This window comes from Trachypithecus francoisi, unplaced genomic scaffold (assembly GCF_009764315.1).
Source record: "Trachypithecus francoisi isolate TF-2019V2 unplaced genomic scaffold, Tfra_2.0 Lachesis_group0, whole genome shotgun sequence".
NCBI classification, from domain to species: Eukaryota; Metazoa; Chordata; class Mammalia; order Primates; family Cercopithecidae; genus Trachypithecus; species Trachypithecus francoisi.
In genome coordinates, this window is record NW_022681453.1 from 64202708 (window position 1) to 64491065 (window position 288358).

The following is a 288358-nucleotide window of genomic DNA, read 5'->3' on the forward strand; positions in this document are numbered from 1 at the left end:
CATATCTGAGATGGTTGTCTGACCCTCTCCCCTTATGTACAGAAGAGGAAACTTATTCTCAGAGAGGGGAAGTGGCTTGCCATTCAGTGTTACGAGGTTGCTGAATGACAAACTGTTCCTAAGACCCCATCTCAGGCTGGCCACAGGGCCAGCCTCCTCATTCCTGCTTGCTCTTAGAAAATCTTTCACTGATCATCTTTTGTCACTGGAATAACTTAAAGGTTATGCTTTCATTCCAAGTGGATCTATCCTCAGGCTGTGGACCAAATTTCCCTTACTTCATTTTGGCAAACATTAAGTCAAATGGTCAAATGCCTGTCACTACATAGAGCCTATTACCGGGGGCAAATACCAACAGATTGAGTTTCCTTCATCTTGTGTAAATAGGATGGAACAGAGACCTAGTAACTTGGTGATACTGCCTTAAACCCTTTTCAGGATAAAGCCAAATGTAAATGAAAACATTAAACATAAATTGCGGCATTGAGAGTTTCTGAATTGAGAAAAATAAATAATTTTGGAAGAAACTTTGGGTTTCTCTCCTATTTTGGGTTTCCTGGAGATAAATCATTAACTGGCTCAGAATCTCATTTTCTGTAAGGGCATGCCATTCTGGTTTTTTTTGTTGTTGCTGTTAGAGGGTCTCACTGGGTCACTCAGGCTGGAGTGCAGTGGTGTGATCTCAGTTCTCTGCGGCCTCAACCTCCTGGTCTCCCGTGATCCTCCCAACTCAGCCTCCTAAGTAGCTGGGACTACAGGTGTGCACCATCACGCCCAGATAATACTTTATTTTTTGTAGAGACAAGGTCTCACTATGTTGCCCAGGCTGGTTGGTCTAGAACTCCCAAGCTCAAGCGATCCTCCCACCTTGGCCTCCCAAAATGTTGGGATTACAGACGTGAGCCACCGCACCTGGCCTGGGCACAACATTCTTGAGTCACAGATAGCAAAGGAAGATGTGTTCTAGTTCCACCTGACGTGGAAGCTGGGGGTGTTCAGTCTGAGGCGGAGGGATGTTACGGAACCCGCGCTCACGGTGCCTTGCTGCCCTCTGCTGGAAGCTCTTGGGATGAGCTGTTTGGAGATCTGACTCCTGAGATTCCAACCCAATGTATGATGTGAAGGTTATCCAGCGAGCTGCCAGTGACCACAAAGATAATCTATTCCAAACGCTTCGTTTCACAACCCACCCCCAGATAGGTCATTTTGTAATTGTAAGATACTTTTATCAAAATGGGCCTTTGGTCGGGCACGGTGTCTCAAGCCTGTAATCTCAACACTTTGGGAGAGCAAGGTGGGAGGATTGCCTAAGCCCAGGAGTTCGAGACCAGCCTGGGCAACACAATGAGACCCTGGCTCTACAAAAAAGAAAAAAAAAAAGGGAATTCTCATACAGCTTGATTAACTAGTACTTTATGAAACTAAAGTGGCTAATAGCTACCTCTTCCAGGGAAGAAATGTGATTTTTAAATTTGTTTAATTAGGATCAAAGCTTGAGGTGATTATCATGAAAAACTCTTGGGATGAATTTCAGGTAAGAGCAAACAGATGGGGAAAAAATGTCAGGGTGGACAGAAGGTCCTTCTCTGCTGGAGTATGTCCTTTAGCTCCTCCCCCTCCCTGGAGGACATCCAATACCATGGTTCCTACTTGCTGCTGAGGACAGCCTTGTATACTCAGCTACTGTTACAGAATGGATGGTGTCCCTGCAAAAATTCATTTGTTGTAAGCCCTAAAGCCCCAATGTGATAGTATTTGGAGATGATGGAGTCTTTAAAGAATGAATTGCGATTAAATGAGGTCATAGGGTGGCACCCTAACTCAATGCAGCTGGTGTCTTTATAAGACCAGCTAGAGACCCCAGGGCTGCAGAGAGGAAAGGCTGTGTGAAGACACAGTGAGAAGGTGGCTGCCTGCAAGCCAAAAGGAGAGGCCTCAGGGGAAACCATTTCTGCTGACACATGATCTTGAACTTCCACAGCCTCCAAAACTATGAGAAAGTCAGTAACGGTTGTTGAAACCACCCAGTCTGTGATATTTTGTTATGGCAGCCTGAGCAGACTAATACAGTTAGTAACAAGCTTTGAGACTGGCAGAGAGGAGGTGAGGAGAAGTAAAAGACACAAAGGCCGACAGTGACAGCGCTGGGATGAGGCTCTGGAGGAGGTGTTGCGCCTGTGGGGTGTGAGGTGCCTGAGGAAGCTGGGGGTTTGTCCAGTGGGCACTGGAAATGCAGACAGGGCATGGCATGTGAACATGCCTGGAGCTGGGTCACTGCCTGCATGGAGGCTGTGAGCACTCAGCTGTGGCCTTTCTCCTGGCTGCGACTCGGCATTGGGGCTCCTCTGGAGGTCCCCCAGCTGAGAAGGGCTAGTTAGGTCTCTCCCACCTGGCATCCTGTTCTCCCCCAGGGCTCCAGGCTTCATAGTCAGGACCCAGCTCCTATTCAGGCCTTCAGACCCTCCAGGGGTGCAGACATGGAGCTGGAGGGAGAAGAATAGGAGAGACAGCTGAGCAGGCTCTCGTGCTGGTGAGGGGGCTATGCTTGAGGAACAGTTCTTCTCAGCCCCTAAAGGCCCCGCCTGCTTAGTTGCTGCTTTGGGAGGGACCCACGGGAAGCAGGGAAGGACAGTTGCTGCCTGGCCAGCCCCATCTGACAGAGCCACCTCCAAGACGGGTTGGGTGATGTGTCAGTCAGGAGGCCTTCACATCCAATTTCTTTCTCTTGGATGTGAATGTCGGGAAGTTCATCTCTCCCCATGACTGACGCTTCCTTCTGTCACACAATGGGGACTGTATAATCGGTATGGTATCTTGATGGTTAGGAAGCTGGGAACCAAATGCATTTAGTGGACTGTTCAAAACATGGGGACAAGAGAAAAAAGAGGCTCGGGTTCTTAGTGCCACCCCTTTTCCTCTCAACCCAATCCCACTGCCCCCTCCATTAACAACCCCCATCCTCTTCCTACCTTCCCCTTCTACACATATCCTGATCCTTCTGATAGATACGTGGCTGCATAACGTTTTCACTTTAAGATGCCTCGAATTCTTGGTGCAAAAAGGCAAGCTCTAAACTGCAAGGAGCAACCCATCGGGCAGCCACCTCACTGACCTTCTAGGGTAGGAGTTCTTGACCCTTTTGGATCATGGGCTACTTTGGCATTCTGGTGAATGCTACAGACACCCTTGTCAGAACAATGCCTATAAATGTGTAATAAAGAAGACGCTAAAAAGACTAAGCCTATTTCTCGGGGTTATCATCTCAGTTTGATTTCAAGAACACCCTCCCTGGAAGACACATCATTGAAAACTTCATTGGTCCCACCCACATAGAATATCAGACCCCTGTGACTGAAAGCAAACTCCTCATTTGATCCTCACAACTAACCCACAAATACCACATTCAGGGAAGGTATTTCCCCATTTTACAAAAGGGGAGATTGAGAACAGTCACACCTTGAGTGAGGGTTGGTGAGACCCAAGCTCAAGAATCCCTTCTCTAGAGTTCTCTGCTCTGCACCCGCTCCTGGAAAAAGTCTGACTGTCTCTTCTTATCCCAGAATTCTGCCACATGAGGGGGAGTCATCCGAGTCTCTGTCTTGGGGGCATACATCTCTACTGAAATAAAATGAGTGCTCTAAGAGCAGACTGATACATTATAAAATGTCTCTCCTTCCTCCTTGAATCTTTCTCTTTCGTCCTCATCACAAGAGCAGTCTCTGGTACACACATGTGGAGGCCAAGGCAACTCCAACTTGGAGGTGAATCTGCCATGTTGACATCTGATTAACTCCTGTTCTGGAAAGCTCTCTAAGATTTCCAGTTTATCTATTGTTCCTTGTGTAAGAGTAGGTACTAACTAAACAACCTTGATGTTATTGTATTTACCACAAGTTCTGCCCTTAAGCAATTGTCCTACACACCCCTTCTGAATCACATCCATTCTTTCCTTGCAGTCTGTAGTCCTAGCTTTAGGGGATGATGGCTCAGGGATCCAACAACTTGTCTTACCACTGCCCAAGACACAGACGTAGCTTCTGTTCTTAAGTCCCCATTAAATATTTCTGAGAAACTGGATTTGTTAGCCTCTTTCTCTGACCTCTCAGCTTCCTCAGACTTTGAGGGGTAGGTTTGCATAGGCCTGCCAATGGAGAACAACACACGTTCATCAAGACCTCAGGAACTGTTCTATTTTTTTAAATGAAGGAAGATGACAACTGACACAAATGTCATGTTTCTTGGCACAGAAGTTCAATCCTTCAAAGACTCCTTTCCATTAGGGAGACACACAGGTTGGCCTGGCAGGGTTTCGTATCAGGGAGGCCCCAGGTATAAGCTGATATGTGCTGGTTGGCACTCATGTCCTGACACATGATCATAAAACAATTTTTTAGAAAACATACACTGAACAAAACACATGATCACCTGAGGGCTGTGGGGGTCACACCTTGTGTGAGCATCTCCACGTGGGTGATGAGCTGCACCTTAAGGACCCAGGAGGATGGGAAGCCAGGGATACTTGGGTTTCCCTCCCACTCAGCACCTTTTCTTAGGGTCTCTTTTCAGCTCAAGCCATAAGGATTGTAGGCCTGATTTCAGTTGGGAGACATCCCCCATTGGATGGCAATGGAGTTGAAGAGGGTAAGAAGGCAATAGAAGTGACGAAGAGGTAATGCTCTAGCCCGAGAAGAGAGCACAGGGGCTTGGGGAAGTCAGAGGGCAGCAAGATGGTGGGGGTGAGGGAAGTGTCAACAAAAATAGTGGAACTCTGTAAAATATTTGAAGGGGGATTTATTCTGAGCCAAATATGAGTGACCATGGCCCGTGACAAAGCCCTCAGTAGGTCCCAAGAACATGTGCCCAAGATGGTCAGGGTGCAGCTTGGTTTTATACATTTTAGAGAGGCATGAGACATCAACCAAATACATTTAAGAAATGCATTGGTTTGGTTCAGAAAGGCAGGACAACTCAAAGCCAGGGGTGGTGTGGCGGGGTGGAGGGGCTTCCAGGCTATAGGTCAATTCAAACATTTTCTGGTTGACAATTGGTTGAGTTTGTCTAAAGACCTGGGATTGATAGAAAGGGAATGTTCAGGTTAAGATTGTGGAGACAAAAGTTCTTTGAATTCTTATAAATGGCTGCCCTTAGAGACAATAGATGACAAATATTTCCTATTCAGATCTTAATCTCTCTAGGATTGGGAGAGTCTGGAAGAAAAAGATCTAGCTATATTAATAGAGATTATTTAGAGATGCTAACTTCCCCCCACAAAGAACAGCTTTGCAGGGCCATTTCAAAATATGGCAAATAAACATGTTTGGGGGTAAAATATTTTGATTTTCTTCCTTGTCTCGTAAGGTTATACCAGAGTCAGGTTGGAAAATAAGTCATGATATATAGGGTTAAATAAAACCCATTTGATAAAAATGTATGACTTGTAGGGCATGACTCCCCAGACCCCTTAGGAATTTGGGCAAGATAAAAAAAGATCCGGGGGCGGAGCAGGACGGCCGAATAGGAACAGCTCCAGTCTCCAACTCCCAGCGCGAGTGACCCAGAAGACCGGTGATTTCTGCATTTTCAACTGAGGTACTGGGGTCATCTCACTAGGGAGTGCCGGACAATCGGTGCTGGTCAGCTGCTGCAGCCTGACCAGCGAGAGCTGAAGCAGGGCGAGGCATCGCCTCACCTGAGAAGCGCAAGGGGGAAGGGAATCCCTTTTCCTAGCCAGGGGAACTGAGACACACAACACCTGGAAAATCGGGTAACTCCCACCCCAATACTGCGCTTTAAGCCAACTGGCACACCAGGAGAATATATCCCACACCTGGCCAGGAGGGTCCCATGCCTACCGAGCCTCCCTCATTGCTAACACAGCAGTCTGCTGCGATCTATCCCCAAGGCAGCAGGGAGGCTGGGGGAGGGGCGCCCGCCATTGCTGAGGCTTAAGTAGGTAAACAAAGCCGCTGGGAAGCTCGAACTGGGTGGAGCTCACAGCAGCTCAAGGAAACCTGCCTGTCTCTGTAGACTCCACCTCTGGGGACAGGGCACAACAGGGGAAGCAGCAGAGGCCTGAGCAGACGCGAACGACTCTGTCTGACAGCTTTGAAGAGAGCAGTGGATCTCCCAAAACAGAGGTTGAGATCTAAGAACGGACAGACTGCCTGCTCAAGTGGGTCCCTCACCCCTGAGTAGCCTAACTGGGAGACATCCCCCACTAGGGGCAGTCTGACACCCCACACCTCACAGGGTGGAGTACACGCCTGAGAGGAAGCTTCCAAAGTAAGAATCAGACAGGTACACTCGCTGTTCAGCAATATTCTATCTTCTGCAACCTCTGCTGCTGATACCCAGGCAAACAGGGTCTGGAGTGAACCTCAAGCAATCTCCAACAGACCTATAGCTGAGGGTCCTGACTGTCAGAAGGAAAACTATCGAACAGGAAGGACACCTATACCAAAACCACATCAGTACGTCACCATCCTCAAAGACCAGAGACAGATAAAACCACAAAGATGGGGAAAAAGCAGGGCAGAAAAGCTGGAAATTCAAAAAATAAGAGCGCATCTCCCCCTGCAAAGGAGTGCAGCCCATCGCCAGCAACAGATCAAAGCTGGTCAGAGAATGACTTTGACGAGATGAGAGAAGAAGGCTTCAGTCCATCAAACTTCTCAGAGCTAAAGGAGGAATTACGTGCCCAGCGCAAAGAAACTAAAAATCTTGAAAAAAGAGTGGAAGAATTGACAGCTAGACTAATTAATGCAGAGAAGGTCATAAACGAAATGACAGAGATGAAAACCATGACACGAGAAATACGTGACAAATGCACAAGTCTTCAGTAACCGACTCGATCAACTGGAAAGAAGTATCAGCGATTGAGGATCAAATGAATGAAATGAAGTGAGAAGAGAACCAAAAGAAAAAAGAAGAAAATAAATGAACAAAGCCTGCAAGAAGTATGGGATTATGTAAAAAGACCAAATCTACGTCTGATTGGGGTGCCTGAAAGTGAGGGGGAAAATGGAACCAAGTTGGAAAACACTCTTCAGGATATCATCCAGGAGAACTTCCCCACCTAGTAGGGCAGGCCAACATTCAAATTCAGGAAATACAGAGAATGCCACAAAGATACTCCTCCAGAAGAGCAACTTCAAGACACATAATTGCCAGATTCACCAAAGTTGAAATGAAGGAAAAAATCTTAAGGGCAGCCAGAGAGAAAGGTCGGGTTACCCACAAATGGAAGCCCATCAGACTAACAGCAGATCTCTCAGCAGAAACTCTACAAGCCAGAAGAGAGTGGGGGCCAATATTCAACGTTCTTAAAGAAAAGAATTTTAAACCCAGAATTTCATATCCAGCCAAACTAAGTTTCATCAGTGAAGGAGAAATAAAATCCTTTACAGATAAGCAAATGCTTAGAGATTTTGTCACCACCAGGCCCGCCTTACAAGAGACCCTGAAGGAAGCCCTAAATGGAAAGGAACAACTGGTACCAGCCATTGCAAAAACATGCCAAAATGTAAAGACCATCGAGGCTAGGAAGAAACTGCATCAACTAATGAGCAAAATAACCAGTTAATATCATAATGGCAGGATCAAGTTCACACATAACAATATTAACCTTAATGTTAATGGACTAAATGCTACAATTAAAAGACACAGACTGGCAAACTGGATAAAGAGTCAAGACCCATCAGTCTGCTGTATTCAGGAGACCCATCTCACATGCAGAGACATACATAGGCTCAAAATAAGGGATGGAGGAAGATCTACCAAGCAAATGGAGAACAAAAAAAAGCAGGGTTTGCAATCCTAGTCTCTGATAAAACAGACTTTGAACCATCAAAGATCAAAGAGACAAAGAAGGCCATTACATAATGGTAAAGGGATCAATTCAACAGGAAGAGCTAACTATCCTAAATATCTATGCACCCATACAGGAGCACCCAGATTCATAAAGCAAGTCCTTAGAGACTTACAAAGGACTTAGACTCCCATACAATAATAATGGGAGACTTCAACACTCCACTGTCAACATTAGACAGATCAACGAGACAGAAAGTTAACAAGGATAAAGGAATTGAACTCATCTCTGCACCAAGCGGACCTAATAGACATCTATAGAACTCTCCACCCCAAATCAACAGAATATACATTCTTCTCAGCACCACATCGCACTTATTCCAAAATTGACCACATAATTGGAAGTAAAGCACTCCTCAGCAAATGTAAAAGAACAGAAATTATAACAAACTGTCTCTCAGACCACAGTGCAATCAAACTAGAACTCAGGACTAAGAAACTCAATCAAAACCGCTCAACTACATGGAAACTGAATAACCTGCTCCTGAATGACTACTGGGTACATAAAGAAATGAAAGCAGAAATAAAGATGTTATTTGAAACCAATGAGAACAAAGACACAACATACCCGAATCTCTGGGACACATTTAAAGCAGTGTGTAGAGGGAAATTTATAGCACTAAATGCCCACAAGAGAAAGCAGGAAAGATCTAAAATTGACACTCTAACATCACAATTAAAAGAACTAGAGAGGCAAGAGCAAACACATTCAAAAGCTAGCAGAAGGCAAGAAATAACTAAGATCAGAGCAGAACTGAAGGAGATAGAGACACAAAAAACCCTCCAAAAATTCAATGAATCCAGGAGTTGGTTTTTTGAAAAGATCAACAAAATTGACAGACCGCTAGCAAGACTAATAAAGAAGAAAAGAGAGAGGAATCAAATAGACACAATAAAAAATGATAAAGGGGATATCACCACCGACCCCACAGAAATACAAACTACCATCAGAGAATACTATAACACCTCTACGCAAATCAACTAGAAAATCTAGAAGAAATGGATAATTTCCTGGACACTTACACTCTCCCAAGACTAAACTAGGAAGAAGTTGAATCCCTGAATAGACCAATAGGCTCTGAAATTGAGGCAACAATTAATAGCCTACCCACCAAAAAAAGTCCAGGACCAGATGGATTCACAGCTGAATTCTACCAGAGGTACAAGGAGGAGCTGGTACCATTCCTTCTGAAACTATTCCAATCAATAGAAAAAGAGGGAATCCTCCCTAACTCATTTTATGAGGCCAACATCCTGATACCAAAGCCTGGCAGAGACACAACAAAAAAAGAGAATTTTAGACCAATATCCCTGATGAACATCGATGCAAAAATTCTCAATAAAATACTGGCAAACCGGATTCAGCAGCACATCAAAAAGCTTATCCACCATGATCAAGTGGGCTTCATCCCTGGGATGCAAGGCTGGTTCAACATTCGCAAATCAATAAACGTAATCCAGCATATAAACAGAACAAAGACAAGAACCACATGATTATCTCAATAGATGCAGAAAAGGCTTTTGACAAAATTCAACAGCCCTTCATGCTAAAAACGCTCAATAAATTCGGTATTGATGGAACGTACCTCAAAATAATAAGAGCTATTTATGACAAACCCTAGCTAATATCATACTGAATGGGCAAAAACTGGAAAAATTCCCCTTGAAAACTGGCACAAGACAGGGATGCCCTCTCTCACCACTCCTATTCAACATAGTGTTGGAAGTTCTGGCTAGGGCAATCAGGCAAGAGAAAGAAATAAAGGGTATCCAGTTGGAAAAGAAGAAGTCAAATTGTCCCTGTTTGCAGATGACATGATTGTATATTTAGAAAACCCCATTGTCTCAGCCCAAAATCTCCTTAAGCTGATAAGCAACTTCAGCAAAGTCTCAGGATACAAAATTAATGTGCAAAAATCACAAGCATTCTTATACACCAGTAACAGACAAGCAGAGAGCCAAATCAGGAATGAACTTCCATTCACAATTGCTTCAAAGAGAATCAATACCTAGGAATCCAACTTACAAGGGATGTAAAGGACCTCTTCAAGGAGAACTACAAACCACTGCTCAGTGAAATCAAAGAGGACACAAACAAATGGAAGAACATACCATGCTCATGGATAGGAAGAATCAATATCGTGAAAATGGCCATACTGCCCAGGTGATTTATAGATTCAACGTCATCCCCATCAAGCTACCAATGAGTTTCTTCACAGAATTGGAAAAAACGGCTTTAAAGTTCATATGGAACCAAAAAAGAGCCCCATTGCCAAGACAATCCTAAGTCAAAAGGACAAAGCTGGGGCGTCACACTACCTGACTTCAAACTATACTACAAGGCTACAGTAACCAAAACAGCATGGTACTGGTACCAAAACAGAGATATAGACCAATGGAACAGAACAGAGTCCTCGGAAATAATACCACACATCTACAGCCATCTGATCTTTGGCAACCTGAGAGAAACAAGAAATGGGGAAAGGATTCCCTATTTCATAAATCGTGCTGGGAAAATTGGCTAGCCATAAGTAGAAAGCTGAAACTGGATCCTTTCCTTACCCCTATACGAAGATTAATTCAAGATGGATTAGAGACTTAAATGTTAGACCTAATACCATAAAAACCCTAGAAGAAAATCTAGGTAGTACCATTCAGGACATAGGCATGGGCAAGGACTTCATGTCTAAAACACCAAAAGCAACGGCAGCAAAAGCCAAAATTGACAAAGGGATCTAATTAAACTAAAGAGCTTTTGCACAGCTAAAGAACTACCATCAGAGTGAACAGGCAACCTACAGAATGGGAGAAAATGTTTGCAACCTACTCATCTGACAAAGGGCTAATATCCAGAATCTACAAAGAACTCAAACAATTACAAGAAAAAACAAACAACCCCATCAAAAAGTGGGCAAAGGATATGAATAGACATTTCTCAAAAGAAGACATTCATACAGCCAACAGACACATGAAAAAATGCTCATCATCACTCGCCATCAGAGAAATGCAAATCAAAACCACAATGAGATACCATCTCACACCAGTTAGAATGGCAATCATTAAAAAATCAGGAAACAACAGGTGTTGGAGAGGATGTGGAGAAATAGGAACACTTTTACACTGTTGGTGGGATTGTAAACTAGTTCAACCATTATGGAAAACAGTATGGCAATTCCTCAAGGATCTAGAACTAGATGTACCACATGACCCAGCCATCCCACTACTGGGTATATACCCAAAGGATTATAAATTATTCTACTACAAAGACACATGCACACGTATGTTTATTGCGGCACTATTCACAATTGCAAAGACTTGGAATCAACCCAAATGTCCATCTGTGACAGACCGGATTAAGAAAATGTGGCACATATACACCATGGAATACTATGCAGCCATAAAAAAGGATGAGTTTTCGTCCTTTGTAGGGACATGGATGCAGCTGGAAACCATCATTCTTAGCAAACTATCACAAGAACAGAAAACCAAACACCGCATGTTCTCACTCATAGGTGGGAACTGAACAATGAGGAAACTTGGACTCGGGAAGGGGAACATCACACACTGGGGCCTATCATGGGGAGGGGGGAGGGGGGAGGAATTGCATTGGGGAGTTATACATGATATAAATGATGACTTGATGGGTGCTGACGAGTTGATGGGTGCAGCACACCAACATGGCACAAGTATACATATGTAACAAACCTGCACGTTATGCACATGTACCCTAGAACTTAAAGTATAATAAAAATTAGAATAAAAAAAAAAATCCGTTTAGTCCTCAGAAGGAAGAAGAAAGGATAAGGGAGGAAAGGAGGTCAAAGACTACCTACACGGGTTTTCCTTGAGCAAACGTGAATTTTTAGGGCATCTATAGTTTGAAAAGAACCCATATTTTTATGTATTTTTTTTTTTTTTAACTCAACACCATCTCTAAGTGTCTATTCAAATGGTGGCAGAAAACAACATTACTAGGTTCCAGGTAAACAAGGATAGCATGCCTTGTTAAACACAATCACGATTTCAGGATCCTCCCCACCTCTCACCCTGCAGGGCTGTTAAGTACAGGGAGACAATGCAGTGCTGGGACGTTGGAGGCAGAGGCAGGGCTGTGGAGCTGTCTGTGCACAAGGGCACCCCTGAAGACATGGTTGTCCTCATGGTATCTTTGGTTCTGCAGCCTGACCACTTCCCACTGACTGTCCTTACATGACGATTGAGACTCTCAGGCCCACCAGGTTTGCTTCTCAGTTAACTCCCATGCCCTTTTCAGAAAAATAGAATTCAGCTTCTCTATAATGTTCCTCTGGAGCCACAGGAAGCTCAGGTCACCTCAGGCTCTGCCCCACACACACATGGCCTGAGTCCACTGCCCTGCGCTGAGCTGGGGTGAGGGATCTCTGGACCTTCACTGCTCTCCTGGGCTCCCCGCAACCCCAGTGCTGAAAATCATGACACAGACCTCCTCTGCTGACAGTTCCCCACCCTTATTTTGGGTGTCGACTGCCCTTCCTCCCTCCTTCCCTGGGATCCAGCCGCAGCACACGAGAGCCCACACCGGGATCTGACTCTGAGGAGCCCTCTGCCTCTTGTCTAGAGGAAGGCTTTCCCCCTTGGTGGGAAGGAGAGGCCTAGGCAAATGTTCTTCTAAACCAGACTTATGCCAAAACCTTGAACTTTAGAAGTTAAAAAATATTCGAATTATTTTGTTTCTCTTTGTATTTCTATTGTGGCCTTTCTTTGGAAGGGTTATGGGGAAAACAAAGGGATTGCAGGGTAAGTCATACAAGGCCAAATACAAATGTGAAAGGCCCTGTGATCTAAGAAAAATACGGCATTCTACATCCTATAATCCAAAATAAAATCTGCATTTAATAAAACAGCACTGATTATAAAATAAATGTAAAGAACTCCAACAGGCCAGGCGCAGTGGCTCACACCTGTAATCTTAGCACTTTGGGAAGCCAAAGCATCATTTGAGCTAAGGAGTTCAAGACCAGCCTGGGCAACATATATTATTTATATATACTATTATATATTATATCTAATATCTATAACTGTTAAAAAATATATTTTAAAAATATAACTCCAATGAACCCTGATTTTTCTCATGCTTTTTTTGTGTTTAATGTTAGATTCCTTCAAAAACGAATGTGCTTTCTCATTCAGCCCTGGTGCTGAAGACACAATTCATACCCACCTGTTAAGGGGCAAAGGAACCAAGCTGCAGAGTCCAGAGGGTTACTCATGGTCATTTTCAATGACTGACACTCGGTCCACTGTGTTCAAGTACAGGATTCACACAAGACCAAGCGGCTATTTCACTGGGAGAGATCACTGATGCAGCCAGAGGTGATGGCAGAAGACTGGTTCTTGGTGGAGCCCAGTTTTTGTCTTCCTGGTAACCAGGCTGGAGCTGCAGCACATGTCAAAAGTATTTAGCTAGATATTGCTGTGTAATAAACCACTCTGGAACTCCATGGCATGCACTACTAAGCATTTATCACACTCCCAGGCTTACAGATCAGCGGGACCTTCGTACATTGGACAGGGGGAGGCTGGAGTAGGCTCTGCTCTACTTTCTCTTGCTCTTCGGAGGTCATGGGCTAACCAGGGCATATTCTTCTCATTGGTGGCAGAAGCCAGAGAGGGGTTACCAGAAACATGGGAGTTTGGGCTCAGGCTCAGAACTGGTACTGAGTGACTCCCACCCACTGGGCACTTTGGATGAGAAATGCACCCACGGCAGCATTAGCAGCTAGCTCAGGCGCCAGCACCCTCTGCAGTTGGCTCTCCTGTGGCTGCACCCCTGGCAGCCAGGTCTCATGACCCAGATGGCAACCACTGTAACTGGCGTGGCTGTGGGCTCTGCTGTCGGGCACACACTGAGTCACAGTGAGAACCCCTCCACCATCTCTACAAAAAATTTTAAAAACTTAGCCAGCCATGGTGGTGCACGCCTGTAGTTCCAGCCACTCGAGAGACTCTCAAGAGGATCGCTTGAGCCCAGGTCAAGGCTGCAGTAAGCTGTGATGTACTCCAGCCTGGGCAACAGAGTGAAGACCCTGTCACAAACAAACAAACACAACAAAACAAAACAACAAGCCGGCCCTGGGCATACTTTTGGCAGATTTTCCTAGAGCTGACTCAGTAGCACAAGGGTGAGTGTTGGGACTGAGATCCACAGGCTGGCTGTGAGACTGAGCAGATCCCTTTACGATTCTGGAGCTACACTTTTGGAGTTCTAAAATAAGAGAAGGTGTACCAAATAGTTTCTTAGGTTCCTCTAGCATGGGCGCGTGCGCGCGCGCGCACACACACACACAATCTATGGGCTGATGTTCTGCAGAATGCCTCGAGTACCTGGAGAGGCTGGGGGTGGCATTCTCCATTCCATCAGTCTCACAGATATTCTGCGCACCCCATGGAGACATGGGGTCCCTATTATTTCCCACTAAGACCAGGAGTTACAATGCCCAGAGACCGTGTTCTGTAAATATTCCTTGACTAAGAAAGGGTTAAATTACCTAATGCCTCCAAAATACTTCAATGCTGAAGAACAGGACTTGTATAGCCCAAGTTCTTCGCTGCCTGAATCAACTTGTCTTCTAAAGTTTTCATGCCAGACTGTGCTTCTGCTTAGGTAAGAGACCTGCAGTACTGGGCTGACTCTTAAGAAACCGCCAGATCACTTGAGGCACCCACTAGAAATGCACATGCCCAGGCCGCTGGGCAAACCACAAATCTGCTACAGTAGAATCTCTGATGCTGTGGGGCACAAGGACCTACACTTTCAATAAGTGGCAGTGGCTGGGTGATTATTCGAGCCTCCTCTCATTTCCCCTCAAGTCATCTTAGCAGGGATCCTATAAAATAGGGTTCCTCAACAGGAACAGTGCCTGTGTCCTGGAGATGGCAGGAGCTCACATTTCTAAAGGAAGGACAGGAGCGTGTGACTCTCAGCAGGAGGAGGCAGACCTCAAGGCTGTCTCACTGCAGAGGCAGATACGTGAATAACCAGTGCAGTGGTTCTCAAAGTCCAGTCCCTGCGCAGGCAACCGCAGCATCACCTGGGACCTTTTTGGAAATGCAAATTCTCAAGACCCATCCCAGAGGTACCCAGAGTCAGAAACGCTGGGGGTGGGGCTGGGCACCTGTTTTGACAAGACTCCAGGTGACTCTGATACCTGCTAAAGTGGGAGAACCATTGACACATGGAAGTGACAGCCAGGGAGGTGGGCATTGAGACCTCAGCACATCACTCCAAAGGCCTCTCAACACTGAAGACACCCAAGAGATTTCTGCAATTTTTTCTCAGAAAGTTCTTCTCCCCTTCACGACTTTCGGCTTCCCCAGAGTAGCCCTGAGGGCCAACTCTCTTCCTGTTCCTTCTGATCACTTCTTCCTTGATAGCTGGTCTCTCTCCCACAGACCAAATTTCCCTGGAAATGCAGCACTGGGGACATGAAGCTCAAAATGGACCTTAGAGCAGAAGCTCTTGAAGTAAAAACTTCAGGAGGGAACATAATAAAAACCTGAGTTAAAAATCCTAGGCTTGTAGTCCCAGCTACTCGGAAGGCTGAGGCAGGAGAACTGCTTGAATCAGAGAGGTGGAAGTTGCAGTGAGCCGAGATCATGCCACTGAACTCCAGCCTGGGCGACAGAGTGAGACTGTCTCAAAAAAAAAAAAAAGAAAAAAAAAAAAGTACTCTGAGTCATTAGAGAAGAGTGGGCCATCGGCTGACAAGGGTGGGGAAATGGCTGATTCTGTGCCACTTCCTGCAGGTGGGCCCCAAATGAGAAGGAATGTGAGTGTGCTGGTGCAGTCAGCACCGAGACAGCCCTCACCCTGCCCCTGCTCAACCACCACCTTGAATGTGGGTTTTCTCTTTATTAATGAAGGCTGACCTCCCTTCTACTAATGACAGTTGGGACAATTATGTGGGATCCTTAAACAAATCCCCAAATGGAATCTTAGACCTCCTAATTGTGAAGTCAGTCACAGGAAGCGGTCACTCGTGTTACCACTGGTCAATAATTGCTGGCTAGGGGAAAAAATGAGCCCAAACTCCAACTCCAGTTGTTGAAGTAACAGCCAGATACTAGCTCAGGAGCTGAGCTGCAGTCACCTTCCCCTTCCCAACCTTCCCCTCTTTGGAGAGTGAGCAATGGCAATTCTGGGAACCAGCCCAGGTGGATACCTGGACTGTCACTTTTAGGCCGGAGACGGAGGAGAATGGCTAACAATTAGATATTATTTGGGCAACACATTAGACAGAGAATACAGGACACAAGAAAAGCTGTGCTGACTTTAGCCTATCGGTGGCTCTAGAATTTTTGTCTTACTGCAAATAGGCTGGGCACAGTGGCTCACACCTATAATCCCAGCACTTTTGAGACTGAGGCAGGAGGATCGCTTGAGCCCAGGAGTTGACACCAGCCTGGGTGATAGCAAGACCTCATCTCTACAAATAATAAAGAAGTTTAGCTGGACGTGGTGGTGCATGCCTATAGTACCGGCCACTCTAGAAGCTGAGCGGGGAGGATCACCTGGGGGGTGAAGGCTGCAATGAGCCGTGATCTCACTACTGCACTCCATCCTGGGAAATGGAGCGAGATCCCGTCTAAAAAAAAAAAAAAAAAAAAAAAAAAAAAATTAAATAAAAGAATAACAACGCAGTCTAGTCCCATGCAGATATAGGAAGGATCCTCAAATGTGAAAGACCCTAACCCAGACAGGACTGTGGCTGTCTAACAAACACCAGTCTCAAAAAAAGCAAGCTTGAGAATGAACTTATTATAGTATCAATGCAGTGATTACAAATAACTCAATATTTCCTAAAGTCCATGATAACTCCAGAACCTATTCTTACACAGGCCCTGTGGAAGAATCTAAGCAAGAATAATTGGATTATTTCCAGCTAGTGACTTTCAGGGGGACTGTCACATTTTCAATGTCTTCACAAAAATGTATCTGAAGCACTCAGACACCAAGTCTACTCAAATACGCTTCCCAAGCAGCTTTTCTGTACATCTCCGCTGCTTCCAGATGATCAGCTGCTGAGATTATGCCGCGGCCTACAATGATGATATCGGAACCTCGTTTGCCAATAACTTCTTGTGGGCTATTGTACTGTTGGCCAAGATTATCTCCTGCAAGAAACACAAAAACTATAGTTTCACATAATACAAAAATCAGAAAAACTGTCACATGACTTCTCAGAAAAAGTATCTAACCAGCTTTAAATAAAAACGTGCCCCTACTTTTGTTCCCCTTTTGTATAGCAACTGGGTAAAAACAGGAGCTGAAGAGACTCACTGGATAGGCCAGAGACATCAAACGGAGAAAGATGCTCACCAACTCTTTTCAATAGTAAAGTTTATTTTTATTTATTTATTTTTTTGAGACAGAGTCTTGCTCTGTCACCCAGGCTAGAGTGCAATGGCACAATCTTGGCTCACTGCCACCTCCGCCTCCTGGATTCAAGCGATTCTCCTGCCTCAGTCTCCCAAGTAGCTGAGATTATAAGTGTGCACCACCATGCCCGGCTAATTTTTGTATTTTGAGTAGAGACAGGGTTTCACTATGTTGGCCAAGCTGGTCTTGAACTCCTGACCTCAGGTGATCTGCCCACTTCAAACTCAAAAGTGCTGGGATTATGAGCGTGAGCTACCGCACCCAGCCTTATTTATTTTATCATTATTTTTTTCATGTAAATTTTTTCCAGAAGCATAGATTCAAGTTGCCCTAAATACACACTTTCTCAATGTCAAATTTTAGATCATCTGTAAGCTTAACAATATACATATATAAAAAAGAAGTAAAACTCATATATTACCAAGAAAGGTTCAATATCAAAAAAACACAATAAAGATTGGCCTCACAATTGAAGAAAATTTTAGCATACATCTCGGCATCACCACAAGGCACTGTTGAGCAAGTCTAACCTGACCACTACAACATACAAGAACCTTTCTATCACAACCCCATCAAGTGGTCACACAGACTATCCATAAACCCTAATCCTTAGATTTTGCTTTTTTGTTTTATTAAATTCTGCTGTTCCAGAAGCATTCTGTTAAATAGCTTATTATCTTCCAAATCCAAGACACTTTAAGTATTCTTAAAAGCCTTGACCCTAACTATAGTATCTAGTCAAAGAATTATGAGGGCTTACGAGTAAGGGCTTACAAGTACAGAGTGTTTACTCTGTGCCAAGACATTGTGTTAAATATTCTACATGTTACCTCATTAAAGCCTCTTGATTACCTTATGAGGTCAATACTGTTATCATCCCCATTTTACAGACAATGAGACTAAAAGAAGTAAACTGACTTGTCCAAAGATACATAGTTACCAAACGCCTCATTCATTATTGTTCTAGACTAAGAAGGCTTCTCTTAAGCAAGTGTATAATAACATGCAAACTTTTATTTTGCCTGCCATGGGTAAAGAAGCATTTTTGGAAGAGCCATGACCAGTGACCAGATTTACCTCCTGCTTCCAACTGAACTCCTGGAGTCAAGTGAAGAAATTCTGGTTTCATGCTTATTCGGGAGCCAGAAATAAAACCAACAACAAATTCAGAGTGCTCCTCAGCCATTCTAACCTAAATGGAATGTAATAGAACATATTACAAGAAAACAGTTAATCACACAGAATAAAAGTAAAAATATGCTCTATTTTTTTTAAAACTTAAAAAAAAAAAAAGACATGGGGTCTCACTATATTGCCCTTGCTGGTCTTGAACTCCTGGGCGCAAGGGATCCTCCGACTTGGCCTAACAAAGTGCTGGGGTTACAGGTGTGAGTCAACATGCCCGGCTTATGCTCTATTATCTAGTTAGAAACTTTGCTGTATTATAGATGCCTTTTCTCATTCCATATATATAAAGTTACTATACCTGAAACAGGCCATCTTCAATAGAAACCGTAATAAAACACACTTGATTCATGAAAACTCTGAGATGACCCTTTCCCTTCCCTTCCTGCAATAAACCATACTTACAACAGAAATCCTATACTATGTGCATCTAAAATCAAGATGCTGCATAATTTCTTATTTCTAATAATGTTTGGTGACCCACCTAGTTCCAAAAAGTATTTGAGGTGAGTTCTCTAGAACATATTATAATGGTATGCAACCACATTTAAGGCTTACTGACTATCTACAGACGGGGTACTCCATATCCAAAGGCGGCTGTCATGTAAATAACAGCTATGCTTTCAAGAGCTAAAGAAATCTTACCTCTACCACTTTCCCTCTTCTGTAACATCAACTGGTCTCCCCAGTTTCTACACTAGTATCTCACATTCATAAAAGTATCTTTAGAAGGTCTGCCTGGCTTTCTGATTCGGTACTTTCCCCTCCCAGAGACGTGACCCTGTACTTCCCTTCTTATTTGATACTTCCCGGAGACCTGACTGGGTACCACCACTGCACTCTAGCTTCAGTACTTCAAGACCTGAGACATATTGATATATTCTTGCCACCAACTACTACTGCCAACAAACAAATCATGTCTTGTCCTTGAGCCAGACCCAGACTCCCAGAATGCCAAATATTAAAACTGACCATGCTTATGAGACTTGGGAAATCAGACATTTATAGTCAATTCAGGGATAGGGTTAAAACGTGACTGTAGGGCCATATGAGTTAAGTCTCCAGACAGTCTTTGAAATAACACGAAAAAATAGAAATCCTTTACTTCTAGAATCTTCACATGGGGGAAAAAATTCATGGGGATTTTCTTGGGGCTTTTTAGTTTTTTATTTTTTTTGATAGGCTCTTACTCTTGCCCAGGCTGAGGTGCAGTGGCATGATCATGGCTCCCTGCAGCCTTCATCTTTGAGCTCAAGTGATCCTCCCACCTCAGCCTCCCAAGTAGCTGGGACTATAGGCATGTACCACCATGCCTGGTTAATTTTCTTTTTCATTTGTTTGTAGAGAGGAAATCTCACTATGACATCCAGCTGGTCTCAAACTCCTGGCCTCAAGCAATCCTCCTGCCTTGGCCTCCCAAAGTGCTAGGATTACAGGTGTGAGCAACTGTGCCCAACCCCCGATGATAATTTTTTAAAAGTAATATAATATTCTAAAATATCTGACAAGAATAAGAGAAAGCCACTGCATGTGGGCTGCTGTCATGGCAATGCGCATCTCTGTAAGACTTGGGAGATTCTGAGAAACTGCATGTCTGGGAAGCTCTTCTCATCTTCTCTCAATTCATGGTAAGATGAAAAAGACAATGATCTGAAAGTCTTGGTAGATTTAGTAAGTGTTTGTTTGACTAACGATCTGGGTCTCAAAGTTTCTCCTGGAGTATAATTCAAATTCCTGAAGTGTCCACTACATGATATAAAATGCTATTAACTATCAAAGAATTCGGCCGGGCGCGGTGGCTCAAGCCTGTAATCCCAGCACTTTGGGAGGCCGAGACGGGCGGATCACAAGGTCAGGAGATCGAGACCATCCTGGCTAATACGGTGAAACTCCGTCTCTACTAAAAAAAAATACAAAAAACTAGCCGGGCGACGAGGCGGGCGCCTGTAGTCCCAGCTACTTGGGAGGCTGAGACAGGAGAATGGCGTGAACCCGGGAGGCGGAGCTTGCAGTGAGCTGAAAGCCGGCCACTGCACTCCAGCCTGGGCGGCAGAGCAAGACTCCGTCTCAAAAAAAAAAAAAAAAAAAAAACTATCAAAGAATTCTATCCAACTACTATTAATATACTGTCACACTAACAAGAGCTGGATTTTTTTTGGCAGAGGTTCCAGAGATGCCAGATTAGGAGATATCTTCTTGCCCTATAGCATGCAGCATAGCAGCCCCTGCCCCCTCTCACCCAGTCACCCCAAAACTTACCGCTGCTCTAGTGTAGTTCCCAGTGGCCAGGGAGCCGGTGGAGCTCATTTCCGCAATAAGGAGGCACCCCCGATGCAAAGGCAGGCCCACTTCTTGCAGGCCTTTCACAACTCCTGAGCCTGGCACCACGTGAGCATTTACCAGATCTGCCCAGGAAGCTATTTTAAAGATACCTCCTAAGAAGAAGGGGAAAAAAAGATATTTGCCGATTTTCAAACAAAAACCTCTAACCTCTTATCCAACCAACTGCAATATGAAATAATCTCCCAGTAACACGTTCATGAGAGAATCAAACTCTTCAGGAACTTTAGTGATTATCAGCAGACCCATGGTTCCATCTGTGAAAACTGTATCTGTTATTTAGGTAAGTAGCTGGGTAAGAGATCACAATGAGAAAAAAACTTCCAAGGTCTGCGCTTGGCTTATCAGGAACACTAAGAGGACTGTTTTTCCTTGCAGGCTGAAGCTCATGACCACAAATAAAACTCATGCTATCAGAAAGGGACTCCAGTGAAGACAAACATTTATTGATGTCAAGGATAACAACATTTAAAAATTCCTCTTGAAGCTGGGCATGGTGGCTCATGCTTGTAATCCCAGTACTTTGGGAGGCTGAGGTGGGCAGACTGCTTGAGTTTAGGAGGTCAAGACCAGCCTGGGCAACATGGCAAAACTCCATCTCTACCAAAAACACAAAAAATTAGCCAGGTGTGGTGGCGTGTGCCTGTAGTCCCAGCTACTTGGGAGGCTGAGGTGGGAGGATCACTTGAGCCCAGGAGGTGGAGGTTGCAGCAAGCCAAGATTGCACCACTGCACTCCAGCCTGGGCGAGAGAGCAAGACCCTGTCTAAAAAAATAATAATCATAAAAATAAAATTCTTCTTGAAGATGACAAGTTTTCACTCTGCAGGGGTGTCTCAGCAGCTTTTCAATATTTCTACATGTTCCTTAGATCTCCTTGGCTACCTAATTTCAATGGGCAACTATATTCCTTTTAAAAGCGGACAGTAAGAAGCCTGATTTTCGAAAAAACTCTATGCAGAGCTGAAGAAAGTTTGTATAAAACTCTTACATCAGTCAATCAGCTAAAGTAAGCTGGACAATGTGATTAGGGCAGGACATCTTAAGCACATGAAGAAGTCACTTAAAGACAAATCTGTTTTAAACAAATAGCTTATGAACATGCATACATTAAAGAAGTTACCTCAAAGATACCTACAAAAAATGTTACATAACATGACCAAATATCTGTTACAAGGTTAAGTGAAAAATGCATTAAATATACAGTCTGATCATAGTTGTAAAAACGTAGACAGAAATTTGCATAGAATAGGCAGTAGAACTAAGCATTTGTCTCAACCAACACATGCACTACTTTGAGTCCCTATTTGATAAAATAAAAATCTTTAAATAATGTTTATCAATAGAACTCTTTCTGCTACAAATAAATCTTACCATTTTATATTTCTTTCTCATTGTTTCCTTTATGTGGAATTTTCATTCAAAACATCATATTCTGCTAAGGACATCTGTCAAATTTGCTAGACCAGACACATACCCTTCTTCTGGTACTAGCACACCCATTTTATTTAAGGAAATTATCCCTGACTGGTTCTTATTTCAAGAAGGTCAGGGTTAACAACCTTACAGTTGCAGAGCAGACTGTCCAGGCTAGTTAATGAAGGTATTCTACATCCCCAGCTAGAGTGACTGGTTTACGGCGAGCATGTAGAGTATGCCTACCCGAGAAAGAAGTCAACAGAGAAGCAGAGCTGAGAGATGGAGAGAAAGCAAGTCATGAAGATATCACTTGAGCTCCTGGATCCAAGCACGCTTGACAGCCTGCTCTATGAATGGACTTTCAATGACATGAGCATTTCCTTTTTTTCTTCAGTTTAAGCTGGATTTCTGATTCTTGCAGATTCCTGAATCACTTACCTTCATACTGCTTTTTCACTGTGTTTCCTATATCTGCAAACTTCCGGTCTTCAAATATCAAGAACTCATGGCATTTTGCCAGAGTTGTCAACTCCTTCATCACATCCAGAGTAAAATCATTCAAAATATCTACATGAGTCTTGAGCATACAGATACTGGGTCCTAAAGCATCTGCTAGCTGCAACAGCTCTCTGGCCTCTGAAACATCAGCAGATAGACACAGATTGGTCTCCTTCTTTTGCATAAGCCTGAGAAGCTTCGATGCAACTGGGTGGATCCTGGGCAGCTCTGCACGTGCACCGAAGCTGAGTTCTCTGGGTGCTTCCTTTATAGAAAGGGGAGACCCATTATGATTCGCTGCCACAAAGACATTCTCCTGAATAAATCTCTTCACTCTCCCAACCGTCTCAGCATCAATTTTTTTCTGCTGTTCGAGAATCTCCAGCATTTTGGACAACGTACACACTGAGTGGAGGCGGATCCCGTGCGCCTGCAACCTGTCCTTGCCTCCCTGCTCTCTGTCCAACAGCACTATGGCATCAGTGACCTTCAGGCCCTCCTTCTGAAGAACCTCAACAGTTTCCAAAACACTAGATCCACTGGTGACAACATCTTCAATGATTAAACAGGTTTCTCCTGGATTAATAGTTCCTTCTACAAGACGCTTAGTTCCTAGAAAAGAAAAAATTTCGCTGATTCCAAATTTAAATATGTAGGTATATGTGTGTATATATATACACACAACTTGCCAGTTACACACACAGTATATGTGTATTCCAACTCTGTATACCAAACTTGCTAGTTGCACATACAGTATATTTATGTATAAAGCCAATTCTGTATACCAAACTTGCCAGTTACACATACAGTATATTTATAGTAAATCAGGTAAATTATTTTACATTATAAACACGGCTTAATGTGTTTTATGATCCAATTTTTAAATAGAGGTTTTTTTTTATTTAAAAAATTTTGTTTTATCACAGAGATGAGGTCTCACTATGTTGCCCAGGCTGGTCTTAAACTCCTGAGTTCAAGCGATCCTCCCGCCTCAGCCTCCCGAAGTGCTAGGATTATAAGTGTGAGCTACCACGTCCAGCCTAAATACAGAGTTTCTTACAGCAGGATCACCAAGATCAAGTAAAGTTATGAAACAGAAAAATCCGATATCATCAATGAAATAATTCCTTTTTCCATCAAAGTATTATAAGTTCATTATTCAATATCAGCCAAATAATTGGCTTTTTGAAGATACAAATTCAGAAGGAAAAATATTCAGCATTTAGACCCATTACTACAATCTAAAGAATTATATAATGCAACGTGATTAAATATATACTTCTCTACCCTAAATTCCACTACAGACTATTTTCAGATAATGTACAAATTGTAAATAACTTGGGCTGTAGACTTCATAGACTCATCAAATCCTTTCTGCCTCTTGAACAACTGGCAAGTTTAACTGAATCAGCTTAAGCTAGAACACAAGACTGCAAGTATTTATAACATATTTAAAAATGCATAATTTCATTCCAGAAACATTTTTTAAAACATAAAATAAGAAAACAGAAATAAGAGTTTTCTTATGGGTAGGGATTCATATAGATTTTTTTTTTTTAGCTCAGAAAATCTCAGCTGGGTGCAGTGGCTCACACCTGTAATCCCAGCACTTTGCGAGGATGAGGCAGGAGGATGGCTTGAGACCAGGAGTTCAAGACAAGCCTGGGCAACAGAGTGAGACGCTGTCTCAAACAAAAAACAAAAAACAGAAAAACTAACACTGCCCTTACGCAGCAAAAACTCAACTGTTTCTTTATCATAAAAATTTTTAGAATGCATCTGCAGAAGGATTTAAAAAAAAGTAACAAAACACTAATACACCAACATAAACAAAAAAGCCCATTAATTCCTTACTATCATTAAGATTGCTTTTCAGGTTTTATTTATTTTTTGATAGCCCTGATCTGTCACTCAGGGTGCAGTGCAGTGGCACAATCATAGCTCACTGTAACCTTCAGCTCCTGGGCTCAAGCCATCCTCCTGCCTCAGCCTCCCATGTGACTGCGACACTCAGCTAATTGTGTATTCTTTTTCTATTTTTGTAGAGACAAAGTCTCACTATGTTGCCAAAGCTGGTCTCGAACTCCTGGGCTCAAGCTATCCTCTCGCCTTGGCCTCCCAAAGTGCTAGGATTACAACTGGCCACTGTGCCTGGCCAATTTTCAGGGTTTTTTTGTTTGTTTGTTTGAAATAGGGTCTCACTTTGTCGCCCGGGCTGGAGTGCAGTGGCACAATCTCAGCTCACTGCAACCTCCACCTCCTGGGTTCAAGCACGTCTCCTGCCTCAGCCTCCCCAGTAGCTAGGGACTACAGGTGCACACCACCAAACCCAGCTAATTTTTGTATTTTTAGTAGTTTAACCATGTTGGTCAGGCTGGTCTCGAACTCCTGACCTCAAGGTGATCTGCCCACCTCGGCCTCCAAAAGTGCTGGGATTACAGGCATGAGCCATGGCGCCTGGACAAATTTTCAGGTTTTAAAGCAAGTCACCTGATAATCTATTGCCATGAACCCACACGAATATCTCTCTGAGGTGTTTAGGCTACTTTATGAGAGTAATTTTATCCATGGATTACTTTTCATGAAGTTTAAATACAAACATACTGGGAAAGTATGTGCTGTTACAACATTTTGCTGATGAGGGAAGGGCTGGTAAAAAAAAAAAAAAAATGTTGGGGTTTTATAGATACAGTACCAAAAAAAGCACTTTTCATTTCCTAATCAATGCAAAGCATTTCACCCCTAGTCTAAAAAAAGGAAGGTGACTTATAGTAACAATTACAAGTTCCACAAGCAGTAACAACTTAAGGGACTCAAGATGACTCTGGTAAAATATTAGCGCGCAGAAGCTGAAAAATTCTAACAGTATGATGTCACAGATTAATTAACTTAATGCTTTATGTTACTTTTATTTTACCATAATCCTTTGTTTCTTTCCTTCTAATAAGCATTGGAATTTGATTGGTTGAACAGATAACTGTAGCCAATGGCAAAGCTGTATAAGGCACTCCACACACGGTGTCAAAACTGATTCCTGCATTTTGGGCAGTTTGGAATAAAACATCCGCAACCTGTAAGAAAATGAACACATAAACAATGTTTTATTGTAACTATTTTAAATAGTGTATAAACATGTAACAACATAACAGTAAAGACAGTAATAAACTAGTGGGGTAAGTCTCAAACTTCATTGGAGGAAAAAAAAATGCCTTTTTATTACTCTCTCCATAAACCCAGTACACAAACATAAATCTAAAAACACAAGAATGAATCTATTCAGCCAGACTCAGAATCTGTTCTGAAGGCAATCTGAGATGTGTTGGGGAAGCTCATGATGTTGACCCCAATGACTAAGGATGGTCCCCTGACTCCATGGTTTCCCTCAGTAACCCATTACGCTGAGTATCTAAACCTATCATCTTTTAGTTATATTTCCTGAAAGAAGCCTTCAATTAGGAAGTTTCATAAATACAGACTATTGTGTGAATTGCTATATTATAATCTCCTTTTCCACATAAATTAACACATTTTAATGTTAGAATACACATTCCCACCCAAGACCACCTCATTTTTAAAAAAGAAAAGCAAGCAATCACTGAGTTGTTTTGGGAACTAGATCATAGGTTTACTCCAGTATTTCTAAAGAGTAAAAAAACCAAATCCTATTGAAGGTGTGGCCTGCCCCTTCACACCTGTGGGCGTTTCTTGTTAGGTGGAACGAGAGACTTGAGAAAAGAAATGAGACACAGAGACAAAGTATAGAGAAAGAAAAAGTGGGCCCAGGGGACCGGCGCTCAGCATACAGAGGACCCGCGCACCTGTCTCTGAGTTCCCTCAGTATTTATTGATCATTATCTTTACCATCTTAGAAAAAGGGAAGTGGCAGGATAATAGGATCATCGTAGGGAGAAGGTCAGCAGTAAGACATGTGAATAAAGATCTCTGTGACATGAATTAGTTTAAGGAAAAGTGCTGTGCCTTGATATGCATATGTAAATATCTCCATAAACCTTTTTAGTGCATAAAGAGCACCTTCAGCCCTAAGGCGGTTTCCTCCTTTCTCAGTAAATGTTCCATTGCCCAGAGACGGGTAGGAGACGTGCTTTTCTCTATCTCAACTGCCAAGAGGCCTTCTTTCCTCTTATACTACTAGTCCTCCTCAGCACAGACCCTTCATGGGTGTCAGGCTGGGGGATGATCAGGTCTTTCCCTTCCCACGAGGCCATATTTCAGACTATCACATGAGGAGAAACCTTGGACAATATCTAGCTTTCCTAGGCAGAGGTCCCTGCGACCTTTGGCAGTGTACCTGTCCCTGGGTATTTGAGATTAAGAGAATGGTGATGACTTTTCACAAGCATACTGCCTTCAGGCACTTGTTTAACAAAGCACACCCTGCACAGCCCAAAATCCGTTAAACCTTGAGTCACCACAGCACATGTCTCTTGCAAGGACAAGGTTGGGGGTGGGGTCACAGATTAACAGCATCTCAAATATAGAACAAAATGGAGTCTCTTATGTCTACTTCTTTCTATATAGACACAGCAACAGTCTGGTCTCTCTTTCTTTTCCCCACAATCTATGATTATTTTAAGTTGCAAAGAATGTAATTTCTAGTACTAAAAATATTAACATATTATCTCAGAACTCTTTTATCACTCTTCTTAAGGAATAAACTTGGAATACAAATGCTACAATGACTGGATACCCACCATCTCCATTAAAAAAAAAAAAAAACACACAACATGAAATTTCTGACTATGAAAAGTTTAAAATTTTTTACATCTTTTTCCAACTCAAAGTTTCACTCTACTGTGTCCAGAGAATTTTATTCTAAAGCAATATATGATTATACTTGAAAAGCTTTTACTAATCCCGCTGTCATACTTGTCTATATGTATGTAAACTGAAATTTAAAATGGTAATTTAAAAAAATTTCCCATGACCATAAGTCTCTAGGTGTCAAGAATTCTGTAGCTCTCTCAGGTCTTTACTTCCAAGATGACAAAGAAAAGAAAGGAACAATGATTGTGCCAAAAAGGGCTGTGACCAGTAGTTGCACGTACTATGTCTGATACATGCCCAAAGAAAAGACTATTAAGAAGCCCATCATGCAAAACACAGTAGAGCCCACAGCAGTAAGGGACATTCTGCAGTGAGCATCTTTGCCTCCTATGTTCTTCTCAAACTGTATACAAAGCTACATTACTGTGTGAGTTGTGCCATTCACAGCAAAGTAGTCAGTAGTAATCCATCTTGTGAATCCCATAAGGACCAAATACCCGACCCTGATGTAAACCTGTGGGTGCTGCCTCATGACCCCCACCAAAGCCCATGTAAGAAGCTGAATCCTTAAGGACTGAAGATAAATTATTCTCTTGAGGAAAAGAAAATGGAAATTGTACTTTTCAAAGAAGAGAATTCTTATTAAATTATTACAAGCACATGATTAATTAAAACATGTTTTGCAAATTTTGACAGAGGGATAAAAGTAGATTTGGAAAAAGCATTTTTAGTGAGTTAATGCTACCTTTCCTCTCCAATTACTTTATGTACACGAATATATATATAGTACTATAGTCAAATATCACTTATTAAGGGAAGGTAGAGTTTAGCATAAATTATATTGCTTTTTGGGGTGTAAATACTGAGAAATTCTATTCGCATAAATAAGATGTGAAAAGGAGTTTTGTTATATCCAAGTCTCTCCATGTCTTGAACTCCTCACCAATTAATCACCAAAATACATATACATACATACACACACACACACACACACACACCATGATCTAGTTATCAAAAAACCTTTTCTGTCATTTATCAGCTGGCTTATTAAAATAAATCAATTTTTCCCTAGAAAATCCTTAGTAATTCTCCACACCGCTGAGATACACCATAGCAAGATTCTGGATGGTGAGAAGTTAATAGTCCAAAGTACCATAACCTTAATAGTCCAACCTACCTTAATACTTTTTACAATAACCACACAAAGTGATCCCTAGTGAACATAAACCCTTAAGTGGGCTGAGGAAACTTACATGTCTTCTAAATAGAACTTTCTGCAATGATGGAAATGTCCTCCATCTGAGCAGTCCAAAATGACAGCCACTGGTCATATATGACTATTTAAACTTAAAAATTCATAATGCTCAATAGTAACTAGTGGCTAGTAGCAAACTCTATTGGAAAACATATTTACGGCCCTCTACTCAGTGTGGTCTGCAGTTTCAGCTGGAACCTTGTTAGAAATGCACAACCTCAGGTCCAGTCTCAGAGCCACAGAACTGGATTCTGTATTTTAACAAAATTCCCAGGTAATTCATATATACTCAAAGTTTAGAAGCACTGTATTAGAAACCTCTAATTTGTATAAAAATTTTCCTTATATTGACTAAAAACCTGCTTTCCCAATATGTCCATCTTCTGGTCTTAATTAGTGCTTCTGGCCGCACAGTGCAAAATTCAACTCCCCTTTCCAAACAGCCCTTCCAAGTGTGGACCTAAAAGGAAGAGGCTGAGGCAAAATTAATACAAGTAGAACACAAATGTGTGCCAAGTTCGAGGAGTGCAACCCGAAGCATAAACTTAAGTTGCCCTGACCATAGGCTTCGATTACAGTAGTTACAAGTGGATTTTTAAAGCAAAAGAAGGGGCAGTTCCTATGTTCACCACGAATTTGCATTGAAATAACATGAGGTAGCCCAGTGGTGGCACCAGGCATTTGTAGTCCCAGCTACTTGGGAGGCCGCCAAGGCGGGAGGATCTTTTGAGGCCAGGAGTTCGAGATGCGCCTGGGCAGTATGGCGAGACCTCCTCTTTACAAAAAAAAATTTTTTTAATTTGGTGGGCATGATGGCACACGCCTTTAGTTCTAGTTATTCAGAGGTTGAGGTAACAGGATCTCTCTCTCTTTTTTTTTTTTTTTTGAGACAGTCTCCCTCTGTTGCCCAGGCTGGAGTGCAGTGGCTCAATCTCGGCTAACTGCAACCTCCTGATTCTCCTGCCTCAGCCTCCTGAGTAGCTGGGATTACAGGTGCGCACCACCACACCCGGCTAATTTTTGCATTATCAGTAGAGGCGGGGTTTCACCATGTTGGCCAGGCTGGTCTCAAACTACAGACCTTAAGTGATCCATCCCCTCAGCCTCCCAAAGAGTTAGAACTACAGACATGAGCCTCTGTGCTCACCGGAGGCAGGAAGATCTCTTAAGCCCAGGAGTTCCAGGCTGCAGTGAGCTATGATCACAGAGCTGCACTCCAGCCATGGTGACATAAGAGAGACCCCCTCTAAAAAATAAATATATAATTGTCCCCACGGCTGCATGGGGGAGCATGGCTGAAGTCTCTCTAGGCTCTGATAAATTTTGTATACATCACAGCGTTCAGGTTGTTCTATTTTTCTTTTCTCACAAGTATTTTCCCAGCTGCTGAACTATCTGCCCACCTACGTTTTCCCGGTCTGTTTGTTTGTTTGTTTGTTTTTTGAGGAAGGGTCTCACTGTTGCCCAGGCTGGAGTGCAGTGGCACAATGACAGTTCACTGCAGCCTTCACCTCCCAGGCTCAGGTGATCCTCCCCCCTCAGCGTACCAGGCATGCGCCACCACACCCAGCTAATTTTTTGTAGAGACGGGGTCTCGAACTCCTGGGGCTCAGTTGATCCGCCCACTTAGGCCTCCCAAAATGCTAGTATTACAGTCATGAGGCACCACGCCCGGCCTCAAGTCTAATCTTCTTAGAGTTAAATACACAGAATTTTGTAATCCCAGCACTTTGGGAGGCCGAGACGGGCGGATCACAAGGTCAGGAGATCGAGACCATCCTGGCTAACACGGTGAAACCCCGTCTCTACTAAAAACTACAAAAAACTAGCCGGGCGAGGTGGCGGGCGCCTGTAGTCCCAGCTACCCGGGAGGCTGAGGCAGGAGAATGGCGTGAACCCGGGAGGCGGAGCTTGCAGTGAGCTGAGATCCGGCCATAGCACTCCAGCCTGGGCGACAGAGCGAGACTCCGTCTCAAAAAAACAAACAAACAAACAAACAAACACAGAATTCATTCAAGTGTGCTTCAGTGCCAGACAAGGTTCCAAACTGGGTTTCCCGACTTTTGCAAAACACGTGTCTAAGCCTGTGGGTGAAAGAACAGACGACTCTCAAAGAGTCCAACAACTCCTGGCCTCTGTGCTTCTTATGCTTACTCCCCAGACCAAGAGTTGGGTTGGACTGCCTGCTTGGCTCTTTTGCTCTCACTCACGGCCCAACTCCTGTCACCCTCTTCCATTTCCTGGTCCTCTTTCCCGCCACCAAGCCCTGTCCTTCCCCTTCCTGGGCTAGCACCTGACTCAGAAGACGCGGTCGAGACACGATGCCCCGAAGATCGATGTAGATGGGGGAGGAGAGTCCGCTCTTGAGCACGAAGTCCCCAAACTTGAAAGCCTGCACGTCGTACAGACCCGTCACCAATGGCCCCAAAACTGCACCAGCTGCCGCCATTGTCGCGCGCTGCCTGTTTGCTTCAAACCGCCAGGCGCAGCGGGCCTCCGGCGCCCCGATGACGTAGCCCGCGAAGCCCCGCCTCTTCCGCCTGCCTCGTCTACAGCTTTCAGAGCTTGCTGCACCCACTTCTGGGTTTCCTCGGGCTGAAGGGTCGGGCAGGTGGTAGCGAATCTGGTGCCGGTTTGTGCTTCTCCTGGTTTCTGGATGGGGTCGCCGGGGTTCCTAAGCCCAGAACAGCTAGATTGACTGTAGGATCATGAAGTCCAGCCTTTCATGAGAGTTTTCATAAATCCTGTCCATTTTTTAATAACCAATGCCTTCTCAACTAGTTCTCTTAATTATCTCTACTCCTTGGCCTAGCATGTTATATTTGCTAGTTATTAGCCACGATTTCCCCCCATGTTTCTCCAAATAGAATATAAGTTCTCAAAGACAGGGACCTTTACTCAATTCTTTTATTAACTTCATAGCATCTAGTACCTGACAGCACTTAGATCATTACAGTATTCATTACCTCTTTTGTCTGTACTGGGCTTCCTGAAGGAGTACTTTTTTATTTCCTTTGGCGTATCTCGAATGCTTAGGTAATAGGTGTAGAAAAAGTTAGGGAGGGAGGGACGAGAGTTAGAAGATGGTGAATTGATTGGTATCAGGGTTATCCAGGAGGATAATATTGCTAGACAATCTGAAAATCCAAACATATTTGGTCTTTACAAATAAATCCCGTAGATAAATAACCTAAGAAATAATCTTTACAAATAAATCTCTTCTCCATTGTGTATATAAGGCAATACTTTCTTCTTGCTTAAGGGAAATAACCCTTAAATTCACATAAAGAATGAAACTTTGTGATTTGTGGCAAGGTGGATGAACCTGAAGGACATTATGTTATGTGAAACAAACCAGGAACAGAAAGATAAATACCAAATGTTCTCACTCATATGCAGAAGCTAAAAAAGTTCATCTCATGGAGGTAGAGAGTAGAATAGTAATTACTAGAGGCTGGGAAGGATAGGAGGTGGTTAAAGGATACGAATTACAGCTAGATAGGAGGGATAAGTCCTAGTGTTCTATAGCACTGTAGGGTGACTGTAATCAATAATAATTTACGACATATTTTCAAATAGCTAGAAGAGGGAGTTTGAATGTTCCCAACACAAAGAAATGATAAATATTTAAGGTGAGGAATATATGAATTACTCTGATTTGATCACTGTACATTGTGTGTGTTGAAATAGCACTATGTACCCAATAAATGTGTATAATTGTCATGTGTCAACTATAACAAATACTTCTTTAAAAAAGAGGGACAGATAAGGCATGGCAGTATTGTGCACTACAAAGAACATGAAGTTTCAAACCAAAACATTTGGATTTTAGTCCCATTCTACTTACTGGCTGAGTGATCTTTGGCAATGCATTTTGAGCTATATGAGTCTCAATTTTCTAAAAAATAGAATGAAGATAATATATTAACTTTCTCCAAAGATCACTATTAAGATTCAATGAGATAGTTTACTAAAAAACACTTGATAAAAAGTTGGTGGGGCTGAGCATGGTGGCTCATGCCTGTAATCCCAGTACTTTGGGAGGCCAAGGAAAGTGGATCACCTGAGGTCGGAAGTTTGAGACCAGCCAGGTCAACATGGTGAAACCCCATCTCTACCAAAAAATACAAAAATTAGCCAGGCATAGTAGCACGTGCCTGTAGTCCCAGCTACTTGGGAGGCTGAGGCAGGAGAATTGCTTAAACCTGGGGTTGCAGTGAGCCAAGATCATGCCACTGCACTCCAGCTTGGGCAACAGAGTGAGACTCCATCTCAACAACAACAAACAAACAAACAAACAAAAACAGAGGAGGACATAGATTGTACCAATTCATTTTCTGTTCTCCATTTCATTTACTTAGGCTAGGTAAAGAATCTTGAGTTTAACCAATATTTACTCTTACTGTTTTAGGTATTTATCCTAAAGAGTTTCCATGAATGTAAAACTTCAGGCAATAGTTCAATTTAGAGCATTTTCATGGACCTAGCTCTATATTGCTCACTGAATCCCTTCTATATTCTACTCTGATATCTATTTTAGACTGAGCTTGTGGGGTTCTGATTATCATTTGTATTAGGGCTTTTGCTAATATTCCTTAACTATGTTGGTGATTCCTCTCAACCACTCCCCCTCAAAAAAATACAGGCTGAGGTACTGTTATTTAATTATTTATTATTGTTTGACCTACACTACACAGACTCAGACACACTGAAACACACACATATACATTCATTTTAAGTTATCTTCTAGGGCCAGGTCAGTGGCTCATGTCTGCAATCCCAACACTTTGGGAGGCAGAGACGGGAAGCCCAGGAGTTTGAGATCAGCCTGGGCAACATGGCAAGACTCTGTGTCTTCAAAAAATAAAACAAATTAGCCAGACATCATGGCACACGCTTGTGGTCCCAGCTACTGGGGAGGCTGAGGCAGGAGGATCACTTGAGCCTGGGAGGTTGAGGCTACGGTGAGCTGTGATCATGCCACTGCACTCCAGCCTGAGTGACAGAGTGAGACCCTGTCTCAAAAAAAAAAAAAAGTTATCTTCCAGTCTCAGTGACCTTGAACAACCACCTAGATTCTGTGACTCAGTTGTCTCTAATCCAAGTAAAATAAGTTACTTCATAAGAATTTGTTGGGATTAAATGAAGAATTAATTACCAGTGGGCTTCATAAGCTATATAGGTGCTAAAATACATACAAATTCTAGATCTAAAAAAACAAAGCCCATAAGGGGCTTATGATTTTAATTCATAAACCTGATTCTGACTTCATTTCTAATATTCTTTATTATCTATATTTTCTGAGGAGATTGTGCTGACGAGCCAATGTGACGAGCCCATGCTTTTGACAAGTGTTTCTCATTACAAATAAATGCAATAGCATCTTGATGAAAATAGAAGACAAATGTTAAAACTTCTTTTTGTTTTTCTTGGCAAAGTAAGCTAATCAAAACACTTTAACACTCTGGCTAATTGACTGTATACCATGAATCAGCTTCATCTACACTTGGGTGGCACGTTTAAACTTTCAAAGCCTGATCACATCTGCATAGGCTAACCCAGATTGCTGGAGTCCACACCAGGATGTATAAACTTGTGAAATCCAGACGAAAATACCTTCCAAACATTCTGACATTATCACCTGAAATACCGGTATGAAATTAACAACCACCTGAGGCTTTTTTTTTTTTTTTTTTTTTGAGATAGGGTCTCACTTTGTTGCCCAGGCTAGAGAGAGGTAGGATAATCACAGCTCATTGTAGCTTCTACCTCCCGGGTTCAGATGATCCTTCCACCTCAGCCTCCCAAGTAGATGGGACCACAGGCATGCACCAACACACTCAGTTAATTTTTTTAAAACAATTTTTTAATATGCGGGGGTTGAGGGGAGGTGGGTGTCTCCTTATTTTGTCCAGGCTGGTGTCGAACTCCTGGGCTCAAGAGATCCTTCCACTTCGGCCTTTCAAAGTGTTGGGATTTACAGGTGCTAGCCACCGCACCTGGCCCTGAGGTTGCCTTGGCATTTTTGGGTAAATGCCTTAGAATATTCTAGGGCACAAAATTGTTGCTTTCTTTCTAAAATCCTGGGCCTAAAGTGTTGTAATAATCATGTGATATTTTTACCTTTTCAAAGTCTTTTGTATATTTGGAGAAAGAAAAAAAAATTACTCTTTTCTTTGAACAAAGGTTTAATTAGGAAAAAAGAGACGACCATATAGTATCTTTAGTATAGTATATTTATAGGAATGCATAACATGTGAGATGTACATTTTGAAGTTTCATCCATAACTTATTTTTTTTTTTTTTTTTTTTTTGAGACGGAGTCTCGCTCTGTCGCCCGGGCTGGAGTGCAGTGGCCAGATCTCAGCTCACTGCAATCATCCATAACTTTAAACATTTACTGTAGCAGTAACAAGACAGCAGGTCATCACTTTACAACATTACACATGAGTGATTTTGACTTACAAATAAAATATTTACAACCTACCTTTACAAAACGACATTGTGTGCATACAAAATGAACAACAGCAGAAAAATTTAAAAATAATAAAACAACCAAAAACCCAGAAGATACACTTAAGGCAGACCAGCAAGACACTGAAATAATTAAGGCTGTGGAATTCTTCTGCACCTTGAAAATATAGAGCTATTTATCAATACTGTGGAGTGATTTTAAACCAATTGTTACAAGCCTGATGGAAGTATGTACTTATATGTATATGTGTGATGGTCCCTATGGGGAAACCTGTCCACTTAGGAATAAGGCCCTTTGTCTGAATGGCCAGTGAAGCCCACTCCAAATTTGCAAAAGACTTGGGGGGGCAGGGGTCACTCAAAACCAAGAGATGCCAATACGGTTCGCAAATTGACTGTTAATAGTCCAAATATAAAGATAGTTATAAGTCCAGATAAACAGAATAACCTAAATAATGGCCCCTTTATGTTTCACACTTTGTTAGTTTGGCTTTGTGGATGTCAAAAGATAGCAAATTAATTCCAGAATGAGTAGAATTCATCTCCACAAATTAGCCCTAATGGTTTTGAATGGCCCTAAATGGTTTTCCAATAGAAAAATTGACCCACCTGGGCTGTCTGCAAATGGATAGATTTCTGCATATGAGCAATAACATATACATACATATTATACACTATATACATGTACAGATGTACATATATCCGTATTTTCCAACAGTTTGCACTTTGATCACTACTGTTCTCTGAACAGGATCTCATTCTGAAGAGTATGTTTAGTTTTTTTCACAGTCTTCATATTTGTTCTAACTAATAGTTTTACTCACCTTCCCCATAGAGTAGGCTGAAGTTTGGCAGAAACAGAAGTAAAAGCACCAGGGTCAGAAAAATCAAACAGAGTGATGACGGATATGGCTTAAGTTAGTAAGAGAAGATGTATGTTTTGTTAACTTCAGATTCGTAGCCACAGTCTTTGAGGTCATAGTAACAGTCTCTGTAATACTCCAGAACATGGATTCAGTTCTTGATGGAAGTCAGGTATTGATGGAAACGCCTATGCTGGCCATCCCTGGGCCAACAAATTAGCTTGGTTAAACTAAGCCTCAGGGCTTGGCATTCCAAGAATTGTTATTTGAATTTCTTCTACCATGCTCCCTTTTCTCAGCTAACCCCACTATCTGAAATAGCAGTTATCTAACTAATCCGTTATCTTGATCATTTGAATAAAAACTAAATCTGAACACATTTTAGAATCTCACAGCAAAGGGGCACATTTCTCACAGAAAAATGCAATAGCCTGTGCGTATTAATTTCAGGCTTATCATAATGTCCCTCAAAGATGAAAAGTTGTCTTTGAGTGATTGCTTTCCCTCTCCTCTAACTTCTTTATATTTATTGAAAATGAGGAAGAAATGCCTTTCAAAGAAAATATGTTCTTACGATAATCTGTGTTCTACTACTTCTGCATAAATTTTTTATGTGAGTAAATTTCCTACTAAAAACATTTAGTGCTATAAACAAATTTCAGCCCTTTTTAACCCTTTAGAATTAATGAAACAACTGAGAGCCTTATTATTTTTAGAAAATAAATATTAACATAGTAGCTTTCCTTTTCTTGATGGAGCGTGTGTGAGCTCTATCATCTCTAAGCCCACCCTGGGTTTAATCATTCATCCTCAAATCATCCCTAGGCTTTAAATAGTGAAGAAAAATCAAGGTGCAGTTTCATAAATAAATTCACTGAAAGGTCACATATTGTGTTTGTCTAACCCAGACTCCGTAGAGGTGCGACCCAGGAGAGAAAGGAAGAAGGTGTACGTTCCTCAAAACTCATCCAGCACAATTCGTTGACCACACTGAATAAGGATATGGTGAGTTTGAACTTTGCCCTACTATGAAGACCTCTTACGTACCAAATTATTTCCTCCTCTATTAAATGCATGGGACAAAGTTTTAGTTAATGCAAAATTTAGTTTATATCATATTTGCTCCCTCGTATTCTCACAAATCTAAATTGCCATGCTCTTCCACAGAGGCAAGAAAAAAGTAACGCCTGACTCGTGGGCTCTAATCATGGAGGTTATGGGATAGCAACTCCTGAAAGACCTAACCACCTAAAAAAAAAAAAAGATTCAAGGTTTGTTCTCCGAAAATGAACAGTCCAATTCATTTCTATGCATTTAATTTGCCTGTGCATTTAATTTGCCTCTTAGATTCCTGTGAGACTGTGAAAAATAAATTGTGATATGAGAAGATGTTTTCTTCTCACTTCTGCCCTCCCAAGTGAAGAAAGTGGTTGTTGGGTTCTTCTCTGTCCGTTTTTCCAGAGCATAAAGCTTGAGAAGGAAGGTAGCAGTTGCTTTCGAGGCCTTTTTACTCTTCGCATCTGCCATGAGAAATACTGGAGAAAACGGCTTATGGACATAAGACTTCATCAGCTCTCTGAACCCTTTTCGGTAGACAAGCTCTTAAATGATCAAAATTATAGGCTAAGACCAAATAACATTTAGACAAAGAGCACCTGATACTTTGAACTGAAAGCAATTTACAGAATTTAATCTCATGAGTTTATAAATGGTATCTAAAGACGTGAATATTGAAAACCTGGAATGTTCAAAGTTACTATCAATAAAATTCTTAGCACTGGCAGTGAGTAGCACTTTTAAAAAAATCAAAGTGTTTTATAGATGTCCCAACCAAGGTTATTTCTCAACATTCCTGTAAGATTAATGTCCTCCCTCCTTCCCCATCGCCCAACTCCCATTTGGGGAAGAAAAAACAAAGACTTTCTGTAAGAAAAGATGAATCAGGAATAGCTGAGATTGAAACTCAAACATTCCTGGTCCTACCCCTATATTCAGATGTTTTCATTTACAAGATATTTTAAAGTAAAGAAAAAATGCTGCAATATCAGTAAATCTAAATGCAAGGAACTTCTTTATCTCCCATCCTCCCCTCTGAAAGGCACTACTATTTATAAAGGCTTTGTGGACCACAAAGCAGTGAAGCTAGCTTTCTCCTCTGCTTCCTCGACTCCCCCTTACACTGTTTATGGCTGAGAGAGACCTGAAGGATATCTCCAACATTACCATTTTTTTCTTAAAAATTTTACCACATTCAGCTATAAGTGGATATATATCTATTTAATTTGAAACAAATGTAAAGATGTAGGAAATCATTATATTAATACTTCTTAAAAGTTATTATGGGTTGTCCCTGATCTTTTCATTCTTTATCCCACCCTTACAAAACAAAACAAAAAGCTCAAAACCCTATGCAATGAATATAAGCCAAACAAGAAACTTGTGACCTTGACCATTGTTTGTTTTTCCTGTTTCAACTGAAAGTTCACTCCCTCTGTGAACTACCATCATTATGATAGAAGTGGACTATTTTCTCCTCTCTCCTCTCTTCTCTACTACCAAGTAATAAATCTCTCCACCAAAACAGGAACAAGAGTGGCCCCTGATCCTTCTTCCCTAACCACAGTTGCCCTCAGAGCAACTTAAAGTACATCCCCCAGGCTCATCGTCTGGGATTCCTTGTTATTTCCAACTTGCTGTGGAGAATTCTTGAACCAAGACTACTCTCTGGTTGTCTTATCTCTGTTGGGAGGGAACAGGAGCTTTGCAGACAGGGAGCCTCCCTGTTAGTTTCCCTCCGTTATCAAACTATATAAAATATACCCCCTTTCTCTTGGGGCCTCTATTAAGTTCATTCTGGTCTAATGATTGTACCTTGGCTCCAGTTAACAAAATCATCCTACTTTTCCCAGGTCCCTCTTTTCCTGTCTTCTCACTTCCCAAATATGTGTACTTGGGGGAATTCCATGTAACCCCACATCTGGATCTGGATCCTCCCAACTCTGTTGTAAAAGCTGATACGAAAGCTTGAGGTCTAACATTCTGTCAACTGCCCCCATAACATAATTTCAACAATACCATCCTTGCCTCCCACCTGCCGTGGTCTGTACACCATTGTCCTGGACCCTGGCCTTCTCAAGAAGAAACTCAACTTGTTATAAAAACTCAGAATGGCTCAACAGGGGGATCTTGATTCAGGTCATCCACAGTGGACAGAACAGAACTTGCCAAGCTGGAATTTATGGATATTGGGAATCCTCAGAGCCTACAGTTTGACAAACCCTATGGGCCAGGCTTTCCTCTCTCTTTTTTTTTTTTTTTTGAGACGGAGTTTTGCTCTTATTGCCCAGGCTAGAGTGCAGTGGCGCAATTTTGGCTCACGGCAACCTCCGCCTTCTGGTTTCAAGCGATTATCCTGCCTCAGCCTCCTAAGTCACTGGGATTAGGGGTGCTTGCCACCACGCCCAGCTAACAGGCATGAGTCACCGAGCCCGGCTCAGGCTTTCCTCTTGTATGCTGTATACCATAATGAAGGTATGTTTACTGAAAGGGTTTTAGTAAACATGTTTACCAAAAGGATTTTTAGTAAATATGTTTTAAATTTTTTAAACACAATGAAGGCATGTTTACTAAATTTTTTTTACTACATATGTTTTAAATTTTAAAAAATTTTAGTAAACATGTTTAAGGTATGTTTTAAATTTTTATGTATTGTATCATAGAGTATTTGCATATACATAAAGGTCCAAATGAAGACTATAGGGGTTAGTCAAGAGAGACCTCTGAGGGAGTGAGGCTTAATGACCCAGGGCCATTTGAAAACTAGGAAACAAATACAGTCGGAGTCGGTCTCCACATATTTGGTTAATCCCGAAAATACTAAGTGCTATCTAGTCTTATTGCTTATAATTTCCATTAATTTATCAATTTGTAATCTTGGATGGGATGAGGTGGAGGGTGAATGAGGAAGTCGTCTTTGAAACCAGTGGAAAAAAAATGATGATGAGTATTAATTTTACATTTCCACTGTGGGAATAATGCTTTTTATATGTAAAGTTCAGGCTTAGTTTCCACCATTTCTTTTTCATTTAGATAGGTTTGTAGTTCTATTCATCCTTCATAAATTCTCTTCTTGCACTTCTGTACTGTGTGATTTTAATTTTCTCTATCCCATTATAAGAGAGAAGCAACGCCATTGAACCTGATTTGAACAAACACTTGAGTTACATTTTTAAAATCTTACTTGCATAATAGCAATTTTCAACACATATTCTAGAAAACTAAGGGTGGATCATGTACAAACACAAAAAACAAACTCCCTCCCTCCAAAACAAACGAACAACAATAAAGAAAGAAAACCCACGAAATGCCCAGGTTTAATTTTTTTTTCCACCAGAGGGAAAAAGAGCAGTTAATAATAATCTTGTATGGAGAATATACACCAGAAAGCAGGATTGGCCTCAAAGCACAATTAGTCCTTTTGGTTCAGAGAACTATCAGCGGCTGAGTGGTGACAGGTATTGCAATCTCAGTTACAACTTAATGCTCTGTTAGGGTGATGTATCAGGTTTTGTTCCATGGCTTTAAAAAGGACTTAGGACCAGGCCTTTAAAAGGCCTATATGGCTGCCTCCTTTTAGTAAGCACCCCTTAGATTCAATAAGGAGTCAGAAATAAAGTCAGCCAACTTTCTGAAAGATGGTATTCTACAGCCGTAGAAGAAATCAGAAAGTGTTGGTACGTTGTTCATAGGAACTGTAGGAAAGGTTTTCATTTGCCCTTTTGTATGAACCTCTTATATTTGTTTATTTATTTCAAACCTGGTGTAGACACAAAAATATCCCCGCAGCTCATAGTGTATTTGAACTTATTTCCTGGCAGGCTTTCTTGCCAGATTAACTCTGAGCTGCCAGTGAATTTGCGGGTAGCATTTCATATACAGAAAGAACCTATCTTAATCAAATAACCTGTGATTGACAGAAAAAATTATCTCATTCAAAAGGGCAACATTGCTTTCTCTTAATGCACAGGTTCTGGTAAAAGATTTCTATACAAGATTTATAAAATGCTCTACAAAACTTGTCATCTAATTGTGCTTAGTCAAAACAATGTAATGCTTCGGTAAATAAATTACTGTCTTAACTGGAGCACTCAAAGTTACTTGTGTTTGATTTAATATATATAATCTCTATATTAGAAAACTCTGAAACCTGAATGGGATATATTATACTGTATGTGTATATCTATCCTATTAAGAAACTATATCTAAGTTATCTAAACCAGAATAGTTGATATACATGACATCTCCATTAAATAGAACTTTTTGCTTAAAATTTCAGCAAAGCCAGAGAACTTTTACACTCTTGTGAGCTTAAGGTTTGCCCAGTTAACCACTCGTTTTGGAAGATACAGTTAAAATTTCATAACAGCCAATATTGTTCTCATCTTTGTCCTTCTTCTGAACACTTCTGTGACTCTTTGCCTCTTTATTTCTTCAGAATGACCTTCTGGAAAGCCCCTGGATTTAGGGTGACTTTTACTGCTGCTCAGACCCTGAATAACCACTGATGAGGTTTAAGAGGTACATCTCTCAATTCAGAGAACTGCATGGAGTGAAATGATGAACAGAATTATTTACAATCACATTCAGTCTTGCTTTGGTTCACACTGCACTTCTATGTGAAACCATAGGGGCTGGGAGATGGCTACGTCCCTTGGTTCACCCGGTTGACAATGTAGCTCTTGACATTGGGAATAGGCCGCACGTCATTCTGGTGTTTGCGGCGTTCTATGAAGCATGCTAGGCGGGAGGTGTCCAGGGGGATCTTAGAGTAGCTGCCATTATGGGGCTGCAGCCATGGATGCTGTAAGCATGTGGCTGCCGTGGGCCGCCTCCGAAAGTCCTCCTGTAAGATGACATTGATGAAATCTCTGGCAGCGTTGCTCACACCACAGAAGTATTCATGGGGGAAGCTGAAATCCACCCTGCATACATTGATACATGTCTCCTCTTTGCTCTCATCCAAGAAGGGGGAGACCCCACTCAGCATGACATATGTCAGAACCCCGATGCTCCAGATGTCTGTCCCCAGGGAGACGGGGATGCCCTGGATGACTTCTGGGGCAGCAAACTCAGGGTTCCCCAGCAGGTGGTGAATGTGAAAGTGACCCGAAATCTGGACAGCATCCTCCAAGTCGATGAGCTTCACTCGAGGCACTGGAATGCGTAGGTCAATGAGCAGGTTTTCAGGCTGCGGAGATCCAAAGAGGAAGGGAGAAAAGAAGGGAAGTTCAGGCCTCTATTTTGACTACTCAGAAGACCTCATTAATTCAAACACGATTATGCTATTCTTTGATAAAGCCTATGGTGTATGGAAAATTCCCTATGCACTATGGAAACTGCATAGAAGACTTCAAAGTATCATTTTGAGCTTATGACTTTGAGTTGTAATTCAGAGAAGTAGTTTGACATTGAAAATCATGTCTTCTTAACTACATTGCTTCTGCATTGAATCAAGGAAATAATAAATTACTCATTTTGGTGAACAGGGGCTTCTTCTTGAGCAGCATGGAAGAAAACGAGACATTTGTTGGCTTACTTCTATGAAGTTAGATTAGGTAGGTAGAACTTCCCTACTTTCTCTCACACCAGATGTCATTGTGGCTCTGGTATATTCTCATTAATTCATGGATGATATACTTAAATTGTGTGACAACCCAGATTCTCTTTAATAGTCATAATGGGATGGGCGTGGTGGCTCACATCTGTAATCCCAGCACTTTGGGAGGCCAAGGCGGGCGGATCACTTGAGGTCAGGAGCTCAAGACCAGCCTGGCCAACATGATGAAACTCCATCTCTACTAAAAATACAAAAATTAGCCAGGTGTGGTGGCAGGCACCTGTAATCCCAGCTACTTGGGAGGCTAAGGCAGAAGAATCGCTTGTACCTGGGAGGCAGAGGTTGCAGTGAGCTGAGATTGCACCACTGCACTCCAGCCTCGGCAACAGAGTCAGACCCTGTCTCAAAAAAAAAAAAAAAAAAAACCCGAAAAAGTCATAATATTCTACTCTAAGTAAATAAAATGAATTTGAATTTATATTCCTTATGAGTAATGACTGGTAAGTTGGACTTGGCCATTTAAGGTATTCCCTGCAAAGTTGACACTTCTTATTACCTTTATGTCCAAATGTGCAACCCTGCAGTTGTGAAGGTACTGCAGAGCCTCCATGATGTCTCGAATATAGAAAGCTACTTTTTCCTCCATCAGTTCATCATGATTCATAAGGTAGTCTAAGAGGCGGCCATCATCCATCCTGAAAGTAGGCAGGGAAAGGCAAAGGAAATATATTTGATATGAAGAAATAGAAAAATAACACACGTACAAATCAGTAAGAGCTCTAAGCTCTCTCATACTTCTTGTTATACATGAAGACCAAATGTGCAACACATGCATATTTAGTTAGAGCCTACAGTTATTGTAATATTCAGAACTAAAATAAATATATTTACAAATATGGTGTACTGCAGGGAAGAAATATGAATGACCTTATTTAAGAAACATTCTCCTTCATTAACTCTAAATTGCTCACAACAAAAAAGTTGTGACGCCCATTTAAGAGGTTCGATTGCTAAGTAAAGAAAGCCTTCACCAAGAGAGACTTCAGCAATATTTTGATTAACCGTAACCAAGGGGCCGCAAGCAACCCCACGTGTGTTTTGCAAAGTACTTCTTAATTTTATTTTATATTAATTTTAGAAATGAAGTCTCACTGTGTCACCCAGGCTGGAATGCTGTGGCACAATCATAGCTCACTGCAGCCTCGAACTCCTGGGCTCAAGTGATCCTCTTGCTTCAGCCTCTCACATAGCTGGGATTTCTGGAGGAGGCCACTGCGCCTAGCCAAACTACTTTCATTTGTCAGTTTTTAGTTGGGGAAAACAGAAAGTAGACAAAGTTTGTTCTTTGCATTATTGATTCTTTGCCCCACTCCCACCCTGTCACCTTTTTTTGTTGTTGTTGTTTGTTTGTTTTGTTTTTGAGACAAAGTCTTTTGCCCAGGCTGGAGTGTAGTGGCATGATCTCAGCTCACTGCAACCTCTGCCTCCTGGGTTCAAGCAATTCTGGTGTCTCAGCTCCCCAGGTAGCTGGGATTACAGGCGTATGCCATCTCACCCAGCTAATTTTTGTATTTTTAGTAGAGACAGAGTTTTGCCATGTTGGCCAGGCTGGTCTCGAACTCCTGGTCTCAAGTGATCCACCTGCCTGGGGCTCCCAAAGTGCTGGGATTACCGGCATAAGCCACTGTGCCCGGCTCTTAATCCCTTTTTGAATACTTTGCCTTCAGGGCAACTTTTCCAACCTTGAGGACTGTGATTGAGAACATGGTAGATGGAGCCATCCAGACCCAGATTCGAATCCTGGTTCTGCTACCTACCTGCTGAAGGCTGGGAGCAAGTCATTTGAACTCTGTGTTTTGTTTTCACCAAAGTGAACCATCTTTAAAGTGCAAATAAGAACAGCAACAAAATAATAACAATTATTATTCATTATATTAATATAATATAATGAATTAATATTATCTTATAATATAGTGGGTGAATATTACTATTCACCTATTTCATTATGAGGATTGTGCAAGGATGGAATGAGATGATGAAGCATTTAAGCATAATTGGTAGCGTAGGTAAGTGCTAAATAAATGGTAGCTATTCTCAGCCACCCTCTGTCCTCTTACAGCAAGGAGTTACCAAATGCATTGAGTTGTGAAAGGCACATCCCCAGGAAATCCCCATGCAGAGGAGCCTAATCCAGGGTCAGAAATGACTTTCAGTTACAGCTGAAATCACCCTGGCCACGTTTTCCTCTTCCCCTCTAGCTTGCTCCTTCCCGCCGGTGTCTTCTACTGTCCCTAACAGGAGCAAAGGCCAGAACCCATGCAAGCCTCTTTTGCTTTCCTCTGACCCTGCTAGGGGTGAGGTAAGAGTGATCGGAGTAGATGGAGTAGGATTGGGCTTGTTAAATATATTCCCCTGAACTTGTTGGGGTCATTACAGGAGCAATTAACAGCAGCACTGCACCAAGTGAGAGAGTCTCAGCCACCAAGTTCACCTTTAGAGTTTTTGGGTAAGGCAGATGCCCACATCCCATCCAGAATAGGGAATCCAAATCTCAGTTGCCTGGTAAAGAAAAGCTCTCCCAGCAATTCTGGTGACCACCTAAGGGGAGGCCACTGTCACATAATTGGCAGCATAAGTATGTGCCAAATAAGCATAACAGGATAATGAGATCCAGCACAGGGATTAGCTCAGGCACTGCCTCTCCACAAACTTCCCCTGAACTTCAAGTTCAACCAAGCACCTACGTTCTCACAGCAACCTTCTCCAATGCATGCATGTCTTTCTTAGTATTTACCATGTTATATTAAAATCATCCATCTATCTATCTATTGGTCTTCCTCATTAGACATGTAACTCCTTGAGGGCAAAAACTACATCTTTTCCCCCTGTTTTTTTTTTTTTTTTTTTTTTTTTTGAGACGGAGTCTCACTCTGTGGCCCAGGCTGGAGTGTTGAAGTGTGGTGGTATGATCTTGGCTCACTGCAACCGCCACCTCCTGGGTTCAAGCGATTCTCCTGCCTCAACCTCTCGAGTAGCTGGGATTACAGGTGCACGCCACCATGCCCAGCTAATTTTTGTAGTTTTAGTAGAGATGGGGTTTCACCATGTTGGCCAGGCTGGTCTTGAACTTCTGACCTCAAATGATCCGCCCACCTCAGCCTCTCAACGTGCTAGGATTACAGGCATGAGCCATCGTGCCCAGCCCTTTCCCCCCTATAAACTCTACCTCTGCCTCCTCTAAACTACCCTTATAACTATACCTTTGTTCCCCCAGCCCTGGCCCTGGTCTGGATGGCGGTTGGTGCATAGTGAGTGCTCAGTAAATGTTTGCTAAACTAGTTCAACCCACTATTCATCTAACTTAATCCCTGCAACATCTCCGGGATGTTGGAGGAATTTCAGTCTTCACAGATGAGAACCCGGGGCCCTGGCAAACTAAGTATTCCGCTTCAAATCACAGAGCTGGGACGTGAGCCCAGATTCCTCATTCCAAGAAAAGCTTCTTTCCATTGCACTGCAGTAGCCCACTATCAGCACCTTCCCTTGAAACAGTAGTTGGCAAGTCTGAAGGGGCAGAAGTTCTGGGTCAGCTGAATTCAACCTGGTACATAGTGACAATACCTTTCATTGGAACTCAAGCACAGATGTTGTCACCTGTGGACAAGTATAGTTCACTAGCAATAGAATATGCCTTTTGAGTTAGGAGGTTCCCTACGACAGGCCAGGCTCTGAAAGAGACTGTTAAGTCTAAAGTGACAAACTACTAACTACTTAACCACATACAGTTTAAGTTTCACAAAAGGATTACAGATGCTAGCAGCACTGGTTTTGTCCCCTCTGTTTTTTTTCCAGCTGATTTTAAAAATAGCCAAACTTGCTTGTATTTTTGCTTTCTTATTTTATCATAAATACATTTGTGACAAGTTACTGACTCAAAGATCCCGTACACACACACCTAGACTAACAATCACGCAAGAGTCGGACTAACATGGTAGTTGAAAAGCTGAAAATGCAGGCACTTCTTTTTTTTTTTTTTTTGAGGTGGAGTCTCACTCTGTCTCCCAGGCTGGAGTGCAGTGGCCGGATCCCAGCTCACTGCAAGCTCCGCCTCCCAGGTTTACACCATTCTCCTGCCTCAGCCTCCCGAGTAGCTGGGACTACAGGTGCCTGCCACCTCGCCCGGCTAGTTTTTTGTATGTTTTTTAGTAGAGATGGGGTTTCACCGTGTTAGCCAGGATGGTCTCGATCTCCTGACCTTGTGATCCGCCCATCTCGGTCTCCCAAAGTGCTGGGATTACAGACTTGAACCACCGCGCCCGGCCCTAAAATGCAGGCACTTCTTTACTGAAAACGGGTTCTTGTGGAACCATACACAGCAATGGTCTTTGGCAGAAATGTCTGTCTCCTGTCTAGGCCAAGGGCCTCATTAGCACCAATCTGATCACATTTCTGTTACTTGTATCACTTCTGAAGAGACTCTGTTCTCTTTCATCTCTGTGATATTTATCTAAACCGCAGAATATACTGTCTCTTCTTAGTCTGGGGTAGTGGTGGGGAGAATGGGGCATTATTGCTTTATTAAATCTATCCTAGGGGTATATGGTTGCCTAAGTCCCTAGAAAATCTGGAATGAGTGGAATATTTTGAAGGTAAGGCTCTCCCCTAGAAGGAATTTCTTGGGTGGTAGACTGGAGATGTTATGGTGGTGAATTGACACACAGAGCCCTCTCTTTCAACTCCACCCTGTCAATCAGCCTACTGTCGACAAGCTCTTCCCAAACTCATGCCCAGCCCAAGAGTCCATAATAGAAAGAAAATAAACATGGAAGGGAGAGAGAGATGGGTTCAAGTCCCAGCTTCTCTATTCCTAGTCTTAAGGAGCTAGTTTTAAGGACTTCCCTTGTCCCTATTATGATTTTTTAATCTTTGAAATGGAAATGACATTGATTATAAAATGGGGGAGAGAGTGCCTGTTATATGCAGCACTTTGCAAATGATAGGACCTTGTATAAAACATAACTCTCTTTTCCATTAATTGTGGGCAAGAGCTAACCCAAATGGATGGGGGCGACTTTAGAGAGATGGCATCTGTACTTACAGTTCCAAGATCAGGATGTAGGACGTGGGGGACTCATAGGTGTCATGGAGAGTGATGTACTGAGGGTGCTGTAGGTGCTGAAGCAGGGCAGCCTCGTGGGCAGCCTGTTCTTTCTTCTTCATTTTTTTACTAACAAATTTCACAGCCACATCTTTGCGGGTAGCTTTGTGAATGCATTTCTTTACTATAGAGAAACGGCCTCTGGAAAAACAAAAGGGAAAGTTTGCCAACATTCATCAATTAACTAGATATATTTTATTCATGGATAAGTAAAGTTTTGTGTGAGGTGGTCAGATAGATTTTATTAGGAATCCTACTCTCCTATATTTTAAATTATAATGTTATTCAGAAAATCCATTTTCCTTCTTTAGCATTTTAGGTTTTTTGAGATGTCAAAAACTAATATATTATATTATACATTATATTTTTATATATAATATGAAGCTTTTTTTTTTTTTGAGACAGGGTCTTGCTCTGTTACCCAGGCTAGAGAGCAGTGATGTGATCATGGCTCACTGCAGCCTCAACTTTCCAGGCTCAAGCCTCTTGCCTCGGCCTCCCAAAGCCCTGGGATTACAGGTGTGAGCCACTATGCCTGGCCTAACTAATGTAATTTTTTTAACCAATATTTTTCTCTGCCATTTTAACCATCAACGGCAATTCAGTTTTCTTTTCTAGGCAGAATACATGTTTCTGTGAAATACAACAATAGAAACAGCAATAATGTTAAAGAAGGAGGAATTCTACTCAATGATAATTTAAAAAACATTTTTATTGTTTTTTTCTCCTTCTCATACATACCAATTCTACTTCCTTCAAGGTCTAGCACAAATGCTACCTCTTTATGGGGCCATGACATGATGAAAAAGCCAGACTGTAGAGCCACTGCAAATTGGAATTTTTTTTTTTTTTTTGAGACAGAGTCTCGCTCTGTCGCCCAGGCTGGAGTGCAGTGGCCGGATCTCAGCTCACTGCAAGCTCCGCCTCCCGGGTTCACGCCATTCTCCTGCCTCAGCCTCCCGAGTAGCTGGGACTACAGGCGCCCACCACCTCGCCCGGCTAGTTTTTTTGTATTTTTTAGTAGAGACGGGGTTTCACCGTGTTAGTCAGGATGGTCTCGATCTCCTGACCTCGTGATCCGCCCGTCTCGGCCTCCCAAAGTGCTGGGATTACAGGCTTGAGCCACCGCGCCCGGCCGGAATTTTTTTTTTTTAATTTCAATAGGTTTTTGGGGAACAGGTGGTGTTTGGTTACATGAATATGTTCTTTAATGGTGATTTCTGAGATTTTGGTGCACCCATCACCCAAGCAGTGTACACGGCACCCAACGCGTAGTCTTGTATTTCTCACCACCGTCTCACCCTTTCCCCCGAGTCCCCAAAGTCCATTGTATCATTCTTACGCCTTTGTGTCCTCATAGCTTAGCTCTCATTAAAAACATTTTTAAAGAGTCCACTGTTTCATTTTATTTTATGTTCGTTATCTTTTTATTACAAAAACTTTCTAATATACACAAAAGTGAAGAAAATAGCAAAATAGATCTCCTATGCAGCCAACTTCAATAATCATGAACATTTTAATCAATTTTGTTTCATCTATCTCTTTTCTATCCGCTGCTTTTTTTTTTCCCCTGGAGTATTTTAAGCAAATCCAGATATAATGTCATTTCACTCATAAATACTTCAGTTTACATCCCTATTGACAAGAACACTTACAAATATATAACCACTGTGCCATTATTACATCTGACAAAATTACCAACTCCTGAAATAGAATGGTTCCCAGATACAGCTGTTGCCCTGTGGAAGGTGGCAAGAGAGCTCTGTAGTGGCACAGGTCAGCAATGGGGCAGATGAAGGGAGGGTCAGCAAGGTGATAAGGCAGCACCATCCAAGCCCTGTCCATGAGGTGTCCTAACCCATGAGCAGAGGAGTGAACAGTCTGAAGACCAGCCCATTCCTCCAACAGAAATGGGTGTGTCGTGGCCACCATGAAGATCATCTAACTGCCTCCTTGACCTGGCTGTGTGCTCAAAAGGCAACTTTTTAATAATACTTTTTTCCCATCATATATTTGCATAAAATAAAATAATGTGCTAATAAGGCCAGGTGCAATGGCTCATGCTTGTCATCCCAGTGCTTTGGGAAGCTGAGACAGGAGGATCGCTTGAGCCCAGGAGTTTGAGACCAGCCTGGACAACATAGTGAGACCCTTTCTTTTTTAAAAAAATTGTTTTTTAAAAATAATGTACTAATTAGTAAAACAAGTCTTAGACAAGTATTTATTGAACATATATTATTTACCAAATATCATTCTTGGCACAGTAAGCAAATATTTGGTCAAAATGGCAGTTTTGTCTCACATTATAAATTAATAAATTGCCATTCTGGTTTTTAACAGCGCTCTCTTTGTGAGTTTGATTATCATAAGTTACTTCTTGCAGAGGAGTGAAATGGAACAACAAAAACAACTGAATGTTGAGGATAGCTCTCCTGAATTTAGTGGCCACGTCAAGGTACTGCTAGCTTCATTTTTAAAAAAGGTTTGTAGTTGTCAAAGTTATGCAGCCCCATGGTTAAAAAAGTCAATTATCTTTACAGATTTGTTATTAAAAAAAAAAATTCATCCCCATTTTTCCTTCCCTGGAGTCTTGCTCTGTTCACCCAGGCTTGAGTGCAGTAGCATGATCTTGGCTCACTGCAATCTCTGCTTCCCAAGCTCAAGTGATCCTCCAACCTCAGCCTCCCAAGTAGCTGGGACTACAGGCATGCACCACCATACCTGTCTAACTGTATTTTTTTTGTAGAGATGGGATTTAGCCATGTTGCCCAGGCTGGTCTTGAATTCCTGAGCTCAAAGCGATCCACCCACCTTGGCCTCCCAAAGTGCTGGAATTAGGCATGAGACACCGTGCCTGGCCTGAGAGGCAGTTTAATACATCAATTTAATATAGTTTAGCAGATTATTGAAATATTTACTTATATGACTCTCAATCGTATGTTTTGAGTGGCTACTTCTTCATTTTTCAGTTTTAATTATTTCTGTTGACATCCCACTATGGAAGATCAGATTTTAGCCTCCTTCCTCCCTCTGTCCCTGCCACATAACTACTATCCCCATCCACTGTCCTCCCAATAAAATTATAATCAATATTCAGTGTCTACATTACTACACTATGTCTATGCTATTCACAGTTGAGCCTCTAGTAAATGATGACTACTTTTCCTTTTTCTGACAGAATGCAATCTTCAATCATTTCTGACAAAGAGTGCATGGGAAATAAATTGTTTCAGACTTGCATATCTGAAAAATTTGTACTTATTCTACATTTTTTTTTTTTTTTTTTTTTTGAGACGGAGTCTCGCTGTGTCGTCCAGGCTGGAGTGCAGTGGCCGGATCTCAGCTCACTGCAAGCTCCGCCTCCCGGGTTCCCGCCATTCTCCCGCCTCAGCCTCCGAGTAGCTGGGACTACAGGCGCCCGCCACCGCGCCCGGCTAGTTTTTTGTATTTTTAGTAGAGACGGGGTTTCACCGTGTTAGCCAGGAGGGTCTCGATCTTCTGACCTTGTGATCCGCCCGCCTCGGCCTCCCAAAGTGCTGGGATTACAGGCTTGAGCCACCGCGCCCGGCCTTATTCTACTTTTATACTTGATTGTGAGTTTAGCCGAGTATAATCCAGTTGGAAATTTTTTCAATCACAATTTTGAAGGAATTATTCTGTTGCCTTCCAACTTCTATTGTTATTGGTAATGTTAACTGTTAATGTCTAAAGCATTATGATTCCTAATCCTTCATGACCGCTTTTCTTCATGGAGAATTTGTAGGCTCTTCTTTCTTCCTAAGTGTTGAGAAATTTCACAATTATGTGCTGCAGTATGATCTATTTTCATCCATTAGGTTGGGCACTCAGGTGCTCTCTCAATTAGTAAACTCAGGTCTTTTCATTCTGGGAATATTTTATTTTTTAGAAATAATTCCTTCTTCTCTCTATAATTTGTTCTATTCTCTCTTTCTGGAATTTCTGTTTTTCAAATTGGACCTTCTAGTCTAGTCCTTTAATTCTTCTTTTCCTATTCTATTTCCCATTTTTTTTCCAGTTACTCAGATTTCTGGGAAATTTCCTCAACTCTGTCTTCCCACATTTCTATTAAGGTTTTCAGGCCAGTTGCAGTGGCTCACGCCTGTAATCCCAGCACCTTGGGAGGCCAAGGTGGGGGATCACTTGAGGTCAGGAGTTCAAGACCAGCCTGGACAACATGGTGAAACCCCATTTCTACTAAACATACAAAAATTAGCCAGGCATGGTGGTGCGTGCCTGTAATCCCAGCTACTTGGGAGACCGAGGCACAAAAATCGCTTGAACTTGGAAGGCAGAGGTTGCACGGAGCCAAGACTGTGCCACTGCACTCCAGCCTGGGTGAAAGAGCAAGGCTCTGTCTTAAAAAAAAAAAAAGGTTGTTTGTTGTTTTTTGTTTTTGTAGAATTATGCTCTTTTTTTATAATTTCAATATTATCCTTTATCTAAGGATACTAATGAGAGTTTTTGGAAGTCTTTTGCTATATAGTGTGTTTACTTTCTTCTACTTTTGTTTTGATTTCTGTCTTTAATGTTAAAGATTTTCCTCAACTGTTCAGAAATTCTTAGTAGTTAATTCATTTCACCTGGAGGATATTTTTTGCTAGATTTAGAATTCTTGGTGGCCAGCTCTTTTCTTTCAGCATTTTAAAGATGTTGGTTCTGTTGTCTTCTTGCCTCAATGGATTCTGATGAGAAATCTGCTGTCATTTGAGTCACTGTTCTACCTGAATGTAATATGTTGTTTTTTTCTCTTGTTTCTTTCAAGATTTTTTTCATGTATTTATTTTGTTTGTTTTTTTCTGTCTCCTTACTGTCACTACTTCACCCCAAGGGCACATTTGATTATAATGTGTTCTGGGCATGGTTTGTGTTTGCTTTTTATTTAGGTCACTAAGCTTCTTTAAAAATTTGTGTCTTTTGCCAAATTTGGGACATTTCTAGTCGCTATTTCTTCAAATTTTTTCTGCACAAATCACTTTTTTCTTTCCCTCAGGAGTTCTAGTGACATGAATGTCAGACCCTTTGATATTTTCCATAGGACTCTGCGGTTATGCCTAATATTTGTAAAATATTTTTTCTCTCTATTCTTCATGTTGGATAATTTATATTTCTTCTTCTTCAATTTCACCAACTCCTCCGTCAGCTTTGTTCTGTTATTGAATCCATGCTGTAAATTTTAAAATGTTAGATACTGTATTTTTTGTTATATAATTTTCATTTAAAAATAATTTCTATTTCTCTGCCAGTAACTTCTATCTTTCCATTCATTTAAAGAGTGTTCACCTTTACCTTACAGAAGATGGTTGTAATTGCTACTTTAAAGTCTTTGTGTGATAGTTCCAATATTTGGATCATCTCAGAGCTGGCATCTGTTGATTGTTTTCTTCCCGAGAATTTTTTAAGTTTTTTCCTGCTTTTTGTAATGTTGAGCAATTTTAGATTGTATCCTGAACATTTTGAATGTTATGTTGTGAGACTCTGAATCTGTTAAAATCCTCTGGAGAAGGGTGATTTTTGGTTTATTTGTATGTTTTGATCAGTAATCAGCTTGGTTAGGTTCAGGCTGCAAGTTCCGTCTCACCTTCTGTGGGAGGTGGTTCTACTGCCAGTTCAGTTTTCAAAGTGTTTACTATGTTTTTAGGTCTGCCCCTTGTGAGCACCACACAAAGATTAGTCTGAAGCTGAACAGTCACTGCGCAGTGGTTTACATCGTAGTCCAGTTCTCAGAGCCTTGCTATATTTCTTTGAATGTGCCTTATACATGTACAGCAGGAAGATGGCCCAGGATTTGAGTCATTTCATGTAGAATTAGGAGATCTTCTTTAGCTTTCTCCTGAGATTTCCCCCACATTCTTTATCTCCTAAGGGCCCCTTTTTGAAGTTGTCTGGCCAGAAAGATGGGATTCCCTCAGGGGTTTAGCTTCCTGCACTGTCATGCAGTTTCACATGACTGCCCTTGGGGCGGAGTAGTGACAGTAAGGAGACAGAAAAAAACAAACAAAGCGTGAATTATTCTGTTCTCTCCACTCAAAGGGTTCCCCTTTCTTTGTCCTTTGGCCAGAAATGTGGGTTTTTCTTGGAGTTTTTGCTTTTTGTGCATGCTACATAGTTCTTTGATTTGGCCCACGCTTGTATCAAAGCTGGGGAGATAAAGGAGAAAAGAGGAAAGAAGAAAAAAGGAAGGAAGGAAGAAGGGAAGGAAGGAAGGAAGGAGGGAAGGAAGGAAGGAAAGAAAGAAACTGCTATTCTCCTTGTCATTAGCCATTCTTCAAGTTTTTACTTTTCTTTCCTTCCTTTTAGTTTTTTGAGACAGGTTCTTTCTCTGTCGCCCAGACTGGAATGCAGTGGTGCGATCTCGACCTCCTAGGCTCAAGCAATCCTCCCACCTCAGCTTCCCAAGTAGCTGGGACTACAGCTGTGCACCACCATGCCTAGCTAGTCTTTTCTTTTATTTTTTTTTTTAGAGATGAAGTCTCACCATATTGCCCAGGCTGGTCTTGGACTCCTGGGCTCAAGTGATCCTCCTGCCTCAGCCTCCCAAAGTGCTGGGATTATAGGCATGAACCACCACATCCAGCCCAAGTCTCTTGACTTTCCATTCTCATATCTATTATTTAATTTAATACCCAGGTATTGCTTTTTGTATCTTGTCCAGGGATTCTGGTTGTAATCAGTGGGAGATAAAGGCTACAGTGGGTTTACTGTATCATGGCCGGCATTGGAAGTCAGCTCATTTTGAAAGTTCAGGAATAAAAACGTGTTTGGTGGCAGGGCATGGTGGCTCACACCTGTAATCCCAGCACTTTGGGAGGCTGAGGCAGGCAGATCACCTGAGGTCAGGAGTTTGAGATCAGCCTGGCCAACATGGAGAAATCCCGTCTCGACTAGAATACAAAAATTAGCTGGGCGTGGTGGCAGGCACCTGTAATCCCAGCTACTCGGGAGGCTAAGGTAGGAGAATCGCTTGAACCTGGGAGGTGGAGGTTGCAGTAAGCCGAGACTGCATCATTGCACTCCAGTCTGGGAGACAGACTGGAGTGTCTAAAAAAAAAGAAAAGAAAAGAAAAGAAAAAAGATGTTTAGAAGCTCTGAGCTTGTGGGTGAAGCCTGTCAACTTTTACTTTACTACAGAGTAATTTGACCAGACTGCTCAGATGGGAAAGCTCCATAATCAGTATCTTTAAGTCTTTCCTTTTGGGCTGGTTAGAGTTTCCGGAGAAACAGCCCCCTGCTTTCTGCCTAGAGGGTGAAACCTCAACCTCTGGAGGTCCAGCGGATAAGAGAGCTGGGTTCTGAGTACCCAGCATGCATACATTCTCATATTGTCCCTGTTTGCAGAATGGCTCCACTGCCTTCAACTGTGCCTGGTGTCCCCAAGGGCAGGGATGCTCCATTTTTCCCTTTCCAGAAAATAAAACTTCATGCCGGGCACGTTGGCTTATGCCTGCAATCCCAGCACTTTGGGAGGCCAAGGCAGGGGGACTACTTGAACCTGGGAATTTGAGACCAACCTGGGCAACATAGGGAGATCTTGTCTCTACGAAAAATTTAAAAATTAGCTGGGCATAATGGTGTGTGTCTGTAGTCACAGCTCCTTGGGAGGCTAAGAGGATCACTTGAGCCCAGGAGGTCAAGGATGAAGTGATTGAGCCACTGCAGTCCAGCCTAGGTGACAGAGTGAGACCCTGTCCTAAAACAACAACAACCACAACAACAAAAGAAACAAAGAAACGAGAGAGAGGAAGAGGAGGAAGGGAGGAAGGGAGGGAGGGAGGGAAGAAGGAAGGAAAGAAGGAAGGAAGAAACTCTAAAGAAGGAAGGAAGGAAGGTAGGAAGGAAGGAAGGAAGGAAGGAAGGAACCAGTCTTTTCTTGGATGACGAAAGACAATCACACAGATATTTGAAGCTGGGGAGCAGATTTGGAGTCAGCTTATCCCTTGAGAATACTGACCGGTTGCCTGCATAGAATCTAAAAAGGTAGGACCAGGCCTCCAGGTAAGGATGGCAGGCTGAACACAGACATCAGTTTTCACTCCCTTCTGAGACACAACTTCTCAAAAAATTTTAGCCAATCCTTTCAATTTTAGCACCCCTCCTTCTACCTACTTCCAGAGGTACTTGATGCTCCTAATACCTGAGCCTTTGGGTAATTCTGCTGCAAAAATGACACTAGCCCTCATTTGACCCCATGACTGACTGACTCAGTTCTTCAAGATCATTTATCATTCTTTCATCTGTTTTTCTTTGTCTAATACTTTATTTTTGTCTCTTCTTCCAATGTCTTCATTCTTATATGCCTACTTAAAAAAACAAACAAACCCTTCATTGTAGTTTCAATGAAGTTTAGGAGGAAGTGAAAATAGATGCCTGTGTTCAACCTGCCATGTCTCCTGGAGACCTGGTACTGCTACCTTTCTGTATAGCAATGGGTATAGGCAATGGTCAGCATTTCCAGTGACAACCCCCTGCCTTCTTTATACTGCATTGTTGCCTATATAGCTCATTCCTGGTTAAACACGCCATACTCAAGTGCCCTTTCCTTCTATGGATGTGCTGTAGGAGAGAACATATTCCTTCCTGCACTGTGGTTTTTTATAGTATTTAATTACCAGAGCGCTCCTTTTAACAGAATAGTCACAAAGGCCCAGAATTCCAGTTTAAGTATGATGAAGAAAGTCGATTAACTTCTATGGCCCTGACACAGATATCTTTCCTGTGTCTCACATTAACATCTCTATGTATTATTTTGGCCGGGTGCAGTGGCTCACGCCTGTAATCCCAGTACTTTGGGAGGCCAAGGTGGGTGGATTGCTTGAGCTCAGGAGTTTGAGATTATCCTGAGAAACATGGTGAAACCTTGTATCTACAAAAAAAATGCAAAAATTAGCTGGGTGTGATGGCTCACGCCTGTAGTCCCAGCTACTTGGGAGGTTGAGGTGGGAGGATCACTTGAGCCTGGAAGGTTGAGGCTGCAGTAAGCAGTGATCACACCACTGCACTCAAGCCTGGGCAACAGAGTGAGTCCCTGTCTCAAAGAAAAAAGGAAAAAGAATAAGAATTTCCATGTATTATTTCTATTCTGTTAATGTACAACATTTTGAAAAGATCTTCTGAAAATATGAGGACTATTCTTGGGAGAGAGGAAAAGCTTCAGGCTGTTAGAGACTTTAAAACAAAAACACTGATTACTTTTGAACAGATAAGAAAATTGATCTTCCCTTTGAGAAATATCAAACTAGTCATCTGTTTTAGCTAAAACATGCCTTAATCTATGGCTAATAATAGCAAACGCATGTCTCCAGGAGAAATTAACTGGCACATCCAGGTGATGAAACCGATTTCATTTAGAACTAGCTGGGGATTTAATTGGCCCATTATTGGGGGTCATGTTTAGCTTCACAAATTTCAACATAATAGAGCAAACTAGATTTCAGTTACTAGAGCTTATTTTGGACAATAATCGATATGATGAGAAACAATATATACTAGTAAAACAAGCCCAGGCTTGGAGTTGGGTAGCCCAGAATTTGAATCCTGGCTCCACACCTCCTAGTTGTGGGACCTTGAGAAAGTGACCTAACCTGGCCCTGAGTTTCCTTTACTGAAAATATACTTCAGGCTGGGTGAGATGGGTGGCTCACGCCTGTAATCCCACACTTTGGGAGACTGAGGCAGGAGGATTGCATGAGCCAGGAGTTTGAGACCAGCCTGGGCAACATAGTTGAGAACTCCATCTCTACAAAAGAAAAACAAAAAATTCTTGTAAAAGTTTGCCAGGTGTGGTGGTGTGCACCTGTGTAGTCCCAGCTACTTGGAAGGCTGATCACCCTCCTGCAAGCCTGGGGGGATCGCTTGAGCTCAGGAGATTGAGCGTGCAGTGAGCTATGATAGTGCCACTGTATTCCAGCCCTGGTGACAGAGACAGACCCTGTCTCAAAAAAAGAAAAAAGAAGACAAAAAGAAAATATACTCAGCTGGGTGTAGTGGCTCAGACCTATAATCCCAGCACTTTGGGAGGCGGAGGTAGGAGGATTGTTTGAGCCCAGGAATTCAAGACCAGCCTGGGCAACATAACAATACCCGATCTCTATCTTTTTTTAAAAAAAAAGAAGAAAAAGGAAGAAAATCTTCTCAAACAGTATCTCATAGTGTTGTATGGATTAAATTAAATAATGTTTGTGTATTAAGCAGTAGGGCTCAAACAAATAAACAAAAATAACATTTGTATGTAGTATCTGCTTAGTATCTAGAATACTATAGATACGGAGATCCTCGTTGTCATCATCATCATCACATACATTTCCTTGGCTTTTTTCTTCTGTTTGGCTACACAAAGAAGACAGGAAAGGAGAGGTAGAGTTTGTTTTTGATGAAAGGTGCTGTCACGGAAGGCAGGGAATGACATGGTGACTCCTGCCCAAGACACAGGAATAAGGACCATTTGGCTTCCTCTACAACTTCTGTCACAACCACGCCAGCTAAAAAACGTTATGCTTCACTGAGAGACGCCAATCAGAGATAGAGATGATGTCGATGGCCCATTGTTAGTGGGTATTCTTTTATTTATACATCCGGGGGGATGATCTTACGGGTGGGCAACTGTAAGATCTACCCACATTCCCTCACCCAGACCACCTGGAGACCAAAGCATGATAGGGATGAACCCCTTTTGTTTCTTTCCCATCAACTATTTTGTGGGCCAGGTGATAGAGTTTTAATTTTTCTGTTAAAAGTCATATTTGTATCTATTTTATTTTTGAGGACACACTAAATGCTCTCTAACCAAAATACTGCAAGTGAGAAAGAGAGAGAAAGAGAAACATATGAATGTGTATATGTGTGGCAGGGGGAGGACTGGGATTAGAAATCCTCATAGAATAATGAATGTGCTTGGTACACGGGCAATATAGAGATCTATACCCAACAATTAGTGATTATACAGTCTTCCCAGGAACATATGGAAGTTTTTACAAAAATTAATCATGTGCTACTCATAAAGCAAGTCCAAACAAAAACCAAGGAATCAGTACCATATAAATTTTCTGACCACAATGCAAATTAAGTCAGAAATCAGTAATAAAAAGATACTTTTAAAAACTCATACATTTAAAAGTCTCATATATATATAAACATGTTTCCATTATAACGAGATCAAATAAAAATTCATGGTTGGAGAAAACTACATATAACTAATAAGGAAATACTGCATATCAAAACTCAGACCTATAGCTAAAATTGTAGTTTGAAGAAAATTTTGGGCCTTAAATTTTCGTATTAGAAAAGAAGAAAGGCTGAGAATTGATGAATAAAGCATCCAACTTAAGAAGTTAGAAAAATAACAGTAGAAATGGCCGGGTGGGTGGCTCATGTCTGTAATCCCAGCACTTTGGGAGGCCGAGGCTGAAGGATCACCTGAGGTCAGGAGTTCGAGACCAGCCATGACCAGCATGGAGAAACCCCCGTCTCTACTAAAAATACAAAATTAGCCGGGCGTGGTGGCACATGCCTGTAATCCCACTACTCGGGAGGCTGAGGCAGGAGAATCGCTTGAACCTGGGAGGCGGAGGTTGCGGTGGAGCCGAGATTGCACCATTGCACTCCAGCCTGGGCAACAAGAGTGAAATTCCATCTCAAAAAAATAAAATAAAATAAATAAAATAAATAAAAGAAAAAGAACAGTAGAATATATAAATATTTTAGTTGTTTTCTTGCTATGGAAAGAATTGCATTTGTAAAAGAAATAAACAATGACAACAACAAAAAGTTATTATTCTGATGTGATGTTGCTAGGTGTTCATGAATGAAGGAATAGAAAACTGTGTCATTACCTTCCAATTTCATTCAACTCAGTGTAAGCTGAGTCAAAATTTTCCTTCCAAGAAATGGTGGCACCATCAGCAGCAGCATCTTCGGAAGAGAGAGAATCCATTTACAATATCGAGGATGTCATATAAGAATAAAGAAAAAATTAACAGAAAAGCTCCAGAGCAACCCCAAAGCAATTCTCATGAACAAATATGGAGTCTGACTCAGTGGGAAAATGCCATGATTCTCTGGAATGTTATTTTTAAAAATCTTCCAAGGGGAAACTGACATGACAGAGTTGGCTTCTCTCTCCCATCTACTTAAACAAAGGGAAAACTCAGGACAATCAGAAATATGACTTCTGGATATTTTAAAAGATAAATTTGGGAGAAAAATTTAAAAGGGATAAAAGAACACTTTGAAGGCCTAGAAAAGCTGGTGAAAATCAGGGGTATAAGGAGGATGCAGAGAGTGAAGGGAAAAGTTACAAGGTCAAGAAAGGAGAAAAGGAAAATACATTTTAGAAATTTCTCTTTCTAGCCTGAGCCACATAGCAACACCCTGTCTCTACAAAAAAATTAAAAATCAGCCAGGTGTGGTGGTGTACACTTGTAGTCCCAGCTTCTCAGGAGGCTGAGGTTGGAGGATGACTTGAGCCCGGGAGGTCGAGGCTGCAGTGAGCTATGATCGCGCCACTGCACTCCGGCCTGGGAGACAGAGCGAGACCCTGTCTCCAAAAAAAAAAAAAAAAAAGAAAAAATTCTCTTTCTTATCCCACTCTTCTCAGGCATTAATGAGCTTATCTGGTATACTGAAGGATCTAACTTAACCCACAATATCTGCCTGAGTAGATTCTTTGGCAGTATTACCTTGTGTGATGTGTCAATTCCTTGGCAATGATTCATGCACGGGTGCACACACACACACACACACACACACACACAGCATGCACAGCAATACACATTTGTGTCGTCTGTTGGGGACCAAGGTTCACAAATAGCAAAACACACAGCATTATCTGGGGCTGGAGCAAGTGAGCGGCCTGGGAGGATAGGGGTCACACGAGCAGCCTGGCTCGGCTGACCCTGGAGCCAGTTCCCTCAGGTTTCCCAGAGCACAGCCTGGCTGAGACTGAAGGCAGCTTATCCATCTTGAATTCTGAGGAAACGGAGACCCAGGGCCTAGGTTTCTGCATGAGTCACAGGCTCGTGGGAACAAAGCCAAAGTCACTGGGAGAAAACTGGACTGACAGTGGGGCTGGAACTGGAGAGCATTTCTGGATTCAGGTCGGGGCAGAGGTGACTTAGAGGGTTTCCCAAACCCCTCTGGAGACTCCAGAATTCCCTTAACCCTAAAGCACACAGGTCCATTGTCTTTCAAGTACAGTCACCCGCCCCCCACCCATTGCTCTCACCAGTACACACAGACCACTCCCTTGCACTGCCCGAAGTTTCACCATTTGAAGATTTCTTTCTTTCTTTTTTGTTTTGGTTTTTTTTGTTTTGTTTTATTTTGTTTTGTTTTGAGACGGAGTCTTGCTCTGTCGCCCAGGCTGGGGTGCAGTGGCGCGATCTCAGCTCACTGCAAGCTCCACCTCCTGGGTTCACGCCATTCTCCTGCCTCAGCCTCCCGAGTAGCTGGGACTACAGGCGCCCGTCACCACGCCCGGCTTGTTTTGTTTTGTTTTTTTTTTTTGTAATTTTAGTAGAGATGGGGTTTCACTGTGTTAGCTAGGATGGTCTCGATCTCCTGACCTTGTGATCCACCCACCTTGGCCTCCCAAAGTGCTGGGATTACAGGCATGAGCCACTGCACTTGGCACTAAATTAATCTTTATAAAGTACCTTTGATTTATAATATATGATGACTATGACTTATATACCATCTGTATGTTTTCTTTTTCTTTTCTTTTTTTTCTCTTTTTTCTTTTTTTTTTTTTTGATACAGAGTCTCCCTCTGTCGTGCAGGCTGGAGTGCAGTGGTGCGATCTCGGCTCACTGCAAGCTCTGTCTCCTGGTTTCACACCATTCTCCCACCTCAGCCTCCCGAGTAGCTGGGACTACAGGCGCCCGTCACCACGCCCGGCTTGTTTTGTTTTGTTTTTTTTTTTTGTAATTTTAGTAGAGATGGGGTTTCACTGTGTTAGCTAGGATGGTCTCGATCTCCTGACCTTGTGATCCACCCACCTTGGCCTCCCAAAGTGCTGGGATTACAGGCATGAGCCACTGCACTTGGCACTAAATTAATCTTTATAAAGTACCTTTGATTTATAATATATGATGACTATGACTTATATACCATCTGTATGTTTTCTTTTTCTTTTCTTTTTTTTCTCTTTTTTCTTTTTTTTTTTTTTGATACAGAGTCTCCCTCTGTCGTGCAGGCTGGAGTGCAGTGGTGCGATCTCGGCTCACTGCAAGCTCTGTCTCCTGGTTTCACACCATTCTCCCACCTCAGCCTCCCGAGTAGCTGGGACTACAGGCGCCCGCCACCACACCTGGCTAATTTTGTTTTTGTATTTTTAGTAGAGACGGAGTTTCACCGTGTTAGCCAGGATGGTCTCTATCTCCTGACCTTGTGATCCACCCGCCTTGGCCTCCCAAAGTGCTGGGATTACAGGCTTGAGCCACTGCACCTGGCCTGGAGAGTTCTTTAGGATAGCCAAGTTTTCTCTTCCAAAATGTCCCTGGGATGAAGATGATTTGGGCAAAATAACCTTATTTGTAAAATACTCATATTTAGCTAGCTATATGTGTATCTTAGTTAATTTTTCAACAAATCTACATAAAATTATATCCATGTTGAAAAAAACTTCTAGGATGATTGGGGGTGAGTGAAGTCCTTCAGCCAGGTTGCTTTTCTCTCCCCCATTTGAAGTGGGTGAGTCCCTCATGCAGGGAGGTACATTTACGGCTGGCAGGGGTGCCTGGGTGGGAGGAGGCTTTGTTCCACTGTCTCAGAAGAGGGGCAGAGAACATCCATAGGACTCGTGACTCCTGCCCGTAACTCTCCTTTCCTGGGGCATACTCAGTCCCCGGGGAACTTGGCAGATGCAGGGGTAGGCATCGGTGCAGACCTAACATTTGCCCAAGATGCTTGGAGCTATACTTTACAGAAACATTCTTCTCGGGCCTCTAAAATGTTGCCTGACTGGAGCCACCAGGTGCCTCTTGCATGGTGGCCTGACATGTCAACGTGCCCATGAGTCTGTGACAGGCAGCCAGGTGTCTCGCCCCCACTGCCTGGGGGGCCAGGGCTGGGCTGGGACTCACCATATTCTGGAAGTCGCACAAACTCCGAGGGCTCGCTGGGAAGGCTGATTCCCCAGGGGTTACTGGCACTGACTCTGAACTGATAAGGACACCCAGGACTAAGGTCTTCGATGACGAGGTAAGTGTCCAAGGTCGAAGCCACCGACTGCTGCCAGATCTGAGAACCTAGTGTACGATTTCCCAGGAGAGGGAAAGAGAAAAGCCAAAGGGATATTGTTTCAAAGACCTTCAGTGAACAAAGAAAGGAAAATACACATATTCAATTCAAGGGATGCTTGTGGTTACTGTGTCAGGCTCTCAAAGCCTGTAGGCCAACTATGGTAGTTTGGGTTCAATTTCCTACATGACGGAATAAATGGTGAGAGACATGGAAGAAGCTGGCCTACAGATTCTGTTTACTTTCAAATGTGCAAGTGTCAGAGTGAAAAGACATAGATAATACAGTAATACAGAATTTACAGAGGACACACAAAGTAAACTTTTTTTTTTTTTTTTTTTTCTGAGATGGAGTCTTGCTCTGCCACCCAGGCTGGAGTGCAGTGGCGGGATCTCAGCTCACTGCAAGCTCCGCCTCCCGGGTTTTACGCCATTCTCCTGCCTCAGCCTCCCGAGTAGCTGGGACTACAGGCGCCCGCCTCGACGCCCGGCTAGTTTTTTTTTTTGTATTTTTTCGTAGAGACGGGGTTTCACCGTATTAGCCAGGATGGTCTTGATCTCCTGACCTCGTGATCCGCCCGTCTCGGCCTCCCAAAGTGCTGGGATTACAGGCTTGAGCCACCGCGCCCGGCCACAAGGTAAACTTTTAATAAGGCCAGAAGAGTATATTTTTAATTAATAACATGAGAGAAAATATGCATTTGGAAACTGAAACAAAATGGAAATTAACATGCACTGAACACTACGTACATGTAAAATCCTGTGGAAGGTGTCTTCAACATAATTATCTCATAGTTAAATGAGATTTAAGACAGAAAGTTAATTCTGTCTTAAATCCACAGAAATCCAGTGAGGTAAAGGACTAATCTTACTTTGCAGATGTAGAAACTGAGCCTCAGAAATATTAAACAATTTGCCTAAGAGAACTTAGTTAGTGAGCTGAACTATGAACTGGATAATGCTAAGGTAAATATGAACTTTCTAAAATGTGTCTCCCAGCTCACTATTAATACTTTTGTGCTAACCTGGGAGACACAAGAGTGAACAGCTTAAGAAGGATGCAGAAATAAATGGGTTGATAACTGCATAGGGCCTGTTTAACAAAAAAGAAGGAGAAAGAAGAGTTAAAATACTAAGCATAATGAAAGTAGAATAAAACAAATGGTTTTGGTTCGGGGGATAGGGTAGCAAGCACTTGCTTTCAGTTCAATTGTGTAATTCCTAATGTGATTCAGAGTAATTGTGTTATGACTCTGAATAACTGTGGTTGTGTTATTAACAATTAGAGCGATCTGGCAGCTTCTATTTTAACTAAGTCTTCTTGCTAACTAGATGGAAGTCTCAGTTGTTTCTAACTGATGAAGAAATATATTCACTTTTAGCATGTAAATGTAACAAATTTTAACAGTTTCAATTGCACAATTTCAAAAGGCACAATTAAAAAATATGTATTATCTAAATTTTATCTGGGGGTAGGTAGGGGTTGTAGAATTCTACCCGTACTACACTAGTTATTTCTCTGGGAGAAAGGTCACAAATAAGCCAAGTAGACATCTGAGGTCTAGTGCTAGCTCTGCCTCTCATATATCTTGTATTTCTTAACGTTCTTTAGGCCTTAGCCTCCCCCTCTGTAAAATGGGCTTGATCATCCCTGTCTGGGTGATCAAGTGTGTTAAGTAGGGATATCTGCATGAAGGCACCTTGAAACCTGCCCTGGGTCATAAATATGTCAGGGAGGTTTGGATCATCTGAGCCAAAAGAGCTGTTGAACATCTGGGATTAGAAGGCAGCTGTAACCTGGCACTGAGGCCTCTGAGCTGAGTTGGAAGATACGACAAGGAACAACTTCTGAAAGATGAGGAGGCTAATATGTTTACAATTCTGAAGGGCCTCCTAGAGATGAAGAGAAGACATGAAAACGGGAGCCAGAGGCCGGGCGCCGCAGCTTATGCATGTAATCCCAGCACTTCCGGAGGCTGAGGCGAGTGGACTGTTTGTGCTCAGGAGTTTCACAGCAGACTGGGCAGCGTAGTGAGACCCTATCTCCACTAAAAATACAAAAATTAGCCAGGTGTGGTGGTGTGCGCTTTAGTCCCAGCTACTCAGAAGGCTGAGGTGGGAGGTTGGCTTGAGCCCAGGAGGTGGAGGCTGCAGTGAGCTGACTGCACCACTGCACTCCAGCCTGGGTTGACGGAGCCAGACTCTGTCTCAAAAAAATGAACAATAAAAATAAAGGAAAAGAAAAGTGGCTCATGCCTGTGATCCCAGCACTTTGGGAGGCCAAGGTGGGAGGATCATGTTAGCCCTGGTGTTTGAGACCAGCCTGGGCAACATAGTAAGACCCCGTCTCTATTCAAATTTTTTAAAAAATGGTTAAGATGGTAAATTTTATTGTGTGTATTTACTACAATTTTAAAAACAAATGTTTTAAAAGAAGAGAAAAGACAAAGGAGAGCAGAAGATAGTGCACCTTCCTCTCTGTACTCCACAGTGTAGCCGGAAATAGTGCAGTTTCCTGTGCTAGATGGGGGCAGCCAACGGAGGATCACGGAGGTGCAGCTTCTCTCCTGGGCAATGGGGCGGTTAGGGGCTGCTGGAACACCTGTGGAGACAGAAATCAGGGTCAGGTGCTATTTCTGCAGAACTGTGCATTGTCCACCAAGGTATAAGGTCATCTAGGAAACATTACCTAACCCATGTCACAATTTTTTCCTGTGACCTTTTCCACCAAGTGGCATACCTTTCTCCAGCCCCAAGGCAGATGTAGGAGACACACTGTGCTGTCTGAAGTTCTTCCTTGGGCTAAATACTGCACCCTGAAGATAAAACTTGGCCAGGGAACTAACATGTTGATGGTAGGTTTATGGTAGGCCACAGACAGCTCTTAGAAAGATTTGTTCTCTTCTCATGTGCCAGAACTTTATTATTTTTGAATTTTTACAATGAACATGTTCTCCCCCATGTCGCAGGGAGCCATTATAATATTCACGTAAAATGTAGGACCAGGTGTGCTGGCTGACACCTATAATCCTAGCACTTTGGGATGCCAAGACCGAAGGAGCAATTGAGCCCAGGAGTTCGAGACTCCATCTCTACAAAAAGTTTAAAAAATGAGCTGGGCATGGTGGCACATGCCAATAGTCCTAGCTACTTAGGAGGCTGAAGTGGGAGGATAGCTTGAGCCTGAGAGGTTAAGGCTGCAGTAAGTGGTATCATGCTACTGCACTCCAGCCTGGGCGACAGAGCAAGGCCCTGTCTCAAGAAAAAAAAGTTTGACTAACATAAATTGATAGAGACAGAAAGTAGAGCAGTGGTGGCCAAGAGGCATTGGGGAGGAGGGAATGGGGAGTCAGTGCTTAACAGGTACAGATGCAGTTTCAGAAAGATGGGAAGGTGAAAAAGTTCTGTGGATGGACGGTGGTGACAGTAACCCAAAAACGTGGATGTACTTAATGCCACTGAACTGTACACTTATTTATTTATTATTATTATTATTATTATTACTTTTTTTTTTTTTTGAGACGGAGTCTCGCTCTGTCGCCCAGGCTGGAGTGCAGTGGCCGGATCTCAGCTCACTGCAAGCTCCGCCTCCCGGGTTTATGCCATTCTCTCGCCTCAGCCTCCTGAGTAGCTGGGACTACAGGTGCCTGCCACCACGCCCGGCTAGTTTTTTGTATTTTTTTAGTAGAGACGGGGTTTCACCATGTTAGCCAGGATGGTCTTGATCTCCTGACCTCGTGATCCGCCCGTCTCGGCCTCCCAAAGTGCTGGGATTACAGGCTTGAGCCACCGTGCCCGGCCTTATTTATTTTTAAACTGTACATTTTAAGATGGTTAAGATGGGATGGGCACAGTGGCTCATGCCTATAATCCCAGCACTTTGGGAGGCCAAGGTGGGAGGATCACGTTAGCCTTGGAGTTTGAGACCAGCCTGGGCAACATAGCGAGACCCTATCTCTATTTGAATTTTTAAAAAATGGTTAAGATGGTAAATTTTATTGTGTGTGTTTTACTGAAATTTAAAAAATAAATGTTTTAAAAAGTATTGTAGAAAACACAGCAGAATCCCATCTCTACAAAAATGCAAAAAAAAAAATTAGCCAGGTGTGGTGGTGCATGCCTGTAGCACCAGCTAATCAGGAGGCTGAGTTGGTCGGATTGCTTGAGCCTGGGAGGTCAAGGCTGCCATGAACAGAGATCATGCCTGGGCAACAGAGCAAGAACCTGTCTAAAAAAAATTATTTCAAAAGGTCTGACTAACAAAGACGCTGTACCTTGCACTTTGACTGTTGCGGACGTCGATGTGGTCCCGTGGTCATTTGTTGCTATGCAGGTATAAATCCCGCTGTCTTGGGGCATCAGATTACAGATCTTCAGGGTGATTTCTCCAGAATCACTAGGGACACCAAAAGGATGCTCTTCAGACTCCAGGAATGAGACACTTGACTGCTGGGTAAAATCCCATAGGGTGGGCACATGGCATGCTGAACGGACAGTCCTCAGGCCCAAGGTCAGTCCCTGGTCTGTGAGCTACCTACATACCTTGGTGATCACCCTGTCTCTCTACATCTCCAGATGGCCATGCCCATCTCTCAAGTTTGTTGTACATGAGGGATAAAATAAGGAATAAAATGACATAAGAATTACAGCATGGTTTGAAATATATAAAGTCATATTCAAGTTCTGGCTCGTATTATTAGTATTATTACCACTAGCAACTTTGTCCTAGAATATTTTCAGTTTCACAGATCAATAATGAACGATGGAAAAAAAAAAAAGGAAAGACTCCAAAATAAACATATTTTAAGTATTTCAAATTCTAGATGTGGGATCCTTAAAATAATTAAGTGAATTTCTAAGAAAGGGTAAATTACATCACCTAAATGATAACTTCCCCATTCATCCCAATATAATAATATATTCTTCCCCAGGGGAGAACTGCTCTGAAATACAGAAGTCACAGTCAGCTCTGCCCCTTCCCCAGGGTTATGATATCCCATGGCGCTTTTCATGATCCTCACCAACCACTGCCTCTCACACTAGGCTTCTTGGACCCACTAATATTTTGTGATCTGGCCAGTTAGTCTCTGCTGGGAATACCAAGGAATGATGGTCTTCTTCTTTTTCACATACACGCAAATTAAGTCAATGAATGACAGTTTCTTGATTCTAGCTGCTTCTTCCACTAATTTCTCAAGCATCTAGGGCTTGCTACTGCTTGTCCACTGTAAGCAATGGTACACAATCCAGTTCATAATTGGTAACAATAAATGCTGACAGAATGATTGGGAGGCAGTCAGCTAAGTTTTGTTAAATCGACTTTGTGTGTAGAAGCATGCTTGCGGCTTGATTTTCTACTGCACATTTTGGAATGAGTCGTTTCTTTTTCTAATAACATTGTTCTTAGGTAAGGAATTAAACATCTCACTGTTTCACAGTATCCTGAAGGGCACAAAAAATGTCAGGATGTCCAGATGTGAGGATTACATTTTTACTACAGGTCTGGAGCCTTCACCACTTAATCAGAAGTCTAAATCTTCTGACTCAGAGATTTACTTGGGGATCTGTAGGGAAAGATCATCTACCAGGGTGAATGTAAGGCAGTGACTGTAAAAACTCTTCGTAAGTATGGTGCATTCTTGACCTGAGATACAAAGGTTTATGTTTTCCCTGTTTGTTGAATGTGGGTCCAGAGCACGGTCTTTACAAACCATTCTGTTGGTCCCAGGTATGTCGACATGGTGCTGAGCACCGTGGGAAATGCGTGCTGGTGCTGCCACAGGTGTGTCCATCAGGCTGCAGTGTGAGTGGCAGAGGCTGTGACTAACACTTGCAGCATTGAGTCTCCTCAGTCTCCCTCTAATCAAGGCCAACTGTTTGCCCTAGAACAGGCTCCCGGGCAGCTATTCTCTTGCAGAGCCCAGTCGCCAGAGCAGATGTTGCACCCCAGATTCAGCCTCTTAGTGCTGTGCTAAGGGGCTGCTGGTGCTGACGTTAGGGCAATCAGCTTACCAAGAGGAGACGGTGTATGTGGCTGAGCTGTTGTCAGTGTCAAGGATGTTCTGGTCTGGACCCTTCCAAGTGATGGTGGGCTTTGGCCGCCCACAGACTTTGCACTGCAGTACCACTGTGTCCCCAAGCAAGCAGGTGACATCCACCAAAGGCACAAGGAATTCTGGGGCCACTGTGATCAAATCAACATATATTCACATCATTCAGAGCAAACTTAGAATAAAACAGCCATTTTTTTTTAACACACCACTCTCATTTCCCACCCATGTCATGTAATGATTCAAATAACCTTCAGCATAACACTGCAGAGTCATCTGGGTCTCTTTAAAAAGTGTTTAAAAGTAATAACTATTTATTGTAGAAAAAATAGGAAATATAAACAGAAAGAAAAGCTCCATAATATCATAATCCAGAGATAGTTACTGTGAGCATTCTGGTATATACCCTTTTGGGCTTTATATAAACAGACTTCTTATAAAAATTGGATCCCATTATATATATCGCAAGCTTTAGTCTTTTCATCTAATAGTTTATCATAAACCTCTTTCCTCGTCCATTGATACAGAACTGTATCACCATTGCTTACAGCCAGTGCTTTAATGCTGGATTAACTATAGTTTATTTAACCAATCTCCATTTCCAATTGTAATGCTTTTTAACTCACCTTCTTGGATGAAATTTGGATTTAAGATCTGAAAAACAAAAAGAAACAGAAAATTGCTTGAATCCTAAACTACTAAAAGAGATTAAGGGACTTCACCCTATTGAATAAAAACAAAGTACAATTTAGGGAGATAAGACCTGGAGCCCAACTTCCCATTGTGTTGTGACTGTATTACTGTCACATTAGTAAAACCTCTCTTTAGCAACAATTGGCACTTGGTTTACTCCGTCTAATCCAGTTGCTCACATTCCTGCCTGGCAGCCTGCAGCCCCAGGCAGGTTTATTGTAACTTGGAGCTCTGCTAGCAGAGGTCTTTCTGTCCTCCCTCTTCTCAGTTGCTTTTCTTCCCTTCACAGGCAGAAAACCCACTCTCCTGGTCATTATACACTCAAGCAATGCGGTGGCACTGATTCTTCCTAGCATCATAAACTCAAAAATAGAGAACCTGAGACCTATCAAACTGGAAGGGTCATTGAAATTCACTAACACAGTGGATTCCTTCCAAATGTCCTCCCTTTACCCTTTACCCATCCCCAGGCAGGGGAAATGACTCTTCAGGCAGCTAAACACAGAGTTCCTCTGGATGAAGGGGAATAAGAGAAGTCCTGTCTATCTCTTCTTTCTCAAGCATGATCTCCTATAGCCCAGGCCTGCATGGGGCAACTTGAAACCACTAACCCAACCATTCTAACCCTTTCTGCTTCATAGGTGAGACAATGAATACTAAGTGACTAAGCTGACGAACTCTGGTCACAAGGCTGGTTCAAGGGAGGAACTGCTGGGGCTCTTGGTGTATACCATGCTGCCTGCCTCAGGATACTTTGGAGATTTCACAGTAGGGAAAACATTTTAGCCAACTAGGCATTCTGGAAAGCTACCTCTTCTTGAGAAGATGGTCACTTTCCCCACATCTTTTGTACTGCCGCTAATCATGCAAGTCCAGATTGTACAGCCTAGCATTGTTTAACAAAAGCACAGACTTTGGAGACAGGCTGAGGCCATCTGTTTTGTTTAATGTAATTGTATGTTAATTACATAATAACTGATGCTCCACTATAATATGGGGATAAATAATACCTAGTGTAAAGTGTTATCACAAAGATTAAATGAAATCATATATGTCAAGAGCTTAGCACAATGCCCGGCAAATAATAGGTACTCAATACCTATTTAAATAAAGATGATCTCATTTTAATAATCTTCCTTCAGCTAAGCAGCCTGTTATTAAAGTGGCTTATCTTTAATAGTTTATTTGGCAAAATTCTTCTTTCCTTTATCATGAAGCCAGAAAACTCACATGCCTTACAAAATAGCCCAACTGGGGCCTTTGCACTTATTTCCCTGTATGTATGCATATCTTTGTGAACATGCATGGTTTCTGTGTGCTCTTCCCCTATAGAGGAATCCATGTAAACCCTCTGGAAGAAAGACATTTATTTCCCTCTTTGCGTTCCCCTTTGCAAATCAAGTGCCCGCTTATACCACCCAGGTTTTGCACAAAGTAGGCTGCAGAAAACCCTTGTGATGCCAAATTCTGGGCTGAGTGCCCCAACTCTGGCCACTGCAATGCCCTCTGCTAGTCTCAAAAGACCACTTACACCTTTGCTTAGCCTGTCTTTAAATCAGTGGTTCTCAGTGCCTGACCTGGACAGCCTTAAAAACACAAAAGGCTAATTAATGCCTGGGCCTCATGCCTAGAGATTCTGTTTAATTGGTGTGAAGTGGGGCCTGGGCATTGGGATTTTTTTTTTTTTAACTCTCTAAAGTGAATCAACATGCAGCCTTGTTTGATGAACCTGATGAAAGTCCCCCTGTATTGCAGTGAACTGATCTTGGTAAACCAACTTCCTGCCCCGGAGGCTTTTCTGGGGTGGGGTTGGGGAGTGGGTGCGAACATCTGGTAGAACCTACTGCATTTCCCACACCTAAAAGAGTCCTCTGTGTGAAAATGTTTCAAGGCACGGCATTGGGAAGGATGTACAGGGTTGCTTCACTCAAACTACTAAATCAACCACGAGCAGCACTGCATCACCTGTAGGGGGCGCTAAAGAGGCCAAACATTTCTCTCCCTGGTTTGGATAAGGCGGGGAGAACGGCATCCCAGTCAGTCATTTGACAGTCAAAGAAAAGAAGGCTAGGAATATTTTCTAAATGTTAACAGTGGTTATCTCAGGGTGGTAGGTTTAAGGGTGGCTTTCTCCTCATTCAAAAAACATTAACTGAATTCGTCTTCTACTCTAAGATCTGTGTACAGTTTTGTGGATAAAGAAATACTAAGACATAGGCTCTACCCTTGGGATTTATAAAGTATCTTAATTTGGGGTGACTAGTGCTTCCTTTCTTTTCTTATGTGGGCTTCCCAAATATTCTGCGTCAGCATGTTTCAATTTTATTTTATTTTATTTATTTTTATTTTATTTATTTTATTTTATTTTTGAGAAGGAGTTTCACTCTTGTTGCCCAGGCTAGAGTGCAATGGTGCGATCTCGACTCACTGCAACTTCTGCCTCCCGGGTGCAAGTGATTCTCCTGCCTCAGTCTCCTGAGTAGCTGGGATTACAGGCATGCACCAACATGCCCGACTAATTCTGTATTTTTAGTAGAGACGGGGTTTCGCCACGTTGGTCAGGCTGGTCTCGAACTCCTGACCTCAGGTGATCCGCCTGCCTTGGCCTTCCAAAGTGCTGAGATTACAGGCATGAGCCACCGTGCCCGGCTTCACTTTCTTAAGAATTATTTTTGAAGGGAAAAAAACGGCACATTCAGACCTATTAGTCTGTAAGCTCTTTAAAGACAGGAACCATTTGTCATTCACCTTTGTACCTCAAGGCCCTAGCAGGGTCTGTCACATAATGGGTATTTAATAAATGCTGGTGAATACATATTTGACCTTTGACTTCATTTCAGACCTTCCAAGAACTTAGGACTGGTTCATAAATAGAATCTCAGAATAGGACCAAGAGGACCAATGTTATTAGTCATATACCCAAAATACTTAGTTCTGGGCATATGACTAATAATACTTGACTAGAGTCTGTTGGCAAACACAGATGGATGCAAACTTTTTAGAAAATGATTTAAAAATAACATAATCCATAGCTTCTGAGAGAGGACGTTCTTAGTAGCATGCTGCGCAGAAGAGTGTAAGCTTGGGGAGCAGACAGAGCATGTAGTATCCAGACTCAAGGCCAGACACTCTCTCTTGCCTTGGATAACATTCTTAAGCAACTCCTGTCTCAATTTTAGCTATACATTGGGGATAAAAATGCCCACCTGGAAGGGTTCTTTGATGTAAGGACTCGATTTATTTGAGGAAGAGGTACTGAGTTGACCCTTGGTGAGGTGGTAGTGACCGGGCAGGGAGTAAGGCCAGCATGCTCTCTACCCTCAGTGGGCCAACAGTCTAGTGGGAAAGATGGAATTCAACAACATCTGCATTTGATGCAGTGTCTGACAGATGTTAATGACCAGCTTTCAACAAACATGGAATGTTACACTGTCCCCTATGCTGCCTGCCCCCACTCCATCAGAAGGACTCTAGGGTGGAAATGATTTGATAATACTGCTAACTTTGTTCAGTGGCCTGTGTTTCCCATCATGATGGGAATCCACAAGGAAGCAGGGCATGGAGTCCATGCCAGGGGTCTCCCAGAGAAGAAAGCTGACAAAATGGAAGAGACAAGTAGCAGGCTTCTATACTATACAATTTTAAGTAAGGTTTCATAAACCTACGGTGTGGTACTTATAAAACCTACACTTTTATAAGAAAATGCCCCAAAGTGCTGCTTAAAGAACTTCTTGCCTTATTCTTTTTCATCACAGAACCCTAACTGTGCTAGGTATATTACTAAACAGACACACTGTTTAAAAAAGCAAATATTGTCTGGGCGCAGTGGCTCACACCTGTAATCCTAGCACTTTGGGAGGCTGAGGTGGGTGGATCACTTGAGGTCAAGAGTTCAAGACCAGCCTGATCAACATGGCGAAACCCCGTTTCGACTAAAAATACAAAAATTAGCCAGGCGTGGTGGCAGGTGTCTGTAATCCCAGCTACTAGGGAGACTGAGGCACAAGAATCGCTTGAACCTGGAAGGCAGAGGTTGCAGTGAGCCAAGATCATGCCACTGCACTCCGGCCTGGGTGACAGAGTGAGACCCTCTCCCAAAATAAAATAAAGTAAATACAATGCAAATATTGGCCAGGTGCAGTGGCTCATACCTGTAATCCCAGAACTTTGAGAGGTCAAGGTGGGAGGATTGCTTGAGACCAGGAATTCGAGACCAGCCTGAGCAACATGGTGTCACTACAAAAAATTTTTTAATTAGCTGGACATAGTCCTAGCTACTTCAGAGACTGAGGTGGGACGATCACTTGAAACCAGGAGGTTGAGGCTGCAGTGAGCCATGATTGCACCACTGCACTCCAGTCTGGGCGACAGAGGGAGACCCTGTCCCCCCCCCCCAAAAAAAAATCCTTTTTTGAGACAGCGTCTCGCTCTGTCACCCAGACTGTACTGCAGTGGCATGATCTCAGCTCACTGCAACCTCCGCCTCCTGGGTTCAAGTCATTCTCATGCCTCAGACTCCTGAGTAGTTGGGATTATAGGCACATGCCACCATACCCGGCCAATTTTTTGTATTTTTAGTAGAGACAGGGTTTCACCATGTTGGCCAGGCTGGTCTCAAACTCCTGACCTCAAGTGATCCACCTGCCTTGGCCTCCCAAAGTGCTGGGATTACTGATGTGAGCCACCATGTCCAAACAAAAGCAAATATTCCTAATTTGAGGGTAGTCCTTAGCAGAGACATTGGAGAGAAAGATTGCCAATAAGTCTTATTACAGGTTGTCCATCTGGAAGGGACTCATGAAAGTCTTTGGTCTTCATTCTTCTGCCTTTTGGCTGGCCCAGGTGAGGAAAGCCCACCTTGACAAAAGGTGTGGCTGATAATGGTAATAGCATCACTGATTTGGGTAGCATTATGTGGTTCCCATAAGCTACTCACAACCTCCTTCATGTGCTCCTCCAAAACCCTGGAGGAAGTGCAGAGCAAATGTTATTTATCACCATTTCCTAGGTGAGATAGGGAAGTGAAGTGTTAAGATCACAGTGACAGAGAACTGGCTCTGAGAGCTCTTGAATTTTATTCCAGTGCTCATTCCATCATAGCATTCAGCAAAGTGGGAGGCTCCTGGGAAAAGCATTGTGAAACTTTGTCATTGACATCAAAGGCCTACCTGCTTGTCTTTGCTCTCCACCTCTCTCTCTCCTGTCTCTACTCAGTCCTCTACTTTAAAATCCTCCAGCAAGGACCAAGAGCCTAGGCAAGATCCACACTAATGTTTTGTTTCTTACTTTGACTCTGGACTATGGCCATAGAAGATTCCTCCCCCATTATTTCTCTTTCTACTTTGAAGCAAATCAGAGTACGAACTGGAGGAGGACACCCTTCTCACATAGTAGACTAATTACCGATGTATTTGTCTATGGCTCCTGTGGACTGCAGGGCCCATGAGGACAAGGACTATATTGTTTTATTTATTATGACTTTTTATTTATATTCTTAAATTTTTTATTTTCTCTTTTGTTGAATTCTAGTGGGTCATATTGTTCTGCTATTATTGCCTCCACGCTTAGCATGATACCTGGCACATATGTGCTCTGTTGATATTTGTCAAATCAATGAAAAGTTAAAGTGGTAGGATCCTAATTTTGGGGAGGAGAACTGAGAAAATGTCCTGCCATGAACTTGCTTGGGAACCTAATGAGTCAGTCAATGTCGGACATGTAGCCAATAGTGATCTTCCTCCTCTGCACTCTTCTAGGGGCTGGTACCTCTGCGTCTCTGACCACGAGCTGCCATGTACTATAACGTCTTACTGAACTGTATTTGCCCTACCAGACTTGTGAAGCTTTTGAAGGTAGTAACCCTTTCCCAGCTTTTATGCACCACCAATCATAATTTTTTCTTGCTGTGAGTCTTGCACGTAACAGAAAAATTAATATTTGTTGAACGAAATTAACTGAGATCACTCAATTGGTAGACTAGAAATTAGGCTTCCTGACCACCTTGTCTAGTGGTCATTGCTGGTGTGTGTAGGATCCTGAGGGCTTTATAATAAGCTGCACATTTTTTTTGAAATATAATGTTTTCCTTCCTTAGAAACAAGTTGGAGTCAATGTAAAGTGATAGATGGGAAGGAGGAGAGAGTTGGAATCCAAAATAGTGGTCGTGGGCTGGGTATGGTTGCTCACACCTGTAATGCCAGCACTTTGGGAGGCTGAGGCAGGAGGATCACTTGAGCTTAGTTCAAGGCCAGCCTGGGCAACATAGTGAGACCTCATCTTTACTAAAAAATAAAAAACGAATGAGCTAGGTGTGGTGGTGCACAGCTCCTCAGGAAGCTGAGGTGGGAGGATTGCCTGAGCCCAGGAAGTTGAGGCTGCAGCAAGCCAGGAAAGCGCCACTGTACTCTGGGCAACAGAGTGAGACCCTGCCTCAAAAAAATAAAAAAAAAAAAAAGAAAACATTGATGAAATAGTGGTCGTGGAGGAAAGATGACATTGTTCACATAAAATGCACATGTTTTCTGTGAGACAGCACAAGAAAATGCTGGGCCAAGCCAGGAGGACAGGGCTGGTGTAGACACCGCGGGAAAGACCTATAGGTTCCTAAAGCTGGTTTTATTTGACCAGCAGAGGGCGGCAGGTGGCAGCACTTCCTCCCAGGCGAGAACAAGAACTACCACAATGTGATCCATCAGCAACTTAGTTTCCTTCTGGAGAGAAATCCAATAATTTTATTGTTTTTTCTTCAAAATGGCAGGGCAGTGAGGTAAGAGGAAAGAGTTACAGGTAATATCAACCAGCATTGAGTACCATAAGCTGAGCTTTGAGGAAATCTTGCATCTATTTTCCTTGTCAGCCAATGTCTGACTGACTCTAAGACTTAAGAGTGAGGGTGAAATTCTGTCTAGAAAATGAGTTATTAACCGACTCCAGAAGAAAAAGACCTCCACCCCCATTTTTTCCAAATTCCTCATCACAGTCACAAAACATAGCTCAGAACTACGTATTGAAAACACTGAAGGAATAAAAACGGTCAAATAGACATAAACCAAATGCCCTAAACCCAACTGACAGCTGCCCAGAATATATTCCTATATTGTTTCCTTTTTCTATTCCTTTTACACTTGTTTCATGTGAACCTGTATTCAGAGTAGGCAGGAAAGGAATTTTAGATGATGAGATCTGGCAATAAAATAAAGATATATGAAAAACAATTTAAAGAATTTAGGTACAATATTATGGTTTGAAGGTTTAACCCTTTGTGTTTTCAATCTGGCCAAACTGGACTTGAATTTCTTTCTTTTTTTTTTTTTTTGGACTCGAATTTCTAAATTTTTAGAAAATATTCCTACCTCTGCTTATTATTTATTTATTTATTATTTATTTATTTTTGAAAGGGTCTCACGCTGTTGCTCAAGCTGGAGTGCAGTGGCATGATTACCATTCACTGCAGTTGCAAATTCCTAGGCTCAAGTGATCCTCCTGCCTCAGACTCCCGGAGGAGCTGGGACTACAGGTACACACAGCCACACCTAACTAATTTTTTCTATTCTTTGTACAGATGGGGTCTCGCCATGTTGCCCAGCTGGTCTTGAACTCTGGACCTCAAGCAATCCTCCCACCTGTGGCCTCCCAATGCGCTGGGATTACAGGTGTGAGCCACCACACACAGCCTCCTCTGCTCTTTTCTAAATTAGCATAAGATAAGCTGTAATTTAAAAAAAATGTAAATGCAACATAATCTCAAACAGCAATAGACTTGTCTCTTTCAACTCGTTCCTTACTCCTCAAGTATTTTCATTATCATTCAGTGCTAAGTGTTTTTCTTCAACTATGATTTTTTCTTTTACCCAGTTGTAATGAGTATGTTTTTACATTTCCAAACACGTGAGATTTTTAAGAATATCTTTTTGCTGCTGATTTCTAACTTAATTGCATTGTGCCTGGAGAACTTGGTCTGTATGATATTGATTCCTTGGTTTTTGCTGAGGTTTGCTTTATAAGTAGCACACATGATCAATTTTTGTAAAATAGTTCCATATGTTTGTCCAAAAAAATGTATAATCATTAATTTTGGGGTACAGGTCTCGATATGTGTCCGTGTCAAGTATATTGATTTATGAATATTTCTAGTCCAAATATCTCCCCTTTACCCCTCAATATTTTGGTTAGAGAACATTTAGTGTGCCCTCAAAAATAAAACGGATGAAAATATGGCTTTTAATAGAATAATGAAAGCATCTATCACCCATCTCACAGGATAGTTGGTTGCAAAGGACCAAAATGGGGGTGCATTGCTGTGTATGCACTGGTCTCCAGGTGCTCTTGGCAGCCAGTTAGGAAGGGACTGGAGGTCGGGGGCCAAGGAGGATGCAGCGGTGGAGTTACAGCTTCTTCTGTATAAATCACATTTCCAACCTACAGCCATGACCTTGACTTTGGGCAATGTCTTTATGTATGAGTGTTTTGGAGTCTCCTCCCTTAATGGTTTGGCCCCAATTATGCCCCAATCCCCTAAACTTCTCAGAGTCTTTGGAGCTATGCAACAGATTAATATTTGTTCTGAGGACCCGGTGCCATGGCTCATGCCTATAATCCCAGCACTTTGGGAGGCTGAGGCAGGAGGATCACTGGAGGCCAGGAGTTCGAGACCAGCCTGGACAACATAGGGAGAACCCACCTCTAAAAAAAATTTAAAAATTAGCTGGCCATGGTGGCGCATGCCTGTAGTCCCAGGTACTCAGGAGGCTGCGGGTGGGAGGGTCACTTGAGGCTGCAGTGAGCCGAGATCATGCCACTGCACTCCAGCCCGGGTGACAGAGCAAGACCCTGTCTTGAAAAAAAAAAAAAAAAAATCCCACCAGCGTTTGCATAGGTGCTGGTTACCTTCCCAAAGCACAGGATGAATCATATGGACTACTTAAAACCTACTACTGTTCCTTGCAGTCCATGGATCAAGTCCTGGCTTCCTAGCAGGTCCTTCTACGCCTTTGCTGTCTGTCTGGTCTCCACCTGTCTGCCAGGCTTTATTTCCTACAGCTCTTCCTACATAACTAACCCCGGGTACCAAGACCATATATCCGCTCGGCATGTGCTAGGCACTCCCCACCTCAGGGCTTTTGTTCATGCTCTCTCCTCACCCTCTGCCTTCTCTAAGACTGCCCACATCCTATTAGTTCATCCAGCCCACACACTGCCACCCAGTGAATCAATGACCACACTCAGGCTCCCTGGGAGACAGGCTACCTAAGAATACACAGCCTTGGGAAAGTCACTTAACCTCACCGTGCTCGTTTTCTCATCTATAAAGTGGGAATAACGCAAATAGTATCTATGTGATGATGTTGTTGGGAGCTCAACACAGAGCCAGTTACACAGGAAAGTCTGCTAAGTAGTAGCTACTATTATTGTGAGCCCAGTGCCTGAGTGGGTGCATAAATATCCACAGAATGAATAAATGGCTCCAGGCAGGATTAATCAGTCCCTCACCATGACTGTTAGAGCAGGTTTTAAAGTTTGCTATGTAATATGGGCATTTAATTATACCTGCCTCCTTATTATGCTTCTTAAGCATGGGAATCAATCTTACATTGTTCTTTAGCCCTCCATAATAATCATTGCAATGCCCTGTGTTAATCAAATTGTGTGAAATTGAACTGACTAGGAACTCACATTGAGTGAACTTTGACAGCATGGGGGTGGGTTTGGGGGGTGATGGTCTTTGCTTCTTCAATAGCAGGCTCTTAGAGGAACTTCTGGGTCAACGGTACCTTGTAATCTCATTAGTGTACAACATAAATGAAACGGGCTGGGCCCCCAGTCTAGGGTGAGGGTGCCATGGAACATGCATGACAGGGCATGCTGAGTGACTGTGTTGGTCTGAGAAACCAGTTCAGACATTTCCAACTCATGTAATTGAACTTCCTTTCTTGGTTGCTCTGGCTGGGCTCTTGAGTCATTGAGAAAGGGCATGGGCAAGGCCAAGTAATTATCCCAATACTCAAGAGATTGAAAAGTTGTTGAAGAAATTCTCTTCCTAAAACAGATGTGCAACAAAAGAGGGCCTGAGCCTGACCCTTGTTAAGAAAGTACTTAAGCCATAGACAGTAGATGTCCTCTATAGCACATGCTAAGTTTGGTCTCTCAAAGCACCACCACCAAGACCTGCTCTTTTTATTAGCTGCATGACCTTGACCTCCCTGAACCTGTTTCCCCCAGGAGGGTGAGAAACTCCACCCTACTTACTTCACAGGGCAGTTGCAAGGAACAAAAAGCATAATAGATGTGAATCTGCTGTGGACGATCTTCTCATAATTCTTCCAGGAGAGGGAAGCAGCCACTAAGCTCAGCTCCCTTCTCTTGGTGGCGGAATATAAATCAGTCTGCATGGAGAGTCAGAACAAAGCCAGGCAGGAAGTCTTCAAGCCACACCCTTCAGATATATTACAAAGAAAATATTTTGTAAAAATAAAATGACAGGAATGCAATGCTTCACTTTCTTTTCATCCGAAGGGTTCTTTTCATGAAAAAATTCTTTTTATAAAATGCAGAAGCAGGCATCAGTGGACACACATTGGGGATGCCAGGAGGTCGGTCACCTGGCTGGGGTGTCAAAGTTTCCTTCAATCTGTCTGGCCGGGTTATTTTGAAGCTCTAGGATAAGGAGGCCAGAGTAGCTGATGTGGTAGTTGGGGGGAAGGAGGTGTGGGGAGCAGGCTGCCTCTTCAGACCTGAGGACATGAAAGGTGGGCCAGGGAACTGTGGGTTCAGGGGAGGAAAAAAGGGCCAGCTCTGGCCGCTCAAACTTCCCAGAGCCAGGAGTGGACACTCCAGTTGAGTCTCAGGAGGAAATCTGCCCAGGCCATTCGCGGCATACCCCCTGAAAAGTGAATTTCTGGCCAAGGCACAGAATCTTCCACGTCCTCTTCTGCCGGGATCTCAATGTTTTCAAAGTCGGAAGTGCTGGAGAGCAAAGTCCTTTGTTAGCACACCTTAGATTTCCATGGTGCTCAAAGGGTTACACATCACTGTATAAAAACCTGTACACTTGGAGCTGTGCAACTTTCCAGAGGAACTTGGGGCTCAGAAAGGCTAACTGGCCCGCAGTCACATAGCTGGTGGTATCCAAACTAGAATCCAGGTTTTTGACTCCTGTTCCAGTTTTCCATGTGATACTGCCTTTGTAGTTTTTGTTTAAATTACACTTCAGCCTTGGAAAGTCAAGATGGGCAGAAATGATATTCCTTTTTATTGAGCTGGAAAATGGAATAACACACTTATACACAAAAATTGGCACTAGGAGTTAGGTCTTCTCGTCCGCCAGGATCTGTGTTTTAGATTAAAACCAACCTGAAGATGGGACACCAAGTTGCCGCAGGATGGTGTAGGTGGGGGAATAGCAACCAGAAAAACCAGAAGCTGCCTCAGAAACTACAGCACCTTCCAGTTTTCAAACAGAAAAGGACAAGTTCCTGTGGCTCTGTTAAAGGTGAAGGGGCTGCAGGGATGGAGAGGAATAGGGAGTTTAGTGAGTCCACTAAAGAATTTCTGTTGGCGATGATGAAAACATTCTGGAAATGGATAGTGGTGATGGTGGTACAACATTGTGAAGGGACTTAATGCCATTGAATCGCACACTCAAAAATGGTTAAAATGGTAAATTTTTATGTATATTTTACTACAAAAAATAAAAATAAAAAATAAATGAAGAGGTTAACTAAATGTTTCCAAGGTTCTGTTGCTTCTGAAAGTATGATTCTTACTCCAATGGGAAATTTCCTCCAAAATCAGCTTCACCTTCTGAAGTGCTTTCTCTCTCTCATCTTTCAGAGCCCTCTCCCAGAAGATCCCAACACTGTTTTTAACCCCTAAGCTAAATATCTGGTGGCTGGTATATGACTGAGGATAACGTTTGCACTTAGTCTGTGTTGTGGATGAGGTCAGTGGCGCGTTGAATGGCTGGGGCAGAGGCAGAGTCTTTTTGGAATGATGACAACCTCTTACTCTGATGAACTGACTTTCTCTGCTACAAGAGGTATTAGGTTTTGTTTTGTTTTAGTTAAACCGCATGTAATTACTTGAGCTTGGTGTAAAACCTGGGCTGAGAATCCTTATCCTTGAAGGCCCTAGTCAGGGAGGCTAGTTCAGGACTTTCAACTCCATCCTGTGACGTAGGCAGGTGGCAATGCTGGGCTAGGGGGCAGGTGCAAAAACACAAGCTAGCATTGACACAGTTCTCAGACAACTTTTCATAGGTGGAAACCTGCCTCGCCTGGGTCCTAAGAAAAATCTAGTATAGGCCAGACGCTGACCCTGAACATGCGAGCCTGGCTCCAGCCTGGGGTGTCAGTGCAGACACCAGGGTAGAGACAGGACTGAAAAAGGTGATGGCTGGGCATGTGGTTCTCAGCCCTGCAAAAGGCACTTGGCAGTCTAACCTTACTGGAAAAAAATGAATTACTATTAACCTGTTTCTAAGGTATCCTTGTGTTTGGTTTTCAGCTTGGTTTGACTCTTCTTCCATATAGAAACATTTCTTTCATGTGTGATCCTCCCCTTTCACCCCCACCCCAAAGTTTAATCAGTGCAAGGTAAATAAGTAAGCTGATGGTCACAGATCAGCAGGAGACTTGGCTGCAGGAGACTTGGCCACGAGGGGATGGCACAGACCTACAGCCAATCTTGCAGTGGCGCTGTGTGGCATGTACTGCTGGGAGTGGGGGTTGTACTTGAAAACATTCACAAGCAGGGGAAGGAAAAGGATGTAAACATTAGAGCAGAATTACCTCCCTTTACCTAATTGGGTGTTCTTGGAAAGCTTTGTAAATCTGATTCCTAGGATTCAAGGTGCTTTATTTTCCTCTTAATTAGCTTTCAAGGATATGCCTGTATATCTTCCCAAAACACCATGGTGGGATAAATGCCAGCCTGAAGGTAGCAAGCAGCCAGTGTTTATAAGTAAAGACCCCAGGAAACTGCCCTTAAAGGAACTGTTCGGTCCACTCATTGAGAAAAATGTTTTGGTGACATCATTCCCATGCAGGCAGGAGACGAGAGCCTATGCACAGCTAGGTCTGGGATCAACAGGCTGGCCTCAGGTTAAAGGGAATCAGTCAGCAGGGTGGGATTTAACATCTGGAGATCTAGCATGGAGTGAACACACAGGGTGCATGCTCCCATTATGTCAGCTGGGGTTCCAGGAACAGAGGCACCCTCAGTACAGGGTTCAGCTCACTAAGAGTAATGGACAAACTCCCAGAGAGACAACGTCCATTGCAGCATCAAGCTCAGAACAGAAGACAAGGGTGAAGTTGGGGACCAGGTCGGGTCTGGGAATGATGCCCCAAATGGCCACTTTAATAGTGAGAGGCCTTCAAGAGGTGGCCTGCCCACCTATATTTCAATTTGGATCTTTAAGGTAGCCTCTCTCTTCAGTATGCACTCCTCATCATTTTCTTGTTCCGCAGTGTACATTGCAATCAGGTTCCACTTACATATGCCTTGAGAAAATTCTTAACTCATGTTGAACAGGTTGACTTTCTATATCTTATTGCTGAAAACATCAAACTAGCAGTGCCAAGATGCCTGCTTTCCCTCTGGACTTGCTCATGTGCTCAAAGTTAATTTGAAGCTGGCAACACATTCAGAGAATGACTGAAATTTAGGCCAGGTGCATTGGCTCACGCCTGTAGTCCCAGCACTTTGGGAGGCCAAGGCAGGCAGATCACTTGAGGTCAGGAGTTCAGTACAAGCCTGGGCAACGTGGTGAAGCCCTGCCTCTACCAAAAATATAAAAATTAGCCAGGCATGGTGGTGTGCATCTGTGATCCCAGCTACTCAGGGGGCTGAGGTGGGAAGATCCCTTGAGCCAGGGAAGTGGAGGTTGCAGTGAGCCGAGGTCATACCACTGCACTCCAGCCTGGGTCACAGAGACTCCACATCAAAAAAAAAAAAAAAAAGAGAATCACTGAAATTTAGAAGGATGCATATGGAATATATAAAGGCTGCATACACACATACTGGGGATATTGCAGCTTCCAACAACATGCCTCCTTGAGGTTCCAGTTACTTGAAAGTTTGTGCCTAAAGGAAACTTTGTGCCTCAACTACTGTATTTGAAAACTTTTCAGACAAGCATCAACACAATTTTTGGTTTTCCTCTGTTCAGCATGAATATTCTAATGTCTTTGCTCATGCACTCCATAGCACCTCCTGACAACCCATCTCACTCAGCCCATGCAAAGGACTAAAAGCCTTAGATGAATAAGAACCTTTAAAATGTGTTCAATTAGCAAAGCAGAGTTAAGATGTGTATATGCACACACATGCTTTTTATCTAAGTGCAGAATGGGGCATTCGATGACCTCAGTTAATTTTCTTAATGTGTGCTGCTCCCCTGGTCCCACATCCCTCTATGCCCATTTCTTCCTACAGAGTGGAAACACCACTCTTGTCCCCCAGTCCACGAGAACTGGACAAGACCCTAAATTGTTTCCTGGAACACAGATACCTGGCTTTTCCCCTGCCTCTGTCTGGCCTTCCTCCACTTGCAACTGACATCTACAATACATGCTGGCAACACTTAGGTCTGGGGATACAGGTGCCATCCAGTATCTACAAGCTGACAGGTGTGAACTCCAGGAGAGCTGGTGCCTATCCTATGAAATGCAAGGAAAACAGAGCCTGAAATTTCCCCTGGCTTCCTTGTTCTCTAAGATACATTTAGGCTATAAATGCCATCTCCACGTTCTCCCACAGCGGGGTATGTATTGAGCCACACCTACCAGATTTAGCTCTGTGGCAATACCCACATCCATGGGGGACTGCTCTATCCTGGCAGAACTCCCACTGTCAGCCGCTTGCCTCGGGCCTGATTCAATTCAGTTGACTCCTTCTGCAGCTGACTTACTGGCTCTTAGGCCTCTGGTCTCTCTTGGGTTTTGCGGTGGCTGAAACAACATGGTGCTGGACTTCTTTGGGATTAGGTTAAATCAGAATAAGAATAAAAGTCCATCTAATGAAGTGAAATGTTTGGGACTATACAAATTTTTTTTTATGTTGTCTATTTTGTACTTAGAAATCTCTAAACTTATACCCATTACTGGAGATGGAGGCACAGATTTGGAGAAAAACATTACAATTTACTCTGAATGATAAAATGGCAAGGAAAGTCAGCTCCATGTCTGCCCTCATTGTCTAGGGTTTGTAAATTTATCATGGTTGTCACTCAGTGGCAAGCCACATAAGAGCCATGTTTCTATAACCCAACAGACTGGGAGTTGCAAGTGGAATGGATGTTCTTGTTGATACAGGCGTTGGTTCCACTCCCACATCCCTGTAAGCCTGGAGTGCGAGAAACGCCCCCTGGGCAGGGTTTCCATCTCACTATCTCTGGAGAGGCCTCTGCCGTGGCTCCAGGAGACAGGTCCTCCCCAGGGCTTTTCCTTCACACGGTGGGCAGAGCCACTGCTCACGGGCCCAGCACTGGGCTGAAGTGTGCTCTGAAGTTGCTACAATTATACCTCATTTGCTATCAATCAGCTCTACATAGCAACCAGGTGCCATACTTCACCCGTTATTTTTCTGGAACACTGAGCGGGGAATAGAACCCAGTAGAAGAGCAAGATGGAGAGGATAAAGGGCTAAAGAAAAAGAAGCAGCGGAGGAGGGGGAAACAAAAGAGGGAGAAACTAAACCCAAAATGAGTCCTTGTCATTTAGCTGGGACTCATCCACTCTTTATAGTGCTATTTTCCATGAAAAAATGTGTTCTAAGTTTCAAATAATGAAATTGGATATTTTCTACATAAAGTCAAACCTGCCAAAGGAGAAAATACTTAGCAAGCAGTCAAGAGAACAAGTTTTTGTTTTTTAAAAAAATCTAGGTAGAGTTTTCTACCAACACTGAACTGATTTCTTTTTTAGCTGGGATGGGATACCCAGAGATGCCCCAACATCACAATTTATCTCTGAATGGCCAGTCATTTTAGCAAGGTCACTGTCACAGAACACATCAAAAAAGGCAATCATTGTAGGAAATAGTACAACAATAGCTGCTTCTACCTCCATGCTAGTATTAGGGTCAAGATCATCACACTCTGATTCCTCGGAACTGTTCGTCTCCTTGATTGGCAGCATGAGGAAGGGGGAAGAAAGAGAACACAGTTAGAACACAAGTAGCTTTTGCTAGAGAGAGAGGAGAACTTCAGAGAAGCATGGGCGATGGGATCTCGGGCAGAGAAAAAACCAGGTGTTTTTAAAGTGGGGGTGAGAATCACCACGGTCAGCAGCATGCTCTTTTCAGGGAGAGGAGGCTGGGGTTGTGTATAACTGCTTATCTCATGGGAAATAGCAATGGAAACAAAATGAAGCATGAGTGTTGTCAAATTTAAACTGTTGTCTTCTGTGAGGCTGGACTTCCCAGATGAGAGTGAAGGAGAGCACACAATTTCTTTTCCCCAAGAAGGAAGTTAGACTGGGTTTTAGTTGTTCTTACTTTGCTAAGGAAGGGAAACAAAGTTCCAGGTAGATGTTCACACATTATAGCACAATTAGTGCTATAATAATCAGTGTCTAGTTTCCATTGTCCAGAGGCAGATCTTTCCAGAGGGTTCAATTTAAAGAAAGCAGATGAAATTGTTTCAAGACAGGGGTAAATAAGAGTCTGCCAGGCTTAGAATTCATGAGTTCAAAGCAGTAGATGGATTATTATAAAGAAATAATTTGAACTTCACCAATGTGCCCCGCTACTGTGTCCATGCATAGGGAAAGGCAAGTAAAATGGCCTGAAGTTGATGTTGTCTGAACTCTGGGGAAAAGAAATGAAACTTTACTAAGGATACAGTGGCCCTTAAATTCCAAACCTCAGCCTTCACAGGACTGGGGGTTTGGAAGGCATCCCTAACTGCTGAAACCTGTGTGTATTCTCAAACGTAGGATACCAAATGGCAGCTTTGAGAAATTTAATATGAATCAAGCATCTCGCATTTTTAAGAGAATAGTGCTGCAGATAATTTTGCTATAAAACATCTGCACAGTATAAAGAGAAAGGTATAAAAGAAAAAAAAAAGGTACTTACTTGAATTGAAGTTGCCAGGAGAAATAAAAGATAAAAAATAAATTGATCTTGCATGCAAAATCCTGCTAAACTACTTCCCCTCTGGTCCCCATACTGGGAAAAAAAAAAAATAACCCAATCACCCAATTGGCTTGTGAGAATGCTGCAGGGTGGGAGTGGATGACAGGTGGGGACGCAGCTCCGGAATACCTTACTCACTTTAACAGAGACTTTGTTGCCCAGAATATCCTTGGGTTTACGAGACCCTGTGGCTTCATTTTTACCCGTGTTCTCCACTTCCGCCCGCTTTCTCATGCGTAGAGTATGCCATGAACATGACTTCCTGTTGTACCAAAAAATGCACCAATCAAAATGGCAGGTCAGGGACAGTGAGGTGGAGGGCGGGCTCACCACCCTTGGGTGAGTCAGCAGGTGAGGTGCTCCATCAAGCCCGGGCTTCAGAGGCCCCAAACCTGCACACCAGCTCCAATGGTGGCTGGCAGCTGACCTCACCTCCAACTGGAAGTGAGCGAGGATGAACTCTGACCTCCCCTGGTAGATGTGCAAGGTTGACTGCAGCATTTGAAGAAAATATGAATCCTAGGTGACTGAACTCTAACAGGGGAGTTTGTATACCATACCCATGATGCCTCACAGGACCGAAGAATTCCTCTTGTGAAAGGCATGGTGGATGGGTGAGAAAGGGGGTGAGGAGTAGAATAGGAAAGACAAGGGAAGTATATTCTAGAATGTATATGCTACTGACACTTTCCCAGGACCAGACAGAAAGACCCAAAAGGATGATGTTGAGAGTTCTACCTCATGATTTGTATTTGGGCAAGGCCACTCCCAAATAATGTTGATCAGACAGGATTTTCTGGGGCAGGCATTTGCTTAATAAACAGTGGAGCACCACTCATTTATCTGGATATTTTAGGGCAAAGAGTTTCTCGGTCTCTATTCTCCATATCACTCAGTGTTTGTGAATACATGGCTTTGTCAGCCTCTAGAGGTCCTAGAGCTTCCCTGTTAGGACAAGACCTAATGTGTACTCCCAGGGAGGTGAGAGCAGCAATGGCTTTTCAATAGGCCTTTCATCCTAACTTCTTTCTTCCCACAAAGGGTCCTGGGAGCAACTTCTTCACAGACCTATGAAGACAAGCTCAGAGTCGAGCCCTTACATTCCGTAAATATCAGATCTCAAAGACAGAGATACCAAAAGCCAAGTCACAAACAGTGTCAGTGACCCTGAGCAGGCATCATCAGTTTCAGTGAGGTCACAGAGCTTGAAAGAAGTTCTAATTGTTGTCTGGAATAAGTGAGACGTGGCTTCCCTTCAGTATCTCCTTGTCAAAGGGGGGCCTATGCAGACAGGGCTCCATGAGATGAGCCTCCATTATAGGAGAGAGGCAGAGGAGATTTAGGAAGAAGGAAGCTGCTGCAAAATACATAGCATCTCCTCCAAAACACTCCACATACATCAGGATTTTAAGGGTACGTTGAGGAAGGTGCTCCAAAAATATGTATCCCCTAACACACAGGTTCGACCTTCTGAGCAGGAAAAAGCAATTGCAGTAATATCCTTGAATCTTGAGGGAAAGTGGGCTCCTTCAAAAACCCAGACCTTCTCTTGTATCTCCTAACTAGTCAGGCTCTCTACTGTCCCCTGCATACCAGCACCTTGCTCCAACCGTTGAATCTGAGTGAGAACCAGCCAAGCAATCTTAGATGGCATCAGCCTGTTAACTTCAGACTTTGCTAACTTTACTCCCAAATCCATGTCCTGGCTCCTTCTGAGAACAACTCGAGTCAGGGAGATCCCTGCTGAAAGGACTCCCAGGGCAGGCAGCACATTGTGTACGTGCGTGTCCACGTAGGGGTGTGTTTCTACATTTATTAAACTCTGGGTTATTTAAAATGCTTGGTGAAAAACTAGAAATATGAGCAATAACATCTCGTGTTTGGAAGGAAGACTCAGAGTAGTATAAATGGCAGGACAGGCTTGGTTTCATATTCTTCTTCCCAGAAGAAGTCGTCATCATGGTTTGGGGAGCTTCCATCTCTTGGTTGCAAGCCCGGGGACTGATGTGGACACAGGGTTTCAGTGACGTTTATCCTGTAGGCATCACAACCAATTCTGACCCTTGTGGTTATGGCAGGCCTTGGGGAGGGTGTGCTGAGTGTCCTCCACTGGTAAATACTGACAACCTCTTTCAGTCCACTGCTCCCCTCCACACACACCCCCAACCCTCGTGCAAGAGCGACTGACAAGAAATCAAAACGACCCATATGTATTTCAATCTGCTCTCTTTTGCTCGGTCTGACATCCTTTTACATTCCCTCCCACGGAAGGTATGGATAAGTGGCCAACAGAACCAAAGGTAGGGAGGAAGAAGTGTTTAGTACCTGGATATTTAGAGGATAAATCATTAAGAGTTAGCTCTGCAAGTCCCCTGATTAATAAAAACTTCAGTGCTTCGAGGACCTTTATCCCAAGGCTTCCTAAAAGGCACCCAAAACAAATGCACTTAGGATAAAATGCATGGGGGCTATGGTGCCTTACAGGCCACTGTGGATTTTTGGTTGAGCCTGTGGTTACCTAGTGAGGCCAGGGGAATGTCAGTAGCTGCTATCCCCTGTCCTAGAGAGAGGGCCAAAGCAGTACAGTGCTGCTGGTGCCACTGCTCAGATAGCTCGTGGGAGCCCCCTGCGCCATGGTCTTCCATGGATCACTACACAGCATGGAAAGCAGCGGGGAATGCCAGCCAAACACTGCCTTCTACTCTGGTCATTAATGGACATCAGCACTTTAGGGCTGCCCAGTTGCAGGGAACCAGTCGGACAGCATCGAATTTGTACCTTCCCTCCCCTCAGAGGTTAGGGAAAATCAACAGGGGCTGTTTAGGAGGGAAGGCCAGGGTCAGAACTTTAGCAACAAAAGTACTTTTTGTGTAGGAAAAAAAAATGCCAATGCATTCACCCAAAACCTAAAATATAGAAAAGGAAAAAAACAAGAAAAGGAAAAGAAGAATTGTTTGCACATTTGAAAGTCCAAGAATAGTGAAATGGGGGGAAAAAGGGTCAACTAGTCTTTAACTTCATTAAAACATGCTCATGGTGAAAATTTATTTTACATATTTAAAATAGTACATTTAAACTGATTAGTTACATGACAGGTACAACGATGAGCATTGTGACGCCATCATATTGCACAACCTGACTTCATCCGTATGGGTTTCTTTAAATAGTGCAAAATACTTTATACAGGAATGTGTTCGGAAGGGTCTTTGCAACCAAAATAAGGAAAAGAAGTATCTTACAAAGCACTATGAACATATATTCAAGTGATGGGGTCGAAGGGAATTTTTAAAAAGTTACAATCTGTACAGAGGAATTGCCACAGACAACCAAAAAGTTCCCTCCCTCCTGGGAGAAGCAGCGGGCCTCTGACCTTTACAGGTCTGGCATTTGTGCCAAGGTAATTTTTTGGTGTCAATCAAAAAAAAAAAAAATATATATATATATATCCGTTACTTAATACAATATAAATAGAAGTCCAGTCCAGTGAGTCCTGTGGTGGGTCAAATGTGGCAACAGAAAGCACACCTTTTGTCAACTAGGGTTTCAGTAGGGTTCTTTTCTTAATGAGTAGGGGGGAAAAAGAGGAAAAAATGAACAGAAAATTACAAAAAAAGGAAAGAAAAAACACCGCCACCACCAACAAAAAAACTGGACCACTCCAGCCTGGATGCCCCATGCTGCGTGTGGTGGCAGTACTCAAACACTGGTTCCGTGGCACTGTTGAGAATAAGCAGCAGTAATTCCCTACCGTGTGTTTGCATTTTTGTGTTCTTTTGTTTGTTTCTGAATATTTTTAATCCTCATACTCCTCTCCCAGGGAAGCCAACGAGGCACTTACTTGATGCTCCCGTCACTATTTTCTGCTGCTGTGGCTTTGGTGAGGGGCGCCAGGATGCTGCCCGGGACCCAGCCCTCGGCGGCGGGGGAGTGGTCGCTGGCAGGCTGGTACACCAGACACATGTTCTGCTGGTTGACGGCGAGGACCTGGACCACCTCACCTTGGCTCACACAGATTTCATTCTCCTTCAGTGCATAGTAATCTTTGATCACGGCCATGGACGAGGTCCCATTGCAGCCTCCCAGGTCGTTCTGCTGGGAGATAAGTGTAAGAGGGGCACAAATACAAGGACGCTAGTTCACGTCGGCTTGCTCGGCACCCTACCCAATGGTTCAAGGCCAAATCTCCCACTAGCAGGGTAGGCAGCGGGCAGCATTTGCTCTTGAGTAATGACATAATATTAATAAGGTGCTCTGAAAGTATATTTTTTAATAGCAATGTTTCAACAATATTATCATCCAGGGTGAATAGGCTCCAGCCCACATAAAGGTACAAGCACACCTTCGACCTGGAAGCCCCTTCCTAGCATACAGCCTTCCTGCCAGCATTCTCTTACAAGTGAAAGGAAGAACCTGGCAGTGGCATAAGGATATGTAAGCACCTGGGCAGAGTGAGGTCAGCATAAGGGTCATGTCAGGGGTCACAATTCTTCAGTGGTAAGAACATGGATTGTTTGATATTAAATTTTTCTCTTTTTGAAAATGCATTGGCTTTACTCTATATTCTGACCCTCTTATCTCTGCCCAATTCAAAGGCAAGGCCATGACCTACCCTTACCCAACTTCCTGCAGGCACCAGGTACCCTCCCCTACTCATTAATACAAGAGATGCTGCCTATGACCTTTTTATGTGAGTCTGTATCAGGGCAGCTGCATCTAGACAGATTTGTAACTTTCCAAGGAGGTCTGGCTGCCTCATAGAGCATGGTTAAGAGTCAGAAAGTCTTCAGTATATACATATTCTGTATATACACACATACATATTCTGTATGTATATACATACAGGATATACATACAAATTCTTCAATATATACATTTTTTTTTTTTGTTTGGCTGTTTTTGAGACAGGGTCTTGCTATGTCACCTAGGCTAGAGTGCAGTGGCAGAGTCATAGCTCACTGTAGCCTCGACTTCCCAGGCTCAAGCGATTCTCCTGCCTTAGTCACTGGGACAACAGGTGCACGCTACCGCGTCTGGCTAATTTTTTTTTTTAAAGTTTTATTAGAGACGAGTTCTTGCTATGTTGCCCAGGCTGGTCTTGAGCTCTCAAATTCAAGCCATCCCCCTGCCCTGGCCTCCCAAAGTGCTGGGATTACAGGCATGAGCCAGCGCATCTGGCCCGATATGTTTGACAAAATGCCAAAGTGACTTCAACTTACTCCCAAAGGCAGGATTGTTTTTTAAGGTGGGAAATCATTTCCAGGTGATATGATGGAACAAATTGGTCTAGTTACTCCTGGACATTAATTATTTTTTAACATAACCAATATAAACTAATAATTTTGGGGAGAAATAAAACTATAAAATTGGAACATGTAGATAAAAAAATGTAAGTGTTCCTATTCATAGAGCCACTGAGTTCTAAAGAAAACTGAGGCCTAATGAGGTTAACTAACTTGCTAATGTTCTAAAGCAAGTGAGTTGCAGAATTGGGAATAGAAACCAGGTTTGCCTGGTTCCTAATCTAGCACTTTTCCCATTTCTCTCCTGTTCTACCTACCTTGTAGGGGCGAAATAGCTGTGTAGACTAAATCTATGCTTGAGTCTTTGACTCGCCTCATGGTGATGTTTGAATTGTGGATTATCTATGACAAACATTCAATCCAAGTTAGACTTCTCCCATTCTCACACTGATGATTGACTTCCCTTCCACATCAGCCGATGGATGGTGAAGCACGGTGAACTTCTTTCAGTAGGTGCTCAAGGCAGATCATCATTAGAAAGGGTGATCTTTTTTTAAGATGTCAAACACTACAGCAGTGACTTTTAGATGAAGATGATCCACACTGCAACTATTCTATTTAGCAAAAATCATCCATTTTTATGATTGCTAGAGGAAACTGGTATAACTCACCCAATTTATAGGGAAAGAAAAACAAAATTGAGACTAGACTATACTTAGTGGGCTCTTCCTGCTAAAATAATCAGCAAACATTCAATGATGCCACTTCCCGGCTGGGTGCAGTGGTTCACGCCTATAATCCCAGCACTGTGGGAGGCTGAAGTGGCCATATCGCTTGAGGCCAGGAATTTGAGACCAGCCTGGCCAACATGGTGAAACCCCATCTGTACTAAAAATACAAAAATTAGCTGGGTGTGGTGGGGCACCTGTAGTCCCAGCTACTCGGGAGGCTGAGACAGGAGAATTCACTTGAACCTGGGAGGCAGAGGTTGCAGTGAGCTGAGATCACGCCACTGCACTCCAGACTGGGTGACAGACCGAGACTCTGTCTCTTCCTAAAGTAACCCCTGAGGCTGTGCCCTCGTAGTGACAAGGGTGGGAGTAATGAGTTGTCACTTACCTTGCTGGCTTCGAACTTGTCCCCAGACTGGTGGTATTCAAACCCTGGACTGCCATTGGAGGTAGATATCTTCAGGGGAGGCAGAGGTGGGTTATAGCTGGAGCCCTTTGGGGGCTTCTCTGAGCCCACAGGAACAGAGGAGTAGGGCCTGGGGCTGGCTTGGGGAAGCCTGGCAGGTTGAGACCTCATCACAGCTGTGCTCCTTTCTTTCCGCTGATACTCAATGGGCGATTGCAGTGCTGTGGGGTAAGAGCAGGTGGTTACTCTAAGCGTTGGGAATCCCACAAGGATTTGGAGGCCTCTTAGGCCCAAGGCTTTGTGTTAGGCATCCTGTGGATAAGTGAGAAAAACACTACCCTTGATTTTAAGGCAATGTGAGAACTAAGACATCTACCTAAATAATGAAAATACAAAAAACAAAATGGTGCCATATGTGAGGTGCCAAGGGTTGTGCAAAGAGAGAGAAGGCTCTGTAATACGTGTGGTGGTGGTGGTGACAAAGAGCTTTGGAAGAGAACTGTGGCCAGACTCTGCCACTTAGGCTGGAGGAAGGAAGCAAGTGTGACATGTTGGTGAGGGGAACAGGAAGTAGTCAGAATGCCTAGGGCCTTGGGTCTCCCTGGAGGAAGAGGAAACGAGAAAGGTCTGTGAGGTGGGACATGCGATGGTATGAAAAGTCTAGAAAGTGAGGCCAGTGAACCTGGACCAAATTTTGAAGGTCATGAAAAGTAACTGGATGGAATGAACTTTAAAGCTTTAAATTCAGATTCTATCATCAGAGAGCCACATTAACCTTGCAGTGGTTAGGAGGAAGGACTGGAGACAGAAGGCTTCTTGTCTAATTCAGAAGCCATGGAATGGTAAAAACGAGAGGCAGAAGGTCTAAGAGAGCGGGACCAGGGGATGTGGAATAGATGCGGCTGTGGTGAGGTCGGGAGAGATGAGACTGTGACAGCCTAGGTGGGAAAGCAATGCAAGAATCGAGGATGGCTCGGGTTTGGAGACTTGGAGGATGGCAGTCAGTGGAACTCAGAAGACAGGAGAACAAGCTGATGTGAAGGGGAAGACTGGAGCGTTGTTTTATTGAGTTTAAGGTAACAAGGTTGTAAGGTCTGAGAACTACAGAGGGAGAGCCAGGCAAATGCCATACAGGTTCAATTCTTTAAGAATGACTTCAAGGGTTGACTGATTATGTCATTTTTATCAGTTTGCACTGTAACAACTATTTAAGTGGGTGAACACCTGGGGCCCAGAGAACTTATCAATTATAAGGATGTTGCTACTGTGATAGGTACATACCTCAACAGGACTCAACATAGGGCCACACTTCCTTTCTATCTGAGGTCTCAGAAGGAAAGATTGGCTCTGAGATACCTGCACACATCTCTGTAAGTAGAAGCCTGGCCCTGGTCCATCATCACATCCTTGTCTCTTGTATGTGTCAAAGTAATAACGGGCCCACCAGAGCACTGCCTCTCTCACTGAGAAGCGTTTTGTGGGCATTAAGTATTTAGGAGATGATAACCTACTTCAGTAACACAGTCAGCCCACTGTATCTGCGGGCTCCACAACCATGGATCCAACCAACTGCGGGTTGAAAATATATGGGAAAGGCCAGGCACAGTGGTCCACGCCTATAATCCCAGCACTTTGGGAGGCCAAAGCGGGTGGATCACTTGAAACCTTGTCTCTACTAAAAATACAAAAATTAGCCAGGCGTGGTGGCATACGCCTGTAATCCCAGCTTCTCGGGAGGCTGAGGCACGAGAATCGCTTGAACCCAGGAGGTGGAGATTTGCAGTGAACCAAGTTCTTGCCAGTGCACTCCAGCCTGGGTGACGGAGTGAGACTCTGTCTCAAAAAAAAAAAAAAAATTTATATATATATGTGGGGGAAAAAGATAGAAAAAAGATGGTTGTAGTCTGTACTGAACATGTACAGAGTTTTTTTTCTTTTCATTCTGTAAACAATATAGTATAACAATTATTTACACATCATATACATTATATTAGGTATTATAAACAATCTAAAGACGATTTGAAGTATATAGGATGATGTACATAGGTCATATGCAAACACTATGCCATTTTATGTAAGGGACTTGAGCATCCACAGACTCTGGTATCCTCGGGAGGTCTTGGAACCAATTCCCTGTGGATACCAAGGGCTGACTGTATCTCCATGATTCATTAGGCGAAAGGTCTCTTGGAACCAAGTAAAGGTCTGAATCATTGACTATGCCTAAATAAATACAGTTCCAAGTTCTAAGTACATAGCAGAGTTATAAAGTAGGCCTTATCAAACTGATTTTATGAATCAATTCCCATCATATGGAATTGTGATATTACCTGGTTATTTACAATAATTGTGCTAAAACATTTGAAAATAGTATGCCTTCTTAAATAAGCTAAATGGACAGCCTGTATTCTTTCACCAACCTCCATTGGCATAACTTAATTCTCAGAATCAAGAAAACTGCATCCCTACAGAGTTTGTTTTTGACTGATCGATACAGTGTCTTATGTCTGATCCTGTTTCTTTCTTCACTTTGGTTGCTAGGGAGATCATAATTAAATAAATGAGTGCTTTAACACTAGCACCTATACTGCAGTTCTGTGGTTCACAACCTTAATTTGAAGTTCTGTAGCTGTGGATTCAAGTACTGTTTCTATCGCTCACTGTTTCTGTGACCTTGGACAAGGTCTGAGTCTCCTTTTCCTCACTTGAAAAAAAGTAGGACGAGAGTACTTACCTCTCCATGTTGACGTGGGGATTAAATGTGAAAACCCATGTAAAATGCTTAGCATAGTGCCTGACACAGAGCAAGATTTCAATATACAGGAGCCATTATTGTTATGTCAGTAACTTCTTGTTTCAACTTACTGTTATACCTTATTTTTCTTTTGTCCCAAATTGATGAATTTTTAAAAATTCCTAATTTCCACTTAGAATCTATCGGAAACTCCTAATTAATAGAATGCAATTTAAATGGACATATTTTATATATGCACACATTTTTGCATAAAATTATTTTATCAACAAAAGTGTTCATTTGAAGTCATATATTCAGAAATCATAAGCCATACACAACTTTCATGACCATCCCTCAGGGCTGGGCTGGTGTTCAATTTTAGATATTTTAGAGTGAAAAGAATCCTAGAGATCACTTAGTCTAGTTGTTTTGCACCAAATTTTTTTTACAGTGGAGGGCCAGGAGCCTGGACCAAAAATACTTTCTGTAAGTGCAAAATTGCTTTGAAGTCTCATGTTCTATCTTAAAAAGTCATGGCATTCTGTTACATGATCTCCTTCTATTTGTCTTTAAAACACTGTGCTAAATCCCTTATAATATAGGGAAACTGATATTATAGGGAGGATGCCAGGTTTCCTGCTTCCAGGAAGACTGGCTCATCACGGAGCATGCCAGCATGGGCAGAGTATATCTACCTGAACTCTCTTTTTCACAAAACCAGTCACAAGGTCCAGAGAAATGTCATGATCTGCTCAAGGGCCTCAACTCGTATGTCACCTTTTATCTTTCCCTTCAGCATTTAGTTCCATTCTAGACACCCAGAACATGCTGTATCTGGATCATTTGAGAGTCCAGATCCTAGTACTGGCATGAAAATGTGACACACCCAAGGGTGGGCCTGTACGTGTGCACATGTGTGTACTTTTGTGTGCACTCAAGTGAGCACATATGGCCATGTAGTATAGATCTCAGGACAGGCAGGAAGAGGTGGTATACCCAAAGGTGGTTTTGTGTGTGTGTGTGTGTGTGTGTGTATGTGTGTCTATCCAGGCATATGTGCTTGCTGAGCCTTCAGGTTTACTTCATTACTAGTTACATTTTGCATTCAACTACAAGCTCTGTTTCTGCTTGGTTAGACGTCAGAGCTAACCAAGTCAGCAGAGATCAGCCACTAGTTTAAAATCGCACACCCCTTTCCCATGCCAAACTCAGTGTGAAGAAAACCCCAGCAGAGGAAAAAATAAAGAAATATATACAAAGTGGCAACTCTACTTCACTCCAGTTCACACCCCCGACGAGGGAGCTCCTGCAAGGGCCATAGAGAGCTCCACCCTCTGCGTAACCACCAATTTTCTTCTAGGAAGTTTTAGGGTATTACAGAAATTTAAAGTTAGCAATCATCTCTCATTTAAAAGGGGTAAGGCTGGCTAGCAACGTGGCTTATTTAGGCTCTCACACTGTTGGGAGCAGAGGAGGGATTTGAACTGATTGGCCAAACTCTCATTTGTCTCTAGTTAACACTAGAGAAGCTATGAAAAGTAGAAAAACACATGTCATTTCTAGCCGGCCCTGGCCCCTTAGACACAGAGGATATGCCTACCTCAGGCTTTTGCCCAAATTAGTACCAGGCGGTAGTGATGGCAACAAGACATATACCCTGTGTCCCATAAGCGAAATCTCTTCTATCAGAATGATGGAGCTTCTTTTTCATACCCTATCTGTTCTTCTTATGGATTCAGATTCAGAAAAATTCAAAAGTGTTTCTGAAAACTACAAAGTTGGAGTTCCATAAACTGTGATCTGGGTTCATAACTCACCATGAACCCAGACCCAAGGAAGCTCAGAAGTTGTGGAGTCCCCTGACATGGCCCTGCAAGAAACCAAGCCCAGCACCCACCATTCAAAAAGTCTCGCTGTGTTTCTAAGACTTGATTGATGTCCTGCACCCAGGCCTGCTGGATGTCAGCGTTGGCAGCTTGCAGAATGACCCTCTCAGAAGTCTCTCGGTTCATGAGTGCAAACTTGCAGGGATCATTGTCCACATTCTCCTCCAGGACCAAGTAATTCATCTGGAAGAAAACAAGTTGATCCTTTTTATATTTAAGAGATTTTTAAAAAATCAGCAACATATTACTGTTCCTTAAAGTCTCTATTTCACGACAAGCTTCCAAATTTTGCCCTGGATCTAGCAGGACAGTACTTAGGTTTTTGTCTCTGGGTGAGTGACATGGTCCCAGGGAACCTGCAGGATCATGCTGGAGACTGGCTCAGCCTGTCACCTCAGCTTCACAGATAATCTCTGTCGTTCAACCTCCATGACCGAAGGTTATTAGGCTGAAAGATCTTCATGGTTCTGGATGTCACAACTCCAGTGCCTTGTCTTAGGGAAGCAGCTCCCAAGAACTGGGCTCTTCCTTGCCCCTTCATATCACCATTGGGATCCTCACCTTGATACTCCTTTTGAACATGTAGCCAGGGGTGAGGGATCCCTTCCTGAGCAGTTCACTGAAGATGACAATCTGCTCGAAGAGGAACACGCGCCTCTCTTTGGTCCGGGACTGCATGCCTGCATCCAGCTCAATCACATAGAATGTGTCCTGCTGTAGCAGCTTCCCCTGAGCAGTCAGGGTGCCCTGAAGGAAAGAGGGGCCGGGGTGAAGTGAATGAAAAATGGGGAGATGGCCACTGCCTTCTGGGTCCACAGAACCTCCCCATCTGGGGATATGGACAACAGATCTGACATCAAAATCCTCAGGGCTCTAGGAAGAGACTGAATTGGGACCCACCCACTCATCCAGGGGCTGACCTTGGCCACTTTCCTGCTCACACAAGGGCCCTGGAGGGAAAGGGACAGCAAGCTGTGAAACCCCTGAGAAACAGCTCCAGGCAAATGCCAGAAGGCAGGAAGGTAATATTATTAGCAGAAAAGTCATAATCCTGGTCCTTCTTGTTTTTTATTGAAAGGACAATGGAAAGTAGGTGACACTTGGAGCTACAAGTGGCCTTTCCATCCTCAGAGCTCTGAACTGTGCCTGCCTGGTTCCTTTGCAGTATGGGCCAAGGACCAAGGGCATTCTCATGGCCACCAACCTTGAACTCACTTGTAGACAAGGGAAGTGCTAAAGGCAGGACCACAAATATTCAGATAAGTCACTCCCCTCTCTTCTTCAATTATTTTAGGATGGGGAAATTCTGCAATCTTAGTTTCTAGTTATAGGCCAACAGGTAAAGTTGGGGGTACTGTAGATAGGTCTCCACATTTTATAAGCTGGTAGATACTTTTCTGGGTTCTGTGATTCTTCTAAAAATGACTCCAGGGTGGGTGTGGTGGCTCATGCCTGTAATCCCAGAACTTTGGGAGGCCAAGGCAGGTGGATTACCTGAGGTCAGGAGTTCGAGACCAGCCTGCTCAACATGGCAAAACCCCATCTCTACTAAAAATATAAAAATTAGCTGGGTGTGGTGGTGTGTGCCTGTAGTCCCAGCTATGGGGAGGCTGAGGCACAAAGATCACTTGAACCTGGGAGGCAGAGCTTGTGGTGAGCCGAAATTGCACCACTTCACTCCAACCTGGGCAACAGAGCGAGATTCTGTACCAAAATAAATATACATATAAATTAATTTTTGAAAAATTAATAAAATAAAAAAAAAAATAAAAATGATTCTAGCTACTAGGCCACCTGACACCTAACTGAGGAGGCAGAACCTTTCTGGTTTGTCAGTTTCTAATGAGATTTTCTTTTCTTTTTTTTTTTTTGAGACGGGGTTTCACTGTGTCGCCCAGGCTGGAGTGCAGTGGTGCGATCTCGGCTCACTGCAAGCTCCGCCTCCCGGGTTCCCGCCATTCTCCCGCCTCAGCCTCCGAGTAGCTGGGACTACAGGCGCCCACCACCACGCCCGGCTAGTTTTTTGTATTTTTAGTAGAGACAAGGTTTCACCATGTTAGCCAGGAGGGTCTCGATCTCCTCACCTCGTGATCCGCCCGTCTCGGCCTCCCAAAGTGCTGGGATTACAGGCTTGAGCCACTGTGCCCGGCCTCTAATGAGATTTTCAGAGACATCTTCACAGCTTCAAAGGGAATATGGCCCAACCCAGAAAGTCTTCCCAGACTCTGTCAGAGCACCTTGCATTTCTATTGCTTTGCAACAAGAAGACCCTGACATCAGAGAGAGCAATCTGAGGGCCTCCTCTGAAATGCAGGTACTCTGTCTCAGGCGACAACTCTGCCCTTCGGCGCAAATGTGGCCATTCCCTTCATGTGATGCCTTATTCCAAACACTACCCAGCAGAGGGGTTATTTTTCTTTTGTGTTCCTGAGAGGTGCCTGCCCTCTGCTTGGATCATGGCTCCTTACTGCCAATGTCAGCAGCCAAACAGGCTTATCTCTACCCTGGTCCAGAGTTAATATTAAGCCAGTGACCAGCTAGCCAGGAAAGCTCTGTTAATATTACATAAGAACCTATCATGGCTTATAGCTCGGCCAGCATCAAAGGGAAAGCCAGAGGATTTGAAAGTGGGGGGGAGTTTAAAAGAGGAGGCTCTAACTTCTCTCAAGCTCAAAGCCATGGGCTGAGAAAATAGACACATGCTCAGTGCCGTTCCCAGTTAGCTGAAGGAATGCCAAAAGCAGGTTCTGGTGGCTTGACAAAAACAGGAGAGAGCAGTGCTTAACTTAAAAGCTTGATTCCGTGCTTGTGTGTGCCCTTACATGGACACACACACACGCACATGCACATGTACAACATAGCTCCTGTGAAGTTTAACTTGGGGCAGACAGCACAATCAGACGCCACTCCTCCTGCCAGTGGTCACTTCCTCCAGAGACCCAGAGAAGCACAGTTAGTCTCCTGTTCAGAAACAAGGGGTCTTCAAGGTTGAAGAGCAAAAGGGATCTCTTGGTTTGTTCAGTATAGCCTCAGCCCTGATGTAATGCCAAGGGAAAAAGTATAAAACTCCACCCAGTATGAATGAAGAAAAATGGTTAAGAACTCAGTGTGTATCTGCCGAGTAACCCTGCTTATACTAATGCCTCCGGCCTGCTTTGGAAGATCAAGAGCTTATGAAAAACGCACAGCAAAGAAAACCATCCACATAGTTCCTGTCACAGCAAAGCATGAAAACCAGACAGGGACACATGGGATGGGCTGGAAGGGCAAGCAGGAGAAGAGAATTTGGCTCAAGAATGTCATGAATCCAATGCATGAACCCAAACTTAAATACACTATCCCCTAAATTACTCATACAGTGGTATGAGTATGAGTCAACTATATATCTGTCTTGTATCTATTCCATTCCAGTGTAGCCAGAAAAAAAACAAGCCATTTATTTCTTAGTTATCTTAAATTCTAGGAATCCCTTTGCCCCAAAAAAGGAATAATGAAAGCTTAGGTTTCGGACCGCTGGGAAATAGAAGATACACATCTTTCTCTAAAGGCATCAACAACTACTAGGTACCAATCAATAACTGTGTCAGTTCCAATTTTATCATATTAATCTTAAAAACATATTATGTGTGGCTAATTTATTAGGCTTGGATATACATTAATAACAGTCAGTTATTCAGTTTAAATTAGAAAGTCAATTTGCTCTTCAAAGGTCCACTGTTATGGGCTGAATTGTGTTTTCTCCCCTTCCATGCCCCTCATCAATTCCTATGTTGAAGTCCTAGCCCCTAAAGTGCCAGAAGGTCAGCATGTTACCTTAGTGGGAAATGGGGTCTTTACAGAGGCAATCAAGTTAAAGTGAAGAGTCATGCAAGTGAGCCCTAATAGAATATGATTGATGTGCTTATTAAAAAAAAAAAAAAAAGGAAACAGTTGGGAGCGGTGGCTCATGCCTGTAATCCCAGCACTTTGGAAGGCCGAGGCAGGGGATCACCTGAGGTCAGTTCAAGACCAGCCTGACCAATATGGAGAAACCCTGTCTCTACTAAAAACACAAAAAAGTAGGCAGGTGTGGTGGCGCATGCCTGTAATCCCGGCTACTTGGGAAGCTGAGGCAGGAGAATCGCTTGAACCCGGAAGGCAGAGGTTGTGTCGCCATTGCACTCCAGCCTGGGCAACAAGAGCAAAACTCTATCTCAAAAAAAAAAAAAAGAACTCTGGGTCTTTCCAATCTCCTTGGAATTTTGACTTTGGTTTGGCCAAATGCTCTGTAACTTCTTATGACCTCCCTACTGCTGGACTTCCTAAAGAGATGCAACTTCCAGGACTGTGAACCAGAGGGGCCCAGGCATGAAGGCATAGTGGTGAGTGAATGAAGAAGGCAGAGGCAGGACACAGGGCTTCGGACGGAGGAAGCCGCCACAGCTTGGACTCCTACTGTCCTGGAGAGAGTGGGCTTAGACGCATTCTTTTTTTTTTTTTTTTTGAGACGGACTGTCGCTCTGTTGCCCAGGCTGGAGTACAGTGGCTGGATCTCAGCTCACTGCAAGCTCCGCCTCCCGGGTTTACGCCATTCTCCTGCCTCAGCCTCCAGAGTAGCTGGGACTACAGGCGCCCACCACCTCGCCCGGCTAGTTTTTTGTATTTTTAGTAGAGACGGGGTTTCACTGTGTTAGCCAGGATGGTCTCGATCTCCTGACCTCGTGATCTGCCCGTCTCGGCCTCCCAAAGTGCTGGGATTACAGGCTTGAGCCACCGCGCCCGGCCGCTTAGACGCATTCTTAAAGACTCACCTCGAAGCCCTGCAGACGTCCTAGATTCATCATGTCATTGCAACGTTTGGGAACAAGGCACATTAACTCCACTGCTTTCTGTGGGAAAGAACAATCGTCACTCAGAAGGGGGAAGCTCTTGGTAATTCAGTGCTGGAAAACAGGGACTTCATCTCTGGTGGCTCCTTTATTCTAGGAAGGGACGCTGGTTCCTGCTGTCCACTCAGAGAGTATGGGGCTTTCTGTTCCAGAGAGGGGGTGTTGGTCCTCAGCACAGGGGCTCCATGTCAGTCACTGAGCATATGTTGGGGGAATATTACTCAGCTCCTCCTTTCCCTACCTTCCTGTTTTTGTTCAAGTCCCTTGCCTTCTCAGATTTTTCTTTCTTCTCTCTGTTGCTTCCTGGCTGCCCAGGCAACAGCTTAGCCTGGCTTGTGAGCCACTAGAGGTCTTAAACTAAAATAATCTGTCAGAGTGGTCTGTAACCTCTCTGGCTTAAAATAAACCCATGGTAACATTGTCTCAAAGGACTTCACTTGGAAGTAGTCTACAGGGTTTGGATAGGGAGGTGAAAATGGAATACTTTATATGTTTGACTCAAATAATACTTGCCTTCACGAATAAAATTGCATACTGAGGCTTTTGTGCAACTTACATCTAATCTCTGAAGGATATTAAGGGGCTACCCTTTCCTACTATGTGTCACCAGGAACCTAAAGAACAGTGGGGCTAAGCTGTAGTCCACCCCAGGACAGATGTTATCGAGCTCTAGGAAACACTGTGTTAACACTTGCCATTCCTCAAGCAGGTACAAAGCTGTTTGCAAGAGCCTCTTACTGTCTGAGAGGGGTGCACCTGGATCCATGGTCTTCCTGAGACAATCTTTTCCCCTCTAGAGAGAGATAACCAATATGGCCCCTAAGAACAGCAAGCATTACAAGCAGAAAACTCACCTCGATATCTGAGCACTCCAAACCAGCCTTCTCACTGTATCTCAGGAAGTCCTAACAAGTAGGGGAAGCAGGGGAGTGTGGGAAGGGGTAAAATTAGTAAAACAGCGGGGAAACAACTTATCATAAAAATACAATAACACCCTGGAGACTTTCCTTCCAAGCAGAGGTGCAATGGTTTCGAGTAGCTGAGAAATGAAATTATGAGTCATGTAAGATGTAATAACAGAGAGAACTCCCAGAATATTCAAAATTTCTTTTTCGTTTTTCTTTTCTTTTCTTACTTTCTTTTTTCTTTTTTTTTGAGACAGAGTCTCACTCTTTTGCCCAGGCTGGAGCACAGTGGTGCGATTTCAGCTCACTGTAACCTCTGCCTCCCAGGTTCAAGCAATTCTCCTGCCTCAGCTTCTTGAGTAGCTGGGATTACAGGCGAGTGCCACTACACCCAGCTAATTTTTGTATTTTGGGTAGAGACGGGTTTTTGCCATGTTGGTCAGGTTGGTCTCGAACTCTGACATCAGGTGATCCACCTGCCTTGGTCTCCCTAAGTGCTGGCATTACAGATGTGAGCAACTGCACCCAGCCTCAAAATTTCAAAGCTATTGGAGAAGGAAGAGTGAGAGGGAGGGAAGACGGAAGGAAAGGGGGATTATGACAAGAAAGGAGAGAAAGGAAAGTTACGTCTCTCTTTCCTATTTAGCCTCCGAGTTCCATAAGATGAATCAAGTTAATCCATTGTTTAAAATATAATTAGGCTGGGCACAGTGGCTCATGCCTGTAATCTCAACACTTTGGGAGGCCGAGGTGGGAGGATTGCTTGAGGCCAGGAGTTGGAGACCAGCCTGGGCAACACAGTGAGACCCTGTCTCTATGAAAAAATAAAAAATTAGCCAGGCATGATGGCATGCACCTGTTGTCCTAGCTACTTGCAAGGCTGAGAAGGGAGGATCGCTTGAGCTCAGGCATTTGAGGCTGCAGTGAGCTATGACGGTGCCACCGCACTGCAGCCTGGGTGACAGAGTGAGACCCTGCCTCAAATATAAATAAATATATATAATATTTGATATATATTGATTATATATAAAATCAAATTTAAGGTATTACTAATCTAAGGTTCCTAAGCCTTGCCTTTCCCTTTCTTTCTCCCTTGTAGTTCACTCTGATTTTATATTCTTATTATTTTTTAAAGGTATCAATTCAATGATTGAGACAAAGTAAGAATGTGAATTGAAAAAGGAGAATCAAGTAACAATCCACCTTAAGGGCAGGAAGAACAGTCATGCAGTTTATCTGGGGGCAAAGCTGATGGAGTAACCAGCAGTCGGATAAAAGTTCCCACGTACCTACCACCCCTCCCACAGTTCACAGTCTTTTGGGACAATGTGGTGGAGGCAGAATGCCTAGCGCTACGCTAACCTGCTCTGAGCCTGAGGGACCCTTCCCCAGCCCTGACCCAGGCTCCCAGCTTCTTACCTTGAGGAGCAACTGGTATTTTGTTATTCTCTGAATGGGCTTGATGAGGAAGTCACTCAGTGTCAGCCTCTGATTTATCTCCTGTTTTACCTCCTGAAACACAGGCAGCAATGTTAGAAGAAAAAGGAACTGAAGAACTGGGGTGCTCTGAAGCAGGGTTCAAAGGCATAGAAGACAGGTCTGCATGTTTTCCAATGAAGCTGAAGAATCTTTAAGCAATGTGAGAGGTAAAATTGCCTAGAGGACTGTTCACTTGTTATGAACAACACGTAACACACATCACCACTGGCTTCTTGCCTTCCTCCCATGCTTTTACAGTGAGTACTTCCACACCTTGGTCTTCACCCCAGTCCTGGGAGACAAGTTGGAGGGGCTTTATCCTCTCCACTGCTTCAGGGCAAAGGCAGGGAAAAGGGGCTTCTCCTTGACACACAAGCCTATGGAGCAGGGCCCTAAACTTAGATCTCGCAACACTCAGCTGAGTGCTCTTTCTAAGTGATGGTGCTGCCTTTCTCCCCGCAAAATCAATCCTCTCAGGCTAGGCCAAGCAGAGACTAGGAAGTGGCTGCAAACCCTTCAACCAACAGAAGGCTCCTCAGTAAGTGGTCCCTGGGGAACTGGTGGGTACAATCTGCTCCAGGGTCACTTAAGAAGAACTGGAGCTTCTTAAACTGTGTGTTCAGGCTTATTCTGCAAATAGGGGCTTCTCAAATCAGAACCCAGACTGGGCCACCTCAGCTCCTCTCAAGTGAAGGTGCTTATGAGAATTTAGCTAAGAAGTTGCTTTCTCCGCTGTGGCAGCTATTCCTGCCATGAAGGGGTCAACAGTGCTGTGTGGGGGTCACCTGTGGATGGATGATGACTGGTATTTCTGAAAGTGGCTGTCTTGGCCTGAGTTTTCCTCCCATCCCAGTTCAGCAAAGCCTGCACAGCTTACCTCAAAGTAGGTGTCATACTCAGCAACGATGTACTCTGAGCGCGGCTTGTTCTGACAATACCACACGTAGATGTGTAGTTTCCGTTCCTGAAAGAACAGAGAGAGACATGCGGACAGTCAGCCAGTTTGTGCCTTTTGTTCAATCTCAGCGTGCCGTGCTGGCCTCCACGTGAACGAAGGACAAAGGCACACCTGGGGAGGCACCAAGGCAGCTGAATCTCAGGGATATAAATGTGGTGGGCAAGAGCCACTTTCCAAATCACCATGGTGGTCAAAAAAACAAACAAAAAAACTCAGAGAGGGCTGAGAAGGAAAGTCAGTCAAGGAAGAGCAGAAGAGAAGAAATTTTATTTATTTTTCTTCTGAGACAGAGTCTCGCTCTGTCACCCAGGCTGGAGTGCAGGGTGGGGCCATCATGGCTCACTGCAGTCTTGACCTCCCGGGCTCAAGCGATCCTCTTGCCTCAGCCCCCCAACAAGTGGCTAGGACTATAGGCATGTGCCACCAATCCTGGTTAATTTTTAAATTCTTTGTAGAGATGGGGGCCTCGCTATGTTGCCCAGGCTGGTCTCAATTCCTGGGCTCAAGCAATCCTCCCACCTTGGCCTCTTGAAGTGTTGGAATTACAGGTGTGAGCCACTGTGTCTGGCCAGGATTTTTATTTTATTTTATTTTATTATTTTTTTTTTTGAGACGGAGTCTCGCTCTGTCGCCCAAGCTGGAGTGCAGTGGCTGGATCTCAGCTCACTGCAAGCTCCGCCTCCCGGGTTCACGCCATTCTCGTGCCTCAGCCTCCCGAGTAGCTTGGACTACAGGCGCCCGCCACCTCGCCCGGCTAGTTTTTTGTACTTTTTAGTAGAGACGGGGTTTCACTGTGTTAGCCAGGATGGTCTCGATCTCCTGACCTTGTGATCCGCCCGTCTCGGCCTCCCAAAGTGCTGGGATTACAGGCTTGAGCCACCGCGCCCGGCCTGCCCAGATTTTTAAATGAATATAAATGAGCCTAGTGAAGGAGTTGGGGAGGAGGTGATGGGAGACACTCACATGCTTAATAAAGAGCTGTGCCAATCTGTCTTGCTCCTGGATACACTTTTCCAGTTCCGCCAGGAAAAAACTAAAAGGAGAAAGGGGAAAAGAGAAGGAAGCCACATTATTCAGAACTGTATTATTTCTCAATAATAAGATGAGTGACAGAAGACTCCCCCCTAAGCCCTACCCCTTGAGTCAGATGCAGGAAGAGGACGCAAGTCCTGGGTTCCCAGGACAATGGATCCTCGGGGCAGCGTTAACACTTACTCCTTATGCCAGTCATAAATCTGATGAATATTTCCAAACACGATTTTGTCCTTTCCTCGCATATCCTCAGGGACACCCTTTTCTTCTATTCTCTTCATGAAGCCCTGCAGCAGCAAAGGCAATTGTTACTAGCAATATTTTCAGAGGAAAGCTTTCTGGGCTGTGCCACACACCACAGCACCCCTGCGAGCCCACACTCTCTGCGTGAGTTTGAGGACAAATGCTTCTATGGTTTCTCACTATTCAACCAGGTCTTTTACCCCCGGTGCAGAGCAAAGGACAAAACTTTTATGAGTTTCAGGATCTCCTTCTTTGTCTCCAGTCCCATTAAGCAGAGCACAGAAAAAAACAATAAGCTGTCCCTCTTCCTTCTCCCAATCCAAGTTAATCAGGTCTGTAAAGGCTCAGAATTAGATACATCTGGCCTAGAAGTAAGTCTTAATATGCTAATACTTTATAGTCTATAAAATGCGATCATACAGAATTTCATTTTTGGTTTAACATCAGGTTTGGAGGTTGGACAGGTAGCATTATCTCCATCTGACAGACAAGAAAACCCAGGCACCTGGGTGTTGGAAGATTTGTCCCATAATCGCACCGCTGATGTCTGAGTTCCCTGCAGTTCAGCCTCCCAGTCTCCAGATTCCCTCGTCCTCTACACCTGGGCTGGACTGCGTATGGAAGCTGCTGTACCTCTTCCACCCCCCCAGCCCCACAAAAAGACAAGAATAACTTTTCATAAGTTAAAATTCAGGTCTTCTATATGCCTGGTTAATCTGTTTATCCAAGGTTCACGTAAGCAAATACAAAACCCTGAGTCAGCAGATTTCACAGGATGGGGACTCAGGCCAAACGTAAGGAAGCAGCAGGCAGTGTAGGCATATAATTTTTAGACTTCATGTTCTTTCAAGATGATTAACAATAGGGCTCTAAGTCACTCAAATTAGCCATTTATTTTCTCAGGTTTTTTTTTCATCCAAGTGTCTAAGTTCCTCGTAAGTGAATCCCTACAGAGCTAGAGTTGTTTAATTTACTACAAGTTGACCCTTAACTGTGGACCTGTCAACCTTGCTCATTGGTGGGTTTTCCTTTTATCTGTGTTTTTGCTAGCTATAACATGTATCCTTAAAATCTATGGAAGTGTATAAGCCCTAAGATTCCACTAAGAATGACCTGTTTTATGCCTGTGTGGCTCATAGCTCTGAAGAATATATGTCCACATAATTAAACATCAAAGAAAAGCTCTTAAGACAATAGCTTGGTCACCTAAAACAAAGTGGAATGAGTTCCACTCTAATCAAGAGGCTCCCCGAAATGCTATAACATTCGGGCCCCTACCTCCCTCTAAATAGCTTATTTCAAGGGGAAAAGAAAAATATTGCCTACATATTCTACTTATTACCATTTTTATTTTCATTTCTGCAAGTGCTCAGACAGTAAAGTACATGTAACCATCAGATTAAAACACCTTAGCCTAGGTAGGGTCCAATGTGCTCCTGGTTGGGTGACCACGGACCCACCTGGAACCCTCTACTTACCTCCACCACAATGCCCAGATCCTTGACATAGTCTTTCTCTGTCTGTACCAGCTCATTCAGGACAAACCTGAGCAGGAGATTAAGAACAATGAGTGTTCCTCTTCATTGTTAAGCCAAAAATCTTCACTTAAGTTCACAGAAAAGTTACTTTGGCACCTTTATGACAAGACCCCCTAAAACACCCACATTTATCTCCTGGGAAAAATGTTTACGGATGCTTTCCCTACAGGAGGCCCTATTGAAGGGCTGAGGACACCAAGGTCAGAAAGGACGTCCCCAGGTGACATATAATAGTCACACAAAAAATGACGCTCAGCACCTAGCATTCTTCTTTCTATTTTTCACGTGTTTCTCCCTCACCTACAGCTGAACAATTATATAGACAGAGGGCAGAAAGAATGACAACCATTTTGGCAAAACTGAGTTCTGAAAGCTTTGAGGCCAGGGTCGGCAGGGGATAAAGATGAGACTTTTCTTCCTTCATTTCAGCTCCATTCTTCATTTAACAAGAGGAGAAAGACAATTTGATTACCAACCTGTAAGTCCTCCAAGACATGGATAGATACCAAGTGAAGCTTTTAAGATATGAAAGTTGCAATTATTCAGATAGGTATCCATGGTAACTGGCCTAGAAGAGCCCCAGTCAAGGCCAGAAAGACGGACTGCAGACACACCAACATCATACCTTTAATGCATCCCTACCTTCTCCAGGATACAGGATTTAACAATTACAAGGACATTTGCCCTCTTGGTTTCTTTCTTGTTAATTCTTTCTACCACTTACTATGTGCCACTTCCTTCATGTGGGTTTTCCCATGCTTATAATAAGGTAGGTATTGTAAAGCCTACTTTATATAAATGAAAATGCAGAGACAGAAAGATTAGGTAGCCTGACCATGATTATAAAGTGAGTAGCAGAGCCAGGATTTAAACCCAGTTGTGTAAGAGTCCAAAGACCATGCTCTTTCCCAGCAGCCCACTGCCTGGTAAACTACTCTGACTGGCTCTTGGGAGTCCCTGAAGCCTCAAACCCAAACACTCTTTCTGTCTTTTGTCCAGATGCCAAAGAGCTTTACATAAAATGCTAATAGTTGTGCACAGGGGCAGGGTGGTGCTGTGCAACCTACTGGAGTCAAACTCTTCCAATCTGATTGGAACGAGTTTTGCCGGGGACCACACAATTGCATTTTGGGCCCAAGTAGCTGAAGGGATAAAGTTTTGAGATGTCAAAGTGGGACCCCAGCACAAGGGTGGTAACCATTTTGAACCCAGGAAGCAATTCATCTGAAATTCTTGCTCCGTATAGCCCCAGAAGCCACCACATTCCTGGGGCTGGGGCCTCTGGGCAATAGGGAGGAAGCAGAGGAACACACGCTTCTTTATCAGTGCACCCAGCACTTCCAACAGCTCCCTCTCCAGCACAGACAATCATGTGTTTTAGGCCACAGGAAGGAACTGGCAAGGCCAAATAAAAGCATTTAAATCTATCTTTACCATGGCCCAAGTTACTGCCTAGTAGAAAGTGGCAAAAGAAAACCCACAGGAAAGTTAGAGTGGGAATGTGGGGCTGGGAGGGCCCTCTGGAGATGAAGTCCAGCTCTCTGTCTCCAAGCGATATTTTTATCCTAAGCTATTTGCTGACAGATGAGGACTATCTTTGGCTTCTCAGCCTCTAGGGAAGGGAACTGTATTAGGTGCTGCTAGTGGAGCTGTCATCTCTTCCCTTGAAGGGTTAATGAAGTACCTGGGGAGACCACGACGTATTAAAAGACATTCTGAAAAGTGACATCAGGGATTTAAATTGCAGGCATCGCAAGGCAGTGCACAATTAATTGCCAAATGAACTGACAACAAGGCATGTTTTTCATGATAAGTTCTTATTAGTAGGAGTTATTTACCAACAAATGTTATTCTTTGGTCCAACTAAAATTATTTCAGCTACAGGTTAGAACCACTTCTAACCTCCTTTCACAGGGATAGGGAATGGCTGGTCTTCTACAGAAAATCTCTTAGATTCATTGCACCGGCTGTTCTCTCTCTTCAGAACACTTTTTCTCTATGGCTAATTCCTTACCTCCCCCAGTCATTGTGCAAATGCCAGGGCCATTTAAAATGGCAACATGGCCTCATTTTTTCTCTGGACCTCCCTTACACTGCTCTATTTTTTTTTTTCTTTTTCTTGTTTCCAACATACTACATAATTTATTTTGTTTATTGTCTGATTTCTCCCACTAGAATTTAAACTTGCCATGAGAGCAAAGACGTTTGTTGTTATGATTTGTCTTATTCAGTGATGTATCCCACTGATGGTATAGAACTGGTGTTAGACCGGTATTTGTTGAATGAATGACTAAAACTTGAAGACAAGTAACTCCATTCTCAACTTTTTTCTTCTCCTGGACAAATGACTATTTGTGTTCATCTTTTCTCCATGGAGCTCTCATTTAACCCTTTGATGCCCTGCTGCCATCTTCTGGATTGAGTCTTGGTTCGCTACACCCCTCAGCCTCTGGCCCCACATATGGTTAACAGTGAAACATCTCTACACCACCCTTTCATCAGGACCATAAAGTCCAGCAGGATAGAACAAGGATGAGATATAGTAAGAGGAATGAGATACTCTAACAGCTGTATTTCCAGGATAGCTCAGGATGTGAAGAGGTGTGGATTTTGGCAAGAATGAGAAGAGGGAGAAGAGATGAGTGAAGTGGGCAAAAGAGACAGCAAACTTTTGTGGCCTGTTGTATCTGGACAATGGCTTAAATAACTGCTCAAAGGCCAGTTCAACCTACATGCTCAGAGTAGTGACTGGCTTTGCCCAGGGTCACCTGCCACCTCAGAGGTCACCTTCCTGACTTAAGCTTTGCTTTGGCTTGACAAAGGACTAAGACATCAGCTCCAACATGACCTCACCTGTGTAACAACAACCTGAGAAGCTAAGGAGACTCAGCTTTGTGCAAGTCCTAGGAAATTTCCCTTTGGGGATGGCATTTCTCAATCTCTATCCCAGTTACCAACTTCTTCGGGTTCCCCTTGAGTACTCACAAAGCTGAGTGGGTAAATATGGAATTACAGGATTTACATGCTACTTGTTCATCTCCACTAAAAAGTGATATGATAGCCCTGCTTTCACACCAGGCCTTCACTGTGATGTTCTCACTTTTGTTTCCTAGGAAACAAAAACTCATAAATAGACACTTCGTACATTTCCAGGTAACAGAAGGACCTGGCCTCACTTATTTTTGCTAGTTTTCCTGTCTGTGGCCAGGCTAAAGGAGTGATGAATTTGAGAGAGAGAGGCAGGCTAATTAACAACAGGGAGGGACCCTTCACACATGCCTCCCCAATTCTTGCTACTGCTGAGCTATGTCTAAGACTCATTAGCAGCTCTGCTTCCAACACAGAGCCAAACCCTAAACAAGAAAACAAAAGTTGGCCAAGTGCGGTGGATCCTGCCTGCAATCCCAGCACTTTGGGAGGCTGAGGCAGGAGGATTACTTGAACCTAGGAGTTCCAGACCAGCCAGGGCAACAAAGCGAGACTCCATCTCTACAGAAAATAAAATAATTAGCCAGGTATGGTGGTGCATACCTATAGTCCCAGCTACTTGGGAGGCTGAGGCGAGAGGATCCCTTGAGCCCAAGAGGTCAAGGCTGCAGTGAGCTATGATCATGCCACTGCACTTTAGTCTGGGTGACCAAGCAAGACCTTGTCTCAAAAAAAAAAAAAAAAAAACAGAAAGAAAGTTTTGGAGGAGTTCTGCTTTTGCACTAGTGGTATCTGGTACATTCTTGATCAGTTCAAATAATAGATTGACTTCATATCAACATAGATAACTCTTGCATAACATGGGATTGTTCTGCACTATGAATTATATTTTACCACTAACTATTCAAAGTGGAGAAGAAGTTCTCTTGGAACTAATCCCAGAAACAGATGCAAAATTAAAACCTTTGGAGAAGGAGTAGAGATGGGACCTGCTTGGTGGTACAACAGCTCCTTCCTCTACATATAATTTTCCTACATTTGGGGAAATGTTTTCTTAGGTGACCACTATCAGACTTTCTGCCACGGTCAGAGATTCTCTGATTCTATAGGCCCTCAGTAACAGTCTCATAGTTTCCTCAACTTTGCCATTTTCCTTTTATCACCTTGTTTCAAATTTCTAACAGACCTATAACCACACTTTGTCAGTAATAGCTGCTATCTCACAGAATATACTTTAGCCTAATCTTCAATCAAGTCAGTGCCGAAGTGGCTCAATGTTTATCAGTGCTACGCTGCACAGATCTGACTCTTAGAATGAATGATGTCAGTGCAAACAGCGTGGGGAACCCCTCTCGAATTCTCCCCAACCTCTGCCCATTGTCCACCACACTCACATGTGCACCACAGGGAGAAATCTGGGGAAGCCACTTACATCCTGCCTCTCAGGGCCTTGGCTTTCTGTTCTTCTTCTGGGTTTCTAGGAGGTGTGGGTGGGGCCATCCCCTCATTCAGGCAGCCCGCAGGGTCTTTCAAGCTCCCCCGGTATGAGCCTCCTTCTAGACTCTGAAAAGAAAGAATAAACAGCCTTAGAAAAGTGTACTTTGAAAAGACATTTGGAATCCCTGTGTCCTCCCAGCCTAGCCAGAGACAACATGGAAAATCAGTAGCCAAGGCTGTTCTCACCAAACCACCGTGAAGCACTGGGAGACCTGAGACTTTATCCTCCTACAGCAGGGAGCCCAGAGCTGCCCCCTTCTCAGGCAACCAGGATGTAACTTGGCATCTATGTGCTGCCAATTTCTCAGACATAATGAAATTGTCAAAGTGACTATCTCTAGGTAAGAGCTCCAGAGGTAATGCTAACGATTGCAATTCTATACCAAATATGCAGTTACAAAAAACAAGTGAAAAGGGCGAATGTGGTACCATAGAGGGAACTAAGGGTAAAAGAACCTAAATTTGAATCCCAGATCTGCTAGTTACTGAATGATTTATGTGAGATAGCTAAAATTGTTCCATGCTTCAGTTTTTCTCAGTTTTCAATTAAATCTTCCCTCTCTGCAGATTTCTAAGGAATAGGCAGAGATAATAGCTGTACAACCCCTTTGAAAAGTTAAAAATGTCCTATGATGATGAGGTTTTCCCCGTCCCCATGGATGGAACTATTAACAATAAAAATACTCAAAATGGAGTCAATCTTAACACCTTTACAAGTGTCCTGGAAGAAGGATTACACAGTGACATTTAGCATTTCATTATGCAAATTGGCAGGAGTAGTGTGGATACACAGTAAGGCTGGAGAGTAAGGTCAAGTTGGGCAACTGTAAAACAAATAATGAGAGACTAATCTAAGGCTATTCTTTATTATTATATTATTATTATTATTATTATTATTATTATTTTAGAGACAGGGTCTCACTATGTTGCCCAGGCTGGTCTTGAACTCCTGGGCTCAAGTGATCCTTCCGCTTCAGCCTCCCAAAGTGTTGGGATTATAAGCATGAGCCAATGCACCCAGCCAGAATATCTATCTATCTATCTATCTATCTATCTATCTATCTATCTATCTGTCTGTCCGTCCGTCCGTCCGTCCGTCCGTCCGTCCATCCATCCATCTTTCTGAGACAGGGTCTCACTCTATTGCCGAGGCTGGAGTGCAGTGGTACAATCACGGCTCCCTGCAGCCTTGGCCTCCCAAGCTCAAGCAATCCTCTCACCTCAGTCTCCTGAATAGCTGGGACAGGCATGTACCACCACATCCAGCTAATCTTTTTTTTTTTTTTTTTTTTTCTGTAGAAACAGGGTCTCATTACGTTGCCCAGGATGGTCTTGAACTCCTGGGCTCAAGTGATACTCCCACCTCAGCCTCTCAAGGTGCCGGGATTACAGGTGTGAGACACCGTGCCTGGCCCTAAACTGCTCTTACAAGATGCCTATCTAAACCAGCTACTGAAGCTAACAGAAACAGTTTCATTTAGTAGTTTTTGAAAACATTAGCCCTAAGGTTAAAGTCACAAAGATTTTAAAAAATGCAGTCCAAAAAGGTAGTAGGAAGTAAAGGCTTCAGCCTGGCCTTCAGTGAGCTGCACTTGGAATATTTGTCACAATGCTCTTAGTTGCTCTATTTTAACAGAGGCTAAACAGAGGTAGAAAAGAAAGGTCCAGAGAAATAAATAAAAAAGTAATGAGGTTCCTGATGGTACATTTTAAAAGAAAGATGGAGAATATAAAGATTTGAATCTGAAAAACATAACACAGCAGAGATATCAAACTTCTTCCATCCCCCCCACCCACAAATTGACAAAATGTGCCAAGGGCTAAACATGAATTTGTTACCAACACTAGAAACTGGAACTAAGAGGACAGGGCCTTCAAACTTGAGAGAGAATTTCTTTTAACTTGAGATATAGGTATTCACAGAACAAGTAATCGGCCATGGAAGTTGTTATATCCAGAGCAGCAGTATGGGCTAAAAATATGGAAAGGTCAAGAAGGGTTTAGCTCGATTTATAGATACAGGATCTGTAACCTGTTATTAAGGAAATGAGAGTGTCTGGTGCTGAGGCTTGACAACCAAGCACACAGGCAGGCATTCCAATGACATGTCTCCTGGTGCCATCACCAGAGACAGGCTCCTGGGCAGATGGGCCCAGCTGGTGATTGATCTGATTACATGCCTTTTACTTCCCCTCTCCTTCTCCTCCTTGTCCTGTTTCAGCCTTTATTCTGCAGCCTGTTGAGTGGTAGCATGGCGACTGCAATGCCTGGGAAACAAGCCCTGGTTTATAGGCTCACTTGACTATTAGATGCTGCTGAAGTTCATTCACAGGTCCATCCCTTTGCCCTTAGAAGAAATGAATGTTTTCCTCTAGTGAATTGCTGCTCAGTGGTATCCTCTGTGCTCCTACCCCTTCCCAGGGTGACATCTCTGCCCACAGGCACTCCCATGGAGCATCCAATTTCCTGTGGTCCACTCTCAACCTTTCTACAGAACAAAGAACATCTGAGGAGTCCATTATGTCAAATGGGGAAATACTTCCATTTCCTCCTACCTGACCTGTTCTATGAGCAAAGTAGCCCAAGTTATCTCTAGGGGAGGACTTGCTGGGATGGCAACAGTGATAGAGAAGGACAAGAGAAAGAAAGAATTTGGCTAAAGCTATATGCTAGGTAGTCTGCCTAAAACAATGAGTTTGATTTTAATGCCTGTAATAATTCAAGAGTGATTGCCTCTGAAGACCTAGCTATCTATGCTAGAGCTGGGATACTGAGCCCCAGCTAAGGGCAACTACAGTTGACCTAAAATTGTCTGTTCTGCTCCTGGGAGAAAACAGGCAGTGGTGGCCAGGTTTCTGCCACAGTGAGGACTTCTGTCCCACCTGGAGCTCAGGGCACAAGTAGTCTCAGAGGACAAAGGGAAAGGTATATGGGGATAGAGCAACAAATGTTCCCATAGTCGACACAAGGATGGGGAATAGAAATGCAAATAGATTCAAATATGTGATGAAGTGTGGAGGAAGGTCATCCCCATATTTAAAATGAGCACATTTCCCGGGTGCTGGATCTGAGACCATATACTCATAACCTGCCCCTCCTCTGTGCACCTATAAACACTCTTTTCACACTCCCTGCACAGCATTCATCACATAGTATTATAACCACTGATTTGAATTCAGGCAAATATTTATTGAATATCTACTACATGCTAAATATTTGCAAAGTGCTGGAGAAACGAGGATGAATAAGACAAGGCTCCCTGGCCTCCATAATCTAAGCCAAAATGGGTCTCTTGTAGAGAGACAGGGTGCAATGGAGGATGAACAAAAGGAGCAGGTGGCTCTATGGTGGGGTGGAGAAGCAAAGGAAAGACTTAATGGAAGAGGCAATGCTCGAACTGAGAACGGATAAATGAGGAGAGTTTCACTGGATATGCCAATGGGAGGATATTCCAGGCACAAGCAGCATTGTGAATATAGGGTGAAAGAGCGAATGACATGGGGGCAGCCTGGGAACCTGAAAGTAGCCTGGTGTGGGCAGAGTACAGAGTGTGAGGGAAGGGGGTTGGCAAATAACTGTGTGTTCTGTGAGTCTGGGTGAGTAGGTATTAAGGAAGAGGGAGTGAGGAGTGAAAATAGAATCCTGGAGAAGTTTGCAGGGATCAGATCATAAGGAACCTTGTCTGCATGGCATTCAGAAGTAGAGACTTGACTGGGAATGGTGGCTCATGCCTGTAATGCCAGCAGTTTGGGAGGCTGTGGTGGGAGGATCATTTGAGTTCAGGAGTTTGAATCAAGCCTGGGCAACATAGCGAGACCCATCTTTATTAAATAAAAAATAAAAATTAAATTAAAAATAAAGAAGTAGAAACGTTACCTTCTAAGACCAATGATGGGACAGTTGTAAGCAGGGAAATAACATGTTTTAAGACTTAGAAATGTCAGTCTTAATGCTCCAAAGATATTTTCATAATTTGGGACAATGTCTCTGATGTGATAGTAAAGAGAAACAGAACTTAATCTTTAAGTAGTCTATGATTAATTATACTATTTTTAAAAGGGTCTAGAAGAAAATATATCAAAATTTCAACACTGAATATGTCTAGATGATGATTTATATTTATACTGTTGTCATTTTTCCAAATTTTTTTGAATAAGCATATATTTCTTTTATTAGTCAGAAAAGAACTATTAATTTAAAAAAAAAATGGAAAAGAGGCCAGGCGCAGTGGCTCATGCCTGTAATCCCAACACTTTGGGAGGCCGAGGCGGACCAATAACCTGAGGTCAGGAGTTCAAGACCAGCTTGGCCAACATGGTGAAACCCCATCTCTACTAAAAATACAAAAACTAGTCAGATGTGGTGGCACAGGCCTGTAGTCCCAGCTACTCGGGAGGCTGAGGCAGGAAATCACTTGAACCTGGGAGGTAGAGGCTGCAGTGAGCCGAGATCACACCACTGTACTCCAGACTGGGTGACACAGCAAGGCTCTGTCTCAAAAAAAAACAAAAAACAAAAAAACAAAAAACAAACACACACACACACACACAAAACAGTAAAAGAAAGATCCCTCTAGCAAGAGATGTTAGACTAAAATCTGTGAGGAAATGATTGCCAACAGTCCAGGGAGGAGAGGATTTTGAGCATTAACCCTAGAGACGGCGAGCTCCATATAAGGAAAATTCTATGCTTGATTTCAAAGCCTGGTGTACAGGAGGACTCCAAGAATTTATTAAATATGCTATGTAACTCTTGGGAAGGGATCAAAGCTCATGTGATGAGACAATGGGTAAGCTGGCTGGTCCAGTACCACCTACTACACCAACCAGTCACCTCTTAGTTGCTCCTCTTTGATAAAAATTTGCATATCACAACTATTAGGGTGGCTATTATGAAAAAAATAAGATATCGGGGTTCAATTCCCAGAAAGGGAGGCAGCAAAAAAAAATAAAAAATAAAAAAACCCTAGTACATGTTGGTGGGAATGTAGATTTGTGTAGACATTGTGGAAAACAGTATGGAGGTTCCCAAATAAACTAAGAATAGAATTATCATATGACCCAATAATCCCTCTTCTGGGTATATACTTCTCTTCTGGGTAGGTAATGAAGTCAGCTTTTCTTAAAATATCTGCACCCCCATGTTCATTGCAGTATTATTTACAATAGCATGATATGGAAACACCTAAGTGTTATTGATGGACAAATGGTTAAAGAATCTGTGATACACACACACACACACACACACAGAGAGAGAGAGAGAGAGAGAGAGAGAGAGAGAGAGAAATATTATTCAGCCTTAAAAAACAAGCAATGGGGAAAGGATTTCCTATTTAATAAATGGTGTTGGGAAAACTGGCTAGCCATATGCAGAAAACTGAAAGTGGACCCCTTCCTTACACCTTAAACAAAAATTAACTCAAGATGTATTAAATACTTAAACATTTTTAAAACCTAAAACCTAAAATCCCTAGAAGAAAACCTAGGCAATACCATTCAGGACATCGGCATGGGCAAAAACTTTATGATTAAAATACCAAAAGCAATGGCAACAAAAGTCAAAACTGACAAATGGGATCTAATTAAGCTAAAGAGCTTCTGCACAGCAAAAGAAACTATCATCAGAGTGAACAGGCAACCTAGAGAATGGGAGAAAATTTTTGCAATCTATCCATCTGACAAAGTTTTTTGTAGATCCAAAATCTACAAAAAACTTAGGCGAATTTACAAGAAACAAACAACCCCATCAAAAACTGGGTGAAGGATATGAACAGACATTTCTCAAAAGAAGACATTTATGTGGCCAACATGAAAAAAAGCTCATCATCACTGGTCATTAGAGAAATGCAAATCAAAACCACAATGAGATACCATCTCACACCAGTTAGAATGGCAATCATTAAAAAGTCAGGAAACAACTGATGCTGGAGAGGATGTGAAGAAATAGGAATACTTTTACACTGTTGGTGGGAGTGCAAATTAGTTCAAACATTGTGGAAGACAGTGTAGCAATTCCTCAAGGATCTAGAATGAGGAATACCATTTGACCCAACAATCCCATTACTGGGTATATACCCAAAGGATTATAAATCATTCGATTTTAAAGACACATGCACACGTATGTTTATTGCAGCACTGTTCACAATAACAAAGACTTGGAATCAACCCAAATGCCCATCAGTGACTGACTGGATAAAGAAAATACGGCACATATACACCATGGAATACTATGCAGTCATACAAAAGGATGAGTTCTTGTCCTTTGCAGGGACATGGATGAAGCTGGAAACCATCATTCTCAGCAAACTAACACAGGAACAGAAAACCAAACAATGCATGTTCTCACTCTTAAGTGGGAGTTGAACAATGAGAACACATGGACACAGGGAGGTGAACATCACAGACCGGGGCCTGTCCAGGGTTTGGAGGCTAGGGGAGGAATAGCATTAGGAGAAATACCTAATGTAGATGACAGGTTGATGGGTGCAGCAAACCACCATGACACGTGTATACCTATGTAACAAACCTGCATGTTCTGCACATGTATCCCAGAACTTAAAGTATTAAAAAAAAAAAAAAAATAGATCCTGCCATTTGCCACAACACAGATGGACCTGAAGGACATTATGCTGAGTGAAATAAGCCAGATACAGAAAGAAAAATATTGCATGATCTCATTTATATGTGAAATTTTTTTTAAAAAGGTCAAAATATACACAAAAATATATACAGATAGAAAATAAAACAGTAGCTACCAGCAGGGTGGAAAAGGCAACTAGGAAACGGGCACGTAGGTCAAAGGATACAAAGTAGCAAATCTGTAGCACGAACAGGTCTACAGACCTAATCTACATGAGGATTATCATTTATAAAATTGTATTTGGAATTTTTGTTAAATACATACATTTAGCTACTCTTTAGGTACTAATTTAGATTTCCACCAAAATTTTATGTAACTAATTAAAATCTAAATTTTAGCTACTCTTGTCACACATACACAAAAAAGTAACTGTGTGACATGACAGATACGTTAATTTACTTCACTACAGTAACCATTCTACTATCTATGGGTATTCCATAACATCATGTTGTAAACCTCAAATATACACAATAACATTTATGTAAAAAAATAACATATGGCTGTGGCTGGCACTTTGGGAGGCTGAAGTGGGAGGATTGCTTGAGCTCAGGTTCAACGCCAGTCTGGGCAACAAAGCAAGACCTTGTCTCTGCTAAAAATAAAAAAATTAAAACATCAGCCAGGCATGGCGGCACAAGCCCATTGTCCCACTGACTCAGGAGGTTGAGGTGAAAGGATTGCTTGAGTCCGGGGGATCAAAGCTGCAGTGAGCCGAAATCAAGCCACTGCACTCCAGTCTGGGCGACAGAGAGAGACCCTGTCTCAAAAAAAACCGAAAACAACAAAAACCTTACATAATATTCTCCGGACATAAAGCATTAGATCTAAGTCATTCCAAGGCAAACTGTTGGTGGGTATAGGGTACAATACATAGTTGAAAAGCTGAAGTCTGGATTTTCCAGGCCAGTGACATTTCAGGTTTGTAACTGGGTTAAAACAAATTTTGTGGAGGCTGGGCATGGTGGCTCACACCTGTAATCCCAGCACTTTGGGAGGTTAGTGCAGGAGAATTGCTTGAGGCCAGGAATTTGAGACCAGCCTGAGCAACACAGTGAGACCCTGCTCCACAAAACAAAAACAAAAACAAAAAAGATTGGTGGAAATCTAAACTTTTACCTTCTTACAACAGGTTGTAAGAAGACCAGCCTGACCAACATGGAGAAACTCTGTCTCTACTAAAAATACAAAATTAGCCTGGTGTGGTGGTGCATGCCTATAATCCCAGCTACTCGGGTGGCTGAGGCAGAAGAATAGCTTGAACCCGGGAGGCAGAGGTTGCAGTGAGCCGCCATTGCACTCCAGCCTGGGCAACAAGAAATAAGAGTGAAACTCCGTCTAAAAAAAAAAAAAAAAAAAAAAAAGAACCTCGGGAATCTCTTCCACAAAAGAATGCTAGAAGAACCCAGTCCCTGGAAACACACACCTCTGCAATGGATATGGTAAGGCCATTATTTTTTCCCATCTGGATTCTGAACTTTTGCTAACTCCACCTGGCTATTGACAAAACAAGTTAATTCTTCTAAAGGGGGCCAAAGCACACACACAAATACAGCCTGGCCGTGGCCATGTTCTTCCATGACCCACAAGGCTGGCCCAAGGAGATGAATGCTGTCAAAGTAGGAGAACCAGAGGGCAGGAAGTCTTGCTGAAGCAGGTAGGGCACATTCTCAGGGTGCCAGGCCACTAAGTAGACTAAACAGGAGCTCAGTCCTGGCCAGTCTCTTCTCTAAGGGCAGAGGATTATAAGCCAGGGTCCACCGGGTCCATGCTGAGCCCAGTGAACTATGCCAGTGTGTCACCCGATGATGAGCTCAGAGAGGGGCGGGCCTTCCTTCTTTTTCTTCTTTTCCTTCCTTCCTTCCTTCCTTCCTTCCTTCCCTTCCTTCCTTCCCTCCTTCCTTCCCTTCCCTCCTTCCTTCCTCCTTCCTTCCTCCCTCTTTCCTTCCTTCCTTCCTTTCCTTCCTTCCTTCCTCCCTCCCTCCTTCCCTTCTTCCCTTCTTCCCCCCTTCCCTTCCCTTCCCTCCCCTCCCCTCCCCTCCCCTTCCCTTCCTTTCCTTTTTGTAGAGACAGAGTCTTGCTTTGTCACCCAGGCTGGAGTGCAGTGGCGCGATCTTGGCTCACTGCAACCTCCGCCTCCTGGGTTCAAGTGATTCTCATGCCTTAGCCTCCCGAGGAGCTGAGATTACAGGTGCATGCCACCTTGCCCAGCTAATTTCTTTTGTATTTTACTAGAGATGGGGTTTCACCATGTTGCCTAGGCTGGTCTTGAACTCCTGAGCTCAGGCAATCTGCCTGCCTTGGCCTCCCAAAGTGCTAGGATTATGGTGTGAGCCACCACACCTGGCCTAGGGACTTTCTTTCTAGAGTCTCGGTCTTTCATGCCAGGAAGATGGTAGAATTCTGGGGCTCCAGGACTTCAGTTTAGAGATACACTAGATTCTCAAGGCCTTGTTTCTCAAACTTAGGGAATAAAACCAAATTGTATAGACTGTTCAGCTATTACTCTGTAACATTCATCCAACCAATATATCGCTGGCAAACAGTAAGTTTCCATGTGCCCAGCTTCATACCAAGCTACAGGAGATGAGGATGACACAGTTTCCTTTCCCTGTCCTTCACAAGGCAGTTGAAGAGGCTAAGAATTCACCTTTGTAGATGTTTGATTATCAGTTTACAAAGCCCATTCATACCTACTCAGTTATCATCATAACTCTTTTGGGATTAGATTTGAATAGACAGAATCAGCATCACTAATAAGTGAGGTAAAAGAGAACCCCAAGTAGACTAAGTAATTTTCCCAGGACTATACAGTAAGCAGCAGAGGCAGGACTAAATCCTAGGTCTTCTGATTCTTTACACACTCACTGCCAGCAGCAACAGTCCACAGGTCTAGAAAAGGCTTTATTAAAAATCACACAGTGAAAGCAGAAGGAGCCCTATTCCTGGCTTAAAGATAATACCTTAATGCAAAACCCAGAAAAAGAATGTTATTCCTATCTGGGGAGATGGGTGAGCATCCTTTCTTGATAAACAAAAGCACTGATTAAAGACTATGGCTGGTGGCAAGACCACAGAAGGGCCCATTAACATCCAGAATGACTCATTGGTGGGTAGTGAGTCTTCAGAAGTTTTATCTGCACTTCAGATAAACCCTGTCTTTGTTCCTTAACAGTAGGTCTTGTGCAGCAGAGATCCTAACTCACCGAGGCAGAAGCTTTGGTATAACAATGACCATGCAACCATAAAGCACCGGGGGCAGCTCTGGGAGGTAGGAACATGGGGGATCTCATGGCCTTTGGGTGGAGCCAGGAAGCCAAATGAATTCTAATGCAGAATTTGGCACCACGGCTTGAGCAACCAACAAAGCAGAAAGACTTTAAGGACTAAGTAAAGTCCAAGAATACCAGATGCTCCTGTAAGATGGAATTGAATTCTGTAAAGCGGAAAAACTTTATTAGTTCTTCCTCATATGGAATGAAGAAAACTCCCACCCATAAGTCTAGGTTCTGCCCTCTGGGGTAACAAAGAGTTAGGTGCTCTTTGCAACCTCATTCCCATGGCAGTGCTTCAATTACTAGAAGACAGCTCTTAAGTGTCTTCTCCTAACTTCTTCCCATACTTAACCTTGGTTTCCTCAACTTTCCTTCAAATTACATGGACCACATGGTCTGGTTATCTCCTCTGGGCCCCTCCAGTTTGTTCAAGAATATTGTAGAAGGTTGCATTTAGAATAGAATAATAGAATACGTTGGCTGGGCATGGTGGCTCATGCTTGTAATCCCAGTACTTTGGGAGGCTGAGGTGGGTGAATCACCGTGGTTAGGAGTTTGAGACCAGCCTGGCCAACATGGTGAAACCCTGTGTCTACTAAAAATACAAAAATTAGCCAGGTGTGGTGGCGTGCCTGTAATCCCAGCTACTCAAGAGGCTGAGGCATGAGAATCACTTGAACCTGGGAGGTGGAGGTTGCAGAGAACCGAGATCATGCCACTGCACTACTCCAGCCTGGGTGACAGAGTAAGACTCTGTCTCAAAAAAAAAAAAAAAAAAGGAAAGAATAGAATGCATTATTTACACACAGCTCATGACGTGTGTGGTCTGAATACCCTTGAATACTATTGCTTCTCTTTATCTGCACATTGTACTTTCGTTAACCAAGCCTGTGATAATACTCACTATCTTAGCAGCTATCACACAGTTGTACTTAGTCAAATAAATACTCCAGAGCTTTTACGGGCTTTGGATCTTTTCTTCTTCTAAGCTGAAGAACTGATAAGGAATAGGACTAAGAGTCTTGAAGGTGAAAATACAACTTAGTGCTCTCAAGCATGGCTGAGATATTATCAACCTAATATTGTTACATTGCTACCCTATGTGGGAAGGGAAGAAAGAGAAAGTGGTGGAAAGGACCAAGAATCAACTTTTGGTAGGAAGATTCTAAGAAACCAAACCACTGCTTCCTCTTTCCTTTCTGTGACGTGAGCTTGGTTTTACATGGTAAGCCAAAGATAGCTCTAATTCTGGGCTTACTGTAGGTCCTCAAGAGTAGTTATTGCTGGAAGAAGTTAAATCCTTCATTATGGCAAACTCACCACAGAAAGGACGTTCATTCGACATTTATTGAGAGCCTATAATAAAGCCAATCAACACCAATGCCATCCCACATCCCCTCTTCTCTAGAAAATTTGCTTTGATGGGACTTTTCTATGTCTTTGCTTACATGTTTAACACCTAGCCATGTTTAACACCACATATCACACGTATTAGTGGCCCAGAGACTGTCAGCAGTGCAAAGCTTAGCAGTAGTAGTAGGCAAAAGATAATCCAAAATATAAAAATAAAAATAAGTATAAAAGACTTTTTTTTACTAACAGAGCAAAAAAAAAAAAAAAAGAAAAGAAAAAAAACAGTAATATCCTAAATGGCTTATCATCTAGCTAGGGAGGTAAAATGCAAATGAAGACATTAAGATATTTTAACAAATTATGCTGCAGAGCTACTTAAGAGCTGTCACAGGCAGTATGTGGCTTTAATAATTACCATGGGATTACAATGGAAATTTGGCCTGGGCTGGTCAGAGAAGCCCCTGTAGAGAGATTTGAGGAGGACCCTGAATGACCATTATGCTCTAGATCAGCAAACATAAGAGGGAGAACATTCCAGAGAAGTGGGGCGATATGAACAAAAACTTGGAGGGAAGAAAGCCAAGTGTGAGTTTGAGGATAGCAGAGAAAATAATTTGTTTAGAACAGAGTTCATCAACCAAATAAATAACTAGATGCTGGAAAGGTAGGTTGGAGAACAGGCTACAAAAATATCAGAATATTAGATAAGCGTGGACTTTACGTATAGGCCAGTGATTCCCAAACTTTGATTATATATCTCTGTCATTGAAAATAATTTTGCTCATGTACCCCCAAACATGTAACTTGTCTATAAATTCTGTATCTATGCTACTGTACTATCATTATATACATAAGAAAACACATACAAAACCATTTTAAAATGATATAAAGAGGCTCTAATATTTTCTTCCCATACCCCAGTAAATTGTCTTATGTACCTGAGGGCACTCCCACATTGGAGACCACTGCTTATGCAGCCAAGAGAGAGGCAATAAGCAGTGTTTACAGAAGACTAATTTGGGGTGAAGGCAGACTGGGTGGGGAAAGGGCAGGCAATGGCTACTGCAATAGTCCAGGAATGAAGTCAGAGCCCAGGCTCAGATGGTAAAAGAAAAAATGCAAAAAAGAAAGAAAAAGGATGACTAAGAAAAATATTAAATATAGCATTTGTAGAATGAAGAGTGTATATGGGTTGGTGTGGAGAGGAAGGGAGAGCAAGTGAGAAATATCAGAGAGGGGTCTTTGAAAAGTCAACGTACTGCCCACAAGATACTTAACTCCTGCTGGTAGGAAAAGGAGAGATGGCAGGAAAATGGACAACCTTCAAGAGTTTGACACTAGGTACTAAAAACAGCAGGGTTTTTTTCTTTTCTTAATTAGAAAGGAAAATTTAGCAGGAAAAAAATAAAATCATATGTATTAAACCTTATTTATACAGGATATGCTGGGATATTTGAAAAGGGAGTTACTATAGTCAAAATTATTAGGTAGCTTTCCATAGACAGCATCCACCATTTTCCTCTAGCTCCTGGGCCAAGTGATTACTAAGACTGCCCAACAGAAGTCTGGCAGAAGCAAAGACAATTTATCCTAATGAGAATTGCAGGAAAAGCTAAATGGGTGATATGGATGAGAGTGAAAGAAAGGAAAATGCTTCCAGTTGTCATTCTGTGGTGATACACTTAAATGCAAAAACATGAGAGTGGAGGAACAGCTCTATCCTAATGAGCTATCCAAAAAGGGCCCTTGCACCAGCATTATGCCAAAACCCCAAACCTGCTCAGACTCATCACCTATCCCTCCAATCGGCTGATGGGTCAATGAGACAGTCACAGGCTAGACAGGCTGCCAGTGGCTTATGCTCAGGTTTTCCCCCCATGGTAGGGCTAGGCACTGGCTCTCTTAATTTATTGTGGTGAGGTATCCACACACTTTTCCCCATTCCCCTTTATAATCAGCAGTCTACTTTTGAGAGACTTTGCAAGCTGGAAGGCTACCCAAGGTCCCCCATAAAATTTCCTAGTGCTATCAAAGATCCAGTCAGTGTGTTCTGGGTCTCAGCATCACAGTGCACTAGCTTCTGGGCTAACCAAATATATATCAATTGCTGACTGAATGCCACTTGCCTGTGGGCCACTGGATCAGACTTGCAATGAGTTAAGTTTGTCTTGGATAGTTTTCAACTTTCATCAACGCTGCAGCCCCCAAATGATCTATTAATTCCCTATGCCCATTCCCAAACAAAGTCAGAAAGGACTCTGGGGTACAGTTTTTTAGAAACCATCATTAGCTGCAATCACATAGGAGGAATGAGGACAGGTGCAAAGGAGAAAACGGCAGACAGATGCAAGGCTGGAGCAGCGTGGAGGTGAGACACACACAGAACTGCCTCCAGGACCCCCACTTACCAGCTTGTTTTTGACCAACTTTTCTATTGCACTGACAAGGTCTGCAGCAGTAGGTACTTCAGTGGAAGCCTGCCGGGCTGCTAGCAAAGAGGACTGCAAGACATCGAGCAGCAGAGGAAAAGCAGATTAGCAAGGAATAAGGAACAGTGATCAGGAAGTAAAACAGAAAGTCCAAAGTTCAAAGCAGGGAAGGGAAGCAAAGTTCTGTGTTTAGAGGGAACAGGTGATAGACGGAGAAGAGTGTGGGTGTAATACAGGCCTGCCCAACCCCTTATCAGAAATTCTAGCCAGCAGCAAATGGATGGGACTAGGCTATCCTTAGGCAAGCCTATGAAAGAGGGGAGAGGAGGAATCACTGACTTCCTGGGAAGCCTACAGGCCAGGGCTGCACCCACTGACAGCAACAGCTTGGAGGGTGGGGGCTACTGCTCTGTGGGCAAACAAGACTTTGGCCACTACACAGTTGCCCGTTGCTGTTTCGGGGTGTGAAGGATTCAATAAACTCAGCCTCCAGTGTGTCCAAAAAAGGGAAACGGTCCTTGCTTTACTATAGCCTTAAATATAGATCCTTATGTGTCTAGCAAAAATGCTAGGGGCAGGACCCTTAGCGACCAGCAAGCTAGATACTCCCTTCCTATATTCTCTCCCTCTTTCTTCCTCTCCCCCTCTGCCCCTGACACACATATACCCTTACCCCTCCACAAAGCATAGCTGGCTCTGATAAGGCCCCTGAACTGGAACACTAGGAAGTAATAAAAGACTTTAGCAGGAGTCCTGAAGCAGCCAGGAACTATATCCTGTTCATAGCAAAGAGAGACGACTCCAGGACCTCCCTGTGTCCCCTTTCCCCTGCACCAGCAATAAGGAGTTGTCCATGTGGTTGTTTGGTCAATGGTTTGGGGCTTCCTGCTCACTGAAGGATGGTGGTTTTTTGTTTGGCTTTTTCTTCCTTCTTCTACCTGAGAAGAAACTGGGGGAGAAATGGTTAACCCCCCACAGTACGTGTGTGCTTTTACTTCCAGTTTATCAGAGCAGACGGCAGTGGTATTCCCAAAGCCAGGACATAGGCTCCTTCAAGTGTGCCCCTTGGGTTAGAGGAAAAGTTTCAAAAATGAAGCTTCTCATCTAATCTAAGTTACTTTATTAAGTCTTTGCTTCTGAGATGGGAGGAAAATAATTATAATTAAGGAAGATATAATAATATTATTTTTCTGTCTTGGGGAATGCAGGAAAAAGCTTACATCTATGTGGAAAATCAAATTATCCTCTTTTTAATCTAGTAGTCCTACTCCTGGGAATTTATTCCAAGGACAGAAGTCAAAAGAACAAATGCTTTATATACACAGTGATCTGTATGTAGTAGTATTAGCCATAGTAGCAAACAGTGGAAACACCCTGTTACGATGTCCCCAACAGGCTAATCAAACACATTATAGAACAGAAAATAAGCAAAGTTTTCTCCAGCTATGAAAATTATAGCTAGGAAGAAAACAATTAATGCAATTTTAGGAAACGGTAGCAAATAAGACATTGGACATATCATATGCATATTATAATTGTAAAAGTAAAACGTACACACATATGAAAAAGATTAGAAGGAAACATGGAGAAGGCAAGTGCACAATATTACAATGGTGAACTTTTAAAAATTCCTTTGACAGTGTTGTAAAAATTGTTGTAATAAATCCAACTCCATTTGCTAGATGCTCTGAAGTTCATCCCACTCCCAAACATTGATAAAAACATACAGAAATCAAACAAGCAGGAATAAGGAGAATTCATGTATCTGAAAAGAAACTGTTGCCATCTGCCCCATTTCTGGATAAGGAAAAGGCTACACAAATAAAGGTAAGTCAGAATTCTCAGTTAAAAATTATCCAGAAACAATGTAACATCCGTTTCTGTAAATAAGCTGTGTTTGAGGGAATTAGAGAGAGAGGGTGGTGACCTTATGCAAGCAGTGCCCTTGGACAGAGGGCTGTGTGAGACCTGGGCACCCTACTCCCCAGGCCACGATCGCTGTTTATAAAATACATTACAAGTAGGCAGGGTCTCATTCCCATCTCAAGGTGAAGCACCAGCACTTCTGTCTCAGAAACGCAGGATGGCATAACACCGGCCTTCCTACTATGTTTCTTCCCAGTGATCCAGAGTCAAAGATCTGGCCCTGAAGACAGGGCCACCAACATCACCTAGGAGAGGCCACGACTAGGTGAGTCACATCATGGGGGCAGCTGCCACATCTCAGAGTCCTTAGACTCTGTCCTTCCAGCCTTCCAGAGGAAGACTTCAGTTAATGTCTGTGGGTTAACAATTCAAATGCAAAGCAGAGACAATTAAAATAAGAACTGAGATGTCACCAGAAAGGACACATCCGCAGACGGTGCTTTTTGAATTGTGTGCTCGATGGTACTACAGAGATTTGTTTCCTGCTTACACTTGCTGGGCCACCTCCTGGAGGGAGGCTGTCCCACTACAGGACAGAGCACCAGAGAGCACAGGACAGCCTGGAGGGACAGGTAGGCAAGCCGCTGCGTCCACTACCACCACTGCAACAAAACAGCACTCAAAAAAGCAAATTGAAAGTGATATACAGTCAAAACCCAAAACTGCCACTTCCACATCTAGAGTCGAAGAGAATCAGCAACACTTAAGGCAAGAAAAACACAGTGACGTGAAAGCAGGGCTGCAAGGAGACTGAGTGGCAAGTGAGGGAGAACACAAAGCTGCCCCAAGCCTCGGTCAGTACCTGGAAGTACATCTAACCCACGCTTCTGCTCCAGAACAATTGGGATGATCACCGGGTGACTGGAGACACAGGGAGCATCGATAAAATACCAGTGAGCCTCTGCATGCCAGTGGGCCAGGGAATCTTGCAAAGCAAAGACGGGCAATTTTGCATATGAGGTCTGTCCACCTTTGACAATAACTTCCCCTTAGCAGCATCTCCATTCCTCATACTGTCATTGCAAAATTTGACCAACACTGGGCTTGACTGGTAGCTACCATTAGTTAGAGTTTAGAGTTAGGTATAGGGAAAACAACTAACATGTAGGTTGTACAGTCAGGTATGACAAAATGGTTGTGGACTGGAACTACCTGGAATTGCTCCTTTTAGGATGCGCTGCTTCCAAAGACAGAACCATTACCCTTTATCAACAGGACAAGACACCAGGCAGATTCCCACTTTGAGAATTCTGCACACACCCCCTCCACTGCCTAGAATGAAGCTGGACCTCCAGGGTTGGGGAAGGGACACCTACCAAATAGAGACACAATTGACATCAGCATGGATTCACGCGGAGGACGAGATAACATGGGAGAAAGAGTACGACTACCCCCATCACACACAAAAAACAAAATCACCCCCTGCACATTGCTCTTTTAAGTGAGAAAGGAAAGAAGTTCTACCATTTCATCCTGTGTAGGGTCGTTGTCAAAAATCTTCATAGGCGGTGGGAGGGGTGTGTGTGACTCTTCATCCGGCTCATCTTCACCCCAACCTTTCTTGCTCTTCTAGAACAAAAGAGCAGCATTAGTTACTGTGTCACAAGCTAAACATGCCAGTGGTTCTGGACTTGACATTAACAAAAATAATACATAGGAGGAGAGTTCCTCTCTCAACTCACTCCTAACTGTTCAGTCACAATTTCCTCTTTTGAAACATGGATACACCTGCTTATTTCAAATGAGAGTGAGCACCAATGGGGAACACACACACAACCCCAAAAAGAAGCAAAACAAGCAACTATCTATCTTATTGATTAGCAAGAAAATAAAAAGCTGGAAGTAGTCAGAGAGAGCCTAACTTTTACATTTTTGTAAAAAATGCCGCCAGGCTCAGCTGCCATTTCCAGAGGGAGAAATGGCAGGTAGCATAAAATCACAACAAGAGGGGGTCCGGTTACACATCACAAAGAAGTTCTTAGCAACATCAGTGATTAGAGCAGGATTGTGTGCCAAATAAAAGAGGTATCTCATTTCCCCAACCAAAACATATCCAGTGTCTTTTGGTTACAGAATCTCAGCTTCGTCCAGCCTAACTCTGGCTACAGTCTCTCAAACCTTCCAGTACGGGTATTCATTAGTTTTCATGAAGGCCCATTTAATCATTGGCTGACTTTCTGATTAAAGTTTTTCTTTGAGCTGAGACCCTGCCTATTGTAATCTTCATCTGTTCATCTGGAGTAACTCTGGAAGGTGTATTCTTTTTGATGTGTGGCACTGCTCAAGAGACTTGAAAACAGTTATAATCTTCCAGCACAGTCCTGTTTCCAAAGTGAAACAATCTTTATTCTTTTATTCTAAATATAAACAGGTCTAGCTGGTTTTAATGTAGTCCTTAGTAGAGGTAGGGAACTAATGACCAAATGACTCCCCTCAGGCCCAGGTCCTATCTCCAAATCTGGCAAATGGTTTCTGTCTGCTAGATGTCTTAGGTGCTAGTCAGTTTCTGAATCGACCACAAATCAAACTGGCCAATGTCTTAAGAATAAAATGAATCCAAATCACTTAGGCTCAAGATAACACACAAGTGGAGATTTGAGATGGCCTAGTTGACAAAACCTGAGGAAGGAATCATGTCAGAAGGCCCTCCTGATGGACAACTCTGGGGCCCCATGTAAGTACCTCATCAGCGCTGTCACCCTGTGGGGTTGTCTCATCCCCAGGCTTGGGAGATCCCAGGTCGAAGCTCTTCCGACCATCCCGAACTTTCTTCTGCTTTTTGATGTTTCCATCTGCTTTCCCGCTGTTGAGCCGACGCACAGGACTCGTCAGCCACTTCTTAAGGGTGTTGGTGGAGCGCTTGGGACCCGGGGAACTGTGGATGGAGTTCAGGGAGGGCTGGGCCTGCAGATTGGCCACAGACTCGGACTTGCCTCCATTCTCACTTGAGGAATGAGAGTATACATCTGAGGAAAAGGGACAGACACAGCCATGTCAGAGGCAGTGAAGGCAGGCCGCAAACCTGGGAGTGAGACAGCTCCATCCTCAGGAAGCTAGCGCACAAGGCAGAATATCCAGGCCAGCTGTAGACCCCAGTCCAGAGAACCCTATCAAGAACAGCAAGAAAATGTTTGACTCACTCAATTTTTAATGTATGAAGCACCATTCCATAAAGGAGTGGGCAGAAGACAGATACTCCTGCCTTCGTGGAGTTTACATTCTGGCGGGAGACACATATAATAGACTATAACAATAAAATAAGCAAAATGAAAAGTATGACAGGTGGTGAGAAGTACCACATCAAAACAAAAAGTAGGGAAAGGGATTAGGGAATGCTGGGGTTGGAAAAGAGGGTACAGCTTGAACAGTTGGTCAGAGACAGTCTCATGACATGACATGTGAGCCAAGGCCTAGTGGTGGTGACGCCATCTGGCGAAGGGCCTTCTGGACAGAAGAGCAAACACAAAGGGCCCAAGGCAAGGCCTGGGGTGGCCTTGGTGGAGTAAGCCAGGGGGGATCAGTAAGAAAGGAAGTCAGAAAAGCTGCCGGGAGCTGGGTCAACAAGCATGTGGTGGGCCAGTGTTACGCCTCTGGCTTTTACCTGGAGTGAAAACCCGCTGGAAGACTCTGAGCCAGAGTGATAAATATGGCTTATATTTTTAAAGGTCATTCTGGTTTCTATATTGAGGGCAAGTGGAAATAGGGATACTGGTTGGGAGGCTACTGCACTATTCCAGGTGACGGACGTTGGTGGTTTAGAAGTAGGGTGGTCCTAGTGGTTGTTAGAAGTGATCAGATTCTGGAGATGTTTTGCTGGAAGGGCCAATATGATTTGCTGACAGACTGTGCATGAGATATGAAAAAAGAGTCAAAGGCAACTCAGGTTTTGGGTCTGAGGTTAGGACAGGGTTCCTGAGATGTGGAAGAATACAGAAGGAACAGGATTGGGGAAGGGAATATAGGAGTTTAGTTTTAGACATCTTTGAGATGCCCATTAGATACCTGAGTGGAGAAATTGAATAGCAGCTTGCCATCAAGTCTGGAGCTCAGGGGAGAAAGTGCTAGTGAGCTGGAGATAATTGCGGAGTTGTCAGAGGAGAGATGGGGTTGGAAGCCATGAAGCTGGGTGAGATCAGTGAGGAGTGTGGATATGGATAATGACAGAGTCCAAGGACTAAGCCAGAAGCAGGAAGACAAGAGGACAAGAAAGTAGCCAGTGAGGTAGGAGTAAAACCAGAAGAGTGAGGTGTTCTGGAAGCTGCATGTGGAAAATGTCTTACAAAGGGAGAAATTAGCTGTGTCCAATTCTGCTTGATAGGTCAGGACAGATGACCTAAGAATTAAGTCTTAAAACTGAGCAACATGGAGATCATCGGTGACTTTGAAAAAAGCAGCAGTAGTGGAATGGAGGGGGCCATGGCCTAATTAGCGAGGATGCAAGAGCATGGGTGTAAGAAACAAGACAGAGTATAGAGAATTCCTGTACTGTTTTAAAGGCATAGTGATTGGAGAACAAGAGTTTGTCTGGTTTTGTTTTTAAAATCTCAGCATATTGTTTGTAAGCCGTATGCCATATATTGACTGTTTTCAATCACATAATATGCTTGCAATAGCCTGAACATTTTATGTGGACTACCATTTCATTCTCCGCATAACTCTATGAAGTAGGTTCTGTTATTGTCCTCATTTTACAGAAGAAGAAACTGCAGACTTAAAGAGTTAACTTGCTTAAGGACATGCAGCTCATAGGGGCAAGGTGAAATCTGAACTCCAGACAGCCAGACTTGAGCACTAAACTACACTACTGGAGCCGGGTGTGGTGGCACATGCCTGTAATCCCAACTACCCGGGAGGCTGAGGCAGGAGGATCACTTGAACCCAGGAGGCAGAGGTTGCAGTGAGCCAAGATCGCACCACTGCACTCTAGCCTGGGTGACAGAGGGAGACTCCATCTCAAAACAAACAAACAAACAAACAAACAAACAAACAAACACTACTGGGCCTTTCATGTCTACTCCCGCCCAGTTCTCTAGGCTCCCTCTGAATATGGGGTTAGGGATGAGGTTGGAGGAAGAGCAAGTCCAGGGAAAGCCTCACTGCCATGGAAGAATAGAGAGGCAAGAACAGGCATGGGGCAGATGTGGGCATGCAGGAAAAGCACGTTGAGCAAACTTTATTTAATTTTCCCTAAATCCTTGATTTCTGAATACTCATTAAACTTGGAGGAGATCAGTATTAGAATCTACCTATCTTGGCTTTAGAGAACAGTTTTGAGTTATTCAAAAGAAAGCCCTTTAAGTCCACTTCAGATGTCTTCCTAGCTCTCAGTGCTTGGGGATGCTGTTCTTGTTTCTGCTAGTATTGAGAAAGCCAGGATCCCCAGACATTCGAAAGTTGCACAGGAGCATCGGCATGCAAATCAAGATCCTCAGTGAGAACTTCTAAGTAACAATTATGTCATGGAGCACCGATTAGCTCATCTATTCTAAAGATATATAAGACAGATTTTTATTTTCATAGACCTCTTATCCAGCTGTATACAGACATCCATACACAATGGTAGAGAGAAGCAGAGAGAGAGAGAGAGAGAGAGAGAAAATGAAAAAGCAAGATTGAGCACGCAAAATAAAGATACATTCACAAGGCTGTATGTGATTAATTGCCAGAGGGCTGGTATGGACTTTAGCTGACAAGTAAGCAGAGTTCAGAGGAGGGTCAGATCAGTGTAGGCGGGATTGATCTGAAAAGATTTAATGGAAGAGCTGTATCTGAATAGAAGGGCGAAGGAATTCCAAAAGGGACAAACAGCAGGAACAAAAGCACAGAGGCAGGAAAAATGAAAAATAGGTTAACAGCCAGTAATAGATCCTTTGGGTGAAATAAAGATTAGTGGAGAAAGAGAACCTGGATAGAAAAATTTGTGAGGACATTCAATAATAAACCAGAGGAGTAAAAACTTTATTATGAGACTACTGGGAAATGACATAAAAAGGGTTTTTGTTGTTGTTGCTTTGTTTTTAATTAATCTTGGCAACTATATACAGCACAGCCCTGGGAAGGAGGAATTAGAATCCAGAAAGCCACACTAGGGCTGTGCACAGGGAATACAAAGAAATGAACGTGAGACACTTCAAAGCAAGAAGTGATACCATTAGCATCTGAACAAATCAAAGGTGAGTTGTCTCTGTGAATGCTGCTGCTTCTCATCATCACCGTGGTCTTGGGAGAACACCTGACCAGCTCTACCTCGCCCACACATAGGTCCCCTGACAGTGCCAGTTTGCATACTGATACTTAAATCAAACACAGGACTAGGTATTTAAACAAAGTATTACAGGGGCTTTTCATATCTACTCAAAGACTGAGTCACCTTTTCCTATAATGACTTTGCCCTACACCTAGACTAGAGGTCTAATCTACCTGGGAGGCCCTCTGGCCTACATGTAGACAACAGAGAAGAAATAAAATCCTGAAACAGGGTGAAAGGATATGGCCGGGCTTGGTGGCTCATGCATGTAATCCCAGAACTTTGGGAGGCAGAGATGGGCAGATCACTTGAGGCCAGAAGTTTAGGACCAGCCTGGCCAAAATGGCAAGACTCCGGCTCTACAAAAAAAAAAAAAAAAAAAAATTAGCCAGGCATGGTGGTACATGACTAAAATCCCAGCCACTTGGGAGGCTGAGGCATGAGAACAGTTTGAGCCTAGGAGGCGGAGGTTGCAGTTAGCTGAGATCACGCCACTGCACTTTAGCCTGGGCAACAGAGCAAGAGAAAGAAGAAAAGAGAAAAGAGAGAAGAGAGAAGAGAGAAGACAGAAGAAGGAAGGAAGGAAGGAAGGAGGGAAGGAGGGAAAGAGGGAAGGAGGGAGGGAGGGAGGGAGGAGGGAGGGAGGAGGGAGGGAGGGAGGGAGGGAAGGAAGGAAGGAAGGAAGGAAGGAAGGAAGGAAGGAAGGAAGGAAGGAAGGAAAGGAAAGGTGAGTGGATGCTTTTGCCAATAGACAGCTGTCTCCAGTAGTTACAAATGGCTGGTCTCATGGGCACCAATCTCAGGCTTTCTGAGCCTTGACCCTGCTGGAACTTTTTTAGATATTGCTAGAGTTTTGTGCATAATTTGGAAAACAGCGGCAGAACATTTGTATTTGGAAGCATAAAAATTGAGCTTCTAAAATTCTCTGGTATGAAACAAAACTCATACGGTTGCTATACTCAGGGAATATTAGGAGATCGACTAACTTGGTTGGCATCCCTTTAAGGAAAAGGTTGTAATCTTATCTCAGAAAATTCCTTGCTGGCTGTGGTCTTGGGTGTGTTGACATTGTTTCTGAAGTGTTTGGTGTGGGTCAAACTACTGTTCTCAGAAGGTTGGGTGATAAACGTCTTCAGAACACTGGTAATAGAAGCAGAACCTCTCTGCTATCTTTCTGCTGATAAGCTTGCAGAAGCTTTTCATTCACTAGACCCCTGTGATTCTATGTGGCTCTACTGAATCTAAGCCTTCAAGACTTATCATCAGCACGTCATGTCAGCAGAACTAGAGGCCTGGCCACATTACTGTGCCTTGTGTTACCAGGCAAGACAGATGGACTGTCTAAGATTTCTGTTCCATGGCACACCATGGCCTGGTTTTGAGATTCACAAATGCACATTTTGAATGACCATTCATCTCTTCCCCTATTGTCATTTATTTCTGCTTTTTTTTGCTTTCTGTGAAAATTAACGGCAAGAGTATAAAGTACAAATTAAAAACCAAGAGTAATCTCAATTTTGTTGCTTCAAGTTTGTTCCACTCAAACTACTGGAGCCATGCAACCATGGCCCAAGTAATGGGAATCTCAGAGCTGGAAGCAATGTAATTCATCAACTAGTTGATGTTCTGACTTGGGACAAGACCATTTCCAAGACACTTTAAATGCCTGGTTATAAAAGAATGTGGCATCATTTAGATTAGAAACATCTACTTAGTTAATGGCTTCTTCAGAGGGATTGGCATGTTATGCTCATCCCATCTTTTTTGGAAAATGGCTGCCATTAGCTGTGGGAGAAGTTATTTTATTATCTTTCTAGATAAAACAGTTAAGTGACAGATTTGGAACATCTACAACAATAATATTGTTCTCTCATCAAATCATCCCAAGTCCAGGCAGGTATTATTTATTAGGATTCCCACCTTAGGAAACAGAAAATGAGACTGTTTTAGGAAACTGAGGCTCATAGTGACTGGTAAAGGCAAGACTTAAACCTAGATCTGACTCCACCACACATATATTTAATCTTATCTCTACATCCATGTTCACTCCATGTGTTCCTTTCATCTTTACTGTTATTATAGAAAGGAGCATCAAGTTGCTTAAAGGTTTATATGTGGAAAAGCGACTGTCACAAACCAGTAACAAAACTAGTACCAGCATCTAGGCATCCCTAGGCCTATTCTAGGGCTCTGAACCAACGCTTCCTCTTTAGCAAAGAGGCTTTAGAAACTTCCCAAAGACCAATGACTGACATTAAGTAAATGGGAAGACAAATGAATCCCTGGACACTGCAAATAATAAAGAGCCCCTAATGTTCTGAATTTAAAAAATATTTTCTGAAGCTAATTATATCATGAAATAGTTTTAAAATATAGAAAAATATAGAAAAAAATTGACATGTATGCACCCATCACTTAGATATAGTGTAAACATTTTCCCATATTTACTTTAGGTTTTTTAAAAATAAAAGATTACAGATATAGTTGAAGCCTTTTATGTTGCCCAGTTGCAATCCTACTCTACTTGCCCTCATCAGAGTTAAATTCTCTTCTGAAGCTGGTGTGCATCTTTCTTATCCATGTTGTTAAACATTTACTTTTATGTGAATATAGCATTATTTTGTGTTTTATATTTTATATAATTATCATATTATATAATGTAGGTATCACTTTGCAACTTCATTTATTCAAAATTATTTGAGATTTATTCATGTTCATATATGTAGATCTAGTTCATTCATGTTAATTTTTTTTTTTCTTTGAAACAGAGTCTTGCTCTGTTGCCCAAGCTGGAGTGCAGTGGTATAATCTCAGCTCAGTGCAACGTCTGCCTCCCAAGTACAAGTGATTCTCCTGCCTCAACCTCCGGTGTAGCTGGGATTATAGGCGCACGCCACCACACCCTGCTAATTTTTGTATTTTTAGTAGCGATGGGGTTTCACCATGCTGGCCAGGCTGGTCTCGAACTCCTGACCTCAGATGATCTGGCCACCTCAGCCTCCCAAAGTGCTGGGATTACAGGTGTGAGCCACCGTGCCCAGCCTCATGTTAATTGTTGAATAATATTCTTTCTTAGGCTATATCATAATTTTGTAATATCTTTTCATAATGATGAACATTTGGGCATATGGAGATATAGAGATAAATAGATACATAATTGTACAAATCTGTTTACATGAGTGTGAGAATTCTTCTAGGCCAGTGCTTCCCAAACTGTCTATGGTAAAGAATCAATTTTACTTGTTTCTAAGCTATTTTGGACCATCACTTTTTTTTTTTTTTTTAAAGAAGATAGAGATGGGGTCTCACTATGTTGCTCAGGCTGGTTTCGAACTCCTGAGCTCAAGGGATCCTCCCACCTCAGCCTCCAAAGCACAGGCATGAGCCATCGAACCTGGCCAGACCAATACTTTTATGAAATATATCACACTCTTGGATGTTGTGGAACTGTCAAAACACTCTTATTTTCTGTGCTCATCTCACTGTCGATTGGTTAGTTCAAAGACCTTGGCTGTCTGTAGGTCACACACTGAACAGCACTGCTTTTACTCGAAAGCATAAATCTCCAGGTGGAACTACCTGGCTCCACCACCGAGCAGCTGTTATGACTCTGGGCAGGTTACCTTGGTTTCTGTATCTCTGTATCTTGGTTTCCTCATCAGTAGGGAATATCAGAACCTATCTCATAAGGTTGCTCCTAAGATTAAGAAGTTAATATTTGTAAAGTGTTTAGAACAATGTCTAGACCCAGAGAAGCACCATTTAAGTATTTGTTAAATAAAAATTAATAAAACCATAAAAACCTCCCCTAATTCCATGATCGACTTTTTTCTGTGTATTCATTCATTCATTCCATCTGTGTGTTCTTCCACAGGCTAGTCTCGATATATTAAGCATCAAAAGTTTTAGCTTCAAAGTTCTATGTCTCACGAAAGTAATGAAAAACCTAATATTACCAGTTGCCACCCAGTGATAGATTCTCCCTATCTCCAGTAAGTAATGATAGCTCTTTAACCACTCCTAAGACCAATGCCTGAAGTCTCTTCCTAGAATAAGGTAGCCTCATCCTTTGGCTATCAGGCAATTTTCCCCCGCCCTCACCATTTGGAAGTTTAAGCAGCACAGGTTATTCCCTGAAGATGACACCTGCCTCCTTCTATCTACAGGGGTATCTCTCAGAATGGGAGCCTCTGAAGGACCCTATGAGGAGGTAATTGAACAACTGTTGAGATTATTGTCTCAGATACCATCTTGGGGTTAGAATAAGCATGTCGATGTTATTAGCCTAAGCCTTGGGGCAACAACTCCATGATATCAGGCATTTTAATCACAGTACAGTAATCTCCCCCTTATCCATGAGGGATGCAGTCCAAGATCCCCAGCAGATGCCTGAAACTTCAGATGGTATCAAAACCTATATATGTTTTTTTCTATACCTATGATAAAGCTTAATTTATAAATTAGGCCTCAAGAGATTAACAACAACAACTAATAATGAAGTTGGACAACTATAACAATATGCCAGGATCACTACTCCCACACTTTGGGAGCCATCATTTAGTAAAATACAGGTAACTTGAACACAAGCACTGCAATACCATGACAATTGATCCAATAACTGAGGCAGCTACTAAGTGACTAATGGGCAGGTAGCACATACAGCATGGAGATGCTGGACAAAGGAATGATTCAGATTCACATCCTGGGCAGGATGGAGTAGGATGGTGTGAGATTTCATCACACTACTCAGAACAGTGCACAATTTAAAACTCACGAACTGTTTATTTCTGAAATTTTCCATTTAATATTTTCAGACCTCAGTTAACTGTGGGTAACTGAAACCGCAGAAAGTGAAACCACAGATAGATGGGGACTGTTTTAGCATGTTTCCATGCAACACACATAAGTGCTACCTGCTTCAACTGAAAGTAAATACCAGAATAAAGCCTGGGAGCGCTTGTACATTGAACATATCCTAACCAGTCCATTGTCTGTGTCAAACGTTGTCCTTCTACTTAGGTAGCCTTTCATTAGTGTGATGATTAGTACTGAGTGTCAACCTGATTGGATTGAAGGATGCAAAGTACTGATCCTGGGTGTGCCTGTGAGGGTGTTGCCAAAGGAAATTAACATTTGAGTCACTGGGCTGGGGAAGGCAGACCCACCCTTAGTCCAGGTAGGCACCATCTAATCAGCTGCCAGAGCAGCTAGAATATAAAGCAGGCAGATAAAACGTGAAAAGACTAGACGGGCCTAGCCTCCCAGCTTACATCTTTCTCCAGTGCTGGATGTTTCCCATCCTCAAATATTGGACTCCACGTTCTTCAGTTTGGGGACTTGGACTGGCTCTCCTTGCTCCTCAGTTTGCAGATGACCTATTGTGGGACCTTGTGATCATGTGAGTTAATAAACTCCCGTGTGTGTGTGTGTGTGTGTGTGTGTGTATAGAATATGTCTCCTATTAGTTCTGTCTCTCTAGAGAACTCTGACTAATACAATTAGTAGCCAAACAGAAGATACGTGCATAGGCCAGGTGCACTGACTCACACCTGTAATCCCAGCACTTTGGGAAGCCGAGGCAGGAAGATTGCTCGAGCCCAGGAGTTTGAGACCAGCCTGGGCAACATAGCAGGATGAAAGAAAAAAGCAAAGCAAAGCAAATGAAAGAAAGAAAGAAAGAGACAAAAAAGAAAGAGAGAGAGAAAAAAAGAGAAGAGAGAGACAAAGAAAGAAAAAGAGAAAAGAAAGAAACCTGTATAGACATTGGTAGGAACTGAATATACCAGAAATGTATTATATCTGATACAACTCATTTAGAAATTTAATTTCTTGTTTTTAAAGTTTCAACTCATACTTACTTCAATGTTACACCTAAAAAAAAATGCTTCTCCCCTTTCTGCTTTAGTGTAAAATTTGCCAAACTATTCTGAAATCAGAACACACTGTACACAAGTCATCAAAGAGTGCAAACATAGGCTCTGGCAAATGCTTTATGGCTACATCCACAGGACTGTCACCCAGTACCTTTCTAATCACAAAATACTGACTTAGCCTTATTTCTACGGACCCCAAGATGATTTGGAAGTAGAGAAGGACTATGCTTCCCAGACAGAAAAAGAAGACGGTTCTAATAGTGTTAGGAGTTTACTGTCCCCAAAGACCAGTAACTGTCTTTGCAAGGGGTAGGCTGGGACCCTAGAGAACAAGCATATGTGCAGGTGGCATCCAAGGCTTCCGTGGATTGTGGGCATCCTGAATATATTACTCACGAGGCTGGCTCACTATTTTCTACACTCGCTTGAGTAGCACAACTCAAAAATGAAAAACTCTGTTTCAATCCATTCTTCTGGAGTTCAGTGATGGTATTCAAGCACACCCCAAAGGCATGTCTTCTATATAATGTATCATGTGATTGTTAAAAGACATGGGGCCCAGTTGCTCCATATATACCATACGTGCTTTATCTAGATGGTCAATAGGTCTATAAATGTCCACCTGATGTTCAACATAATACTGAATTAGAAACTTTGACTCCAAAGGCTGAAATCAGAAGAAACCACAAAGATTTCTAATATCGACTAATGATTTACAGAGGGGTCCTTTGACCTTCTGTTCTTTTGTCTTGCTTTAGCTCCAATGGCATGGGAATAACTGCAAACTCATTCATACTGCTTTCATATGGCTTTAGTTGTATAAGGCCAATGTACTTAAATACATCTGTTTGAAGATATTATATACTCAAACATTCCTATTTTCTTTGCTTTACAGAAATAATTTGCTAATATAAACATTATAGAAATATCATATATACATTTTTGTTCACACTGGAAATTGACTATCTAGAGAAGGGCACATGATGGGAGGGCCAAGGGTGAAAATTTCCTGGGTAGCCAATAGATAAATCTATGTTTGTAAGCATTGATAGCACAAGGCCTGCAGTAAGTATTATTAAATAATATGTCCTGCATGGTATATAATAATACTTTAGCAAAATTTAGCAGAATATAAGCTCCTGGTTGCATATTCAGCTGAGGTCCTAAGGCTATGTACGGTCAGGTCCTGGCATGGCTGGCTTCTCAGCAAACCATCTGGTTAGCCAACTTGGTGCCTGGGCCACTTAGCTCTGGAGAATGAAGATAGCTGCTATGGTGACAGCAATAGGAAATGGGGGGGGGGTGGTAGAAATACTGTTTTTTGACACTAGGAAACTTGTTGCCCTTGCAATTACTCTTACCACAACTTTAGACTAAAAGTGGCAGATGCATCTTGGCTCAGAATATTCCATCTTCCGTCTCTTAGTCATTCCCAAGTCTCAAATGCATAGTGCAAACCCCTGCCTCCCACTTACTATGCCACCGCTTTTCCAGTGCATCCTTTACCAACTCAACATCCTTTACCTCACCACTTTAGTCAGACTTAACTTTGTGTTTTTATAAATTTTGTACAACTGAATCCTTATGCATTTAGAACATCTATATCTACTTTTTCCCATTAAATTAAAAGTACAAAAGCAAGGGCCACATCTTAGTTCATTTCTAGTTATTGTCCCCCTTCTTTTCCCAATATGGCTGCTCCTGTCCTGGCAGAATGTGTACAGAAATCTGAGCCACAGAAATGATTCCAGATCCAGTGGCATCCACATAGGGCAGGGATCCTTCTCATCTTCAGAGCCCATTGGGACATTGACTCTCAATAGAAATATCTCGCCGAGACGGGCGGATCACGAGGTCAGGAGATCGAGACCATCCTGGCTAACAGTGAAACCCCATCTCTACTAAAAAATACAAAAAAAAACGAGCCGGGTGAGGTGGCGGGCGCCTGTAGTCCCAGCTACTCAGGAGGCTGAGGCAGGAGAATGGCGTGAACCCGGGAGGCGGAGCTTGCAGTGAGCTGAGATCCGGCCACTGCACTCCAGCCCGGGCGACAGAGCGAGACTCCGTCTCAAAAAAAAAAAAAAAAAAAAAAAGAAATATCTCCAACAGGCAATCTCCACAGATGGAAAAGTCAGCACCTCTGCACCTCTGGCTTCAAATTAGAAGTCTCCTAAATTTTGTTCTAATTCACTGCAGATCTCCTTCAACTACTGCAGGCTCCTTCAGTGTTGTCCTCCCCACCACTCTGGCCCCACGCTTTGGCTCCTGTTGGAATGGCATTGGAATCAGAGGATAAAATGAAAGTTCCCAATTTGACTGTCCTCAAGGTCTCCTCGACCTCAGGTTTTCCTGTGTAATCCTCTGAGTCAGAGATAGAGGGAGGAAAGCCCTAAAAGGGCAATGAACTCCACCCTCTGCCCCTAGATAAGCATGTCCTGAAAACACAAGGCTGCTGCTCTGATAGACTGTGGTGCTGACTCACTGGACTCACTGCCCCATCTAGCTGCCTCTGGAAGTTAATGGCGAGAAAATTCTCTTTATATTCCACCAGTGGTGGATTCTGAAGCTTGATATGTGGGATCAAGTAAAAGTCAGTGAAAGCAGATCTGCTGCTCTCCTAAGAGAAAATATTCTAGATATTAATTCAACCTACACACCCATTTACTTTTGCTAGACTTTGCTGCAGTTTCTGGAGAGGGAACACACATTTCTTCTAAGCTATGGAGTAGAACACTTTCCCAAAAGACTTCTGAAAAGTTCAAAACATAACCACCAAGGCCAGGAGTGGTGGCTCATGCCTATAATCCCAGCACTTTAGAAGGCTAAGGCGGGAAGATCAATTGAGATCAGGAGTTTGAGACCAGCTGAGCAACATAGCGAGACCTCATCTCTACTAAAAAAAAAAAAAAAAAAAAAATTAGCCTGGTGTGGTGGTGCGTTCCTGTTGTCCCAGCTACTGAGGAGGATGAGGCAGCAGAGTCGCTTGAGCCCAGGAAGTCAAGGCTGCAGTGAACTGTGATTGCACCACTGCACTCCAGCCTGGGCAAGAGTGTGAGACCTCTGTCTCAAAAACAAAACCAAAAACAAAAAACCATAGCCACTGAAAGAATACAGTGAAACTTTACACATTCAGACTGAAGAAAGGGCATATAATATTAGTATAAAATACAGACTTTTCATTGTAAAACAAAACAAAACAGCTTCACTATGAGATATCATCTCATACCTGTTAGAATGGCTATTATCAAAAATCAAGAGATAACAAACGCTGTTGAGAGTGTAGAGAAAAGGGAACCCTAGGACATTGCTGCTGGAAGTGTAGATTGATCCAGCTATTATGGAAACAGTATGGAGGTTCCTAAAGAAATTAAAAATAGAATAATCAGGCCAGGCACAGTGGCTCAAGCCTGTAATCCCGGCACTTCGGGAGCTCAAGGCAGGCGAATCATTTGAGCTCAGGAGTTCAAGACCAGCCTGGACAACATGGTGAGACCGTCTCTACAAAGAATACAAAAATTAGCTGGGTGTGATGGCATGCACCTGTAGTACCAGCTACTCGGGAGGCTGAGGCAGGAGAATTGCTTGAGCCTGGGAGGTAGTGTTGCAGTGAGCCAAGATCACACCATTGCACTCCAGCCTGGGCGACGAGAGTAAAACCCTATCTCAAAACAAAAAAAAAGAAAAAGAAAAAAGGAAAAAAAAAAAGAATTATCATATGACCCAGTGATCCCTCTTCTGAGTACATATCCAAAGGAAATGAAATCACTACCTCATAGAGATATCTGAACCCTTATGTTCATTGCAACATTATTCACAGTAACCAAGATACAGCAACCATCTAAGTGTCTGCCAACAAACCAAGGAATAAAGAAACTGACGTATATATTTATATACACACACAATGAAATATTATTCAGCCTTTAAAAAGAAGGCAGTCCTGCCACTTGCACAACATGGATGAACCTGGAGGGCATTATGTTAAGTTGAAATAAGCTAGACACAGAAAGAAAACTATTGCATGATATCACTCATATGTGGAATCTTAAAAAAAAAAAAAAAGTCAAATATACAGTGATGGAAAATAAAACACTGGTTAGCAGGGGCTGGAGCAGGGGGAAGAACCAGGGAGATGTGGGCCAGAGGATACAAAGTAGCAGATAACTATTTATAAGTATCATATAACATCATGTCATATACCTTAGATATATACCATCACATTTATTTTAAAATAAACAAACAAGAAATGCTTACTATTTTCAAGTGACGGCCAGCAAGAATTAGAGGATAAGTAGGAACTGAGATTGCCTGAAATCTGCACTCCCCTACAGAAGACATCTCACTCACAAGGGTCATCTAATTATGACACAAGGCTCCTACCAAGTTCCGAGGCTGGAGAGGGCACCTTCTCCGGGATTTCTCTCTCCGCATGCAGCCCTCCCAAGCTCCATATCTGGCAGGTAAGCCTAATTTCCCTATAAATGAGGGCCACTCCTGAGTCCATGGTATGTCTTAGGCCTTCAAACAAGCCCTCAGTGAGCTCCGTAAAGCATTGTTAACTCTATTAGCTTACCTAGTGACATTTTCTCCTTTTCTTTTCAGATGGTATGAACATAAACAAGTTCAGCTCTAGTAATAATCACAAAGACTCAAAATAGCACTATACAAATGACTGTATATGACTGAAGACTCTCCCACAGAATGGGCAAGGCTGACTTCCAGTTTTGTTCTCTGACCAGCAGACTTTTCATTCACTAAGATTTCTGCACCGATATTTTCTTTCCATTCCCACTGTCACTCAGATAGTTTAAACCTATTTGCTTTAACTACATAACAGCTCCAGACTGGTCTCTCTGCCCCCAGTCTTTTTCTCCTATCCATTGGATATATCTCTGCCACTAGAGCAATTGTATCACTTTGTTCAAATCACATTCAAAACTTCATCAATAGTATCTAATCTGTCAGCCTACCTTTTCATGGTAGTTCTACGGTCAGGCCTGATCTCACCTTGCCTGTTCTCTGAGTTTCACTTTCTGATAATCCCAAGTTTTCAAACTGTGGTCCCCAGACCAGCAACATCAGTATCATCTGGGGACTTGTGGGAAATGAAAATTATTGGGCCCTACTCCAGAGCTAGTGGATCAGGAACTATTGGGGTAGCTTAGTATCTTGTGTTTTTTTTTTTTCTCTGAGACGGAGTCTTGCTCTGCCGCCCAGGCTGGAGTGCAGTGGCCGGATCTCAGCTCACTGCAAGCTCCACCTCCCGGGTTTTACGCCATTCTCCTGCCTCAGCCTCCCGAGTAGCTGGGACTACAGGCGCCCGCCTCCACGCCCGGCTAGTTTTTTGTGTTTTTTAGTAGAGACGGGGTTTCACCGTATTAGCCAGGATGGTATCGATCTCCTGACCTCGTGATCCGCCCGTCTCGGCCTCCCAAAGTGCTGGGATTACAGGCTTGAGCCACCGCGCCCGGCCAGTATCTTGTGTTTTAACAAGCTCCCCAAGTAATTCTGCTGCACACCAGAGTTTGAAGACCAGTGTCCTATAAGAACCCTTCACTTTAGTCTAATTTTTCAGTTCACTGCATTATGTTGCATTCCTCACTGCCTGTACACCCTTTAGCTTTTCTGCTTTTCTGGAGCTTACCAAGGACTTCTTCATTGTAAGCCCAGCACGTTCTCCTTTTGCTCTGAGTACCTTTTTGTGCCATTTGTTTGGCACTGATAAATGCTTGTTCACATATTTTACCTCCCTAAGGAAAGTCCTTGAGAAGAGGTCTCCTCCAACTTTGTACTGCCCGCACAAATTCTTTGTTTGTGTGAGACAGGGTCTCACTCTGTCACCCAGTCTGGAGTGCAGTGGCTCAATGACAGTTCACTGCAGCCTCAACCTCTTGGGCTCAGGTGATCCTCCCACCTCAGCCTCCTGAGTAGCTGAGACTACAGACTCATGCCACCATGCCCAGCTAATTTTTTTTATTTTTTATTTTTTATAGAGACAAAGTTTCACCATGCTGCCCAGACTGGCCTCAAATCCTTTGGTCATTAAATGGCTGGTGATGAAAAGGTAGGGACAAAACTTAGTAATATAACCTTTTTTTTTTTAGACAGAGTCTCGCTCTGTCACCTAGGCTGGAGTGCAGTGGTGCAATCTCAGCTCACTGCAAGCTCCGCCTCCCGGGTTCACGCCATTCTCCTGCCTCAGTCTCCCAAGTAGCTGGGACTACAGGTGCCTGCCACCAGGCCCAGCTAATTTTGTGTATTTTTAGTAGAGACGGGGTTTCACCATATTAGCCAGGATGGACTCTACCTTCCGACCTCGTGATCTGCCTGCCTCAGCCTTTCCAAAGTGCTGGGATTATAGGCATGAGCCACTGCGCCCAGCCAGTTCCTTAAGAAGTTCTAAGTGCTGCCCAGTCAATTAAAGATGAGTTAAGAAAGCCAACTGTTTCTTTACTGCAAGACTTCCAGGAACCTTTAATATGCTAATGTAGATGATGACCCCAGAGGGAACATAGAGCATTTACTAAACTCCATTGATCTTGGCTATAATTCCCTCGATTTGGAAGAAAAAGGGTGAGTGAGACTCCTGGATATGGTATCCTGACAGCGGAGCAGTCAGTCAAACTCAAAACCTGTTACGAATGCCAAAGTAGGAGCTAAGTTGCAGTCTAGCTCAGTTATTTTAGGCTTATGTACTATCACATCAAGTATACCCAGAAGCCAGTGGGAAGCCTGGCCTGGATTCAACTTACAATGTGCCCTTCAGTAGTAACCTTAACCAAAGGTAACTACAACAGGCTTAATTATAGAGGCTGGGGGGAAGAGTTAAGCAGGGTGACTCTGGAAAGTTTAAGACTGTAATTAAGTGCTACTTAACTGAAAATGTCGCAATGGAAATTCTCCTAGGAAACCTAAGAAGCAAGAAGAGGAAACTGCATATATGGAGGAAGTAACAGGTGGCTAGAGGTCAAAGACTGCTTGTTTTCAGTGTCCTTTTTTGGTAAACTGTATTTTTGCGTGGAACAGGAAAGAAAGTGTGAAGGCTTAGGGTCTCTTGGACTTAATGTAATAGGAGGCTCTATAGTCTTAATCTGGTTCTCCTTCTCCCAACCACCTGTGCCAAGTGGGTTTTCTTCTAGGTCTTCACTACCTGGCTTAAGAAAAAGCAGTAGACAAACAAGATTTTTGTTTAGTCTAAACCTCCTGACCAAGCTCAGTGTTTCATCCTACACTTCCCAAGTCTGTGCTCTTCACGCAAAAGTCTCCCTGTGGTTCTCCTCTCTGGCCTCCTTGCTACCGGGAGCACAGATTCAACACTAAGGATACACGTGGCTAGGAAAACGAACTGCCTGGCCCACCCTGCAACCAGATTCAAGAGTATGATCCCATTGGCATCAGTTCTTTAAAACTTCTTATTTTGACATAATTTCAGATTTACAGAAAGGTTACACAACCAATACAAAGAATTCCTACATACTCTTTACTCAGATTCCTCCAATGTTAACATTTTGCCATTAGCTTTTTCATCTTTCTCTTTCCAAACTGAGAATAAGTTACAGAGAAGATTCCCCTTTATTCCCAAATACTTTAGTGTAGGTTTCCTTAAAACAAGGACATTCTCTTATATAACCATAGGACAATGAGCAAAATCAGAAATTTAACATTGATATCCTGTTTTTTTCAAATATTGACAGTTATTCCAATAATGTCCTTCATAGAGAAAGATCATGTCTTTTATGATCTCACATCTTTTATAAGTACAGAGTAGTTATTTTGTAGAACGTCCCTCATTTTGTTTGCCATGTATTTCCTTATGATTACATTTAAGATGTGTGTTTTCGGTGAGAATATCCCAAAAATGATGCATCAAATCAGAAGGTGTATATATACATACATATATATATATATATATATATATTTGTTTTTGAGACGGAGTCTCGTTCTGTTGCCCAGGCTGGAGCGCCGTGGCCAGATCTCAGCTCACTGCAAGCTCCGCCTCCCAGGTTTATGCCATTCTCCTGCCTCAGCCTCCTGAGTAGCTGGGACTACAGGCGCCCGCCACCACACCTGGCTAGTTTTTTTTGTATTTTTTTAGTAGAGACGGGATTTCACCGTGTTAGCCAGGATGGTCTCGATCTCCTGACCTCGTGATCCACCCGTCTCGGCCTCCCAAAGTGCTGGGATTACAGGCTTGAGCCACCGCGCCCGGCCAGAAGGCGTATAATATTGATTTGATTAGACTATAGTGATGTTAACTTTGATCCTCAGTGTCTGTCACTGAGACAATGTTCTAATACACCAGGTAAAAGTGCATTCTCACTTAGCCCAGCTGTTTTAAAATTCTGATATAATTTTGGCTTGCCTAACTCTGGTCATATATGTGACAAATTAACTATAAGTAATGTTTGAACACAATTCCTATGTAAAATACTCAATTCCATTCATGAAACAATTTCCTGATCACAAACATGAGAAGAGGTTAATTTTCTACTTCATTGAAGACAGACTGAACAGTGTATAATGAAAGTGGTTGGCTGGGTGTGGTGGCTCATGCCAGTAATCTCAACATTTTGGAAGGCTAAGGTGGGACGATCACTTGAGTCCAGGAGTTTAAGACCAGCCTGGGAAACATAGTGAGACCCTGTCCCTACCAAAATAAAAAATAAATTAGCTGGGTGTGGTGGTGCACACCCATAGTCCCAGCTACTTGGGAGGCTGAGTGGGAGGATTGCCCGAGCCCACGAGGTTGGGGCTGCAGTGAACCATGATTGTGACACTACATTCCAGCCTGGGTGACATGATGACACAGCAACACCCTGTCTCTGAAAACAAACAAACAAAAAAAGCCAGGTGCAGTGGCTCATGCCTGTAATCCCAACACTTCAGGAGGCTGAGGTGGGCAGCTCCCTTGAGTCTAAGAGTTTGAGACCAGTCTGGGCAACATGGCGAAACCCTGTCTCTATAAAAATTAGCCAGGTATAGTGGTGCATGCCTGTAGTCCCAGCTACTTGGGAGGCTGAGGTGGGGGGATTGATTGAGCATGGGAGGTTGAGGCTACATTGAGCTGTGATTGAGCCACTGCACTCCAGCCTAGGAAACAGAGTGAGACCCTGTCTCAATCAATCAATCAATCAATCAATCAACCAATCAATCAGAATTTTAGAAAAAGAAACTGGTAATTACACTAAAGATTAGAACTAGGTTTTGTTAAAATTTTATAAGCTATGCTTTAACATTCTATTTAAAGTTGATTTTAGCCTTTGTGAGCACACAAAATCCATCCAGTTGAAGTTTTCACATGAAACACAGATTCCAAAGTGAGGATTCTGAAAGCTAGTCTGGGGCCAGGTTTATACTCAATCTATAAGTCTCTTCTATAGATCTGAAATTGTCACTGAAAGTGGTGTTGGAGGTTTTGGGGAGGCATAAATCCAGGCTGGCTCTGTTAACTACTTACAATATGTTACTAATAAATACAGAAAGATCATCACGACATAGAACGCTGGCTGCTCTTGAGTCTTGAGTATGGGAGCTGACAGCTGGAAAGGCCAGAGGCTGAAGAATGGAAATAGAATTCTAGGACCCTGGTAGACAGTGAGGCATTTCCAGTCTCATGAATCAAATTTAACAACGTTAAAGGCAGGAGAAATGGCAGGTAGGTGATGAGAGAATAGATCAGTGAGAACCTGAGAAGCTCAAATGTTGGCTTCTAGTTTAGAAAACACTGAATTAGGTTACCCAACTGTTGTAGCAAGTAATAAGCCTTCAACTCAAGAGCTGGGTAGAGAGGCTGGATTTGAAGATGCTGCAAGACCCTGGACAGGTCACTTCCCAATTATAACATGTAGGTTATTTGCATAATTGGGACTAGAAACTCCCTTTAGCAAGCATCCGCTGTCCTTTGGGCTGATAAAACAAACTGATATCTTGCCCTGTTGCCATGAGCCTAATCCTGAGACTTACTAGCAGTATTTCAACTTTCCTTTAATCAGGAAAAACATCCAATGTACCCACTAAGCTGCTAGAGAAAGGGTCACTTATTCACTTAGGGCAAGAGTCAAAGCTCAGATGTCTTCAGAGACCAACGGATAAGGCAAACATGAAAAGATGGATACAGAACAATCAGGAGAGATATGGGCTGTGTCAAACTGGGGGTTGTAAGTCTGCTAGGGAGTGTAAGACACATTTTTTTTTTTAAAGGAGGCAACCATTCTGCTGCCAAATACTACACATCTGGGACCAAAGGCCCAAAGATTGCTACTCTGCCTTGCTTGCCCAGTGATGGCAAGGCCACTTTTCCTTTACTTAGCTAAAACCCTTGGCTCCATGATCAGCAATGATTGGTATGGAATGTCAGCAGTACTACAGGCATCCCTGCAGATATCCTTTGCAGAGAAAATACTCAATCAGACTATTTCCATAAGAATGCCCTTTTCCCAGAAGCTTGCCTAGACCTTGCATCGTTACAATGTCTCTTCTATTATTTAAGTGGGGATCCCACAGGCTTGATTTATATAACATTTTATATTTGAAGATATTACTTTATTATTTGTTCATTCAACACATGCTTGTTGAGTGCTTCCTATATGCCACGAGCTGTTCCTGATGCTGGGCTATAGCAAGTGTAGGAGACAGACAAAGTCGCTGAAATTAGAAACTTGTCATTCTAGTTGGGGTAGAGAGGGAGTCAGATAAGAAACTAACAAATGAATGAGAAAAATTTCCAGTAGTATTGAACAGTTTTAAAGAATTAAACTGACGGCTGGGTGTGGTGGTTCACATCTGTAATCCCAGCAGTTTGGGAGGATGAGGCAGGCAGATCACCTGAGGTGAGGAGTTCAAGACCAGCCTGGCCAACATGGCGAAACCCCATCTCTATTAAAAACATAAAAATTGCTGGGCGCGGTGGCTCATGCCTGTAATCCCAGCACTTTGGGAGGGCAAGGCAGGTAGATGACCTGCGGTCAGGAGTTTGAGACCAGCCTGACCAACATGGAGAAATCCCATCTCTACTAAAAATACAAAATTAGCTAGTCATGGTGGTGCATGCCTGTAATCCCAGCTACTTGGGAGGTTGAGGCAGGAGAATTGCTTGAATCGGGAGGTGGAGGCTGTGGTGAGCCGAGATCATGCCATTGCACTACAGCCTGGGCAACAAGAGCAAAACTCCGTCTCAAAAAATAAAAAAAATTTTTAAAAAATTAAAAATTAGCTGGATGTGGTGGTGCATGCCTATAATCCCAGCTACTTGGGAGGCTGAGGCAGGAGAATCGCTTGAACCTGTGAGGCAGAGGCTGCAGTAAGCCGAGATTGTGCCATTGCACTCCAGCCTCAGCTACAAGAGTGAGACTCCATCAAAAAAAACCCACAACTGACTAATGGGCTAGAGAGGGCCTGAGGACTTCTTCAGAATGAGTAGGTGGTGACAGTTTCTCCGAGAAGTGACATTTAAGCTGAGACCTGAATGATGGGAATGAACCAGCCACATAAAGATGGACATAAGGCTTTCTGGCAAGGCCACAGACTGCAGAGACCCTAAGGCAGAAATGAGTTTGGGATATTCAAGCTTCCTGAAGGAAGTTCTTGTGGCTGGAGCGCGGCTGGTGGGTGAAGGCACATTAAACACAGTTGGAAAGTAGGCAGGGCCTAGAACCAGAACCTTGCAGAGCATAGCAGGAAGCTAGACTTTATCCCCAATGCAATGGGAAGCCATTGGAGTGTTTTAAAAGGGGCTGGGGTGCGGCATAGGTGATGCAATAGGATTCATTTTCATTGACAATCTTTAATTTCTGACCACCCCATGTTATATAGCCAGATAAATTTTCCCCCAGTTAGAATCACCTTTGCACCAAGAATCACCTTTTCTTCTAGTTATGAGTAATAGATATGGGAGAAACAGCTTACTAAATATAGATGAATAGGAACCATCAAGATATTCAGATCCGGTCTCTGGCCAAAACACTCTATATCCAGCTCACACACACAAGGCCATCCTATGCCTCCTAACTGTCTGCTCATGTTTCCCACAGCAACGTGTCACCTGGTATCTCAACTTAATTCTTTCTGCTATGGTCTAGGTTGTGTTGACATAGCTTTAGGTAACATTATCAATGAGATATGCTCCCATCTCTGATCTTACTTTTCTCTCTACCTACACATTCCTTCTCCAGATCCCACAGAGTCCATTCTCTCTCTTACTTCAGCTCATTATTAAAAGGCTCCCTTACCAGCACAGCCTTCCCTGATACCCTATTGAGAACTACAACACCCACCTCCACATGCTGCCATTCTGATTCCCTAGTCCTGTTACCTTCTCTGTAGCACTTACTGCCATCTAGCCAACTGTATTTTTTGTTTCTTTATTTTGTGAGACAAGGTATCACTCTGTTGCCCAGGCTGGAGTGCAGTGGCATGCCTGGCTCACTGCAGTCTCGATCTCCCAGGCTCAAGCAATCCTCCCACCTCAGCCTCCTAGTAATTGGGACCACAGTGTGTGTCACCACACCTGGCTAATTTTCTTCCCCTCCCCTTCCCCCTCCCCCCTCCCTCCTCCTCCTCCTCCTCCTCCTTCTTCTTCATAGGGATGAGGTCCTACTGTGTTGCCTAGGTTAATCTCAAACTCCTAGGTTCCAGCCATCCTCCCGCCTCGGCCCCTCAAAGTGCTGAGCTTACAGTTGTAAGCCACCCTGCCCAGTTAAGCCAATTGTATTCACCATGTCTTTTTATTTCCTGTATTATTTGCTTTGATATCTGGGGTACTGATGATCCTGGAGGGATAGCCCCTCCCAGGGTTAGTTAATATCCAGAGAGAGATGACAACTTTCCTATGCAAACCCACCAATCCAGAGCCCATACCCAGAACCACCCTCTTTATCAAGCTTTCATTTTTGGGCCAATATCCACCTGCCCTAATCACCCCAGGACCAGGTACCAGACAACTAGAGACAACCCCTTGTCCCCCAGAGCCCTCTACAATTACTCAAACTAGCCAGTCCTAAACCTGCTTATCTTGCCTCACCTCTTAAAGACTCCAGTCCCCTAGTTCCTTCTCTCTCTTTGCCTGCATGCAGCTTCAGTGTTTTCTTCTGTGGCCCGGTGTGGGGTGCCCCATCCTCTTGGGGAACTGTGAGTAAAAGACTATCATTTCAGTCACCTCCTCATCTGTTGGCATGACTGAATTTCAAATTTCTATTAATATTAATGTATCTTTTTTTTTTTTTTTTTTTTTTTTTTGAGACGGAGTCTCGCTCTGTCGCCCAGGCTGGAGTGCAGTGGCCGAATCTCAGCTCACTGCAAGCTCCGCCTCCCGGGTTCACGCCATTCTCTCGCCTCAGCCTCCCGAGTAGCTGGGACTACAGGCGCCCGCCATCTCGCCCAGCTAATTTTTTGTATTTTTTTAGTAGAGATGGGGTTTCACCGTGTTAGCCAGGATGGTCTCGATCTCCTGACCTCGTGATCCACCCGTCTCGGCCTCCCAAAGTGCTGGGATTACAGGCTTGAGCCACCACGCCCGGCCGTATCATATTTTAAAATACTATGAAATTTATTTCTTATTTGTTGCACCTACTCCCCTCACCAAAAGCTCCATGAAGGCAGGGATTTTTTTTTTTTTTTCCTGTTTTTGTTTATTGTTGTGCTTCTAGCAGCTAAAAGAGTGCTTAGCACAGAACTAAAGCACTCAATAAACATTTGTTGGGGAAAAAAGATTTCATAGAAAGTGCTCAGTAAATATGTTCTAAATATTAAATGAATAAAAAGGAAGCCAAGATGCCTGTTTCTGTGTGCATGGATGAATACAGAAGCCAAGTGTAGAGTGAGGTGACCTTGGGATTCAAGTTCCAGTTCTATCTCTTTACCTTTCTGAACCTCAGTTTACTCATCTATAAAATGAGGATAACTACCACCCATCTCTGAGATAACAATACTTACTTAACCCAATAGTGAGAGCTTATTATACGACAATAAATGGCAATGACAATAATGACTATTGAATGGCAATGAACAGTATTGTGTTGTAATACAGCAATGCCTGTGAGGCCTCAAGCCTGCAAGACAGCCAGCCCTCATCCTCAGACTGCAATGCCTTGAGTCATCTGCTGGAATGGATTCACTCTCATTTTCCTTCCCAGGCAGCAACAAAGGGAGAATGCACATTTCTCTTCTAAGCAGCTTTAAAGCGGCTCTATGCCCTTTACTCACTTTTATAACCTGCTGCTCCTCATCAGTCACAGATGCAGAAGCATCCTAGCTAGTGCAAATACATGTATACACTCAGGTGTGTCTGGCAAGCATGAACACGAGTTGCGTGACATACTTAGGACTTCCACAAATTCAGGCCAGAGACCCCTGAACTATCAGGCTCACATGGAAGAGGGGATTTATGGGGTTGATAACATCACCCACCCATTTCTTATGCCAAAGTAGGAAGTACTCCATGACCTTAGCAAATAAAAACAGCTAGAGCAACAAGAGGACTTTGTTTAAAAAGTCAGGATTTCAAAAGTAATATATAGTCATTACGGGGAAAAAAATTTGAGGAAAAATAAAAGTTTCTGTAATCCAACTATTTTGTGACCTTTAACACTTTAGAACATTTCCTGAATCTGTGCAGCTGTGCGCACATGAATACCTGTAAAGCAATATATTTGTTGAATAAATAAACAAAACTCAAGCCCAGATGACCTTTCTTCAGTCCGCTGACCGTTTGGCTAAGTCTCAGGGTTCCAGGCTGCCTGAATGCTGCTAAGGTACCTTTCACGATACCTTCAGTGCTAGGCCAGGCCTCAGACTCCCAGTGCTCAAGAAAAGGAGTACAGTGGGCCGGGCGCGGTGGCTCAAGCCTGTAATCCCAGCACTTTGGGAGGCCGAGACGGGTGGATCACGAGGTCAGGAGATCGAGACCATCCTGGCTAACACGGTGAAACCCCGTCTCTACTAAAAAATACAAAAAACTAGCCGGGCGAGGTGGCGGGCGCCTGTAGTCCCAGCTACTCGGGAGGCTGAGGTAGGAGAATGGTATGAACCCGGGAGGCGGAGCTTGCAGTGAGCTGAGATTCGGCCACTGCACTCCAGCCTGGGCGACAGAGCGAGACTCTGTCTCAAAAAAAAGAAAAAGAAAAGGAGTACAGTGAAAGGAGCACCGGGCCGCACAAATAACCCTATGTGTGATTTCCAGCTTAACTCTTAACTTGCTGTATGATCTTAGGTAAAACCCAATCTTGCTGGCTTTCAATGTACTAATCTGTCAAGTGGGAAAACAACTCCAGATCATCCTTACCAGCGCTTTCACCTTTAAACTCTGGAAATACAGAAGATTCAGTTATGTGTTCTAAGCAGACTTTTAAATGCCATTACTGCAGGGAGGGCCATCATTTCAAATCCTGGTCTTTGTTCCCAACTCTTGGGCAGGCCTATAGCAGAGGAGGCAGCTCCCAGAAGTCAGAATTAGAACCTGCGCTAGGGAAAAGCAAAAACATAGGGTCCGCAGACTATCAGGAGGGAAGGGAGGAAGGGAGACAGGATGCTGTAAGGTTTCTGCTGACTTCCAGCAACTAGTCTCTGGGTGCTTGGGCCTTGGCTCAGCTGCCCTCTACTTATCAGTACTCTTCCTGGGGAGACAGAGCGAGGGCTCATCTGCTCTTCATGGCCCTTGAAAAATTTACTGTCTATTCTAGAGACTTAAAGTCTGAATTTATAATAAAGATTTAAAGGTTGCATGAGAGGGTATAAATTTGTGGCAGGGCATGGTAGCTCATGCCTGTGATCCCAGCACTTTGGAAGGCCAAGGTGGGCAGATCACTTGGGCCTAGGAATTTGAGACCAGCCTGGGCAACATGGCGAAACCCTGTCTCTACAGAAAAAAATTAGCTGGGCATGGTGACGTGTGCCTGTGGTCCCAGATACTCAGGAGGTTGAGGTGGGAGAATCACTTGAGCAGGTAGGCGGAGGCTGGAGTGAGCTGAGATCAGGACACTGCACCCCAGCCTGGGTGACAGAGTGAGACCCTGTCTAAAAAAAATTTTTAAAAAGAGACATTATAAATTTGTAAAACTGAAGGAAAAGGCTTAGATAACATTAAGTGGACAAAAAGCAGGATACAATGTTAAATATAAAAAGTGAACTGGCTGTGGATATATTTTATACTTATTACACATATATTATATATATAAAATGTACATACAGAAAAAAGAATGGAGGCTGGGTGCCGTGGCTCATGCCTGTAATCCCAGCACTTTGGGAGGGTGAGGCAGGCAGATCACTTGAGGCCAGGAGTTTGAGATCAACCTGGTCAATGCGGTGAAACCCTGTCTCTACTAAAAATACAAAATTAGCCAGGTATAGTGGTACATGCCTGTAATCCCAACTGCTTGAGAGGCTGAGACATGAGAATCACTTGAACCCAGGAGGCAGAGGTTGCAGTGAGCCGAGATTGTGTCACTGCACTCCAGCCTGGGCGGCCGAGTGAGAATGAGAGTTGAATAAAGTCAAGGTCTCTAGGATTACAGGGTGATATATTTTCCTTGTTTTTTTCCAATATCTTCCAAATTGTCGGCTACAAGTATGTATTACTTTAAAAAGTATGTCATACATAAATACATGCTCATGAAATTTCATAAAAGACTTTAGAAGATTGTAGGGTAAAAAGTTCATCTCTCCCGAACTTATTCCCAGTTACTTCCCCATACCCAAATTAATTCTACTCTGCTACCTAGAAGTAACCACAGTGATTCAGTGTATATCTTGGATCATTTTCAATGCATCCACTCACATAGACACACAGTTTGTTCTTGCACAATGATGTTTATACTATGTCGTTGAATGGTTCTGTATGGATTTTTTCCCATTTAACAAATGGGAGATCTTCCTGTGTTTGGATCTTCTATTTTGCTGTTTGTTTCAGATGGCTGAATACCACACCACTGTAAAACTATATCACAATCATTCCCCTATTGGAAACAATGTCACTGTCCATCTTCTTGTTCGCTATTACAAAAATTATCACTTGAAATCCTACGACAAATGGAGACCTTCTTTAGGGTACAGTACAAGAAGTGGTATTGATGAGTCAAAAGACATACACATTTTCAATTTTTATAGATTTTGCCAAATGGCCCTCAAGAAAGAGAATCAATGTTCACACCAGTGGATGAATATCTATTTGGCCTTACCTATAATTTTGCCAGTCTGAAGGGTGAAACATAATCTTGTTTTTATTTGTATTTTTGATTACTAGATGTTATCTTTTCAAAAGTTTATTGCCTTTTGAAAAGTCTTACATCTTCATCGCTTTTGCCATTTTTAAAAATATTGGGTTAATCAGCTTTTTTCCTAATTTACAAGAACTCTTTATACATTCGGGGTCTTAATCTATTATCTATTATGCAGGTTACAAGCGTTTTCTCCTTGTCTGTCATTTGTTTTCACTTCCTTTATAGTGTCTTTACATTTGCCTGAAATCCTTCTGAAATTTATTTTTATGCATAATGAGATCTGTGGATATAATTTACCTGACTTTAATGTTAAGAAAAAACATTTTAAAGTAGAAACTTCAAAGAACCTCTGCTTTACATTTGTCTTTTGTGGTTCTCATATTTTATAAATCAAATTTATGATATTTTTAAGGAGACAGGACTATGAGAAAGGATTAAGAAGAAGCCTTGCCACACATCACACAGCCTGGGCATTTTCATAGCTAAGTGAATGCTTCAAGCTATGCCAGCACTGAGCTTATCAGACATGTGAGATTTTGGGTTCTAGCTCTTAGGCAGTTTCCATGCTCCTTTGGGTCATCAACGAGGACTCCCATCTAAGAGAGGAGACACTCTAGTCTAAGTATCATGTAAGGCCAAAAGAATGCCCCAAATGAGAACGATATAATTGCCCCAAACTATAATTCCCCTTGTACACAAACTCCAATCAATGTGATTTTATTTCTCTCTGTGTTTTCTGCAACTGTGAACTTGAGTTTCAGTATGTTTAGGTACAATAAAATTTGCTGAACAGATGCATGACTATGTTAAGTCAAGTCTTTAAGCTATTCATGATGGGGATAATCAGAGAAAGTCAGCAGTGGACTGAAATGATAAAGGAGAGTAAAGTTGATGGTTAATCAGAAGTAGGTTTTCCAATCAAGCCTCCCTCTTGGAAGAGATGCAAAAAGCTGTGGCAAGAATTACATTTTGATGTGTGTGTTGGGGTAGAGGGGATTTCACTCATGTGTAATGGAAGGAGTGGTGATGGAGGCAGATCCAAGTGCTACTCTGCTCTTGTGTATTTTGACAAATCACACTGCCATGGGTGAAGCACAGCAGCTTAAAAACCAGGGTGCATATGCATTTTTATTAGATACATGACACCAAAACCCCTAAGGTACTAAAGCTCTATAATCAGGGGACAGAACCAATATCCAAGGCAGGTCTATGGAGCTTCAAAGTCTATATTCTTACACAGTTTTGGGCCCCATTTGGATACAGGACTACAGTGGGATGAAACTATCTTAATGCACCTATTCTCTCTCTCTCTTTTTTTTTTTTTTTGAGACAGAGTCCCATTTCTTTGCCCAGGTTGGAGTGCAATAGCACTATCTCAGCTCACTGCAACCTCCGCCTCCTGGGTTCAAGCAATTCTCCTGCCTCAGCCTCCTGAGTACCTGGGATTACAGGCATGTGCCACCAAGCCCGGGTATTTTTTTGTATTTTTAATAGAGATGGGGTTTCACCATATTGGCCAGGCTGGTCTCAAACTCCTGACCTCAAGTGATCCAGCTGCCTCAGCCTCCCAAAGTGCTGGGATTACAGGCATGAGACACTGCGTCCAGCCAATGCACTTATTATCTCTATACCCACACACAGAAAGGAATTTAGGCCAGGCTTGCTGGCTCATGCCTGTAATCTCAGAACTTTGAGAGGCCGAGGCAGGAGGATCCCTTGAGGCCAGGAGTTCAAGACCAGCCTGGGCAACAGAGTGAGACTCTGTGTAGTGCAATAGCGTGATCTCAGTTCACTTCAACCTTCGCCTCCTGGGCTCAAGTGATCTTCCCACCTCAGCCTCCTGAGTAGCTGGGACTACAGGTGCACACCAGCATGCCTGGCTAACTTGTGTGTGTGTGTGTATACCTATATATATATATATTTTTTTTTTTTTTTGTAGAGATGAGATTTTGCCATGTTGCTCAGGCTGGTTTGGAACTCCTGGGCTTAGGTGATCTGCACACCTTGGCCTCCCAAAGTGCTGAAATTACAGGGATGAGCTACTGCACCGGTCTAAATTTTTTTTTTTTTTTAATTAGCCAGGCATGATGGCACATCCTTGTGGTCCCACCTACTCAGGAGGCTGAGACAAGAGGATCGCTTGAGTGCAGTAGTTTGAGCCTGCAGTGAGCTATGATCGCACCACTGCATTCCAGCCTGGGCGACAGAGTGAGACCCTGTCTCTAAAATAATTAATTAATTAAAAATTTTAAAAGGAATTACACATTTAGTTCAAATTTTGAATCAGGAAAAGTCTGAAAATTTCCAACCCAACAGAATGGAAATTACACAGTAATCACGATTATTCTCTTTAGTGGAATAATTTATTTTAAGGATCATAAAAATATTTATAGGGCTTTCATGAGCTCATCTCCAACCTTCATCTCCCAAACCTATTTTCCACCATTAAGCACCTTAACTTTCAATTCTATGATCACAAGGTTATACAGAAACAAGCTTTGTGGTTCGGGAAGAGCAATATAGACCAACAGCAGCACCAAGAGTGGCTCTTGTCAGGCTCGATGGGTAACCTCCACACTCTCACTCTGGAGAATACACTACCCAAGGCATAGAGAAAGCTTAAAAAACAGGAAAGCAGTCCTGACCATCTATTTGTTCAGAGTTCTTACTTTGCAGGGGTTTTGGATCTACCACCCGTGTTTCACCCCAACTGTTTCAGAGAAGGGATCTCTTAGTGATAGAATCCAAGTCCAAAGCACGCAACACAGAATCACATGTGTGAGCTGATGTTGTTCTCTCTCTTTATCCTAGTGATGGCTCTGAGAATGACCTTCTCAAATAAGATCACCAGGCTCCACCTGGAGCAGTTTTTCCTAGCCTGGTATAATGTATTATTCTAGAGAGGTGGGAGGGCATCGTTAGATACTATAAGGTAAAAACACCTTCATTCTCCCTCTTTTGCCCCCATCAAGTTCAAAGTCAAAATGAGGCAACATTTACTTCAACGCAAAGGAACCCAATAGACTAGCATATGGGAATACTGACTTTCTCTGAGACAGAACCCCAAAGCAAGGACACACATTCTTAATATCCATGCTGGTGGGAGGGTTGTGGGGAGAGATGCTCCATTTCAAAAATTGACTGGGTGTCTCCCTATAGGTCAGACACAGCTTAGCCTTTAGGCTACTCTCCTCTGGGGAAGTTGACACCTGCATACTGGCAAGGCCTGTGGGGAGAGCCAGGGACAGAAAGGAAGAATAGCTGATGAACATCTCAAGGAGAGAAACACTTCAGTTGCCTGAATTAACAGGTGGGCTCTGGGAGGTAAAACCCACAAGGAGAGGTCTGCAAATTTTAAGGAAGGATTAAGGAGTGTTGCCATAGGGAGTAAGAAAATTAAGTGAGTCAATTAGAGGCTGCCAAGGCTACCAGGAGGAGGCAGGTAGAAGGAGACAGATTTCTGGGAGGGCTTTGATGACTAGAAACAGCCTTCTCTGGAGAGTCAATACTATTTTAGGAGACAAACAAGTGTGACTGTGGTTAAAGATAATCACAGTCAGATGTTGGCAAAAGTAGACAAACATTTCCAGGCCTCTGCTATTTAGGGTACAAAAGTGTGTGTGTATGCCAGGCAATGCTTGTGTTAAGAGCTTTGGCGGCACAGGGTTTACATATGCAAATAAAAATAACACCCCACAAGAAAAGGCTGCTTCTGGAAGTGCTAACCCATCCCATGGTTTCAGGCACATGATGTAGTATTGCACTAGATTCCACTGTAGTATTAACACAACAAAAAACAAACAAACAAACAAACAAAAAACTGGAATTAACTGGGGCCAGCAGGGTAAGTGAGAAGAAACCAGGACTCAACACACAGACTAAGTACTCTTGGGAAAATCACTGAATCTCTCTAAGCCTCAGCTTTGTCATTTGCGAAACATATAGGCTGACTCCCAAAAGCTGAAGACCTAAGGAGATGCTACAGTCACATACCTGTTCATCATTACCATGGATATTCCATTCCTATCCAGGTCTCTATGTCCTTCCTGGTGCCATTTTCTTTGCCTAACATAGATGGAGTATATCCCTTCTGACCCTGTAAGACCCAGCCCTGTGTCACTTTTCCACAAGGCTTCCTCTGAACACATTCTCCTCACTCCTTTAGAAAAACTGGTAGTTCTGTCCTCTGGGCACATACAACAGGGAAGGCAGAGGGATTTCAGTTCTTAAACTCATCATAGTTTCTCATTAGACTACAGGTCCTAGGTTGACACTTGACATAGAGCACATCTGCTGGCATCCATCCATCTCCTCAGCATCCATTTCTCTTCATGGGAGCACCCCAGATTTCACAGCTTTGTGAGCTGAAACCCTGTCCTTGCTGAGTCTCCACACCCAGGGTAGGTCCCACAATAAGATAAATATTTCACTCAGTGGATCGTTAATTCAAGGATGGGCATATCACCTAATTCAGGGTAGACAGCACCAAGGAAAGTCAATTTGGGGGACTTCTGACTTCTTTCCTACTGAACATGAAGGTCTATATGTGATTTTCACTATTGGAAAAAGCCTACCATAAACTAGAAATCTAACCAATAGTATATTTAGCGAAAATGTCATTTCTTTTTGCCTAAAACTGGTATGTATGGTTATTGAATACAAGAAGCTCTGATGGGTTACTGACAACAGAATAGAAATTTTTCTTTCTTTCTTTTTTTTTTTTTGAGACAGAATCTTGCTATGTTGTCCAGGCTGGAGTGCAGTGGTGTGATCTTGGCTCACTACAATCCCTGCCTCCCACACTCAATCCATACTCCCCCTTCAGCCTCCTGAGTAGCTGGGACTACAGGTGCATGCCACCAAACCCAGCTTTTTTTTTTTTTTTTTTTCCCTAGAGATGGGGTTTCGCCATGTTGCCTAGGCTGGTCTCAAATATCTGGGCTCAAGCAATCCACCCGCCTTGGCCTCCCAAAGTGCTGGGATTATAGGCATAAGCCACTGCACTGGTCAGAATAGAAATTTCTGAGCCATAAAAGGCAGATATTTACCAGAGCATAGCAGATAATTGTAGTAACTAAAGGAATACATCCAAGATCATCAACTTTGAACATGAATATAGGATAATAGTACAAACTAATGCATACATATAAAGGTCCTTAATAGTGACCTGGTTGAAGAATCACTTAAGAATCCAACACAGTGGGAGGAGACCATTTCTTTTTAATAACAACTGTCATCGTGAATCAGCCATAGGATCTACCAGATCAGCAACTTGTTTTAACAGGGACACTCCCAGGGCTCAAAACCTGGGCAAAAGGCCAGTAGTTTGAGACCTAGGTTATAAGTCTGTTTTCCTTAAAAGCTTTGAGAAATAGTCACTAATCTACTTCCATCCTACATAATAGCTCATTTAAAGCTATTACCCTATAAGTTAGAGAAATGTTTGATAATGGGAAGAATGCTGCTATTCTCAAGCTAACACTGACTGAGTGCATTCCATATGCCAGGGAGCCAAGAACTATCCTAAGTGACACACGTACACTTTTTCACTTGCATCTTCACAGCCACCCTCAGGGATAGATGCCTGTATTTCCCCAAGTGTAGAGATGAAGAAATTGCCATAAAGTTAGGTCACCAGACTAACGCCACACATGCAGTAAGCTCTAATGTCAGGAGGGGGACTCAGTCTGACCCTCCCAACCCATGCTTGGCTCTCAGAGGTCTGAACTAAAGACAGAGAATTGCCCACAAAAAGCTCTAGCTTACTTACAGAAAATGACGTGTGAGCACAAGAGGGCCAACTGGCCTATGTTCCTTCTTAGTCAAAGCCTTGTTTGTGATTCTAACCTGGGCACTTTCAGAGCGTGCTAGAATCCCAGCTTCGGAAGCTCTGTGATCTTGATCTAATTTTCCTTTCCATTTCGAGCTGGGGCATTTTGGAAAAACACATGCACTTAAGGTAGCCTCTCCAAACCTGCCGCTAGGCTACTTCCAAAATATATGTTAGCAATCACAATCAGAAGAATAAAGACTGCTCTATTTGAATCAAATCTGATGCCACTCTAAAAATGTCATACATATATAGTCACATATATGATATCATATATGTACAAATTTCATGGTATAGGATGCTAATCACAAATATAAATACAAATAGGAGGTGTGACTAAATCATAATGAGCTGAATGTTACAAACTAAATCAGTTTCTATGCTTTGCAGTTTCACTTTTTAGTACCTGACTTGGCAAAGCCATTCCACAACCAGAATTATAGACATTCCCCTGTCCTCTTTGAAATACGTACCCACTGATACAGAAAAACCCAAATAAAGATGTGAGCCAGGCAACCAAACAAGAGCTGAAACCAATATAACATAATGTGCAGATTGTATCTCATAAACCAAGAATCTGTGACTTTGGAACAAGAGACAAGGTTGAGCACATAATTGTGCCATAAGGCTTGGCAAGAAGCTATGGTAATGACAAACTCAGGTGAGTTATGCCATTGGTATGTTACAATGAGAGGAAACTGAGAGGATGGAGAGTTTGGCTGACTTTCTCCAAGGGACCCAGCCATGCTACAGTAAACTCCAACAAGTCCCTTGGGATAACTATACTTATCCTCACCCTGAACTCCTGCTCTTCTTCCCCCGGGGCTGGTCTACCTTTTGGGAAGCCTTGCTCACTTTCTCTTCTAACTCCTACACACCCACACATGTCTCCCAAAGAACAATCCAGTTCTGATTTTACTCTTGCAGCCCTGGCTTGCATATGCTGGCAGAAGGGTCACAGTTTAAATTTAGACTTCACCACCTCACTGGGAATTCACTGGGAAACACGCTGTGTGCAGAATCCATAGACACTCTGGTAGAGTTGGCTGCTAACACTCTAAAATGGAAGCACTAGTTGGTGGTGAAGCTGTAAGTTAAATTGGGAAAAGGGGAAGAATTTCTAAATCAAAGCCCAAAGAAATGGGAACTTCAAAATTAGAAAGGCTGTAAAAACCTTAAAAGGTTATTGAGGTCTTCTGCTTTGAAGCAGAACCCAAGTAAACAAACAGGATTATCTCTGGTTTTTAAATCCCTTTGTGGAATGGGAATTGGAAAAGATCGTAAAGGCCACTGAGTATGATGTCCCAAATGTTACAGAAACAGGTCTACAGCATTGCCCAAAGAGGGTCATGCAGACTCAGCTGAACCCTGCCAGCACACTCTGAATAACAGTTAATCACTGTAGGAGGCAGCAGCTGTGGATGGCAATGCCTCAGAACAGAAATGAGAGACAGACAGATGGGAAAGGCCAAGGTGGGTTGCAGGGAATGGGACTCTGGCTCTCTTAATCTGGATCCCAGTGCCAACATAATTATGACGAGACTCAGGTTGTACATCAGGAAGTAAGGGCCCTGGCAGTGATCCTTTGTGACTTGGGTACAGGTTCCTCAGAGGTTCTTATAGACCAAAGAATGGCAGGAGAACTCTTGAAGCAAGTCAGCTTCAAGCAAGGTACTAAAAAATGTGAGCGTGATAAGGCTATCCAGCTTCATGCTGCTTTTACTCTACTTCCCTACCTTATGTTCTCCCACAGTAGTTAGCAAAACCTTTTGGAAATACTTTTTAAACTTGGTAGAGAATGCAAATAATACCCACTTGGGGCCAGAAGAGGGGTAGTAACAAGACTCTTGGTAGCTATGTCAGTTTCTCAGGCAGGGTTCCAACTGCCCAATCTAACCCCCACCCCACCCCACCCCACCCCTGCCCCCAGATAGTCTCAGGGCATCCTGTTCTTTTCCTTGAGAGTACTTAGAAATGTGTGTGAGTGAGGCCAGGTGCGGTGGCTACACCTGTAATCCCAGCACTGTGGGAGGCCGAGGTGGGCAGATTGCTTGAGCCCAGCTGTTCCAGACCAGCCTGGCCAACATAGCAAGACCCTGTCTCTATTAAATACAAGAAATTAGCTGGGCGTGGTGGCATGCTCCTGTGGTCCCAGCTACTCTTGAGGCTTAGGTAGGAGGATGGCTTGAGCCCAGGATGCAGAGGTTGCAGTGAGCCGAGATTGAGCCTCTGCACTCCAGCTTGGGTGATAGAGCAAGTCTCAAAAACAAACAACGACAACAACAACAAACAAAAAACAAACAACAACCAAAAAAAAAGAAAACCAAAAAACAAAACACGTGTGTGAGTGAGACAGAGGGGGTAATGAGGGGAAGAGAAAGAGAGAGAAGGACCTATCTATGACGCCCCTCTACACCATAAAATTATGACAGCATTTCCTTATCCCCTTTAGATTTCTGATTATTGAGGGGACCAGGAGTTAGGAGGCCTCCAGCAAGGCCCCAGAATACTCTGGCAGCCACTGACCTCACTGGATCTCTGGGAGGACTTCACAGGACTGGATTAAATTAGAGCACACTGGCAATCCAGGTCTGGCTTCAGGTCAACCTTGACCTTCCACTTGGCTACGGGAAGCCCCTTGGGATGTCTCAAGAAAGTCTTCCGGCTTTGCTTGGAGATTCCAGGCCATTGGAGTAGCCCTTGATTTCATCAAGATCAGCTGGACCTGTCTCTTCTAGGTTCTGGAAATCAAGCTGTGATTTCAGATGGACTTGGGTCTCCAGAGGAGCAGCTGCTCTCCCCCAGAATCCCTCTGGACATTTGTAAATACCAGAAGCAAGTGGCCACTGTGGGACAGATTTCTGTGGAATCAAACTGGAGCAGGTGGCTAAAATACAGTTCCAGGAACCTGAGAGTTAGTTCCAATTCACTGGGGTCCTTGGCCCTCCAGATTCCTTCCAAAGAGCTGGGTCTTCCCTCATACTAGATCTAGTACTCCACCCTCCCTACTCCCCCAAACATAAGGGCAGGACCGTCCTACATTTCAGTATCTTCTCTACAGAGATATATAAAATTTACTACAGATAGAATGGAATTATTTCACTAATTATTAAAAAGAAGAAACAAACAGGTGAAATTAGTTTTGTTGCATTACATTTAACCCAGTAGATCCAAAGTTTTTTCATCTCATATTTCATTTCAAAACAATAGCTCCAAATATCATTTCGATATATAATGAATATAAAAATTGAGATGCTTTAAATATTTACATATACAGCATATCTCAATTTGGACTGGCCTCATTTCAGGTCCTCAATAGCCACGAATGGCCAGTGGCTACTGGATTGGACAGTGCAGCTTTGGAAAGCAGCTCTAACCAAGTTTTCCTCTGTGGTTCCCTGAATATCCCTGCTGCTTTGCTCCCACTATGTCCTTGGCCCTTTAAAAACCCCTTCCTGCTCTTTAGCGCTTAGTGAGAACCCTGCATTCCCTGGGGAGTCCTCCCAGATCACCCCAGGCCACTATGCTCCCGTCAGCTTCTGCGTAATTATTTTAGCCAGCAATCTGGCAGGACCTCACAGCACCGTTTCCCTTATTGTCTTTACCAACTGGTTTTTCTTTTATTTTTTCCCCCTTCTTGCTATTACTGTTTCATGCTTATGGAATAGCTCCCACATTGGTCTACTTGGGACCAACTTGGGGCAGAGAAATATTTTATGTGTCCTATGTCACTAGCCTAATATCTGCCACATAGTACTCAAATATTTGGGAATCAACACAAAAAGTGCTCAGCCTAATTTCCTGTTTAAGGAATTAATGAAACCATCTGAACCTGACGGTTGGCACAGGTCCACAGAGACACTATGTACTTATTTTTGTTGTTGGTTTTTGTTCGTTTTTTGAGACAGAGTCTCGCTCTGTCACCTAGATTGGAGTGCCATGGCACAAACTTGGCTCACTGCAACCTCTGCTTCCTGGGTTCAAGGATTCTCATGCCTCAGTCTCCTGAGTAGCTGGGACTACAGGCACGCACCACCAATGCCTGGCTAATTTTTGTATTTTTAGCAGAGATGGGGGTTTCACCATGTTGGCCAGGCTGGTCTCGAACTCCTGGCCTCAAGTGATCTGCCCACCTTGGCCTCCCAAAGTGTTGGGATTACAGGTGTGAGCCACTGCGCCCGACCCTATGTACTTATTAATGATAGTAATAATCCAACACCTACCTAGGTTTACTACAGGCCAGGTGTAAGTGATTTACATACATCAACTCACCTAAGGCTTGCAAAAACCCTGTGAAGAGATTCCATGGTCATCTCTACCTTCCAGATGAAGAAACTGAAGAAATTGTACTGTGTATTTAAATTACACACCAGATTTCAAAGGCTTGGCACAAAAAAATAATGTAAAGCATCTCAATTTTTATATTGATTGTATGTTGAAATGATATTTGGAGCTATTGTGTTTTTTTTTTTTTTAAGATGGAGTTTTACTCTTGCCCCCCAGGATGGAGTGCAATGGCACGATTTTGGCTCACTGCAACCTCCACCTCTTGGGTTCAAGCGATTCTCCTGCCTCAGCCTCTCAAGTAGCTGCGATTACAGGTGCCCGCCACCATGCCCAGCTAATTTTTCTGTTTTTAGTAGAGACGGGGTTTCACCACGTTGGCCAGGCTGGTCTCAAACTCCTGACCTCAGGTGATCCACCTGCCTTGGCTCCCCAACGTGCGGGGATTACAGACACGAGCTACCGTGCCAGTTTTTTGTTGTTGTTGTTGTTGTTGTTTGTTTTAAGATGGAGCTATTGTTTTGAAGTGAAATATGAGATAAAACTTTGGGAGCTATTGGGTTAAATGCAATACAGTAAAACTAATTTCACCTGTTTCTACTATTTTTATTTTATTTTATTTTATTTATTTTTTATTTTTATTTTTTATTTATTTATTTTTTTTGAGACGGAGTCTCGCTCTGACGCCCAGGCTGGAGTGCAGTGGCCGGATCTCAGCTCACTGCAAGCTCCGCCCCCCGGGTTTACGCCATTCTCCTGCCTCAGCCTCCCGAGTAGCTGGGACTACAGGCGCCCGCCACCTCGCCCGGCTAGTTTTTTGTATTTTTTTTAGTAGAGACGGGGTTTCACCGTGTTAGCCAGGATGGTCTCGATCTCCTGACCTCGTGATCCGCCCGTCTCGGCCTCTCAAAGTGCTGGGATTCCAGGCTTGAGCCACCGCGCCCGGCCTCTACTTTTTAATAATTAGTGAAATGATATCATCCTATTTGTAGTATCGTTCTATCTGAGCTTATGTATCTTGCACAGAGTTACAGCAGAGCTGGGATTCAAATTCATTCTGGCACCTGATTCAAAGTTCTTAATCATCACGCTATATTGCCTTTCATTCCAGAATGCCACAAAAGGTACTTTTTACATCCTACATATCAGTCTATATCCTATGAATTAAAGGCATTTGCTTATTATACTCTCAGCCAGGGTATTTCCTTATATAAAAAGCATTCATTCAGAAAATGTAAACAGAAGTAAACAGTAGGAGAGACATGAAATTCTTGGTACCAGAGGATGTTTCTCATAAATCCTCTTAAAACAAAAATAGTACACTCTTCCTTTCAAAGGGTGTGAAACTGAGGGTACTTGGTAACAAGTTCTTGTAATTTCAGACACCCTTTGATTCTGAAACCATTTCAAGCAATGTATCCTAAGGAAGTAATTATGGATGTGTACTAGGACATCCATAATTGCCATTAGTGTTTATAACAACAAAAATCAGAAATAACCTAAAATAGGGAGATTATTTCAATCAGAACAAATCACATTTACATGATAAAATGTGTATCTAGTGGTACGATAATAAACCAGATCTCTAAATAAAACAAAAAGCCCCCATTCATGGTGTCTGGTAACTTCTATGGTATAAATACTCCTACCATGGATGATCTCAAGCTACTAACAGTTTAATCTGCTCTGGAAATCCGATTTAACAATCCCTATCTGAGCTGAGCTGGCTCCAGTATACCATGGAATACAGTCATTAAAATGTAGTAGAAGTTGTCCAATATGTTATGTGAAAAAAGTCTGTAACACTTCTGTATCATATTTCTGAGAAAAAAATATACACATGGAAAAAAAAGATCAAAATAATGTATTTTGTGTTAATACTGGCTATCTCTAAGTGATATAATTTTATCTTCATTTATCTGTATTTTCAAAATTTTCCCCTTTATGTATGATTTTTCTCAGGAAAAAAAAAATCAAGGTTCTCTTTCCTAGTTGCAATAATTTAAAAATGAACTATTTCCCATGATATGTCAAAAAAAGAGGAAGAACAAACGAACGAATGAACAAAAGAAAGAAAAGAAAAGAAAAAGAAAAAAGGAAAGAAAAATCCCTGGACCTGCTCAATGAAATCGGCTGCGCAATGAGAAGGCCCCAGGGTGAGAAGATTCCCAATACCTCATAACTAAGAAAAAGAGGGGAGGGATAAATCCTGAGGCTCCAGCCACAGTGCTTGCTGATCTCCTGGGGAGGAGAGATAAAGGCTGATTATTCACAGGTCCTGCAGAAAGGCAAGGTGGGAAGTGGGACTGGAGATATGTCAGTCCCAGGACAAGAATTAGTCTGTTTATATAGTCTGATCCTGGAAAGACCTATTTCTTAACCCAGGACTCGTCCCAGGATCTGCCCACCGAACTCTTAACCGTTATATTAAACTAATACTAATAGTTGTCAAGCTTAAGTCTTTTTTTTTTTTTTTTTTTTTGAGACGGAGTCTCGCTCTGTCGCCGGGCTGGAGTGCAGTGGCCGGATCTCAGCTCACTGCAAGCTCCACCTCCCAGGTTTACGCCATTCTCCTGCCTCAGCCTCCGAGTAGCTGGACTACAGGCGCCGCCACCTCGCCGGCTAGCTTTTTGTATTTTTAGTAGAGACGGGTTTCACCGTGTTAGCCAGGATGTCTCGAACTCCTGACCTCGTGATCCGCCGTCTCGGCCTCCCAAAGTGCTGGGATTACAGGCTTGAGCCACCGCGCCCGCCAAGCTTAAGTCTTGTCTGCAATGAAACATGTTTACAGCCCTGGAAGGCTGGCACGGTGGCTCACGCTGGTAATCCCAGCACTTTGGGAGGCTGAGGCAGGCGAATCACAAGGTCAAGAGATCGAGACTATCCTGGCCAACATGGTGAAATCCCGTCTCTACTAAAAATTCAAAAATCAGCTGGGCATGGTGGCGCACGCCTGTAGTCCCAGTTACTTGGGAGGCTGAGGCAGAAGAATAGCTTGAATCCAGGAGATGGAGGTTGCAGTGAGCCGAGATCTCGCCACCACATTCCAGCCTGGCGACAGAGCAAGACTCTGTCTCCAAAGAAAAAAAAATCCTGGAAACGCATCCATAGGGAAAGATGTTCAGAAGATTAAATGAAAGCAAATTATAAAAGCAGCATGTAAAAACGAACCCATTTAAGTAAAAAGGGGTAAAATATGGAAAAGAATATAGTGATTAATTAGTGGTTGTCTCTAGATGGTTAGGATTATGCTATTTTGGTCTGTTTGTTTGCCTAAATTTTGATTTTTTTCTGTAGTGAGTATAGTTATTTTTAAGAGTAATGAGGAGGCCGGGTGTGGTGGCTCACCTGTAACGCCAACATTTTGGAGGGCTGAGGCAGGAGGATTACTTGAACCCAGGAGTCAGAGACCAGCCTGGGCAACATGGCAAGACCTCGTCTGGCGGGGGAATGTGGCGGGAGGAGGTAATGAGGAAAATAAAATAAAAGCAAAGTAATCTTAAGTGAGAAGAAAGATGCAACAACCTCCCTTACTGGATCTTTGGGCTGTTAAACTCGTGGAAGACATAGACAATTCCCGATTCCTAATTCCTACTCCCTGCCACTCCTGTGAAAGCAAATAGCAAACAGTCCTCTAGAACTTCTCAAACGAAGAATTCCCCAGGGACTCAGGGAGCCTTCTGTTATGGAATGCTTTTGCTGGAGCTGGGGAGAGGAGGCAGAAGGTTAGGGGAGGGTGGAGGGAGGAAAGAGAAAAGAACAAATCAAAAAGAAAAATACAAGACAGAGGAAATCTACCTTTTCCCTCCGAGTCAGCAGCACTAAGTCAGTAGTCCTCAAATTTGAGTGTGCACTACAACCACCTGGAGTGCTTATTAAAACACAGACTGCTACAGCCCACCACGGAGTTGTGGGGCAGGGTGGGGTGGGGTGGGCCAGGGCAGGGGTGTTGGTTGATGGTCCCTGGGAATCTGCATTTGTAATGTGTTTCCAGGTGACCACACTTTGAGAACTTCTGTTCTAAGTCATTCTGTGAGTAGGCAGACAAAGAAGAGGAGCACTGCACAGATACGAAACTGAGATACAAAATCTGTGTCAAAGAGTTTGAAATTCTTTTAAACAAGGCTTGGTTTCCCCTATGAATGGGAAAAGATAACATCCCTTTCCCCACAGGAGCAATATGAAGATTCTCATGGAGAGAGAGAGCAGAAACTGAGAATATCCTGACAGCTGATGACACACCAGATGCTGTAAAAGAAGAGATACAAGCCCACAACTAATCCTGCGCCGGTAAGAGCAGATACCTGGAAACAGAAACATTTTAGGAGGTACTGCTTTGACCTAGCAGCAGAAGGGGGTTTCCCTTCCCTTCAATTTGACAGTTTCCTCACTGTGGTCACCAGAAAGGCAAGAATGTGGAACAACCTGTTTTACTAACTCTGATCTTTGCTCTTTCACTTGGCAAAAGCCTCCTGGCAGCCTCCTGGCTGCCTCACAGGTGTAACCAGGGTTCCCCTCCTTCCAGGAACTGTAACAACACAGTTCTGCCAAGAGCGAAAGATATGCTCTATTCGTCACTGATTACAGCAGGCAGGGAGGCAAGCCACTGGTGGGCCTCACGTACAAGGGAGGGGGAAGGCACTGGCTGAGCCTCAGTGAGACATCCAGCAGCACGGGGGCTGGAGTAATGGCCTGAGGGCAGCCGGTTATGACTTTTTTCTGGGCAAAAATAGTCTGAAGAAGAACCAACAAAGCCTCAAACATAAAAGATGTGCAATAAATATTGGCTGAAAAGAAGAGGAAAACGTTTCCAATGATACTGCTAGCCAAAGCCAAGGCACAGGCAAGAAAAAGCAATTAGCAATTTTTTTTTTTTTTTTGGTATAATGTAGGTTCTCGGGATCCAAACTTCAAAAATTAGATTGCTCTTCTCCAGTTCTTGTACCTTGTGTTGCCCCTAAGAGAAGGATAACTTAGGGATATGTAGGCTTCTTGCCAGTATTTTTTCTTTTTTCTTTTCTTTGAGATGGAGTCTTGCTCTGTCACCCAGGCTGGAGTGCAGTGGTGCTATCTCGGCTCACTGTAACCTCTGCATCCTGGGTTCAAGCAATTCTCCTGCCTCAGCCTTCCGATTAGCTGGGATTATAGATGTGCACCACCACACCCAGGTAATTTTTGTACTTTTAGTAGAGATGGGGTTTCACTATGTTGGCCAGGCTTGTCTTGAACTCCCAACCTCAGGTGATCTGCCTGCCTCGGCATCCCAAAGTGCTGCGATTACAGGCGTGAGCCACTGTGCCCAGCCTCTTGCCAGTATCTTCTGTTGAATCTTCTTTTATGTAACACAAAGAAATTACAACAGTAGAAGTGTTATGTGATTTTTCATTGGTTTAAGTTTTTTAAAAAGGAAATTCCCACCACACATCTAGATCACAAGTTTTCTTCCCCACAGTGACAACTCCACAGCACTGAGGCACTGTTGACAGTGGTTTGAGTCAGGGCCATTAAATTGCTTTGGAACTTACATTTACAGTGTTAGCACCTAGTGGACCCACAGATATTTAGCTGGGAGTCCCCTGAGGATGGGGTCTATGTCTAGTATTACAATTACTGCTATGGTTAATAGTTAATCTTTTTTAGAGCACTTTATATGCCTGGCATTATGCTAGGCCCTTTACTTACATTGTCTTAACCAATCTTCACAGCTCAATGGAGTAAATGTCATTATGATTCCTTCTTGTCCACTCTCCCAAGCACCTAGCGCAGGGCTGGCATGCAGTCGGCATAAACATTTGTCAAATAAATTAAAACACTGTGTTACATAAAGAGCGATGTTCAAAGATGCAATGACTGTGAAAGGGTAAGCTTTAAGAACAGGGACAATGGCTGGGCATGGTGGCTCACACCTGTAATCCCAGCACTTTTGGAGGCAGAGGTGAGAGGATTGCTTGTGTCCAGGAGATCGAGACCAGCTTGGGCAACACAGTGAGGCCTTGTCTCAAAAAAAGAAAAGGAAAGAACAAGGACAAAAAACAGTGGGGAAAAGGGACCTGAATTAAGTTGAACCAGAGAGAAAACCATGAACAGATATTAACTAAGAAAACGTGTATAAGCTGCTCCGGGAGAGAGAGATGTGATGGTGGTCTCTGCCGTCTTCAGTTTTGGGACAGAAGAATCCCTTGAAAGCAGACCACATTTGAAAGCAGGTACATTTAATTCCAAATGGCTCCAGGCAGTGCAGTCACCCCCAAGAACAACAGATCATTCCACAGTCAACACCCCATTTACGGTTTGGGTACTATCTCTACCCTTCTCAGTTGGGTCAGTCCTGCCTCTGTTCAGAGGAAGACAAGCCACATGTCCAGGAATGAAAGAGTTGAGGAAAAAGTATCAGAAAAGGATGCTAGTTCTGATCCTGCTACTAAAAGTCTGGATCCCCATTTTCTCCTGTATAAAAGGAGTAGGTGGAATTAAATGATTCCTGGTGTTCCTTCTGGCTCTAGCTCTCCATGATTTAGTCCCTTCTGCTTGAGAAGACACCCTCAGGTTTCAGACCTCAACCTTTTCCAGAGTCCTCCTTCAGGAAAAGCCTGGGGTTAGGTCTGAAGGGGCAGGATGTGCTACTCACTGAAAGAGGAATAGCACTTCAAAAAATGGGCACTCGCTTCTTGGCCTTTTGGCTAAGATCAAGTGCAAAAAGATGGGCAATGTTTTTAGGGTGGAAGAGAACAGTGTGAAGATTCTCAAAAGGAATACCACAAAACAGAATGTCTACAGCACTACCCCAGAAGGTATGCCCAGTGTTGTACGGGCTCAAGAGTCAAGCCCCCGACATTCAACTTGCTTTTTAATTTTTATTTTTAAAGTTATTTTGCATTAAAAAAACAGATACAGAGTCATAATTTGTATCTTTTTATCCCAAGGTAGGACTTATGAACCTATACCCTATGGAACCATTGCCTACAGGATTATCAGTGATTGGTGGGCATGCAGCTGTACCACAGGAGGGATATTCAGCTTCAGTTTCCAATCTACACCTCACCCCACCACCTTCATACACCCCCATTTCTACCAGGCTGTGGTTTGACTGGTAGTCAGTACTGTTATCCAGATACTAATTGATACTGCATCTAGGTAATAAATGATACACCTATTACCATTCACTAGATCAGATAATCAGACATGGAAAGAGTAGCATAGGATTCAGGTTGAAGACAGTAAATATGTGTGCTACTTCTTCCCAGGTTGAGTATATCCCTGGTTGATTCTGCTGATACATTTAATTAAAAAAAAAAAAAAAGAAGAGAGAAAGATAGAAATAGAGTACATTCCTGGGAGGCAAAGAAAACCAAGAGACATATCGCAAAAGCATACAGTAGGCCCTCTGTATCCACAGGTTCTACATCCTCAGATTCACCAAACTGATAAAAAACACTGTATTTGTGGGATGCGAAACCCAAGGGCACAGGGATCTTTGACTTTTTGTATCTGAAGGTTCAACAAGGCCAACTACGGGACTTGAGTATCCTCAGAGTTTGGTACCCACAGGGGTTCCTGGAACCAATCCCCTGTGGCTACTGAGGGACAACTGTACATGCTAAATAATCAATTCAGTTTTCATCATGGTAAAGGCAATTCCTAGAAGATGAAATAAAAGGATACACATCAAGGCCCCAAGGATTTTATCCTCTGGATGGTGAATTTTTATTTTTGTTTCTTTTTTGGAGACAGGCTCTCACTCTGTCACCCAGGCTGAGTGCAGTGGTGCCATCATAGTTCACTGCAAACTTGAATTCCTGGGCTCAACCGATCCTCCCACCTCAACCTGTAGCTGGGACTACAGGCACATGTCATTACACCCAGCTAATATTTTAATTTTTTGTACAGATGGGGTCTCCCTATGTTGCTCAGGCTGGTGTTGATCTCCTGGGCTCACTTAATCCTCCTGCCTTGGCCTCCCAAAGTGCTGGGATTACAGTGGATGGTGAATTAAAGTCAACAATAGTGAATGTCATAATGGTTCCTTTTTGCGGTTACCAACACCTTTCTAAAGGAACTTGATGTCATGGTTTCACATATTAAACTCCATTTATAAAATGGGCTATATTAATTTAAGGGCCAAGGAAGAGACAATTACATCAAGTCATAAGGTTTCTGATTGAGACTTCTGGAACAAAGTAGGATAAGAGAAAATTATAGATAAAAATGCCTTTGGATGCCCTGTGAATCCCCATAACACTTACCCGTAGCCCATGACATCAGAGTCAAGGAGGAAGGACTACCCACATAAAGAAAGAATCATAGAAACCGATCCCTGCACCTCCCCAGTGAGTGATTCCCACCTCCTTCCTCTCTTTACCTCTGAGATGTTCAGGCGGCTGGACTATCTCAGTCTAAATGTGAAGACACAATGGCAAGTGGACTTGGGATGCAAGGACACTGATACAGCAATAAACAAGTATAAATAAATCCCATGCACACTGTGGAGCAGCAGAGGAGGATAGGAATCAGGAAAAGCTTTCAAAAGGGGACTTGTGTCCACATACCTAAAGTTAATGAAAGTTGACTAGAAACTTAAGTGTCTTGGTTGGGCATGGTGGCTCACGCCTGTAATCCCAGCACTTTGGGAGGTCAAGGGTTCAAGACCAGCCTAGACAACATGGTGAAACCCTGTCTCTACTGAAAATACAAAAAATTAGCCGGGCGTGGTGGTGCACACTTGTAATCCCAGCTATTCAGGAGGCTGACACATGAGAATTGCTTAAACCTGGGAGGTGGAGGTTGCAGTGAGCCAAGATTGCCCCACTGCATTCCAGCCTGGGCGACAGAGCAAGACTCCATCTCAAAAACAAAATTAAGTCTCTAAAACTGACTTCTACCTAGAAAAGTCAGAAAAATCTCTGAGCTCCTTGATCACAAATTCCAGTGCAATACATAGCTTAGCAATTTCCAGGTGATTTGAAATCTCTTCTGAACCGACCCACTTTTTCAGGCTTGAAGGACAGTCTAGCTAGTCAAAGCTATCCCCAAACTAACTCCTCACAGAGTGTGACATCAATGATTTATCACCCCTTAGACACATGCATGCAATTATCTCACTTTTGGTTGTTTTTCACCTTCAAAAAGGCAGTTACAAATGCATTTGCCTTCTTTCTTCTTTCTCACCTGATATCTATTTCCTTTCTATCCTTGGTTTTCAGTTTTCCTGCCTTTCAACACCAGTTTCAAGGTAGGGAAGAAAAATCATCTTTCATCAAACCTGCTTTCTATACTCATACTCAATAGAACCAAAAAGGCTAAGTGCAGTGGTTCACGCCTGTAATCCCAGCATTTTGGGAGGCTGAGGCAGTAGGATCACTTGAGCCCAGAGGTTTGAGACCAGCCTGGGCAATAATAGTGAGACCTTGTCTCTAAAAAAATAAAAATATTAGCCTGGGGTAGTGGCATGCACCTATGGTAACAGCCACTTGGGAGGCTGAGGTGGGAGCCCAGGAGATCCAGGTTGCAGTGAACCATGATCACACCACTGCACTCCAGCCTGGGCAACAGAGTGAGACCCTGTTTCAAAAAAAAAAAAGTGGAGTGTGGGGGTGGAGGGAAAAACACAAGACAGTAGCTTTCCATACTCTCACAAATCAAAAGATAAGTTCAGTGAAATTCATCCATATTTTCCTCAAATGTGATATTTAAAGACCATACAGGTACTTTATCTAAATCCTTGACTCTGATCCTAGTGATGACAATTACAACCACTCAGGATTCACCAGAGAAATTCCAGTGTAGCTCACTTAGCTTCAAGTCAAAAATAGTCAAAACATTCCACTTCCTCTTGGTTCTTTTACTTTTGTCCTTCTCCTCAGACTTTAGAAGGAGGTATTCTGCATTACTAGAAGCCAGATGGTCAAGGCCCCTTGCTTTGAGAACCACAGCAGTGGGCTCTGAGTCATTGCTTCAGAGTAAAGCTACTCAAGCCGCAGGAGACAGCCAAGTTCTCCCTGAGAGAGAAGGCATAGAGACCAAACAATCCGCAGCCTTTATCTAAAAGGTGGAGTGGGGAGGCTGCCTTTCCATTGTATTTTCCCTAAGACCAGAGGAACTGGTTCAACTGAAAACGGAGGCAGTCAGTCCCTTGCAGTGCACACCCTCCACTTGAGGGACAGCCTCAAGACTCTCCCCTCAGCTCTTCTGGGTGTTGCAATTGGGCAAGCCTCTTCCCAGAGTCTACGGGCTCTGGGCCATGCACTCAGGCTCAATACAGACCTTATCTTTTCAATCTGCTTTCAAATTGATGCCTACAGGCTGAGTGGAGACTGTTCTTGGTTAGAGTGAGCCTGAGGAGCCCCAGGCATGCCCAACACCTCAGACACGACCCCCAGCCCAGACACAGGCTGGAGTTTTCTTTGGAGAGTGGCTAACTCACCTCTCCCACCACTGTCCTCTGATAAGCCCGTTTTTCATCTTCACAATCTAGGGGATTGAGGAGTAAAGCAGGAGAAGGCCCCGGGCACCCACCTTGTCACCCTTCTTTTTCCTTTTAAACTGGTCTCATTGCTTGGACCTCTGACTCCCTCAGTCTTCATCTGAGGGTCGCTGGCCTTTTCAGCTCCGGCTCCTACGATAGCCACTCGCCCGCCTCCTCTCCTAGCCATGGAGCCAGCAGCCACTGCCTTCACAGGCCCCAGGCAGGAGGCACCCAGCAGGCCCCAGAGCCAGCTCCCTAGCCCCTCCCCTGCATCGTAGCAAGAGGGAAAGTCAGGCAATTCCTCAACAAAGTAAAGGCCAGCAAGACCCCCAGAGAGTTACCCTGCAGGGCAGCCAGGATTGTCACATATCTGGACTCAAGGAGGCAGCTGTGGGGGCTTCAGATAAGCACCACCCCAGCCCCCACATTCTGTCTGACAGGAAACGGACTCCCAAGAAATCCTGCAGAGAAGCCCTTCGTGGGGAAAGCAGGGCAGCCTTGGAGCCAACCCACCCACTCAGATTCCCTTGGCCATTTCCTGCTTCCTCCGTGCTTTATTCCCCCTTTCCCTCAATTCCCAGCCTTGGTTTTGAATGTTTCTGAATCAGACTTAGAGGGTCCCTGGCCCCTCACATTCCTTCTTCATCTGAATTCTGGTTTTTAGAGCTCAAAACCACACAGTTCCAGGCTGTTCTAATTAAATGCAGAGATTGAGACCATCTAATGCTAAGATTATGACCTTAATGACTTGCAGGAAAAGTCATTCAGATTTAATTATTTTGGTAACCTTAAATCTGCTCAGGATAGAAAATTTCTCAGAGCTATGTTGTGTGTTTGTGGCACAGAGGATGGTGAAAGGTGGCTTGGATGAAGTTTATTCACTAGTAACTCAGCCAGAAAGTTCCATTAGGATTTTGCATAGTGGATGGGATGAGAGACTGGGTGGGGTATTGTAAGTGGGGGTGGAGGCCAGAGGCCCAAAAGGTGAAACTTTTTAAAAGGGCAAATGTCAAGTAGGGGTTACATTCTCATTTCTATCCACACAAAAACAGTCTTCCCCCACTCTCCTAGGATGCGTTAAAGTGACATGAACAGCCTTAGGAGCATCTGCTTATCCTATTTGGGAAGGTTCTGATTTCTTTTTTAGGAGAAGCCACATCATTGAGAACCCTCCCCCTGTGATCCTTCTCGCTCTCCTGTTCGCCAGCTGCTTTGGGGGAAATTGGGTGCTTCCTCCAAGTCTCTTCCACAACATTAAGATTAGCAGAATAATTAAATACAGTCCTAATTGGGCACAGAGAGAGTTGTTAATTAATGAGCCAAGCTCCGGCCCAGAGCTGCAAATCCACGCTGGCCTGTGAAAACCCAGGCAGAAAAAAAATGTGCTCCAGTCCTATGAGAAAATTGTCACTTGGCAAAAATAGTTCCTGGTGTAGACACAGGTGTCAAACACATTCCTGTAGCCAGGAGTCACGCGTTAATCCCGCAGCTGAGATCCATGTGTAAATAAGTGAGGTACTTCTCCCTCCGCCACTATAGGGACACACGCGGCTCTGCGTTCCCTTCCTATCCCCGCGTCCGCATCCCACTCCCCAGCAGGCTGGCGCCCTGACATCCAAAGTCGCTGCTAAGTGACTGAGTTCCCAAACAACAGCTCCGCATCCAAGTCAGAACCACACCGCCAGCCAGCGAGCGCGCGCGTTGTGTCTGGGAAACTGTGAAACGGATCGCAGCCAACTCTCCCTTTGCTGCCCTCCTGATCGCCACCCCCATCCCCCTACCCCAGAGGCCTCCCCAACCCTTCCCTCCCTACCACCCTCCCTCGGGCTCAGCGCGACTAGTCTGGCTAAGTGAAGGCACCAAGGCCACCGACAGCCACTCACCTCTGCACGGGAAGCAACAGCAGCACTTAGCAAAGAGCCACCCCAAAGAGGGACCTCGGGTGTAAGCCCTGTCGCCGCCCTTCATGTTGCCCCGCCGCCCCAGCGCTCCCGCATGGCACCGGGCGCCAGCCCGGGGTGAGAGCGCGGCGGGAAGGAAACTTCAGCGCCAATGCCCGAGAGCCGGCTCCCGCCCTCCCCGCTGTGCTCTCCCCGCACCGCGGCCGGTCGCAGCTCTGACTTACTGGGAGCCACTGCCACCTTGGGAAGCGGGGAGGGGCCGGGCGGGGAGGGAGGGCCTAAGGGGCGGAGTTCCAAGGTCCAGCTGTGCGCAGGAGACCTGGCCAGCAGCGGCCAGAGCCTTATGCAACGCTGTCAGTGGCACCAGCGCTGTGGGCACGGGGCAAATGGGTGGAGTTTGAGCCCTTGGCACCAAACAGGTAGGTACTCCTTATGTGCAACTTCCTCCCCTCAAAGGCCACCACAATGGGCGTTGGCTTAAAAAATATAGCTAGATGGGGCCAAAGAGGTGAGAGAGGGGCAGACTTAGAAAGTCCAAGACTCAAGGATGCCCTTTTCTTCCTCGCAGCCTCACCCATTCCCTCCCCACAGCCTCCTCTGTATTGAAAACGTCCCCAACCCTTTCTTTCCTTCCATGTAATGCTGATTACTAACAATGATAACAGTGCCTCATCTTGATCAGGTCTCCAACTGTAATGACGTGAAAACACTGGGTTTGGAATCATACAACCAACCTTCAAAGCTCAGTTTTGCCGCCTGCTAGCTGTTTGACCTTAGGCAAGTCACTTCACCTTTTATCTTCAGTTTCCCCGTTAAAAAAAAAATGTAAAAGAATTCCTATTTTCCACGGTTGTAGATTTTCTTTTTAAAAGTTTTTTTTAATAGAGATAGGGTCTTGCTATGTTGCCCCAGCTAGTCTTGAACTCCTGGGCTCAAGTGATCCTCCTGCCTTAGCCTCCCAAAGCATTAGGATTAGAGATGTGAGCCACCACATGCAGCCGATGGTAGAATTTAAAAATATCTATGGTTATCTCCCAGAGTTGCTGATTTAGTAGGTAGGAGGTGGGGCCCGAGAATTTGCATTGCTACAAGTTCCCAGGTGATGCTGATGTTGTTGGTACAGGACCACACTGAGACCTACTTGAGATTCAGACTTTTTCCTTGCCTATTTGGCATCTGTCTCCTTTTCTTTTTGTAACAGCACCTTGACTTGTCTTTGAGGAACCAGTCCTCCTCCCTTCTCAGGCCATGTTTCTGGGTGTGGCTAACATCCTGTTACAGAGATGAAGTTTAATATTTCCAGGTGAATGAATACCTACAGAAAAACTTCAGATATCTTACTTATGGTGCAAGACTGCCATTCACCATCCCCCCTGCCCAATATGCCCAGTAGACCTATCATTCCTTTACTTATATCCCTATCCCTGTCTTTTAAAGCTTTTTCATGTTTCAAGGTCAAGCTTGCTTTCCACAACCCCCTTGAAGTCCACTTGGGCCACACCAGTGGGACCTTTCCACGAACCACTGTATTACTCACAGGATGTCTCTCCCATTCCTTTGTGTCCAGCTTTAGGGCAAAGGGCCTGCTGCAAACACACAACACTCATAAAGAGGGCCTATTCATCAGGAAAAAGGGAAGTTTGTGGGAGGAATGAAAAACAGAAGCTTGATCACCCAGGTAACCAATGCCTTCCTGGAAGAAACACACTCATGGGACAAGGCTTTTAAAAGTTACCAGGATTTGGGGCTTCCTTTCCCAGTTGGAACCATGCATAGATTTGTGCTTTATTTATCTATGTGACAGCCAGGCATGGTTGCTCATGCCTGTAATCCCAGCACTTTGAGAGGCCAAGGCAGATCACTTGAGCCCAGGAGTTCGAGACCAGCCTGAACAACGCAGGGAGGCCCTGTCTCTACAAATAATAAAAATAAATGAATAAATACATAAATGAGCGGGTCTTGGTGGACCATGCCTGTGGTCCCAGTTACTTGGGAGGCTGAGGTGGAAGGATCACTTGAGCCTGGGGATGTCAAGCCCACAGTGATTCATGATTGTGCTGCTGCATTCCAGCCTGGGCAACAGAGTGAGACCCCATCTCCCCCAGCTTACTGCCCCCCCCCCAAAAAAAATATGTGCCAAGGCATCTGCCACATGGTTGGGATACCAGTAAATGATCAAAGCATGACCTAATGAGTAACAATAGCTTACATTTATTGAGCATTTATATGCTAAGCAGTTTCCTCCATGTTCTCCATATATTATCTCATTTATCCTCATTAAAAAAACCTTGTAAACAGTTTCCTGTTTCACCTTTGAAGAAACTGAATTAATAAACTACGATGAGGCTTTAATGGTTTAATTCTAAAGAGAAACTCTAAAAAGCTCCGCCCCTTTGGAACAGAAACTCTAAAAATCTTCGCCCCTTTTGAACATAAAGTCAAAAATCTACCCTCTATTTCTACTACTGCCATCTCCCTGATGGTTTCTCTTGGCAAGGTTTACATAAGAATGTCACTGTCAAGCAGGAAATGAATCTCTGGTGCTCTTTCTAACATATACAAAAACAGAAATGACAGTTCAAATTGCTCATGTTGGCTGGGCACAGTGGCTCACGCTTGTAATCCCAGCACTTTGGGAGGCCAAGGTGGGCGGATTGCCCGAGGTCAGGAGTTCAAGACTAGCCTGGCCAACATGGTGAAACCCTATCTCTATTAAAAATATGAAAATTAACTGGGCATAGTGGTGCATGTCTATAATCCCAGTTACGCGGGGGGCTGAGGCAGGAGAATTGCCTGAACCCGGAAGGCAGAGGTTGCAGTGAGCCGAGATCATACCACTGCACTCCAGCCTGGGCAACAGAGTGACTCTGTCTCAAAAAAATAAAAAATAAAAAATAAAAAATTGCTCATGTTGTCTGCACCCAAGATTCCTGATTCACTGACCATCCTGATAATTGGTCAGTCTCATTTTGCCAGGCTGAATTACTGCAGGATCCTTAATCCTCACATAGTTATCCTGGGTTCCAGTTCCGACCCACAGCAACCGGCACTATTATTTAATTCTCTCTTCCATGTCACCAAAGACAGTATATATTTTGTTTTTCTTGCAAGCCCAGACCAAAAATGTCTGTAAAAATTAACTTTATTTGCTTGTGATCCATAGTATGGATGCTATGGTCTAAGGCTCATTGTTTGGTTTACCCACCCAATCCATCTCTTTTTACACTTTGGGGGCACTATGATGGGAATTCAAAGATGCTTCAAAATTTCATGGGGAATAACCAGTTTGTTTTTTACTGAAATATTCCCTCTTAGTTTTTGTGTTCAGATAACACTGGATCACTTTTTTGTCACAATTCTTTGCAAGAGACTAATGACATATCATTTTGTAGAAACTGGCTTGAGTTACATGTTTGAGGAAGACCCAACTCTTACTTTAGAAATCAAATACCAGTAGACCCTAAAGTAGTCCACTACAAGCAAAATGGATCCATTGGGCATGTTTCCACTGATACTTTTTTTTTTTTTTTTTGAGCAGAGTCTCACTCTGTCACCCAGGCTAGAGTGCAGTGGCACGATCTCGGCTCACTGCAACCTCTGCCTCCCGGGTTCAAGCAATTCTGCCTCAGCCTCTGGAGTAGCTGGGAATACAGATGTGCGCCACCACGCACATCTAATTTTGGGGATTACAGATGTGAGTCACCATACCCAGCCTCTACTAATTCTTTTTTTTTTTTTTTTGAGACGGAGTCTCATTCTGTCGCCCAGGCTGGAGTGCAGTGGCCGGATCTCAGCTCACTGCAAGCTCCGCCTCCCAGGTTCACGCCATTCTCCTGCCTCAGCCTCCGGAGTAGCTGGGACTACAGGCGCCCGCCACCGCGCCCGGCTAGTTTTTTGTATTTTTTTTAGTAGAGACGGGGTTTCACCGTGTTAGCCAAGATGGTCTCGATCTCCTGACCTCGTGATCCGCCCGTCTCGGCCTCCCAAAGTGCTGGGATTACAGGCTTGAGCCACCGCGCCCGGCCTACTAATTCTTATAACCCAGGAATTCATCCTACTTTCAATTTAAAGGCATAAAACCATTAGGAACCTCCTCCTATCTTAAGTTGGCAAGGTCAATACATTTTTGGCCATCCTGGAGATTCATTCTGGGGTTAGACAGCAATAACCAATAACCCAAGAGTCCCACTGCCATCCTCACTTGTCTTCCAGAATGAGACTAGCCAACGTCTACAACCTAATAAGAAAATCCTTTTCTTTCCTTTCTTTCTTTTTCTTTCTTTCTTTTTTTTTTAATAGAGACAGGGTTTTGCCATGTTCCCTGGGCTGGTCTTGAACTCCTGGGTTCAAGCAATCCGCCCCCCCCCTTGGCCTCCCAAAGTGCTGGGATTACAGGTGTGAGCCACCATACCTTGCCATCAAGGAAATCTCGAACAACATGGGGACACTAACTGTTTGTGGACCTACTCGTTAATTCATCAAATACTTACTGACTGCCTACTCTGTGTCAGGCTCTGTTCTAGGTACTGGGTCTACGTTGGTGAACAAAAACAATCTCAGTCCTTCTGAAGCTAGCTACTAGGACAGACTCATCACAAATGTGAGAGAAAAGTGAATCCACATCGGATATGTGACTAAGTTTATTAGTTGAGGGGTTTAATAGAGGCCTAGATCTTCTAGCCTTTATCCAGCTGTTTTAAGTTAATATTCTCAAAACAATTTAGAAGGGATGGTGGAGGATATAGTTTTAAAACATTGGTGCTGATAAGAATCAGAAGGGAAGCATTTAAAAATATGAGGCATTGGTATTTTTTAGGCTCTGGGGTGGAACCAAGTTTGAGACCATTGCTGCCTGAGTCTCCCCTCCCCCACCCCACACACCCCCTGAGATTTAGATCAATTGACTTTGGGCGCAACTGGGCACAAGTATTTTAAAAGTTCCCCAGGTGGCCGGGCGCGGTGGCTCAAGCCTGTAATCCCAGCACTTTGGGAGGCCGAGACGGATGGATCACGAGGTCAGGAGATCGAGACCATCCTGGCTAACACAGTGAAACCCCCCCTCTACTAAAAAATACAAAAAACTAGCCGGGCGTGGTGGCGGGCGCCTGTAGTCCCAGATACTCAGGAGGCTGAGGAGGGAGAATGGTGTGAACCCGGGAGGCGGAGCTTGTAGTGAGCCGAGATCTGGCCACTGCACTCTAGCCTGGGTGACAAAGCGAGACTCCATCTCAAAAAGGAGGGGAGGGGATGTTCCCCAGGTGTTTGTAATATGCAGCATAGTTTGAAAACCACTGGTGCAGTATGGTGGTTCTCAAACTTGAGTATACATCAGAATCACCTGGAGGGTGTGCTAAAACACAGATTATTAGGCTCCACTCCCAGAGTTGCTGATTTAGTAGGTCTGGGGTGGGGCCTGAGGATTTGCATTGCTACAAGTTCCCAGGTGAGGCCGATGTTGTTGGTACAGAAACACACGGAGACCTACGTGAGATTCGGACATTTTCCTGGCCTATTGGGCATTTGTGCCTTCTTCTTTTTGTAACAGCACCTTGACTTGTCTTTGAGGAACCAGCTCTCCTCCCTTCTCAGGCCACGTTTCTGGGTGTGGCTGACATCTTCCCCTTGTCCACCCTCTGCTCCAAAGATAAGCCCATGACCTGGGTGTGGCCAGGCAGACACAGGGATTGGTTCAGATTTAGCACATGACTCGAGTTTATGCAATAAGCACAAACCTTGACATCTTAGCAAGAACATCTGAGAAAACAGCAATCTCTTTCTACAAGATTTCTAAGTTGATGGAATGTTAGCCTAAAGCAGCTGGGGGTATTTTGCTATAACAATGTGGGAAGAAGCTCTCTGAGAATGAAGTCAACACAGGAAAAAGATGAGAGAGAGAAAAGAGAGGTAGGTTTCTCATGGTATCATTTGAATAGCTAGAGAGGCTTCTTCCTAAGGCTTTATTCCTAGACTTTACTTGTGCCCGCCCCTCACTTATACATTCCTTTTTGTGTAAGCCAGTTGAATGTCTATTATTTCAGGGTTTGCACATACCTACCCACCCACTCCCAAAGTTCAGGCTAAAAACTCCTAAGCTATAAGCAATATCTTTAAAGTAGTCTTACTTTTCAACTAGGTGACTGAGTCTCATTTATATTTTTGGCAGACTTTGTCTTCAGTGATACCTGCAGCCTAAGTCCATTTTACATGAATAAAGCTGTCTGCCTACCTATGTGACCACTTTATGTCCCACCCTCATTTCCAACAACAGTGAACCCCAAAGAATTCCTGGTATCAGCCTGCAGATGTAGTGGGCCAGGTGTACCACAATGCCAGGCCTGACCTCAGGCACCAGTGTGACTGCCTCTCCCTCCACATTAACCACAGCCTTCAGTAACATTGGACCAAGACCTCAGGCACCTGTCTCTTCCACCAACAGACACATGTCCATCTTTTTTTTCCTTTAGGGTTATTCTCTTCAGATGGTCAGGAATAGAATTTTACTAAATCACAATCATTTCCCCACATTTCTTAGCGCTCAGGACAGAAACAGAAGCAATAGCCACCACACCCCAATTCAGGCCTAGAGATTCATGTGAGATCCTTCTTACCGTGACAAGTACTGAGACCTTTTATGGAACATAGGCTCAGCGAGCCGTGAACATGGTTCCTGGTGAGTGCAGAGGCCAGGCCTTCATCTCCTTAACTCCCCTGCAACCATTCCCTTGCCCTCCTTTCCCCACAAGGGTGATTCTCACCTGTAGCACTCACCCCCAGGTTTGGATTCTATAAGGTTTTTTTTTTTTTCAGATGGAATCTCAGTCTGTCACCCAGGCTGGAGTTCAGGGGCACATCTTGGCTCACTGCAACCTCCGCCTTCCAGGTTCAAGTGATTCTCCTGCCTCAGCCTCCTGAGTACCTGGGACTACAGGCCAGCGTTACCACGCCCGGCCAATCTATGGGTTTTAAAAAGCTCTGCAGAGGATTTCAATGTGAAGTCATGGCTGAGAACCACTGACTTTGGGGCCCAAGGCCACTCACACTGTGAATGAGTTCCTGCATTGTACGGTTTAAGAAACACTTGGACACAAACGGTTTTACTTTCTCAGACTCTGACGATCAGTCCCTTGACCCATTCTTCCACTGCCTGCCATGCTCCCTGGTTGCTAACTGCAGGTTCCTTAATTCTCATCTTCCCTGTGTAGATTTCTGATGTATGAACTGCCTGACTGCTGTTACCAGGATGGCTAATCAATGTTCCCAAATTACCAAGCCCTGGCCTCCATTTGTGGCTGTGGCCTAAACATCTAAGATGCTTTCCAAGTACTAATCATTTATTCAACAAATAATTGGTCTTAGAACATTTACTGTTTGCAAGTCACTGAGCTAACCTATATTTGGGAGTTTATAAGGAAAATGTAAATTAAATAAGGTCTGTTCCCTGAGAAAAGACAAAGAAGAACAGGGTGAATTCTAGCAGAAGTTGGTTTAATTTTCTGTGGCAGAAAAAAGAAATGGAAACAGAGCAGTACTGGACATAAGGTAGGTGTTTCTTCTTTATGTGAAAAAGAGGAATTGAGACAATAGTCATCAGTAACCAGAAACACTTCAATTAGAGGAGGTATGATGTATACATTGCTTCTATATTTAATTTGAACTCCAAATATTTTAAACTCCAAATGTTTTTTTTTTTTTTTTTTGAGGCAGAGTCTTGCTCTGTCATTCAGGCTGAAGTGAAGTGGTATAATCATAGCTCACTATATCCTCAAAATCATGGGCTCCTACCTCAGTCTCTCAAGTAGCTGGGACTACAGGTATGCACCACCACACCTGCCTAATTTTTTTGTTTTATAGAGATGGGATCTCACTACATTGCCCAGGCTGGTCTTGACCTCTTGGCCTCAAGCAATCATCCTACCTTAGCCTCCCAAAGTGCTGAGACTATAGGCATGAGCCACTGTGTCCAGCCCAAATGTGGTTTTTTTTTTCAAAAAAAGTGTATAATATCTATGTGGGTAACTATTCCCAGGTAATATGTGTTATTTTAACAGTAATGTGTACAGAAAAAGTGTGCTTGCCAGAATCATGCATAGTAATTTCTTCTTATCTCTGTTTAGTGTGGTCTAACCACTGCACCACTGCTGGCCCCATGGATACCATCATCCACTTGGTGACAGCTCCTGGACTCTAATGACTGAACCATTACTAAGCTCGGCCCATATGTCTTTATCTACTGGCCTTTAAATGTGTTCGTCTGCACTTGCCCACCTGACACCTGTTTGCCTCTTTCTAGCTGTCTCACTTATCCTCAAGAGAGGCCCCAGCTCAGCCTGCAGCCACCCTCTTTTTTTTTTTTTTTCCAGGAAGTACTACTGATCACTCGCTGGTCTGAACCAGGTTCAAGGTAGGGGGGTGGTTCAGGACGTACTGATGAAGACTGTGGGATTACACAGAGGACACAGATGTCTCCCCAGAATGGCCAACATTCCTCTTCTGTGAGGACAGAAAGGAAGAGTTGCTGGCAACAAGGACAGGTTCCTGGATATCTGTACTAAGCAGTCGCCTGAGCTGGCCTGAGCTCAGGGGCAGATGAGCTATTTATCAAAGTGAAAGATGGCTGCAGCTGGAGTTGCTAAAAACAAACCACTCCAGGTTTTATCCACTTCCAAAAACGTTTACCTCTAAGTAGGTCAAAGTGTTCTCAAAGTAGGGCAGTCTATCACATAGATAGAGTGCCAGTCTATCACTCTGAGTTTCAATTAAGGTAAACTTATGATTGCTAAGTGTCCACTATGCGGGATGGCATTTTACTTCTGCCAATGCCACCTTCCGTCCTATAGGCACAAATAGCAGCTCCATGTAGATTCACGGGGTACAATGAAGAGGTTTCTGATGAGTCAAATGGAAAGTGGATTTTGTCTTGATGTAACTCAGGTGAGTTTATTGAGGATTTCCAATAATAGAAAGGATATACATCTGCCAATAATGGAATGTGGATAATGACCTACTCATCCTTCAACCAGTCCAAATAAATGAGAGGTACTTAACCCATACATCCCCAGAGAAGACTTCCTCAGTCAGGACTCCTAGCATCAGAACATGATTCCCCATTCCCATCCTCAGGTCTTCCTGCTAAAGCTTAAGCCAGTTTCCTCTACCGTTCTACATGCTGAGCCTGGTCCTTCACATAAGAACATTGCAGAGGTCCTTGATGCATGATCTGTCCCTCCTTTCTATAAATATTTACTGAGAACTTCTTACATGGCAGCCACTGTTTTAGATGCTGGGGATAGGGCAAGGAACACAATAGACAAAATCCCTGTATTTGTAGGGAGGATTTGCAGAGGAATATTAACAAATATATCAGGTAGTGATAAATGCAATGAAGAAAAGTAAAACAGAGGAGGGAGTATACAGTGTGATGGGAGAGGATGGGAGTTAGGGAAGACCTCTCTAATCAGGTGACATTCAAGCAGAAGGAAGTGTGACAGCAAGACATCCAGGTATCTGAGGATCTGGGGTATCTGGCTTGTTCCAAGCAGAGGGAATAAAAGGTCAGGCCCTGAGGTGAGCATATATATGGCTTGATTGGTGAATGGCTCAGTGAGGCAGGCTGGTCAGGTAACTGGTAGTCAGAATAACGTCCCCCAAAGATGTCCACATCCTCATCTCCAGAACCTATAAATATGTTACCTTATATGGCAAAAGAGACTTTGCAAATGTGATTCTATTAGGGACCCTGAGGTAGGGGATTATGCTGGATCATTTTGGTGAGGACAGTGTAATCACGGGTGTTCTTAAAAGCAGAGAACCTTTCCCACTGTGGCCCAGGGGAAAATACTATGGAAGGAGGATCAGAAAGATGCAACACTGCTAGCTTTGAAGATGGAGAAAGTGTGGTGGCCTCTGGAAGCTGGAAGAAGCAAAGAGGCAAGAAATAGCTTTTCTCTAACAGCCTACAAAAAGGAATGTGGCCCTGATTGCTGAAACTGATTTTACCCCATGGGGACTCGTGTTGCATTTCCAAACCACAGAACTGTACGATAATAAGTTTGTGTTGTTGTTTGAAGCCGCCATGTTCGTGGTAATTTGTTACAGCAGCAACAGGAAATGAATACATAGGAGATGAAGTCAGAGAATAGGCTCCGGAACAGGTTTTGTGGAGCCTCTTTGCAGTCACAGAAAGGACTTCGTTGTACTCGAAGTGAGACAGGAGACACTGGAACATTTTGAGCGGAGAAGGGCCTTCAGCCTGGGCCACCTCCCTGCAGCTGGGGGTGAGCAATGGCAATTATCTATTCACCCTCCTGTATACAGAGGTCAGGAGCCAGACTTCCTGCGGCCTAGAGGGCCATGTGGAAAGTAAAGCAAGTGGGCACAATCTCAGAATCCAGATTCTGGCTGGAGTTAGTGGACATAGGGAGAAAACAAGACAACCCAGTCCTACCACAGGGGCAAAGAAGGGGGCAGACTGTTCAATAACTGCCTGTAGGGCAGGGGGCTGGTGTTCAGAATGGCAATTAGTAGTAAAAGGAAAGATTTCTCATGCTTGTTTGCAGGGTTTGGGTTAAGGCTGCAGTTTCACCCCCACATAGATCCTCGGTGAGGAGTTGTTCTCAAGGAGCAAATGACACAGGGAAGGCAGTGTGGCGGTGAGAGGAGGGTCTGACCACTCTGTCCTGCCCAGCAGCATCAGAATCCTGTTGCTGAGAGCTCCTAGAGCTTTGGCCTGCAAAGGCTGCTCCTCAAGGCCTTTGAGGTCCTCCCATCTCTGCCCTTCCCTGAGCAGACAGGATGGGCACATCCCAAGATCGTCCAGACCACTGCCTTTCCTTCTCTTTTCCCCGAGTCACATTCAGTGCATGTCATTCCTGGGTCCCTGTATTCTTCTAGGGGGAAAGTGCTTTCAGCTTAGCTAGCTGTAAGCAAGAAAACTGCACCATCTTTCCTCTGGGGGAACATTCTGTTTGCTAGGGTAAGCTCCTCTCCATCATCTTCAGCTTCTTCTCAGAAAGCAGTCAGTGGCAGCCTTTCTTCTCTGGGATCAAATCCTGAGGCTCTCATTTTAGCTCTGAGCTCCATCAGCTGGTTCATGTGGCTCCAAAGGGCATATTCAAGCTTCCCCCTGACTTCCCCTCTGGATGATAAGGGGCATCATCATCATGTAGATGTCACAGATTCACGGTGGGCACCAGCAGGCATGAAAACATACTGCTGAAATTGGCATTTAACATAAGCAAAGTCACAGCAGGCTGGTTACAAAAAGGAAAAATGCAGGCTCTCTGCAGAGGGACCCAGAGAGACCAGCTCTTTCCCTGGACACCTGTGTCTTCCTGGTTCAGTTCTACTTGGAGGCAGCACGACACTGAGTTGTATTTAGAGAAGGATGTGGCCTGGCCTGACATGTTCCTATTTGAGGCTTTGATTCTAAGCCCTTTCATGTCCTAAATAGTATTAGATGGATGTGGCCACAGGCAGGACATCTCAACCAGAACAAAGTAGGCCTGAGGCAGTTTTCACGAAACTCCTCTCATATACACCCAACACTCACAGTGTCAGCACAACTCCCATCACACAGGTCAGCCCATCTCCATAATGTGGTCCAAATGTTACCTTCAAGTACCACAGAATTAATGGCAGAGAATAGCTCATGGAGAGGTGCCAGAGGTATAAGCCAAGGAAAAACTTGAATTTTTAGCTCAAATATATCAGATATTATCTCAATCCTCTGGGTTAAAGTCAAAAGAAAATTATGAGAGGAATAAGCCATTATTTCTTGGGAAATCACAGAACCAGATGGACCTGCTGTTGGTGGACTGTGGAAAGGACCCAGGGTAGGTTAGGAATAGAGACTGAGGGAAGGGAGCCGGTGCAGACAGGAGGTTATGCTGGGGCCTCTGAAAACCTATGGAGGTGCAGTGGCTCGCACTTGTAGTCCCAGCTACTTGGGGGTTGCTGAGGCAGAAGGATCGCTTGAACCTGGGAGGTCAAGGCTGCAGTGAGCCCTGATCATGCCACTGAACTTCAGCCTGGGTGATAAAGTGAGACCCTGTCTGGGAAAAAAAAAAAGAAAAAAGAAAACCAATGGAAACTAGAAAGAGAACCCTGACCCCTTGAACAATCCTGGGGATGATTCAGGCTGGAAACAGCCTGTACTTAGCCCTGTAGCGGTATCAGAACTTAGACAAAGAGCAGACAGGGAACTTCACATTTTGACCACCTTTGATGAGGCATAACTGGGCTGGAAAGTCTACCTTGTTGGAGTTTAAGAGCTATTAATCAATTTCTCAGATTTTTTAAATTAGAATTTTTAGAAATGGAGTCTTGCTCCATTGCCTAGGCTGGAGTACAGTTGTGCAATCATAGCTTACTGCAGCATTGAACTCAAGCCATCCTCTCTCCCATCCCAGGCAGCTAGGACCACAGGTGTGTGATCACATCGGCTTATTTCATAGATTCTAAGTGTCTTATCCAAGGTCATCATCTAGCCAGTGGCCAGGATTCCGACTCAGGTCTTCCACCCCAAGACATTTTTTTGGAGACAGGGTCTCGCTCTGTTGCCCAGGCTGGAGTGCAATGGCTCAATCACAGCTCACTGCAGGCTTGACCTCCTGGGCTCAAGTGATCCTCTTACCTCAACCCTCCAAGTAGCTGGGGCTACAGGCACTCACTACCATGCCTGGCTTTTAAAAAAATTTTCCTAGAGATAGGGTCTCACTCTGTTGCCCAGGCTGGTCTGGAACTCCTGGGCTCAAGTGGTTCTCCTGCCTCAACCTCTGAAAGTGTTGGAATTACAGACAGACCATCTTTTTATAGTCTACTGCATACTGAGGTAAAGACACAGAAAACTTTTGTTTTATCCTAAACAATCAGCCTGTGCACATAATAATAAAACCAACTTCACGGTTTAAAAATCACTTTTACTTAACATTTCCACCCTTGAGTCTCCCAGCAACTCTGTTACATAGGCAATTTTATCTGCTTCCTTTTGCATAAATGTGGAAGCTAAACCCAGGAAGATTAAGTGACTTTCTACTCAAAGTAAGTGGCTTCTCATTCCATACCCTGTCCTCTTCCCAGCCCATCTGATTCCCTGAGAACCAATTTCTCTTCTGTTTTCAAAGATTTGCCAGTACCCTTTTAAGGAAAAAACAGTAGATTACAATACATTAGGTTGGGCCATTTGGAATTGAAATTGCTGACATTCAACCTGTTTTTTTCTTTTTTTTTTTTTTGAGATAGGGTCTTGCTTTGTCACCCAGACTGGAGTGCAGTGGCACAATCTAGGCTCACTGCAACCTCTGCCTCCCTTCCCACTGCAGCTCTTCCCCCACCCCTACCCCCAGCAGCTGGGACCACAGGTGCATGCCACCATGCCCAGCTAATTTTTTTGTATTTTTGGTAGAGATGGGGTTTCATCATGTTGCCCAGTCTGGTCTAGAACTCCTGCGCTCAAGTGATCCACCTGCTTTGGCCTCCCAAGGTGCTGGGGTTAAAGATGTGAGCCACTGCACCCAGTCTCAACCATTTTTTACTACAAAAAGGGAGATTTCATGTACCCCAAACTAAAACATTGGACCTCAAAATGAAGATATTTATGCTATGCTTATATGCATCAAAAATGGGATACTTTGGCTGGGTGCAGTGGTTCACACCTGTAATCCCAGCACTTTGGAAGGCCAAGGCACACAGATTGCCAGAGCTAAGGAGTTCAAGACCAGCCTGAGCATGTGGTGAAACCTCATCTCTACAAAAAAATGCAAAAATTAGCTAGGGATAGTGGCAAGAGCCTGTGGTCCCAGCTACTTGCCACTGCACTCCAGCCTCGGCAACAAGGTGAGACCCTGTCTCCAAAATAAAAAATAAAAAATAAAATAAACACAGGATACTTTGGTTAATCCCTTTAGATTAACAAAGGTAATTACCTGATGCGGAGAGAAAAAAAACCCCACATTTTTAGAAGTGGAAAGGATCCTAGAGGTAATTCAGAAGACATGAATAAAAGGTAATAAAAATGCTACTTTAGAACAAATAGCAATATGAATGACTGTAGGGAATAACTAGGAAAAAAGGCCAGCCTGTAGAGATTCTCAGAGTGGAAGGCACTTGCCTGTAAGCTCTATGCCCAGAGAGGACAACAGATCAGGTGTCTGTGAGTGAGAAACCAGGGGATGCCCAAAGTTCAAGGGAAAGGATGGACTCTGAAGTTCTGAAATCCAAGGACGTCGGAAAGGACTATTAATCCATAAACACAAACAATCACTTTAAACAAGTCAGGATTATTTAATTTAATTAAAAACATTTTGTTCTGCTCTAAGCATTTAATAAAAGGATTTATGGAGAAATTGCTAGCTCTTATAGCTTAAGAAAGAAGTGTTTAACATTTTATCTGCAAACTGTATTACTTCTAGATACAGATCAGAAGGAGAGGGAGAATAAGAATTAGCACTGGTGGATTTACACGGGGTGCTCGGACGAGGGAGAATAGAAGGAGACGTGGGTAGAAAGTATTTGGATTTCAGTGCTATATAGGAGGAATATTCTAACCCTTAGAATTACACTAAAATCCAACAGGCTTTCTCTAGAAGTAATAAGCTCCCAGTCCCTAGAAGTGCTCAAGTAATGCACAGCTGACCACTTGTCAAGGACATTGTGGAAGGGGTTTCTTGTATAAGGAAAGAGTGAGCTAGAACACCTTCCACCTGTTTCTCAATTCTAAGATCCCAGGAGCCAAAAGAAGCCAATGTTCTGGAGTGAAATTAAATCTAATCAAGAACCAGTTTTATCCAGTTATAAAAAGAGAATGTTTCAACTCTAACTTTTTATAATTCTGAAAAATGTCAAGGAGCTCCTTTTAGAATCTCTCCATCTATCTTTAAACACACTTTTCTTCAAAAAGTATCAGTACTCAAATAAATTACAACATTTCTTATTCAAATGCATTATTTTTGGGTTTCAGCTATTCTTACCCAACAGTATTAGAATTTTTAAAAACACCATACCACACCTTTTCATTGCAAACATACTGTAATTCAGCTATGCTAATATAAAGGAAAATGTTGTGGGCTAGTATGGAAACCTGTTCTCACCCTCACTGATCATACTCCCATGTATACTTTTGCTTCTATGAGGAAGTGAGTTCTGAATCTCAAAGGACTACCTCACATCTAGTCAATTACAGGTACAATCCTATACAAATGAAGAGGATTGAAGGATCATATTTTGCCTCATGAAAAAAATTGAGGTATATGTTAACAAAGCACCCATACATTATGTTAACAAAGCACCATTCTGCAATTGAGGATTGTAGGATGAAGCAAATCAGCAAACTGTAATTTATAACATGTCACTTCATACCTGAAAGGAAATGTTAAGGGAATATTCATCCTCCAATTATTTTTTTAGCCTCCCAGAGTGAAGCCATGTTAGGGATTATGCAATAAATGAAAAACCAGAGGGTAGGGCTCCTAATGCAGAATTATACTGAAAAGTAAGAGGTAGAGAGAGGCCTTTGGAGGACTCTCCTGGTAGGCAGAGGAGGGTGAACTTTTTGGCATTTTGGCTCTTGGTGGCAGAAAGTGCAGGGAACTTCCATCCTGCAGACAATCTGTTGAACAGGCTGGACCAGCACCAGGGGTTGGCAGGCCGCTATCAGAGCTGGACTGAACTCAGCCCGCTGTCCAGAGTGCTCCTTGGAGTCATTCTGCCCCAGCTGAGGATATCAGAATCTTAATAGTTGGCAAAGCACCCACAGGACAAAATCTGTCCCTGACTGCTGCCACTCCTCCTAGAGAGTGGGGCATTTGGGGCCAGAGGTGAGACGGAGAGTGGAAAGGTGGGTATTTGTAACTGTAATGGGGTTGATGCTCTTTAGATTCAGCTAGACTGGCTAACAAAGGGAGCCAAGTCAGATGGGAGAAGAAACTAAAGTGCCTGTCTCAAAGGCTTTCAGACTTGGGAGGGTGTAGAACACAGTGGTAAAGTGAGACCTTGGGAAATGGACAGGCATGAGTTCAAATTTAGGCCCACTGCTTGTCAGCTACGTGACTTTCAGCATGTTACCTAATCTCTTTAAGACTCAGTGTCTTTATCTGAGGGATGAGGAAAATATTATTGTTATTAGCATTAAAGCAACCCAGAACCTGGCCCATGGTAAAGCTCAATAAGTGTTAGGTATTTTTGTGAGTTGGTGACACACTTAACACAAGTGGACAGTATCAAACTTGCCCAACATTCTCAGGCTGTTGGTGGTAATTGCCTTCAGAGCCCAAGTTTTCTCCATGGTTCTCCACCACCTTCCACAGCATGGGGACGCTGTTCCTGAGGCCGGGTAGGTGGTAACAGTAGAAATCATCAGGGGGCCCCCAGGGAGAGGACTCCTCATGAACAAGCCAGGGGTGCCATGGGCCACGGCCCCTCTCCTCTAGAGCATCTGCTTCTGAGGCTCACGGGGGAAGCCTTGGGCTTGGTTTCATAAGTGGAGAGGTATTTCCTTACAGCTTCTCCAGACCCTCAGCCCCAGCCAGGGAAGAAAGTGCACAGGAAAAGGAACACAGGTGTCCTGTACAGCCAGGTACAGAAGAACCTAGATTGGTTTTTGGAGCCTGGGGCAGAAGTACCCAGGACCAATACTTTTTAAAAAGCCATTCTCGCCATTTTTAAGTGTACAGTTCAGTGGCATTAGGTCCATTCACATTGTCATGCAACCATCATCACCATCTGTCTCCAGAACATTGTTCATCTTGCAAAACTGAAACTCTGTACCCAATAGGCACTAATTCCCCATTCCCTCCAGCCCCTGCCAATCATCATTCTTTCTACATCTAAAAAGTTGACTACTCAAGGTATTTCATTTAAATGGAATCATATAGTATTTGTCTTTTTGTGTCTGGCTTATTTCACTTATCCTAATGTCCTCAAGGTTCACTCATGTTGTGGCATGTGTTAGAATTTCCTAACTTTCTAAGGCTGAATAGTATCCCATTGTATGTATATATTCCATTCACCTGTTGCTGGACACTGGGGTTGCTTTCACGTTTGACTATTGTGAATAATGCTGCTATGAGCATGGGTGTACAAATTTCTGTTTATGTCCTTGCTTTCAATTCTTTTGGATATATACTCAGATGTTGGATTGCTAGAATGATATGATATGATAACCTTATTTTTACTTTTTTGAGGAATCCCATACTGTTTTGCATGGCAGCTGTACCATTTTGCATTCCCACCAGCAGCGTACAAGGGTTCCAATTTCTCCACATCCTCATCAACACCTGTTATTTTCTGTGTGTGCACATTTTAAACAGTAGCCATCCTTTGCAGTGGCAAGTCATTTTTTTATATTTTTTTAGCAATAATTAGTGATGTTGAATATCTTTTCATGTACTTATTCATCACTGGTATATCTTCTTGGGAGAAATTTCTGTTTAAGTCCTTTGCCCATTTTTAAATGTAGTTTTTTTGTTGTTGTTGTTGAGTTGCAGAAGTTATTTATATAATCTGGATATTAACCCTCAACCCTTCTAATACATCTTTAAGTATCTCCTAAGCTTGACACCCTGGGCATGCCGAGTCCACAAAGCAGTGGTTCTCAACCCTAAGGGAACATCAGAATCACTAAGTTTGTTCTTCTTTTTTTTCCCCCCGAGATAGGGTCTCGCTCTTTTGCCCAGGCTGGAGTGCAGTGGCATGAACACAGCTCACTATAGCCTTGAACCCTCAGCCTCAAGCAATCCTCCCATCTCAGCCTCCTGAGTCGCTGGAACTACAGGTGCATGCCACTATGCCCGGCTAGTTTTTTTCTTTTTTTTCATGAAGGAACTTAAAAATATACTGATGCCCAGGTCCTTGGCAGCTGGATTAATTGTTCTGGGATAGGTATGGGGCATCGGTATCTTTAGAAACCTCCTCCAGGTGGTTTCCAAGGTGCATCCAGAGTTGGAAACCACCGCTACAAAGGCTTGCCTCTTGGGAGGTGCTGCCCTCCACCACCTGCTGCTGTGAAAGTGAGAGGGGACTGTGGCAAGGCAGGACTAGGGCTGGAGGGCCCAATCCCAGTGAGAAGCCCTAAGATGTCAGGGTGGCAGTAAAGTAGCAGGAAAGGCAGCCCCACCACAATTCTGTCACACAGCCCCACTCTTTTTCACCAACCCCATCATGAATGACACCAAGACACATTAGGAGGAAATAACCAACCACTGCTCCCACAGAAGGCAGAGGAGGGAAGAGCAGAGAGGAGCCCTAGCACTACCAAGAAGCCCAACAGGTGTTGGGAGCCCTGGTCTGCGCCAGCTCGGCCACAGACTCCCTGTGGCTTCCGGGAGGTCACTTTGCTTTCCTGAGCCTGAGTGTTCTCCTGGAAGACAGGAGATCAGGCTAGTGCAGTGGTTCTCAACCCTGACTGCACCTTAGATTCACCTACGGAACACTTAAAAATACTGACCCCTCAGGCCCCATCCAGAGATTCTGATTCCATTTGTTCTAGGTGGGGTCTGGGCATTGTCATTTGGAAAAGCTCCTAGATGACTCTCATATGCAGCCAGCGTTAAGAACCCTGTTCTAGTGGATCATCAAGAACCATCCTGTGGTTCTCTTGCCCCCATAGCTGGGGTGATGGTCATGGCCTGAGCACTCACGAGGTACTTAGCCATCACACATAGTCCCTGTTTCACACAGCCTGCGAGAGTGCTGACTTGGTGTTCTCTGCAAATGCTAAGAGGACCAGTTCTCTTATAGGAATTGAAGAGGAATTGATTCCAACCTCCTGACAACAGATGAGACCATTCTGTCCTATTCCACAACCCCCAGAGGAACATTTTATTCTCAATCTAGTTGTGCATAACTTATAAGGTAAAGCACCCACTGGAGACAAATTACTGCTGAGAGAAGAAAAGGCGGTTTGCCAGCAGGCAGCCAGCTGGAATAAGAGAAGGAACAGCTTATTGGGTCTTAGCTAAGGCCAACACTCTGGGCAGACCCCAGAGAGAGAGGGAAAGGGTTTTGAGGCTGGGCCATGTGCATGACTGCATGTACTTTCAAATGGGGCCTAGTTAAGGGCATAAGGAATGCTCCATGGAGAATGCAGACTTAGGTTCCCCCCCCCCCCTTTTTTTTTTGAGACAGGGTTTTACGCTGTCACCCAGGCTGGAGCACAGTGGTGTGATCATGGTTCACTGCAGCCTCAGCCTCCTGGGATCAGGTGATCCTCCCACCTCAGCCTCCCAAGTAGCTGGGACTATATAGGTGCACACCACCCACCTGGCTAATTTTAAAATTTTTTGTAGAGACAGGGTTGCACCATGTTGCCCAGGCTGGTCTCAAACTCCAGAGCCTGAGCAATCCACCTGCTTCAGCCTCCCAAAGTGCTGGGATTATAGGAGTGAGACACCGCGCCTGGCCGACTTAGGTCCTTGACTACTGGGAGTAGAGGACCTCTGTATTCAGAGCTCACATGGGTGAGAAGATAGTAAGACCTCACAGGTTGCCATTTGAAGGCTCAGCATAACTGGCCTAACCTAGGGGAAACAGGAACCAACTTGGAAATGAAAAGAGCCAGGGAAATGGGTGATAGGCACTGCTGGTACCTTTAAGAAGCTATGCTGGTAGGCAGAGTTAGCTGGAAAGTTCTATGACAGCCTCCCTCCCAGTTTTGTCTCTTGCCTCTATTTTCCATTCCTGGTCTGCAGCTCCTATTTTTAGTTAAATCTCCACTAATCTGTCCTATAGTAGAGAGAACCCCCAGTCCTGTGCAGTTCTTACCCTGAATGCTTCCACCTCCCGCCTCGGGATCACAGATGGACTCTGACACTGCTCTCTGATTTTCCACCTTGGGTTTGCTCCTGCCAAGTTGCACATGTGGCAGCCCCAGCACGGAGGGAGTGCACATTTCGCCCAGCCTCGGGCTAGGAGGCCAGGTCTAGGTCAGGAAGTCTCATCTTCCCTTGAAGCTGAGTCCCTCCTGATGAAAACGACCAACACCTGGGGATCCAAGGAACATTAGCCTTTTGCCGCAAATGAATTGCTCTGCTTGGTTTCCTCTCTGCAGATGGGTCTCTCAACTGGACTTGTGGGAGTGTGTAGTTATTTTGCTGGATAATCTATGGCAAATGATATAATAGAAAAAAACTTATCATGACAACTAAGGTGCATTGAATGCCAGGCACTGATGTGTTTTGTCTCTGTTACCTCATCTTACCCTCACAATAATCTAGCTTCTGTGTACCCTGTTCTCTTGGTTAGACTTCAAGTGGAACCAGATTCCTGAGTTTCCTTGATTTTCCTTTTGTGCCTGCAATTTCAAATTCCCAAACAACTTGCTGACATAGTCCCTCCTTACTCCTCAGAGGACAGTGGGGAAAGCAGGCAATGACTAAATTGGGGGTGGAGGGCACGAAGAGAATCAGGGCGGCGATTTTAGCTGACATTTTTCTCCTGGTGGGAAAAACCCTGGAAGGCTGGATGCAGCACAAACAATGCAGCCTGCTGCTGCCATCTAGTGGAGGAAAGGAAGTCAGGCTTTGGAGGTAGACCAGATGGCACTCCAGACACCAGAGCGTTTCAAACATGTTCTAAGTTTACAGCAATTATCAGGAAGCCTGCAGCAGGTCTCCATGCTGACCCTCATTTCCATCTTCCTCTCCTAGAAATATCTAGCACAGGTCTGCATAGAAGGCATCTCTGCTGCTGATGATCTGGCCAGTTACAAAAATAAGCCCAGAACTACAGCCTGTCTTTGGCTTCCTCAGTGTAAAATGTTTGGCTGCAAGGCCTCTGCCACTTGGACTTCACAAGTCAGTGGATCTCAAACTCAAATGTGCATCACAGCCACCTGGAGGGCTTGTTAAAACACAGACTGTTGGGACCTACCAGTTCTGGAGGAGTGGGGGTTCTGATCATTTTTGTTTCTTTCTTTTTTAAAATCAAATGAAAAAAAATTTTTTGAGGCAGGACCTTGCTCTGTCACCCAGGCTGGAGTGCAGTGGTGCAAGCATGGTTTACTGCAGTCTTGTCCTCCCAGGCTCAAGTGATCCTCCTACCCCAGCCCCCCACTGAGTAGCTGGGACTACGGGTGTGCGCCACCATGCCTGGCTAAATTATTTTATTTTTGTAGAGATGGGGGTCTCACTATGTTGCCCAGGCTGGTCTCAAACTCCTGGCCTCAAGCCAGCCTCCCAAAGGGTTGGGATTACAGGTGTGAGCCATTGTACCTGGATTTTTTTTTAACTTTGATTTTTTATTTTTAGAAGTGGGGTCTTGCTGTCAGCCAGGTTGGAGTGCAGCAGTGCAATCATAGCTCACTGCAGCCTCAAACTCCTGGGCTCAACTGATCCTCCTGCCTCACCGTGCCCCGAGTAGTTGGGACTACAAGTGCACACCACCTTGCCCAGCTAATTTTTTTATTTTTTTATTTTTTATTTCTCAGAGACCGTCTCACTCTGTTGCCCAGGCTGGAGTGCAGTGATACAATCTTGGCTCACTGGAACCTCACTGCAACCTCAGCCTCTCGGGTTCAAGTGATTCTCCTGCCTCAGCCTCCCAAGTTGCTGGGACTAGGGGCATGTGCCACCTTGCATTTTTTTTTTTTTTTTTTTTTGAGACGGAGTCTCGCTCTGTCGCCCAGGCTGGAGTGCAGTGGCCGGATCTCAGCTCACTGCAAGCTCCGCCTCCTGGGTTTACGCCATTCTCTCACCTCAGCCTCCCGAGTAGCTAGGACTACAGGCGCCCGCCATCTCGCCCGGCTAATTTTTTTTTGTATTTTTTTAGTAGAGACGGGGTTTCACCGTGTTAGCCAGGATGGTCTCGATCTCCTGACCTCGTGATCCGCCCGTCTCGGCCTCCCAAAGTGCTGGGATTACAGGCTTGAGCCACCGCGCCCGGCCGCATTTTTAAATTTTTGTAGAGACAGGGTCTCACTATGTTGCCCAGGCTGGCACCTGCATTTCTAACAGGTTCCCAGGGCATGCTGATATTACTAATCCAGAGACCACCCCTAAAGAACCACTGTCATGAGGGGTTTAGTCTCCCTGGCATGAGAAAAAGTGAATAAACAGGCATGTGAAGGGAACACAGAGCTTACATACAATAAAAGCCAAGGCTAGAATACTTTATCTGTTGAAGGCACATAAAGGAGTCATGGACCTCAAACCCTGGCCGGGCTGAGGGCAGGATCAGATCTGACTCAGCTGTGGCTCCTTCTTGGGTGTGTCTGGTGTCTCCAGGTCAGCACGAGAGTACTTGGTGGGGGGTCAGAGAGCCAGAAGTTGCTGTGGAGGGGAGTGGGTCAGTGGACAAAGGATGAGTCTAAGCCATATTTGGCCAAAGGTAGAAGAGGACTTTTCCGAATGTAGTGTGATACGATGAGAAAACCGGAAGAGATCTTAGAGGTTACTTAATTCAACCTTCATTTCTAAGATGAAACTGACTCACGAAGGCTAAATGACCTTCCCAAAGTCACACACAGTTACTTGGTAGCTCTTCCTCTCCCAGTTCCCAACCCATTCACCTCACAATCAGGTCCCAAAGAAACCCCCCAGGGCCAAAATGGGTCCACGAGACAGGTCGCTTCCATGGTGGTCTTCAGCTAGAGTCAGGCCAGCGCTCCTGGCCTCCTTGGTCTGTGCCTCCCACCCGCTCTGTTCTCCTACCTTTCACTAAGGGAAAGAAGCAGTCCATCTCCACGCTGCTTCGGGAGTGTGAGATGCACAGGGCGCTGCTGGGGACCAGGCCCTCCAGGGGCGGGCTCCGTTCCGTGGTGCGGACCAGACACCAACCAGGCCGCTCGCTGGGCCGTTCCAGCAGCTCCACCGTCTGCCCCACCTGGATGGTCAGCTCGCTGCTGTGGCCCGCACTGAAGTCCTGGAGGACTGCTGTCAGCTCACATCCGCCAGAGAGCTTTGGTGGGTGGTGGTGGAGGGAGTAGAACAGGAGGGCAGGAGGAGGAAGGGGGAGAAATATGGGAGAGGGTTGGTGAGAGGGGACAAAGAATGTGTGAGAGCAGAGGTAAGGAGAAGAGAAGGGGGAAAAAGGGGGAAAATGGTGTTTAGGGTGGACAGACGGCAGAAGATGAAAAGGAGAGTTGAGAACAGGAAAGAAAACAAGAAAAAAATGTAATTAGCACAGTGCTATATTCAATCACTCAGGCTTTCTAGCTGTAGCCACAGTCTGAAGCCTGCCCAGAACCAGGGCTTTGATTCTAATTCCTCTTGCTTCATTAGAGCTCCTTATTCCTTTGCCAAGCTTCAGCTAATTGTGCCGTTAAAGCCCTTCCCTGTATGCCCCTTTACTCCTTCCAAGGTTTTACCCTGTGCTCTGTCCCTGCCCTGACTACCACCTCAGACTCCTATTGTACGGGCATCTATTCTAACTCACCCCTCTCACTAGATTCTCACTAGATGATAGCGGATAACGGAAGAGACAACCTTCCTTCCTTGCAACCCCTGCGACACCTCCCATCCCCACCCCTTACTGGAGCCATCAGCCTAAAACTGAGGCTACGAGGACTACAAAAAGGATGAGACTTCAATTCAAAGGCAGAAGTAAAGCAATGTCTGTCTGGGAGGGGAATAGCCTCCAAGGCTCAGGCACTAGGGACCGGGAGGAAGCATGAGAAGGGAGGCGGGCCACTTCTTCCTTAGGAACATACCCCCAGCCCTCATGCTCCATGCTGGCTTCGCTCCACACTGCCGTTTTCCTACCTCACTGATCCTGGTGCAGAACCAATAAAAGGGGTTGACAGGAACAACCCCTACTGCTGAATGCTGGGAGTTCTCACTTTTTTGCCTTGGGGATTTGGCCCCACTTTCCCCCTTTCCCCTGGCTTCATATTTCCATAAGAATCCATTTGGTTATTAGTTTGTCTCATAGAACTAAGTACAGTCTCCCTCTTGGAAGAACAGCTGCACTGAGGGGCAGAGTGACAGGTAGGGAAGGGAAGGAATGAGGAGGATGAGGCCCAGCTTGCTAGCCTGTTCTCCTCTAAAGTTCACCCCAAAAGCAGTTTGGAGGCAAAGTCCCTGCACCACTTCCAGGGAACCGACTTCAGTCTGTGCATCTCTGATGTAAGCCTTCAGGGCCCAAATTTTCTGCACCAGTGGCCATATGAATGCACTTGTCCAAATATGTTGTGTAGCCATTTGCCACACATTCTGGGATGCTTCTGCCCAATGGCATACACAGTGAACGTCACAGTGAGTAGAGAATTAACAGTCCCACCAGGACCAAAAGCTCAGCATTCAGGACTGTAAGAAATTTCCAGTAAAGGGACTTTGATTTCAGAGGGGGCTTGAAAAGGTTAAAATAATGCATCAGACTGATGTTGGCAATATGCGTCACCCCCAGTCACAGGGCAGGGCGTCTGTGCTAAGCACATTCCCATAGGACTGCCATTGGGATCAGAGTAGGAAATCTGCAGGACAGAAGGTAGAAGGTGGAAGGAGACAGAAGGAAATATTTTTCCATTTAACTCTCCTGGTCTCGTTAAATGCACAGTCTTCACTCCCCCACTCTCCTGGTGCTATCCCCCTTAAAAAGATCATATAGAGAAGGATTTTGTGGGATGGAGACCCCTCAAATCTCTAGAGTACTTTTACAGTTAGCAAAACACCTTTACATTAATTATCCACTTGGTCCTCACAATAACCAGGTAGTACTATCATCTCCATCTCATACATCAGGAAATTCAAGCTCAGAAATGTCAACATCAGTGGTTCGGCACTGAGTGTACACAAAAATCATGTAGAGAGCTTATAAAATGAAGATTCCCTAGCAGTTCCTTCTCTTGCTCCACCCCTCAATCACACATCATGATTCAGTAGGCCTGGGTCAGGGCCTGGGAATGCCTTCCACTGCCCACAGACAGGGTCTCATTCTGAACCCCAGGCTGGAATGCAGTGGTGCAGTCTCGGCTCACTGCAGCCTCTACCTCTCTGGCTCAAGTGATCCTCCCACCTCAGCCTGCTGAGTGGCTGGGACCACAGGTGTGCACCACCACACCCAGCTAATTTTTAAATTTTTTTGTAGAGACGTGGTCTCATGATGTTTGTCTTGAACTTCTGGGCTCAATTGATCCTCCTGCTTCTGTCTCCCAAAGTGCTGGGATTCAGATCCCAAAGTGCTCTGTAAGAAATACATTTCATATTTTTGACCAGGGAACACTACATGGGAATAGATATATCACTGAAACACAAGCTCAACTCTGACACTCTATTTTATGTTTTTCTCAATTGCTGTTGACATCCCACTAACTTGATTCCACCTCACTAATGGACTATGTAGAATGCCGGCCTAGATGACTGAAATTCTCTCTGAGAGATTCTCTATCACTGAGCTTCTGCATCTCAATGGAGCTGCTCCTCTGTGACAATGCCAGGGGCTCAGGGTTGCTTCTTGAGGCCAAGCTCACACATAGCCGGGGATGCAACTTGCAGCCCTTTCAGGGCAACATGGTTGAGTCCAGGGATGAGTGTAGTCCTTTTGCAGACTGTTAGAGCAGAAGGGGCCTGAAACTCTAGTTGCAAACGGCCCAGCATGGCACCCAGATACAAGACCCACTGCCCCCTGGGGCGGGTTACAATCAGACCCACGGGCTGGACAGAAGAGAGTAAAAAGCCAGGCTTGTGTCTCTACAATTCAAGACACAGTTCCTGGCGAGAAGCCTGGATATGCCACTAGATGGCGGTATTTGCCTTCTGTAGGCTGCCTCCTCCAGACAAAGGAAGAAGCGGAAACAAGATCAATGGGCAATTTCTTCCATGCTCACACGTTATAGATAACCAGGCTCAAGCTTTACATGCAGCCCAAAAGCCATTATGGTTCAAATACAGGATGAATATCCTGGTTCACTTCACCTCAATGGCTTGATCAAAAATATTTACTACACCAGGTCCCAACCCTGGCAAGAAGTGAATTCCAAAGAATGGCCAACAAGGGAGGGTGCTGGGGAAATGGTTTGAGGGGTCAGGCAGAGCTGCTCCTGCAACAGTCCCTTCTCATCCTCTCCTCCAGGGAAGCTGTAGGGTGAGATTCTAAGACCAAAGTTATTCCTGCTCAGAAGATGCTGGGAGCTGAGTAGGCAGCACAGAATCTCAGCATGTATTCAGGTTAGGTTTTTGATTCTTCTCTGATCTTGTACCCCTGCTTCTGGAATCTTCTCTCATCTTATTCCCCTCACTGTATCCTCCCACTCCAGCAGCAAGTCCCTATCTGGCCTTTCATGCCTGAGTCTTGGCCCCCTTCCCGGGAGCTCTCAGATATTTTCTCTGCCTAGTTCCCTAGAACGCTGCCTAAGGCCTGCTAAGCCTTCTTGATGCTAATTGTCTGCCTGGCTTCCCTCCCAAGTGCCTGCTGCTGAGTCACCATCCAACTCCCTGTCCTTACTTTCCCAGTCTCTCTCCTTTCTGGGTCCTCGCCATTCCCAGTGGGGTCTGTTCCCCTGCTGACCAATCCCTGGGTGGACGTGGCCTCCCCACCCTCCACAGGGCTTCCCAGAGGGGCAGAAGGAGCTCCTCCCATCCTCACTTTCCTTCGGCTCCACAGTGATAGCTGTGTTGGCTTCTTTCCAGCATGGACTGCAACATACATAGGGGACATTTCGTAACCACTCTTTGTAACTCCATCTGCATTTTCAAAGTTCTCACTCACATTCACCAGAAATGATCACTTTCATTTATGAGTATTTTTACATGATTAATATTTGGAGATTAACTGAACCTCCTTCTTGTATAAACTGTGTGAGCTAGATTGTCCCTGTGAGCTTCCCCATGTTCTGGAAAAGACACAGTTATTCCCTGATGGTTTCCCATGGCATCCAGAGAGTGAGGACAGGAGCCCTGAATAATTGTCCTGTTGTCATTTCAGAGCTTCCCTTTGTGCACCTCTGTGTCTCTGCTCCATTCTCCAAGGCAGCATAGCCTCATTTAGGGCATGGGCTCTGCAGCTTCACCAGCTGTGTGACCAGGAGCAAGTTACTTCACCTCTTTGTCTCAATTTCTTCATCTGTCAAATGGGGATAATGACAGTAGCTATTTCATAGCTTGTTGTGAAGATTAAATGAGATAATATTAAAGCACCTAGGATAGTGCCTTAAGCAGAGAGAGCTAAGTGATTGTCTAAAAAATAAGTTCTGGGCCAGGTGCAGTGGCTCGTGCTTGTAATCCCAGCATTTTGGGAGGCCAAGTGGGGTGGATCACTTGAGGTCAGGAGTTCCAGACCAACCTGGCCAAAATGGTGAAAGCCTGTCTCTACTAAAATTACAAAAAATTAGCCGGGTGTCGTGGGGCATGCCTGTAGTTCCAGCTACTTGGGAGGCCGAGGCAGGAGAACCGTGCAAACCTGGAAGTAGAAGTTGCAGTGAGCCGAGATCATGCCACTGCACTCCAGCCTGGGTGTCACTGTGAGACTCCATCTCAAAAAAAAAGTTCTGGAGGTATTAGTAAATTATTATTTAAATTTGGGAGGAAAGGAGTACAGAAGAAATTTTAAACATCAACTTTGATGGCATGTTGTTTGGTAACAGACTATATCAACTGTATACATGCACATACATTATTATGTAAATGAATCTTTTTTTTTTTCTTAAAGTCATCTTCATGGAGTTTTGCCCTAACCAGAAGAACTGACCCTGAGGCTCACTAGGGAAGGTGACTCAGACCTCCCTCAGATCATCACATACTTTTCCTGTTATAATAAAAACAAAGGAATGGTGGAACCGAGGATTCCCTTATGCAAAATCAGGATTCACTCTTGCCTCTCCATTCCACATTGCTTTCCAGGAAGCTTCCCTGTGAAGAAACCACCCCAGAGTCTGACACCTGCCCCCAATACTTGCCAGATGAGCCTTCTGATAACTGTGATTACTGACTTCCGACACTGCTTTGCAGAGTACTTGGATCTGATACTCTTGACAGAGGGGGAGCTGTGCCCAAGAGCACCCATCAGATAAGTCCGACCTCCTCCTCCTCCCCTGGCTGCTCGCCCGCCCGCCAACTTCTTCCATCTGATCATCTGATTCCTCCACAACTCTTAGCCAGCCCGAGGCACCAAGTTCACATAAATTAACATCTACATATGAACAGCCTCACAGGCGGCCAGAGCTGGCTGGCAAAAAATACAAAGCTGGAGCATATCTACTTGGCACGGTTTCAAGGGCACCATGAGGTCCTGCCAACTCCTGTGCAAAAACTGTCTTTCTCTCCTCCCCCTAACACTCCCTGCACCTGTTGCTAATGCCTGGCATTTCTTCATCAGAAAGTGATTTCATCTAATTAGGTAATGTCCCTTACCATGAAACACCTCAAAGCAGAATATAATGATTCCTTTCCAAATGCAAAAAGATGAGATGCACCACACAAGTTACTTTAAGCATGAAAATGCTCATAATAGCATTTTTTCAAATGAGGAAAATTTTACAACAATAACATCACCCCCCTCCAATACTAAAATATAAAAATCTAACCAGTGGGAAGTGGGTGAGGGTTAAAAAGTTACCTATTGGGTACTATGCTCACTATCTGGGTGACAGGATCATTTGTCCCCAAAACCTCAGCATCACACAATATACCTAGGTGACAAAACTGCATGTGTAACCCTTGAATCTAACATGGAAGTTGAAATTATTTTAAAAACCTAACAGGAAGGGAATCACTCACTAAGTGAGTAATTATGCAGCCATTAGATTATTTATAAAACTTTGTAATAGCTTGAAGACTATTTATATAAAGTAAAAAAATATTTTAAAGGACAAGATGTATAGTTGTATATATAACTGTGTGAACATCATCAACAACTTAGCAACCCTATTGATAGGAAACAGACAGAAAACTCATGGAAATGTTAACACTGGTATTGTTGGGTGGTGCACTCTGGGTAATTTTCCCTCTGGCTTTCTCATCTCCAGTATTGCTCTGAGTTTCTTACATAAGTGCTGTTTTATAATGAAAGTAATGATAACATCAACAATAACAACCTCTAAAACAAATCAACAAAGGTAATGGGAAAAATGAAAATAGTTTTCATTTCAATGGGAAATGAAAACGCTTTGAGGGGAAAAATGGGGCAGTGATGGACAGTTTCCAATTTTGCTCTAGGGCCACGATAGAAGCTTCAGGAAAGCCCCAAATTGCTGATGATGCTTTAGCATAGCTGCTTCAAATCCTTCCTCTACTAAACCTCTGTCCCTGCCCTGCTATAAAACTCTGAAGGGCTCTCCAGAAACTAGGTTCCTTTAAAAGAGCTTAGTGCTGTGCTTTTATCTTGAATTGATTATAATTTTTTTTAGCAAATGTGTAAAGCAATGTCTGGGCATTTAGGAACATTGTTGTGGAGCTCTGGGATTACATCAATTTGTATGTTGGAAGTCCATGGAGCTGCCATGTCCAATTAAGAGGCTAAAGCTTACAATTTACTTTATCTTTGCTCGCTGGAACTGTGGCTTCTACTAACTGCAACTGAAGGAGCTATTTGGTTTAGCTGTTTCCCATGGTGCGTAAATGAGCACCATGGTCTCCCGGTCTCGTAGGTCTTGTGAACTGCATAGTAATTAATAGTGGGAAGAATGCAGGAGTGGGAATCAGGAGGCCTTGGTGCTGGTGCAGGTTTTATCCATGTATGACACTCAGCAAGCCCCTTCCCTTCTTCATACCTAAATTTCCCCATATTTAAGATGAGGAAATTGTACTCCAGGGCCACTTCCAGTTTTAATAATTGATAAATAGAGTAGTTTCTCTATTGACTCTCTGACACAGTGCGATTGAATTTTCTTGAGCACTTGCCATTAATGTGTTGCCTTGTTTACTTAAATTATGTGTTACTCTTATCCGATGTAAGATCCAGAAGAGCAGAGCATTCTGTCTTGCTCATGGTCATATCTCTCGAGTTTAGAGCAATGCCTGGCATACAGCAAGTGATAAATATCTGTTGAATGCGCGAGTGAATAAATTCCATGAATTATTGCCTGATATATAACTGGGATGCCTAGTTACAATGTCTGAGAGTTCTCTCCCATTGGCTGCCCACCTATTCCTATTAGTGTCTTGCAGATGACTGTTAATTTTTTTTTCTGAGCCCCTTTCAACCAAATTTATCTTGCCCTTTAATCATGTGGCTATATCTCCATGAATTCCTAAACCTGACAAAAATAACATAAGGTGTTAGTGGGGGGAGACATAAATCCACAAGAACAAAGAGAATGGGAGGTAGTGAACAAGATAACTTATTTATTTATTTACTTATTTATTTATTTTTGAGACGGAGTCTTGCTCTGTCACCCAGGCTGGAGTGCAGTGGCGCGATCTCAGCTCACTGCAAGCTCCCCCTCCCAGGTTCACGCCATTCTCCTGCCCGGCCGAGAACTTTTTTTTTCTTTAATGACAGAAAGCAGATGCAAGAATGATACTGACTTGGTAGAATGAGAAGACGAGATTCAAGTTCCTGCCAGTTATCTCTGCCCAACCCTCAGACAGGTCCAGGGAGTGGAAGCACCAGACGGCACTGAGGGTGGAACTACAGGTGGGGCTAAAACAGGAAGACGGGACCCCTAGATCCCTCTTCTATCCTATGTGCACTTTCCTGAAAAATGAAATTCAGTGAAGGCTTAAATGTAGAATGGAGAGATGGCTAGTATCCTCGTCCCTCTTGGATCCCAGAATGCTAGCAGCCACATATAACATGTTAGGGAGATTTTAGAACCATTCATGGGAGAAACCAAAAGATGTACAGATACTCAAATACTGGCCTTTAGAGATCCCTCTCTGCTCCCAAAACCTCCAGTGCCCTGCCAGATCACTTCACAGTGAGAACTTTAAGTCAACAAGTTCCTTTCTTTACACAGAATATGGAGTCAGCCTTTGTGCCTCAGTCATAAATGTGAATATTCAGCTATAGATTACCAGACTTTTCAGAAAACCCCCCCAACAGAGACCAAAATAAATAAACAGAAAAAGGACCAGGAACTTGGAGGAAACAAAATGCAAGCAGGACAATAAAACATCAGTAACACGATAAAATCCTCAGAAAGATAAGAGAGGATATTGTATCCATGAAAAAAGAACAAGCTGTTACACAAAGGGAAAAAGTTGTAAAATGAGAAAGAGCTCTCAGAAATTAAAAATATTATGGCCGAATTGAAACATTTCATAGATGAGTTGCAAGATAATGTCAAGGAAATTTTCCAGAAAATGGAACAACAACACTGAAAAAGGAGAATGTAATCTGAGGGCCTTTTGGTCAAGTTGAGCATGTAGCCTACTAAAAACCCCAACTTAATTCACAGGGGCTTCTCAAACCTCCATCTCCCAAGTCAAGTGGTTCTCTTGCCTCTGCCTCCCAAGTAGCTGGAATTACAGGCGCATGCTACCAAACCTGGCTAATTTTAATATTTTTAGTAGAGATGGGGTTTCGCCATGTTACCCAGGAGGCCTTGGTGCTGGTGCAGGTTACCCAGGCTGGTCTCGAACTCCTGGGCTGAAGTGATCCTCCCACCTTGGCCTCCCAAAGGGCTGGAATTACAGGCGTGAGCCACGGTGCCTGGCCTCTGCCTGTTCTTCATCTCTGTACTCCCTGTCTAGGCTTCAGAGAACATCTGGACTAGACACTGACTCAAGTTTGGGTGAGAAGGGCAGAGCCATCCTCTCCTCAGGGAAAGAAGAGGCAGTAGTAGCAACTGGTATTTATCCTCCCTTCTATCTTCATCTCATTGCCCCTAGGGAACCCACACAAGCTGTCAATAGAGATGCAGCTAGGAGGATTAACCCCCTGGCAATGAACTTTGCCTCTGCAAAACTGCCCCTCAGCCTGGAGGTAACTGTCCAACTGTCCTGTCTACAGGGAAGCATCTCCTGGCTCCTTTTGCCTAACTGAGGCTGTCTATATTGCTGTTTTGATTGTGCTTGCGCAAGAAGGCATTTCCTGCAACACACCCTATAGCTTGGGAAGGAGAAAAGAGCTCATAGACATGATTCTGAAAATCCCAAGGCTACCTGCAGAAGAGGGAGGAGAGGTGGCTGCGTGAAACCTGACATAAAAAAGCGCAACTCATGGTTAGAGAGCGATAAGAAGTTATGGGCTTCTCTGAAAGCCCCAGGCATTCCTGCAAATTGTCTACTGTGTGGACTGTGCAACACTGGAAAATTGAACTTCAGAGGAAACCAAGCCAAAGACCAGAGACGATTTTCACGGGAAGTGCAGAATGTCATCAAACCTCAATTATTCAGATGTGGGTAACCATTTCCCTTTCTATGGATTACTGGGTCTGGAGCTAGACTGCTTAGGTATGAATCTGTCTCCATCGCTACTAACTGTATTATCTGGAGCAAGTTAATTAGTCTTTCTTTTTTTTTTTTTTTTTTTTTTGAGACGGAGTCTTGCTCTTTCGCCCGGGCTGGAGTGCAGTGGCCGGATCTCAGCTCACTGCAAGCTCCGCCTCCGGGTTTTACGCCATTCTCCTGCCTCAGCCTCCGGAGTAGCTGGGACTACAGGCGCCCGCCACCTCGCCCGGCTAGTTTTTTGTATTTTTAGTAGAGACGGGGTTTCACCCTGTTAGCCAGGATGGTCTCGATCTCCTGACCTCGTGATCCGCCCGTCTCGGCCTCCCAAAGTGCTGGGATTACAGGCTTGAGCCACCGCGCCCGGCCGTTAATTAGTCTTTCTTTGGCTCATTTTCCTTATTTGTAAAGTAGGAATCATATTAATTTCTGCCATATAGAGTTGTTGGAAGGATTACATTAACACAGGTAAACCCTGACATGCATTACATGCTTAATAAATGTTATCTATTGTTTATCCAGTAATCATAACTTGGCATGCACTCGAGATGTGTTTTCTTGCACTGATGTCTTGTGTCGAGGGAGTAGAAATCCATTTCCAGGGCTGGGTGTAGTGGTTCATGCCTGTAATCCTAGCATGTCAGATCACCTGAGGTCAGGAGTTCAAGACCAGCCTGGTCAACATGGTGAAATCCTGTCTCTACCAAAAATACAAAAATTAGCCAGGCGTGGTGGCACGTGCCTGTAATCCCAGCTACTCAGGAGGCTGAGGCAGGATAATCACTTGAAACTAGGAGGTGGAGGTTGCAGTGAGCAGAGATTGCAGCATTGCACTCCAGCCTGGGTGACAAGAGCGAGACTCCATCTCAAAAAACAAACAAACAAAGAGAAATCAATTTTCAAAGCACCCACAATGACATATATTAAGATAATCTGGCAGACTAGAAAGAAAAAAAAAGTAAACTATTCCCAAACCCAGGGTTCAAAGATTTAGTACCCTAAATTTAGGCTATAATTTCCCTTTGTAGAGCCATGGATGTGACCTTCTGCTGTTCCTATACTGGGCATCCTAGAGAAACAATAGACTGGAATCAGACTGGGGAAGAGAATTCTTGGAACTGGTTGCCAAATCAGGGTAGATAACACACATTTATTTACACTGTGGTTGTAGGGTGGAGGTTAAGGTATCCACTCACACATAGAAACCTGGCAAAGTAATTCCTGGAAAGAGGCCAAGCTCTCCTCTGGTTGACCAGGAAACTCTGATTGCTCTAATTATTGTTAGGTAACCTGGGGACAGGCAGCCGGTCTTCCAGGACTGGAGATGGGAAGAGGGCACAGGCGGAGCACCTGAGAGGGGAACAGTCTGCCTCTGTAAGGGGTCTGGCTGGGAGCAGAGTGCCTTACAGATTGATGTTCAGAAGAAAGAGTACATTCTAAATGCTTTGATTCAGAAAGCAAATACTCCTGCTCACCGTCTCTCAGGCCAGAAGAAATGTCAGCAGACATCTTGTTAATTTTTCATCTTCAGGCAGACTAAGATAATCATTAACATCTGTATGGCCCTTTATAGTTTATAAACTCTTTCATAGACATCATCTGACCCTCATAGATCTCATAAGGTTGGCATTATCATCTGATTTTATAGATGAGGAAATTGAGGCTCAGAGAGGTGAAATGACTAGTAAAGATTGCATCCTAATAACTAACTGCAAAGGCAGGACTCCAAGCCTAGTGAGTCCAGCCTCCTCATCCATGCACTTCTTATTCTGAGTCAGCTGCTAAGCTCCACAAGCATGAGGCCATCTCCAGCTGTGCTGGCACCACCCCAGATCCAACACATGTGCCCAGCAATGAGTAGAATTGGCAGCAGCAACAGAAAGGGTTCCCAGCATCTTAAAGCATCTTCATGTCAAGTTTTTGCCCGCAGCAAATTACTATTAGGGTTTCCCATTATCCCTGACCTTATCTTCTTCAGTGTAAAGGTAGGCCTTTATCTATGACCCCATACTTTCCATTTGCTCAGGTTAACCCACTTACTGGGTGAGTCCTAATGTGATTTTCTGCTCCCATCAGCTATTGTTGGTTGGTTTTGCTTTGGGACTGACTGCTATCCCATGCTTCACCTCTGGTTCATGACATCATGCCTCCTTTATCTCCTCCTCTCACCATCCTCTCTGGATACCAACTATCATGACATGCCCTCTAGACAACACTTTGTACTGTTCCCTTGACCATGTGCATGTGCATGGTTTATGATCCAGCTCCATCTTCTTTGTTTTGTTTTTGTTTTTGTTTTTGAGACGGAGTCTTGCTCTGTCACCCAGGCTGGAGTGCAGTGGTGCGATCTCTGCTCACTGCAAGCTCTGCCTCCCGGGTTCACGCCATTCTTGTGCCTCAGCCTCCCGAGTAGCTGGGACTACAGGTGCCCACCACCAGGTCCAGCTAATTTTTTGTATTTTTAGCAGAGATGGAGTTTCACCGTGTTAGCCAGGGTGGTCTTGATCTGACCTCGTGATCCTCCCGCCTTGGCCTCCCAAAGTGCTGGGATTACAGGTGTGAGCCACCGCGCCCGGCCTTAACTTCTTAATTTTCAATTCAGACCAGCTCTCCAGGGACAAAAAGAGCAAAGGCAGAGGTCTAGTGGCACTAAGTAGCCACTAGAGGGAAGCAAAAGCTAGGCTTTTCTAAAGGAAACACGTGCTTAGGTTCCTTGATCAGAAGACTGGTCCCATAGAGACTCACACTACCCTAACTAGGGCAACCACCAGCCCGCAGAGGAAATATAAGACAAAAGAAAATGCATACAGTAGGTGGCATATATTGGGGGCTCAACACGTATCCTGGGTGAAATTCCTAATTTTAGAAATGAGAAAGCAGAGACTATGGCAAGTAATGGGATCTGATCACAAAACTAGGTAGTGTCAGGGCCCAGTCTTGCAGATTCTCTTTCCCTCACCCTGCACCAGGCCTCTTCCTCTTCCTCCCTCCCGGCTCCCTCCACTATAGCTCAGCCCAGATGAACTACCTGTCCCTCCCAATCTCAAAACATTTTTGGAGAAACCGTAGTCATTTGAGACTCTTTTCTCTACCCCTTATATCTTATCTATCACTTAGTCCTGCAAAGTTATTAAGTCTTTCCTTTGTCTCTTGGAAGTCCCTATGCCCATCCAGGTGTTTATCACCCGCCTTTACATTTCTGCAGGTGTCTCCTCGTTAACTGGTCTCTCCCACTCTCCATTCTCCTCATAACACTCTCTTATTTCAGAATTTACATGGGCTCTGCCACCCTCATCCTGGCATTCAAAGCCCTTTGTAACACTTCCCCACCCACTTCCTCAATCTCAGTGTTCACTACTTCTCTGTGTATTTTATCTGCTTGATCTCTTGAGGCTGCCCCAAATGTGTCCTGGCCATTTCTGCCTTTGGACTTCCGTGGATGGGCAATGTTCCATCTCAGTTGTTTCCCTTTTCCTCTCCAGACCCTGTCTTTCCCACTTTTGGAGGTCAAGTACAACTCTTAATTCCCCACCTCTCTCACATTCTTTGGCAGTGATCTCTACAGTGATGTCTTCTTCCTGGGACTAATTTTGTTCATCCTACACATTTTAACACTGAAGCAGTGAGAAGGACATATTTTGGATGGCTTGTGTGTATATATGTGTATACTATAAAGCTAAAATAAAACCGTATTCCCTATTTGGCTTACTGAATAGTCATTTTTAGAATGGCTTCTAAGTTTTATCACTTTTCTCCTATTTTATGGCATTGTTTCAACAATAAGGCATCCCAGAGCTCTGTGTTTGGCATTAGTCAGAAGGACCCGTGTGTGTGTGTGTGTGTGTGTGTGTGTGTGTGTTGGCTTCTTGGGGTTTTCTTTCCTTAAAAAAAAAAGCCAGTATTTCTTGTCCATAATCTGTGTTTCAGTTGGCAGTGGCAAGATAGAGGAGGCTGAGGGAATTGGTAAGTCTAGGAGCTCACTAGACTACATCATGGTGATTTATAATCTGGGTTTTGAACTCAGTAGCCCTGAGTCTGAATTCAAGTTCCACCACTGACTAGCTGTGTTACTGTAGAAATGTTAAAGATGTAAGTTCTCTTTCTAAGCTTCAGTTCCTTGTCAATAATATTAGAACACTCAGTTCAGTTCCTCACTGAAAAAGATTAAGTACCAACGTAATAGGGCTGCTATTTCAATTAAAGATTATCATGCATGGGACCAGGCACGGTGGCTCATGCCTATAATCCCAGTACTTTGGGAGGCTGAGGCAGGCAGATCACCTGAGGTGAGGAGTCTGAGACCAGCCTAGCCAAGACGGTGACACCTCGTCTCTACTAAAAATACAAAAATTAGCCGGGCGTGGTGGCATATGCCTGTAGTCCCTGCTAGTTGGGAGGCTGAGGCAGGAGAATCACTGGAACCCAGCGGGTGGAGGTTGCAGTGAGCTGAGATTGCGCCACTGCTCTCCACCCTGGGCAACAAGAGTGAAACTCCATCTCAAACAAAATAAAACAAAAAGATTATAATGCATGTGAACACTTGATACCTACTTAATGGCTGTTGTTATTATTTGGTGTGATTAAGTCACTGAGGGCACATGGAAGACTCCCTTCTAGACCCTCTGTCTGTCCCACGGTCCTGCTGAATGGCTCAGTGGTGCTAAGCAGAGAGGTTTCAGAAGAATTGGACAGTTTTGCCTTCCATTTGATAGCTGTAAGAGATGGGGGCTAGATATTATGGGAGATAATTAAACTGCTGGTCCCATTAGAATATTTGGGCTAGATTTAAGATTTAATAGCTACGGCATAATACAAAGTCAAGATGGCAGACCGTCCAAAAACTGGGAAGAGAGGGCAATTTTATCCTCCTTTAAATGTAAGTCAACCATACCAATATGGATTGAGAGCAGTCAGCTAGTTTCAGAGAAAGCAGAGAAAGTTCTACTTATAAATTTTTACAATTCTTTCTTTCCTGTACCCCTTCCCCTGTAGTTAGCAGTTTGGTAGCTAGAAAGAGCCAGCTTGACTTGAAATATGTCCTGGACAAAATATTATAACAAAGAAGGTGAGCAAGGACTTGGTGATGAAAGCTTAGGCCCTTGGGAACACCAACCACGCTCGCTGAGAGTTCCTTGTGGCAGTGCTTAGATGGACAGCAAATTTCTTTTTATCTTTAGGAAAAAACAGAACCTGGAGGAACACTTGGGCAAGTTATAGAAAACCTGGCAATTGCCCCTGTGAGAAGGCTCCTATGCCCCCATTTTAGCAAACAGGGAAAAGAATGAGCTCTTAGCTATGGAGATGGTTAATAGTATCAACTTCACAACATGTTTGGTATATGTAAGAGAAAAAAAAGAGAGTTCCCTGCTTGAGCCCAAAAGTTTGGGGTACATAGGGGTAAGGGGGTGGCTGGGGGGTGGGAAGGGGCACAACCATAACCAGCCTCATGATAGGGGAGCCACACTGTGACCATCAGATATCCTTTCTCCCTCCCTGCTCTCCTGGGACTTCAGCTACAGGCAATGTATTGGATTTCAATCTAGAGACAGTCACTCTGGGTACAGGTTGGGCATGGTGGCTCATGTCCTACAACCCTAGCACTTTGGGAGGCCCAGGCAGGAGGACTGCTTCAGGCCAAGAGTTCAAGATCAGCCTAGGCCACACAGCAAGACTCTGCCTCTACAAAAATAAAAAAAAATTAGTTGGTATGAGCCTGTAGTACCAGCTACTCAGGAGGTTGAGCCCTGGAGTTGGAGGCTGCAGTGCCACTGCACTCCAGCCTAGATGACCAAGTGAGACCTTGTCTCTAAAATATACTAAATAAATAAAAATTATTTTGACCTGGCACAGTGGATTATACCTTCAATCCCAGCACTTTGAGAAGCCCAGGCAGGAGGATAGCTTGAAGCCAGAAGTTCGAGGCCAGCCTGGGCAACACAGTGAAATCCTTGTCTCTATAAAAATAAATAAATGAAATTTAAAATAAATTAAAATGGAATTTAAAAAAGAGGTACTCCTCTCCAGTGCTTTGACCACCCGTTCTGGAGGGTTTTGGTCGACTTCAAACAAATTTGGTTTCTGAAAGGAAGAGACTGTGTAGAAAGTTCTCCTTTAAGGCTGACCTCAAGTTCTTTGTTCATTCATTCACTCATTCGTTCACTCAACAAATCTGTGTGAGTATTCTGCCTCTGGATTCATAGCCAGGACAGAATATAGTTCCCAAATACCTGCCAAGCCCACAGACATGTATCCCCAGCATATATGGGCCAGGATGTCTCTGTATTCTTGAAGTTCTCTCACGGCTGAGACCTTCCTAAACTGCATTTTCACCAGCCTCCTCCACCTGCTTCTCATCTCCTTGAAAAGGCTTCACTAGACTCTGAGACCTACAAGAGATCCTTCCAAGACACTCCCTACCTCCTTTCAGCTGCATCTAAGATGGATCCACACTGGGCACTGTGAGCTCTAAGACCATCCCCTATATTGTGAGGGTACAAGGTTTCCATGGTGAAGGAGGCATTCGGATTTTGTACTTCTCTATCCCTAACCCCCAACCCAACTTCCACAACAACTCTCTTCTTTACTGGAGTCCATATGAAGTCATTGTTAAAATCACCACTGCCTGCCTCCCTGCCTGCCTGCCTGCCTTCCTTCCTTCCTTCCTTCCTTCCTTCCTTCTTTCCTTCCTTCCTCTTTCTTTCTCTCTCATTCTTTCTTTCTTTCTTTTTTCTTTCTTTCTTTCTCTCTCTCTCTCTCTCTCTCTTTATTGACATAAGGTCTCACTCTGTCACCCAGGCTGGAGTGCACTGGCATGACCACGGTTTATTGCAGCCTTGACCTCCCAGGTTCAAATGATCCTCCCAGCTCAGCCTCCCAAGTAGCTGGGACTACAAGGTACATGCCACCATACCTGGCTATTTTTTTTTTTTTTTTTGAGAGATGGGGGTCTCACTATGTTGCCAGAGCTGGTTTGGAACTCCTGGGCTCAAATCTGCCCACCTCCCAAATTATAGGGATTACAGGTGTGACTGGCCATATCACTGCCTTTCAATCACTAAGCACTTTGACAAAGTAACAGAGTTGTCAGCAAAAAGGACAACGGTGGTTATCTTCTTTTGAAAATGGCCATTTTATTTAAAAAATGGGATTAGGGGCTAAGTGCCTTCGCTTTCCCATGGTAAGTTACTCTCCAGGTTTTCTAGTTGCTTCTGTTTACATTAAGGGAACTAGAACAAGGGAGACAACTTAGGGGAAAAAATCCTGTGTGTGATCTCTGCTTTCTCAACCATAATGCATCTCTTTTCTCAGTCAGGTGTGGGCAGGGTTATGTTCTAAGCTTGGGCTGAGAGATTTCAGAGTTAAGACAGTTGCTGTCCTTATCTAAAATAATGTTCCTCTAGAGAGGTCTGGGCTCTCTAGGACATCCAAGAAGCTCCATCAAGGTGAGGCTGTGGCATAAAGTCTCAGCCAGCATCCCATACCTTCCTTAATGGGGACACTGAACAGAGGTTAAATGACACCTCCACCCTCACAGCAGGTGGGGCCCAACCCCCTGCCCTGGCCTCTGGGCTGAGGTCATTGAGACCCAGCCCAGAGACTCCATCTCTTGGAGCAAAGGACAGGAAGCAGAGGTCCCTCACTGCCAGGCTCCAGGACAGTCATGTCCCTGTGTGAGCTTCCCACACTGCCTACAGTTGCTGCCAGCAGCAATGAAATGGATTCTTGAAAAAAATCTCAGCATATAAGATTTGAGAAAAGAAAAATACCCTACACATCAGGGAACCTTGAAATTATAGCAAGAAATTTATGATTCATTCCCTAGGCATAAAACTACTGTGTTACAGCCACTACTAATGCCACTGAATTTCCCAGGGTCTACTGTTGACCCTCAGGCTCGCCAGCAAAGGAGGCAGAACGTAAGAGACCTCAATATTTAGAGGGTTTTACATTTCCTATACAAAAAAAAGAGCAAATGAAGAGTGAAGAGCTAGCTGCTACAGTAAAAGAGGTAGGATTATTGGTCAATGTGTAGCAAATCAAATGTAAGGTAATACAGGAATTGTGGGAACCTTCCTGGTATCACATATTCTTAAACGCAACAAGATAATAGAGAAAAAACATGGATATCACTCCTAGCCTTAACATTTAAGTGGGTTCCCTTTGTGTATAGTAAAATCCTAACTCCTTCACAAACATCCTCTAGTACCTGCCTTTCTGATCTCACCTTCTTCCACAGCAACTACAGTCTACAGGCCCAGCCACACAGTGGCTTTGGTCAGCTTCCCTTCTGCCTAGAGCACCCTACCCTCCAGTCCGCATCTGCCAAGTTGCCCTGCCTCTTTAGGATTGAGCTCAAATTCCATACTAACCGATTAATTATCTCATTGATTCATTGAACAATACTTACGAAGTGCTTATTATGTGCCAGGCAGTCCTTTAGGCCCTGGGGATACAGCACTGAACACAACAAACACTTCTGCCCTCATGGAGTTTGTATTCTTGAGGAGGTAATCAAGATAATGCCAAAATAATAAAGATGTTACATAGTGAGATATATAGATGTAGATATATAGATATAGATATATATAGTTTTGTTTTGTTTTGAGATGGAGCTCTGTCACCCAGGTTGGAGGGCAGTAGCACAATCTCCTCTCACTGCAACCTCTGCCTCCAGAGTACAAGCGATTCTCCTGTCTCAGCCTCCCGAGTAGCTGGGATTACAGGCACCCACCACCAAGTCCGGCTAATTTTTGTATTTTTAGTTGAGACAGGGTTGTGTCATGTTGCCTAGGCTGGTCTCGAACTCCTGACCTCAGGTAATCCACCTGCCTTGGCCTCCCATAGTGCTGGGATTACAGGCATGAGTCACTGCACCCGGCCCCCTTGTGCTAAGTATTAAAGGGAAAAATAAAGCAAGGAAAGGGTATGAAAAGTGCCAGGGTGCATGTATGGTAGTGGAGTGGTTTGCATATCTTCTGCAAGGCTTTACAAACCACATGGCTACAGAATTGTTTCCTTCCTTCATGTTCCCAATGCACATGATGGTTTCCTTTATTACAGTATTTAACATAAGCTTAGGTACCTCCATGACAATATTTAATATAAGCTTCCGTGTTATTTATATTTGGGCTAGTTACATATATGGGTCATGCTCTGTCACGCTCTGCAACTAGAGTTGGAGTACCTAGAGGTTTTGTACCTTCAAACCCTTGCCCCAGACATGATTTACATAGCATCTGTTCACTCAGTGTTTCCTGAACTGAAAGAAAACTCTGCCCACAGAAGTCAGAATCTAATGCACCCTTGCTTCTGTTTTTCCCTTGTCTTTCTTTTCTTATACTGTTCTCTCCTTGTTTTACCCTTTTGTTTGCATCAGAGGTTTTCTCAATATTATCCTGAGAAGACACCCTTATAAATGAATTTATCTTCTACTAATTACTGCTGAATGAGAATTATCTTTCATCAAGTAATTGAAAAAAATCCTTCTGATTTCTGATGGAAACTCATTTATAAAGAAAATGCCACATTAAAGGAAACCTTCTGTGGTGTTTCGAAAATATGTTCACACATTTTTTAATACTTCACCCTTTAGGGATTGGTGGAATTGAATTCCTCTCTCCTCTACTTGAGTGTGGGCTGGGTTTAGTGACTGTTCTGAATGTGTAGAATATGGTGGAAGTGTTGATGCGTGACCTCTGAAACTAGGGGAGAAAAGGCATTGCTGCTTCCTCCTTGCTCTCTATTGAATCACTCACTCCGGGGGAAGCCAGCCACCGTGTCATGAGGACATTTAAGCAGCCCTAGAGAGAGGTCCGAAAGGTGAGAAACTGAGGCCGCCTGCCAACAGCCATGTGAGGGAGCCACCCTGGAAACAGATCTAGCCCCAGTCAAACCTCCAGATGACTGCAGCTCCAAGCGACACCTTGACTACCGCCTCACAAGAAACCCTGGGCCAGAAACACCAGGCAAAGCCAATCCTGGATTTCTGACCCACAGAAACGGCTACATAATAAATATTGTTTTAAGTCTCTAAGTTTTGAAGTAATCTGTTAGGGAGCAATCGATAATTGAGTGAGTGCTACTCTGGTACCATCGTGACATTGAGGAAGTTAATTAACCTTTCTAAGCCTTAGTTCCTCATCTGCAAATAAAGGGAGTTTGGGTCGGAGGACTCTGAGGAGTGCCAATGCTAACACCTTATTCTCTCCGAACAAAGCACTCTAGGAATAATGCAGTTTGGGTCAGCTATGTGTAAAGGGTAACGACCTTGAGCTCTCCTGGCTATTTCTGCAGATTCTGACAACAAGGGGTCATCATCTGGACCCAGAAGTACAAGCTTTGTGCTGGAAAGTGATATTCAATTTATAAAGGGATATCCAAAAATCCTACAAATGGAATATTTTATGCTTTGAGGGACTTACAGGAGGTAATATAATATGCTTTATGTGAGCGTGGTGCCTCATAGTTGACAAAGTGTTTTCATGTGTATCATTTCACTTAACCCTTATAAATCCCCATTTTACAGACAGAAAGCGGAGGCTCCAACTTGCTCCAAGTCACACGGCTACTAAGTTCCAGAGTTGAAAACTGAACCACGAATTCTTTGTTGTTAAATTCTATTTTTCATTACTTTCAGCCGCCTCCCTGATGATTTACTTATTTTATTTTGATTATAATATTAAGTTAAGCAGGCCAAGGACATTGTCTAACATGGCCACAAACCCTTGTACAAGAAGCTGCCCTGCTTATAGCTGCTGACAAGGCAGGTCTAAGGCAGTATCTTCTTCTATCACATAACGCCAGTCCCTTCTGTGCCCACAGGTGATTGGACTAGGGTGGGCACTTGGCCCATGAAAAGTAACCCTAAAGGCTGACCAGTGAAGTGACACGGCCTGGGGCAAAAAAAAGATCTGAGCTATCTTTTTGTTTTTTTTGAGACAGAGTCTCCCTCTGCCACCCAGGCTGGAGTGCAGTGGCACCATCTCGGCTCACTGCAACTCCCACCTCCTGGGTTCAAGCAATTCTCCTGCCTCAGCCTCCTGAGTAACTGGGACTACAGGCGTGCACCACCACGCCCGCTAATTTTTGCTTTTTTTTAGGTAGAAATGGGGTTTCACCACGTTGGCCAGGCTGATCTCGAACTTCTGACCTCAAGTGATCAGAAGTGAAATCCCAAAGTGCTGGGATTGCTGGCGTGTGCTACGGCGCCCAGCTGATCTGGGTTATCTTGAGAGAGCTCTTTTCCACGCAACCAAATGAATTTAACTAACGCTGGTAGGACTGATGTAAAATTAGCAAAATAAAACTGTGTGGTTATAAAGGTCCAAGAATTATAAGGGTTTTTTTTTTTATTTTAAATTTTAATTTTTTGAGATAGAGTCTCACTCTGCCACCAAGGCTGGAGCGCAGTGGTGTGATCTCGGCTCACTGCAACCTCCGCCTCCTGGGTTCAAGCAATCCTCCTGCCTCAGCCTCCCGAGTAGCTGGGATTACAGGCGTGTGTCACCATGCCTAGCTGATTATTGTATTTTCAGTAGAGACAGGGTTTCACCATGTTGGCCAGGCTGGTCTCAAACTCCTAACCTCACGTGATCCACCTGCCTCAGCCTCCCAAAGTGCTGGCATTATAGGTGTGAGCCACCACGCCCAGCTGAATCATAAGGGTTTTCTAAAACAAAACACATATACACAAAGACCTTCATGAATTCTGACAGTTAGGTAAAAAAAAAAGACCAAAACAAAACAGTTCTGTTGCCAAAGACTGCTTGTATTTTATGCCACCAAGACACAGGAAATAAGCTCCACTCTCTCACAGAACAAGCTGTGACTGGGAAATAACCAACTGTTTTTCAGTTTTTAAGAAACTGTTCCTAACTGTGCTAAAGAGGTGACAATCAGCACAGAGTCATAGGGAGACCAATTAATACTTACATCGTTCCTTAGCTCTGCTGTGGGGTTTGACAGGTTGACTGGCATGCAGCTAGGGAACAGGATCGTGAACCCCTAAATGTCAGTTGTGATGGACATAAACCAGTGCCTCACATAAGGTTTTGTTTTGGTAAGTGGTGCCCATGGAGTGGCCCTTGATCTGCCAAAACATTGGCCTTCAGAGCACCGGGATAGAGAGATACAATGTCAAGAGCACCGGGATAGAGAGATACAATGTCAAGAGCACCGGGATATAGAGATACAATGTCAAGAGTTCTGGACTAAAAATGAGGAGCTCTGGATATGATTCCCAGCTCTGTGGCTTGGACAAGCAGCTTGAACTTTCTAAGCCATGGTTATTGCATCTGCAAAACAAAAGGGTTGGACTAAAAGATTGTCAAGGTCCACTCCAGCTCTAAAATTGTGTATATGTATGATTCAGAGTCTCAAATACCTGCGATGGCTACCCACCCAGCTAGCCATTCACCTTGCACCTATGGTAGCCATGTTATCATATTACATCTACAAAAATCCCAAATGAGAAACCAAGAAACATGGTCTGGCTATAAGACAGATGTCCTTAAAATCAGAACTATTCCATAAACTACTTTATATATAGACCTGGGCACATGGCTACCATGACATATATTTTTATTCTAAAAGGGCCTGAATGGGTGACTAAAAATAAAAGAGACTTCTTTGCATAGCTCATTTATCACATATGCGTTTATAATAATTTAAAGTATTAAATGTGGCCGGGTGCAGTGGCTCATACCTGTAATGCTAGCTCTCGGAGGCCGAGGTGGGCACAATGCTTGAGCGTAGGAGTTTGAGACCAGCCTGGGCAACATACCAAAACCCTGTCTCTATAAAAAATACAAAAATTAACACAAAAATTAGCCGGGTGTGGTGGCAGGCACCTGTAATCCCAGCTACTCGGGAGGCTGAGGCAGGAGAATCACTTGAACCTGGGAGGCGAAGGTTGCAGTGAGACAAGATCGTGCCACTGCACTCTAGCCTGGGTGACAGAGTGAGACCCTGTCTCAAAAAAAAAAAAAAAAAAAGTAGCTGGCTGTGGTGGTGCCTGCCTATAATCTCGGCTACTGGGGAGGCTGAAGTGGGCAGATCAGTTGAGCCTGGGAGGTCAAGGCCGCAATGAGCTGAGATCACACCACTGCACTCCAGCCTGGGCAACAGAATGAGACCTATCTCAAAAAAACACAAAATGATACAAATAAAGTCAAATGTACAAAAATATACAAAACCCTTGCTCTTTTTTTTTTTTTTTTTCCTCCCTTCCTTCCTTTAAAAGAATCTGGAAAACCCAAGGCTTATCTAGCTTATTTCTCTCAGGTTTTCCTATAAAAACACCAGTGGTAATAGTCCTTTCTTTATTCAGCACCTCACTAAACCTCTGGATGAAGTATCTGCATTCCCCTCCGCTTTGCTTTGTGCTGAGCCCTAGAGCTTGCAGCCTGCCAGGGGTGTGCAGGTGTGTCTGGTGGATCTCAATGAGATGGATGCTCAGCTGCTGCAAAAGTTAGATAATTATTGTCATGCTCATCCTTCCTAATGGAACAATGGTCAATGTTTTAAAGCTTCCAGCCTTCTACCTCTCAGATGGGAGAGGATTTAGACCTTTGTGGTCTATCTCCCTCAGAGGATCAATGCATTTTAGAGAGAAGATCTATCAGTCCCCAGAAGGCACAGAAAGCCTAAGTGCACGTGGGAGGTTTGCACTGCATTTTAATATCTCTGAAACAGGGTGGTAAGTAGATTTTTCCTCTAAAACCCTCTCAATACCCATTTTAGAGCATTTCCTGAAATCCCCATCTGACTGCTTCCCTCGGCTCCCCTTCATCTGGCAGGCTACCGATCACGTCCCCATAGTTGCATCTTTGGGAGGGACATGCGCAGCCGTCAGGGCTGCACAGATCTCAGTGGCACTCTCACAGTGAACTGCATCAGCCCCCCAGCACAGTAGAAATGGCAGGAGGGGCACTGGACTATAAGTCAAGAGTCTGGATGGCTATCTAGTTCTGCCCCTATGTGGACAGTGATCTCCGGCAAGCCACTGACTGTCTCCGGACCTATTTCTTCATCTACAAAACAAATTTTCAAAAAAAGACCTAAAAGTATTCTTAAGATCTAACTTTGTGTTCCAATTTGCAGCGTTCCCCAGTCAGAATCACAAGGTGGAGATGCCAGGACTCAGCCTGAGTGTGGGGGAGAGTTGCTCCAGCCAGTCTGAGCTCTGTGGCCTTTTGGGGCCCCACTATTCGCTCTGCTACAGGGTTGTCATTCTGAAAGGTATTCTGCTTAAATCTCCACATTCATCTTTAATATTACGACGCCCTTGTGAAAGAAGTAAGAGGAAAGGTCTATCTCCCTCCCACTCCACCAGACAATATCCCTCGGGTTATCATTTCAGTTTCTCTTTGTACAAGTGTCTCTATGGAAAATTATCTTCTCTTCTTTTAGTGTCATTGTGCCCCAGAATACTCAGCACTGCTTTAAAAACTCATCCAAATGTCAGCCACCTTATTCAAAGTCACACACATAACCTTCTCCTCTGACCAACAACTACCGCCCAGTGATAACTTCTTCCTAACGACTTAACTAAGACAAATAGTGCTCCTCTCTCCTCCCCATCTCTTGCATCCTGTCTCTGTCTCTGCCTCTGTTTCTCTCTCTCTCTCTCTCTCTCTCTCTCTCTCTCTCACACACACACACACACACACACACACACACACACACTCTTTGGCTCTTCAATATCACCTTCCTTGGTTCCTATATCAAGGTCACTCAAAATCATCCTGCTGTGCTGAAAGAAGGCAGTGGTGAGAGAAGGTACATATGTTTTTGCCTCATGGTATATGTACTTGTATTGTCAAAAGCCAAAATGTTCTTTAATCTAATACATTTGCCCTCTTGCTTTTGTCAACAATGTGAAGACAAATTCACTTCCAACACATCAGTGGGGACCTCGAGGTTTCTCACAATTCTTTTGTTTGTTTCTTTTTCGATTCCTTACCACATTATCCTCTTCTACACCCTTTACATTCTTTACAAACTAACAAACATTTCATGAACAGAAGCTTTGCTCACTACTTTCTGAGAAAACACAGGTCATAGAATGCGAGCATGCTCATCTTCCTTCTTCTCCTATTCCTCTACTGACCAGAGAACCAGGTCCAAATCCCTCAGCATACCACATAAGGCTTCTCAGATCAACCTCTCAGTCCTTCCTACTCATCTGCTACCTAGACGGACCCTGCAATCCAAATCACACCTATGCTTTCTGATTCTCAGACAGAGCCAACATTTCCCCAACTCCCTGACCTTTATTTATGATGTTTTCTCAGCCTGGAATAGTTTCTTCCTTCCTTTCCCAAACCACACCTCTGTCATCTTCTGGAAATCTTTTTCTATCTTCAAGGCCAGTTCAAAGGCCACCTCATCCATGAATCCCCTCCATCAGCAGCTCCTGTCTGCACCATCACCACCAGCAGTTCCCAGTAACATCTCCCTACCTTTTCACTCAGCAGAATGATATTTGTATCTCTATTCCAGCACATTTTTTGCCTTGGATGGTATTTGTCTACATTCCTGTGCCTTCCACTGGATTGAAAGTATCTTCACCATAGAGACTGTGTGGTTTTAAAACATTTCTCTTGGCTGGGCATGGTGGCTCACACCTGTAATCCCAGTACTTTTGGAGGCCAAGGCGGGTGGATCACCTTAGGTAGGGAGTTCAAGACCAGCCTGGCCAACATGGTGAAACCCCGTCTCTACTAAAAATACAAAAATTAGCTGGGTGTAGTGGCGCCCGCCTGTAGTCCCAGATACTCGGGAGGCTGAGGCACAGGAATTGCTTGAACCCGGGAGGCGGATGTTGCAGTGAGCCGAGATCGTGCCACTGCCCTCCAGCCTGGGTGACAGAGTGAGACTCTGTCTTTAAAAAAAAAAAATTATCTTATGGAGTAGGTTTTCAATTATTGTCAACTGGAGTTTGCTGAAGTACATGGAAAGTGCTGTACTTCGCCTCATCATAAATTTGAAACTTCTACATCCCTGCATCCTTCATGTGAATTCTCTTATGTTTACTTTTTAAATTTCACATCTTTTTTAGCGTTTTAATTAAACTCTCTCAAGTCCTTTCAGAAATAAGTGTAGAGTGTATATTTTAAATGCCTTCTAACTTTGGGCTTTTCATTGTGGCATCTTTGGTTTTGAGGAAAATGTCTCATGACTCTTTAAAAATTGATCTGTCTTAAAATATATTTTAAATGTTAAAAAGGGCCGGGCGCGGTGGCTCAAGCCTGTAATCCCAGCACTTTGGGAGGCCGAGACGGGCGGATCACGAGGTCAGGAGATCGAGACCATCCTGGCTAACACTGTGAAACCCCGTCTCTACTAAAAAATACAAAAAACTAGCCGGGCGAGGTGGCGGGCGCCTGTAGTCCCAGCTACTCGGGAGGCTGAGGCAGGAGAATGGCGTGAACCCGGGAGGCGGAGCTTGCAGTGAGCCTCAGATCCGGACACTGCACTCCAGCCCAGGCGACAGAGTGAGACTCCGCCTCAAAAAAAAAAAAAAAAAAAAAAAAGTTAAAAAGGAAAAATACAATGCTTCTTTATGATATACAGAATAAGTTAGGAGTTATGAGTCTCAAGGATACCTTTGCTATACATTAATACTCTTCTGCACAAGATAAGTAACATCTTTTTCTGTACAAAGTAAGTACACAATGTGGAGGAGGAAACTAATTAGATATGCACAAGGGATTGCTACTAGCTATTTTTCTGGTAATATGAAATAGTATGGAGGCTGGACATGGTGGCTCAAGCCTGTAATCCCAGCACTTTGGGAGGCTGAGGTGGGCGAATCATCTGAGTTCAGGAGTTCACGACCAGCCTGGCCAACATGGCAAAACCCCATCTCTACTAAAAATACAAAAATTAGCCAGACGTGGTGGCTTATGCCTGTAATCCCAGCTACTCGGGAGGCTGAGGCAGAAGAATCACTTGAACCCGGGAGGCAGAGGTTGCAGTGAGCTGAGATTGCACCATTGTACTCCAGCCTGGGTGACAAGAGTGAAACGCCATCTCAAACAAACAAACAAAAAAAAGAGTATGGAGGGCAAAGACTTCCAAGTGCCTCCCAGAGCCCATTGTGCCCTTATTTCTTAGTAAAGAAGACTCATTTTGGGTGGCTTGGGGAGATACATTGTTACCCAGTAAAAGACTACATTTCCCTGGTTCCCTTGCAGCTATTGCAGCCATATTATCATGCTCTGGTGAATGGGATGTAACTCTTAGTGCTTGTTGCAATGGTCTTTTTAATATGGGGGATGGTACATATTCCCTTTTGCACAACCTGCTCCCTGGAACACCATCCATCTAGGATATGAGAATTAGACTAAACCGTGGGAATGGTGAAGGAATCAGTTAGAAGGAGCCGGGCGCCTGAGGACTTTGTGGATCTTCTTTACCAGTCCTAGATCGCTTACCTGCAGTTGTCTGTTATGTGAAAGAAAAACAAACTTCTCTCTTATTTAAGCCAGTGTCATCTGGGGCTTTTCTTTTGTATGCAGCCAAGCCTTCTGATCCTGATATAGATGACAGAGTCTTATGAAAGTAGACAAGGGAAGGTTGGAGATGTTTTTTAATCTCCGTGTTTTTCTATTCTGATCAGAAGAGAAAAGAAAATTCAAAAGCAGCTTGGATCAAAGAACCATATCTCATTGACAAAGCAGACAGAGAGTGAGGGGAATGCCAGAGAGCTAATTATCAGTGCTCAGCCAACAGCAATGCCTGCGACACGCCTGCTCTGAAACGCAAGTGACCAGACAGATTGAAGCAGACTGAAGGGGCACGTTTTCATATCAGGTCGTGCTGTAGCACTCTTGGAATACTCAAGTACAGCTGGTATAAGCAGAGCCCAGAAAGCCTCTGTCTAAAAGAAAAGATGAGAAACAAGCCGTAAATTGGTGTAAGAAATGAATACAGGGAAAACTTGGAGTGACTGATGATGACTGAGTTTTGTGAGCATATCTCTACATAATCTTTTCCCAAATTTATTTCATTTGATATATTTTAATATATTCAAGAGTGTTTACAAGTTGCTGGTGTTTAAAAAAAAAACAAAAAAAACTTCTTTATAGGAAATATCCCCCCATCCACCTCATTGACTATACAATCATGTACTGTTTTTTTATTTTAATTTTTGTATTTTTTGAGTCAGGGTCTCACAGACAGAAACAGAGCCATGTTTAGTTTAGGATTTATTATTCCCCACTACTCAGGTAAGACCCTTCTGAGTACTCTTTCTGATTCCTGGGAATTTGAGATTTTTTTACTCTGCCTGGGAACAGGCATTCCACCTCTCCCTGCACTGACATCTGGAAACTCAAAGCAGTAAGCTGGGGTATTTGTAGGGTTCGGTTGGTTTGCTTATTGTCTCTCAGGGATCACACTGTCCTTGTTGTCTCATGTCCAGTGTCGTGAAAATTATTGTTTCTTATATTTTGCCCATTAAAAAAATTGTTTCAGGCCGGGAAGTAAATCTGGTTCTTACTTCTCTATCTTGGCTAGAAGTAGACACCTCATATCTTCCTTTCTTCCCACAACTTCCTCTCCTTCCAATTTGCTTATTCAGGTACTCAGACCTTTCATTCACCCCACTAGACCTCCAGTTCATAGAGCCCTTTACTTTCTCCCAATCCATCAATACTCTCTCTTCATCGCTTTCCTTCATATGTAGCTTAGATGCCATGACTCATTTTTATTTTTTATTTTATTTTATTTTACTTTAAGTTCTGGGATACACGTGCAGAATGTGTAGGTTTCTTACATAAGTATACGTGTGCCATGGTGGTTTACTGCACCTGTCAACCCATCATCTAGGTTTTAAGCCCTCTGTGTATTAACTATTTGTCCTAATGCTCTCCCTCCCCTAGCCCCCCATGCCCTGACTGGCCCCAGTGTGTGTTGTTACCCCTCCTGTGCCCATGTGTTCTCATTGTTCAACTCCCATTTATGAGTGAGAACATGCGGTGTTTGGTTTTCTGATAAACGAACCAATTTTAACTAAAGTTCATACAATATTCAGATTCCCTGTTTTTACTTAATACTCTTTTTCTCTTCCAGAATCCCATTCAGGATGCCATATTACATTTAGTATGTCATCTTAGAATCTTCTTGGGTGTGATAGTATTTCAGGATTTCCTTGCTTTTGAATATATTGAGTTTTGGTAAGGTCTTTCATAAAATATTTCTCAATTGGAATGTGTCTGTGTTTTTCTCATGAGTAGACTGGGGTTATGGATTTGGGGAGGAAGACCACCGCCACATCATATCAAGGGTGCGTGCTATCAACATGACTTCTCACTGTTGATGTTTGACGGAGGTAACCTGTTGATGATAACCTGACTGAGGTAGTGTTTGCCAGATTTCTCCACTGTGAAGTTACCTTTCCCTCCCTTTCACACTGTACGCTTTAAAAATGAGTTACTATACACAGGCCAGAGTTAAAAAGTGGGGAATTATGCTTCACCTCTTGGAGAGTAAAGTGCATGGCTCATTTTAGTAAGGTTCTTGCCAGTGTCCTTAATGTCCTTGGACTTTTCCACTCACTTAACCCAGCTGATTACATGACATATGCTCAACAGTTTTTTGTTTTTGTTTTTGTTTTTGACACAGGGTCTCACTTCTCCCATCACCTGGGCTGGAGTGCAGTGGTGCGATGTTGGCTCACTGCAGCCTCAACTTCCCAAACTCAGGTGACCTTCCCACCTCAGCCTCCTGAGAAGCTGGAACTACAGGTGTGCTCCACCACGCCAGGCTAATTTTTTTTTTGTATTTTTAGTAGAGATGGGGTTTTGCCATGTTGCCCAGGCTGGTCTCAAACTCCTGGGCTCAAGCAGTCTGCTCATCTCAGCTTCCTAAAGTGCTAGGACTATAGGCCTGAGCCACCGCACCTGGCCTTGCTCGATATATTTTTAAATGAATGGATAAATAAATGAGAGAGAAAATAGAGCATATATGTTAATTTCTGAAAACATCTTTGCCTATATTTCAAGCTAAATAATTTTTAAATTATTTTTTATTTTAATTTTTAGTAGACAGAAGATCTTGCTATGTTACCCAGGCTGCTCTTGAACTCCTGGACTCCGGTGATCCTACCACCTTGGCCTCTCAAACTGTTGGGATTACAGGCATGAGCTACCATGCCCAGCCATAAATAATTTTTTAAAAATTACTATTTTACAGTATCTATGTCTCTTTTATCAGTATAGATAATAATTATGTATATAATTATATACAAAATTAGGTTATTATTTATATATAAATATGTTTTCTCCAATTCAACATTACTTAGGATGTGTATTTGTTTATTTTTTTCCCCATAAAAGTCATGGAATTATTGGTAAGAACTAAGCAAATAATAGGAAAGTATATGATTAAAAAAAGAAGGAAATTTAGAAATCAGTTTCTATTACTTTCCATTGTTACAGATTAGGAAACAGTTTTTTTTTTCTTTTGTTCTGTTTTGGAGACAGAGTCTCCCTCTGTCACCAGGACTGCAGTGGTGCGATCTCAGCTTACTGCAACCTCCGTCTCTCAAGCAATTTTCCTGCCTCAGCTGCCTGAGTAGCTGGGACTACAGATGTGTGCGACCCCGCCTAGCTAATTTTTTGTATTTTTGGTAGAGACGGGGTTTCACCATGTTGGCCAGGCTGGTCCCGAACTCCTGACCTCAAGTGATTCACCCACCTCAGCCTCCCAGCATGCTGGGATTACAGGTGTGAGTCACCATGCCCGACCTAGGAAAAAGGTTTGGATAAGAGACGATTGGGCTAACACATTTTTCAAAGCTCATATAGCTGATCAATAGCAGAATTAGGATCAAAGCTAAATTTCCTGATTCCAACCCAGTGTTCCACGCCATTACAGTGCTACATTTTCTTCCCCAGGTCTGCTTGTGTCCATTACTCTGTTTGCAGATAATCCGAATGTGTTTTACAGTCGAATTTGCCCTGGCAATGATACCACAAGCTACATAATAATGGAGTAACTATGTGATTTCTAGAGCAATGTCATGCAATCTTATAGCATTACTTACAAGAGGTGACATGACACATGTGGTATGTTCTTACACTTATGTAAAACATGCTTTGCAACATTGGTCAGTGACTCTGCTATTGGGGATTCAGTAAGTTCACTTCCCTACCATGCATCATCTACTGTGTAGAGAATCTTATGCCAGATGCTAATAGAGAACTCCACTGCTTAGCATATGAATAATGTAATAAATTAAGCTCTAAGAGAAGAGCTCATGTCCCACTAGACTCATCAGGTCATTATACCCTAAAAATTGGTTCCCTAAGTCTGGAAAAAGTTCCAAGAAGAACAAGGTTTCTTACCTTTATATTTTAATTAAATATAAACATTACCACTGACCCCTGTATATGGCACCTAATGTTCATGGACAGGGGTGAGTAGAAATCAGGGTAGTAGGATTGATATGGTTTGATTGATATGGTGTCCCTGCCCAAATCTCCTGTTGAATTATAATCTCCAATGTTGGAGGCGGGGCCTGGTGGGAAGTGATTGGATCAGGGAGGTGTTTCTCATGAATGGTTGAGCACCATCCCCTTGGTGCTGTTCTTGTGATAGTAAGTTCTGTGAGATTTGGTTGTTTAAAAGTGGGTGGCACCTCCCCCCCTCACTCTCTCTCTTCCTCCTGTTCCTGCCATGTAAGTTTCCTGAGGCCTCCCTAGAAGCCCAGCAGATGAGAGCATCATGCTTCCTGTACAGCCTGTGGAACCATGAGCCGATTAAACTTCTTTTCTTTATAAATTACCCAGTCTCTGGTATTTCTTTATAGCAATGTGAGAACGGACTAATACAAAGATTAACAGAAAGCAAACCACGAGCTAAACATAAATAACACTACTTCAATGTGTAAGTTTGAAATCCACATACACAAATCTGTTGAGTAGAGCCAAAATTTGAAAATCTATTTGAGTTAAAGCCAAAATATAAATATTGGAGTCCAGATGTAAATTATCTGCAAGTATGATTTGATGTTAACTGTTAAGGTAGTCATTCTGACACTCACCAAATATTTACACCTTCTGGATATATAACTTAATTGCTTTTCCTGGGCTCCTTGTGATTGAGAAGGACCATGTGACTAGTTCTGGTCATTGGTGTTATTTCCAGGTTGGAGCATTTAATTGTGGGAGTAAGAGCATTCAGAATTATCTTTCTGTCTGGGATGGTAACTGGCAACTTTAGAAGTTGGTTCATCAGCCAGAGAGTCCCTGAGGGCCTATAATGAACACAGCCCCCTGCTATGGATAAAACTACATTACAACCATGTAGTGTTAACAAGAAGTAAGTCCTTGTTGTTTAAAGCCACCAATATTTTCAGAGTTGTTACCATAGCAAAACTTGGCTTATCCTGACAGATATATTCACTTTTGTTCTCAACTGAATTGTCTTGGGGATGAGTATTGGTAGGAGTCTGGGAACTTGAACTTTGAAAGAGTGGCAGGAAAAATAAAGTTAAGAAAGGGAGAGAGTTATAATGGGACCATACTAAGACAAATACAAACTGAACGCAATTATAGCCGACTTACTGGATTTTATTATTGTTGTTACTACTACTATCATGATTATTACTAGTAGTTCTTAAAACACCCTGGCTTGTAATCCTAGCACTTCGGGAGGCCGAGGATTACCTGAGGTCAGCAGTTTGAGACTAGCCTGGGAAACAGTAGGACCCCATTTCTACAAAATTACAAAAATTAGCTAAATGTGATGGTACATGTCTGTAGTCCCAGCTACTCAAGAGGTTGAGGCAGGAGGATCACTTGAGCCCAGGAAGTCAAGGCTGCAGTGAGCTATGATCACACCACTGCACTCCAGCCTGGGCAACAAATAAACAAACAAAAACAACCTGAAGATGACTGCCATTACATCCAATGACTCATCTTCGGTGTTGGATAGAGATAAAAAGGGAGGCAAGATCATTCTAACTTTTGGGCCTCTCAGGATAATGCAATAGCTATTCCTATCCTACATGGTATGAATTTTGTTCCCTGAGTATTGATATTTTATCTCTCCCAAATGGACTATATGATTCTTCTAATTAAGGATATTTTCTTTTCTTTTAATGTATTTTTGGAACAGTCCTAAAGCTCATTAAAATCAAGCTGAAGACCAGCTTCACTTGCAACCAGGGAATGGCATTAGACGCCACTGTTGACCATTTCTTGGGCTGACTCACAATAGATGGATTGATTCTTACATTTTCATTTCTGGAGCTTCAGGAATGTTGAATGAGATGGGGGTGGGGTAGGGCAGAGAGAAGTGCATTTGCAATCAGCAGTCTTTGGGACTTCAGTCTTTCTCACTGGTAACCAACTCAGTGAAGCAAACCAAATGAGGGACATTTTTCAAATCTGACTTCTCATAGCAGTTGTTTCTTTCTTTTTTATTTGACATGTGCCCTGTTGGATTGATTCTCTTATTCATTGTTCTTGGCCCTTGATGCTTTCTTTTTTCAATCTTCCCATTTCCCATTCTTAATTAGAAATGATCTACAGGGCCCCAGAAGTTAAATCGTGCATTTAAAAGCTCATTGCACAATAAAACTGTTGAGAGAAGAGTTGGCATTTATTGGAATTATTTGAATTGTCAGTGACCAAACCACCCTGTAGTTCCCATATCTGGCTGTGCACCTGGGTTCTACTGTCCACTTTGATTATGGCCTTAGAGCTTCTTTGCTACCTGAAAACCTAGCAAAGAAGCTCCAAGGCTATAATTTGCTAGGTTTAACAGGCCCTACCTGTTAAACGATCCTGGCCCTCGATCCTGGATTTGAGTTTTGCCTACCAGATCATGCATCGGACCTGTCTTCTACTCTTGCATCATCAAGAACTGGAAATCAAGTAGCATGCTCCTTGTTTTTGTCAAGTATAATATCATTCTAAAGAACTTCCTACTCTTCAGCACTGCAACGGGGGAGGTCCTCATCTACCAGTCTTGTTGCACTAAAGATGGGAAGTTTTTCTCTCTGTGTTTCTGTACACTAAGGAGACTGCACTTGCTGTACATGCTATGTAATTGTAGCTGCATTATCTACAATGTGTCAGATACTAGCACTGGTACCGGGGATATCGCAGTGAAGAAAGCAGACAAGAATCTCCCTACCCTCATGGAACTTACTCTGTGGCAATTACCAATTCGGGTACTAGTATGATTTGACATGAATTTTATAAAACTATACTCGTTTTTAATCCGGCTACTTCCATGTAAGTTCAAAAGTTTTTGCAATCTACAGATGAGTCTGAGTCATGTTCAAAATTAAATTTTTATCAGGATAGGACAAAAAGATGGTTGACCTATACAGGCATGTTTACAGCCCCCCTGCTGAGCACAAGTATAGATCCAAGAAAATAGAAAATAACCAAGTATCACATTTGATTTCTCATGGCCACATAGAGAATGTGATTTTGTTTGCCATTATATTACTTGGCTCCTATAACAAGACCTGAGTTGGAATGAACCTGCCCCAGTTAGCCCTTATCTGGAAAGGCTAACCAATACCATCTTAGACTAATTTTTCAACATACCAACGGCAGGCAACCTCCTGAACTTAGTCATGCAATGTATCTCTCTAGAGATAACCTTAGCATTAGATGGTAACTATTACACAATGAAGGGGAGGGTGGGTGTGTGTGCCGGGAGTTTGAGCTCCCCTCCCATCTGGCTTCAACTTTAAAAGCTTGTCTCTTGAGGGCACAGTGAGGCAGTTGGGAGGACACAGACAGATTCTCCTTAACTCTCAAGTCTGCTGCATAAATTTGATGAGTCTTGTGGGGTCTGGGGAGAGGACACGCGGAAGCTACATTTACTCACAACTGTGACTGAGCCATCTTCCTGCTGTCAGGGACTCAGACCTAGGTTGAACATACCCATTACTTGGGCACAAGGAACCAAGCAATAGGTATACTCTATATGAATTACTATCCCAAGACTGTAGCAGGAATTCCTGCACCTCTTCACTGGGTCCCCTGGGGTCCTGTCCTATTTGTGATAAAGCAAACCCAGATTTTCTCTGTCTGTGTACTAGTTACCATGGTGGGTCTCCATGCAGGCATTGTTGGAAACCATGCTTCCTGCTGCTACTGAAACTTTATCAAACTAGACTGGAGGGACCATACAGTCTGCTGGGAATCAGGGGGAAGTAACCAAAGGGAATTAATATTTTTAAATCTCTTAGGGACAAAATAAATACCTGTCACACTATTCAGAATCTGCAATGCCTCTTTAAGCTTCCCTTGATTTACGAATAGTGTATGAATAGTACGAGTTCTTGGCTCCCAGATTCACAAAGAACTTGGACCAAACCTTGATTTGTTTTCGAGAATCTTGCCATGTGAACTTGAAGGATGTTTAACCATACCATAAGTGAGGTCATCACCACTTTGAATGGAATCTAGGTTCTTCAAACCTAGGCTGATGTCATATCAGAAAGGCTTCTCTTGACTGCTGGTAAAGGATGGGGGAATAGTCTGAGGTTCTCACTTGACTTCTGGGGCACATTTCTGGGCACACTCTTTGCTCCAGTGGAGGCATGAAGACTGGGGCAGAGGCTATCTTATCTGAGAGTTCCTACTTGCTCCTAGATAAAACTGCTCCTCCCCAATGCATTTTTTTCTTTTTTTTTTTTGAGACGGAGTTTTGCTCTGTCGCCCAGGCTGGCGTAGCACAATCTCAGCTCACTGCAACCTCTGCCTCCTGGGTTCAAGTGATTCTCCTGCCTCAGCCTCCTGAGTAGCTGGGACTACAGGTGTGTGTCACCACACCTGGCTAATTTTTCGTATTTTTAGTAGAGACGGGGTTTCACCGTGTTAGCCAGGATGGTCTCGATTTCCTGACCTTGTGATCCTCCTGCCTTGGCCTCCCAAAGTGCTGGGATTACAGGTGTGAGCCACCGTGTCCAGCCAATCTTCATGCTTTTCGTGGGGAGTATAAAGAGAGACTTATAAAATCTTGTGTATGTTTCTTGCAAAACCCTTACCTCTCCATTCCCTCCAAAACTCACAGACTCATTACTACTATCTGCCTTGAGATCATCTGGATGAATTTCCTAGTGTTCTGTAGCCCTGATTGTGTCAGTCATCAAATCTTAGTTTCTCCCTGCACTCCTTCCTCATCTCCTGCACTCCCTACATTCCTTTGTAGCTATATTTTTCACCATAACATGTATAATCATCTAACATTTTATATATTTTACTTATTTATCTGTATTTCCACCAGAATATAAACTCCATGAGGGCAGGAATTCTTGTTTGTGGTTTTTGTTGTTGTTCTCTTTTTCCTGTCTAGAATAGTGCCTGACACATAGTAGGTATCTAATAAATAGCTGTTGGATGAATAAATGAATGAATGTGATGGATACCCAGTACTTATTGAGAGTCACTAATTATTAGCAATACACATTCTCTTGTTTTGGAGACATAACCCCTTCATTGGCCTCTGGAGGAGGTATTGGCCATTTCTATAGTCTCTAATAGTGGAGGGACTCTCCAGAACCCCAATCATTATACTATTTTGGACATAACCCTTATAGCCCTTCTCATGTCAAACATTTACCAAAGATGTGATAGTGGTGCTACTCTATCTAACCCTCCACATCCTTACTTCTCCCACCCCTACTCCCATATGCATTATTACTGTTATTACTATTATTATTATTATTATGAGACAGGGTCTTGCTCCATTGCCCAGGCTGGAGTGCAGTGGTGTGATCTTGGCTCACCACAGCCTCTGCCTCCTGGGCTCAAGTGATCCTCCTCCCTCAGCCTCCCAAGTAGCCGGGACTACAGGTGTATGCCACCGTGCTGGGTAATTTTTGTATCTTTTTGGTAGAGATAGGGTCTCGCTATGTTGGCCATGCTGGTCTCAAACTCCTGGACTCAAGTGATCTGCCCACCTCAGCCTCCCAAAGTGCTAGGATTATAGGCATGTGCCACCCACCTGGCTCCATATGTTTTTTTATAAGACTTTTAATCGAGAAAAATAAGTTATCCAGATTTTTTACTACTATAGCCAAATTAGAGGTCTGAGGCATGTTGGGAAACTGGCATGTGTTGATGATCTAAGCAATCATCTTTGAATGACCATCACACTCACTGGGCTCATTATTTTCTCACTTTAATTTCTGAATCATTCACTCCTGCCATGAAGCCAGAAATGCCGGGTTGATGGCTTGATGGCCTGTCCTGGAAGGCTGTGCCTGTGTGTAACCCTACAAGCAACATTTTGCTGTGCCATTAAGCTGAAATGTCATCACTTTTATTCTACATCAGCCAATCAATCAAGCACTGCAAGGACCATCCCCCCCCCCCTTAATGACTTATTCCATCTCGAAGCCTGCCTATGTGGTTTTGCAGGATAGAAAGAGAGTACTTAGATCATTTGTGTTGGCCTGGCTTTGAGGGGTTATATCTGTGGCTCTCCTACAAGTTTGTTAGTTGAATAGTCCCAGAAATACCAAAACATAAAGCAATAGGTCAGCATCCTCAATAGCAAATGAGAACACAGGAGAGTCTGAGAAGTACAAAGTCTCCTATTTTCATTGCTAACTTCCAGCTGGCCTTGGAGAAGCTCAATTGTGTCAATCAATTTTATCAACCACTTGCTTTTCTCAGGGCCAAGATCCCAGGCAAGTCCTCGTGAAACTGTGAGACACCAGAGCAACACTCAGAGTGCTATACTTACAGGTCACTCTCAGAGTGAGAGTGCCACACCAATAAAATCTAAACTCTCTTTCTACATCAATTATTTTTTATCCCACCCCCATCCTGGTACTTCCCTTTACTCAGATGCATGCCATAACAACCACTCAGCAGAACTCAGCACAGCCAAATCTAAAACCTCCACTTTATGTTAGGTATAAAGCCGATTAGAAGGTCACCATTAATAGGTAACAGAATCACTGGACATCCTTACAGATAGAATAACATTCCTTATTCCACCATCCCAGAAACTCAAAAGCAGACACATAGAAACTCCCTCTCCCATCACTGCTATTTTTGAACTCTCTAAATTCTAACTACGGCTACTACTATCCATGTCCACATCCACCCATGGTAGGCCTGGCTGTATTATCATGCCACTGGCACCTTTGATGGTCATTAGTAAGCCTGGTTATAAGCACCTGTGCTGAGAAAACCCTCTTCAGGGCCAGGACAGGTTTGCAGAACCAGTAAAAACAGGTTTCAAAGGACAGATCTGAGAACCAGCTCTATATCTGCCCTGAACCCCTGGCTTGTGATTCTATTCACAAAGCCCAATCTAAAAAAGAGTGGTCAGAGCCTGAGCCCCTCTAAGCTGCTGAGAGTGTAAAAGGTGCTACGCTTTCAGGTGGCTCCATATAAATGGGAGGAAGATGTGTGGTCACCTAACAATCTTATCTTTAGCTCTGACTGCACTTTTGGTTTTCTAAACTTGTCTTCCTTTCTGGATTATAAGTTTGAAATATATTAAGAGACTCATCCTCATAAAAACTGGCCTTTGACACATTTCCTGTGCATATGTATTTGTGTACCTATATGCACATACACGCACATTGTTGGATTAGGATACTTCTTATGGGTTCTCTAATACTGATTCAGCTCATTGAATCCTCTGCATTCCACTCTCTCCCGCAACTCAACCTGTTTTCTCCTATGTTCAGTCCTTGTGATGCAGTGAACATTAATTTTTTTAAAGGATAGTCATTTTCACGGCACACTTTGGAGTCTAAAGCTCAGCAAAACCATATTCACACTGGATCTTTCATCAATATGAAACTTCTAGTCATCCAAGCTTTATGACCCACATATATCAGTTTCCATGGTCCATACATGGAATGTCTACAGCAGATATTAGATCCTACACTGCTCCCTATTTCCGATGCTTTTGGGCTGCCGACACATACCTATCTCTGTGTGTACTCAGAATCACAGACTAATTCTCCTCCCTCATCCCACTTTTCTCTTCCCCAGGTATATTTTCTTTCCTAATGGTGCCTATTTTATGTTGGAGCTAAAAAAACTCATGAACTAGCTTTCTTTGAGCATAGAGTACAGAGAATGAAAATGGGGAGCAGCTTGCGTGGGACTGTAACCCACACAGAGAAGACATCTGGATGTTTATGATTCCATGTGATTTAGAGAGTGGTTCTATAACATGCCATGTTCTTTGAGGATTATTTCAAACGCATTTTTGTAGCCTGCTTAGTGGCTCCCAGCGTATCTGATACATAGTAAATGTTTAATAAATGTTTACTAAATAAATGAATGGTCTCAATGGCAGCACAGAAGGAAGAAGATGTCACAATATCAATGTACTGGGTGACAGATGAGGGCAGATTTAGAAATTAAACTTCTAAAGCCTTGGGCTGCTGGATAGTCAAAGACAGTATAGAAACGGAAGGAAGATAGCTCCTTGTGACCCACAGGGTCCTACCACGACAGTCAATGGGAGACCTCACCGTCTCACCAAGAGGAGACAGTGCAGACATGGAGAAAATGACTAGAAGGACAAGAACTTGGAAAAAGGATTTTATATTTCATTTCCATTTTTTGTGTGTGGAGGGGTAGGTATATTTAAATACTCAAGATGTGATTCACCAGTCATCAGATATAAAAAAATCTACTCTCATTTTGCTGGGTACTTTAGTGAAACTTTCAATTATCTCTCCTAATGGAATGAAAGCAATGGTACATATAATCAAAATGTCTTTTCTATTTGCCTTTGGAAAGGATTATGTGTGTTTTCCCCCAGTAGGTTTGCTTACATAATGATAAGTTCTAGCTTAGGCTAATAATAAAATGAGTTAGCATTTTCTCCATAAAATACCTGGTAGGAGAAGAATAAAAATGTGTTTATGGCAGAAGAAACTGATGCAGGGCCTAGGATGTGCCACAGTTAATCACTTATATGAATAATCTACTTGCAGCAAGTGGGATTCTGAATAGGGCAAAAGGCCAAGAGCAAGCTGTATGTCCTGGATTTTAATGATCCCAGAATAGATGTCCCAGGAGAAAGCTATTGCTAGTGTTATGAAAAATGTTAATGGAGAAAGAAAAATGGAATGGGAGTAGGAGAGCTGGGATTCTCAGACTTGATAGCCCAAGGGAGGCCATATAACCTCTTTTTGTCTCAATTTTCTTATTTATACAATATAATAATTCATTTGCTCTGCCTACCTAGTAGGTTAACTGGTCAAAAGAAAGTAGTGGTCAAAAGAGCTTATAAAAGTATTACGTTATGAAAATGTAAAGCATTGATAGACAAAATAATGAAATACTGTTGGCACCTCCTTTGAGGACACATTCCTTGTTTAATTCCTCCATGCTTAGGGTCTTTGGCTGTGGCTTCTGAAACTTACCCCTGTTTAAAAAAATAGTCCAATTTTTAAACAATTCTGCTGTTTAAGGATAACTACTTTGATAATGTCCATTCATCCTAATGAATGGTTGCCTCATTTCTCAGGTAATAGCTTCATTTTAACAGGAACCTCCTAGCTATAATAGCTTAATTTAATGGTTCTCAAAATGTGGTCCCTGGATCATAGCATCAGCATTACCTGGGAATTTGTTAGAAATGCAAAGTTTTGTATCCGTCCAAATCTTACTGAACCACAAACTCTGGGGGTGCAGTCCTGCAGTCTGTGCTTTAACAAGCCTTCCAGGCAATTCTGATGTACACTCAAGTTTGAGAACTACTGCTTTAGTGCCCCACAAAAAGGAAATGCTAGGAATTGGGCATTGGTACATGCCATGAGAAGCTTTTTTTTTTTTTTCTTTTTCTTTTTCTGTAAGGAGTAGGAAGCAGCTTGTGGGACTTTTCAAATTACACAATATGCTGGCTATTTAGAGCTAGGCCCACAACGACATGTTAAACCACGTCAAATGCACTGTCATACTTAAAGTGATATATTTGTCACCAATTCATTTGTATATTTGTATATGTATAGTATATATAGGTATGTGTATATGTACATATGTATATATATGATGATGACTCGGTACATAATTTTCTCAGGAAGGTCTTACATATGTATTTGTATTATATAAATTATATGTATATATGCCTTGCATATGTACATATGTATGCATATACATACATTTAAATGTCACTAAATAAAGAAAATGATGTACTGAGTATATCGTTTTCTAAGGAAGGTCTTTTTCCTGACTACCCTATTTAAAAATGCATCTCTACTTTTGGCACTCTCTACCTTCCTTTCTTATTTTCCTTTGTGGCATTTTTCACCTTCTAATATGCTGTGTTATTTATTTTGTTTACTGTCCGTTTCTCCCAGCTAGAATGTATGCTCCATGAGGGAGGCCTGTTTTGTTCACTGCTGTGTCCCTAGCTCCAAGAACTGTGCCTGGCACCTAGTAGGCACTCAATATATATTTGTTGAATGAATGAGTGAATGGGAAACCACTGAATCTGGGAGATGAGAAAGTATTGGGGTCAGACCAAAACACTGAAACACCTGTAAGCACCCTTATTAGTCAGTGTCGCTACCGCATGGAAGCCTTGCCTCTCTCTGTTTCTGCTCTGGGCTCTGAGATAACACTGAAAACAAGCTTTGGTAAGCACCACTCTCAGGGATTTACTTCACTACACTCTTTATCATTTCAATACACTGTCTGGTTTTTCCTAAAAACAGGAATAGTGTCCTGATGGATCAACATGATTACGTGGCTGGCTGGGGCTTGGGGGCAGTCTATTATGGAATGGATATGCAACAGAACAGAGTGTGACATATTTTGGGGGAAAATAGTCTAAGAATGAAAATCAGGAGTTCTGAGTTCTAGTCTTTATTCTGCCCCTAACTTGCTATACAGTCTTGGGCAAATTGCTTGGGTAACTAGCATTTCTGGGTCTCAATTTCATCAGTTGATCTGAATCATCTCCAAGGTCCCTTTCAGTTGTATTTAAATATCCACTCATATGTGTTACTTAATATCTGTCTCCTCTACTGGTAAGCTCTGTGAGAACAGGGACTGTTTACTCACCCACTTCATAATGCCCAGCACTTGGAGGCACTCGAAAAACATTTGCTAAGTAAACAAATCCCTATGGAAACCAAACGGTGATTTCCGCCTCATCAGCCTGTGCTCTACACAACCAAGGCACAGATACATGGATGTGTGCTACAAAGACCCTGGCCGTCAGGGTTCTCCAATCACACAAGGAAGAGTAGGACACTGGTCTGTACCCTGAGGGCATACAGAACTGCACAGTTCCTTGATGTGAACACCTGTGGGAGGTGTGCAAGGAAGACCCCAGGCTGGGCACCTGGGCCATCAGCCCAGGGGCCTGGAAAAGCATGGATTTGGGGATGAGAGATCTGAATTTGAATCACAGATCTGCTCTGTTCTAGCTGTGAGTTTAAGTTATCTACTTCTCTTCATCTGGAAAACAAAGTACTACCTGCCTGTCAGGATGGCTGTGAAAATTAAAGGAGGATATCAAGTGTCTTCCTGGTACCTGGTGTCAGAAAAGTGCCCAGTGAATGGAAGCCTCCTTGACTGGTTCTGCCTCCCCTTCCCTTTATGAAGCCTTTAAGCCATGAGGTTCTTAACAATGCCTCTTTCCCAAAGAGTTGGCCCAAGTTTGCTACTAGCTCATGGGAGTGCCTTAGCTCAGTGGTACCCAACCTTTCTGGCACCAGGGACTGATTTCATGGAAGGCAATTTTTCTATAAATGGGAGGGGTGAGGGGGTGGTTGGGGATGGTTTGGGGATGGAACTGTTCTATCTCACATCATCAGGCATTAATCTGCAGCCCAGGGGCTAGGGACTCCTGCCCTAGCTAGTCTTGGCTGGAGGGGCATAAAGATTGGGATAAAAAGTGTTTCTCAAAATATCTACCTTCAGAGATATATATTTTCCCCTTTTGATTCCAGTTTGCCTAATGAGATTTGTAAATTGCTATAGCTTGATATCAGAAGGTTTAATTTTGTAAATAAAATTGAACCATTGATCATCACTTGAACGTGCTGAGGACTACCACTGAAAAGCACGAGTTTGAACTTCGCCTGACTCTCTTTTTGGCTGCTTTTCTCTCCCTTCTACTTTGCTCCCTCACTCCCTCCCCGGTGGAGTCTATTATACTCCTGTTCCTGTCCTGCCCCCTCTTCTGCCTTCCCGCCACCACACTCATCTTCTACCTATGATTATCCTTATTCTGAAAAACAAATTCTGTTGCTAGGCAACCAGAAGACAAAATTGCTGTGGTTGATATGATTCTCATTAGTGCTGCAATTGCAGTGGTGCCGCCATCATGCCGGACACACGCTCATTGCATCTGTCTCCAGCTTGACAGATCTTTCTGGAAAGTGGGATGGGGAGGATTCTTGGCAGAGAATTAAGGGCCTCAGCACTCAATAGAAAGTATTTATAAATCACTGTATATCAACAGCCTGCTTTAGAATCATTTTATTAGAACACATTCAAGAAAGTGACATACGGAAAAAAGACAGCAGCAATTCTCAGTCATGCAAATGCCCGTGTTAAAGTTCTCCATTGGATTTAAATTCAAGTACAAAGACAGTCCTTTCCTGAGCCAGGTGCAATTCCAGAGAATGACACTTTGCATTGAGAGCACGATTCCTTCGAAAAGTTCAGAACACTGAACAAGTCACATCCTCACAATAAGATTGTGAGATACATAAAAGTGTAAACTTTTTTAAGGATTCCTTTACCCTGCCCTCCCCCATAACCCAGCCAGGGAAGTAAGCCCAACTTCAGGACCTCTCAGAAATCAGATTTAATCTATTGAAAATAAAGCAGTGGGCCTTTAAAAAAGTTAGAAAATGAGTGTATATATGAAATGGAATCATCATCTCTGCCTCTTGCCTTGGTGTGGGGTTTCCATGAAACTCTGTTTGGGGTTAGGGCTCTCTCTTGAGTGTGTTGGAAACTGGAGGACTTTTAAAACTTTTTTATTATGAAAAATTGCAAACATATACAGAAGTGGAGAGAATGGTATAATGAATGTCCATGTACCATCATCTAGTTTCAACAATTACCAACATGTGGCCAGTTTTTCAGTTATATCTTCTCACACTTCCCACCCACCCTCAACAGGATAACCTGAAGCAAATAGGGGCTGGTAGGGTGGTCTTTGAACCAAAGACCTCGGGAGGGAGGGAAGTTATGGAGGAGCTAGAAAAACATGAAAAAATCTGGGTAGGCTGAAGCAGATAGAAAAACTGTTGAGGAAGTGGTTGTTGCCAGTGTTTGGGAAAGGCTAAAGTTAACCCTCATCTTCTCTACCACACATCATCCCTTCTTCTTCCCTCTTTCTCATGATGTGGGGATGCAAGCTAGATTAGAATGATGGGTTTTTCCAGATTGGGGACCACTAATAGAAATGTTCATCCTGGTGTAAACTTCAGAGACAAGTGTGTCCCTCTAATTAACCCCTTCACTCATGTTGCAGACCTCTAGGGCAGCAGGGGCCTGGGCGTACCTGCTGTTCTGAGTGGGATCTGGGGGAAGTACATTGGGCCATGGGGCCTCTCACAGGTCCCTACTGCCCCACCATTTTAGACTTTGGAGAGAAGCTCAGCAACCTCGAATTGCACCCAGTAGAGAAGAAGGGAGCCCCGAGGGTGAACCCATGGCCCAGGCAGGGAGATTTTGCTTGGAACATGTTGCCCTCTGAGCAAAGGCTGCACCCCACACCAGCCCTGCCAGAGAAGTCTCAAGAGAGGTGGGTGATTGGAGTCCTGGTGGGAGGTCCCAACGGTGCCACGGCTAACCCGGTGAGCTGCAGGGACAAGTCCCAGGATGCGCGCTAAACGTAAGTGGAGAAAGGATCTCCAGGTCCCAGGTGCCACCGAGGAACAAGGTTGCCATCCTGTTAAGAAAAGGGCCGGGCTCTGTGATTTGCATATAACTTTGCAAAAATCTGCATGAGATCCCGTAGCCCTTATAGAAAACAGAGTTAAATCATCAGTGCAACCTACTGTATTTCTAGTAACCCGATGCAGAGTGCAACCTGACAAACACACAATCATTTTGTAGAAGAGGATATGGAGGAAACAGAGTGTGTGTAAGACTTTCCTTGGTCTGAAGGTTCAGAAGGAGCCCACCAAGTCCACAATCCAGAGGAGGATCACTGATGAACCACTTTTACTAACTTTGTTGGAACTCAAATCCATATGCTTTCATCCCATTAGACACCTGTAAACCAGTTCTGCAGTGGCTTCCCAACGTTCCAGACCCATAAGCAGGAGTTCAGTCAGGAATAATAGAAATGGGGGCGCATTAAATGTGAGGTCCTAGTGACAGTGATCATTAAAGTTTATTTCAGATCCTTTATTCGTTTTGTTGTTTAAGCTGTCTTAGGGCCCCTGTGCCCTACCAGCAAGTCTTGCTATATAACATTTAATTGGGAGAAAGAAACTGAGAAAAGTTTACCCATTTATATAGTACATCTTTGATAGTAACGGACTTAAAATTCATGATTTAAGTGTTTCCAGGGACCATGACAGGTGGCAATCTGTAATTGTTCCAAGGCATGCAGTTGGTTTGGGCAGACTGCAAGGCTGCCTAAGGGAGTGAATTCCTGAGTGAGAGAGTGAACGAGTAGGGAGACAAGCTGGAGACCCAGCTTCCATATGCAGCATGGCTTACACCATCTCTACTGGGCCATCTGAAGCAAGGAAATCACTGTTTCCTTAAGAAAAATGACCTCTCAAAGAAGGTCAACTTGTAGTGCTCTTAGAAGAGTGATCTAAAGAGCAATGGCTCTTGGCCAAGAGAAAAGTTCAGGATCAATTCCAGAGTATAATCTCACAGTCTCACATTGACTGTGGCTCAGTTCCATGATGCAAAAGGTTCTATCACACTTGCCGCATGGAAATGAGAAGAACAGTCTGAAACTCTCTTAGTGAGAATCCAGCTGGGCAAAAACTGTTCATTTAGTGAGATAAAATACTTCAGCATCAAGCTGAAGTGGTAGTTACCCTGAGCTTCCAAGAATATAGGGTATACTTAGGATTCAGAGAGGAGATGAGATTCTGAAGAAAGCCAGGAGCTATACACATGCATTTGTGAATAACTCACGGCAAAGGGACTGGTGCACCCACTGATCCCAACTTTACCAGGGCAAAAGTGGCTCAAGAATTTTAAACCACAGCAAGCCGTGGTGGCTCACGCCTATAATCCCAGCACTTTGGGAGGCCGAGGTGGGTGGATCACGAGATCAGGTGTTCAAGACCAACCTGGCCAACACAGTGAAACCCCATCTCTACTAAAAATACAAAAAATTAGCCGGGCGTGGTGGTGGGCACCTGTAATCCCAGCTACTCGGGAGGCTGAAGCAGGAGAATCACTTGAACCTGGGAGGCTGAGGTTGCAGTGAGCTGAGACTGCACCACTGCATTCCAGCCTGGGTGACACAGTGAGACTCCATCTCATGTACCCTAGAACTTAAAGTATAATTTAAAAAAAGAAAGAAAAAAAAGAATTTTAAATCACATTTTTTTCTGTGTGCAATGTCATTAGCATGGAAGGCGGCATCAGCTGTCCTGATTAGCTAGACACCCTCCCCCCCGCCCCCCCAAACCATAATTTACTGTCATTACCAGGTTTTTTTAATAGATGGGCTATGAGGCCTACAGAATTTATTTCAGTGGCAGGATTTAATAGTCTTATAAATGCTAAGTTTGGCATTCTGCTTTTTATATGGTTGTTAAAATTCTGAAGAGGATAGCAGTTTAAAAATATTTTATTGTTCTTATTATTAATAGCTAACATTTATTGAGTGCTTACCACATGTCTGACAAGGCGCTGAGTGTTTCACATGCATCACTTCACATGATCTGCACCACAACCTCATTGAGTGGGTAAATACCATTGCCCTCATTTTGCAGACTGAGGCCTGGAGAAGTCCTGCCCAGGATCATATAGCTGGCAAGTGGAGGGGGTGAGATCTGAACCAAGGTTTGTGTGTGAGATCTGAACCAAGGTTTGTGTGACTTCAAAGCTGTTCTTAACCGCTGTACATGTTGCCTCTTCTAAAGGAGAATCCATCTTCTAAATAATATTTGTATATTTGTATGTTTGTGAATTCTAAAAATCTTGGAAAGCATTCCTCACATAAGAATCTATCCTGTCCCTGAGGACCTCACCTGAAGTGGTTTGGGTAACTTCATTATATATATCTATCTATATAAATGTATATTAAGCTATGACGATCTCTGTATATCCACAAATCTTTCTCATGATGGTTTGATGTGTGAGAAATAGGAAATAGGTGATAAACCCATATAGGTGATACTGAACACTTGCTCCCTTAAGCCCTGAGAAAATACATGCACAGTTATCCAGGAAGCCATAATTTTATATAGCCCACTTGGTACCTTAACAGAGTGGTTAACCTAAACATCAATGCATAGCTCTTAACTTTAAAAATGACAGTCATTCATGACATTATTGAGATGATTTTTCAAAAATCTGGCCTAGGGCAAGGACTAGTGGAAAAAGTTTAAGTGGAAGTGTAAAAAAGAGACCATTAAAATTTTTTTTGAAATGCTAATAATTTATCTTGTTTGAGAAAACAGCTCTTTAGCTTAGAATTCATGTACCTCTCATATCCAATAACTCTATACTTCGGCTTTCTGATTCTGTAGGCCAGTGTAGAGTCTGAGATCAACTTTTTGAAATATTTACCTAGTAATTCTAAGGGTCACTTGTCTTGGAATGCTTAGCATAGAGGTCTTTTCTTTATGCCAACCACTCCAACATCGGAAAGCTGAGTTTTGCAGGATATCGAGTACATTTTCACCTTTTCCAGCGCACATTGTCCAGAAGCACTTGTCTTTGGCATTTTCCATGAGGGGCAAGAATCAGTGAGACCCACTTTATAGGACAGTGGCTTTTATTAACCCAACCTTCTCAGCATTCTTTATATGAGGGGAGGGTATGCTAAAATTTCCCCTATCTCCCCTTATTCATGTACAGACTCCTTCGTATAAATGCTGTTTATTTAATATACTGTAGGCCCCATTCTAATGTTAGACTCTTGGAATAAGAGCTGAGCTATAACGAGATGTTTTGCATTCATTGGACATCCAGTGATAGAAAAATAGCCACAAAAGGAGAACATGTTTATTATATTATACCTCTTCTTGTTCCACTAAGAATTTGAGGCAGCTATTTTGCAAAAGATTTTCAAATTCATCTTCATTCAACTGTATGTTTCCAATGTTTTTTGTCTGATGGATTAGAAAACCAGGGAGGCAGGGATGTGCTTGAATTGCTATTTGTATGGCTAAGACATAATAAACAGCCTCCTCTAAATTCCTGACTCATGCCATGCTCTGCTTGGCACAGAAGACAGTGAGTGGTTAACAGACAATACATGGAACACAGAATTTTCTTGGTTTTTAAATTCAAGTGTGTTTTATTCAGCTGATAAGGAGACGGAACTGATAGAATTTATATTATTTGGGCCAAAATGTTGCTTTGTGTGTTTCTGCCTGAATCATCCAATTGTTTTATTTAGTGGACTTGGCCAGTGGAAGGCAGTGTGCATAATGGATATCAGAAACACCTGGGTTCAAATCTCATCTCTGCCACTTTCTGGTTGTGTGACCCTGGGTAAATTATTCAACCTCTTGGAGTGACGTTTTCCTCATCTGCAAAATGAGGATAATGATACTTACCTTGAAGAATTGTTGTGGGAATGACAGGAGAGAGTACATGTAAAATGTCAGGCTCATATTAGGAGTTCAGTAAGAAAGGCAGTGGTTACTGTCATTTGCTTAACCTCTGGATGGCTTGCTTGCAGGCAGCCTTTGTGTTTTTCTCTGCCTGCCCAATTATAGCGTGACTTCTTAGGGAAAGACCTGTATCTCTTCCATTAGATGGGGTGGGGGATTCTGTCCTTGGCAGGGACTTTTAGGGAAAGGCTTGTATCTCTTCCATTAAATGGGGTGAGGGATTCTGTCCTTGGCAAGGACTTTATGTGTTCTGTGTTCCTCCATTTCCTACAGAGAAACTCTGCGAATACTATATTAACTGGTTTTAAAAAGGCTTTCTCCACCTCAGGTTTCAAACCAGAACCCAGACTGGAAATATCACTTGTTGCAGCCATCAGAATTAAAAACTGAGATACACAGTAACAAAAATATTAAATACTGCATAGAGAGAAGACATCAATTAATACCATGAAACACATTTTCAGGTTAGCTCTTTTCAAGGACTGATTTTTGCGACCTTCTTATTTGTTTTATCATGCATCCTACTCTGCCTGAAGGGTCTCCTTTTGGATCTAGATGTCTGTGTTTGCGGCTCATGTTGACCCCAGGGCTCTTCTTCCCAAATTCTATAAGGAGGTTACTGATAAAGACAGGCTGGCTGAGCAGTCAGCGATGAGCAGGAAGGCCTCAGAGGTGGTGTGGAGGTATGCCCACCTGTTATGCTGCCTCCTGAGTGACAGGCTGGCCACGCCCACTGCCACACCACCACCCCAGTGCAAAGACATCAGCCACAGCCAGCGACATTCAATCTCTGTTTTTCCTCTTTCCATTTTTCCCTCTGCTCAGGAAACCCTCTGAGAGAACTCTGAACCTAGGCAGTGTGGGAGAGACATCCTGGAAAATACTTGTTTCATGTCATTTTCTGTTTGTTTCCAATTTAGAAAGATTAGAAACAGTTTCTTTACCAGAAAACCTTCCCTCTGTACTTAGACTGTGGGAGAGGAGGGAAGAGAGAGTAACCGGGTTGGGGGAGCTGTCTTGACCCGCATCCCGTTTGAAAGCTTGCTGCTCACACAGTGGCAAAAGCTTTCCCTAGTGGGCGCTCTCTGGGCCCTCCTGACCTGGATCTCCGTGTCCCCATGCTGAGTCACTCTGGGAACCCCTCCCTCTGGAATCACAGAAAGTGAACACCAAACTGTAAACACGTCTGCTTCTCTCTCCCACTGCATATCTCTTCATGAAAATGCCTCATGAATTTGAAGCCATGTTTCAAGCTTTTCCTCACCTTTTCCACAGGTCTCTAAACTGCTGAGTTTCGGGGAAAACCTTCAAGAATTTCTTATCCCCTTCCTGCTCCCAGCCCCCTACCCCCTGGATTTTCCTTCTCTTTCTTTTCACAGTCCAAGGCTCCAGACCTTTGCAACTAAACAAAGTTGCCAGTTCTTCAGCTGACAACCTCCGCCAGTCCTGCAAGTCAGCCTGAATTCACTCTCTGATGGCCTTCTTGAATCCCAAGGTCCTGAGAAGCGGATCACCCTGTTCTCTGCTAGGAACCTGCTTGTCCCTCACCCTTGGTTCATGCAGAGGGTGGACCCCAGCAACTATCTCATAATCTTGTTCCTCTCTGGTCTTTAAAAAATAATATCTATTAGGTGTTTGTTAAATTTATGATGTCTTATTGTAAGACATAATACAAAAACTAAAAAAACCACCACCCAGAAATATCCATTATTTACATTTTGGAGAAAATATATATTACATATATTTTCTTCATATATACATATATGCATATATACATGCACATATGTATGTACATATGCATAGATAAGCACACATACAAGCATATATGTACACATACATATTCCCCCTTCTTTTTTTAAAAAACTTTTTTAATTTTTAATTTTTTATTTTCCAAGACAGAGACTTGCTCTGTTCCCCAGGCTGGAGTGCAGTGGTGTGATCTCAGTTTACTGCAACTTCTGCCTCTGTGGTTCAAGCAATTCTCCTGCCTCAGCCTCCCGAGTAGTTGGGATTACAGGGGTGTGCCACCACGCCTGGCTAATTTTTTGTATTTTCAGTAGAGGCAGGGTTTCACCACGTTGGTCAGGCTGGTCTCGAACTCCTGACCTCATGATCCATCTGCCTCAGCCTCCCAAAGTGTTGGGATTATAGTCATGAGCCACTGCGCCCAGCCACTTCCTTCATGTTTAAAAGCAAAATTAGTCTTTCATATTGAGAGAGAATAGGAAGCGGGGGCAAAAATAATTCCAGGCTACAGCTCAGGTAAGCCCTGTATTGCGCCAGCAACAGTCATGAGCTTGTGGAGGACCCGACTTACTAGTTTATGTCACCGGCCTGATGGCCAGGGAAAATATCCAAGTCCTTGCCCCTCAAACCACATAGATGAATACTTCTTACAGAGTATATGGGAAGCACACTGAGGAACACACACACAAATTCATAAATATACACAAACCAGAGATATATACATAAAACATATCATTCAAATGATTTTTTGTGCAGTTTCTGTGAAAAGCTACTTCTACCTCAGTGTGCTGCAGGTAACACACAGTAGCAATCATAAGCTTGTCTTCATGGATCTTGTGATTCAGTGGTTGAGATTAAAAACTAACCCATGAGAAACAATAGCAAACCAGAAGGAGATACTATCTCACAAACTGCTGAGGGATGGGATTCTAGCCATCAATCTAACGATGAAGATGTGTTCCAGCAATACTTTCCTGAGGTCAGAAAGGTACCTCTCAGGACAGATGAATAATTTTGGAGACACAGCGATGCAGTATAGTTTGGTAGATGAAGGAAACTGTGAGATCATTATCTGTTACTGAAGCTGATCACACACGTACTAGAAAACACACATTTGGAGGAGAGGTTTGCAGACTGCCTGGGCCCCAGGGGAGGACCAGGAGCAGAGAGAAGGGGCCTCCTCACTGGAAGCTCTAGGTCCTAGAAAGAGCTATGTGGTTTGGGAGCCATGCTCTTCCTCTAGAAGCTCCCAGGGACAGACCTTGGCTATTATACAGAATATGCAGTAGGCTGAGGAATGTGCTATCGTGACAGCCCTCCAATGGAAGTCACTTGAGCAAGCAGATAGTGAAGGAGGGCCACGATGTCTACAGACAAAGGTGTGGACAGAAACTGAGAAAGCAGTAGATCAAGGATGTGGTATATGATGAGTTTAGTTTCAGTTCTGTTGAGTAGAATGCAACAGGTCATCCAAATGCAGTTATGTCACAGACAGTTGGAAATATAGTGCTGGATCCCAGGGTGAAAGGCAAGCACTAGGAACAGAGAGTGTTCAAATCATTGCTAAGAGTACAGCTTTGGCTGGGCTTGGTGGCTCACGCCTGTTTTCCCAGCACTTTGGGAGGCCAAGGCAGGTGGATCATTAGGTCAGGAGATCGAGACCATCCTGGCTAACACGGTGAAATGCTGTCTCTACTAAAACTACAAAAAAAAAAAAAAAAAAAAAAAACAGCCAGGCGTAGTGGTGGGCACCTGTAGTCCCAGCTACTCAGGAGGCCAAGGCAGGAGAATGGTGTGAACCCAGGAGGCGGAGCTTTCAGTGAGCCGAGATCGCGCCACTGCACTCCAGCCTGGGTGACAAAGTAAGACTCTGGCTCAAAAAAAAAAAAAAAAAAAAAAAAGGAGTACAGCTTTATGCTAAGCAACATGGCAAATACAAAATAAATTCAGGGCAACGTATGCCCTGAATGTTAAAGAATAATGTTTGACTAGGGGAAAGGGAGAGGAGAAGGACAATATTAGCGTAGGTGGCTCTGTGGGGATGGGGGGAAGGGCATGGATTAATGTGGAGAGCAGTGGGCATTTCCAGACATGAAAACTGGCCTGTTTTGTTCCCCTGCTGCACCTCCACCCTAGAGCAGCACTTAGCACCTAGTACTAAGTACTCAGAAAAAAATGTGGTGAATGAATGGGTACGTGAATATGAAATTGGCATTAGAAGTACAGTCACTTCAGAGACATACTCTTGGAATTTTGATCATAGACATCAGAAGCGAAGCAACAAAAACTATTGTTGAAGATGGGGGTAGTTCTGAAGAAAGAAGATTCAGGAGTAGAAGTTCAAACGCAGTTCTCATTGGGAGCATGAGGTAACAAATAAGCCTTAGATGGCAGGGGAAAAGGAGGTGTTTGACAATATGAGAAGGGGAAAAAAGGTGTTGAATTGATACACTGAAGGCTGCTACAAAGGAGGAGATCCAGAGCTTGTGGATGGACTAACAATAGACTGTTTTGGAGGCTGGAGAATTAAAGAATAAAAGGACAATGATGCATCAAGGTGAAGATAAACGTAATTCGATAACCATCATGCTGAAAAAAACCCCCTCAGTGTTTTTTGTGTGCTACTCAAGAAAGTCTAAATTCCTCTGAATGGTGTTCAGCATCTGCCATGATGGACCCAGCCAATCATTCCAGTTTTATTTCCCAACCCTTAATTCACAAACCCTGAACTTGAACCAGGCATACTGACTCTCCATGCCCCAAACTTACCCTACATTCTCCTCTCTTTCTCCCTTACCCCTCGCTCTTGCTGTTTGATCCATTTGGAATGATCTTCCTCCTTGCTCCCAACACTAATCTTGCCTGGATAAATTCTACGCATTCAGTGAAGTCTAATGTGGAACATTGTCTGATCTTCCCAAACTGGAAGCTTTGTTTTTCTTAATTACATTTGGTCCCAGTTTCTAGATCTCTCTCTTGCCCACAATGCCAAACACATCACACTGTGCTTGTTTGTTCTGGTGTAGTGCAAAATATAAGCGAGGACCTCAGAACACACCCAGCCATATAGCACTCCTGATAGCTTCACTAAATAGAACCACACTATTGGAGTTAGTTCCTCCATCAGCTTTTGCTTTCATAGCTTTTCTGTATCCTCCCTTGCTGTCAACAGCTTAGCCTTTGTGGCAATACATGTGCCTATAGAGAAGAAACTTTCTCGTCTTCTAATATCCTTTGGGTTGAGTAACTAGATGGCAAAGATCATAAGGATTACATATAAAATTAAGATTTGCAAGGCTTTCCTGTGAGCAACAGATGTTTAGTTTTGCTAGTTTCTTCCTAGATTTTGGCTGTTTGTCAGACATCTAAGATCCAAAACCAACAAATTTAATATCTCTTTTCTAGCATATTTCATTGCTGCATCTCTATTACTTGCGTATAATGTATAGAGTGAAATGTAATAAACATTCATTTTAAAAAGTCAGCTTCTTATTCCTTCATTAAAACAGGGGCATACTTAAGGATTAACATAAACTTGCATTATATTTTCAGTTTCCACATTGGTACACTATTCTGTGGAGAAACAAATGGTGAACTGTACCCTAAAATACTAAATATGGTTGGGAGCAGTGGCTCATGTCTGTAATCCCAGCACTTTGGGAGGTCGAAGTGGGCAGACCACTTGAGGTCAGAGTTTGTTACCAGCCTGGCCAACATTGTGAAACCCCATCTCTCCTAAAAATACAAAAATTAGTCAGGTGTGGTGGTGTGCACCTGTAATCCCAGCAGCTCTGGGGGCTGGGGCAGGAGAACTGCTTGAACCTGGGAGGTGGAAGTTGCAGTGAGCCAAGATCGCGCCACTGCACTTCCAACTTGGGTGACAGCAAGACTCTGTCTCAAAAAAATAAAAATAAAATAAAATACAAAATGTAAGAAAAGTCTCATATGTCACATCACATGAGCCTCTAACTTATCAATGTATAGCCTTCAGAATATAAAATTATATGTATTTACCAAGACACAATAAAGAGAATGAAAAGATTTGCCACAGGGTGAAACATATTACATACATGACCAACAAAGGACTAATATCCAGGATATATGAACTTCTAAAAATGAATAAGAAAAGCTAAACAACCCACTGTACACACAGGCAAAAGCTTGAACCAGGAACATTACGAAAGAGAAAATTCAAAGCCCCAGTACAAATATGAAAAGATGTTCAACTTGATTAGTAAGCAGGGAAACACGAATTAAAGCCATAAGTACATATCAACACACATCCACCAGATCTGTAAAAATTCTGAAGTCTAACAATACATAGTAGTGGTGAGGATATAGAGCAATGGAAAAGTTCATATATATTGGCAGGAGTGTAAATTTGGTATCGGCACTTTGAAAAATAGTTGACATCTTCAAGTAAAGTTGAAAATATATACACACATCCTATCACCTAACAATTTTACTTTTAGTTTTACACCCTAGAGAAATTCAAGTACACATGCACAGGGGTATGTATGCCAGAATATCCACAGCAGCACTGTTCACAATTGCCCCAAACATTGCATGTACAGAATGGAGAAATTGTGGTATACTCATAAAATGGAATACTATATAATGATGGAAATGAATGAACTATACACATCAGCATGGATGAATCCCACAAAAATAAGTATTGAGCAACAGAAGCAAGACACAAAAGAATATACATAGAATGATTCTAGTCATATAAAAACAGCCACATTGAAATGAAATTGTTTAAGGATACCTGCATAGAAGGTAACATTATTAAAAAAAAAAAAGGAAAGACACTATTATGCATACAAGGAGAGGGGTGACCTCCAGGGTTGTGACCAGGGAAGGGCACAAAGAGGGATTCTGAAAAGCTGGCAATGTTCTATTTCATGACCTGCATGGTTTTGATGTCTATGTTCACTTTATAATTATCCATTAAATTGTTCAGTTCTGTTTGTGCATTCTTTGCATGTATATTTTACATTTTGAAAAATTTAGAAAGTTTGATATAAATCAGATGTTTATACTTAGGAATACATTTTATCTATAGAAATAAGATGGTAAGTAACATTTAATCAGATTGACCCACAACGTTCATTTAGGTAATATAAATACTGTACATTTCAATAAAAAAGAATATAGAATAAATATTTTGGGACCAAAATTGAAACAAAGAAGGAAAAACAGAAAGGAAGATGAACTTCAAGGCCAAGCTCAAATTTCACTTCTGATGCTTTGGTTCCCAGGCTAAATTTATCTTTCAGAGTAAGTATGCTTCTGGTATAAAATGTAACATATTGGGTGGTAAACATGTATCTCATCTAGCACATTTGTCTTTGTAACTTCTCTGATGCCTAGCACAACAACTGGCTTAAAGGAAGAGCTCAGTACAACTGTCTCACTTCATAAATACATATAACATGTATACAGCCACCCTATCACCACACACTATCACATATTATCAACTGGGGTGTGAACTCAGAAGACTGCGCAAAAACAGAAGTTGTTTTGATATATTCTGAATCTCCGTGGTTTCTGGTCATCAATGGACACAATGAAATTTTGTTGAATAAAAGAATAAATTCAGTGTACCAATATACTTGAAATCATTTTCTACTCTACCTAGTTTCATTCTTCTGTGTTAACAGAGCTTTCTCTTTGGGCATGTATCAGTGGTTCCTAGTAGTTTGCCCTCCAAATAACAGCAAATTTCATGGTTTGGACTTCATATGCCCCTGTTGGCAGTATTGTCTTAAATTTAAATGTCAGATAACATATTATAGAAGTCTTTCTCTTTTAAGATTTTTAAAGACTTTTTAAATTAATGCAATAAGCATTCCCCTTTAAGAGACTGTGTGGAAAAAGGCCTAAGAACTGTGACCATTCTCATTTTGGGGGTGGCGGGATGAAATGGGGTGGGGAGGTGAAATAAGTTACAGATTTCAGGTTTCATGATTTGAAGTACCTCTCTTTAACAAACGACATCCACTCCATATACCTTCAAATGCTTTTTTAAGAAGAATTTTTCTTTTTTTCAAACAATAATCTGAAATGTCTCAAAATGGGGCATATTCAGGCTAACAGCACAGTAGAGAAAGGTCTAAGCAGGAAACCAGGGTGCTGTTTGTGTTTTCTTCACTGCCATATCCTCTGTGTCTACAATAGTGCCTGGCACATGGTAGAAGCTCAAAAAATGACTGATGAATTAATTAGTAAATGAGATAAAAAGACAGCCTACATGAAAATCCCAGGCAAAGGAAAAGATAATGAATTTTTAATATCTTCTATGGCTCACTAAGCCAATCTGTTTTCCATGTGTAAATGAGGAACAGCAAACAGTAAGTGCAACTTTAAAAATCCTATTCTTGCAGAAAGGACACTAGCTAGCAGGAGACAGGATACAGACATAGTAAAAAATAGAGTCTGGGTTTTCCTCCAGCATATCATAACATTCAGAGAGGTGTTTAAGTCCTTGCAGTTGCTACGGGGCAGAGAGCAATGTATCTAGGAGCATTCACAAAGCATTCCTTAGCCAGGATCAGCAGGGGTCATGCAGAAAGCATCTCTCCTGAAATTCTAGTTAATGTGTGCCTCTCTCTGCAATTAGCAATTTGAAAAAGAACTAACTAGAGTTCTTAAAGAAAAAAAAAATAAGACTACCTGAACATTCTGAACATGTGAGACTCAAATTTAAGTTCCTACAAATGGGAGAGATTGAAAACAAACTGCCAGCCTGATATGACAACATGAGTGCTCAACACAACCAGCGCCATATCTGCATGGGACACTGAGGGAGAAAAATGAGAAGGCTCATTAGTAGTGTCTGGTTGAAAATAGGAGTGAACATCTGTCCTGGTCCGATCTATACAGTTCTGCATCTTCTTTGAGCAGTTTTCTCCCTAAAAGAAGAGCTCTCAAGCCTGAGGCAAGCTGCCCTTAACTGGCATCTGCTACTAACTGCTCCTGGAAGAAGCCCTAAGCCAAACATTACATCCTCACTGTTTTACCATAGAGGATCTTCGAACTTGTTTCTCTTGACAAAGCCGGCTTTTCAGCAATGGGGAATTCTCACCTCACACACCCATGTATTCACCCACTCTCATCATCCATCCACCACTTTGGTTGTGGCAGACAGTTTGGCAGTAGTCACCAGAAGGGATGAAGTGACACTAAAGTGCCAGGTAGGTGAAACTCAAGCAAGAATTTTCAGTCCAAGCTCAAGATCACAAAAAAGAGTTACATTTCCCCACTTGTCTAGTCAACAAGATCTTTCCAAGAATTCTATGTTATGGTCACAGATGACATCGTTATGTTTTATACCACCGCACATAAGGTAAAGGGAGCTCCAGCCAAAGCAGAGCCATAACTTCAACGCCACCTCCAGCCTGCCCTACCTACTCTAGATTGCCTCGGCTCCAGAGGTTCCTGTCTAGCAAATTTTTGCTTAAAGACTTTTTTTGTTTTGTTTTGTTTTGTTTTGTTTTTTGAGACAGGGTCTCACTCCAGGCTGGAGTACAGTGGTGCAATCACAACTCACTGAAGTCTCGATCTCTTGGGCTCAAGCAATCCTCCCACCTCAGCCTCCCTAGTAGCTGAGACTAAGTCATGTGCCACCATGTCTGGCTAATTTTTGTATATATATTTTGTAGAGATAGGGTTTCACCATGTTGCCCAGGCTGGTCTTGAACTCCTAGACTCAGCTGATCCACCCGCCTTGGCCTCTCAAAGTAGTAGGATTACAGGTGCAAACCACCATGCCCAACTCCTTCTGCTTAAAGTTTTTAAGCTTATTTTCATGTCCACCAGAAGAGCTTGCCTCCAGGTAACACACTCCCAATGTCACTTCTAGTCATCCTGGAGCTCAGCTTTTGAAGAACAAAATTTCCCATTCCCTGTTTCCCCTACAATTAGTTTTGACAGTGTGGACTCAGTCATTTTGTTCTATATGAAAATAACTTTTTCCCTTTAATTGATTCAGAAGGAAAAAAGGGTAAGGGATATATCCCAAGGTCTATGCAGAACACTCCAGTAAAATCCTTGCCCTGAAAGCCACCACTTCTCTACCTGCAGCCTCCAAGCTTTGTTCTCCCCTCCCCTCCCTCCATCCATGCCATCTCCCTTCTTGTACCCCTTCTCCTGGCAGAACTGCAAGCGTACTCACTTGAGTCTTGTTTGCCTTGGACTGTCTCCAGCTAATCCACTTTAACATCTTGTCTCGCTCTCAGATTTTATTTCTCCTTCCACCAAAATTTTAATAATGAAATAGATTTCAATTTGAGTTGGGCTGTGGTGGGGCTGAACTGGTTCTGGCAGCTCAGTCCTCCCAGGCAGCTCTGCAGCAGGGATCAGCCTTGCCACATCCCACTGCTCACTGCCAAGCTCTCAGAGCCCAACCAGAATTTGCTTGAGAGGCTGGAAGATTCTGTCTAGGGCACAATCACACTCCCACCAAGGCTATGATGTGAGTCACAAGTATTTGGCATCAATGAGTCTGTGATAGGCATTAATACTTGCCACATGCCAACCCTGAAGCCCCTGGACTGGGCTACAGAACCACTTTGTAATTTACTTTGTGTTGCTGTGGATTTGCTGGGGCAAAGTGGGAGGTGATGCAAGGACATTTGGTGTGGGGGGCGGGTGGGGTAATAGTAATGTTTCCTTTCTGTTGCAAGGATCAACAAGCTGAACTGTCAAGGTTACTACAAAAATACTATTTTTAATCCAACTTACCAGGCAGGAGATTGACTTGGTTTTGAATCTTAGGTCTGCTGTTAAGTGGCTTCATGACTCTGGGCAAGTCACTTTATTTATTTATTTTTAAAACAGAATGAAGGAAGAGGGCTAGATGATCTCTAAGGTTCCTTTCCTTCCTAAGATTCCATGATTTCAAATTCCAAACTCACACTGAATCAGATCTAGTCTCTGGTTACCCTTGCAGCTATCACATACAGATCTCATCTACTGGCAAATCACCTTTTCCAGCATCCCTATTTCTGTAACAAGTACTTGTATAAACGTGAAACAAATCTTTATACAGGTCCAAGTGCTCTGAGTACCACGAGGGCATTTCTGAGGTTTCCTGCAAGCTGTGTGTGTTCAGCAAACTACTCACTGGCAGCCATATTTTATGAAACTTACTTGCTTTTGCAGATGATTGGCAATTTTAATGACGGGTTTCTCGAGGGAGGTTTTCAAGCTATGGAACATAAATCAAAATATTACGTAAAATAATGCTGATATGAAATATTTTGCCCTGTGAAGCTAGTTTGTATTTTTCAGCAAAGTATATTTCATACCCTTTGGTGGTATGCAACAGCTGGAAGCCAGTCATTTATTTGAGGAACTTTCGCTTAGAGGAAAACCTGTGACTTAAATTCCTCACACTTTATCAATTTGTTCTGAAAAGCCCACACATTTGTACTGTGTCGAATGTCTCTGAGGAGAGGATGGAGTTGTGCTTCTGGGAGGTGAGAGGGCAGCCAGAGGCAGGGAGCTGCAGGCATCCCAAGTACCACAGAAACCTCTGCATTTTGTTACCCTCTGATCCTCCTCCTCCTCCAGCCACCTGCCTACCACAGATAAAAGTAACAAAGGAACTACACTAGGAAGAAAGTTATTTTCAGACTTAGCTCTGGACTTGAATTATTAAGAAAGCTAAAAAAAAAAAAAAAAAAAAACAATTTGGGCTTAGAGTGGAGATGGTATTTTTCCTACTTTTGAGTGACTATCAAGTCCTTCAGGAAAATCAGAGTGTTTCTATCTGGGATTTATACAGCAATTCTAATCCTATATGCTGTCAGGTGTGGGATGTGACTGAGACTCGAGATTTCGCAGCTATATTATAAAGCCCAAGTTTAGACTTCAGATATATCCACTCTAGGCCTTGGTAACAGGAAGTGCAATTATATACACTTTTCAGGTATTTATTTAAGGGTTTGAAGTGTTTTGTTACTAAATGGGAGGCAGCATAATCTCTCCCTAATAAGAAATATTTCAGGGGCCCCTCCAGCCCCACTGAGACAAAGGGCAGAGTAATAGAAGAGCTGAGGAATTTTTCCCAGAGACCTATCCCATTTTTCCTGCCTTCAAGATAGCACATTTAATGGGTTGGATCTCCAGTGTGTGGTGCCACTGTCCAGGGACCACAGCTAAACCTAACATGCTGTCACAGCAACATGCTGGAGACCCAGTCTTGGGTGGACTATCTTGATGGTTTTTAAGAATGTGTCAAGTGAAAAATATTACCATGTGAACTGCTAAGATTTTTATTGATCCTAATGCTGCCAAGTCTCCACATTTCCAGATGTCTGGTTTTCTCTTCAGTGGCAAAACACAGTGGTCTGTGGCCCCTTGAAACTCTAGGGGGCATGTTGCTGCCTGTTATCTTGCACAGGAGTGCCCCGCAGTCCCCTGGGCAGTGACCTATCCCAGGTCTTCTGTGCTCTTTCATATAGGATCTCAGCTAGTCCTTCAAAATCCCAGGAAGTAGAAATCACTGCCTTCATTGTACAGATGAGGAGATGGAGGTATGAAGTGATTAAAGGACCACTCGGGTCATGCAGTTGGCACCCAGTTGGGGATTGTACCTGGTCTCAAAACCCATCCCCTTTCTTTTACATCACATTTCCTCCCTGCAGCAGACACTACGGGCAGCCCACCCAGATCCCCTTTCCTGCCAGGGCACCAGTGTCCACAGCTCACAACTGACACAAACGGCTGGCCCCCTTGCCTCAAGGCAGGGCAAACTCCATGCAATTCCTACTGCAGAGCTCTGGGAGGGACCAGCCTTCACTCCTTCCCCACCAGACCCTGCTTCCCTTCCCTCTTTCCCCCTTAGGAGCACTTTCTCAAATCACATGCATAGGAATCTCAGTCGAAGACTGCTTCTAGGGGATGGGACCTAGGGTGCTCTCCTTTGAGCTTTGAGTTGTCCTAACTCCATCCCTATTCTGTTTTTGTTCGTCTGTTTTCCTATTTGTGAACCCATTTAAGTAAAGACATTCATTTTTTCCCTCAGTCATCTGTCCTCCATAAGCACTAATCCCTACAGGGAAAATAATTTCTTACATCTAATTCAAGTACTTTCAGTTGCAGCATTAGCCCACTTTTTCTCAGAAGAAAAACCAAGCAGTCTTTTATCGCTGATGCAATTAGCAGAAGACTAGAAACTGACATCCTTTCTCTTTCTGGTTTTCTACATACCAGAATGTAAGCTGGAAGATGGCAGGGCCTCTTCTCATTTACTGCTGTAGTCCTAGCATGGAGAACAGCATCTGCTGTAGAGTAGGTAGGACCTCTGCACAGTTCATGAACGAAGTGGGTGGGAATATACCAACACAGGAACTGGGTATCTCATGGTGCAGGGAGTGGTTCCTCTCTCTAGCTACTGCCCTTGCATCTAGTGGCCTCCCAGTGTGCAGGTGATGAAACTGTCAGTTCTGATGAAACAGGTAAGGCTCTATAGGAGTTCTGTTCTCAGAAGGCTCCTGCAGCCAGGCTGCTCTGCCTCTTGTTTACTGGCATCATGCTATGGCTTGTTATTAAAGCAGCAGTGACACTGCAGGAATCCTTTGAATTTCCCCTTAGTTGGACCCTTACCATCTCCGACCCAAGCCTTCCTTCCCAATTGGTAAAACAAAATCTTGGTCCTGACCCACTACATTGATGTGATAATTCAGGGTTTAAAAACCATTGAGTTATATCCAAAAATGTCAGGGGTTCTCCAGGTATTTCCCTGTTCTTCTTTAGCATATCACCATTATCAGCCCACATTGCACCTCAGCTCACATTAGCTCATTACTGAAGTTCCTCTTCAAACCACACACCAGCCTGAAATGTTTCAGCAGTGTTCCTTCCCTTATAATTTTTTCAGAGAAGAGTACCAGCAAGTCAATTTCACTTCAATCTCCCTCTCTCCAGCCAACTCTGACATGTCTGGAAATTTATAGTGATTTTTGGATGGAGAGTATCCCTACTAGGATAGGTTTGTAATGTTCCCTTCAATAAGCATTTATTTTATGTTTCCAGCATGCCTGGGCTAAATGGCAAATACATGCACTGGAACTATTACAGTGCAGATGGCTGCTTGTGTACCATTAGCTGGAAAGGATTCAGCAGATATCTATCAGGTTAAACAAGAAGATATTTGGCTGTCACCTCATTACTCAGCCCTGCTTGGCTAGAATTCTATAATTCTAGATTTCTTCTAAGTGTGACTGCAAAGCCCCACCATTTAGTAAGGCACATATGATTTACAGTGGAATGACCTTTTCAGAAAATCATGAACTGACTCCTGGACAGAATATGGAGGGGCTCAGACCACCATGGAACAAAGTAAGCACACCTGTTTGCCCCTTAGGGAACTACTGCCTTTGTATTAGACAGGTGCAAGGTAGAAGCTATGCAGACCCATTTAAGTATTGAACAAAAGCAACCCTGGAAAAGTTACTAATGCCATTTACTGAGGCACCCATATTGTATTGTCAGTGTTTAATGTAGGATTAAGAATATTAAACTGTTTTCTCATCAAGAGAGGATTTATAGCTTACGAAAACAGTTCAGCTTCTCTGCTATAGAGAAAAGTGGTTGCGTTTCCTTCCCTGGAGATGTCAAAGAAGAGTCAGACAAGGAGGTTTCCAAGTTACAGACCCTAGGTGAGAAATGAGAAGTGGTGTTGGGCATTGGTCTTCTGCTCCCAATCTTGTCTTTTTAGCAAGAATCTGGATGAAGCTATAGAAGATGCATTTATCCAATACTGCAAAGAGATACGGCTAACACACTGGACAATATAATTTGTATTCAATACATTCTAGAACACTGAGATGGAACTAAATAAGAGAAAATCTAATAGACATAAAGTAGCCTACACTCAGGTTACTAAGTCACCCGCCCGACTAAGGACAGTCCATAAAAAAGGGCATGGAGATTTTACGAGCCAGCACTGGACACACATGCGAAACATGGCATGCCGTCTGAGGCAGGATCTGCACATAGCAGTTAGTCCTAGAACAAGGAGCCATGTTTACATTAGTTAGAATACTTCTGCAGTATTATGTACCTTTTAGATGTATTTATATTTAGATGTATTTATAGGACTCATTTTTTACAGAAATTACACACTAGAGTAAATCCAGATGAAGGCAACCTGGATGTGGAAGCATCTGAAAGATATATAAATATAAGGAACAGACAAAGAAACTGATGACTTCTAAACAGAGATGATTTGGAGGAAAGATGTGACAAGCATCTTTCAACACTTAAAGCCTTAAGAGCTGCCACTAGCAAAATGTGGTACAATTCGAGCATTAAAATTAATACGTGATGCTAATAGACTATAATTAATTAAACAATAAAATAACCCATGAGCCAATGCTAACAGCAAATATCCAAACCTTAGATTCTAAGGGCTAGCAGATAGAAAAGAAAGTAAAGTTATTTTTATAGACAGGTGAGTTGAAGCTACATCACTTTAGGTCTAATACAGAGAAGAACCTGCTGACAGTTAATAAACAATAAAACCACAGGGCAGAACTAGCTCAAGCATTTTCAAAGATCCTCACAGTCTGCCAAATAATTGTGCAGTCTTACTCATAGTATCTAAGCCTTCGCTTGCCCTCTAGTAAGAGTGGGAATTAACTTTTACTGAATGTCTAATGGTTATCAAGCAAATATTTTACGTAATCTTTCCAATGACTTAGTGAGATAGGTATTATTATCTCTGCTTTACAGAAAAAGGAAGGTACAGTAACCTATGCAATGTGACACAGAGTGTCAGAGCTGGGATTTGAACCTAGGTATATCGAACTCCTTCCACCACACCACAGCATACATAACACACATGGAGTGGTTGGAGGAGACCCTGGAGCCGCCACACCTCAAGTTGGTGTGTCATGACTCTTTAATGGTTATGCTTTCCTCATCTACTCAGCCAGACAGGGAAACTATTACTGTCATTCCACTGGATTGTAAGAGGAAGACTGGGGCGTTTTTCTAGAAGTCTACTGTTAGATGAGTCTGAATTGGGTGAGATGTCTCCACCCACTCCCCTCCCACAGTGCCCTTGTTTGCCCTTCTGTTGAATATGAGTCAGTTTACCTGATCAGTCCACTTTGTTAACTTCCTCTTTTTCAGAGACTGTTCACCTGAACACTTAGAAACCAGGGTTCCCTGGCAGTCTAGTATAGTTTGGGGAAAATCTGACACTGCTGATAACATCTACAAGTTCAAACATACCAATGAGTGATTTAACGGACGAAGGAAAGTGCAGTCACAGAGGACACATGGCTGCCCTGTTATCACTGTTTTTTGTTAGAAGAGTAAGAACATTTAAATTACAGTGCATAGGCCTAGAATGATCTTCCCCTTATTTTGAAAGTGTGACTATGTCTAAGGAATTTTCTAGGTTTTGTATACAGACATAACATAGAATCTCCTACCTTCTGCTCATGTCTCCTAAGGCCAGAGAAGGTAATTGGGATTTGATCTTTCTTTAGCACATTTAAAAAGACAGTGTTCATCTATCTGTCTGCTTTCAGACCACTGGTTTTAGCTGCCTCTTCCTCCTGGAGTTTCCTGAGCCCAGTCATTTTGTCCCCTCTATTTATTTATTTCACAAGTATCTCCTGAGCCTCTCTGGGCTGCGTGTCAGGAGTACGGCAATGAAACAGACAGACACAGCTCTTGCCTTCATCAGGGCTCAATGACCTGGCTATTGAGACAGACATGAAACAAAAAATTACACAAGTAGAGATTCACACTCAACAAATAGTCTACATCTCTCTACAGCATCCAGCACAGAGCTTGGCACATGATGGGTGCTTCTACATGAATATGTGAGTGCTGTTTCTGTGAAATATGCAGAAAAACTGACCAGCTGAGTTCATCCTAGCATCAGGAATTCAACGCTTTGACTTTCAGAGTGGGGGAAAACTGGAAAAATCAGGAGATCTGTGTTCTAGTTCCTGCCTTCCCACAACTACTAGAATTGTCTTGGGCGAGTCGGTTAGTTTCTCTGAGCCTGCTTGCTTACTTGTAGAATAAAGTCTAAGTACAAGGACCCCTCATTAATAGTAAAATGGCTGCTGTCAGAGGTCTTCTAGTCCAGCCCCACACACCTTGCCAGAAAGACAAGGCATAGCTGGAGCTGAGGTCTTCCTAAAACAAATGGCTCTAGCATAGGGGTCTGTGTCAAAGTCAGAGCTGCTGGGAAGATGGATTAGCAGCTGGAAGGCATGAATTCCCTGGACCATGACACTAATAATCTATGTCTGAACATGGGAAACACTGCACTTGACTTACCATCCACTGACTGTTTAAAGACGAACACTTTTTATACGCTAGGAATACTAGGTTGTATTTCTAGACAACAGGTCAGAGGAGACAGGAAATTACAGACATGGTTTTTCATTGTATGTTTTTACAAGTGGAAAAAAAAAAAACTAATTTTCCATCCACTCTGATAGTCAGCAGAAAATGGCTTAAAAACTTGAGGGCAGTTGTCAGAATTACCTTGAATGACCTTGAGCACTAGTCTAAAGCATGATTAGGGTGATTTGGCACCATAATTTCAGCAGGTTCGGGGCACAGTCCCCACACTAAGGTCTCAATGGTTTTTTTCTCCCAGCAAGAAAAAATAGGAAAAATCCTAATGAATGCAGATCATCTTTAAAAGAAATACCTATAACTTAGAAAACTAAGATGAAGCAACGACACAGCCTGCTGTCTGAGCCTGAAGGAGCAGGCCAAAATACTAGGTCTGAATAAACTAGGGACAAATAGTCTTTGGAAACCCAGAACTTCATTAATAAGATCACTAATAGGCAGCAAAAGATCATCTCATACTCTTTGAATTCTGGAGTAAGCAAATGAGAGGAGGCTCAGACATGGACCCTTTCTTCCCCCTGCTACAGATTCCGGCGGTTGCATTCCTCACCTACCTGGGGCAAATACACAGAGCCTTTGCTACAGTTTCTTTTCTTTTGCTTTCCCATCAGAGCTACTAACTTTTGCTTACTTGCTCCAAAATGTTAGAAAGCAAGTGGCCAGGTTTTCTCACACAACTACATCCTTCATATAGCACTTCCTGGTCCTCCTGTCTTTCAGCAACTGAGCCCCAATAATCTGGCCAGAGGAAAGCATCATTTCCACTAGAGTCCCTTTGGATAAGAGGCTGCTACCAAGCAGCATCTCTGTGGCCATTTCCCAAACCATTAAGCTTGGTCTAACTTTGAGATGAGCTCTTCTCAAATCACTGTAAATTTGAGCCAATCACAGCCACTAAGGTCTCAGGACACTATCCCAATTCAGCCTCCCTAAGATCCATCCTCCCAGAAGGCAGGGCAGCCCAAGAAGCCCAGGTGGGGCATCTCAGAAAGAGAAGAAACCTAGACTCCCTCACTACTCAGCCTTTCCACTTTTGTTAAACTCTCCCAACATGATTGGTCAGCCTGAACCACCGCAGTCTTCCATCCCCTCAGACCAGATCTCGTGCTGGGACATGCCTCCTCCAGCCCTGTTCTTTCCCCCTTGGCACAAAGAGACAACTGGCTCCTGAAGGTAGGATCCATAGTGAGAGAAATTCTCTAGGGGTACCTCTTCAGGGGTGGTTGAGCCATCAAGAAGTCTCAGGGGAAGGAAGGTTAGGACTCTGTCCTACCTTGTCACTGTCCACTGTGTTCTGAGAGGTCCTAGAAGCAATGGAGATGGTGTCTGGTTGGCTGCTCCCATCTCCCTGGCTGTCAATATCCTCCACTCCATCCCTGCAGGAAGAAGAGAAAAAAAACAGGGGTGGGGGTGGGGGGAACCACTGTGGGTTTAGAACACACAAGGATTTCCGGTTGGGTGGGCAGAGCAGCACCTCGCACTTTCTAGCAGGGATTTGTCTAAAATTATCCTGCTAAAGAGAGTGGCCCTATGCGATTTTCAGTGACGTCACTTCTTGCACTTAGTAAATACATAATCACTATGTTGATAACTGAACGCAAAATGACCCCCTTTCCCAAAACTCCTCCAGCCCATGCTGCAGAGGGGGTGTATGTATATGTGAATGAATATATATATATATATATATATTTGGGAATGGGTCTATAACAGGCAGTAGGAAGATATATATCCTACTTAGAGCCTAGGTTTCTATCCAAGTGATTAGGTCATTTCAATAATCCCAAATTCAGGGTATTCAAGTTTTTGTACATGCTGTAATTAGGATAAAGGTTCATTTACAGTTGGCCTATAAAGAAAACAGAAGTGATAAGATTTCTTTTATTTTTTCATTTTATTTTTTGAGGTGGAATCTCATTCTGTTGCCCAGGCTGGAGTGCAGTGGCGTGATCTTGGCTCACTGCAACCTTCGCCTCCCAGGGTCAAGCAATTCTCCTGCCTCAGTCTCCCAAGTAGCTGGGATTCCAGGCTCCTGCCATCACGCCCAGATAATTTTTGTATTTTTTTGTGGAGATGGGGTTTCACCATGTTGGCCAGGATGGTCTCAAACTCCTGACCTCAGGTGATCTGCCCGCCGCGGCCTCCCAAAGTGCTGAGATTACAATAGTGAGCCACTGCACCCAGCTAAGATTTCTTTTAAACTTAAGTTTCTTCTGTTCAAGAAAACAAGTTGAGTGGAATATTGTCTCCAGGGGCTATTATCTTTGGGAAATTCCTGATATTGGACCTTCAACTCCTGGGTGTGGAGAAGGAATTTATTGCCTTCATCTGGCTGGGTTTTGAGGATCTCATGCATGTTTACAATGATTTCTTATCAATACAGAAGTCCAAGGCATTTTCTCAAAGATTGGAGAACAGTCACAGGTTCCACAGCAGCTTTGGAGCCAGCTGTGCTTCTGTGTGTCAGCTAAGACCATCTCCTGAGTGCACTCCTGGCATTTAGACCTCTTCCTGGGCCCCAAACCATATAGCTGTCCCACTCCCATGTTCTTTCAGCTCTCCAGCTATAGAACTGTGCCCCCATCCTGTGTCGAGCCCACAGCCATGGCCGAGAGGGACTGGATGTCTGGAAACTGATGAAGGCTGCAAAGTCTGTGCCAGGAAAAGCTGGGAGAGATGTGGGGTTAGGGTTGGGGTTAGGTGAATTAGCACAGGAAATGACAGCTCTTCCAATGGGCGCTTTTATAAAAGACACCCTGATGCTGCTTGTGGAGAACTAATGGCATCAGGGGACAGGGAAACTGAAAGCCTGAGAATCCTACCACATGAACAAAGTGCCACAAATAATGAATTCACCTCAAAGGGTTTAAAAGATTACACTCTGGTGTACGTGTGGATGTATGTGGATGTGTGTGTATGCAAGTACCCAGGCATGTGCACATGTATACACACAATGTCTATTCATCATAAAAAGTATTTTCTCCCACCTAGAACACTTCTAAGTCAACTGCTCTCTCACCATCATTTGTGGGCTTGGGAAATGTCAATTTATTTTAATAACATAAGCCACACATTCGTAGGAAGGAAAATCTGCTGTAAAAAGAATTTATGTGACGCATTTCAAAACCAAAAATAAAGGACTTTTAGATCATCTGTTGTTTTGGATTAACTGGGCCAGTGCTCCCCATCATGTGTAGACAGTTGAGAGCTGGCTGTACTTTCTGCTTCCTGCTATTCTCGCCTGTGGTGGGCCCTTCTGGTCCACTCCAGATGAAGTCACTTCTGGGGGATGTGGGGAGCCCACCTAGGAGTGTGGGTAGTATTCCCCAACCAATGAACTCCTCTATAAACTGTCCCTATATCCAGGAATCCCAAGATAATGGAATTATAGACTGCCTGGCTATTCTCCGTAGAGTATGCCAAGGTTTCTCACCCACCCATCACAGGACAAGAGAAAAGGTGTGAGCGGAGAAAAGTTAGGGGCATTTCCAAGATACGCCTTTCCCATATTCTAGAAATGCCCAAACTCTCCTACTATAGGAAAAAGGGGCTATGTCAGGGTAAATAACCCTAGTCAGCCTCACCTGAGTATCCTCTCTCACTATGATTCTAGACCACCATTTCTTTATACTTGTTTCCTTTCTAATTTCTTTATTAAAGTATGGGTTCCCTGAGGCATGGCCTGTCTCCACTGCTAGACTTTAGTCCACCCCCTCCTTACCTGGACTCTGGACATAGATAACTGACATCAAAATGACCCCTCCCCCAGAGTAGTTATAATTCCTCCATGCAGCGCTGAGGAGGTGACTTTATCCTGGTCATGCAGGTCTTAGGGCTTCTGCCCCACGGAGGCTTCTCTACCTTAGTCACATCCTTCTTTTGGTTACCACCTTGCTCAGGACCAATGCTGCTGCTGCTGCTTCACAGGCCCTGAAATGGCTCCCTACACTGCTTGTCCTGGTTGGTACCTAAGGGTCAACTAAATCCTCCCGATTTATTCCATTCAGCGACAGGGGAGGAGGGAAGAACCTGTTACCACCGATGACCATCTCTGTTAGAACCCCGTTTTTTTTCTTCAAAATGTATGTTAAGTTTTTGTATGCTTTCTTTGGAAGTGTCCCCCAAAAGAGTCATCAGAAGTGTAGGTGTCATATGGAGACTTGGGAAAGAAATACTTAAGAAGCCATCCGTGGGTTTAAAGGAAACTGGGATTCAGAAGGGTCAGAAAGATATAAGAAATAAGTCCTCTTCTGCCCAATGACATTGCTTATCATAGGTGAATGAAGGTGAGGTCTCTGTGGGTATTGCAACAAGAGCTGCAATGAAACCACCACTCCACACGTTACAGTACACAAAGCCCTTTCACTATCCAACCAGTTCAGAGTTCCTCCACTCTAGGGCTCCTCTAAAGTCCCCTTTCTTTGAATTCTTATAGCATTTATGATCCCTATCGGTGGTTCTTCTGGTCTATTACATGTGTGAGACATGGCTGTTAGATGGCTCTTAAGGGAATCGACTCATCTTACACTTCCTTTTATCTTGTAGCACCTAGCAGAGTGTTCATCAAATAAGAGGTGCTCAATGAAGCCCTGCTGAATTTGACACTCGTGAGATGCTTAAAGATGAGATGACTCATCCTAGGTGGAACTCACAGGCCTTCCTGGAAAGTGCCACCTGCAGGGCACATCCCCCTTCAGAAGCAAAGATTCATCCCATTCCCGCACCCGGAAGCCTGTGAGGCAGGCAGTGCTGGAGGGAGAGGCGCTTGTTACCTCTTACTATTGTTCCTCTGTTTGGCTGGTGTTTTGGGGAGCTGAAGTGGCTCCTTTAAAGCTCCTTTCAGGTGAATGATCCTTTCTTGAATCACTTCTCGAATGTTCTTGATCCACTCCTGCTTGGTTTCGATGTTGGAGGCCTAGAGTGCCACAGGGAGAACGACTGAGAACCCCAACTCCCATCACCTTGCCAAAAACAGCTCTCAACCCTCCTGCAGTCTTCATCTGTTATTTTCAAGGATTCCAAATGTCTGGGGAGTTTATTTATCATTTCATACTTATGACTCTTTAATACCAGAAACAGGCTTCTCCAACTCTCAGAACAGTGCTCTGACCTCAAGACTCAATGCAGAATTACTTGTATGAGAGTAACTGTCAAAGTATTTCATAACCCATAAGGCACTGAGCAATCCTGATATCTGCCCTGGAGCTGGAACAGAATCTGGAAGTTTCCCCTGGGACAGGGATTAACACCTGGGCTGCTGGATCCAGGGGAGGTCTAGTGGGCACTGGGAGGGGCAGCATCTACTTCTCAATCAGTATGGATATGTGTCAGGATGCTCACCTAGCATGGCTCCACAGACTTGTATTGACTAGAAGTCAGTCCTGGGCTTGTGGCAAGCTAACTCTGTTAACGAAGGCACTGCTATCATTTTATGATGATTCCATTTGTCTTGGTAGAATTTTTTTTCTGGTAATTCTGCCTCACAACAGGTAGCAGCTATGCTGGCAGTTCAGAGTGAACAAGTGTGAAGCTTTTGTCGGGGTTGGACCATCTATTCCTTGGTGATGGGCACTTTCCTGACAAGCAAATGACTGCCGGGAGCTCCATTAGCTGCATGATCGCTGCTCAGTCAGGCTAACATCACTGCTGCACCCCAGAGAGCAGCAATGACTCCTCAAGGCCATCCTCTAATGAAAGGCCCCCTCTTGACACTTCTCCCCATCAGCATGGTCCCCATGCTAATATGATTTACTAGGGGTTCAAGAACATAGGTTCCCAGGGAATAAGGTCCATATCTTGTACAACGTTATCCCCCACCACACTAGGCACTATACGTTTTACACAGAAGCTATTTAGGAAAAAATGTTAAATGAATGTAGAGCAAATCAAGATGCCTTTTGTCAAAGGGTCAATTGTTCTTGCCACTTGAAGGAGGACATACGGACAGAGCACAGTTTAAGTGAGTCTTGCTGAGCTGGCCCCGCAGGCCACTCCCTGCCCTCTTCCCTGTTGGTCACACATGTGCATGCACTTGAAGAGACCATGCGTCTTTGAGATTCTGGGTCTACCTTCATGATAGAATTTGCTTCTCAATACCCATGTGATGCAACCATTTCCAAGAGAGGCCCATGGCTCAGTAGAGTCTCTGCGTCTTAGCTTTTAGGTATCACTTGCCCACCCCCACTTCTATTAACCCCACCCCTAATCTTGTGCCTAGCAGAGAGCAGTACTTACTTTCAGCACTGTTTTATTGTCTGAGGATGGAGTGCGCCCAGACCACAAGGCGAATTTGCAGGGATCGCCCTCCACGTGCTCGGTCACACCCAGCTCTGAGGTCTGTAGACAGGAAATGCCTGTGAGAGGCGGGGAAGGGGAGGGCAGTGGGGAAACTTAGGGCTGGGGTGGGAAGGGAAAGGCAACAAAGAGGAGAGGACCGAGGGAGGGGCTTCTGTCAATCAAACTTTAACAGATTGGATATTCTGTTCATCTACCCAGGATGGAAGGACCTACAGGCACGTGCCTGATTAGCAGGTACCAGGGAGGGAAGGTGAAGAGGGAGGTGCTAAAAGCAAACAGAAAGAAGAATTGTGAACTCTAAAATGCAGACGTGGGAGGTGAGTGGGGTGCTTTCCAAATAGGAGACATTTTCATTTGTCCAGGATGGTTTTGGTGTGGAGGCCGGGGAGGAGATGAGATGAGTGTGTCCAGATCCCTTCCTGCCCATGGGTTCTATGAAAGCAGGGAGTCTTGTCTTATCCCACCTGCCCCACCTACCAGTAGCTTGTTCTTGTAAACATATTTCGTGTGTCCTGAAGAGTCTTTGATTTCCTTGCTAAAAACCAAGGAGATCTCAAAGAGGAACAAGTGCCGCTCCCGCCCCTTCCGGATCAGCGACTTCGGGTCCCACACTTGAAAGGCATCCTGGAGAATCAACTCCCCCTGCACATCCAGGTTCTCGTCGAACCCTGAAAAACATCCATTTTCACCCTGTGGAGTTTCTCTACTGCCACAGTCAGGGGGGCCATGTTCCACTCCCCTCTTGGAGAAAGGCCTCTCTTATTGTTAGTCCTCAGTTCCTGAAGGGTTTTTCTCTCTCTGCTAACTCCAGAGACTGCTGAACACTTCCATAGACATCTCTGAGAATTGCAATTAGATCTCTCCTGACCCCTTCCTGCACCATGTCTTTTATATACATAACCAATATTAGTGGAATCTCCTGCAAAGGTTCTATGCAACCTCACATCTTCACATACCCACAGTTGGCCTCCTGCAAGGGCAAATCCCATAGCTCCTTTGTCCTCCACAACTTTCTACTGTTCCTGACTTGCAGCTATGAGTAGGGCTGAGGACAAACACTTCCTGACTGAGTGTCTTCAGCTCATCTTTATTTGTCATATTACCTCCTTAATTCTCTTCATTCGTCTTTTGTTTTGTTTTTTTTTTTTGTTTTTTTTTTTTTTTTTGGTGCAGTGGCATGATCATGGCTCACTGTGGCCTTGAACTTCCAGGTTCAAGTGATCCTCCCACCTTAGCTTCCCAAGTAGCTGGGTCTATAGGTACATAACACCATGCCCAGGTAATTTTTATATTTTCTGTCGAGACAAGGTCTCTACAGACCAGCTGTTGTTGCCCAGGCTGGTCTCGAACTCAAGTGATCCTCCCACATTGGCCTCCCAAGTGCTAGTATTACAGGCATGAGCCACCGTGTCTGGTCTACCTTAATTCCTGTATTCCATTTCTAGAATTCCCCCCTTTGATTGCTTTGCACAAGACTTCAGCAGTTTATATTTATACCACTTTATACAGTTTATATTTATACCACTTTAAGTTTTTAAGAGAGGCTCTCAAACTTTAATGTGCATAAGAATCACCTGGAGAGCTTGTGAAAACACAGATTACTGCCCACCCTCCAACCTCCCCAGATATTCTGATTCAGTAGGTGTGGGGTGAGTCCATGAATGTGCACTTCTGACAAGCTCCCAGGTGCTGTTGCTGCTGCTGGTAAACAGACCATGCACGGAGTAGCTGGATCCAGAGCATAGGTCAGGGACAGACTGGAGGAGCTGGGTACTTGCAGGTACTTCACGGTGGGGTGGAGGTGAACGTATAAACAGGGAGGAAAGGAGTGGAGAAACTGTGTCAACAGGAGTACATTTAGATTGTTCCTGCTCAGCCTAAGGAAAATAGCCAGGGCTCCTTTGCTCTAAGAATTGAGGCTTCTGCTGCTAAGGATGGTCCAGGAAATATGGAGACCATATCAAGTCTCCTAAGGTGGTGGTGGTGGTACTGGCGGAGTAGGATGGAGTCCAGAAGAGAAAAAACAGCCACGTGTTTACATATTTGCAACAGACTATACACATTTCCTTTAGCAACCATTAAAAATGTTAATTATTTTTTTTTTGAGATGGAGTCTCGTTCTATCACTCAGGCTGGAGTACAACAATGTGATCTCGGCTCACGGCAACCTCTGTCTTCTGGGCTCAAGCGATTCTCATACCTCAGCCTCCCGAGTAGCTGGGATTACAGGCATGCACCACCACAACTGGCTAATTTTTGTATTTTTAGTAGAGACCGGGTTTTGCCATGTTGGCCAGGCTGGTCTCGAACTCCTGACCTCGTGATCCACCCACCTTGGCCTCCCCCAAAAATGTTAAATCATTAACTCATCTAACAAATTCCGCCCCAGTATGGCTGCTCTGCCCACTCATTCTGCAGTGTTAAGACGACTTTACTGGAATCTTACTCTACAGGTTTCTGGTCCTAAGAAGATAGTTTCAGCTGACTGAAGTCTTATCAGAGTTGTTTGGCTGGACTTACTAACCTTCCATGAGGACAAAATGCTGGTTGCACAAGAATGTGAATGTATTTAATACCACTGAACGGTATATTCAAAAATTGTTAAAATGGTAAATTTATGCTACACATATTATGTATATTTTACCATAATAAAAAAAAGAGCATAAGGCTGAAGATGGTATGCTTTGTGTGTGTGTGTCTGTGTGTGTTTATGTGATCAGGATTTCTGTTCATTGTGATGACCAAGGCGATGCAATGCAGATGCTACACAGACTAACAAGACTGCTGTGGGTTGGGAGCTCTAGCACACCAACAGTGAGGGTAATGGCCTGTCCTGGACTCTCTCATGGGCAGCAACATGTCCACATAACCTCCAGTGGCTTAGGCCTGGTCCTTCTTGGAAGCAGGGTGCTAGCCAAGTTGGTCCTTGTGGAGCCCCTCTCACACAACAAGGGCCTATGTAACTATTTGTCGTTTCTTCTCTCTTCCAGCCTTAGCTTTTTTTGTCTAATTTCACGCCACTTCCTCTCATGATGCAAGTTTCCCCGTCTTAAGGAAGAGAGGAGGCTTTCCCAGTGTGGGGAGGACAGCTACCTTCCAGCATGCTGACATGCATGGCATCATTGGCTTTCTTTGGGACACTGAGCATCACTTCCAGGCCATCCTTGAGCTCCCCTTTCCCTTCTTCACAGCAAGTCAAAAGTTCCTGGGGAAAAAAAAAGTCCGGACACAATTAGGGCCATCTCCCCCAGCTTCCTCCCACCACCTAGCCCACCAAGGAAATTACAGACCAGCTTCGCTCTCTGTAATGGTTCCCTCTGAGCTATAAAGAAAGTGAGGTGGGGTAAGGGGTTATCTCCAAGAATTCAACCACAATTTTTCTCTCACACTGAGCATTCTCAGCCCAATCTAGCCCAAACTAACTCAGTCCAACCCAACTCCCATATAGCTTGACCTGTAAGTCAGCAACTGAGGCATTCTCTGTCACTGGACTGCCCTCTTAGGGAAGGGACTACCCGGTAAAGCACAAGAACAGAGGTGCAGTATTGTGTAATCCAATAAAGAGAACAAAGAGAAGAATGAGAAGGATAAAGGGGAGATAAAGAGTGTGCTACGCAGCACCCATATATCCCTGCATGCTTACTGCTGACACCACTTTTATTTACAAGTCTCTACAGCCTGAATGCTGACTTCCATCCTACTGGGAACAACCTGAGGTTGCAGACTTAATATGCTTATGACATCCCAGAGTAATAAAATATTTTTAGATCATACGGATCAGGAGTTCCTACTCTGGGGCCAATAGATGGGATTCTAGGCTATTTCACTGTCAGATGAGGTAAGTGCGATTAAGAGAGATAAAGTGATTTTCCTCAGGTTATAGAACTCAGTGGAGGCTACGCAGGGGCCTGAATCCAGGTCCCCCGAATCCAAGTCTGGCACTTTATCCACCACATCAACCCTGTCTCTCCTATATTCTGTCCCCCATTGAGGCTTCCAGGGGCAATACCTTCTTTCTTTTACCTCCTGGGGAGCTGGGGAGTATGTCCTTTCTTTTGTATTTCCTCACTGGGGACTCAGTCATCACCATCCCCATAAAATATATATAGTATTTGGTTGGTGGAGAAAAGATCATTTCCAACTATCTTAAGAATCATAAGACTACTTGGAATGATTTTTGCCCAAACCAGAAGAACGTTGGCTTTTCATTTTTCCTATCAGGGTCATTGTATCTTGCTCACTTTGATACTGGGAAGGGAATGGTTAAGCAACAGATCTGCAAACCATACTCTCTCCTCCAGGGGGCAGGGGATGCGTGTTGAGTGGAGGTGCCTTTCCCAGAAAGAAAGAAGTTCACCAGATCAAATCTTGTAAACACGTTAATGACAGACCTCTTGACAAATAACCTAATGGTACTTGCTAGGAAAAGATGACTTATCTAGGAAATGCCTTTAATAGGATAAATCTTGTCTGTCTAGGGTTTCTTATGGTAAATAATCCTAGAATCTGTGGCTTTAGAAGCATGGCTCTCTGGAAGGTGTCACATAAGCTATGCAACTATCCAAGTAAAAAGGGAATGTCTTTCATGACCAAATGACTCTCTTTAGGGCAAGTGATACAATGTGACATACATAATTTACAGACCTTGTACGTCAATCTGGCCACAGCATGTCCTGATGCTGCAAGAAAAGGCTTGGAGCTGCACTGGTGGTCCTGGCCCTTTCCCATGTCACCTCTGCCTTAGAATTACTTGTATCCTTGAAATTATTAGTCAAGCTCCACACTTGGTAAGATATCTAATTAGTGAGAGTCTGATCTAAAAATCCAATCCTTAGTGTTATCTTGGATACACTCCCATAGGAATAAGGGAGCTTTGAGTGTCCAAAGAAGAAGTGCGCCCCCTAGAGCACATGTTTGGGAGGGAGAAGTGATCAGCGCTCAGCTCTGTCCTTGGCTCCAGTCACTATAATGTCATCCTTGTTCAGAAAGTGGTATTGACTTCTGCCAACCTAAAGTGCTCAGATTCTCCCACCCCTTTCCTTATTTTAACCTTCCCAATCTTATTTTCATACATCGTCAAAGAAAATCCTGAGGTAAAACATAAGAGAAAAAACAAGAAATACGCTTCAGTTTGTGACAGAAAACACAAATTAGTTTAATCCCCCCTGCTCAAAACAATTGAGAGAGTCTACCAATCTACCAGCTGGGCCAATAAATTTTCCCTGATCCTTGCTACACTTTGTGATAAGGAGAAGGCTCCACATTTAATTTAGGATCCTTTTGTAAAGCCACAGCAGATTTACATGAAGAATACTGAGCACTCTGACATAAAGTTTCTACTTTCATGCCATACCTAAAGTGATGAACCCAGAGGATACTGATAATTAAATATACATTTATTTGAAATAAAACTGACTTTATGAAAATAAGTCCCATATTATTTATTTATAGTAAAAGCTCAGCAAACTGTTTTTCTCTTACTCAGCAGGCACTCTGCCAACAGCACATTTAAAAAAGACTGAAACTATCTTCTTTTTCTTGAGACAGAGTCTTGCTCTATCACCCAGGCTGGAGTGCAGTGGCTCGATCTCAGCTCACTGCAACCTCCGCCTCCCAGGTTCAAGCAATTCTCCTGCTTCAGCCTCCCGAGTAGCTGGGACTACAGGTGCATGCCACCATGCCTGGATAATTTTTATATTTTTAGTAGAGATGAGGTTTCACCATATTGGTCAGGCTGGTCTCGAACTCCTGACCTCAAGTGATCCACCCGCCTTGGACACCCAAAGTGCTAGGATTATAGGCGTGAGTCACTGTGCCCAGCCTGTTTTCAAAAAAAAAAAAAAAAAAAAAAAAAAATTTACTTCCTCACAATCAAATTCCTGCCACTTTATTTTTCCACTTCTTAGCTACCTCTATAGGCACCTCTTCCTAAAACACTCAATTCCAGAACAAAGTTCCAGAGCCCACTCCTTCAACTGCCTACAGCAAAACACAAGCCTATTCTATTGTCAACTTCCCTCCCTTGTCTGCGCCACATAATTCATCCTAGAGGGCTTACACCTTACAGGATTAAAGGGAGAGGTAAAAAGCTATATTTCTTTTAGAACTGCATCTTAGTTGATTTAAGACACTGGGAGTGTGGATAGCTGAGTCAGCACTGGTTTGTCTTTCTTTCCTTTTTTTTTCTTTTCTTTTTAAATTCACAACCCCACCAATTCCTGAAAAACCTTTGGGTGGGATACATACATTAAAAACCATAAAAATCAATTTTAAAAAGTCTATTAGCAGAAGAAAAATAATTTCATTTTTTATTTTATTCATTTTTTTTTTTTTTGAGATGGAGTCTCACCCTGTTGCCCAGGCTGTAGTGCAGTAGCATGATATTGGCTCACTGCAGCCTCTGCCTGCAAGGCTTAAGTAATTCTCATGCCTCAGCCTCCTGAGTAGCTGGGATTACAGGCACATGCCACCATGCCCAGCTAATTTTTTGTAGAGACAGAGTTTTGCCATGTTGGCCAGGCTGGTCTTGAACTCTTGACCTCAAGCAATCCACCTGCCTTGGCCTCCAAAAGTGCTGGGATTACAGGCATGAGCCACCAAGCCCGGCCATGAAAATAATTTTAAAAGGCCAAGCATTAAGTGGGATAGGAAAGAAGAAGATAATTATACACAAAATCTGGGCTAAGGAGATTCTACTGTAAGCAACCACAAAATTCAGTGCTAACTTTCTAATAGCCACAGGTAAAGAAGCGCCTGAGCATCTGTCATTTAAAGACAGAAAGTATACCCATTTTTCGGGAGAGAGGATTCCCTATGCCCCTGTCCTGAGGTCTCACAATAATTTCTTGTGAGCCTTTATATAAGAAATTCCAAAAAACAAAGAAGGGAAAGCAGTTCTGCCAGGACAGGTGGGGTGTCTGCACACTCTTTTCTCACACTAGTCCTCAGTAAAGGCCGAGGGTGTGATGTCCAGTTGTAACACTTTAAGCCATTTCTGCAGGGTTGGATGGCTAGAATCCTGGAAGCAAACGCCCACAGCCTCTTCTTGGAGATGAGGAAGGAGAAGAATTGCAGGGAGGAGGTTGAAGGGAAATGATGTGGCACGGCCCCACTCTGACTCAGAGGACAGAAAACCCTACCAGGGCACAGGCTCCTGCACCTTCACTGCACTGTTGCCCTCACGCCTCTCATCATGGAACCTCAAGTGCTAAGCCAGGGAGATTCCATGGGCTGGGAATGGTGAACTCACTCCAGTGTGACTAGAATGGCGGATTTGAAATTAGACTGGTTTTCAAGTTCAGTGAAATGAGATTATGCAAATTTTTGCAGGCATCTCTAAACAGGAGCTGAATTACATCAGATTTTCTCTGAAATTACACAATGTACTTATAACATGTCCCCTACTATCCCTTTATCTTTGCATTAAAGGAGCAACCAGCAGTATATTTCAAATGAGGGAAAACTCTACCCCTAAACTTTAGGAATTAATATAGATGGGGGTTATTTAACTACTTGCGTCAATTCCCCAGGCTTTCTGTGGAAATGACATTATTTTCAATGTATCAGTGCATTCTTATATGAGAAGGATCAACTCAAATTACTTAGTGTTTTGCATATTTGGTTATTTAACTTTTAAAGAAAAGGTTTTGAAGGAAGATCCAAATCTCTTGGTTGGCTCCAGAAGAACTCCAACATGCGAGAACCTACAGATACAAGAATACTCTTGTGTTTTAATATGTACCCTTTGACTATTTTCCCTCAAAATCCTCATCGTCTTGACAAACACAGAGATTAAGACAATGGTAGGTGCTACCCTGGCCTCAACTATCCATGTAAACTGGCACTGCCCTTAGGACTCTGACCTTTTATTTATTTATTAATTATTATTATTATTTTGAGATGGTGTCTCACTCTGTCACTCAGGCTGGAGTTCAGTGGCGTGACGTCAGATCACTGCAACCTCCGCCTCCTGGGTTCAAGTGATTCTCTTGCCTCAGCCTCCCGAGTAACTGGGATTACAGGTGCACACCACCACCCCTGGCTAAGTTTTTGTATTTTTAGTAAAGATGGAGTTTCGCCATGCTGGCCAGGCTGGTCTCAAACTCCCACCCCAAATGATCTGCCCATCTCAGCCTCCCAAAGTGCTGGGATTATAGGCATGAGCCACTGTGCCTGGCCAGACTCTGACCCTTGATTCATCAAAAGCGGGGACTACCAGGAAGAATCTGCTTCTGTAAGGAGGGACAAGAAAGCCTCTAGGAGCCAGTCAGTGCCTGAGAAGGCAATTGCTAAAAGTTCTGCAGTGGTAAGTAGATGAGAAAATAGTCACAACTTATTCCTGCTCCCTTTTCTTCCCCTTCTGCCTTAAAGTAGGCATCTGGAATTCCATGGGATAGGACAGCAACGCCAGCGTGGGCTGAAGTTCTGCTCTGGGTAGAAGAAAGGTCTTCAGGTGGAAGCATTCCCATCCTTACGGGCCAAAGCTGGGACTCCCTTGCCATAGGCGGTAGGCAGTGGAGGGGGATGTGGAGGGGAGGTACCTTCAGGAGAAGTTGATATTTGGTGATCCTTTGGACAGGCTTAATTAGATAGGAAGAGATGGAATTGGCCAGACCATGCCGTTGTTGTATCTCCTGCAGGGATGAGAACAAGGTGCAATTAGACACAGAGGGGCGTGTGCATGTGTGTGTTCTGAAAGGAGAGAGGCAGGGGTCAAAGAGAGGAAGAAAGAGAAAAAAGTAGACAAGTTTGAGAACATGTTCTTTGATAGGGAGAGGGAGTAAAAAGAGAAACAAAAGAGACCAAGATGGATATGGAGAGAGACTAAAAAGAGAGAAGGGTTAGGGAAAGAAGCAGGTGTGTGAAACTAAAAGAAATTGAACAAAAATGGAGAAAAAGAGCAGTAGAAAAGTGAGCAATAAGGTAAATAACAGAGGGGAGGGTAAGGAGAGATGAAGTAGGAGTGAAAGGAAATCAGCTCCAAAAAGGGGAGAAGAGAGTATAGGGAAGGCAGAGAATGAGGCTCTGACTTCCATTCTGATGGCTCCTGATCAGTCTTTCCCCGCCCTCAGTCTCCTTAAAATAGCACACGGATATATCTCCTTTATTAATACCATCCTTCTCTTTAAATTTAACACATCCCAACTTAGGGTCATCACTTTAATTCTTATAAATGTTTCATAGTGATCAATGGCACCTCCTTCATTCTTCAGGTCTCCTAAGCTAGAAACCATGGAGTCAATTTTAGTCATTTCTCCTCTGTTATCCCTGGTGACAAATCTTTCCTTTCCATTTCCAGGGACATCACCCTCATCACTCATGCCCAGGTTAAGGCCATGGCTTCCAATTGCTGTTTGTGCTTCTAGTCTCTCCTTTTAGTCTCTATCCTGCCTCCAAAATGATCTTCTACTCCCCAAAGTCTAGGGGTTATAAGTGGCAGAAAAAGGTACATTTTTGTCTCTGCTCTCAAAAAGCTTACAGTCTAGCTGAGAATACTCAACGCACATGAACTAGAGATCAACAAAGGACAATACAGGAAATGGTACAGCCAATAAAAATGGGAGTGATTACTGGGTTTGGGAGTGGCCAGATGGTTAGTAGAGACAAGCCCTCAACCTCACCTGGAGCTAAGAGGTGAGGTGGGCAGGTGGGGTGGGTTAAGTAAAAGGTTGGAGAAATGACACTCACTCACATCAAACACAAAATGTATCAGCTGAAATAATCATTGTGTGTTTATATGATGATGAGGACCATGACCGAATGGTACAGAGGATGCACACCCACCTTCTATAAGAAGTGAAAAATAAAGTTAGATATGCAAGGCTGGGTCATTGATGGGTTTGAGTTAGAAAAGAGTTAGGATATGAGGGTAAGTTTTTCAATGGAAAAGCATCACAGATTTTAAAGAGAAGAAACGGGTGGGGCATGGTGGCTCATGCCTGTAATCCCAGCACTTTGGGAGGCTGAGGCAGGAGGATTGCTTGTGTCCAGGAGTTCAAGACCAGCCTGGGCAACATAGCCAGATACCATCTCTACAAAAAATACAAAAATTAGCTGGGTATGGTGCCACGTGCCTCTTGTCCCAGCTGCTTGGGAGGCTGAGGTCAGAGGATTGCTTGAGCCCAGGAGGTCAAGGCTGTAGTGAGCTATGATCATGCCACTGCACTCGGCCTGGGTGACAGAGAGAGACCCTGTCTCAAAACAAACAAACAACAACAAAAAAGAGAAAAAAACACGTGATGAAAGTAACGTTTCAGAAAGAGTAATATATAGCTAATAGCAACATGGGGGTAAATCTTGGAGAAATAGACAGAGATAAGTTATGAGGCTATTGCAAAAGCCCAGGTGTGTAGATCTGAAGTCGCCACATGATCCAGCAATTCAAATTCTAGGTCTATGCATGAAAAACCCAAATACCCATGAATTGATAAATGGAAAAACAAAATGTAGAATATTCATACAATGGAATATTATTTGGACATAAAAAGAAATGAAGCTCTGATGCACGAAACAACATAGATGAACCCTGAAAACATTATGCTAAGTGAAAGAAGCCAGTCACAAAAGACCATGTATTATGACTCAATTTTTATGCAATGTCCACGCAAAGTAGATCTATCTGTAGTGACATAAAGTACATCATTGGTTGCTTGGGGGTGGGGGTTTGTGGTGAAGCGCTGGGAGGTGATGGCTAAAGGATACAGGGTTGCTTTGTGAGGGTGATGAAAGTATCCTAAAATCGACTGTAGGGATGGTTGCACGTATCTGTGAGCACACACACAAAAACACTGAATTCATACTTTAAATGGGCAAAATGTATGATATCTGAAATCATCTCTCAGTAAAGCTGTTATTTTAAAATAGGTCCAGGTATGCAATGTAGGGGCATGCCCTAAGCTGGAATTAGTGAGAATAAAGTATTAGGAAGAATAAAAGAAATATTTTAAAGAGGGACTTGATAGGACTTGTTATGGGGCTATGAAGAAGGGTTGAAAAGAGATAATAAGGGTTTTAAAAATTATTCCATTGCCTATAAGAAATGATTTCTATCCCCGAAAGTAGTAATTTTGTCACTATTTGCCTCTTCCCCAGAGGTGTGTAGTTACAAGGTTTGTTTGAGGATGATGGGCAAAACAGCTGCAGCTTGACTCTCTTCAGGCAACTGAACCTTGTGAGTTTATCTGGGAGCTTTGGCAAGAAAGCACAAGCAACAATTCACCTTTGGCACTCTTCCCTCTCTGACGAAAAGCCCAGCTTTAGGAAGGCTGCATGTGGAGCAGAGAGGGAGGGGCCTACATCAGTCAAACCAAGCTTAGACATCACACCCATGCTGTTCTCACATTTAGGGTCAAAAATTCTGGATCATGTGAATGTGTAAGCCTTTCTAAGACTTTAAATTCTCTGCATTCTTTTTACAGTCATGGATATTAGGTGACTGCATTTATCAAGGGTTTATCGCATTTATAAATCTCATTTATGGAATGAGGGCATAAAGCAGATGGTTCCTAATTGTAGAAGTTAGGGAAACTCTTCTGATGGAATGAAAATAAGCTGCAAAGATTATGCCTTTTGGAAAGTTTTGAAATCAATCCAGAGAGTCTACTGTCCTCCACTCCCACTTCCGGGGCAGACTTGAAGAACTCATACTGGACTGGTTTTCTGGCTTCCATCAGTCTTTCCAATTAATGTAGAGGTTCACTAGGCACTATGTTGGAAATGGGGTATAGGGTGGGAAGTTTGGGGATACATCTGACTTATCAAAGGATAGAAATTGGCTAGAAATGGGGATGAAAGGTATGTAGGACTAAGGGAAAATATATTCTGGTGACAGGCACTGAGATGTGACAAAAATGAATCAGGCATAAGGTCTCAAGGAGCTCACAGGTGGAGGGAGATGTGAGTAACAGAAAGGTGCATTGTTAACCCGCCAAAAGGCAAATCATTATACATACTATGACAAAGACACAAAGTACAAAGGAAATGATTCATGCAGGAAGTAGCATGTGAACTTTAACGGATAGGAAGAATTTTGAAGAGAGAGGGAGAGAAGGGTGTGTGTGTTTGTGTGTTTGTATTGTGTGGAGGGGACACAATCTATCCTAGGCAGAAAGAGCAGTGTAAGCAAAGATAGGAAGCAGAAGAGTTTGAGGCATGCTCAGAGCACAGGACATGGATGTCAGAAAAGTGCTAAGTGGAAGACAGGACACAATGCATTTAAAGCTTCAAAAAGACCCTTCTGGATATTGCTCATGAATAAGCAACAGAAGCATCCTAAGAGAAAAAGATTCTCAATCAGATGTAATGGTGGCATAGGGCATCTAATATGATACCCAATAATATCAGGTGACAGAAGCACTTTTCTTGGGTTCTTCTGTGGTGCCAAATCTAACCCAAGATATTCTAGTGTGGGACACATAGAGCCATTTCCATATTAATGCTCCATTTAAAAAATCATGTGCGTTTTTCCTCATCCGGCTTCTTTCCGTTCAAGAGTCATTTCTTTACTGAGCAATATGACATTTGTAGAATCATTTCTGTTGAGGCAGTGCCAGGCTAGAAAGATGCTCAGGGAAGGTGTCTTTTGTACACTTGAGTACAAGAGCCATGTCTAAATGTCTTTATATTCTCCACGGGGCCTAGCCCACTATCTTGCATACAGTAGACATCCAAAGATTTATGAAAAAAATGAAAACAGATAGGCAGAAAGATGGACAGATAACCTTTAAAAAGTGCTGTTTCTAGTTTCTGTCACTTCTGATATGACTGCCAAAACGGCCTTCACTGCTATAGTCTGCCTCTCACTAAACTTTCTTTTTTCCCCAATTTCATCTTTCCCTCTTATTCATCCTTTGAATCCTGCAGGGCCCCCTTTGATTTGGCTTACTGTAAAGCCAATAGGTCACTCTCTTTGGGAAGCAGCACTAAACAGATCCCACCATTCCCCAACAGGACTGTGTCATCACTCCAAACCAAAGGACCTGACAAGGCACATCAGCCTCACTCTTCTCCTGGCTTCTGTTAAAGCAGAAGTGTTCAGCCCTGGCTGCACAT

General features: G+C 43.4%; 3 protein-coding genes and 2 long non-coding RNA genes across 17 annotated transcripts in view; 2 read left to right on the forward strand and 3 right to left on the reverse strand.

Annotated features, from left to right (window-relative positions):
* Positions 1–11770: 11770 nt before the first annotated feature.
* UMPS (uridine monophosphate synthetase) lies at positions 11771–31314 on the reverse strand. The gene is made up of 6 exons (XM_033210986.1): positions 31059–31314; positions 25643–25796; positions 22666–23337; positions 20729–20904; positions 18362–18476; positions 11771–17019 (listed from the first exon to the last, which is right to left on the reverse strand). Exons 1-6 carry the CDS (start codon positions 31212–31214, stop codon positions 16850–16852), a joined length of 1443 nt encoding a protein of 480 aa, XP_033066877.1. The 5' UTR covers positions 31215–31314; the 3' UTR covers positions 11771–16849.
* LOC117083392 lies at positions 31305–37655 on the forward strand. Its single transcript, XR_004437065.1, has 4 exons — positions 31305–31397; positions 37011–37107; positions 37270–37373; positions 37564–37655. It is a non-coding gene; the product is annotated as an uncharacterized LOC117083392 (long non-coding RNA).
* Positions 37656–40085: 2430 nt separating this feature from the next.
* On the reverse strand, positions 40086–181365 carry LOC117083390 (kalirin-like). Of its 9 annotated transcripts, none has more exons than XM_033210982.1 (28): positions 180857–181365; positions 131753–132036; positions 130535–130639; positions 127480–127482; positions 127124–127216; positions 113387–113517; positions 108967–109033; positions 107429–107532; positions 107177–107246; positions 106133–106219; positions 105196–105288; positions 103726–103776; positions 102794–102871; positions 98565–98750; positions 98015–98186; positions 93366–93604; positions 90845–91098; positions 87145–87268; positions 85932–85991; positions 69804–69831; positions 69140–69311; positions 67402–67523; positions 65598–65729; positions 62972–63136; positions 59723–59801; positions 47817–48017; positions 43275–43413; positions 40086–42349 (listed from the first exon to the last, which is right to left on the reverse strand). In XM_033210982.1, exons 1-28 carry the CDS (start codon positions 180939–180941, stop codon positions 41804–41806), a joined length of 3870 nt encoding a protein of 1289 aa, XP_033066873.1. In that variant the 5' UTR covers positions 180942–181365; the 3' UTR covers positions 40086–41803. The 9 variants fall into 9 exon arrangements, with proteins under 9 accessions (XP_033066873.1, XP_033066874.1, XP_033066868.1 ...); XM_033210983.1 differs by having other exon boundaries at positions 90845–91095; positions 180857–181232; XM_033210977.1 differs by lacking the exons at positions 127124–127216; positions 127480–127482 and having other exon boundaries at positions 130535–130636; positions 180857–181364.
* Positions 181366–222891: 41526 nt separating this feature from the next.
* Positions 222892–231869, forward strand: LOC117083393. Its single transcript, XR_004437066.1, has 3 exons — positions 222892–222945; positions 227227–227364; positions 230750–231869. It is a non-coding gene; the product is annotated as an uncharacterized LOC117083393 (long non-coding RNA).
* Positions 231870–246559: 14690 nt separating this feature from the next.
* Positions 246560–288358, reverse strand: part of LOC117083389 (kalirin) — a 499428-nt gene continuing 457629 nt past the window's right edge. For 4 of the 5 annotated variants that reach the window (XM_033210973.1, XM_033210972.1, XM_033210971.1 and 1 more), the window contains exons 28-34: positions 283849–283941; positions 278402–278513; positions 275786–275976; positions 275246–275347; positions 273784–273926; positions 270288–270390; positions 246560–248001 (exon numbers count right to left, since the gene is read on the reverse strand). In XM_033210973.1, the coding sequence (XP_033066864.1) occupies positions 247939–248001; positions 270288–270390; positions 273784–273926; positions 275246–275347; positions 275786–275976; positions 278402–278513; positions 283849–283941 (807 nt within the window). In that variant the 3' untranslated portion in view covers positions 246560–247938. Of the gene's footprint in view, positions 248002–270287; positions 270391–273783; positions 273927–275245; positions 275408–275785; positions 275977–278401; positions 278514–283848; positions 283942–288358 lie in introns of those variants that run through there. The other variant, XM_033210974.1, reaches the window with a different exon arrangement.

What these genes read in the sequence shown, in the direction of transcription:
- LOC117083390 (XM_033210982.1), bottom strand. Translation starts at nt 180,941, where the DNA reads ATGAAGGGCGGCGACAGGGCTTACACCCGAGGTCCCTCTTTGGGGTGG. An exon ending in CTGTTGCTTCCCGTGCAGAG is followed by an intron (nt 132,037 to 180,856) that starts GTGAGTGGCTGT and finishes CCTTTTCCTCAG; the next exon opens with ATGTATACTCTCATTCCTCA. An exon ending in TTGCACATTTGGACATAAAG is followed by an intron (nt 42,350 to 43,274) that starts GTAATAAGAAGT and finishes GGATCTCCGCAG; the next exon opens with CCTGAAAACCTGCTCATTGA.
- UMPS (XM_033210986.1), bottom strand. Translation starts at nt 31,214, where the DNA reads ATGGCGGCAGCTGGTGCAGTTTTGGGGCCATTGGTGACGGGTCTGTAC. An exon ending in GAAAGAAACAAAGGATTATG is followed by an intron (nt 23,338 to 25,642) that starts GTAAAATAAAAG and finishes TTTCTTTTCTAG; the next exon opens with GAACTAAGCGTCTTGTAGAA. An exon ending in GGAACTACACTAGAGCAGCG is followed by an intron (nt 18,477 to 20,728) that starts GTAAGTTTTGGG and finishes CATTCCATTTAG; the next exon opens with GTTAGAATGGCTGAGGAGCA.